At 55.4% G+C, this 281734-nt stretch overlaps 1 protein-coding gene and 1 long non-coding RNA gene across 3 annotated transcripts; both read left to right on the forward strand.

The window, feature by feature from the left end:
• The first annotated feature begins 27633 nt into the window (after positions 1–27633).
• On the forward strand, positions 27634–240428 carry CMIP (c-Maf inducing protein). Of its 2 annotated transcripts, XM_070770369.1 has the most exons (21): positions 27634–28285; positions 160193–160318; positions 168215–168265; positions 191665–191826; positions 196237–196278; positions 200655–200717; positions 202469–202549; positions 206735–206838; positions 208311–208415; positions 213935–214288; positions 221949–222014; positions 226568–226594; positions 226888–226936; positions 229610–229717; positions 232610–232726; positions 233776–233916; positions 234252–234299; positions 235323–235469; positions 236200–236305; positions 236827–236897; positions 238467–240428. In XM_070770369.1, the coding sequence occupies exons 1-21, from the start codon at positions 27989–27991 to the stop codon at positions 238518–238520; spliced, it is 2319 nt and encodes a 772-aa protein (XP_070626470.1). In that variant the 5' UTR covers positions 27634–27988; the 3' UTR covers positions 238521–240428. The 2 variants fall into 2 exon arrangements, with proteins under 2 accessions (XP_070626470.1, XP_019835168.1); XM_019979609.2 differs by lacking the exons at positions 27634–28285; positions 160193–160318; positions 168215–168265 and adding an exon at positions 186247–186397.
• Positions 240429–266006: 25578 nt separating this feature from the next.
• Positions 266007–279941, forward strand: LOC139177036 (uncharacterized). The gene is made up of 6 exons (XR_011561416.1): positions 266007–266564; positions 271863–272074; positions 276604–276777; positions 277796–278407; positions 278598–278676; positions 278770–279941. It is a non-coding gene; the product is annotated as an uncharacterized lncRNA (long non-coding RNA).
• Positions 279942–281734: the final 1793 nt, after the last annotated feature.

The raw sequence follows: 281734 nt of genomic DNA on the forward strand, positions 1-281734 counted from the left end.
GCTGGCCTTGCTTCCTCGGAAAGAGTCCTGGAATCTGAGAGTAGGGTCGCTGAGCGGGGATCCCACCCAGGTGACCACCACAAGGGCTTAAGCTGTCTGTATATCAGTTTCCTTGTCTGTAAAAATGACAGAGATAATCCTAATGGACCTGCCATAGAGGTGTGCTGGGAGGATGGGTGGGCAATCCCTGGCTCAAGCATGGGCTACAAAAGGGCTGCACGTGCCCGCTGCCGCTGTCATCTCCCTCCTGAACAATTCAGGCCACCTTTCTACCCCACACTCTCCAGAGTACCTAATCCACCTCATCTCCTCCCTACATGGACCCCACTGTCGGCTCCTGTCCCCCAAACAATCTCCCCCTGCCAGACTCCCAACCTAGTCTTGAACCCTCCCACCCACCACCTACCCTGTGGCCAAACTGACTTTCCTAAAATGCAAATCTAGTCATGTTGCTCCCTGCTCAGTATCCACCAAAGGCTCCGCATTAAATTTGGGATTAAGTTTCAACTCGTTGACATGATTTATGAGGCCTTTGGTCATCTGGCCAATGCCTGGGCTCCAGCCTCATCCCTGTAAGGAAGGGACAGCCAGGGTCCATCCCTGGGGGTCCAAGGCAGGTTGGAAATTTGACACTTGATAGTTCTTAAATATTTGCACACTTTCCCAAAAGGAAACTGCATTTTTAATGAATATTAAAGGCCTTCCCTCTCTCTCCTGGTGAACCCAGCGGCTTTAGATGCCATCCTCTGAAGTTACCTGCCAGCTGATCTGGAGGTGTCTCATTTGACATTTCCTGCCCTCATTGGTGGATCATTCACCCTCCTTAAAGGCTGACTGTACCTCAGGTGGATTTAGTCTCAAAGTCTTGTTTGCCATAAGGAGCCTCTGCCTTGCCTCTCCAAATTGGGGCAGTGATCAGTCCTTACCTAGGTCATATGAGAACACAGAAGGGTCAAACCAGGCAGAGGTCCTTTCGAAACCTCCACCTGAGGGCACTGTTTGGAGAGGATGGTACGAGATTCTGATCCCCCATCCTGACTCATTCCCACATCACTGACTCATTCCTGAGGTCTGCATGCTCCATGGTGGGTGCCCCAGGCAGGCTGGTCCCTCCACTCAGCCTGGATGACACCATCACAAAACCAGTTCCCCGTCTGTCTCCTCCTGACTCAGGGGCTCGCAAACATTCAGACACGATGCTTCTTTTGTAAAACTTTTTATTTTGTAATGTGCCTCTATTTCCTGAAGTTGAATTCACAGGTATGTAATTCACCTGTACCTGTGATTTCCAAAACAGCAATACAATGCCCCCATTATAATACAAAGGAGGAGAATTAAAAGGAAGGTAACTTGTCATAAAATCACATGAAGAGAATCAGAATCTTGTCCTATACCAGGATCACCAGGAAGGCAACAGCCACAAATGCAGACAGTCACAGGTGTGCCCTGTGGGTGAGACCATTGGTGACGCGGTTTTCCGAAATGGTGACCAGCTCTTGGTTACCGTCCAAATGAAACAAAGAACAGCCTTCCCTCGACTGACACAGTGGTTGCACTCCTGGAAAATTCAGTGACTATTAAAATGGGACAGGAAAAGAAAATTTGCATTTACATGTTAGGTGAAGTTAGATTCTAGATGCAGATAATTTCAAGCCAGGTTTTTGCCTACATGAATGCCTGATGAGCCTTTGGACTGTCATGGGGTGCGTGGGCTCATCTCTGTCGTGGAGGCTACAGGACATTGCAGGACATCTAGCCTCCCCACCCCCTGCTGCCACCAAGTGCCAGTGGCTCCCCACGCATGTCCAACAGGGGCAGGGGCACGTCTGCCCCAGGAGCACGACGGGCTAGTGGGCGAAGCCATCCCTTCCAGCTCTTGGCTTATGTTGTTTTTCCTCCTTCTCATGGAGGGAGCATCTACTCTTCCTCCAGGAAACTCACCTTGATGCCACCAGGCTGCGGCAGTACCCTTTCCTGCCCTAAGGCACCACCCATCAGACTTCAAGAACCTTGATAACTCCCACAGCCAGCCCATTCGCCCAGCCATGGCAATAGCTCCCTGGATATTCTGTATCTTTTTAAATTTAATTTTTATTTTACAAAATATATTTTATAAAATATGTATAACATGCATATATCTGTTCTTTTTCAGATTCTTTTCCCTTATAAGTTATTAGAGAATATTGAGTAGAGTTCCCTGTGTTGTACAGTAAGGCCTTGTTCATTATCTATTTTGTTTGCAATAGAGCGTGTAGGTTAATCTCAAACTCCTGATTTATGCCCCGGCCACATGTCCCCTTTGGTAACTGTAGTTTGTTTTTGAAGTCTGTGAGTCTGTATCTGTTCTTTTGGATGAATGCATTTGTATCATTTTTTCCTTTAGATTCCACATATAAGTGATACCATACGATATTTGTCTTTCTCTGTCTGACCTCACTGCACTTAGTGTGATAATCTCTAAGTCCATCCACGTTGCTGCAGATGGCACTGCTTCATTCTTTATTATGGCTGAGTAGTATTCCATTGTACATGTGTGCCACATCTTTATCCATTCCTCTGTTGATGGATATCAAGGTTGTTTCCATGGCTATTGTGAACAGTGCTGCTCTGAACATAAGGGTAAGGTTTTCTCTGAATATGTACCCAGGAGTAGGATTGCAAGATCATATGGTAGTTCTATTTTTAGCTTTCAAAGGAACCTCCATACTGTTCTCCTCGATGGTTGTACCAATTTACATTCCCACCAACAGTGTAGGAGGGTTTCCTTTTCTCCACACCCTCTCCAGTATTTACTATTTGTGGATATTTTGATGATGTACATTCTGACCTAGGTAAGGTGATGCCTCATTATAGTTTTGATTTGCATTCCTCTAGTAATGAGTGATGTTGAGCATCTTCTCCTGTGCTTTTTGACCGTCTGTGTGTCTCCTTTGGAGAAATGTCTGTTCAGATCTTCTGCCCATAATTTGATTGGGTTGTTTGTTTTTTTGATCTTGAGCTGCCTGAGCGCTTGTGTATTTTGGAGGTTAATCCCTGTTGGTTCTTTTGTCTGCGAATATTTTCTCCCATTCTATAGGATGTCTTTTTGTTTTATTATGGTTACCTTTGCTATGCAAATACTTTTAAGTTTAACTAGTCCCATTTGTTTATTTTTGTTTTTATTTTTATTACTGTAGGAGGTGGATCCAAACAGTACTATGCTGTTTTGATGACTAGCTTTGTAGTATAATCTGAAGTTAGGGAACCTGATTCCTCCAGCTCCATTTTTCTTTCTCAGGATTTGGTTTGGCTATTCTGGGTCTTTTGTGTTTCCACTGATGCAATGGACATGAACTTGGGCAGACTTCTGGAGATGATGAGGGACAGAGAGGTCTGACGTGCTGCAGTCCATAGGATTGCAAAGAGTTGGACACGTCTGAGCGACTGAACAACAAGAACAAATGTAAAAACTGTGTTTGTTCTAATTCTGTGGAAAATGCGCTTGGCAGTTTGATAGGGATTGCACTGAGTCTGTGGATTGCTTTGGGCGTCTGCATCTCTCTTGTTTTTTCCATACTCTGTGCCTTTGCACATGTGGCCCCCTTTGCCTGGGGAAACCCTTGCCTAACCCTTCCTTTCATGCCTGGCACATCCCTGTTCTTCCTTCAAACCTTAACTCTGACCACCCTGAAGTGTCCTGGACCCCACCCACTCCTGCACGGCGGCCCTGTGACTGACCAGTGGGTGCCTGCTCTGTCCAGCTCGGCTGGCTGCTCCCGCAGGGCTCCTGTGCCCACAGAGAGGTTGCTGTCCTTCTCATTGCCGTGGAGGCAGAAAGCAATTCAAGGTCAGCTCCAGTACCAAGGACCCATGGCAGGCATGGATGACATAGGCCCCCAGCTGGCAGGCACACAGGCCGGCTGGCCACCAGCTCCTGGTGAGTGACCTGCTGTATGAAGGTATGCCAAAACCCCATGTGCTTCTGGAAAGTTCCTGGGAGTTTGTTGTACTGACTTTTTGTGCTGTACACAGATCTTTTTTGGTTACTCCTCATCAAAGCACTTTAAAATGAGGTGTATAGCTCTTTATATGGGATCTCTTGTTCCCTCATAATTTTTAATCTTTGCTTTTAATTTTTTTAAGTGAAAGCTTAATTTATATACTATAAAACGAACAACTCTTAAGGGTACAGCTCCATGACTTTTTACACATATTCACTCTGAGAAACTACCCTTGAGATCAACATGTAGAACTCTACCCGAAGCCCCCCAGCCCCCCTCCAAGTCACCACCCTCCAAGGTAACTGCTGTTCTTGCCTTTACCGCTGCAGGTCATTTCTGCCTGTTCTTGAACTTCAGGTAAATGGAATCACACCCGGTGTCTTATGTGTGTCCGGCTGGGCTTTCACTCAACAGTCGTACTGTTTGTGAGACTCACGCATTTTGATGGGTCACTAGTTTGTATTCCTGAGTATGTTTTAGTGTATTAATGCGCTACAGTTGATTTTTTCCTACTCTGCTCTTAACAGAAGTTTAAGTTGTAATTTGGGGCAGTTATGAAGAGTGGTGCTGGGGGTACTTCGGGGGCGGGACCCCGTTTAACCCACTACCCATACCAACTGTGTGTGGGGGGGGGGCGCCCTCCCACCCTCGTCACCATACCAACTGTGTGTGTGGGGGGGCGCCCTCCCACCCTCGTCATCCACGCCCCCACAGCCCTCCCCCGAGTTCCTTCCTGAAACAGTCTCTGTGTGTGTAGGAATATAGATATATCTGTATGTGTGTGTGTCATTGCGACACAAATAGTCACATTCTCTACACACGTCTTCATCTAGCCTTTCTTACACAGTGCATCTTAATGATGGTCTCATAACTACAGCTGCCTCATTCTTTTAAACAGCTATTTGAACCCCACTGTATGGATGTACCAGTTTTTATTTAACTGTTGCCCTCTTGATGGATATTCAGGTTGTCTCCTACCATTTGCTAGTCCCACCAGTGCCATAAAAACCACCTCAGTGATGTTTCTAAGCAGTTACATGCACCTATCTGTGTGGAAAACTGTGTCTTTCTTGCTTTCGAAAAGATGGTACAAGGGGATTAAAAACTAGCTTTAATTTTTAAAAATCTTCCCTTATCCCCACCACACCCACCACTCTGCATATTCCCTTCCAGCCTGATCCTCAGTCAAGCATTTTGCCAAGTTGTAGACACATCCTTATTCCCTCCCATAAAACACAGCGTGCACTGTCCGAGTTTTCCATGTCGCTGTACAGCCCTCCATGTTACAGCGCTGTGGTTCTGCAGCAGTGTCCCCGGGCAAACAGGTCATGATGTACGAAGCCATTACCCTCTATGAACTGTTCAGGTTTATTTTCTCTTCTAGATAATATTGCAGAGAACATTTTCTTTCCAGTAGCTTTTTAATAATAATAAAAAGAGGGATAATTTCCTTAGAATGGATTTCCCAGCATAGTATCATTCAGTCAAAGGCTAGGAACAGTTTCACGGCACAAACTGCAAGTTGCCAAATTGCTTCCCAAGGAGACCGTCCTCTAGACGCCGACTCGGGTGGCAGCCGGGTCTGCCCGCCTCACCAGCCCTGAGCCAGCGTTGAGCCTTAGCCACTCTCGATCAAAAGAGCGTGTTGTGGAGCCTCAGAGTTGCTCTGATCTGGCTGCCCTTGATCTTTCTGTGCTGCTGTGGATTCTTTGAACCCTGTCTTGGCAGTTGGGCCTGGGTCTGACCACTTCACCTCTCTGATCAGATTTCCTCTCCTGGAAAGCGTAGGGTGACCAAACTGTCCCAGTTTTTCCGGGATGTGAGACTTTCAGTGCTGGAGTCAGGCATGTCCCAGGCAAACCCAGACAGGCTGGGTGGTGGTCGGATCTTGCCAGGGCCTTGCAGAGACTTGCTGTAGGTAGGAAACCAGTCGACTGAACGCGCGGGCCCCGCGGGTCCCCAGAGCTGACGGGCGCACACTGAGTGGCACCGTGTGTGACTCACGGACGGCTCAGATCCTGTGTGCCCAGGACCTCTGCTTTTCCTGGTCCCCATACTCCCAGGACTGGGCGTTTTTAAAAAACTGGAAATAGAATAAAGTGGTGCTTTCATTGTTTCTGTGACAGATACTTTGCTGCGGCTGAGACACCCACAAGTCATCTGAGCTTGAGGCAGTCTCTGGGGAGCCCCCAGCCTCCCCTTAATGGCCCAGTGTCCCCCACCTTCTTGGGCCTGCTCCCCATCTCTCACTCTAGACACCTGGCCTCTCTCATGGTCCTTTGCTCCCTGTCATTTGTGAAGCCAGTGGGTAGGAACCCCCAGACCCGCCTCAGCCCCCAGGAGTCCCCTCAACCCCCTCCCCCAAGTGTGCAGGGGTTGGGGGTGGGAGTGGGGATTCCAGCTGCTCCTGAGGTTAACCATTTTCCATACATTTGTTTCCTGTTTGAATTTCCTCCTCGGCCTTTGTGGGTTTATGGCTTTGGGATTTGCATACCTTTTCCTGCTGGAAACTGGGTTTCTCTCGTCTTGCTGGTAGCTTTTTTTCTTGGTATATTTTTGTTCTTTTTTTTCTTCTTATCATCCTGTGAAAGATGGATCTGAATTTTTCTGTTTCTTTATGAAAAAAAAAAATAGAGAAAATTGCTATGTTGTTCTGTTCCTCTTGAAGTCTGTGTTTGCGTGCATGCACGCTCAGATGTGGGTAAGAAGCCGCCTGCTGAAGCTCACCTTGTGCGCTGTTGTGCTGCCTTCTGGGGAGAAGGTGGGGGTGGATGCCAGAAAAGGGTGTGAATCAGGAAGCATTTCCCCAGACTCTTGGGTGTAGTTTTGCATGGGTCCCACCCCTGCCCCTCACCTAGTGGGCACTCAGCATTCACTGAATGCATGAGTCTTACCTGATTTCTCTTGATCCTTGTAAAGAAATACTCCAGATGTGACTGAAGCTCCCGTCTTCAGGGAGCCCTTTTGTATCCAGGTTTCCTCTTCCCTCCCGCAGATGTATCTCCACTGTCTGTGGTTTCTCTTCCTATGCCTGTTTTCATACTGTTGGTGTTTATTTATGCTTGCAAAAACTAGAGCTAGCATTTTGCATATTTCCCGACTGTATGTAAATGGTGTGATGCCCTCTGCTTCACTCTGCAGCTAGTGGGTGCTGACTACTTTTCATTTCATATAGGATTTCATTGGGTGGGTGTCCCACAATTAATGAGCCATTTTTTTGGTTGGTGGCAATATGCCAGCAAATTTGAAAAACTCAGCAGTGGCCACAGGACTGGAAAAGGTCAGTTTTCATTCCAATCCCAAAGAAAGGCAACGCCAAAGAATATTCAAACTACCGCACAATTGCACACATTTCATACACTAGCAAAGTAACGTTCAAAATTCTCCAAGCCAGGCTTCAACAGTATGTGAACTGAGAACTTCCAGATGTTCAAACTGGATTTAGAAAAGGCAGAGGAACCAGATATCAAATCACCAACGTCCGCTGGATCATCGACAAAGCAAGAGAGTTCAGAAAAACATCTGCTTCATTGACTATGTCAAAACCTTTGACTGTGTGGATCACAACAAACTGTGGAAAATTCTTCAAGAGATGGGAATACCAGACCACCTTACCTGCCTCCTGAGAAATCTATATGCAGCTCAAGAAGCAACAGTTAGAACTGGACATGGAACAATGGACTGGTTCCAAATTAGGAAAGGAGTACGTCAAGGCTGTATATTGTTACCCTGCTTATTTAACTTATATGCAGAGTACATCATGAGAAACACCGGTGTTGATGAAGCACAAGCTGGAATCAAGATTGCCGGGAGAAATATCAATAACCTCACATATGCAGATGACACCACCCTTATGGCGGAAAGCAAAGAAGAACTAAAGAGCTTTTGATAAAAGTGAAAGAGGAGAGTGAAAAAGCTGGCTTAAAACTCAGCATTCAGAAAACTAAGATCATGGCATCTGGTCCCATCATTTCATGGCAAATAGATGAGGAAACAATGGAAACAGGGAGATACTTTATTTTGGGGGGCTCCAAAATCACTGCAGATGGTGACTTCACCATGAAATTAAAAGACACTTGCTTCCTAGAAGAAAAGCTATGACCAACTTAGACAACATATTAAAAAGCAGAGACATTATTTTGCTGACAAAGGTCTGTAGAGTCAAAGCTATGGTTTTTCCAGTGGTTATGTACGGATGTGAGAGCTGGACCCTGAAGAAGACTGAGCGCCGAAGAATTGATGTTTTCAAATTGTGGTTTTGGAGGAGACTCTTGAGAGTCTATTGGACTGAAAGGATATCAAACCAGTTTATCCTAAAGGAAATCATTCCTGAATATTCATTGGAAGAACTGATGCTGAAGCTGAAACTCTAATACTTTGGCCACCTGATGCAAAGAACTGACTCATTGGAAGAGACCCTGATGCTGGGAAAGATTGAAGGCAGGAGGAGAAGGGGACGACAGAGGATGAGATGGTTGAATGGCATCACCGACTTGATGGACATGAGTTTGAGCAAGCTCCGGGAGTTGGTGATGGACAGGGAGGCCTGGTGTGCTGCAGTCCATGGAGTCGCAAAGACTTGGACACAACTGAGTGACTGAACTGAACTGAACTGTATTGGTTTTCCAGGGCTACCATAATGAAATATCACAGGTTGGGTGGCTTAAACAACAGAGATGTATTCTGTCACATCGCTGGAGGCCAGAAGTCTCAGGTGAAGGCGTCGGCAAGGTTGGCTCCTCCTGAGGGCTGGTGGTGCGAATCTACTCCAGGCCCTTTCCCCAGCTCCTGGTGGCCTCAGGCGCCCCTGGCCTTGAGCATGGCATTCTCCATGAGTCTTCCTGCCACTTTCTGTGCTTTTCTGTCTCTGTGTCCAAATTTCCCCTTTTATAAGGATACTATTCCTATTGGATGAGGGACCTCATTTTAACTTATTTACCTTTTTAAGGAACGATCTCCAAACACTCTCACATCTCCCCCTATGTCACCGTCATGGAAATGCTGTCTTATATTTTCTACTAAATAATTTCAAGCTTTGTTTCTCACATTCTGGCCTTGGTCAATCCGGGCTTTATTTGCAATGGATGAAAAAAAAAAATCTAATTTTGTTTTCCCCGTTGGATTGCCGATGGCTGGACTCATCCCAGCTGGTTTCCCTGGTGGGCCAAGGCCCCAGCATCCTGACCCCTGATGCCCACATCCATGACACACGGGGATTTTCCTCTGAAGGGCTCAGTGCTCAGAGTGGGGCTGTCTGTGCCTGCTCCCAGGAGGAGCTGAGCTGGAGCCTGCAGCAATGGCTGTGTCCTGCTGGAAGGGGCTGCAGAGATGGATTCTAGTTTCCTGGGGTGGCCATAACAAATGATTGCAAATTCAGTGCCTGGAAATGACAGGTTTTCCTCTCATAGCTCTGGAGGCCAGGATTCTGAAGTCACAGCATCAGAAGTGTTGATTCCTTCTGGAAGCTGCAAGAGAGAATCTGTCCCAGGCCACTCTCTGAGCTTCTTGTGGCCTTTGGTGGTTCTTGGCAGTCACCGGCCTGTGGATGGGTCAGTGACTCATCATTTCTGCTTCATCTCCCATGGTCTCCTCCTCCAGGTCTGTGTCAGTTTCCCCTTCTCTCCTAAGCATTGTCAGTGGATTTAGGGCCCACCCTAATCTGCAAGGATGTCACCCTGAGATCCTGTATTACGTTTGCCAAAACCTTTTTGAAAGTCAGGTCATATCCACAAGTTCTAAATGGACTTGGCTTTTGGGGGCCACTGTTCAGCCCACTCTAGGTCTTATCTGCAGTGGGAAAGTGAGTTTCTACTCACCGGGGCAGCAAAAGTGGCTCTCCTTCAGCAGTCGCTTTCTCTCACCGACGTGCACTGCCTTCTGGCTCCCTTGCTGGGTGATCTGGGAGCCCGGTCTGCAGTTTTTCTTTTGTTCCTCCCCGACTCCCCGGTCCAGTGATGAGTTATCCCACTTCTGGAAATGTGTCTTAAGGAACTGACTCAACAGCATGAGAAAAAAGATCTTCTTGTTGTTGCCTTGTTGATAATACTGAAAAGTTGGACGTAACCCCCAGGAGAGGAGGTAATTACTTAATTACTTCAATAACGCTTGTTCGTCACCCCGACTGAAGCAGCTGGGGAGAGGACCAAGCAGGATAAGAGGGGACGGTTGCTGCCTCCCTGGTGAGGGGGATGTTCCACTTGTGATGGCCTGAAAGGTCACATGATGTCAGTAAGGAAGTGGACACCCAGGGAAGTCTTGGGTGTGATAAGCTGGTCTGAATCCATGAGACTAAGCCATAAGTTTCCTCTGGTGGACCAGGCTGAGCCAGGAAGGAGGCTTCAGGAGGAGGGCACCCTGACAAAGTCTGCAGGAACCTCCTTACTTTGCTGGGACCCGTGACCGGCCACCAAAATCACAAAACCATGGCAACACGGAAGGGTGCCTGATTAGTGAAAAGTACGGTGTGAAAACTGAGTCAGAGAAGTGCCTAGAAAAACAGAATTGCCCTATGATCCAGAAATCCTACTTCTGGGCATCTACCCGTAAAGAAAAACAGGGATTCAGAGAGATGTGTGTCCATCTGTGTTCATAGCAGCATTGTTCCCAATAGTCAAAAGTTGGAAAGAACCCAAACGTCCATTATCCCCAAATAAATGGATGAACCAAGTGTGGTCTATCCACGCAGTGGAATATCATTCAGCCTTAAAGAGGCAGGAAATTCTGACACACGTTACACTGTGGATGAACCTCGATCATTACTTCTAAATGAAGTAAGCCGAACGCAAAGGACAAATAGAATACAGTCCCCTGATACAAGGGACCTGCAGCAGTCAGATTATTCATAGAAACAGAAAGCAGAATGTGGTTGCTGGGGCTGGTGGGAAGGGGAGGGGAGTTAGTGTTTAATTTGGGAAGTTACAAAGTTCTGTACATGGATGGTGGTGATGGTTGTGTCACAAGGAAAAACAGAACACTGCAGAGCTTTGTGCATGTAACAGGTGGTTAAGGTGGAGTACATTATGTGTATTTCACCACAATTTTTTAGGGAAAGGATGCCTAGTATAGTAGCTGACTGGCTGGGGGGAGGGGGTGTTCAAATCCCAGCCCCACCTTTTCGTGCGTTCTTTTGTCCATCTGGCATTATTTCTCCTGCTCAGAGCTGTGTGGCGGTGAGGGTCCTCTGCCCTGTGGGAGGCTCCGGGCAGCAGGGGCGGGCGGCAGGCCTTCACCAAGTCACATCATCAAATACGGGCATGGATTTCCTCTCAGTTATTAGGTCTGTGACCTTGCGCAAGCTGTCTCTCCTTTCTGAGCCTGTTTCCTTGTCGGTAGGAACAGGGACAGTCACATGACTGATGATAAAGCATGAGTGTCCTCTGAATGGCCCAGGCGGGAGTGCTTAGCTGAGCAAGCCCTCCACAGGGGTGAGTTCCTTTTCCAGAGTTCCACGTCAGAAAGAGACGCCTGTGGACAGCGCTGACATGATTCGTGTTGCCCAGGATGGACTCAGGCAGTATATATCCAGGTATTTTAAGTCACGTACGATCCTTTCATATGCCCAGAAGGTCTGGCAGGATGTTCACCAAGGTGTGAAGAACGGGTGATAGGATGGCAGCTAGGAGTTTTTTTCCTTAATCTCAATTCAGGGAGATCTTGAGCAAATATCCTGACACCTCTAAACCTCAGTTTGGTTTTCTCAGATGCAAAATAAGAATGTTTTCTTCTTTTTAATGCTTTATTGTGGGAATGTTCAAGCCTTCACCAAAGAAGAAGAAATAGTTGTGAACTCCCCTACCCAAGAATCAAGAGTTAGCAATAAATTGCCAATTTTGTTTCATCTCTGCCTCCCTACCTCTTCTCTTGCTGGTTATTTTAAAGCAAATCCCAAACAAAGAAACTCTTTAAAAAAAAAATCATCACAATACCATTATCACACCTAAATATATATATATATATATATATATATATATATATATATATATGTTTTTTTTTTTTTTTTTTTGCTTAATTTTTTGGTCACACCACACAGAATGCAAGACCTCAGCTCCCCAACCAAGACTGGAAGCCACGCTCCCTACAGTAGAAGCTCAGAGTCTTAACCACTGGACCGCCAGGGACGTCCCTCAGTTCAGTTCAGTTCAGTCGCTCAGTCGTGTCCGACTCTTTGCGACCCCATGAATCGCAGCACGCCAGGCCTCCCTGTCCATCACCAACTCCCAGAGTCCACCCAAACCCATGTCCATTGAGTTGGTGATGCCATCCAGCCATCTCATCCTCTGTCGTCCCCTTCTCCTCCTGCCCCCAATCCCACCCAGCATCAGAGTCTTTTCCAATGAGTCAACTCTTCGCATGAGGTGGCCAAAGTACTGGAGTTTCAGTCCCTAGGTAATTAAAAAAATTGATTTTTAAAAAAATTTTGGGCGTAGGGACTTTGGCGGTCCAGGTTAGGGCTCCAGGCTTCCACTGCAGAGGGCACAAGTTCCATCCCTAGTCAGGAACCTGAGATCCCACATGCTGTGTGGTGTGGCCAAAAATTTTTTTTAAAAATAAGAAAATTTAAAAAAAATTACCTAATATCTAATCAGTGTATAATCATCCTTGATTGTCCTGTGAATACTTTTTAATTTGATTTGCTTGAATCAGGATCCACAAGATCCACACATTACACTTGCTTGATATATGCATTTCCCCAGAGTTTTAATTGGACTGTTTTCAAATGTCCAGGGGAGGCAAAAGGATTTTACAGTGAGCGTGTGCACAGCCCCCAGATTCAACCACTGGCGTGGTACTGTCCTGTGCTCACCCATCTCCCTGTCTCTCTGTAGTCAGTAGTACTTTTAAGTCTTTTGACCTAAACACTGTCCTTGCTCTCATGCTTTTTCCTTGCCATTTATCTGTTGAAGAAATCATTTGTCCTGTAGAATTTTTCATTTGAAGATTAGATGCACTGTGTGCATAGTGCTTAAAACGTAGTAGGTACCTAATTAATATTCATTACTCATTGTTTTGTTCTGTATCTGTATCTTCTGGTTTTTCACAATGAAAATATATCCTTTTGTTAAAAAAAAAAAAAAAGAGAGAGAGAGAGTTTTAAAAGCGTCCCTGGGCTGCTAGACTTTTCAAAGCTACATTGGTTTGTAGCCACAAGGGGGTCTGTCTTCACTTGGTTTGCTGGGCTCGCCCCACCCCCTAGGCCCTCAGGAAGGACCACCAGCACTGGGCAATGGAAGATGGCAGAATGAGGGAATGTGGAGGTGGGAGACAGAGCCGGAGGGGCTCAAAGGAAAGGCCGTGGGAGGGGGGCGAGTCTGGATCGGCCCCTTCCCCTGGGCTGAGGGCAGTGACACCAGGAGGGAGGCCCAGAGGAAACGCTGCAAAGTGTGAAAAGCTGCAGAAATCTCAGGAGAGCGTGGAAGCAACAGCACACATCATTAGGACGGAGAGGGAGCACACAGCTTGGTTTCGAGGGGCTGGGGCAGATGGAAAAGAGGAAGATGAGCCTCCCCAGGGATCTGACTCCACAAACTCGGACACCAGACAGACAGATGAGAAATACGCAGGAACCGGCATCCTCCATGAGCAGCTGGAGAGGAAAAGCAGGAGACTGGCGGTGGGGAGCTCTAGGAGGAGGGGTCAGGAGCACGAGGCAGGATTTGCCCCCGCGCCCCATCACCTGTGTGGTCCTGGGTAAGGCTCCCTCCCTTCCCTGAACCTCAGTTTTCCCCACCTGCAAGATAGGGGTGAACCAGAAGCCCCCTAGGGCTTTCTTTTCACTCAGGCAAAGCCAGTATTCCATCTCACTGACTGCTCCCTGGGGGTGAAGGATCTGGATGTGTTGGTGACTCCTTTGGCACTTTTTCTTCAAGAAGGTAAACACCAAGTCCACTGTGTGGATCACAATAAACTGTGGAAAACTCTTAAAGAGATGGGAATTCCGGACCGCCTTGACCTGCCTCTTGAGAAAGCTGTATGCAGGTCAGGAAGCAACAGTTAGAACTGGACACGGAACAACAGACTGGTTCCAAATAGGAAAAGGAGTACGTCAAGGCTGTATATTGTCACCCTGCTTATTTAACTTCTCTGCAGAGTACATCATGAGAAACGCTGGGCTGGAAATAGCACAAGCTGGAATCAAGATTGCCGGGAGAAATATCAATAACCTCAGATACGCAGATGACACCACCCTTATGACAGAAAGTGAAGAGGAACTAAAAAGCCTCTCGATGAAAGTGAAAGAGGAGAGTGAAAAAGTTGCCTTAAAGCTCAACATTCAGAAAACGAAGATCATGGCATCTGGTCCCATCACTTCATGGCAAATAGATGGGGAAACAATGGAAACAGTGGCTGACTTTATTTTTCTGGGCTCCAAAATCACTACAGATGTGATTGTAGCCCTGAAATTAAAAGATGCTTACTCCTTGGAAGGAAAGATATGACCAACCTAGATAGCATATTAAAAAGCAGAGACATTACTTTGCCAGCAAAGGTCCTTCTAGTCAAGGCTATGGTTTTTCTAGTGGTCATGTATGGATGTGAGAGTTGGACTATAAAGAAAGCTGAGTGCAGAAGAATTGATGCTTTTGCACTATGGTGTTGGAGAAGACTCTTGAGAGTCCCTTGGACTGCAAGGAGATCCAACCAGTCCATCCTAAAGGAGATCAGTCCTGTGTGTTTATTGGAAGGACTGATGCTAAAGCTGAAACTCCAATACTTTGCGAACTGAAACTCCAATACCTGATGCGAACAGCTGACCCATTGGAAAAGACCCTGATGCTGGGAAAGATTGAGGGCAGGAGGAGAAGGGGACGACAGAGGATGAGATGGTTGGATGGCATCACGGACCTGATGGACATGGGTTTGGGTGGACTCCGGGAGTTGGTGATGGACAGGGAGGCCGGGCATGCTGCGATTCACGGGGTTGCAGAGAGTCGGAGTCGACTGAGTGACTGAACTGAACTGAACCGAAACACCAAGTCCAGGCTCAAAACCGCGAGTCACCAAGTCAAAGTACCAAGAGAGCTCAGGCCGTAGCGTACACCATCCTGGATTCCGTTCCTCACCCTGCCCTTCCCGGCCTGTGATCTGAGGTAGCATTCCACAAAGGACTGGTGATGCCCGTCAAGGCTAAAGAAATGGGCCCAGCCGGCTTTTCCTGAACCCAGATCCCAGACTTCTGAAAAGCAGTTAACGGTTGGAGTAGATTTGGCTAATTCACCTCCAAGGAAAATCTGAATATTTTTAGCCAAACCAAACAGAAAAGTGAATAAATATAGAAATAAACCACTTGCCTGAATCCCTGGCCCACAACCCAGCCACCTGTCAACCAGCACCATTGTGAAACCACAAGGCCCGAGGTCACGCCAGCCAACTCGCATGTGTGGGTCACTGTCATCCACGCTAATGAAACTCACTAGCCAGCTGTGAGCTAGGTCTACTCAGGCCCAGTGATGACACTGGTGCGTGGTGGGGAAGCTCAGGCCACTGAATACAGGCTCCCTAAGTGCCTCGCCCAGAGTTGAGTCATGCCCCACCCAAGGTGCCCCAGTGGGTCCTCCTGAATCACGGCGGCTCCCTGGGAACTGCTCCGTGTGAGCTTGAGGACAAAGGGCAGACTTGTGTCCATGCTCATTCCAGGGAAAACAGGATGAGCAATGCCCTCTGGGGCTGTAGAAGCCGGGAGTGAGGCGTCTTGGCCAGAGCTGGTCAGGGCAGAACGGAGTAGCACTTAACGCGGCCCGCTTTGGGCTTTGTAATGGGTCAAATTGTGCCCCTCCAGAAATGGCCAAGGAGGGATTCCCTGATGGTCCAGGGTTAGGACTCTGTACTTCCACTTCCAGGGGCCCGGGTTCGATCCCTGATTGGGGAACTAAGATGCCACATGCCACACTCATGGCCAGAAAAAAGAAGAAAGAAAGGAAAAAAAACATGTCCAAGTCCTAGCCCCCAGTACCTCCAAATAAAGACTGTCACTGTATTTGGAAATAGGGTTGTTGCAGATGAAGTAAGTTGAAATGCAGTCATGCTGGAGTAGGGTGGGCCCCTTATCCAGTAAGACTGTGTCCTTATAAATAAAAAGGGGAAGTTGGGGCACAGGCACACTTAGGGAGGATGCCTTGGACTTGAAGGCAGAGCTTGGGAAGATGCCCCTGTGTACAAGCCAGAGATGGCCAGCAAACCCTTGGGAGTGAGACAGGTGCAGAAGAGACACTTTCCTCGGCCCTCAGACGACAGCAACCCTGCTGAGCCTCCAGAGCTGTGAGAGAAGATGTCGCTGCTGTGCAACCTGCCCAGTTCACGGTGCTCTGTGACAGCACCCTCGGACAGGGGTTTGGGTGGCGACGGGCCTGCCGCCCGTCTCTGGGAGACCTGGGGCAGGTTACTTTCCTTCTTTGAGTCTGGGGCGTAGAACCCGAGACTCAGGGGGCCTGTCTGGATAAAGCCCAGCCAGGTCCCCTGGATGCGTTACCTGGACATCTGGAGGTGGTGGGAAACTGGAAGCCGTGCCCCCTTCCTCAGCTCTGGGGACTGGACTGAGTTGCCCGTTTTGGGCCCAGTGCCAGACACACAGCAGAGGCAGCCGGAATCCCGTGAGGCACTGAAACAGAATTCCAGAGAGATCAGGATAAAAGACAGAGGAGAGAGAGGCTTTGTGCACACCCTCCCTCCTGTTCTTCCCGGGGCCTGGCTGTTCCGTGCTGGCTGGGTTCTGACGTGTATGTCCTTTCTGAAGATTCTCCTTCCTTGAGGTGTCACAGAACAGCATGCTAGCTGATCTCTTTGCCTGTCTTTGGAAGTGCTTTGAAACTTGTAAAGTGGGGAACACGTTTTCTCGGCAACAGCCGCCTTATTGAACACCTGCTGCACGCAGGTAAAGAAGCTGTAAGTCCTGCCCTAGGTGGGCCAGGCCAGGGCGGTGCCACAGGGCGGCGTGGGGAGGCAGTGGCAGTGCCGTCCTGCCCAGCCTCCGCCCAGTTCAGAATGGGACAGGCCGCCCGTCAGGGCTCCAGTGTTTTTCACTGTCGACTAGAAGAGGTTTTGTGAGACGTCAAAGACAGCATTCATCCCCTTCCTCGTCTTTTTTTCTCATTTTGAGAAACGTGAGCTAACAGCAAAATTATGAAAAGCATAACTGGGGCTAAAACAGGCAGCGCTGGGAACTCCCTGGCCGTCCAGTGGTTAGAAGTCCAGGCTCTCACTGCCAAGGGCCCAGGTCGAGGAACTAAGATCTTGCATGCCATGAAGCATGACCCAGAAAAATAAAATAGGCAGGGACTTCCCTGGAGGTCCAGAGACTAAGACTCCAGGCTCTCAGCGCCAAGGGCCAGGCTTGATCCCTGGTCAGGGAACTAGATCCCATCCCACATGCCGCAACTAAGATCCTGCGTCCTCTAAGATTCTGCACTCTACAGCGGAGATCTGAGTGCCACAGCTAAGACCCGACGCAGACAGATGAGTAAGCAAATAAATATTTAAGACAAATGAAATAGGCAACGTGGCAGGGTGGCTAAGAGAGGGAGTCTAGTACTAAACTGACCAGGCTCAAGTGTGACCCTGGCTAGTTAATGAACCTCCCTACTCGCCAACCTCCTCATCCATGCAATGGAGACAATAACCCCACTGCAATTTCATGAGGATTAATTTAAAGGAGTCAACACAGGCAAAGTGCTTATACCAGTGGCTGGCACAGAGTAAGACATATGTAGGTATTTGCTATTGTTAATAAAATAAATGCACAAGGTTGGGGAACACAGTGAAAGAAGTGGTTATTATTTGGGATAAGACGTTTCTTGGGAGACTGCCCAGCTCACAATGACCCACCTGACCATCCTCACCTCTAAGGAGTCGGTGCCAGCATCCATATTTGGACAGCTTAGCTCAGACACTGGCTGGGGTGGGCATCTGGGCCACCTGACCAGCTAAATTCTTCCCTTAGAACTGCACCAAAGAAAGAACTCCCAGTAACTGTATATAACTTTGTGTATGTAATTTTTCAAGTCTCCTGTAAATGCATTATCATATTTTCATAATTTAAAAGATAGGAAGAAAGAGCTCGTAGATTGTTGACCTCAGCGGATCTCTCGAGGGGTCCCCTTCTGTCAGGCTGAAGTGACACAGCAGAGGAAGTCTGGAGGCAGGGTAAGAAGATGCAGAGAGAAGCCGGCACACAGAGCCGAGAGAAATGCCCTGGTTTCTGGCCGTTTCTGAGACCTGTCTACCTTTATGCTCTTAGGGGTCCTGTGAGACACCCTTGATTCCTTCTAAGCCATTTCCACTCTATTTGAAGCTACCCTGGTTGGTTTCTGTTGCAGCCGGGGTCTTGGCGAGCACCCTGATGCTGCAGCCTGCCCTCCCCTCGTTTCTCTGAATCTGTGAGGGTCTGCTCACCAGAGCTACAAGAAAACGTCCACTCCTCTCCCTTCAGCCCAGGCAGACTGCAGTTTCAGTTTCATGGCTGCCATGAAGTTCAGTTTAGTGGCTGAAGAAAGAAGGAACCAGGAGTTGAGCAACCTGGCTTCCCTACCATGCATTGGGCACTTCTTCCTAAACCTCGTTCTGAGCACTTTACATGCATTGTCTCATTTGCTTGATTGTGACTATCAGATTGGATCTCTATTTCACAGATGAAGAGACTGAGGCTTCTGAGAAGAGGTTCGGGTAGTGTCACCCAGCTAAGTCAGGTGGACAGCTGGGATCCAGATCCAAAGTTTGTGCTTTCAGCCTCCTTCCCATCCCTCCTGCAGCCCCTGGATTCCATCCTCCTGTTCTCCTGCTCTGGGATCCTGGACAGACCCTTGATCATGTCTCGGCTGATGAAAGGGGGTGTGGCTAGGTTTTGGAAGAGCCACACATACTCCACACATGTTAACACGCTGCCCCCCGCCACCCCGCCCCCCGCCATACTTCCTTTCCTTGCTTCTTAGCAACTGACTCAGAGCGGATGGAGGGGAAAGAAGTGAGGTCACATTTAAATTGGTCAATTTGAGCAGCTCACCGCAAAGGCTGGTGTGGGAGAGAGATGCAATTAATCTGAAAAACACAGTGGTTTTTATTTTTAAAAATATGATCCGTGGCCTTCAAACCTCTGTGTGGCTGTGCCAGGCATCCATTTCCACGCGTCAGCAGCAGCCTGGCATTTCATAAAGTCCCTGTGAATTTTTAAAAAAATGAATGGCATTTGTCTTTTTTCAAAAGTAAAACAAATCAATACATGTTTATTGTAGGAAATTTGGGCTTGGGGGGTGGGAAGAGAGCAGAAAGAGGGCAACAGTATTTGCCCATAAGTGTTGCAACTGTGTAATGGATAGATTAGCCAGCCACGAAAGGAACAGACCACAATGCGTGCACCAACACGGGTGGGTCGCCAAAAGTGTTATGGTGCGTCAGAGGTCAGACCCAAAGGAGGATGTATCTTCTGACTCTATTTATATGAACTTCAAGAAGGGGTGAAACTATCTATAGTGACCGAAGGCAGATGGGGGGATGTCTAGGCCAGCAAGTGGGTGGCTGGGATCAACAGCAGAGGAGCAGAAGAAGCTTTGTTTGGGTTGTGAGAATGTTTTATATTGGCGTCTCGATTCCGGTGGTGGTTATCTGGGTGTAGACCTTCATCAAAACTTATCAACCTGTTCTTTTTAAACGAGTGACTTTAATTTCATGTAAATTGTATTTTGATAATGTTGATTTCAAAAGGCAAAAGAATGACTTATAACCCCACCCACTGCAGAGATAACTGCTATTAAGGTTTTGGTGTGTGTATGTAAATCAACTGACTGATTGTGTGTAACAAAGATTCAGTTCAGTTCAGTTCAGTCGCTCAGTCGTGTCCGACTCTTTGCGACCCCATGAATCGCAGCACGCCAGGTCTCCCTGTCCATCACCAACTCCCAGAGTTCACTCAAATTCATGTCCATCGAGTCCGTGATGCCATCCAGCCATCTCATCCTCGGTCATCCCCTTCTCCTCCTGCCCCCAATCCCTCCCAGCATCAAAGTCTTTTCCAATGAGTCAACTCTTCACATGAGGTGACCAAAGTATTGGAGTTTCAGCTTTAGCATCAGTCCTTCCAATGAACACACAGGACTGATCTCCTTTAGAATGGACTGGTTGGATCTCCTTGCAGTCCAAGGGACTCTCAAGAGTCTTCTCCAACACCACAGTTCAAAAGCATCAATTATCTTCTGCACTCAGCTTTCTTCACAGTCCAACTCTCACATTCATACATGACCACTGGAAAAACCATAGCCTTGACTAGACAGACCTTTGTTGGCAAGGTAATGTCTCTGCTTTTGAATATGCTGTCTAGGTTGGTTATAACTTTCCTTCCAAGGAGTAAGCATCTTTTAATTTTATGGCTGCAGTCACCACCTGCAGTGATTTTGGAGCCCAGAAAAATAAAAGTCTGACACTGTTTCCACTGTTTCCCCATCTATTTCCCACGAAGTGATGGGACCAGATGCCATGATCTTCGTTTTCTGAATGTTGAGCTTTAGGCCAACTTTTTCACTCTCCTCTTTCACTTTCATCAAGAGGCTTTTTAGTTCCTCTTCACTGTCTGCCATAAGGGTGATTTCATTTACATATCTGAGGTTACTGATATTTCTCCCAGCAATCTTGATTCCAGCTTGTGCTTCCTCTAGCCCAGTGTTTCTCATGATGTACTCTGCAGATAAGTTCAATAAGCAGGGTGACAATATACAGCCTTGACGTACTCCTTTTCCTATTTGGAACCAGTCTGTTGTTCCATGTCCAGTTCTAACTGTTGCTTCCTGACCTGCATATAGGTTTCTCAAGAGGCAGGTCAGAAGGTCTGGTATTCCCATCTCTTTCAGAATTTTCCACAGTTTATTGTGATCCACACAGTCAAAGGCTTTGGCATAGTCAATAAAGCAGGAATAGATGTTTTTCTGGAACTCTCTTGCTTTTTCCATGATCCAGCGGATGTTGACAATTTGATCTCTGGTTTCTCTGCCTTCTCTAACCCCAGCTTGAACATCTGGAAGTTCACGGTTCGCGTACTGCTGAAGCCTGGCTTGGAGAATCTTGAGCGTTACTTTACTAGCATGTGAGATGAGTACAACTGTGCGGTAGTTTGAGCATTCTTTGGCATTGCCTTTCTTTGGGATTGGAATGAAAACTGACCTTTTCCAGTCCTGTGGCCACTGCTGAGTTTTCCAAATTTGCTGGCATATTGAGTAACAAAGATTAGTTTTAGATAAATGTTCAATCCTCTGTAATACATTTTTTTTTTTTTTAAATTAACCTCAGGGACTTCCCTAGCAGTCCAGTGGTTAAGACTTCACCTTCCAATGAATCCGGTACAGGTTTGATTCCTGGTTGGGAAGCTGGGATCTCATATACCTTGGGGCCAAAAAAAACAAAACATAAAAAAACCAGTAGCAATATTGCACCTCCAAATCTCCCAAACTAGAGAAGTAGGGGGTGTGGCAGGTCATCACTCAGCTACCCGGTACACAGGCTGCTAACTAGGAAACGGAGCTCCACATCCCCTCCCTCCCTCCCTACCCGTGAGCCTAGAAAATGGGCTGACTTCACATCAGCTCAGAAGTGGGAGGGGGATGTTCCCTGACTTCAGGATGAAAACATGACTCCTCTCCTTACACCAGGAGAATAAGCACATTATTTGATTGGTACATTAAATGCCATCAGTACAGAGTGTGTGCTCCATTATGCTGGGATCTCATGCCTGTTAAAAATGAGGCTCAGGAATACTCTCCTGGATGATGTGATTTTGAGATGGAGTTTTCAGTCGGAGCTTTGGGAGTGTTCCCCCAAAGCAGCAGTTCCATGGGGGCAGCTACGAAATTAAGAACAAATAATTCTGCTTCTGGCACCTGGCATATGATTACAGGCGTAGCTTCATGCCATTAAGGGGCTCCAGAAACATGACTCCAAACAGGTTGCATCTCATTTCATCCTGTGAGTTACTGTGTTCCTTGACAACCTGATAAAGCTGGCTGTGAGTTTCCTCCGGCCCCTGGGAAGTGGCATCTGAGGAGGGACGTGCTGTTGCATGAGCGTGGACAATATAATCTCCCCCAGACTGTGAACCACAGGATGCCTGGGGAGCAGCCTGTACCGGCTGAGAAGGTGGGAAAAACATTTTCCTTTAAACCAGGGGTTCTCAATCAGGGTTGATTCTGCCTCCCAGGTGACATGCGGTAACGTCTAGAGACGTTCTGTTTGTCACAAATCGTGGCTGCTCCTGGCATCTATGGGTTAGGGCCAAGGATGCTGCTAAACACCTCTAGTGCCCCGGGCAGCTGTCTGCTGCCAGGAATGACCCAGCCCTTAAATGTTCATAGCAGCCAATGTTGAAACCCCTGCAAAGACGCTGTACTGAGTTTCTGTGCTGCAGTTGTTGGGCAACATGAGCTTGAGAAGGGCTGTAATCAGGGCCTTGGGAACACGGGTTCGAAGATGACAGTGGCAACATGAAAACACAATGCTTATTCTACGTGCTCACCCAGTGCTGGGCTGTGAGCTCATTTAATTCCTATGACTCTGGGAAAAGGTGCTGTTATAATCCCATTTTACAGCAAATCAACCAAAGATACACACATCTGGTAAACGGAAGGGCAAGGAGTTTGTTTTCTTCTCGGCACACTTTTTTGAGGGGGTGAAGTGGGAGGAGGGGTGTCCGATTCCCCTCATTCAACTATGAGCCCCGCGAGGGCAGCATCTTGTGTGAGCTGGACCTATAGGCCCCAGCAAAGTCCTTGGCCCTCAGTAGGTGCTGACAAGGGTTTAATGGAATTGAATGAAGGCAGGCAGGAAGCAGGGCAGTGTTGCCTAATGGTTAGAATGTTGGCATTGCAGTTTGATTTCCAACCATTCAACAAGATAACCATCATGCAGCTTCTATAGTCCAGAACAGGCAGGGACCTGTTGGAGCTGACCTATGCTCGCCCATGAGAGCTGACTGTTTTTCAGGAATTTTGAAAGCTGGTTGTCAGAGCCATTAAACAGGATGGAATTAATATCAACTTACATTTAAATAAATTGTATCTTTAAAAAGGTAATAAAACTCATCAGTTCAGTTGCTCAGTCATGTCCGACTCTTTGCGACCCCATGAACCGCAGCACGCCAGGCCTCCCTGTCCATCACCAACTCCCCACTTCCTAATTATTTTACTAGCATTTCTGTTCTGAAATGTTATTTATGCCTATTTCAGGGGTTGCCAAACTTCTTCTGTAAAAGGGCCAGATAGAAATATTTTAGGCTTTGCAAGCCCTGAGCTGAAACCCCTCCGCCCCTGTTTCATGTCCCCTGGAATGTTGTATCTGTAGGGTGGAAACACTCTGCAATGGGGTACGTCCCTTCCCAACTCTCCATGTTCAGTGAGGCCTGCTGATAACCTGAAGATGGCCGTGGTGGGAATATTTCCACCAGGGAGATTGTCAAATGCTATGAATCAGCACCCCCGCCCCCCACCCACCGCAAGCTGATGCTTAAATCTTCACCAGCACACCGCTGGACACAGTGATGGGCAGAACTGGAACAGATCCTGCCGTCTTGGAGGATACAGCGTGTTGGGTTTGTGGAGCATTTTGTTTGTGGAGCCTACCTATGGCCGTGTGGTAGGTAGAAGCAGAGGTGGCCCTCTCTCAGGGCTAGTCATCGGCTCTCGCGCCCTCCTCCCCACTTCCTCACATCCCACTTGGCTCTCGCGCCCTCCTCCCCACCTCCTCACATCCCTCTGTGGGCTGCCGGGGCAGCAGGTCCGTCTTTCCCCTCTGAGTTGGCTCCAGGGGGTGACCTGAGGGACCTCAGTGTTGAGCTGCGAGCTGTTTCCCGCTCCCTCACTACACGTCCCCAGCGTCTAGCACGGAGTAGCATCTTCACCAACATGGCCTCGAGTGAATCCGTGGTACACTGTTGATCCGAGTGGAAGAGGAACTTGCAGTGAGCCGGTGAGAGCAGAACGCTGGTCTTTGGGACGGGCTCAAACGAGGAGGGGCTGCCAGCAAAGATCGGAGAACATGGAAGCTTTGTCTGGTGATCTTTGTGAGTCAACTGGCCCACGAGCCCCGGGAGAGGGATGGGTTCGTGACCTTGCCTGTCGTTCCTACTGCTCCATGACCCTCAGGTTTGATGCCAGGAGGGTGACCTCTAAGGGACTTGCACTGTTGCTGGCAGAATCTGGACTCCTGTGGCACCGAGGATGACCTGGGTACCTGAGGCATTGGTGGAAACTCAGTGGGCTCTTGTCTCCTACAGAGGCTGGGGGGCTGCAGGGAGGGAGCTTCCGATGGAATCTGACAGCTGGACTTACTCATTTTTAGGTCAAGAACCTGGGCCATTGGGAGGCGAGGGACTCTGCGTATCACTGAGTATAAGCGCATCCCATCTCCTCGCAGCCTCGCTCACTGACCTCAGTCTACGGCCTAAGCAACAGGGGACAGGTGAGCCTGACCACAGGTCAATGTGTATTTGCTTGCAAGCACGAGGGCTACCGTTGACCAGGAACTCCTGCTTTCAATTTCCAGGGAACTTCTTATAGTATCTTGTGGGCTCCATGTCACTGACCTCAAACTCAAACCAAGAAATATTATTGAAAGATATATTGATCAAATTCAGCACTTTTCTTCCTGAGCCTCTGCTCAGGAAAACATTACAAAAGGAGTGGGAAAAACATGGTCAGACAGAATTTTGGGTGAAAATCTTGGCTAAGACCCTCATGTTTGTCTAAATCTCAACTTCCTCATCCTTAAGATGGAGATGGTAATTTCTGTCTTCTGGGTTGGTTGAGAGGAAGAAAAGAGAACAAATATATAACTCCCCCAGCATAGTACCTGGCACTTTATCACGCTGTTCCTATTCAATGCTTATAGATCAAGCACCATATCAAGCAGTGCTGAGGAGGTCTGGATGAAATCTGAAACTGCATCCTGGTAAATCTCATTCTGCTGAAGTTCTGCCCCCTGAACAGGGTGAGGAGGGTCCACAGATGTCCCTCAAGTGGACAGCAGCCGCTTTGTCTGCCATCGAGTCTCCCCACTCATGATTTCCTGTTGCACCCCATCACCTCCTTCCTGGGTACTCTTGACGGCCTCTCCACCAGCCTCCCAGCCTCCAGGCTGCTGCTTTACAAACCTTGTCCAAGTTGTGCTGTGGACAGTGACCTGGATGAAGGTGACATCTACAAGTCACTCCCCTGGATGGCCTGTGTGGTGGCTTCCCACTGCTCTCAGGGGAGAGTCTGGTCCCTGGGCCTGCACTTCAGGGCACTGCTTGCTCTACCCCTGCTCACCTCTAGGGCCTTTGCCCTGCACCCCCTGGGCTCTTTGTATGCCGTGGCAAAATGCCTGCCATTTCCTGCACGGGCTGAGGGTCTTCCCTGATTCCTAATGACCACTTGGAGTCAGGACATGTCCACAGTGCCACAGCACACACCCGAAAACCTCTCCCCACCCCCAACCCCACTCCTGTAGTGCCATTAGTATGGTAATTGTCTTCACATGGCCTTAGATGCTGAGCTTCGCACCTGGGCCAGGTCCTGATTAGCCACATGAGGTTGGCAGCCTCTCTGTATCCTTACCTGCAGGAGGGGATGGTGATGGGTCAACCCTGTGTCATAGTGCTGCTGTGAGAAGGAAAAGTTGTATGTGTGCTTAGGACGCTAGGAATTATTCCTGCAACTGGCAAACAGCAGCTCAATAAAGGTCTGAACAACAGATCTAACCCCCTTAAATGGGCTTCCCAGGTGGTAAAGAACCCGCCTGCCAATGCAGGAGATGTAAGAGACGTGGGTTTGAGCCCTGGGTCAGGAAGATCTGGAGGAGGGCATGGCAACCCACTCCAGTATTCTGGCCTGGAGAATCCCAGGGACAGAGAGGAGCCTGGCAGGCTACAGTCCACGGGGTCGCTAAGAGTCAGACACGACTGAAGCGACTGAGCACGCACAAACCCTCTTAAAGGTATGGCCTGGGGCGGTGTCATCAGTTAGGGGCTCCGGCTTGACTCCTTCTTGTTTGATGGTTTTCTCAAGGCTGTTGAAGTTCAGAACTTGAAGAAGAGAATTTGCCAGCAGGTTGTAGGGAGTCAGTGAATTCCCCATTTCCCCACCTAATTTGCCTCCCCAGGGCTCATGAGAGAACAGCTCTGCACATCTATCTCCCGGGCAGCCTGCACATGTCTTCTCTGCAGAGGGACACACATCGGGCCTTGACTTCCACCCAGGTGCCAGCCCTGGCCTGGCTTGGGTGAGTATCTTTTGGGGAGCCCTAATCTTGCATGTTCTGGAGCAGGGGAAAGGGACAATCCCCACTGAAGGGCTGCCGTGGACAGACTTTGGCATTTGTGATGCAGTTCAATGCATGCTTACACACCCGTGTGTCCACTTACAGACGCACCTTCACTAAACAAAAAGGCACAGATCTGGGGGTTTTAATGCTATCGACTGTAGAAGTGTGTGGATGTGAGGAACCCAAACCCAGAGCTGAGCACTGGCTAGGTAGCTCTGGGTACTTCTCCCGATGGCGCATAGGGACCATTTCTTGTTGCACAGCTGGAGTGCCCCTGTGACATGGCAGTTTGTTCCTTGAGGGTGCTTCCAATATGGTTCTCTCACAGCCCTGCAGGGCCTGGGGATGCAGAGAGAAATGACCCGGCCTGAAGGGGAAAGGAAAAAAGGTCCGGGCTGCTGGGGTGCAGGCAGAGGGGGTGCCCATAACGCTGGAGAGGGATTCTGTGTCTAGGTTCCTGTTAGGAACTGATCAGACTCCAGGAGGAGAAGGAAAGCAAGGAGGGATGGTGGCTGCGGAGGCTGTCTCCGCACCCCCGGCAGAAGCCTGAGGACTCCAAGGGCAGACAGACATCTGTAAATGACCAGAAGGCCCGTGGAGTCCGACCTGCTGAGACAGGGTGTTTGTGTGGCTCATTATTTGGATACCTGATGGGACATTTGCAATTCGAGGGAATATCTGTGTCCAGTGGCCATCCAAGTGGGTGGCCAGAGCTGAGCTGGGGGTGGAGGGTCACCTGGTCATCCAGGTGGGCGGCCAGAGCTGCGAGGAGGGTGGTGTCACCTGGCCATCCAGGTGGGCAGCCAGAGCTGAGCGGGGGTGGAGGGTCACCTGGGCATCCAGGTGGGCGGCCAGAGCTGGGCGGGGGTGGGGCAGTCACCTGGCCATCCAGCTGGGCGGCCAGAGCTGGGAGGGGGTCCCAGGTCGGGCAGCCCTCTCCCAGCACCTTCGGCCCAGCCCGCCCTGGCCCCGTCCCTGGCCCCTCAGGCTCGCACCCGGCCGGCCCTCTGCCACCCGCGCGGACCGCTCTCGGGCCCGGGCCGCCCGGGCACCGGCGGCGGGGGGGCGCGGCCCGGCGTGACGTCAGGCGCCCCGCCCCCGTCCCCGGTTCCGGGCGGGGCGCCGGGGTCCCGCGGGCCAGGCCGCCCCCGCCCCCCGCCCCGGGGCCGCAGCTCCAGCCCGGCCGCGCCCGCCCCTCGCCCCCCCCGCCGGCGGACCCCGCCCGCGCGAGGCCCAAGCCGCGGCGGCGGCCGGCGTTGCCGCCATTGACGTCAGAGGGCGGGCACATGACCCCCGGGGACCAATCGCGCGCGCGCCGCGCGGCTCCGCGAGCTCCCCGCCGCGCCGGCCCCCGCGGCCCCGCCGCACACTCGCCCGCGGACGGCCGCCCGGACACACGCACCGTGCACACGAGCGGGCGGCGGGCCCGAGACACGCCCGCCCGCGCGGCCGCCCGCCCCCGCCGCCGCCGCCCCCCGCCCGCCCGCGCCCCCGCGCCCCCGTCCGCCGCCCGCCGAGCCGGTCCGGCCGCCGCGAGCATGCACCCGACGAGCTAGGAGGAAGCCGGAGCCCCGCAGGAAGCCCCGCGCCGCCCGCCGCCCGGGCCCCGCCCCTGCGGGGCGCCCCCAGCCCCGCGCCCGCCGCCTTCCCGGGGGCTGGGGGGGTGCGGGCCGCCGCCCGGGGGGCCCCGCCGCCCCGGCAGCCCGGGCCAGCCCCTCTCCCCGCTTCCCTCCGGCCCGGCCATGGATCTGACCAGCAGCTCGGGCGGCGGCGACCCTCGGCAGATCGAGGAGACCAAGCCGCTGCTGGGGGGCGACGTGCCGGCCCCCGAGGGCACGAAGATGGGCGCTGTGCCCTGCCGCCGGGCCCTGCTGCTGTGCAACGGGATGAGGTACAAGCTGCTGCAGGAGGGCGACATCCAGGTCTGTGTCATCCGGCACCCGCGGACCTTTCTCAGCAAGATCCTCACCTCGAAATTCCTGAGGCGCTGGGAGCCACACCACCTAACGCTGGCCGACAACAGCCTGGCGTCCGCCACGGTGAGTCGCTCTTCGCGTCGGCGCGCCCGCACCCCCGCGCCTCCCCTCGGGGCCCGGGAGGCGCCCCCTCCCACCGGCCGCAGCACCTGGAGCTCGGGGCCTGCCCGGCGCCGGGGGGGTGGTGGGGGCAACGGGAGAACCAGGCACCCCTTTCCTCGGCTGGGCTCCTGGCTGCATTGTGGATTCCGGCGGGCCCGGGGAGACCCTGGAATTCTGGAGAGGATCTGGCCCTGTCCCCAGACTGAGCATTCGGGCACCTCCGGGCCCGGCGCTTGTGTTCCTTACGGCCGGGACCTTGGGATAGACCCGAGGCTGGGCCCCGATGGTGGTGAGGGTTCCCTTTCTGAAGGCACATCTGGATCTGCGCCGGAGGGGAAAACAAAACAATTTTTTTAAAAAAGAAAAAAAGGCCCCAACAACCTCAAAACCCCAAAACCCAAAAAATTTCCAGAAGCCAGTTCCTTTCTTTGCTCTACCCGTCTTTTTCCTGCCCGGGCTGGTAGGCAAAACTGGGTGCTTCCCTTTCTGGGGAAAAAAAAAAACAACAAAAAAACCCCACATCGTTGGCAACACAGGGAGGGTGGAAGTGAGGGGGAGGGGGCGGGGGTCCTGGGTTATCTCCTCCCCACCGAGGGCGGTCAGGTTCCAGTGCGGAAGCTGGCTTGTGGGGCTCTGGTGTTGCATTGTCTGTGTAGTATTTGGTACGTGTGTTTTGTTGCTGGAGGTTGTATTTATGTTATTGTTTTAAAATGTATGGTTGGGACTGGGTCACCCTGATGAGAGGGAGAGAGAAGTCGCGGATTGGTTTCTGAAATCAAATCTGCAAGGTGGAGAGAGAAGGCTGTGGTGGGGTCGTTGCGGGGGAGGGTAGCAGGCAGGAGGTGAACAGGATGCTTTGTGTTTTGAAACAAGGACAGTTTAAAGCACCAGCTCTGCTTGGGCCTGAGTCTTGCTGGGTGCAGGGTGGTGTGTGGTGGGGGGTGTCCCATCCTCTCTGGAGAGGTGGCAGGTCTTCCCCAGAATGCAGTCTTCGCAGGGGCATCCGTGATCCTGTTTACTAAGCCTGTGGGGCAGTGGGGGTGTGCTGAATCCAATGTCTGCCCACACCTGTGCCAAGAACACCCAGCCAGGAAGCAGGGTGTCACTTACAAGACATGTCACAAACGTGTAGCGTGTGCAGATATCCCCCCGGCGTCCATGTTCCCTTGGCAGTGTGTCACAGGCCATGACACATGCTCCAAGGAATGGGGAGGGGGGAAAAGTTAGCAGAAGAAACCATACTCTTTGAAACAGCTCCCCCTCCCCCCCACCTCCCGAGAGCATTGAAACACACGAGGACTCTTATTCTGAATTTTGGGTCCGACGTGCTCAGAACACCTATTTTTTCTTTCCTGTGGGCACGCTGGTGCAATCTGCAATGACCGCCTTCTCGGGGAGGATCCTGGGTTGCCGTGAAGCCTTCTAGCCCCAGTTTCAGGCTCGCGCACGTTCTCAAACCCTGTCCCAAGCCCCAGGCCGCGGCATTGGGCTTTTCATTTGACAGAGGGGGAGCCTCGGAAAACCCGCCAGCACACAGCGTTTTAGATTCAGCCCTCAGTGGTCCCCTGCCTGGGAGCTGCAGCCTCCGAATCTGGCTTCAGAATTTTCCCCTGGCTGGCGGGGGGTTGTGGGTTGTGGGTTGTGGGGTGGGGGGTGGGGGTGGGGGGAGGTCATAGTGCGGGACCTTTATCTTTCTTTCTGCCACCCCTTAACATGAAGGGGAGCTGGGGAGGAGAACGCGTCTGGGAGGCACAGTGGCCCTCCGTGGGAAGGACGGGCCCAGCTCCTGTGGCCCCCTGGGGGAAGCCGGGCACTGTGCTGTGCTGCCCGTGGTTGAGGGGAGCCAGCTTGGGAGGCGCAGGGTGCCCCTCCCCCTCCCCGCCCTCCCCCAGTTTACCTCTGATTGCTCAAGAGGTGTGTTTTGGAGAGAGAGAGGGAAGGAGGCGAGGGTGAAGCCACTCGCCCTGGGCTTCTCAAGCAGCCCGCCTTCCTCCCCGCCGCCCCCCCCCCCCCCCGCCCCCAGCCCCACACCACCTTCCCCAGCTGGAGTGGGTGGCACCTTCCCCTGCCCAGGCCCCTCCGGAGAAGAGCCGTGATTTTTGGGCTTGGGGGCCAAGGGCCTGATGCGTCTCAGCAGAGCCTTGCCCTGGCGTTGGGAAACACGTAGAGGGGTACTCCGGGCCGGTGTGCCATGGGCTGCCCCCCTTCTTCCCCTGTCAGCAGGCCCCACTGGCAGGGGAGGGGTTGTCCCTAACTTTGGCCACGGTGGGCTCCAGGGGGGTGCACGGGTCTCTTTGTGCCAGGGCCCGTGGGCACGGACTGGGGCTGCTGAGGCAGGCCCAGCTACGGCAGCGGCCTCTAGGGCAGAGGTGGGGTTGACGGGCACCTTATCCCATCACCAGACACCTGGCTGGTGCTGGTGTCCAGGCCCCGGGGAAGGAAAGCAGTCCAAGGGGTTTCCCTGAGGCCCGGGCGTTATGTAATCTGTCTGCGTTTTAGAGCGTGGCCCAAGCCCTCGATTGAGAAACGTTAGCCCAAATGAAACAAAGGTGAACTTGAGAGTAGCTCACGGCAGCAGCGGAAAGCCCCGTGCGGCCCAGCCTCGATGGGCCGGTGGGGCAGTGTTTCGTATCAGTCACAGCCTTCTGTAAAATATGCATCGTCCTTTCATTAAGCTGTCTACACAGCTCCTCTCAGAACCATCTGGTGATTATCTGGTTAACTGTGTGGGCTTCAGGCACAAGACTCAGAGTGATTGATCTGGATTCAAACCAATAAACAAACCAAATACACTCTTTGCCCAAACCCTCTTTGTAGTCTGTCTACACCATCCAATTAGCTGGATGGTGGTCAGAGATACAGACCAGGCGTCCAGGACCACAGCTGTCTCAGGCGGGGCGGGGGTGGCGGGGAGGCATCCAGGCTCTCAGTCCCACCTGGCGGCAGCTCCAGCCGGGTGCCCCCCACCCCCCAGATGGACGGCCCTCTCTCCATTCCCTGCTGGGGAGGTGGGCTCAGCCCGGGGCCCCCTGGGGTGGGCGGAGGATGGGCTGGATGGTGGCAGCCTCCTCCCCTGGCCTGGCTGTAAACTTTGCCTTCGGTGGGGTCAGGTTGGAGCTTGCCCCCGCGCCTATCTCCTGGGCCGGTTACTGATTAAATCCTTGCAGAGTCAACAGTGTGCCTGACATGGCGGTGACAGCGCCAGGCCTGATGCACTGCGTGCAGGAGACTTTGGATCCGGAAGACTCATAAACAAAGAGGGGAACACAAAGGCCACAGCGGCTGCGAGGGGTGGGCGGGGGTGCCTGCCAGGCGCCTGCCCCTCCCTGGGGTACACATGGCCGCACCTTGCGGGGGCAGGGCCCATCTGCCCAGGCTGTGGCCTGCACACGGCGCCTCCTTGCCGCTTCATGTCCGGACTTCCCAGTCCCCCGCCTCCCTGGGCCTCTCGTGGCTGCTGCCCACGGTGTCGGTGGTAGCCAAAGGCTCACAGTCCTGCAGAAGCAGGCAGGATTCGGGTCTGAGGGACCAGAATCCATTTTGCTGTTGTCTTGCCTGGGCTGAATTTGATCACCTGCTGGGCATGTTTGTCCGCGGGAAGAGGGCTTTGTCCTGCGCTTTGTCTCCTCTGCACCAGAGAAGTGCGGGTCAGCTGCTAACCTTTCATTCTACCTTTTTTTTTTTTTTTTTAAATAACATGTAGCATGTGACATCTCAGAATTGGAGGAGGTGGTCTAGAATTGGGGGAGGAGGTCTAGAATTGGGGGAGGTGGTCTAGTCTGACCAAAGAGGGATCAGAGCACAGGTTAACAGTGGCCTTCTTTATTCTTAAGCCTCGATTCATCGATGAGACTTGTTTGTAAATTCTCAGCCATTTTGCTGCTTTGGCTGAAATCTCTCTGGGCTTTTTGCTGCGAAAGGGAAAAGAGGAGTCCCTGCACTTTTTGTTGGTTTCTTTGGCCTGATGTTTTCTTCGGGGCCCGACCTTCTGAGCTTGGACTCACGCTTCCTAAGCACCTACTGGGTGTCGAGTGCCAGGTTCGTTTGGATGGTGGTTTCTCTTGGGAGTTGAACTCTGCGTCCTCCCGAGTAAGTCCCAGGTCCCGTGGGAACTTGCCTGCGTGTGCATGCACGCGTGTGTTTGTTTCTCCACTCCCGTCACTTGCACCTCCTCCTTGGGCCCGTCCCAGCCTTTGATTTCTGTGGTGCTTTTCGTGGTGTGAGTAAACACAGAGAATTCTTTTTTCTTCTTTCGGTGCCATTTGTCATAAGATTTTGGAGTATATCAAATTTGTTTCCCAGGTAACTTGTCTGATTGGAGGGGGTGGAGGGGAGGGGCAGAGACAGAAGAGGAGGAGAAAATCTGAATTCTCTGTAAACAGCACAGGTGGTCTGCCCCCCAGGCTGTAGTAAATAAGTGCATTTTCAGGAGGGATAGTTTTGACGCTGCCACTCACCTGGTGCGATCTGAGGTGCCCTTTCTGGCCACAGGCAGAATCACGCCGGTCCAGGTTGAAGGTGTCAAGCCTGCCACTCACGACTGGGCTCTGCTACTGAGCCAGCGTGGGCTCCGTGCCCACAGGTGGCCATGCCCGGCGTGCCCACTCTTCAGTGCCAACTGGGGTGCCTGCTGACTCACCTGGCAGTAGGAGAGGGCATTTGTGGGGCACCACATTCAGCCAGGCTTAGGGGAACCCTGGCGGCCAAGTCACCCTGAAAAACTGAAGCTCCCCGAGGGTACCTCATTGCTGGCTTCAGCTTGGCCCGCGAGCGTGGTACCCATTTGGTAGTTTGGTGGAATGGACCTCCAGATGTGGTCAAGTTATGCCTTAGATGAAAGGCTTACATGAGATTCAGCAAGGCAGCCTGGCGGTTCAGGCGTCTCCACTGCAGAGCAGCACAGAAGGGTTTGCTTAGGGTCTGGATTGTAAACTTCCTGGCTGTGTGACTTTGGGAACGTTGCTTTCCCTTGCTGGGCTTTGCTTTCCCCCTAGAAGAGGGGATAAGCCTGCCTCATGTCCAGGGCTCCTGTGAGTACTGGAGATTGGTCACGTTGGCACCTGGCATGTTCCAGCACGCAGCAGGGGTGTGACAGGGGGCCTGTGATCCCCTTGGGGTTCTCCTCTTTAGCCTGAGAGAGTGTCGTGAAACCCTGGACGCATGCAGGGGCGACCGCTCTTTAGAAACGGGCCAAGTCCAGAGGAAAGTCTCCGGGGACGAGCGGTGTGTTTGGGAGACTTAGGGCTATTTAGTGGATCTGGGATGTATGAAGGAAGAGAAATTGTTGGAAGCAGTTTGTGAACAATTCCTCAAGGGGAACAGTCTAGTTTTTTTTTTTTTAAATACAGAATTCCCCCCACCACCTTTTTGTTTTTTTCCTGAAAACTGAAATACTAATACGCACGTCGAGTACCTTCAGATGGTACGGCAGGGCATATGGGGAAGGTGATGTGTCCCTACAGTCCCCAGTTCTGCTTGCAGGCTGGCCCTGCGTCCTTGCTGAGTGTTCGGGGTGTCTTCACAGGGTCCTGTGCTGCCGTTCCTGGCCGGGTGGTGTGCTCTCTGTCGGTCGTTCTGTGCAGATCCGTCCCAGCTGAGCTGCTCCTCTCTGCGGCATGGCAGAGGGGCACCGCAGCGGCGTCAGTAGACTGTCCCCTGCCACTGGACACTTAGCTTAGTGCCAGGCTTCTGCTGTTTCCAGACAGACAACTTGCCATTTTTATGGAGCGGAGTTGCTGTTTTTATCATTTGAGTCCTCTTCGCCTGTTTTTCTGGCAAGTGTTAAAGTATTCAGGCCCACAGTGCTTTGGGAGGGTGTGCTGACCCTCCCACGGCAGGGACAGGCCGTGCAGCCTGGGGTCACTGCTGTCTTGAGTCACGCCTGGGTCTGGCTCACTCTCAGTGGCCAGCGAGCCTCCTGAGCGCCTGGCTGCCCGGCCCCGGCCAGAGCTGCTGACCTCCGCCCTGAGGACAAGGGTCTATGTGGCCAGGCGGGCCGTTTCCTGCTCCACCTGCGAGCATCACTGCTGTCCCCCAGCTTCCTGCTTCCCCAGGATGGAGGCCAGGCTGCCCAGCCCCGTGGGGGAGAAAAGCAGGAAGTGACAGTGTCTCTTCCCAGCTCCCGGCGCTGGTGACAAGGCACCCAGTGTGTTCAGTGGGGCGTCGAGGGGGGCCGTGTGAGGCTGAAGCTGGGCTGATACCAGCGGGGCCCTACGAAGGGTGCGCGCGCGTGTGTGCGCATAGCTGGGCTGATACCAGCGGGGCCCTACGAAGGGTGTGTATGCGTATGTGTGTGTGTGTGCATAGCTGCGCTGATAGCAGCGGGACCCTACGAAGGGTGCGCGCGCGCGCGTGTGCGTGTGTGTGTGTGTGTGTGTCATAGCTGCGCTGATACCAGCAGGGCCCTACCAGCAGGGCCCTACGAAGGGTGTGCATGCGTGTGTGCATGCGTATATGTGTGTGTGTGCATAGCTGCGCTGATACCAGCAGGGCCCTACCAGCAGGGCCCTACGAAGGGTGTGCGCGCGTGCGTGCGTGTGTATGTGTGTGCGCATAGCTGGGCTGATACCAGCAGGGCCCTACCAGCAGAGCCCTACGAAGGGTGTGCATGCGTGTGTGCGTGCGTATATGTGTGTGTGTGCATAGCTGCGCTGATACCAGCAGGGCCCTACGAAGGGTGTGCATGCGTGTGTGTGTGTGCATAGCTGCGCTGATACCAGCAGGGCCCTATGAAGGGTGTGCGTGCGTGCGTGTGTGTGTGCGTGCGCATAGCTGGGCTGATACCAGCAGGGCCCTACGAAGGGTGTGCGCACGTGCATGCGTGTGTGTGTGTGTGTGTGTGTGCATAGCTGCGCTGATACCAGCAGGGCCCCGTGCGCGTGCGTGCGTGTGTGTGTGTGCACATAGCTGGGCTGATAGCAGCAGGGCCCTACCAGCAGGGCCCTACGAAGGGTGTGCATGCGTGTGTGCGTGTGTATGTGTGTGTGTGTGCATAGCTGCGCTGATACCAGCAGGGCCCTACGAAGGGTGTGCATGCGTGTGTGCGTGCGTGTATGTGTGTGTGCATAGCTGCGCTGATACCAGCAGGGCCCTATGAAGGGTTTGTGTGCATGCGTGCGTGTGTATGTCAGTGCACGCGCATAATTGGGCTGATACCAGGGGGGGGCCCTACGAAGGGTGTACGCGCGTGCGTGCATGCGTGTGTGTGTGTGTGTGTGCGTGCGTGTGCGCGCGCATAGCTGGGCTGATACCAGCAGGGCCCTACGAAGGGTGTGCGCACGCGCACGTGTGCGTGTGTGCGTGTGTGTGTGTGCGCGCGCATGCGGGTGGTTTTCGCGTCTGTTGAGACTAAGGGGATCACGGAGAACATATTTTTTGGTGCGGAAATGGGTTGTTGTGCTGAAAGTGAATGTCCAGTAGCTTTTATACCTGGCACATCCCACTGTCTGGGATGTCAGTGGGGTGGGTGGAGGGGAGCAGCCAGACTCAGCAGAGGGGTCAGACGGGCAGGCTGGAGTCCAGCCCCTGCCGCGCCCTGGATGGTGGGTGACCTTGGGCAGGCCACCTCCCCTCTCTTGTTATCTGTGAAGTTCACATTATGGGGACTTCCTTTTAGCATGATGTCAGGGTTAGGTGAATTAAGGCTTGGCAGTTCATTTAGCAGATAAATATCACTGTCTGTAGGCACTTTGAGGAAAACCAGTCCCTGCCCTCCTGGAGCGTGTGTCGGTGGGGTGGGGGACAGACAAGAAACCACTGAGCAAGGAAATATCAAGTCTGTCCAGCCCCTGAGAAAGCAGCAGCAGTGGGTGGGCGAGCTGTGTGGGGCTCAGGCCTTGCTGATCTACATGCTGTGTTCAGGGCAGGAGGCGGTGTCTGGTGGGAGAGCATTCCTGACAGAAAGGACCGCAGGTGCAAAGGCCCTGAGGCTGGCCTTAGCTTAGCGATCCACCCCTGCTTTCCAGGAGCTGCCGTCATCTATTAAAAAATATCTGTGAGCATCGGACGTGCTCAGAGGGGGGCACACCGGCAGCTCCCTGCCCCGTGGAGCTCCTTCCTTTCTTTCTAGCACTTCTGGGGTGTGTGTGTTTTATTTAACCCACTCCCTCCCTTAGTGGAGAATGGCAGTGCTGTAAGAGACTCTTAAAAAAAATTATTCAGTACAAAACCCAGCCAAACTCTTCAAAACCAGCTCCCTTTGTCCATACTGCATTACAGAGGTTCTCAGACCTAGAACCTACTAATCATTGAATTCGCCTCAGGCTTTTTTTCCATTGAGTAAGCGCTGAGGGCCAGCGTGATTCCCAAAGACCCTTGCACTTGACCCAGCAGCTGGGCTGGCACTTACCCTGGGGCTCCCACCCCCCAGCACCCCAGGCCGCTGCTGCCTGCCTTTCCCGTTGGTTCTCCTACTCTCAGGCTGCTGTCAGAAATGATGTGACCGGGAGAGCGTGCACAGATGAGGCTGAGCAAACTCCTTTCGGAGGGAAGGAGAAGGGCCAGATTCTCCAGTCACCAGTGGGACTCTGTGGGGCAGGGCAGCAGAGGCTCCTGGGGCTGGGGTCATCAGGGGAGAGGAGATGGTCCTGGCATGTTTCCTGGGGTCCTGGGCTGGTCCTCTCAGAGGTCCGGGAGAGTTGCAGGTAGGAGCGCACAGCCTGGGGAGAGCCCAGACTGCCTCCCGGCCTGTCTGCTGCCTCTCTCGGCTCACTGTCCAGCCCAGGTGAGTCTGGTCTCCTCCGCGTGCCTGCGTGAGGCTCACCGTGGGCTGGGGCCTCACTGTGCACAGGCCGGGATGCTGTAGGGGGTTCGGGAGAGCCAGCCTGTGCTTTCCAAAGCACGGATCCCTTCTGGCTCCTGTCCTGGGCCAGTGGGGGGTTTCTGCCCCGTCCAGGGCCTCATGGAGTAGGGGCTGGGGAGAGGGCGCGAGCGCCATGTGGAGGTTTGGTCTGTGAGTCTGGCCACTCTGTAGGCCACAGCTCAGTCACAGGGTGACCCCGGAGGGCGGGGGAAGCTGGGGAGCAGAGTTTGTCACATGTGGGAGACAGGAGCCCCTGGATCAATGGTGACTCCCGCCCTGGGGCCTCTGAGACGCGACAGCAGTCTGGGGGTCTCCAGGGTACCTGGAGTGGAGCTGCTGCCCTGGAAGGGAAATCCACACGGCCTGGTCTTGTCTGGCTCCTGGGTTTGAGCGTGGGGGAAAGTCTGCAGTCTTGCCGTCTGGTGGGGAATAAAACAGAGAAGGTAAATCTCTCGCACGGGCTGAGCAGTGCGCTCATGATCACCATGAGGCTCACCGTCCGTGCGCCGAGGACCAGGCAGCGTGCTCAGTGGATTTTCCGAACAGATGCTGAGGTGGAGACTCAAACGGGGAGAACTGGGGAGAGGCGGAGTGGCGAGGCAAAGGCGGGTCTGCACCACACCTGGGGGTGCTTGTCCGTGAATGTCCACGCGTCTGTCTGCTGGAGGTCCAGAATGACTTCAGCCTCTTGCAGAAGCTTCTCAGTTGGGAACCAGTGCGCTTATCAGTTTCGTGTTTGGCAGACATCCCTTGGCGAATTTGTCAAGTGAGTTCAGGGAACTGGTGTTGGAATGTGAATGCCAAGTATTTGCACAGAGTAAGCGCCAGGTACTAGGTTTTTGGGTGGAGTACCAGCTACTGTGTGTGCAGAGGGGTTTCCAGGTCCTGCCCTTGGGAGCAGGTCCCCCCTACCCCAGGCGCTGGCTGGACAAGGTGGGTGTTCACTGGTACCGCACGTACAAAGTCAGATACACCCTTTGCCCCCCAAAGACTCACAGTCAGATTGGGGTGCACTTCAAATGAGGGGGCACTATAGGAGCACGCCTCCTCAGAGAGATTTGTGCCTTGTCCTGCTGTTTGGAGGCAGGAAGAGGTGCTGCTGCTGGAGGACAGGGGGTTTCATGAAGGACTTCGTCAGAGAGGCTCATCTCGACGGATAGAAGTGGGATTGGGGACTGGCAGAGAAGGGGGTCGGAGAAGGCGATGGCACCCTACTCCAGTACTCTTGCCTGGAAAATCCCATGGGTGGAGGAGCCTGGTAGGCTGCAGTCCATGGGGTCGCTGAGGGTCGGACACGACTGAGCAACTTCCCTTTCACTTTTCACTTTCATGCATTGGAGAAGGAAATGGCAACCCACTCCAGTGTTCTTGCCTGGAGAATCCCAGGGACAGGGGTGCCTGGTGGGCTGCCGTCTATGGGGTCGCACAGAGTTGGACACGACTGAAGTGACTTAGCAGCAGCAGAAAAGGGGGTAGGGGCCAGGGCCGTGGGAGCACCCTGGGAACACTGTGCTGTCCTCCGCAGGCGGTGGGCAGTGTGAGAGCATGTGGGGATGAGGACAGGCAGAGTTGCTCCTCAGTGTTGGGGGGCTCACCGGGGCGCGGGTGGGGTGGGAGGGCCCGTATCACGACATGGGGGTGGGGGGCCCGGCTGAGAGCCCAAGGTGCCCCTGAGTGGGAGCTTCAGGGGAGCGGGGGTCTGCGTCACCAGGCCAGGCTTCAGCCCCAGCAGCAACCACTGGACCGCAATTCACCGCCCCGGGTTCACTTTCAGGAGCTGGGCTGGGTGGACACTGCCATGACCCCTAGGCACCCCCACACTGCTGTCACCCCTCCTTTTCACAGAGGGGGCCCCGGGGCCAGGCCTCTCAGTAGATGCTCTGTGGCTGAGCGGGTGGATGACTGAGTGAAGGAAGGAGCGAACGTCTGGTCGGGTGGGCCCTCGTGTGGGTGGGCAGGGAAGACCGCCACCATACGAGTCCCCTGCCTGTCTCCATCGCCTCCAGTGAAGGGCAGCGCGTGCCCTGCAGTTGCCCCACAAAGGGCTGGACAGGCCTGCGCTTCCTGGCCCGCAGCCCCCAGGGCCCTCGGGTGCTTTCCAGATCCTGGGCCTGGGCCCTCCGCGGGGCATTGTGGCTCCCAGGGCTCCCCTTCTGGAAGCTTCCTTCCTGGAGGCCTTAGGGGGGAGGCCCAGCCTGGCCCTCGGGCGCTTGAGCAGGGGGTCCCATCGAGCCGAGGCTGGGTGGCCGTGTTGGCCCCCGGGGGCCATCGTGGGCCCTCAGGCCAGCGGGCCAGGCGGTGGCGGGGGCAGGGCCGCTCTCTGGGAAGAGGAACAGCCCCTCTCTGACGTCTGTCTGCTGTTCCCGTGGGTTTGTGTTTCCTGACCCAGCGACCTGCCTTGGGGATGGGAAAAGGGAGAGCTTGACCCCCTGCCATCTGGTGACTCCTGCGCTAGGGGGTCCCAGCAGGGGGGCCTCCGGAGTCAGACGGCGGAGGGGACTGCCGGCCAGCAGTGGCACTGAGCCCTTGGTGTGTCTGCACGTTCAGACCAGCCCCCTGTTTACTCGTGGGGAAACCGAGGCTCCGAGAGCCTCAGCGACACTGGGACCCAGACGGCCTGGCTGCACAGCCACAGGCTCCTTCCTTTATAGCACGGTGCCCGCAGGGCAGCGAGAACTGCAGCTGGCACCCACCCCGTCTCTGTGCTGAGTCCTTCACGTACACGAGCGCTTCTCTCTTTCATTGTTTTGAGCACAGTATAGTCAGTTTACAGCATTGTATTAGTTTCGGGTGTATCAGGTATAGTGATCCGATGTTTTTACCGCTTTTGCTCAGTTAGACGTTATAAGGTAACGGCTGTAATTCCCTGTGCGGTAAGGCGTGTCCTTGTTGCTTATCCATGTTATACGCAGTAGTTTGTGCCCCTGTCTTGCCCCTCAGCCCTGCCCTTTCCCTGCTGGTAACCACTGGTTTGTTCTCCACCTCTGAGTCTGAGTCTGTTTGGCTGTATGTATGCATTTGTGTTGTTTTCCAGACTCCACACATAAGTGACATCATGCAGTATTTATCTTTCTCTGTCTGATTTATTCCACTAAGCATAATATTCTCTAGGTTCCGGCCTGTTGCTGCAGATGCCAGAATTTCATTCTTTTTTATGGCTAAGTAATATTCCATCGTAAGCATACATCCCATTTTCTTAATGTTTGTCTGTTGAGGGACACCTGGGTTGCTTCCGTGTCTTGGCTATTGTAAACAGTGCTGCTGTGAGCATTGAGGTGCATTATCTTTTCAAATTAGAGTTGTCTTTTTTTTTCCCAGGTATATTCCCAGGAGTGACACTGCTGGGTCAGATGTAGATGAACTTGTTTAAACTTCCCGATGCCCCTGTGAGGTGCCGCCTTCATTGTGCCCATTTTGCAGATGGTCAGACTGGGTCCTAGAGAGATGAGGTCACTGTTCACCCAGCTAGTGGTGCTGGAGCTGGGATTTGCCTCCAGGGCATCTGGCTCCAGAGAATAACTGCGAGCGCCGGTGGGCAGGGCTCAGGAGCAGAGGCGGAGAAAGGCCCAGGGTGGTCAAGGCTGTGTGAGGGGGTGGTGCCCGTGGAGTGGGGGAGGGTGGGGACTGAGCGAGCGTCTCACCCTGGGGGGTTCAGCTGTCTCCCTGCAGACCTGTGGAGGTTTGCTTCTCACCTGCCCCTGGTAAGGTGTCGGGATCATGAACTCAACCTCTCAGAGCCTGTTTGCTCACCTGAGATGGCCTGTCCCCTAGAGCTGACTTTGATGGCTCGGTGGTGGCAAGCCTGGGGTCCAAAGCCCACTGTGGAGCGTGGCTGGGCTCCCCCGCCCTTGGGGCTCTGGCTCGGCCCCCAGAGCCTTCTCCGACCGCTGGTGGGATGAGGGGAAACTTGGCCCGGTGCTTACCCAGCTGGGGACCATGGCGTCTGTACCCACCTATCTTCTCTGTCAGCTGTTCGCCTCCAAACTTGTAAAATAAAACAAAAATAATCCCACGGGGACGATGATGATCTTACAAAATGCAGAAGGAAATCATTCTCCCATAACCCCGCCACCCAGAAACCACCCAGGTGGACGCTTTGGGGTAGAGGTGTCTCTGCTCTCCCCTGGATGAGTCCGTGTGACACACGCGGTCGTGTGCACAGTGAGCTGGGCCAGGCCTTCTTAGTCACCGGTGCTGAGCCATTCTCGTGCACCATCTCAGAGTGTGTGTGCGCTCTGGCCCCGTGGGTCTCGGGGCCCAGATCCTGCTTGCTGGTGGGGACTGTCCTGGGCTTTGTGGATGTTGAGCTGCGCACTTGGCCCTGGGCCACTAGATACCAGCGCTCTGCTCCCCACAGTTAGAACAGCCCCCGATGCCCGCAGATGCAGCCGGGAGTCCCCTGGGGGGCACAGGGTGGATTGAGAACGCCGTGGTGACCCGGCAGGGGCCTCGTCTGCCCCCAGAGGTCCCACGTGAGGAGCGGCCCCAGCTGCGGGCTGGCCCCTGGCGGAGCTGGGAGCCTGCACTCCGCCTGCAGTCACCTTGCCCCCCTGGAACCTGGCACACGGTGGGAACCAGGAGCTAGCTGTGTGGGGCCGCAGGAGCCCTGACCCCGGCGTCTGTGGTGCAGGGCCGAGAGCCGAGGGCCCCGGAAGGAAATCCCGAGCTCCCCACACCTTTGATCCCTGCTGCGGGGCACCCCCCACTGTCCCTGCCTTCGCCTGATGACTCAGGACTTCAGAGATCTGGGTTGTTGGAAGGGGAATTGCATCATGCCAATAAAAAAAGAAGAGAAAATTAGCATTAGAAAGTTTTGGTGTGGGGAAAACGACTTTGAGACTCGCTTCTTGAATCCTGTCTAAGTTGTGTTTTAGGGGGATGGGGCGCAGAGGGGGTGGTGGGCACAGAGAGGAGGGGGTGGGTGCAGTGGGCGGCCGGCTTCGTGGCTCTCCTGTAAAGGCCTCCTGTGCTTGAATCAAGCCCCACCCGTGGCTGTGCTCTGGGTTCCCCTGCTCTTTGTAGCCGGGTGACCACACCACCAGCAAGGATACCCAGAGGAAGCTTCTGGAGCCTGTGTGGGTTCTGCTGGCAGGTGCAGTGACGGGGTGAGGGTCTCTGGCCAGAGACTGTTGCGGAGGGCAGTGGTCTGGGGCCCTCTGATGCCCCAGTGGTGAGCAGGGCGCCCTCTGGGCTGGGACAGCCAAGCGTTGGTGGATCTCAGCGCCTGGCCAGGTGGTCCTGTGTCAGGCACGACCCGCTCGGCGTTCACGGCGGGTCCTGATTGAAGGGGTGCCTGCTGCAGAGCAAAACCCTGGGGAAGAGGTAGCTCATGACCCTGCCTCCCGGGTCCAGCCTTCCCTGATGGGGACGTTCATTGTCTACAACTGCTGCCCAGTGATTTTGGATCCAGATACTTCTTAATTAGGCCACAGGAGCAGTGGCGTGATGCAGCCCTTGGTTTTCTTGTCTGTAAGATGGGGCTAAGGGGGGCTGCCCCCGGGTTCTCTAAAGAATGAAGGGCCATGGTGCACGCATGGAAAGTGCCCAGTGGTGTCACGCAGGGAGCAGCGCTCAGCAGACACCCCTGCGTCGTCACTGCCAGCTCGAGCCTGTCCTGCTCTGCCTGCCGCGCTCCTGATTCTGCTCAACTGGGAACTTCTTGAAGGCAGGGGTCTCATCCAGCAACACCCAATGATGTCAGCGCTGGCTTCTGGCAGAATCCAGTTGCCTGACGTGTAGAGGCCCCGGGCGTCACAGGCCGAGAAGGGATGGAATGGGTCTCAGGTTTTGTGGGAAACCCCAGCCCTGCCTGGTGACCCCAGAGCTGTCGGGAGAACCTCCAGGGTGTGCCTGTGACCTCGGACCCTGGGACCTGGAATGGACCTCAGCCCTGGACTCAACCCCAGCCGCCGCGTCACCGACTCGGGCAAGATGGAAACCGGCAGTTGGGAGGATTAAGCTATTATTGGTGGTTTTCACCTCAGCTTTCAGCAGCAGTGCTTGGGAAATAAGATTTTGATCTTGGAAAATATGATTTAAAAACAGAAATGAAAGTCGCTTTTATTTTCTCAACGAGATTGCCCCTGACACATGCACAGGGCCTAAATGTTGGCGTTGAGGCTGAGCCTGCCGGTGGGGAGGCCACGCGTGGTGCTTCTGCGAGGCATGCCTGTACACACGTCTTAACCCCTGCACCCCGGCTTCCCACCTGTGATCCCCCAACTTGGGTCTGCAGTGCAGGGGCATGTGATTTAGACAGGGCCCTGGCAGGCCCTCGTCTCTGGAGGTAGCTCACCGTGTGGTCTCAGCCTCGCTGACAGCGTCGGCGGTAACCCTGCTGCCAGGGGAGGGGGCACCTCCTTTGGACCCCTGCCGAGAATTGAGCCCCTTGCTGAGTGGCTTCACGGGGCTTGCCTCTGGTTCTTCACTCCCAGCGTGCCCGTCTCCGAGCGGGAACTGGGTGCTCTCCCGTCGGTCGAGGCCTGGGAGCTCTGCGTCCCCACTGGGCCTCTGTGGAGCCTTCTAAGAGGGGAGGTGTCCTGGCTGCCCCAGGGCTGACGCTCCCCCTTCGTGCACTCTTCTGTGTGTCAGCTCACCCCCAGGCTTCCATGCCCTCAGCCTGCAGGTGGGTCTGGCCCATCAGTAGGGACCCTGGAGGGAGATGGGCCCTTTAGCTTCTCCCTCGGGCTGCCGTGGGCAGGCAGCGTCCCTCAGCCACAGCCCCTGTCCCGTTGCCCCCTGTCCCGGCTTCTGCAGCTGGGGCTTCTCCATGTCCCTTTGGGCTGCAGGGCAGGAATTAGGCAACCGAAACTGTCCCACGCGTTTCCACTCGCTCCTGTGTCCCGGGAAAGCCCCAGCCCCAAGCCGGTCAAGACAGTGGGTCGCCCCAGGTAGAAACCCCCTCTCGTGCTTTGCCCGTGCTCTGCCCAGACCTTGCTGTGTTGGCCTTTTGTCGCAGTTTCTTCAGAGGACACCAGTTTGTGTCTGCCATCTGTTTCTTTCCGGGGCCCCGACTGAGGCCCCAGAAGCTCCAGGAGGATGGAGCTGTTTGCAGAGCTTCCCTCCCCTTAGAGTTCAGAGTGACCAAAGGGGCTGTACTGCTGAATGTGGGGAAAGAAGTTACTCTTTTGCACTTAGACCTTTTTTTTCTGAAAATATGCCCCTTCAAAGACAAACGGTGATGGTGGTGGTGGTGGTGGTGGTGAAAGCAGTGGCTCTGCCCACTTACTACGAGCTTGTTGTTGTGTTAAGAACCCCGATGCACTGATGTGTTTAATCATCATGACAACCCTCAGCGGCTTTTCCAGGATGAGAGAACTGAGGCTGAGTGAGATGAAGTAATCTGCCGGAGCTCAGGATGGGCCCGAGGTCGGGCCAGGGCCTGAACCCCAGAGGCCCTCCCCGCGAGGTCCCTGTGCCCGCTGATGAGGTGTTCTGCAGCCCGGGCCGACCCAGGCAAGCCCACGGTTGCACTCCTCCTGGCTTGGACGGGCTGTCTCGCCGGGTGTGCAGGCAGCAGATCTGATGTTTTCCACTTCCTCTCATGTGGCGGGGCTTGTGTGTATGGAGCACGCAGGGCTGGCTGGGCGGCCGGTTTTGGCTTTGCTGAATTTAGCTATGGCCAATGTTGGAAAATGTTAGTCTGTTCTTTCCTTTTCCGTCCCTCCCCACTTTTAAAATTTTTGTAATTAAAATCAGAGGCAGCCAGAATTGAAAGCGAGTCTGCAGGTCATCTAGCTCTGGGATGGCAAATGCATGTGACACATGTGTAGCCCCTCCTCTTTGCGTTGCCCCTGGTAGATACTACTAATCAATCCTGGCAGAATCACGCCTTCCCTTTAAACCTGGAGACAGTCAGTACCAATCAGTTGTTGGCAGGCAGCATGTGTCCCACTGCACACATTCGGAACCCAAGGCCCAGAGAAGTTACATGACCCTCATGGGAGCCACTGGGGTTGTGGAGCTCACTCTTCAGGGGACTCGCTGGGAGATGACTTGGGGTTGAAAGCCTGCCAGTGTGGGGGAAGGACCTGGGTTTTGCATAGCAGTGTGTGGATCTGGGTTTAAATCCCACTTCTGCTTCTGGTTGCAACTTGAGGCAGGCCACGTGGCTTCCGTGAGCCGGCGTCGCGGGGCTGTGGGGGGCGAGTGCCGCGGAGGGTTCACTCAGCCTCCTGCAGATGCCGATTGCGGGCCCGGCGGCACGGGGACTGCTCTGGTCCCGGCATGTGGTGTCAGCCCCGTGGACGAGGCCCCGCCCTCCGTGACCTCAGAGACCAGGCCTGACTCAAGTAGCGCTGGGTTTCTCCCCCTCCGCTTCTTGGAAGCCTGTGAGATTGTACTGGTATGGTTATTTTTTTTCTTTAACAGCTCTTCCGTCACATCCACTTAAATTTGGCCTGTTTATGCATCACAGGGAATTTATTTTTTTCTTTCCTCCCTAGTTTCGTTGTTGCCCTTGTATCAAGGCGGGTTGGGTCAGGGAGACCGAATGGATGGGCCAGGATACTGCGTCCTTTAGACTGTTTAGAGGGACACCCTCCTCTTGGAAATCTGATGAGAGCTGTGGACCCTTCCTCAGGCAAAATGGTAAGAAGACAGGATCATAAAGTTTGGCATCTAGAGTATAGGCATTTTTAGGAATTGATTCATGGACCACCCCCCCCCATCAGGTTATAAACCAGTCCAGGGGGCCTGTGAGACTCCACCAGCAGGAAATGGACCTCTGCCCAGAAATAAACGTGTAAGTGACAAAAGAAGGACGTTTCATTATGAAAGGTCAAGGTTTTTATTTGAAAGGTCAAGGTTTTTATTAGGAGTTCCGCTCCATGGCTGGGCCCATGGGTTTGTCCACGTAGCACTTCGTATGCTCGTTAAGCTGTGTTTAGTCTTCTTGGTTATGGTAAAACATTTTTTCTTTTATCCTAGTCTGGAGTTTCAAGGTTGGTACTTCTTGCCCCTAAAGTGTTTATTTTAAGGTTTAGCACAGTGCTTTACTCTGATAAGGCAGACAGCATCCCTGCAGACACGCTGTGGTCAAGCCCAGGCCGATCGCGCCGGCATCGCACGTGGTGGCCCAGCACTCAGCTCGCCCAGCACACAGAGTGCCCTTGGGCCCCTCACCTCTGACCTGCGGAGCTGGGGACAGAATGACCCCCAACCCCTGGAGGTCAAGAACTAAAGAAGAGTAAGCCTGACAGTCTAGGCCTGGAGGACCTCCAAATGGGCCGCAGTGGGTTTTGCATTCACTTCCTTTTGGAATTTGGACTCAGAAGTGTGGATGCTTTGCGCTCTGAAAGGTTGGTGTTTTGTGTGATGTGTGATGCAGGTTGCCTGGCAGATTCAGCTGAAGGGGACTGAGTTCCTCCATCAGCTGCAGGGTGGGTACAGTTCTAGCACCTCCTCCCCTGGACGCGGGGGACTTCGGGCAGGCTGACGTGCAGAGTGAGGAGAAGGCCAGGGTCTTCCTTGGTTGGCAGCTTGCAGAAGAACCCCAGGAATGGGTTTCCTCATTGTCTTTGACTCTTTGATGCTGCCTCCCCCAACCTGGGTACTCTCTGTAGCCACGCCCTGGAGAAGCATGATTTAGGTGACTATAGAGAGAGAAGGTTCCAGGGGAGCATTTCACATGTAGACCTGGGATTTTGCCGGGCTGGTTCCTTTGCCACGATGTTGCACTTGCGTGTTCTTAAGCCAGAGAGAAGAGCTGAACTTTCCCTCTTGTTTGCTTCATCACTCCCACCACATTTGGCAGTTTGGGTGGGATGTGGTTGTGTTTTTTTTTTTATGACTCTCAGATTCGATTTTAGAAGTGTGCTGTGCGCCTGGAGGCCTCTCGCATCCTTGAAGATTTCGTAGGGAGTTCCAAACCGACTGTCCAGCTGGGCATAACAATGGAATCTGCCGTTTCTTGAGCACCTGCTGTGTGCCAGGCGCTTGGGCACCTGATTGCACCCTTGCAGCACCGCCCACCCCCCAGTTACAGCCCATGTTACAGGGCTGTGGACAGCCCCTGGCCGCTGGGCTCACACAGCTGTAGGCTGGGAGTCACACCCTGGTCCGGCTGGCCTGAGTCCGTGGGCTTTTCCCTGAGTCCCACGCTTCTCCTGTGACCTCGAGGGACTTTCTGAGTGTTCTTTCTGTCTCCACCCTGGTAAGATTCCACTGGAGGAAAAATGAGTAGGCATCGGTTGGATAGCAAGGCAAGGTCTGGAGAGTTCTGCTTCTCCAGCTCAGCCGCCTCCCTGCTGAGCTCAGATGTGGCTGGGGTCATCTCTGCCATCCAGCCACTGGCCAGGCCGCCCCTCTCCAAGTAACTAGCTCTGGGGTGAAGTTGGGGCTCCGTCTGCCTCACCTCTGTGACCTTTCCTGGCAGCCGGGGCTGGTGTGTAAAAAGGGCAGAGGAGGTAGCTTTCCCATCAGTTTCCCTGTTTTATGGAGAGGCCTGGGCTCTGGGGGCGTGGCTTGGGCGTGGCCACTCAGACAGACAGATGGGAGTCCAGGCTGAGCCTGAGTTGTTCCTGGTAGGCATGCACCGCCCCTTTACCTGGAACGGATGCCTCTTGGGGGTTGGTGTCAGGACCTGGAGGCAGATACCTGCCAGCATCTTCCTCAAATCAGCTCTGAGTCACTGCAGGAAGGAACGGATCTGTGTGGTCACTCAGTCCACCTCTGGTCTGGTGGGATCATCTGGGCTGGTGCTTCCATTTTGCAGTTGGGCAAACGGAGTCACCGTTCCTTCCCCAGCACAGCTTCTGGTTTTCTCTCTTTAGTTGCAGTGTACTGCTGTGGTCTTATCTAGGCATCTGAGTTCTGTGTGTGAGTGCTGTAACACGCACACCATTTATCATTCTAGCTGTTTGTTGGGGTAATGGTGCCATCACCACCACTGTACCCCGATCTTCATCACGCTCAGCATAAACCCTGCCCCTGTTAAACTATAACTCCCCCTTCCGCCCTCCCCCCAGCTCCTGGCGACCGCTGTCCCGCTTTCTGTCTTTGTGGGTTTGCCTCTTCTAGGTACCTCACGTGAGTGGCATCACACGGTGCTTGTCCTCCTGTGTCTGCCTTCTGTCACTTAGCTTAATGTTTTCACAGTCTCCCCATGTTGTGTGTGCGTGCACTCAGTCATATCTGACTCTTTACCCCATGGACTGTAGTCTGCCAGGCTCCTCTGTCCATTGGATTTTCCCGGCAAGAATACTGGAGTGGGTAGCCATTTCTTTCTCCAGGGGATCTTCCTGACCCAGGGATTGATCCCAAGTCTCTTGCGTCTCCTGCGTTGGCAGGTGGGTTCTTTACCAGCTAAGCCATCATGGAAGCCCCTGCCCATATTGTAACATATATCAAAATTTCATTCCTTTTCATGGCTGAATAGTACTCCGTCGTATGGGCGGACCATATTTCGTTTATCCATTCATCTGTTGATGGACATTGGGTTGTTTCCATGAACTTTTGTTGTGCGATTGATGATGCTGTGAACATGGGGCAAATGTTGGTTAGGGCTGTTGGTTGCAGTTTTTTTTGTTTTTTAAAATGTTATTCACTTCAAAGCCTTTATCAGAGACACGATTCTCTTCTGGGGTGGGTGGGTAGCCTTGAGCTCCAGAGGGACTCTGATGTTTCTTTCCCCTTCCCCACGCAGGACAAACCAGACCTCCTCCTCCTCTCCAGCAAAGGGACGCAGGATGGGGCCCAGGCCAGACCACAGAGGGGTCCTCGGGCCTCTGAGCGTTCACCCCGGATGGAAAGTGCGGTTGATTGCAGTTCTTTTGTCTATATGCCTCGTTGTAGACGTTTATTATTGAAGGACGGTCATCTCCACCTCTCCCATTTCAAAGGGAACTCAGGTGCACTGTAGAATACTTAGTCGATACGGTCAAACAAGAGAAGAAAATAAAATAACCAGAACGAGAACATCCAGGAATGATAATTTGTGTTTTTTTGGTAGGTCGGTCATTGGCGTGGGCTGTTTTTTCCGTCCACCCGGGATCACTCTGTATCTGCAGTCTTTGGTGCTGTGAATAGGTCTTCGTGCAGGGATGGGAAGGCCTCGGCGTGAGGCGCCGGGAGCAGGGAGGAGGCGCCGGCCCGCCTCTGCCACGGGCTGAACGTGCATTCCCTCCAGGAAGCCCCTCTCGGGGACCCGTTCCTGCCTGTGACTGCTGGGCCTCCTTCACCCAGTCCCCTTGTTGTCACTTGCCCCCCGGCCAGTCCGCCTAGCCCCACGCCTGGTGGTGCTTCCTGTTCCGTAGCGAAGGGGCTGAATGAATGGGTGAGTGAGACTGACAAGCCTGCTGACTTGAGACTCACGGAGATAAAGGAAGGGCTTTTCGGGGGGCCCTTCCGCCCGCACCCTGCGCCCGGCGCGCTTCACACCGCGTCGTCCCTCTTCTGTGTCCCCTGCTGTGGATGCTCTCCCCCAAAGCTGCCTTCACATGGCCCCATTTACACCCCCTGTGCGTGTCCCCTCCCTGCACACGTGCTTGCCGCGGGTCTCCTGTGTATCAAGTGCCTGACTAGTGGCTGGGTGTGGGGTGACCAACACAGGGCCCCTTCAAGGACCTCACATTCCAGGGTAGGGGGACATCTGTGTGCAAAAGAACATGGTGACTTCAGATAGTCGTTAAGTGTGAAGAAGAAAAACACATCTTTTTCTCCTCCCGCCCCTTTCTTTTAATCCAATCCGGCACTTTCTTGCTTGCTTGAGGCCAGGGTTGTGTGCACTTTACTGTGTTCGAATCCCAGCTCCTCCTCTTGCTGGCAGTGCCCTTGGCAGTGCCCTTACACTTGGCAAGCCTGCGTCTTCCCACCTGTGTAGGAAAGACAGTGGTGTGTCTGCTCTCTGGGCTGTGGTGCGGCCCGGGGGCGGTGCAGCCCGCAGCACGCCGTGCTCAGTGAGTGCCTGGTGTGCAGCTGCTCTCGCCACGAACCTGCGATCCCAGAATGAAGCTGCCAGCTCTGTGGTTTTAAAACGACGAAACCAGCCCATCCGGAGCAGAGGAGCCAGAGGAGCATTGAGTGTGGGGGACTCGACACAGCTTCGCTTCCCTGGATGTGAGGCTGAATCACGTTTGTCCAGCCTGCCCTTCTCCCTGGGAGCAGGGACAGAGGGGTCCAGCGTGACGGGCCCCGGGCCTCACCAAGCTGGGGAAGCCGGCGCCAGGAGTTCTGCGTCAGGGCCCGCCCCTTTCCCTTTGCCTCAGATGGGGCCAGGGCTCTCTGGTTAGATGGTTGGGATGCTCAGAGCATACAGGAGAATAAGCAGAAGCCCCCAGAATGCCCTTGGAAGCATCCCCATCCTCATAGGGCGTGGACAGGGGCTTCCCTGGGTTCAGAGAGGTTTCTAAATTGAGCCAGTTTCCAGGTCATCAGGCACAGTGCTTGGCAAGATCGCAGGGTGCCCCCCTGGCCCAGGTGGGCCCAGCCAGTGTGGCCATCGGTCTTGAACCCTCATGGCCCCTCACTGCGGGCCCTGGGTGAGCCCTTCAGTGTCTCTGAGAGTCCAGCCTCAGGTTCGCCTGCGCAGGAGGTGCGGCACGGGGTGGGGGACAGAGCAGCCCCAGCAGGGGCGCCCCAGATGCCTGCCGTGTGGATGCGGTCCCCTTGGGAGCACCACCTGAACCCTGGCTCAGGTCTGGAAAGAACAGACACGGGGCCTTGCTTTCTGGGCCTCCTTGTTGTGCTCCTCTTCGAACCCGAGGGGTCCCGGGCCTGGGCCTGCTCCACAGGACCGTGAGGGGCTCAGCCATACTGGGGTTGTGCGGTGGCTCTCGAGTCCGAGACGACGTGAGGGTGGGGAGGTGGGCGAGGGCTGCATGGGGAGCTGCTCCCTCCTTCCCAGGTCGGCTCTGAAAGATGCTCCGCTGGGCTCACCCCCTCCCCTCCCGCCCGCCTCTCCCACCTGGCCGCGGGTCTGTGCCAAGTGGGGAAGGGCGGCTTCCAGCCCCAGCCCTGCACTGCCTTTCCTCATGGGATGGAGCCTTCCGCACGAGGGAAGACCCTCGTGAGAAGACCCTCCTGCCTGTGTGCTGGGGGCTCCCGCTTGGCACTTAGGTGTCCGTGCCCGAAGCACGCACTTAGGGAGTGTCTGCTGGATACCAGGTGTGGTGGCAAGGGTCAGGAACACAAGAGCTCAAGAGAAAGAGAGCTGAGGACAGTTGGAGCTAACGCCCTGTGTGCTGGAGGTTCGGGGGGAGCACCAGGGTCCCCCGAGGAGAGAGCTGCTGATCAGAGAAGGAGTTGACTCTGGCCGGTTGGAAGAGGCGAGGGGCAGCATTCCAGGCCTGGAGGCGTGGCAGGGCCGGCCCAGCTGGAGAGGGAGATTCTCCTTGTGCCAGGACTGTGGTGAGCGGGGTGGGCCCAGGCGAGCTGTCCATGTGCCGGGCTCAGGACTTTGGACTCGGACGTGGAAGCCCGATCTCTGGAATGTCCCTGAACATCTTGCTCCTTCGTGCTCAGCCTTGCAGGGACCTCGTTCTTTGCCCCCACTTGGTCATCCTTAGGCCTGAGAACCTGGGGAAGGCCAGCTGGTGACCAGGGTGGGGCTCGATTCATTGCCAGCGAGGAAGTGGCCTTTCCCCCTGAACCTTTGGTGTTGGTGGGGAGACTCACAGGGCCAGCCCTTAAGATCTCCCTGGGCCACAAGCTTCTAGGCCCAAGACGGTGGAGAGAACTGCCTGGTATTTGAAAGGCTGGGATCAGTTTTCCAGGGTGAAGGGAACCCCGGGGCCAGTGATCAGAGCAGCAGGTTGGGAGTTCTCCTCCAGGCTCCAGCTGTGTGACCTTGGGCAAGTGTCCTAGCCTTTCTCAGCTTTCACTTCTCATTGGCACAGTAGGGTGGCTCTCGGTACCAATCGTCTGGGCACCAGAGAGGATTTGCTGAGAACAGTGCACATCCGGTTAGAGCTGTGCCCGGCACTTAAACGGTGCCCGAGACAACGAGGGAATCTTAGCAGTCCTCCCCCCAAGACGAAGAGCCGGGGCCTGACTCCTGCACCTGGGAGGGAGGGGCCAGAGACGGCTTCCCAGGGCAGGAGACTTGGCGCTTTGGAGACAGGCTGTGCCCTGTGTGTGACCCTGGGCAAATCTCTGAGCTAAAGTTGAGCACGTTATTTACAGCCTCATCCTCACCCCTTAGTTGCCTGGCTTGGAAAATGGGATGACAACCCTTTACTCCCAGGCCACGGTGGGGACGAGAGCCGCCAGGTGGAGGCTCCAGTCTGAACCACGTTTGAGGGGATGGCATTGAGCAGGGCTTTCCGCAGCTCCCCCTGTCTCCCAAAAACCCCCCGCAGACGGTTGGGGGCAGGGAAGCCAAGGCTCAGCCCCGGTGGGAGCGCTGGCCTCGTGACATTTCACCCAGAGCTGTGTGTTATCTTTTGCAGAAGTCATGAGCCGGAGGAAGGACAAACCACTTCCTCTACAGTCTTCAGATTTATCAGGCTCAACTTTTGACAGTTTCAGTTTGAAGAGAATTGAAAAAAAAAAAAAGAAAACGACGCAAGCAACGATGTTGAGAAGCGTTAGATAAATACAGCGGCCTCCAGCCTCTGCTCCCTGCGCCCCGCCTTTGGACAGGGCGCCCATCTGTGGGAGGCTGCGGGGATGCCCTCGGGTTCGAGAAGCCGTACGAGTTGGGAGCCTTCTGTGTGTGGGCTGCTGGCTGAGAGGCCAGGGCTGCAGGGCTCTGCCCCGGGTTCCTTGTCCTGTGCGCTGTGGTATCTGCACAGACGTCAGGTTGTGGAGATGATGTTTTAGAAGTTTGACCTCAAAGCAGCTTTCTTTTCCCCTCGCAGTGTTTGAAGAAGGTGCTGAAGATAAGCTGGGCCACCCTGCAGTGACTGGCCGGCCCCCTGGGACTCTGGCCTGGGTCTTGTCCCCTCAGCCCCTGGCCACCTGCTAAGACTGCACACACAGGGTACTCTCGGGAGCCTGGGGAGACTGCAGGGAACTGCGACTTGGTGGCAGAAATGATTGAATATTGGTTTCACAAAGTTCAAACTACAACTTTGCAAGTCAACTCAATTCCTGACTTTCTGGTGTCATTTCTTGGCTGTGGCCCCGAGACTCCTAAGATCAGTAACAGGAGGAGGCCCTTTCTTGGGGAGGAATGGGGAACGTAATGGTTGGTGTCCTTATGCATGTACGTATACACATGTAGATACACGCGTGCATGTACACAAGCATGTATATACACATACAGACACACACGGGCGTATACACAAGTGGGCACATGCATACATGTGCACACGCTCCTATACACACGTTTTCAAGGACTGGTGTTTCACTCCTGTGTTCACATCTACCGGGTAGGTCTGCGTGACTGGGGGCAAGTCGTCCAACCTCTGCCCTGAGTCCTTGTCTCTGACGAGATCGGCAGTACTATTGATGAGTCCTCATCTCTGTGAGGAGGTTGGCAGGACTACTGATGTCCTGAGATTGTGGTCAGGATGCAGTGAAAGCACTCACGCAGCAAGCTTGTGACGAGGCCCAGGGCCTGGAAGTGGCTCAGTGCAGATGAGCTGTTGTGTTCCTCATCTCTCCTCGTCTCTTTGGCCGTCCTCTCTGCTGTTCGCACGGCCCTCGGCCTGCCCACGGCTGGAGGATTTGGCCCGTCCGGCCTGTGGTTCTCCTGGTTGCACAGTGACTCTGCCACCCACTCAGCACCGCCAGACAGCTGCTCCGTGCCCCGCTCTGTCCCAGGGCCACGCACAGCCTCTGTTCTCAGGAAGCTTAGAGCTCATGGTGCGGCTGTGATGATAGCAGCCGAACTAGTCAGCAGTCACCATGGTCCCTTCAGGGGTGCCGAGTGCTAGGGCAGAAACGGGACGGGGGAGGAGCCACACTGTAGACGGTGCAGTCAAGGAGGATCTCTCTGAGGTGGTGACGCCGATGCTGAGCCAGTCCTGTGAGGTCTGGGGAGGAACGTTTCCGGGTTGGGAACGGGGTGCAAAGGCCCTGAGGTGGCAGGCTCGTGGGGCAAGCATGGTGACCTCAGCAAGGAGCTGGGATTTTTGTTCCCAGTGTCTTGGGGAGCAGGGGCGTGGTGAGGTCAGCCTTTTTCTCAGGCTGGTGGGAGAGGGCTTGAGGGTGGACCGTGTGTCCTGTTCTCCTGCTGCCCCTGTGGGCCTCCTGGATCTGGCCACATGGCAGCTGCCCGGCGGCTGCCCCAGGCAAGTGGAGCCCTCATCCCAAGGGTTTGCGCACAGACGGTCCCTGGGTGTCTGATGGGCCAGGCCTGTGTCCTCGGCGTCCTGACCTGTGCAGTGAGCTGAACGTGGGCGCCTTCAGCCCAGTACCCCTCTGCCTGGGGCCCTGCCCCCGCATCCTCTCCTGAGGTCAGCTCCGTTCCCGTCCGTCCCGGGGGAGGGCGTCGCGGTGCATTCCTGCCGCGTGAATGGCACACAGGGCAGGGGCGTGTCTGCACCACCGCTCTGTAATTTTCATGTCTGGGACGGGCCCGCTCTGAGCTGCTCTGCTCCGACGGGGCGGCTGTCGCCCGAGTCAACAGCAGTGCGTCCCCCGGTCTGCCTTTGTTGGTTTCTTTTTTTCTTTCTTCTTCATGTTTTAAGAGGTCTTCCCCCACCCCCCTGCCATGAAAAAAATCTGGCGACTTGGATGTGGTGGGTAGGAATTAGTAGTTTCTGTCCTTTTGGTGTGGGAGGCGGGGGGCCAGGGGGAGTGCTGATTTAAACGTTTATTTCCCATTAAGAGGTTCACGGGCTGGAAGCTGGTGCTGGAAGTGGGGCGATCCCAAGGCCTGGCTAGTGGTTTGCGATGCCCGCCGACCGGCCTGCCTGGGCGGGAAGCAGGGAGCCCGCCGCACGGAGGTTACAGGCGAGGATCCGTGGGCCAAGTCCAGTCTGCCGATCTGTTTTGTTTGGCTCACACAGTATTTTGGAAAAAAGAAAAAAATCTCCAGTGAGTTGTCCACATTTAAAACTCGGGAGAGTTCCCCTAAAAAAATGGGATTTCCATTTTCTAATAATAATAAAAAAGCAAACATTTCTGTGTCGCTTACTGCGCGTGGTGCCCTGAACGGCTCACGTCTCTCTGCTCCCCAGACTCCCTGGGAAGGTTCTGTGCTGCAGGCGTTCATCTTGCTCTTAGTCGCCTTCTGCAGCTGGGGCAGCCGAGGCGGTGACCCAGGCTGTTCCTGGTGGTGTGTGTGCCCGCCTGGTGGCCGTGGGCCCGGGCTGGAGGTGGCCTGGGCACATGCCCTCCACTCACCCCAGCCTCGCCTGCTCTCTGTACTCGGGCTCCTTCCTTGCCCCGGCCCAGGCCTGGGGGTCACTGGACTTGGACCCTCTTGAGCATAGAGAGGTCAGGACGGGTTGGGGAGGAACGCTGCTCATCTCAGTACTGAGTCACTCATCACCAACCCATCCCTCCCGCCCAGGAGCTGGCAAGTCAGCCGGGCCACCTGGACCGGCCGATCGCGCACCACTGCCACCCCCGGGGGAGGCGCCCCATGAGGATCTCCAGGGTGAACCGGAGTCAAGTCCCAGGGGCAGGGGACCCAGCCTTCCTAGAGAGGGAGCTGGCAGGGTGGCCGAGAATCCGTGGCTCACCTGTGGAAAGAGCTGCACGGGGGCTGTGCTTGGGGGCGCCTCCTTGTGGGGTGCCCCCGCCTCCTCCACCCACCCCTGCCTCGGTGCCAGGGAGCAGGCCCAGGGTGCTGTCTGTCCCCGGCCCCGCCAGCCTGGCCATCCTGTCCTGCTGCGGGGGGGTGGTGAGGGACGGCCACTGTTTGTCGAAACTGCTGGCGGGCGGGACGTGGTTCTGGGTGGCCAGGCTCGAGCTGACTCATTCTGGAAGCTTTGAGATGGCATTGCACCTAAGGAGGCTTCAGCAGCATGGAGGTGAAGTGGCCTTTTTCACAGAGAGCCTGTGGCTTCGTGGATGGAGCTGCTGTGGTCAGCGTGGCTAGCCTTCCCCGGGGCAGAGAGGAGCGTGTGTTGTGATGAGAAGCCGCTGTGTTTGGAGGCCTTAACTCTTCCCTCCCTCCCTCCTTCCTATCCTCCCCACCCCACCCCCTGCCCCGTGCTCTCCTTCTCTGGGTACATTATAAAAAAAAAAAAAAAGCCTCTTTATTGCAGTGTAATTGGCGTACAATAAACTGCACAGTGTCCCTCTCCTTTTAAGATGCTGAACAATTTCAGTGGCTCGAAGCAGTGTGTAAAGTGTTCTGTGACTGTGGCCCCCCCAGCATAAGCAGTAAACCCTCCCAGCTTCGACTCCTGCTGTTTCCGTGTTTGGGAACAGCCCCTCTGTGCCTTCCCTCCTTGGCCTTTCTCCAGGCCCTGAATTCTTGTAAATATCCCCCTTCACAGAGCGAGGCATTTCCCCTGCTGACCCATCCTCCCCTCCTCTCCCCACGCCTCCCTTCCTCACGTCTTCACATCCCAGAGGCAGCCAAGTTTGGCCCGTTGGGCCTCTTGGAAATCCTCAGGGTACAGTGAAGAGTAATGGAAAGAACTCCAGGCCAGAGGGCTGGGTCTTTGGTTTTTGCCCCAAAGTGCTGGATGTCTTTGGACTTCACCTGTAACAGGGCTGTTTCCATCTTGTGGGGCTAAGATAATTCTTGCAGAGTTGAGCAGAGCACCAGGGGCATACAGTAGGTACTTGCTAAATGGTGGCTAGTTGTATTACCCTTCACTGGTAAAACCAGTCCATCCACTGACTTGGCAGAAACATGTCAACCTTGGAAACGCTGGCCCTGAATTCCCGAGGGGAAGATATCAGGGCACGGTGGGGGCTGTATGTCGAAATCACAAGGGCCTAATGACTGGGGCTGCCTCCCTTCCTGCTGAAGATGGCAGGGTGCTTGTCTTGTGTGAAGGCAGCCAGACTCTTTCATCATCTGCAGTAAGACTTGGTTTATCCTGTACTGGGATTCAGGGTTCATAAAATGTTAAAGAACTCCCAGGAGCTTAAATAAACTGAAACTTTGTTTTTTTTCCTTCTCATATAAAAGTGTAGGGTATAGGCTATCATAGTAAGACAGGCTATCATGTTAGAGCTAGTGTGGTTGCTCTTTGCTCTTCATGGACTCTGCTGCTTTTATCTTGCTGTTTCACTGTTCTTAGCACCTTGTCTCATGGTCCAAGTAGCTGCTTAAGTTCCTGCCATCACGTCTGCATTCCAGTTTGTAATAGCAGGGAGTGGGGGCAGGGAGAGTGGAAAAGGACTTCTCTTTTAAGGAGACTTCTGCTGTCATGTTTTGGTCATAAGGAGTCACACAGCAATTCCTAGCTGCGAGGGAGTCTGGGAAATGAGTCAGGAAGGCACGTGGCGAGTAGGGCACAGACACGCCCATATGTTTCAGGCCATCCTTGGGAAGCCTGCTCACACGTGGAGCAGTGGAAGGAAGTCTTACTCCGGGGTCCCAGGGGGAGCAGTAGGTTTTCTTCTTCAAGGGTAGTAGACCAGAGGAGTAAAGTAGCCTGGTAAAGCGAAGTAGACCAGAGAACTGTCTTATTCTTCATGGTATACGAGATTAGAGCTAAGATCCCTGAGAAAGGGTTGAAGGCAGAGATTTTGGCTTCCTGTATGTGGAGCAGTAGGTTACCAGGTGAGGTAGTGAGCTCCCCTGAGAGAGGAAGTACGCAAGTGAAAGTTGAATGGACGTGTGTTAGTCAGGGAGGCCACCGAGTGTGTTCCAGATCTGGAAGGAAGGTTCATGGGACCTCATGGAAGAATCGCTGTCCAGGGGATCTCATCCAGGACTGGACCGTGCATGCTCACCTCCCTCCCCCATCCCGCCTGTGGTAGTCATCACTGGTTCCCCAGTGCACCGCCGAGCCATGGGCCACCTGAGACCTCTCCCGGAGCCCCCCGTTGCTGGCCTTGGCTCAGTCGCCTTTCCTGCAGGAGTCCAGTCTGTCAGCTGAGGACGAGGAGGGCGAGACAGGGCCATGATGTGCCCAGCGGTGCGCAGTGTGGGCCAGCACGCCCAGATTCAGGCCCCCGTCAGCCCCGCTGTGTGCCTCCTCGGTGAAACCCAGGCCTGCAAACAGTGCTTCCAGGGGCTGGCATGGCTGGGTCATGTTTGCCGGGGCCCAGTGTAGCCCCGTCCCCCGTAGCTGGCTGGAAAGCCGCACCTGCCCCCACGCCGAGGCTGGGCTGGACGCCCGGACGCGGGGTGCCGGGCGAGCGGGAAGTGAAAGTGTACGCCGGCCCTTTTAGTTCTGCTACTGACCCGGCAGAGCCTTTCCTGGGGGGAGGGGAGGGAGGCGCTGTTTTCTTTACTTAATCTGGCCTTGCCCCGGAGAGAAAACAAATGGACAGTCTCCATCCTGTTTGTAGAGAGGGCGTACGGGCACTCGAGGTCGCGGGCCTGGAGAAGCTGGGACAGTGTCGCCCGGACAGAAGTGAGTTGTGTGCATCCACGTCTTGGACGGTCAGCTTGTGACTTCTGTCACTGTGGTTAACAACACAGGACATACGGTTTTACCCTTCCAGCCATCTGTACGTGTGTGTGGTGCTAAGTACGTGCACTGGTGGTGCACCCTTCACCACCACCCATCTCCAGAACTCTCTCCCCTCCCCAGCAGAAACACTGTCCCCTCCACTCACCCACCCCCTGTCCCCTCCCCACCCTTCCCCAGCAGCCCCGCTCCCAGCAAGCACCCTTCTGCTTCTGTCTCTGAGTTTGGCCACGTCAGGTACCTCGTGAAGGTGGAATCATATATTGCACCGTGCTGGTCCTTGTGTGTCTGGATTATGATTTTTGTGTCCCAGTGAGGTGAGACTGACACAGTCCAGCCATGTTAAAGCCAACAGTTCCGTGGCATCTAGTGCATTCACGGTCTTGGGCAACCAGCACCTCTGTCTAGTTCCAAACTGTTTCATCACCTCCAGAGGAACCCCCTGCCCGCTCACAGTCGCTGCCCTACGCCCTGCCCCTAGCCTGGGCAACCAGCAGATGGTTTTAAAGCTGAGACGTCTCCTAGGTGTGTGCTTGGCACCCTACGTACAAAATGCGTGTTGAATGAACGAAGGAAAGGCCTTGCCAGTTGATGAAATAGCGAGGAAGCTTGAATCTCCTGAGCACTGTCCATGCAGGCATCGGTGTTTCTCTGCCCTGGTTGTGCTGTGGAACTGCCCAGGCGGTTTTCATAACCTGGAGACGCCGAGTGCGTTGGTCCAGGGCAGGCCTGGGCACTAGCCTTTTGCAGACCACTCCTGGAGTGTTCCGGTGTGAGGATGACCGATAGCGCAGCGTGTCACTGTGCTGCAGCCCTCCTTTGGGGCTACGTACAATCTCTCCATTTTATAGAAAAGGAAACAGGTTCAGAGAGGTTAAGCAACTTACCTAGGCTCACACAGATTCCAGTCTTTAGTCCAGAGCTCTGACCCAAGCCTCTCTGCTGCCTCACCCTCCCCTGATTATACCCTGTTGTAGGCAATTTTGAAAGGGGGACCTGTAGCTACTGAAATGTGTACTGTGGGCTAAAATAGCTGAAAACTCTCTTGCTAGCATCTTTGGAGCACCAACTGTATACCAGACACTACACGCTTCATTCAGCTTCCCTGGTTTCACCCCTGCGGGAGCCCTGTGCTAAAGAGACATCACAGGGACACGTTGCCCAGGAGCTGGAGTCAAAGGGCACGTGATTTGCTGAGACACTCCTGGAGAGCCAGGTGGGACCCTGCCAGCTGTCATGCAGCTGTCTCCGCAGGAGGGCAGTCTGAGCCTGGTCCTGAAGCTGGGCACAGCGTTTTCACAGGAGGGCTTTGGTGGTCGATTTTCCCTCTGCCCAGTCGGAGATATTTGGGGGCCACTGGCATCAACCCAGGAGAAGTCACTGTGACCTCAAGGGCCTGGTTTGGCTTCCTTCAGGAGTGTCAGGTCATGTGGTTTGTGTCTTAGCTCTTTTGATGCTGTGGGCCTCAGTTACTCGTTCATTCATTCACCAAATAGTACTGAGGCCCGACAGCCTGGCGCTGCGGGGGCTCTGGGTGCGTAGTGGGAAGGCTGGGCACAGTTTCCATTCTCCGCAGTCTGGGCTTCTTCCTGGGACACAGATGGTCGTGAAGACCCTCGCCAGGTCTGCAAGCTGGGACCATCTCTGCGTGGGTTCTCATGGCCGTTGTAGGGGACACGCCCTTGGGGTGGCTCCGTGTGGGACATGAGGAGGTGGCAGAGAAGTTGGGAAACCGTTTGCAAAGTTGCGCGGCTTGCGAGAGGTGGAGGCTGAAGTTGATCGGGCTGCCTGGCCTCCTGGTTCAGGCTCCCCACCGCTGATGGATCATTGTGAAAGAGGAAGTCCCTAGAGCGCCTGTGCGGTGTCAGACCACAGGGTGGGGGGGTGTGTTGTTTTCCTATGGCTACTGTAGCAAAGGACCACAAACTTGGTGACTTAAAACAGAACCCGTTTATCTTCATACGCTTACGGAGGTTGAAAGTCCAAAAATGGTTCTCATGCAGGCTGCAGAAGGTGCTTGCTCTCCTTCTAGCAGCTGTAGGGCAGAATTTGTTTCCCGCCCTTTCCAGTCTCTGGAGGCTGCTGGCGTTTCCTGGTTCCCAGTGCCTTTAGTCCAGCCCCTGCTTCTGTTGTCACTTCTCCTTCCATGATCCTCCCGCCTCCCTCTCATGTGGACCCTCGTGATGATGTTGGGGCCACCCAGGTGATCCAGGGCAGGATCCTTGGCTTAGCGGCATCTGTAGAGTCCCCGTTACCACCGACTGTTGCACGTTCCCAGGACAGGGACCTCGCTGCTGTGTCTTCCACAGGCTGGCCCGGGCCCCGGGGGAGAGGGGGCCCTTTACCCAGTGGTCTCCGGCCCAGAGAGTGGAGAGCTAGGGCGTCAGTGCCCCCGGGTGCCCGTGGCCTCTGAGACAGGACGGCGTCTGGCTCCGTGGGGTCAGGCAGGCCCCGCGTGCTGCGTGCGTCATCCGCTGCGACACGCCCGGGCCCTGGAGCCTGGGGCTGGCTGGACGCGGGATCCGCTGCGTTCTAATTCGAGCCCATTCTAGTGTAAAACGGGGGTGCGGCGGTGGCTGTCTCCCAGGGTCACCTGTGAGCAGGTGCCAGACGAGGCTCATCTCGGGACAGTAGGGCTGCAGAGCAGACGGGGGCCTGGGCCCCACGGGGCTGCCCGGCCATGGTAGGAAGGAGGAGAGAACAGAGAACCCTGTGAGCTTCTGGAAAACGCACCTCGGAAAAATGCAGCAGGATAAGGGGCACGGGAGTGCCGGCTTGAGTGGGGCGGGGTCTGCATGTCGTGGCACTTTAGATAAGGTGGACAGGGGAGATGGGGGTGAGGGGACACCCGAGCAGAGCCCTGAAGGGCGTAAGGGAGCAAGCTGTGCAGCCATCTCAGCACGTGTCAAGGCCCTGGGGTGGGAGCTTGGCGTACCCTGGTGGGGCCTGGAGGTTAGTGTGGTGGAGATGGAGCCCCTCAGCTTGAGGAGGGTGGTGGGTGTGAGGGGCCAGACGGCCTAGGGCGCTGCGGGGAGAAGAGAGAGCCGTGCAGGAGCAGACATCCGAGAGCCTGGCAGCTCTCAAGGCCTGAGCGCCTGCCTCCTGCCCTCCCTGCCCCTCTGTGTCCCCTTCTCTACTACCCGCTCTGCTGCACGAGAAGGGCTGGCCCGTCAAGGCCTTGCTCCGCCGAGCTGAGCCTCACTCACTCTCTGGTTTGGGGACCTCACTCAGCTGTCCGCTCCTCCAGCCAGCCTCCTACCCATCTGACACGGCTTTTGCTGTTTAGACAGCACGTGGTTTACAAGCTCTGCTTCTAGAACGTCACAGTCTCTCCTCCAGTACCTTCCCTCTCCAGGTGCATAACGGCGAGCTTTCTCCAAGTCAACGACCACAGAAAGAATTGTCTGCATTTCACGCTTCCCACCCATTATGTTTTCCCCTTATTCTTTGGACTTGCAATGGACTCGTGTAAGGTAGCATGTGGTTAGCTCAAGTCTGTGTGTAATCATTTCAGGGTTACTGGATTGGTTAACGTTGGTTGAGCATCTACCCTCCGCGCAGTTTTCTGGTAGATGTGAGATTTGACTGGACGGAAGGGTCCCTTCTCTTTTTCTGAGTGGCTTTATAGGAAGCGAGAAAACAAGTCAAAATGATTTTTGTCTTGTTTCGATGTCATCACCCCAGGTCAGCTTGGAGGCCCTTCTGGCGGAAGCCATCCTCCCCTCCTGGGCCTTGTTGGCCCCCGTTCCTTCTGGCCGGCGGTTGCACTTGCCAGCCTGGGGCACCTTCTGTGGGTTCAGGAGCAGAAACTGCCAGCAGCTCTCAGCAGGCCTCCTCCTGGGCCAAGGTCTTGAGGGTGCAATTGCCATGGCTCCCTGCCTCCCCGAGGTCCTGGAGAGGGTGCAAGTCCTCCTTGACTTTAGTGAGAAAAAAGATTACTCGCTTCTAGAAACCCTCACGGTAAAAACCATCTCCCTCCCCCTTGGTCTGAGTGGAGCTGGAGGTGAGGCGTGTACACAGAGCAGCTAGTTAAGGGCCATTGATCACTTTTGCAGACCTTTCAGTTCAGTCGCTCAGTCGTGCCTGACTCTTTGCGACCCCATGGACTGCAGCCTGCCAGGCCTCCCTGTCCATCACCAACTCCCAGAGTTTAGTTAAACTCATGTCCATTGAGTCAGTGACGCCATCCAACCATCTCATCCTCTGTCGTCCCCTTCTCCCGCCTTCAATCTTTCCCATCATCAGGGTCTTTTCCAGTGAGTCAGCTCTTCACATCAGGTGGCCAAAGTATTGGAGTTTCAGCTTCAGCATCAGTCCTTCCAATGAATATTCAGGACTGATCTCCTTTAGGATGGACTGGTTGGATCTCTTTGCAGTCCAAGGGACTCTCAAGAGTCTTCTCTAACACCACAGTTCAGAACCTGTAAGTGATGGAGATACTGGGCAGACCCCATCCTCTGAGGCTCTGGATGCCGTTGAAGATACTAGGTGGCTTCTAGAACATGTGGGACTTCACCCCCTTCTCCTGCTCCCTGGCCCGCGGGCCTTCAGTTGACTCCCAGCTTCCTTCTTCCTCTGTCCCCTCTTGGTAGTGGCCTCTGCTCAGGACACCCTCTTCCCTCCCCTCCTGCCTGCAGGTGGCCCCTGATGGCCTCCCTTTTCTGTCCAAGGCGGCAGCTTTCATCCTGGGCTGCCCTTCAGAACGTCTGGGGGTTTAGGAGACTGTGCCGATGCCTGGCCCCACCCCTGGGGGCTGGGATTCCTGCGGTGCTTGGTGGGTCCCAGGCATCGGTCGTTATGGTGACATCATCTCATCTAACAGCTGCGGAGTCGTCTCTCGCACGTATGTACCAGCATTGTTTCCTTTGACAGACATTTCGTTTGTCTGAAATTTCCAAGTATAGTACGTTTTACATCCATCTTTTTCTGAGATCGTGTCTGTCAGGAAACACTGTAAATGACTTTGAAATGGGTGGGGAAAGATTCCTGGGTGTCTTGTCTGGCTCACTCATCTGAGCTATTTTCTGCCTTTCATTGTCTTCGAGCTATTTTACAACTCTATTGTAGAAAGCTAATGATAATGTAAATAATTCTTGTTCATAGAAGTGCCGATTGAGCGTGCCCACGGAATGCAGTTGGTTACTGCTGGACACCATCGTTTGTAAACACGCCCCAGGTGACTTTATTGTGCATCCAGAGTGGGCATCTCCAGCTTAGACGGTTCCAGGTCATCTCCAGCCACAGACTCTTGTCATCCCTCTGGCCCTGATGGGAACCAATGGCTTATTTGTTTTGCTGTAGGTTTTGACAAACAGTGGACATCATTGTAAGAGTTCTCGTTTGCTGTGCATTTACACTACCCCAGAGCATTTGGGGTATTGTCTAGTTGTGTGGGTGCCGTCTTACACAGGTAAGAAGCGATCTGGTGAGACAGGTGGTGCTCCTGTGACCCCTGGTGTAGACGGGGAAGTCGAAGCAGGAGGAGTGGCTGGAGGTGCTATCAGTGTTCGGACCGCCACACGGAGGCAGGGCCCTGGGGTCTGTCTGCACCCACCCCTCCTTCCACCGTGTCACCCCGCTGCTCTGAGCCGCGTCATGGGGCTCAGAGCTCCCAGGCCTGCTGCTGAGAGGCGAGCCTTTGGGTGTGAGTCTGGCTCCGTGCCTGGGGCTTGGGGGCGCTCAGCCAAGGTCACGGTCAAGGTTGTCACCCTGTGTTCTCTGCCCATTGGGTGTTCATTCTCGTTACCTGCCTGGTCAGAGCGAACACGTGTGTCAGACCTCACGTGAGTGGGTGCGGGGGCTGTTGGCTTCCTCGGGGGTGTTCAGGAGCCCAGGACTCAGGCTGTGAAGTCTGGAGTGGACAGACTGAGAAATGCAGGGGCGAGCGTGCTGACATGCTCTGCCAGGGCCTTGCGTCTGTTTCCCCGTCTGCCCTCAGGAAGCCTGGGGGGTAGAAATGATCATGTCCATTGGACAAATGAGGAAAACCGAGGCCTGGGTGTTCATTCCCAGGTTCCTCCACTCATTCCCCTCGCTGGACCCCAGCACACAGGGGCCACTTAGGAAATGGCATTTTGGGTCCTTTCTGGGGTTCATTCTCCATCGGGAGAGGTGAGATGATTTGCCCCGCAGCCCAGAGAGGGCAGGAGAGGTGCCCAGGGGCACACAGCAGGCAGTGCCCGGGCTGGGCCTGCTGCCCTCTCAAGCCGCTGTGCGGGTGAGCGCACACCAAGACTCCAGGCACACCTAGAGGTCCATGCTCCCTATGGAGGCAGTTTCCGGGTGCCTTAGCCCAGCGGGCCCCTCACCCAACCCCCGGAGAGACCCAGGCTCCCCAGGAACTAATTTCTTAAGAGAACTTTATGGCTCTTAACTCCCTAAGCGGATCCAGATGCGCCTTGTGGCCGGCACTGCTGCACATGTCCTGGCCAAAGCCAGCTTGGTTTGGAAGCCCAGCCTCGGCAGCCGCCAAGTCTGGAAATGCAGTAAATGAGCGAGTTGTTCTTGGCCGTTTTCCCCTCATCTCGGCCCAGCTCAGATCAGGCTCAGGCTGTGACCTCAGGCATCGCACATTCCAGCCTCCCCCGGCCTCCTGGAGGCCGGGGCACAAGGCAGGGGTGACCCCGTCGGGGGCGCTGAGAGGGGCGTGCCTGGAGGGAGCGTGGGACCCGGGGTGGGGGCAGTGGGAGAAGGCGAGGGGAAGCCCGTGGGGGGTCCAGGGAGAGCGGCCAGGCCCTCTCTGCTGGAGCAGAGGCGCTGGAGCAGAGGCGAGAGCGCCTGAGCAGCCAGGTGTGGGGGCGCCTTGGGGCTCCCGTCCACACCCCCAGCATCTGCGCGGGAGCCCCAGCCCGACTTCCTGAGCCACGGCGGTGTCCTGCTGCTCCCACTGGGCAGCCGCGTGGGCTGCACCTGGATTCCTGAGGTCCTGGGGAACCCGGTTCAAGCCTGGGTGGTCAGGGGTTAGCACGGCTCTGATTCCTCCAGTCCCTGCCCTCGGCCCAGACCAGACCACAGCCCTCAAGGGTGAATCACTTTAAAGTGACGGGGTTCTGGGTCCCGTGGCAGCTGAGGGGCCGACTGGGCGGGAAGGGGCACACCGGGCTTGTCCCTCTTGGCTTCCGGCACTTCCTCCCCTTCGTACTGAAGGAGACTGGACCCTGGGGGCCAGGGGCCAGGCGAGGGGGTCACAGAGGCTCAGTTCCGAGGTCCCTTCCTACCTGTGTGACCCTGGGAAAGTCCCTTGACCTCTCTGAGCCTCAGTTTGCTTTAATTTGCTGCATCTTCAAAGGAGAAAATCTACAGTGAAGAGACTGGCTCCAGAGTTACAGTATCAAACAGTAGTTAGTGGGGGGAGGCACGAGCCACACCCCAGCTGAGGTGCAATCCAGACGAAAAAGGTGCTAGTTTTGCAGACCGCTCTTAGTCTCGTGATAGCCCTCGTCTCACTGACTTACTGCCTGAAGTCCCTCTTCATATACATTCTGGAGGAGCCTTTGTTGCACTGTTTTAATTATGATTGTTGTTGGCCATGTGACCTTTGCACACTAACGCTGAGAGTATTGTTAGATTATCTTGACCATCGTCTCCACGACCAAAGCACCTTAAAGCTGAGAGACGTCGACCATAGCGGTTACGAGCTCAGGTTCCACAGCCAGCCTGCGTGGGTTTTAAATTCCTCTTCGTCTGCTTCCTAGCCGGGTGGCCTGGGGCCAGTCTCGCCCCCGTCCCCTTTCGGTGGGCTCTTTCCCCCTCGCCCCCACCTGACCTCAGCCCTGGCGTGTCCGCCGAGATGCCCAGAAGCGCCTCCGGTGGGCCCTGGAGCCCCCAGACCCTACTCTGGGAACTCTGCCCTGGGCCCGACTCCATCCTTGTGACCCAGAGTGACCTCCAGGGGACGAGGAGGAGGGGACTGTCCAGCCCAGGTTGGCGCCGCTGTTGTGAGACTCTCGACGCTGGCTCCTGACTCTGGGCGGCCGCTGAGGTGGGAGACGGCTGCCTGTGGTTCCCGCGTTTCATTCACGCTTCAGTCTGTCGTTCATTTGGGAGAGGGCCCCTCTGTGGTTCCCGCGTTTCATTCACGCTTCAGTCTGTCGTTCATTTGGGAGAGGGCCCCTCTGTGGTTCCCGCGTTTCATTCACGCTTCTGTCTGTCATTCATTTGGGAGAGGGCCCCTCTGTGGTTCCCGCGTTTCATTCACGCTTCTGTCTGTCGTTCGCTCGTGGTTTTTTTTTGCCCTGTTCCCACTCTTTTTGCTCATTCACTGTCTTCGTTGTTCTTTTGTCGTCACTCACTCACCACCTTTCTGAGCGTGTGCTGTGTCCTGGCCTCATGCTCAGGTGTGGGAGATGTGGCCAGGGCCCACACAGGGGCTGCGGGGACCCTCAGGCCGACTTGAGGGATCAGGAGAGGCTTCCTGGAGGAGGCAGCATCTCAGTGGACCCCCGGGGTGGGGCTGGAGGTCGCCAGGTGAGGAGGGGAGGTGGCGCTCGTTCCGTGTAGAGTGGACCTTCCTGCAGAGCCTCGGGTTCCTGAGGCCAAGCATGGGCTTCCAGAGCTGCAGGGGGCCATGCTCTCTATGCCCCCCGTCATGAGAGGCACTGCCATTGGGCCCAGGGGCCGAGGTGCTAGACCTGCAGGTGAGACCTGGTTTGTGGGTCCCTCATCCCCAAGGTGCCGCTGTCCCCAGAGATCTGGTGGCCCTCTGGGACAGCTCTGTCACCAGAGCGATCCCCACGGCACCCTTCTCCCAGGACGCAGCCCCCAGGCGGCCTTGGTGGTCCTTCCCTCTGGGTTGGAGCCCTGTGCTCCGTGGCCTGGCTACGTCAGGCCTGCTCCACGCCTGTCCACGCCGCTGTGGAGGGGCAGAGCTGGGACGACTGTGAAGTGCCCGCACAGGGGCGGCTTCTGCAAACACCTGCGCCCACGGCCCTGGTCCTGGCCTGGTGCCCCTTCCCCCAGCAGCAGTCATGTGGGGGGCTCCACCCCTGGGGAACTCCCCCAACCACCCAGCAGCAGGAGCCTGGCTTTGGCCTCTCCAGGAGCTCTGGAATGCAGCGCTTGAAGTCTGTCGTTCCCGCTGCAGCAAGGCAGTTTCTCATGTTTCTGGCCAGTGGGACTAGTGACACCTTCTCAGTGGCAGCCTCTGGTCTGAGGCCCTTTCGGTCCCTAGGGAGGGGGCAGGGAAGCAGGGAAGGCGTAGGCCAGTGGGCACTGTGGTGGCCTGGCCGGAGGCCTGCGGCGTCCAGGGAGTCTGGTGCCCCTTGGGGGCTGTAAAGGCCGTGTCAGCCCTTAGTCACATGTGAATGAAGGTTCCTGTTTCTCTGGCAAAGTTACCACCGTCCATGCTTCTTTCATCTTTAGTTCAGCATTTATTGGGTTCCTGCTACGTGCTTGAAAGATGCATCACAAAGAACAGAAACGATCTTTGTTCTCATGGTGGGTGGAGCCTGACCCCAACCTGTGAACACGCCGCATGTCAGGTGTGGACGAGGGCCACGAAGGGGACTGAGGCAGGTGAGGGGGAGGAACGCGCATCTTGTGCATGCGGTAGGCTTTCCATGCCAGGGGAACCCTGGAGCCACGAAGAGGGCAGTCACGCAGATACCGTTCCAGATGGAGCACGTGCAAAGGCCCTGAGGCGTGGAGGAGCGCGCGCTGTGGCTGGGCACGTGGCGCACTGCCCCCTTTCATCAGCGACCCTTGGGGTCCTGACCACGTTGCTCACGGTCACGCTGAGGCTCAGGGCGGCTCAGCAAGCGGAGGAGCCGGACTCACAGCCTCAGCTCCGCATTTGTACCATCCTGCCCATCGGCTGCAGGGTTGAGGTGAGGGACGCGTGGTGGAGGTTCCTCTGTGTGTACGGTCAGCCGCAGGCCCGGGGGTTACCTCTGTGAGGGGGGTCTGGCTCAGAGTGGGGTCACGGCCAGAGATGTCCAGGGGCTGGAGCTCTGGTGTCTGAGGACGGGCCTGGGGGCCTCGTGTGGGGCTTGGCGCCTCCCTCCTGGTGGCCCTGGTTGGAGCTCTGTCTCTGCCATCACGTGGCCGTGTGATGCTGGGGAAGTCACTCTGTTTCTGAGCCCTCGCTCTCATCTCCGTAAAAACCAGGGTCAGCAACTTCCCTGCCCTGCCTCCCCTTCCAGAGGACCAAGAGAGAGTATAGACGAGGAAGCTCTTTGTCAGCCCTCAAGATGGCACATGAAAATTCTGATGGTTTCCTTTATTTAATAGCAAAAATGGTATCAAAGCAATATTAAAAAGAGTATAAAAGGAAAAGAAAAATCCTTTAGTTACAGTTCTACCGCCTCAGCATAGACACGAATATTCTGTCCTGCCCAAACACCCCCCAGCTGTACAGCTTGGGATGTGTTTTCCCATAAATTCTGTATTTACCAAACTTTGCACTCATTCCTATCCCCCGCTCAGAGCCGCACGGATTTCCTTTATCTGGTATCCTCTCCCATCTGACCTGGAGCCGAATGGATTTGGCCATCGAGAATTTCTTGTATCGATTTTCTAATTATTCCTCTTGGTTTCTGTACATATATGCGTGTGTTTTGATGTCTTCGCTGGTCGAACGCGCCAGCTTCCTTTTCATTTTTTCCTCCACAGTCACTGTTTTTAGTGGCTCCTCAGTCATTGCCGGAGAAGGCAATGGCACCCCACTCCAGTACTCTTGCCTGGCAAATCCCATGGACGGAGGAGCCTGGTGGGCTGCAGTCCATGAGGTCACTAAGAGTCGGACAGGACTGAACGACTTCACTTTCACTTTTCACTTTCCTGCATTGGAGAAGGCAGTGGCAACCCATTCCAGTGTTCTTGCCTGGAGAATCCCAGGGACGGGGGAGCCTGGTGGGCTGCCGTCTATGGGGTCGCACAGAGTTGGACACGACTGAAGCGACTTAGCAGCAGCAGCAGCAACAGTCATTGCACCATGTCTCTATGAAACCCTCTCCCTTTGGTGAGAGAGGTTAAGGCAACTTCCAGCCTTTCTTCTTCACTGGAGTCTGTCACCGTGCATATCTGCATGCTCCTAGTTCTTTCCCCCTTTTCCTTGTGATGATGAATAATTGTTTGGAAAAATTCCCAGGAGGGAGATTAGTTGGTCAAAGGAGTATGAGCGTTCTGATGGCTTTTGATAGCGACGAGGCTCTGTAGCTTTCCAAAGAGCTGAACCCATTTGTAATACCATCGACGGCGACGTGGCCTTGTTTTCCCACAACTGAGTCCTCTCCAGGTGTCGTTTTTTCTTTCTTTTTTTTGGTCTTAAATTGACTTCATGGGTGGGAAGCAGTGTGGAGCCAGCCATCAGCTCTGAGACACCTGCTCATGGGCCTTCAGCTCGTGTTCCTTCTGCCCCTTGATGCTTGGCCGTCAGCACCACCGCTGACCTGGGCCCCCTCCCCTCCACCTGCAGAGCTGGGGGGCTGAGGAGTGGAGGAGTGCGGGAGAGGGTCTGGGCTCGGTGGCTCCTGAGGAGGGCGTACCAGGCAGGGAGGGCCCCGGAGAGACCTGAGGAGGGGAGCACAGGGCATCAGGAGTCGAGCCCCGGGCAGCAGCGAGGACCAAGGAGAGGCGCGGGGCGAGGCAGCATGCAGGACGGACGGTGGTGTGGGATGGACGGGGGTGAGAGAGAGACAGACAGAGATGCGGGGCGAGGCAGCATGCAGGATGGACGATGGTGCGGGATGGACAGGGGTGAGAGAGAGACAGACAGACAGAGGTGCGGGGCGAGGCAGCGTGCAGGACGGACGGTGGTGCGGGATGGACGGGGGTGAGAGAGACACAGAGAGGCGCGGGGCGAGGCAGGGTGCAGGACGGACGGTGATGCAGGATGGACGGGGGTGAGAGAGACAGACAAAGGCGCGGGGCGAGGCAGGGTGCAGGAGGGACCGTGGTGCGGGACAGTCGGGTGGTTCCAGGGGAGGAGCAGGGAGGGAGGGTGAAGAGAGAAACAGGGTGTGAGAAGGGCTGAAATGCAGGGAGAGGTGGCTGCTGGGGAGATAGAAACCCCTGTTTCTTAGGAAGTGGTCGCTTTCTCTGCGGGGGAGGGCGGTGGCCTACAAGCCGGGTGGGATCAGGCGGGGGGACGGAGGCTGGGACCCCCGTGTCGTCCCCGTGGCACTGGATGGGGAGCTCTGCGCCATGACTTGTGTCTGGGACCCGCTTTCTGCCCCAGGCTGCCCCTTCCCAGGCATGTGATGCCATTCCTGTCTCCGGTGATGGCATCGTCCCCGCAGGGTGACAGGGCCCGTGCAGCCGGCACACAGGCATGCCTGCTTCCCAGTGACAGAGCCCCCTGCCTGGTGCTCCCGGATGCCCCGCGGCAGCAGAGGCCAGGCCGACGGGGTGGCGCATGGGCACGGGCCCTGTGGCCGGGGTGCCTGGGCGCTCAGCACGCTGTGGTCATGGGCCCCCATCCCACGGTGCCCATGCTGTTTGTCATCCTGAAAACCGTGGGACTGACCCATGAGCAAACCAAAGCTCCAGGAGAAGCCTGGGCTGCTCCGGCCCCATGGCCACCCAGGGCTGGGACCCACCTGGGCAGGGTGCACCCAGCCTTCCGGGCGCTGGTTTCGTCCCCAGGCCCAGAGCCGGTGAGCTGGAGCTTTTCAGGAAGGCTTAGGAGAGCTGGCTTCCTTACTAGCCATGTTTCATCTCTTAATTTTAAAAAAAAAGGTCTGTGAGTCTGTGGAGCTGTGATCCCACATGGGACCTGAGGGTGGAAGCCAGGGTTCCCGACCCAAAGGCTGCAGCCATGCCACCTGGGTGAGGAACGTTCCAGAAGCTTGTGTTCAGGCGCCGTCCTCATTCGCCTGGGGAAGCAGGGTTGGGTTGGATTGGCACCAGGCTGTTGGGGCCGCCTCTTCCTGGGTCTCCAGCCTGTCTCTGGCCCCGACCTCGGCCAGGCCCCCCTCAAACTGTGGCCCCCCTCTTCCCCGTCCCCGGCCCTCCACTGGGGCACCCGCAGCGGGTCCGGTTGTCCGGGGGTGTTTGCTGCCACCTGCTGAGAACAGGGCAGGTGCGGAGGAGGGCCGGGGCCGAGCTCCGTGCATGCAGAGGGCGGGAGAGGAGTGGGGCTGCAGGCAGGGCTGGCCCCCTCGGGAGCTTTCCAGGGGAAGGCCGAACGGCCCTCCTTTCACCCCAGGGAGGAAACAAACAGGACGCACTTCCTGCAGGAAGCCAGCGTCAAAAGAGTGGGTTAGAGAGGGGCGCTGGCTGGTGTCCGCCCAGGCCGAGAGTTCAGGGCGACCCCTGGTGCCAAGCCCTCTCGGTGTTCCTCTGCGGGGTTCCCGGGGCTGCGGTGTGACCCGAGCGGCCCCCTCACCTTGCTCACGGTGCCCGGGGCCCCGTAGTGAGGAGTGCTGAGACCGGATTCCAGCTCGTCATCTTGGGCTGCTCTGACTCCTCGTTGCTGCCCAGGTGCCTCTCGGTACTGGGTCCTCTTGTCCCCAAGCAACACAGAATTGACTTCTGTCTTGAATGTTCTTATTAATAATGGCAGCTGCCGCTTATCCAGGAGAAGGCAATGGCACCCCACTCCAGTACTCTTGCCTGGAAAATCCCATGGACGGAGGAGCCTGGTGGGCTGCAGTCCATGGGGTCGATAAGAGTCGGACACAACTGAGCAACTTCACTTTCACTTTCACGCACTGGAGAAGGAAATGGCAACCCACTCCACTGTTCTTGCCTGGAGAATCCCAGGGACAGGAGCCTGGTGGGCTGCCGTCTATGGGGTCGCACAGAGTCGGACACGACTGAAGTGACTTAGCAGCAGCAGCCGCTTATCCAGAGCCTGTAGACGCAGGCGCTTTTCTGCAGTCTCTCACTTATCCGCCAAAGCCGGCCCTGACACGGGCCCCTTTATCCACCGTGATGCCTGGATCGCGTCACTAGCCATCCATCACCAAGCTGGTGTGGAGATGGAGGGACGGGTCCTCCCCCTTCTCTGATGACTAAAGTCCTATCCCTGGGCACTCCAAGGCTCTGGGCAAGTCAGGTGAGCTCTCTGAACCTCAGTTTCCTCCTCTATACATGGACCTAACCCTGCCCCCTGTGGCACAGTTCTGAATTCTGTGAACTAATACATGAGCAGCGCTTTGCATGGTGTCAGCTGGCGTCCCTGTCGTCATCGTCACTGTTCCATCACACAGGGTCTCCCGAGGAATCCACGCTGATGGTCAGAGTGGATCTCCCTGGCCTGGACGGGGAGCGGAGGAGCCCCCGGGGGTGTTCCCGGGCAGGCTGGGCGCAGTGGTGGTGAGAGCCAGGCAGACGCAAGGGAGCGAGGCTCCTGAGGGGCCTGGGTGCGGGCGGGCGGCGGAGGGGCCTCCGAGAGAGCAGCAGACTGGCCCAGCCCGCTCGCTGCTCCGTTTCCCGCAAGGAGGGAAGTTATGGGTTTCCTCCCTGGTGTTCAGGGAAGGATGGGACCTGCTGCAGGGGCGCTGTGTGAATGGAGAGGACGGGGGAAGCCGGCCGAGCTCTGCCCCACCCGCGGGCTGAGTCAGGGCCTGCCCCCACGCCACTGCCCACAGGCCAGCGGGAGTCACAGACCTGCTTCCGGAGGGTGGGTCGGCTTCTCCTCTACTCTCACATAGCCTGGACCCCCTTCCTTTTGGGGGGCTTTCTTCATGGTGTCTCAGACAGTAAAGAATCTGCCTGCAGTGCGGGAGACCTGGGTTCGATCCCTGGTTTGGGAAGATCCCCTGGAGGAGGGCATGACAACCCACTCCAGTATTCTTGCCTGGAGAACCTCATGGACAGAGGAGTCTGGAGGGCTACAGTCCATGGGGTCGCAAAGAGTCAGACACAGCTGAGCAGCAACTTTCAGTCCACTTCAGTTCCCTTCCTTCTGTGTGAGTGGGAGGAGCGGCCGAGACCCCAGAGCTGTCGGCCTCTGCTGTTCTCAGGCCATGGCATGCAGCCCTCCCAGCTGGAGGACACTCCGCTCCACCCTGCCCATCTTGAGGTCCATCGCCTCCTGGAAGCCCTCTCTGATGCTCCGTGGTGGGCACTCATTCTTCTTAGAGTGGGGTTAGCCCCACTTAGCAACTTCCTTTCCACTTCGTTCCCTACCTAGAGAGGATGCTCCTAGTCGCACGTCTCCTCACCTCGGGACTGTGCACATTTGCAGGATTGTTGCCCGCACTCACCCCGTCCCTCCTGTGCTGAGACTTACAGGCCCGGGGACAGTGGTGGGAAGGGGAGGATCACGGGAAGCAGGGTCCTGTTCCAAGCATGGGTGGGGGCTGGGCAAGAGAGCCAGCAACGGAAAGCGGGGGCCTTGGAGACACTGTGAGTCACCACTGTGGGTTCGAGCCCTTGGGGGCCTTGTGACCTAACCAGCGTGGAGAGGTCATGGTGCTCACTCGTCCTCCCCATGATGTCCCAGCCCCGGTAGGGTGGCCAGGCCTTGGCAGCTGGAACCTGGCTAATCTGAAATCCCAGGGGAGCCCTGGTGAACGGGATGCCAGTTTGCAGCGTGCAGTTTCCAGGCCCGCGTGGGCTCTGGGCTGGTGGAGGTCGGCCCGGGAGCCTCCACCTGGCACAGGCTGCCTCCTCTGCCCCGTGGGCCCTGGGCCGCCATCAGAACCACTGCCGGGAGCGGCCCTATGGCCTCGCGGCTCCTTGACTGTGGCGTGCCTGCGGTGCCAGCCCTTCCCTCGTGCCAGTCCCCTGGGCTCGGTTTCGGTTTCCTCCCCGTTGTCTTTTGTCTGTTCACTCACTCCTGCCCCATGCACGTTCACTCATTCATTCTCTGCTTAGAGCAGCACAGGGGCTGAGAGGGCAGGCCCAGAGTCACAGAGCTGGCTCAGCGCCCCTGCTCCGCGTGGGGCGTCTGGGGGCAAACCGCTCAACCCGGCGGGCGTGGTGCTCCTCCTGGGGCTGTCCGGAGGGTGGGGGTCTGGTGAGAGCGCGTGCAGCGGCCGATCCGTGCCCCGTCGTGCGTGTCCGTCCCTCCCCTGCTTGTGTGAGACGCAGGGCCCCGTCAGCCTTACTGGAGTGGGTCCCGCCTTTTCCCGCTTACAGTTGGCCGATGGGTGCCTCTGGCCGCTCCTGGCCCAGGCCGCCCAGAGCTGCCATCCTCACCGGCGTCATCAGGCCTTCGCCCACCGAGCGCGTCCACCTCGCGCACACGCCTGCATGCCCCACGTGCATGGGCCCAGGAGCAGCGCATCTTGGGCAGTCACACGCACTCCTCAGGCACCGTGGGGACGCGGGACACACGTGCGTTGCACACACACTCCACCACTGCACCCCGGGCACCCCCAGCCGTGTGCCGCTGCTCCAGGTGTGCACGCAGCCCAGTCAGTTCTGCACTCTGTGCCCCTCTCTGTGTGCACAGGTGTCCGTGCCCAGCTGTGCCGCTACCCGCCTGCCGGCCTGTGTTTGTTTTTTTAACTCCCACATAGGTCGCCTTTATTCAGGCCCTGTCTCAGCGCTTTACAACTGGGAGTTCACTCAGCCCCGCTTCCGGCGCTCTGAGCTGGGGGCCGCCAGGAGCCCCGTCCCTAGATGAGGAAGCAGGCCTGGGAGGTTGGGAAGTCGGGTCACGAGCCGGGCCACGGCAGGCCAAGACGCGATGGCCGCCCGGCTCCGCCCAGGGCTCCGAACCCGCGAGGATGCTGCTCTCTGGAGGTACGCGGCGTGCGCTGCCTCCCCGCGCGAGTGTGTGCAGACGCGACGTGCACCCGCACGGTGCTGGTCCCACGTTCTCAAGGTCATGGGTGCACACCCCTCCCGCACGCATGGCAGGACTCGTGCTGGAGAACACGCTTGTGTCCGCACACACACCACTCACACTCTCTCTCTCACACATACACACGTATCCTGCGCCCGCGTCCTAAGCCTTGCCCTCGTCTCCAGCTCCCTTTCCCACCTTCTGGATTGTTCTCTGCTCCTCTCACGTGCTCTGCTGGAGAGGAGAGTGATCTTGTAGGTCTTGACTCGCCCAGCACAGTCCACCACAGGCCCCACCTCCCGGGCCTGTGGCCTCTGTACGGAAGGCGACCCTGTCCTGGCAGCTCCCCGAGCACCCCGCGGCCCTTCCCTCTGCCAGGACCCCCCGTGGCCCCCCGCGCATCCATTCTCTCGGCTGACACAGGTATCTGGGAACATTCACACTGCACTGGGCGGTGGATGGGACCACATCTCAGAGCAGGAGTGATGGGTCCAGAGGAAGCTCAGGTCTCCCGCTTCCAGGCCTTCACTTCCTGCAGTTCCCCCACCCCGCCCCCACTCATCCCCACCCCCGCCCCGCGGGGCCTTCCAATCTGATCTGACTGCTGTGGCTCCCGGCCCTGCCCAGGGCCTGCCGTTGTTGCCCGTTGTTCTCAGATTCAAGTCTGGGCTTGTTGGCCAAGGCGGGTCTCTCCTGTTTTGTCCTCATCAGAAGCATCCAGACTTCTGGGCCCTGAGCCGCTTGGCTCCCAGGCATGGTCACCTGTCTCTGCACCTGGCTTGGCTGTCCCCACCCCTCCACCCCCCACCCCCATAGCGCGTCTCTTTCCTGCCTCAAAACACCCCCAGCCTAGGAGGAGGGGCCAGGTGCCCCCCTGCGCTCAGCCGTCCTCAGCCCCTGCCTGTCAGGGCTGGTGGTCAGTGCTGGGCGCCGCTGGGCCTGGTGCCGAGGGCTCTCACTGAGCTTGCGACTGTCCTCTTGGTGGATTTTAATTCTTCATCCAGATGCCCATCCTCCCCCTCCCCGTCCCCTGCCCCCTTCCTCTTTCTTTCCACGTGCCTGGAGCTGTGTCCAGCCCCAGGCATTGCCTCCCTGAAGCCCCACAAGTTGAACAAAAAAGAGAAAGCCCCAGGGAGCTGGGAAATCACTCAATTGTGCAGGTGCCCTTTGCCAATTGGTTAAAAAGTTTTTATGAGCAAATCTGGTGGTTATCCTTTGGAAAATAAGCAAAGGCAAACCACTTCCTGCCGCTTCCAGGAGCCCGAGCGCCTGAGCTTTCGAAGACCTACCAAGAATCTGAAACTTCAGGCAAGCTTCCTGCGTTTTCCTGGAGAACTCGGCGATTTGTGTTGGTGAAATTCCACTGGGCCCGATGGGGTTGGAGATTGCATTTCAGTCGTGTCTTGCAAAGGAATTTCTGAACTCGAGTAATTTGGCTAGTAGACGGGAAAGGGGAACTCTGGCTTGTGACTGAGGCACAGTGCCCTTCTACCGAAACGTCCTACGGGACAAAGGCCGCCCGGCTTTGCAAATGGCCACCCGGCCTCAGGGGACCCAGGCCCCCTCCTGCGAGTCAGCCCCCAGGCCCGGGTGAGCTCCGGCAGCACCACGTGCCGGGTGTGGGTTCAGGCCTCCCTGCATGTCTTGCTTGACCTGTGTCCTGAATTCCCAAACCGGGAGAGGAAGTGCTGTGCTCCCCAGTGGCGGAGAGGGGAAGGACTGCAGGTGGTTAAGACATGACCTGAGTCTTAGGTTCGACTCCTAAGACTGACATGAGCTAGCAGGCGGCGTAACCGCTCTGTGCCTTAGCCATCTTCTTGTTTGTCAGCGATGATTCGAGTACGTCCCCTGGGGGTGGTAGGACTCTGATTCAGCAAACAGATAACGCACCTTCCGCGCTGGATTCTGCATCAAGGCCTCCCTGGCGTTGACAGTGGCCCCTGGGCGGCGCTGGTACCCAGCCCCTTTGTGCGGATGAGAGGTTAAGGAAGCCACACAGCTGTAGGCAGCAGGGCTGGGCCTGAGGCCAAGGGGCTGGCTCCAGGGTCAGGCTCAGGTGAGGTGCTGTCCTTCAGCAGGGTGACCCCTGTCCTGTTTCGCTTGGGACAATCCCAGGGTTGCACTTGCAGTCCGGGTATAACTACCACCTGTGCCTCATGGCATCCCTGACTTGGTGGACATGAGTTTGAGTAAATTCCGGGGGTTGGTGATGGACAGGGAAGCCTGGCGTGCTGCAGTCCATGGTGTCGCAAAGTGTCAGACACAATTGAGCGACTGAATGTGCCTCATTTCACGTCATTCTGCAGAGTGTCCCGTTTGGAGGAGGGAGGATGTGGTCGGCTTACGCGTGGAGCAAGCACTCAGGATAGTCCGGAAGGCGGCGGGAAGGTGACCCAGCCACCACCCCCGCTGGGGGCGCCTGGGGCGGTGGCTGAGTCAGCGCAGAACAGGGATGTCGTCCCCCGTTGGCTCATCCAGTGACCGTGCTGGGAATCTGTCACACGCCAGGCACTCGGGTGTCCTGCTGGGGAGGGGGTGATGAGGCTGGAGGCAGACAGAGGGCACAGCTAGCAGCTCTGGAAAAAGAAGTCACACCCAGGACTCGCCCTTGTAAGAAATGCAAAGCATTACCGTTGGGATCTTACTCCCCTTGCTTTGTTTGGCAAATTGTGACAACATGTCACTGACCCAGCACAGTCTGATTGCCTATTGTTTGATTTTTTTTTTTTTTTTTTTTTTTTAAGAAGAAGCTGGCCAGAATTGCTTCTGGTTATGGGATCAGTATTTAGAAGTTTCCATTTCTGAGCAGGCCTCAGGGCAGGGCTGGTCCCCAGGCCGTGTGGAGCCATCCTGGCCCTGAGATGCCTGGTAAATTGGTTTATCCTCAGTGTGTACCCACCGCACCCCGTCTCCCTGTTCTCAGAAGTGTTGGCGGGATGTCGTGGGATGTGACTTTCCCGGTAGATATTTTATTAAAGACGTGCTGCACGTGCTAAATATGGTGGCTCAGGAACACAGGCTCTGGGGCCCGGTGACCCGCTCACACATGTTTGCCCGCAACTAGCCCCCTTTTAAAACTGGAACTCCCCAAGTCCCAGGAACGGCCAGCAGTTGGTCCCCCTCCTCTGGAGTGAAGCCAGCCGTGAGCACCCACGCCTGGCTGTGCTGTGTGTGGGCAGGTGCGTGGCTCAACCACACTAGCCTCAGTTTCCTCTCCTGCAAGAGAGGCTTATTGGTGCCTGTCTCATGGGGTCACTGCGAGGTGTCAAAGTGATATATGGTTCGGTCCTGGTTATCCTAATGGTGCTGAGGCAGTTGCTTTGTATTTCTTTATTTGTTTATCTTTGGGCGTACTGAGTCTTCATTGCTGGGTGGGTTTTTCTCTAGTTACAGGGAGCTGGGGCTACTCTTAACTTCAGTGAGCGGGCTTCTCATTGTGGTGGCTTCTCTTACTGCAAAGCATGGACCCTGGGCAAGTGGGCTTCAGTCGTGGCCCCCGGGCTCTAGAGCACTGACTCGATAGTTGTGGTGCACAGGCTTAGTTGCTCCACGGCAGGTGGGATCTTCCTGGATCAGGGATCGGACCCGTGTCTCCTGCATTGGCAGGTGGATTCTTTACCACTGAACCACCAAGGCAGCCCCACTGAGGCGGCAGTTTTTATCCTCTGGTCTTAGCGGACCCCCCAGGAGGCCTGCCCAGTCCCCCTTAGATGCCAGTCTCACCACCTTATCTCAGGGAGGGCATCTGCAAGTGAATTCTGCATCCCAGCCTGCTGCCTGGTCCTGGGAGGCTGCTTGCAGCCTGTGGCCCTGCCTAAGCCCCTGAGTCTGTCCCTGGGCCTGCGTGTGACGGGAGTGTCACCTAGGGACAGGGCCGGATGTGCGTGAGGAGGTGACGCATACTGAGCCCTTCTTCACACCTGGTGTTGTGGTCTGCGTGCTTCATCCTTAAGTCCTCACATGAAAATTCTTACCTTGCAAACGGAGACTTGAGACTTGGAAAGGTTAAATTGTATCCCCATCATCAGAAAAAGCAGGAGCCGGGGCTTGAGCCTGCTTTCCTTTTGATCCACTTGCAGGGTGGCCCAGGATCTGCTGCTCTGCGAGGAGGAGGCGAGTACAGAGAGTAAGAGCACAGACACTTTTCTAACTTAACATTGGAATGGTGTTTTTGTTGTGTTTCCAAAAGTATCGGTCTGCAGCAGATTTTAAATTAAAGCTGAAAAGTGGTCTCTCTTCCCAGGTATGCTGAGAAGTGCTGCTGTCGAATGTCTTTGACTCCTTGTATCAGCCAGTTAGGCTAGGTTATGCCCCAGTAACAAACAGCCCCACCCACCGGTAGCTTTAGGCAACTGAAGTTTATTTCTCCTTTGCGCTGAACATCAAGGCACCTCAGCAGGTGCCTCTAGAATACTCGAGGCCCCAGGCTGGCGGAGGCCCCATCTAAATGTGCGTCTCCACCATCAGGAGAGGCAGGGCAAGAGATGTGGCAACTTGCACACGGGCGTGAAGTGACGCACACCCCTGTTCCCGTTGCACTGGCCGGAGCAAGTCACACAGCCACACCTACAGTTTCAGGAGGGGTCGGGGGGTGGAGTCTTACTCTGTGCCCAGGTGAGGGAAGGGCCCTGCGTGTCTGGGGACCTCCCTGCTTCCCGCTCCTGTGTGGGGTGCCCAGCCCTCTGGGCCGGCCGGTCTCACGCAGCCTCGGGGCCGCGGGTTCTGCCCCACAGACTGTGCTCCCTCTGGTCTTCAGTCAGCGGGGTTCGTGAGCTCAGGGCATCCGCGGGGCCCTCTTGAGTTCTGGGCATGTTGCAGGGGAGCTTTAGTGCTTTCTTGGTTTGGGAACTGAAAGTCTTGTCGACTTCCGCCAACCCCGTGCGAGGAAAGAGGTGGTGAGCGGCGTCAGGAAGCTGCTCTGACATGCTGGCCGAGATAATTTCCCTCCCCAGACCTCGGGGCTGTCCTTGCTGAGACGCGGGCGGTGTGGATCGGGTATAGTACGAACTACCCTTTGTTGGGGCTTCCTCTGTGCCAGTCAGCAGGCTGAGCAGTTTGCACACATTGTCTCAGTTCATCCTCTGGCGACCCGTAACAGAGGGGACCTGGACGCCTCATTTTGTGGATGAGGTGATCGAGGCGAGGAGAAGTTAAGGCATGTCCTCCGGGTCTCACGGCTGGCTGCACTGGGGTTGGATCCCAGCCGCTGTGATGACCCGCAGTCTGAGTGTTTCAGTGGTGTCCCAGTGACTGAGCGGGGGTCTCAGAAGATAGTGAAGAGACGGGCTCCGCAGAGAACTAACTCTTCAGCCCTTCGGGGAGAAAGCCTAGTACAGTCTTGACGTTTATTCTTGAGACCTGGATCCTAGGTTCAGTTTAGCCACTTTTTCTACACAGAGAATCCTGATCCTTTTATTGACATTTACATTTTTTTTTTTTTACTGTCTTTGTGTAATGGAATTATGGAAATGGAAATGGAAATAAAAGGAAAATAAAAGTTAGTAATGGCTTAAGAACACTAGTTAGGGGCAGGGGAGGTTTTCCAAATGTGAAGATTATTAAGCAAGTGGAGTTGCAGTGGCTCACGCTTGTCTCTAAGTGTGCCCTGAGGCTCAGCCCTGTGGCCTGGCTCTGGGGTTCTCAGGTGCCTGCGCTCTGCAGATTTTAAAGATGGGCTCCCAGCTACTCCTCTCACACAGCACACGTGTAGCCCACCAGGAATCAGGAGTTCCAGAATCCATAGGCTAACTTGGTGGGTCTTCCCCACACACTTGCTTGACTTCTCAATTCAGAGGGAAGAGCTTAAGTCTCTTAGCTGATCTGTACTTGAAGGGGGAAAGGTTACATGATTTCACCGGTGTGTAGTTTCTAACATGGCACCTCTTTCTGGAAGCATCCATTTTAGTAGCAGACTAAATGGGCAGGGGAGAAGTTTAACCAGGGAGTCATTTAAAATATTAGTGCACTGTTAGAGCAGGCGTGGGTATGGTGTGTGCGCTCAGTCGTGTCCGACTCTGTGACCCATGGACTGTAGCCCACCAGGCTCCTCTGTCCATGGGGATTCTCCAGGCAAGAATTCTGGAGTGCGTTGCCATGCCCTCCTCCAGGGGATCTTCCTGACCCATGTCTCCTGCCTTGGCGGGTGGATTCTTTACCACTGAGTCACCTAGGAAGTCACAGATGTGGGGTGCAATGCAAAACTCACAAGTCTTCTTAGAAGCGAAGGCTCGAGTGAGATTTCCAGGCAGAATGGATGTGGGTTACTGAGTGTTTGCCCATTGTATGTGGGGTTCTTGGAGAATCAGGAGGCCTAGGTTCTAGGGAGGGTTTCTAACCACAGTGCCAGCAGTGCTGGGAGTGTGCCTGGGGGTCCTCTTGCTGCCCAGGACACCAGGCCAGCCTTGAGGGTCTCTGAAGGACCGAGTGATCCTTTCTCCAGAGGTGGCCTAGGTACACATAAGCAAACGAACGCATATTTTTATTTTCTTTTTTGTTAAGCAGATGATGGAATCCCGCACTCCCGGTTCCTGTGTTGTCAGCCCCCTCCCCGTACTGAGCAGTCTCAAGGGATTGCTCCCGATCAGTATGGCTTTCTCGTTCTCCCTGTGCTGTTGCAGAGGATTCCCATTCAGGTTCATGGAACCCTTCCCTCACGATGGGTTTGTTTCCAGCCTCTTGCTCTTTCACGTGCTGCTGTGGTGATCAGCCACGTATACACATCTTTGAGACACTCAAGCTCATCTCTGGGATCAGTTCCTAGAGGTGGAGTCGCTGGGTCAAAGATTGTGTGCCTTTGGAATATTGATACAAATTTCTAAATTGCTGCTGCCGGGAGAGGGTGCCTCTGAGGAAGGTCTCAGGACTGCGGTGGAGGCCTGGGGCAGCCCGTGGAAGAGGCAGGTGCCGGGATGGGTGGGCCGGGCCCCGCGCGCCAGGGCCTGACATGTGCTCCGTGAGCCCTGCCACATGGGCCGGGAAATGCTTAGGAGAACACGTGCCCTGGTCCAGAGCCAGCCTCCCTGGTCCTGCAGCCAGTGGCTTGCAAAATTGAGCGCATGATACGTGCATTCCAAAGAAGTGGAATTTGGATATTTGGGAGGTACAGCCCTTTTCTTTTTTGGAGCGAAGCCCCTCCTCACACACCCTAGTGAGCTTTTCCATCAAACCGGGGTTCTTTTCACTTCATTCAGAGAGTGGCAGCTTTCATGATGAGAAAGGAAATCATTGACTTACTGTTTTTCAAAGAAAGATCACCTTCAGGGAGAAGAGCCCCCAGGCCCCAGTGAAGAGCGGGCTCTGCAAGTCTGTGAGGGTCACGCGTGCTCTTGGGGTTCCATCCCTGCCCGCCCCCCCGGGTCCAGCAGCCTGCAGCAGATGGAGCATGGCTTTGGAGATGGTCACTGGGTTTGAAGTAGAGGCTCCCCTGCTTCCTGCCTGCGTCACCTCCGGCTTCTCTGAACTTGAGCCTCGTCAGCACTCAACGGGAATGGCCGTCATGATAGGGGCACCCAGGGAGTCGTGGACTGGCTGTCTTTCCTGCCTTTGCATTTGTCCATCTTCCTCCGGTCATCCTGAGTAGGTTGGGCCAGTGTGGCCCCAACACAGAGCTTGTCCCGTGAGTGGAGCGGGGACACATTTTGGGGTAGCTCCCAAACCTTGCCTGGGCCCCCCAAGGGCACGGCCTGACCAGCCTGCTCTTGGGGTGCTCCTGTCTCTGTGGCCGGGTCTCTCCCGGGCCCCAGGCCGCGGTCCCCCGTCTCCTCTGACCAGACGGGCTGCAGCGCACAAGTGTGTAGGGAGCACAGGGTGCAGGGCCTCCCCGCCTCTCTACAGCGAGGCCGGCTGCCTGGGGCTCCACCTGGAAGTCTTGCCCTGGAGGAACGTCTTCTCGGCCGGGTCTGGCTGGCACACGCAATGTGCTCTGATCAGTCGGCGTCACACTCAGGGAGGATGCTCCTGCTTCTCTGACGGGCCCTTCGGCAGGAGCCCGCCTGGTGGGTCTTAGGTGATGCCGTCAGCGTCCTGCCGCCTTCCTGGTTCTCAGGGGCCGTCTGGGGACCAGCAGATGCTTGCTCCTCATGGCCGCCCGGAGCTGCAGAGACCACGTGTCTGGGGCTCCGTCTTCCAGGGTGAGGCCCTGAGAGCTCAGGTGGGAGTGTGCTCACGTAGCCACCTCGTCTGGGTGCTGGCGACACGGGGAAGCTGGGGGTGTGGCTGCTGCACGTTGCTGTGGGCCTGAGAAAGCCCTCCGTTTGGGCTATTGTGCTCAGTCCTCATGGCAGGCTCCCGAGGAGGCACTGTGGCGATCAGCCCCACTTAACAGGGCGTCAACTGAGGCTTGGCTTAAGGGACATGTGCCGTCCCGTGACCAGCCCGCGCCAGGGCTAGGCTCTCGGTCCTGGAGACGTGATTCCTGGGCTGGCTCTCGGCACGCCGACGCCACCCTTCTCTGCTCCTACCCCAGATCAGCCTGACATGCGTGGATCTTTTTTTTTCTTCCCCTAATTAAAAAAGAAATAGAAGAAAACCAATATTTGGGGGAAACTTAAAAACATACACTGACAACAGAGAAGAGTACAGTGACCCCCTGTGTGCCCATCACTGGCTTCACCAACCCTGAGCCGGTCTTGTCCAGTAACCCCTCCCCGCCGCCACTTCCCTCCTCTCCAACCATGAAATTATCTGGAAGCAATCCCCATTTTATCTTACCGAAACAGGTATCTCCAAAAAAACAAGGTATCTTAAAAAAGATACGTATAAATGTAATACCATTCTCATGCCTAAGAAACTGACAATAATTCCTTGATATCAAATGCTCGGTCACATTTCCCCAATTGTCTCATAAATGATTTTGGTCGTGATTTGTTCGGTAAGAATCCAAACATGGGTTAGTACATCATGTTTGCTTGGTATGTCTCTTAAGGGTTTTTAAAACCTCTTTTGGAATCAGGGCATGTGGCTTGTGGAATTTTCCGTATTCCTAGCCTTGCTGACTGCTTCCTCGCGGTGTCAGGGAACCCGTTCCTCAGTGCCCTGTAGTCCCTGAAAGTTCCACGCTCACCCCACGACTTTCTGGTCCATCCTGCGCCCGCGCTTCTAATGCAGCAGCCACCGCCGGCCTGCTAAGTTTTTAGATGTCATCAGTGACCACGCCTGGGTCCAGTATTAAATCAGGGTTGCAAAGCGAAGCTATCTGAAGTTCACCTTTCCTTCTTCGATTATTAGATGGAATTATTCTGAAGGGGACTTCATCAACTGCTTGTTTGCACTGAAGTTCAGTTTACAAAGGGGAGGCAGGGAAAAAAGCTTTAGTCTTCCTTCACCTTTATTGCTAAGTTTTAGAGCAATGAGCTGATCTTGTAGCACTTTTCTCAAGGCTTATTTAAAAAAAAATTTTTTTTACCGTCAATATGAATTCAGGGATCTAAATTTTTACTTGGTGTGTTTGAATCCAGGGTAGTCGTTTACTCTTCTTTCTGATGCCCAGATCGTCCCCCACCCGTGGCCGGTGAGTTCCTCAGTTAGACCTTTTGTGAACAAATCTCTTAAGTTCTGTCCTTTTTTCATCGGGACAGAGAGTTCCTTGCTTCCAGAAGGAGTCTTCTGTGGAGCGGGGCCTGCCCACGTTCTCCGCTGTGCCCCAGGCTGGGAGGTGGGGGCTCCCTGCCAGCAGGCTATTCAGAGGTGCCACCTTCCTGCTGTTCCCGCTGCCAAGGCCATGGCAGGTGGCAGAGTGGCCGAGCCAGGCCAGCCCCGCTGGCTCGGGCCCCACGCGTAGTAGGTGTTCCGGAAGCGGCTGTCGGGTGGATGAAGGGCCCGAAAGCCGATCCGTCACGCCACCTGGCTTGGCTGGGCTCCTCTCCACCCAGGGATCCTCCCGGGAGGCCAGCGCGAAAATAGAGCTGGCCCCCGCTTCCCCACGGCCTCAGGACACCTCAGAGCCAGGCGCGCGGGAAGCAGGGGCGAAACTTCCAGGGTCACACTGAGGCTGCTGGCGTGGGAGCCACCTGCCCTGCGGTCCCGAGAGGAGGTGAGGGCCGGCCCTGGATGCTTCCGAGACCCGGCCTTCTGGGGGGCCAGGCTGAGCTGGAGCTGGTGCCTGCCCCGCAGCAGGGCTCCTTCCTGGGTGGGTTTCTGCCGCCCACCTCCAGGGAGCCTCTGGTTTGGCCACCCGCTCGCCTCGCAGCCTCAGGCACGCGGGCAGCACTGTCGGCGTCTGCTCTCCCCCTGCCCTGGCCGGGCTTGTCCCCAGCGCCCAGCGCCGCGGGCAGCACTGTCGGCGTCTGCTCTCCCCTGCCCTGGCCGGGCTTGTCCCCAGCGCCCAGCGCCGCGGGCAGCACTGTCAGCATCTGCTGTCTTCCCCCTGCCCTGGCCGGGCTTGTCCCCGGTGCCCAGCGCCGCGGGCAGCACTGTCAGCATCTGCTGTCTTCCCCCTGCCCTGCCCGGGCTTGTCCCCAGCGCCCAGCGCCGTCCTGAGCACCAGGAAGGCCCTGTGACCGGAGCCCCTAGTGGGCCTCGGGGCTTCTGCCCCGGTTGCTGCTGCTCGTTTAAAAAACAAAAGAAAACGAAAAAGGGAAAATGCTGCTGCCAGCTTTGTTGATGTCCAGAGATACGGAAATACTGTTTGTTTATGGAGAATGACTTCATGTATTTACTAGACAAGAGGCTAGAATCCGGTGACACTCCTGGTCTATTTGAGGGTGGATTTGTGTTGGAGGGCAGGTGTACCAGCCCATGCAGCTAAATCCAGGGAGGGCGTGCAACGAGGAGGACCAACGGAGCTTCCCCTCTGGGGAGGGGGGCGCGTGTGACCACCCCCAGCGGATGAGGCTGAGAGAAGTCTCCGGAAATGGTGTGCGGAGAGCGGAAGGGGCAGCCCAGCCCGAACTTGGCGGCAAGGCTGAGCCCTCAGGCCCAGCGAGTAGCTCTGGAATGAGACCGCGTGGGCCCCAAGCTGCATGGCCACTTGTGAGCCTGTAACCCCGGACAGTGGCTTCACCTCCTCGAGCCTCCTCTTCTTTATTCACAAAGTGGGGAGCCCTTCTGGTTGTTCTTGGCACATTGCGGGCCCCCGTAATGGTCAGTGTCAGCACGGTGCTTATTCATAGGGGCTCTGGGATGCCCACAAACGAGTTCTGGCACCTCCTCTTACAAATGGTGAGCTCGTGGGTTCATTTCCAAACGTCTCTTGGAAAATTCGTTTGGCACATTTCCAACAATGCCTTAGTCTTCTCGTCTGTAAAACGGGCATGATTATGTTTCCTGGCTCTCAGGCCTGTGAAGATTGAGTGCCTCAATAGATGCAGAGTCCTAGGGTAACACCTGGCCCGTGTCTGTGCTGGATCAGTGCTGGCTAATAAAGAAGAACTGAATTTTTCTCATCAGAAGTTTACATTTCTGCTCTAACTTGATAAAAATACATCTCCCCCACCGTCTCTTTCTAATAACAATTTCTACCCAAAGGCATTCAATCATTTAAATATCTCCTGTCCTTCTGTCCAAGGTGGCTTCCGTGGTCCCACAACGGGGCCCTTTGCTTCAGTAACAGGAAGTGCAGCGGATGGGTCACCCAAGGGTCACTGAGAACGAGGCACCATCTCAGTGAATTTCCCAACATCCCTGGAGGGAGATCCTGTCCTTCCTGTTTCCTAGAGCTGCAGCGCAAGGCCCGGAGTGGCCCACAGCCACCCAGTTGGTCCCTGGCAGAGCCCTCAGGCCTCTGCCCCTCTGTCTCAGAAGCTTCACCAGGACCCCACGCTAGTCCTCCCTAGAGCAAGCCGGCCCTGCCTCCCCAGGCTGGGTGTCCCGGGGATGGCGGGCACCCCGCGCTCACGCTGGGCCCGGATCTGGCTGTGCACTGCTGAGTCCAGGGGCCCGCGACAGGTACCAGACCATCTAGGTGTCTGTTCCAAAGAAGTGCTCCTTCACGTGCCTAGAGACACGCCCGGGGACGCATGAGGGAGCAGAGTGAAAGCTAGAGGCCGCGCGCAGGACTCAGTAGCCGCCAGCCCGCTGGTTCTGCGGCGTGCGATGCATGGTGAAGAGCAGTGAGGACCGTCTAAAATGCCTGGCCGTGGAAGGGTGCCCAACACGAGCCGTTGTGTGAGACCCGTCGTCACACCAAAGCATAAGACAAAAGATTTTTTTTTACATGTACATAAATGCCTAGAAAAAGACTCCCAAGGAAGCACCTCCCACTGACCAAGGGGATTATCTGTGGGGAAGCCAGTGGGATTGAATCCAGGTAAAGTTGTCTTTGTTGTTTTTCGCTTTTCATATTTCTGGGTTGTTTGAGTTTTTATGATGACATCATATTCACTTGTCAGCTGCGTAACTGTAAAATAAGTAATGGTCTGTCAAGGAAAAGACAGCCCCACGTTTAAGCTAGTGTATCTTGTCCTTGGAGTATCCCCACAAACAATGGAGGGAGCCTGGGAACATTTTCTCCAGAAGAAGCATGGAACAGCCTTGATTCTGTTGTGAATATGTCGGGAACAGTCCTATCCTATGGGAATGCCATTTTGGAGTTAGTTAGACCTTCCCTGGAGACTTGGAAGGTGCAGCCATGGTGCAAAGTTGGCTTAAAACATACATGTTCAACCTTGACCTCCCACCACAACAATGGGAACCTCTTGTAATTGTTGGGTTTTTTGGGAAAATGGGTGCCAGTGGGTCTGTGGAATTTCTTTGCCGGCAAAGTAAATGAAAAGCATTGGCTTCGAATGTCCCCTCCCCTCACTGCGCCGCGGTTAGCTCTGAGTGCGCGCGCGTGTGTGTTGTGTGTCTCTGTGTGTGTGTTTGTCTGTGTGCGTGTGTGTCTCTGTGTGTGTGTGTGTGTGTGCACACGTGTGCACACAATTGCACGCTGTGGCAGTGGAGGCGGAACGGGTGATGCCGCTCTCAGAGGACGCGCCATGCTCTGGAAGGCTGCAGTGGACGGGATGCTGTCTCCTGAGTCACCTTGGAAACTCCCGTGGCTAAAGCCAGTGGATCTTCTCCCTTCCATTTCCTGTCTGGCTCTCTCTTTGGTCAGAAGGTCGCTAAGCACAGAGAAGTCTGGGGTCATTTTTGAAACCATGACCATCCATCTGCGAAGGACTCCATTGCTCTGGCCCACTGTGTGTCCTCTGGACCTTTGACACCATGGACTTGGGGAAGCGGAGAGAGGTGTCAGGGTTGTGAATGAAAACAGGGGCTTTCTCGTGGTGGATGGAGTACAGGAAATGCCTGGGCCTTTCAGGGAAAGAGGAGGGCGCAGGCTTGGGAAAGGCTTCCTCCCAAAGTCCCCCAGGGGAGCAGGCTGGGCCGCACCCGTCCAGCTTGGCGGGCGGTCCAGAGGCCAGCCGTGCACAGCAGAAGTACGGGTTTGGAGCCCCGCCCGCATCCCAGGCGCGGTGCTGGGCTCGCGGCTCCCAGCATGACGTTTAGTTCTCAGCCAGTGTGTGCAGTGGGCGTTAGCACCCTCCCTTACTCACTTGGCCAGCTGGGCTCTTAGCGACTAAGTAACTGTCTGCCTGCTTCCTGTGTTGTGGTTCAGTTGCTCAGTTGTGTGCGACTCTGTGACCCCACGGACTGCAGCATGCCAGGCTTCCTTGTCCTTTACCATCTCCTGGAGCTTGCTCAAACTTGTGTGCATTGAGCCGGTGATGCCATCCAACCATCTCGCCCTCTGTTGCCCCCTTCGCCTCCTGCCTTCACTCTTTCCCAGCATCAGGGTCTTTTCCCGTGTTCTGTGTCTGTTGGTACTGATTTAAAAAGTGAGATGAAATCCCTATAATTGCTGGTCTCAGCTGCGTCCATTTGAGAGTGAGCTGGGTCCCTGGAGAAGGTCCTCGCCCCTGGCCCCTGCGTCAGATCTCACGCAGCGCAGCAGTCGGTTCCTCTGGCCTGTTTCCCCACTCAGCCCCACCCTCGCCTGGCTTCCCAGCCCCTGGGGCCCTTGGGGGAGACAGCAGGGCTTGTTGGAGGGAAAGGACTTTGAGACCAGACAGACCTGGCTCCAGTTCTGGAGCCCCTGCTTCCCGTCTCAGTGACTTCTTAAGACAGGTCAAGTAACCTCACGGAGCCTCAGTTTCCTCATCTGTAAAGTGGGTGTGTGGGAGGCCCAGGTACTGAGACAAACCTTATGCAACTGCCGGCATTCAGCCACTCTTACCTTATCATAAGGCAGTGTCATACAGCTGTACCCAATCTACGCGGCGTGGAAATAACCTTTGTGAGCTGCAGGGACCGACTAGACTCTCATTTCCTCCCTTCATGCCCTCGGCCTTGGGGGCTCTGTCTCCCTGGACTGCAGTGAACGGGAGGTGGCTTCTGAAATTGTTGCCTCGGGATGAAGAGGGAGCGTTGAAGCCGTGACTCCCTGGGGTGGGCCGTTATTAGGGTGCGTGGAGGGGCGCCAGGCACCCAGCCATGGGCCGTGACCCACATGCTCCTGTGAGGCCAGGCAGGGTCTTCTCACCCGTGCCGTGGGGTGACAGGTGCAGGCCGGAGCGTGGGGACCTTGGGAGGGTGGCTGGGTGGCTGGATCCGTGCTTGCGTTTCACCTGCTGGCGTAGTCGGGAAGCGGCTGGCTGAGGGCCCAGGCTCTGGAGTCGAGTTTGAACCCCAGGCCTCCCTCTTGCTTGCTGTCTGCAGCCCTCAGACGCACCCCCACCTCTCTGTGCCTCACATTCCTCTTCTGCAGTGGCTTCTGCCTCATGGACTCATACGCTGCCCCATGCAAAGTACCTCGCACAAGGCCTCACACAAAGTAAGCAATCGCTGTGTGAATGCTTACTGAAGATAACACTTACTAAAATTCATCCATTAGCTGCTGTTCTTAAGTAGGGCCCGATTCATTGAGCACAGCATTGGAGGTGGTAAAGGTGAGCAGACTCTCTCAGGGCCGGAGAGTCAGAGCCCTGCCTAGTGTGCCGTGTGACCATATGCAGGTCCCTGACCCTCTCTGAGCCTCGTTCCTCTGTAAAATGTGGGTAGGAAATGGGACATTCAGTTGATGAGCAGAGTTGTGAGGAGGAAATCACATGCTGCTTTTGAAAGGGCCTCTGCCTGCTCCTGGTCTGCTGTAGAGGCTGCCACAGGGAGCTTGTGGTCTTACTGTGGAAGCCCCGTGGTCTCACGGCTTGCTGTTGTCTCCATTTGAGCCGTGGCCAGATGTGGAGAGAGGCACCTGTGAAGTTCCTATCTCGGGTGTTTTGCTCTGGAAATTTCTGCAGCTCAGGGACAGGAAGGTACTTTAGAAAGGATTTAATTTGGGGGGGTACATTAGTTCCTGAGGAGCAGGAGGAGGGCTTTTAACTCCCAAGCTAGTCATTTCAGAAGGCTTCTGCCGCTTCCTGGTCCCCGTGACTGTGGACCGCAGGACCCTGTCAGCCCCAAGGCCTTTTGCAAGCAAGCTTTCCTGAGTGGCCTCTGCATCATTGCTTGCTGAGTGGATGGTACTGTGCGGTTGCCATGGTAGCAGCAGGATGTGGTTCCTATGGTGATGGTCGGCAGTGGCAGGAAGACAGCAGAGGTTTTAGTTATCCGGTGGCTCTGCGTTCGCCGCCCCCCTGAGCAGCACAGCACAAACTGCCCCCACTGCCGCTCTGCTCTGCAGAATGGTTGCTGTTGAGGTCACCGCCTCCCTGAAACGCCACTGCTGCTTCTTGGAAAGACAGGGTCGTGCTGGGGTGTTTCTGCTTCCAGAAGGGGAGGGTGCTGAGTGTCTGGGACCCTTCCGCTGCGGAGGGGGCTTTATGCTCACCTGGAGCATAGCAGGTGGGGCCTGTGGGGGAACTCATAAGCTCCTCCTGGTGGCTCCCTGCAGTGAATTATTTCCCATCCAAGTTTGCCTTGGTTTTTAGGAGAAACTAGACGGTTTGGAAAACTGACTCGGCACCTTGCATTCAGGTTTCAGCACGGCCACATTGTGGGGGTCGCTTGGGTTGTTGAGCCCCAGGGAAAGGAAGACAGTATCCTGAGTATTTCTCTCCCCCTCTGGCGTCTGAATCTTGCAGCTAGGACTTCTCCATAGAAGGATGAACGGATGACACAGACATAGCTCGCGGGGTGTCACCTCTTTTTTATCTGGAGATGAGGGAGGCAGAGTGAGTAAGCAGGATTCAAGGGACACCGTTAGGATACAAGAGGAAATCTGAAAGTTGGGAGCTCAGCGTGGGCAGGCACGGGGGCCGCCGGTCTCGGTGCTGGGCAGTGCGTCCATAAATTGCACAGGCACCTTGATGAAGGCTCCCCGAGAGGAAGCAAGCGTCTCTGCCTCCAGCTGACAGCGTGTCAGCCCGGCGTGGCACACTCTTTGCTCACGCCGGCCAGCGCTCCGATTGGTGGCCGGTGCCGTCACCGGGTCTGCTGGAGCGTGATTGGCGGAGGGGACCCTGCTAGTAGAGGTGCCATCCGGGTGGGCACCCCTGGACCACAGGCAGTGGGCTGGGGGGCTCGGCGAGGCTGCCTCCGCCGCTGGACACCCCGAGCTCTTCCAGAGGTCAGAGGCGTGCCGTCCGCCCCAGCTCTGGGTTCTTATTGGGAGGACTGCAGTCTAGTGAGCACTTTTAAAGAGCACTCTGTGCTCTGGGAGACCTCTTCTTTTTGAATTTTGAGAATTAAAAAGAAAAATACAATTTAGGACACATGCAATCAAGAAGATTCATTACTTGACCATATACTGATACCTGGATGACTTTCAGATTAGCCAGTAATCAAACAAAGAGCGTCAAGGACTAATAGTAAAAACCGCATTTCTATCACCCAGACTGACCCCTGTTTATATTCTATATCCTCTTTGATATAAGTAAAAGGAATAAAACATCCCTGGAAAAGTGGTAATTAATTACCTTGACCTCTGGCTCAGCACCCGCCTCCAGGTACCCTTTATTGTATGTCTGGTGTAGATCTTTCCATAGGATTTTAAGCACTTTCGCACACTTCCGTCGCCGTAAGGAACAGTAGACAATGTGTAGCGTTGCTTCATGTGTTCTCTTAAAACGTGCCTACAGCTTGCCTTTTCCCCTCTGCACCATCTGCTCCTGGGTTTGGGGTCTGCAGCTGTTGGCTCCTGTTCAGTTCTTCATTTTCCCTGCTGTGCAGGGGCCTTGCGCCTGCCCTCTTGTGCAGATTCACCCCATTTTACTGTTTTCACCCACGGTCACCTGGCTACAAAGTGGGCTGCATGAGCCCCTGAATAGCGCCCATCTTGGTGGGACTCCAAAGGCAGGGTGTCCCTCTCACACCTCACGCCTGCCTGGCGCCCGGCCCAGCGGCGAGGAACCCAGGTCCCCGAGTCACCCAGCCCAGCTGCCCTGGCCTGATTTAGGTCACTGCCACCCACTCCACTCCCCCACAGAGCCCTGTGGCCCAGAACGCCGTCTGCACAGGAAACCCGCTGACGTGCTCTCGGTGGTGGGGGCCCACTGCCCGCCTCCCCGACCACCCTCGTTCCCAGTCGGGTGCCCTCGGCATCGGGGTGGCAGAGGCAGACTGGGGTCCCTGGGCCGCTGGGCGCCCTGAGCTGCCTCTTGTGCTGAGTCACTGTTGGGGACCCCTGAGCTTCTTGCTCAGGCGCAGCCTCCTCATCCAGGGAGCATGGCCATAGGGCTGAGCTTGTGCCCCGTCTCTCTCAGCGCCAGGACCCCTTGAACCGTCAGCATCCCCCACGTGAGCTGGCAGCAGCACATGGGCCTCGGCCTGGGTCACCGGTGTCCTCGCCAGCTGCGCCTGGGCTGTGCCACAGTGTGTGGCCGGGTGCGGCCCCCAGAAGGCACACAGGTGTATTTTTTTTCTTTTCTGTCCCTCTCACTGCGGCTGCCTCCGGCCCCACCTCTGCTGGAGGGTATCATAGCATATTAAAAAGCAGAGACATCACTTTGCCAACAAAGGTCCATCTAGTCAAGGCTATGGTTTTTCCAGTGGTCATGTATGGATGTGAGAGTTGGACTGTGAAGAAAGCTGAGCGCCGAAGAATTGATGCTTTTGAACTGTGGTGTTGGAGAAGACTCTTGAGAGTCCCTTGGACTGCAAGGAGATCAAACCAGTCCATCCTAAAGGAGATCAGTCCTGGGTGTTCATTGGAAACTGAAACTCCAATGCTGAAACTCTAATACTTTGGCCACCTTATGAGAAGAGCTGACTCATTGGAAAAGACCTTGATGCTGGGAAAGATTGAAGGTGGGAGGAGAAGGGGACGACATAGGATGAGATGATTGGATGGCATCACCGACTCAATGGACATGAGTTTGAGCAAACTCCAGGAGGTAGTGAAGGGTGTGTTGTAGTCCAGGGGGTCGCAAAGAGTCAGACACGACTGGGCGACTGAGCAATAATAGCAGCAATCGCAGCTCCGCACGGAGACCGGAGCGCCCCGGCCCTGTGGCCGCCACCATCCCGCTCTTTATAGGGAAGCCAGTTTTGGGACCAGACAGAACTGGATTCTTCCCGTCGCCGGGCAGGTATTTACTGAGCCTCCTGTGTGCGGCCCTGGGGACCGTGTGGCCAACGGAACAGACTCAGGGTCTGTCGCGCTGGAGCCTGTTGCCCAGTGGGAGAGACGATAAACAAGCAGCAGGCAGATAACCACAGGTCGGACCTGGGCTCCTCTGTCAGCCCGGCCTTGCCGGCAACCTTGGGCAAGTCAGCTAAGTCCCCTGTTGGGGTAGGCACGGTGCTCATAACCCCGCGGGGTCACGGAAGTCTCCGCACGACAGCGGGCCCGCCGCCCTGCTGGCATGGCACCCATGCCTGACGCGCCACAGCTGCCCTTGTGCCTGCAGCCCCCCGTGGAGGTGGAAACTGAGACCGGAGAGGTGAAGCAGCCTGCCCACGGTGGCCCAGCAGCTCGCAAGCCCAGGCGTGTGTGGCAGCTGGCCCCCAGCCACGGGGAGGCGGTTCCTGTCCTCAGAAAGCCAGTGCCTTCCGTGTTCTGCAGGGAGTTTACTTACTTATTTATGAAAGTGAAAGTCGCTCAGTCGTGTCCAACTCTTTGTGACCCCATGGACTATACAGTCCATGGGATTCTCCAGGCCAGAATACTGGAGTGGGTAGCCGTTCCCTTCTCCAGGGGATCTTTCCAACCCAGGGATTGAACCCAGGTCTCCTGCATTGCAGGCGGACTCTTTACCAGCTGAGCCACAAATGATCGTGGTCAAATATACATGGCACAAAGCTTACCATTTTAGCCGTTTGTAAGCGTGCAGTTCAGTGGTGGTAAGTACCTTCCCCTTGTTGTGGAACCATTGCTACCATCCGTCTCCGGAGCCTGACTTGCATCTTCTGGTACAGAAGCTCTGTCTCCAGTATACCCTGACTTCGCATGCTCCCTGCCCCAGGTCCCTGTGACCGCGTTTTCCTCTCGGTCTCTATGAATCTGTGTAGCCTAGGCCCCTCCCATGAGTGGAATCAAACAGTATTTGTATTTTTGTGTCTGTCTTACGTCACTTAGCATAAAATTCTCAAGCTTCACCCATGTTGTAACACGTCAGAATTTCCTTTCTAAGGCTGAATAATATTTGTGTGTGTGCGCATACCACAGTGTGTCCATCCATTCATCCATCTTGTGGGTTGTTTGCACCTTTCTGCTGATGGAAGCAGCTCCGCTGTGCATGCTCGTGTGCAGGTATCTGAGACCCTCCCTTGTTCGTATATACACGTAGGTTCAGGGAGCATTTTATCACCAGGAATAGAGTAAAGGGGACAGAAAGAAAACCCCCAGTTTCCAGTTCTTATCCTCAGGCCCATGGATAGAATTCAGGGTATCTGTGACCCTGGACGTGAAAAAACAACGGCAGCTTTGCTGTCACTGGCCTGTAACTGACACACAGCGTTTCCGTCCAGGATGCCCGCTGGCGGTACTGTGAGCCGTGACCGGGACCCGGCCCCGGCCCCTAGTGGACGGCCCGGAAGCGTTCCAGGCCCGTTCCGGCGTTATAGACCATCTTGGAATATTGTTACCTTTGTCGCTACTCCCGAGTCACGGTAGTTATCAGACCCTTGGCTAGAGCTTGTTATGTGACGCGGTAAGACGTTTTCTTTTCCTGTTGCTCTACCACAGGTTGTAAGGAGTATCTTGACAACCATATTTCAGTGTGATCGGGTTCCCTTGTGAGATGTTCGTTTTTGTTGCCAGATTGCGTTTCAGCTTACGACTGTACCATTCTACTAGCGGTGGGCATTGGGTTGTGTCCATCCTCAGGAACGCTTGCACATGCCGCCTGGGGATTTGTGCGTGACGTTCTGTTGGCTTAGAGTTGGGGATGAGCATACAGGGTATGCATAGAGTCAGCCTTTGTAGGTGATGCCAAGCTGTTTTCCACAGTGGTTGTACCAGCTTATCCTCCTAGGAGCAGTGTATGAAGTTTCCAGTTGCTTCACCTCCATGCCCATGTTCATTACTGTGAGTCTTCAAAATTCTCGCCATTCTCACGGGTGTAGAGCAGTATGCAGCTTTTCTTTATGTTTGAAATGTTTCATAGTAAAATCCCGGAAAAACACCATTCATACTCATGCGGCAACTTCACGGAAAAATGGTCTTTTTAAGGCAAGTGGTTGAAACTGGTGCATGCCTGGCCTTGAGGTGAAGATGCAGTTCTCCATTGGGAGTGGACAGGGCCCAGGCTGCCCTAGTCCTGTGATCCACCCCCCCACCCCCATCCCCACCCCCACCCCCACAAGACACTGGCAGGTCCTGGGTAGCATTTAATAAAGCTGGATGTAGACGGGTGGGGCCCGAGTGAGGCGAAGGCACCTTAGAACCGCGCCTGTGCATCGAGCTGCGGTGGCATGGGGCGGTGGGGGTGGACCCCGAGCTGGTTTCTGGCCCAGAGGAGGTCCGGACACCCACACTGGTTCCCAGAGAGGTGTGCTTAGGAGTCAGCACGGAGCTTAGACCAGTTGGTGGACCTTTCGCAGGTTCTAGCTGACCGTGTGTCCGCTCACCAGGGAGCTCTTGAACGCGGCACTGGAGATGCCCCTGTCTTGAGTTTCTTCCTCACGTTGGCTGCTGCGTAGCTGCATTCTCCCAACATGGATGGTGCCCCCACTTCACTTCCTTTTCCTCTCTTTCTCCCTGCCTCCTGGCTTTCTCTCGACAAGTGTTTATTGAGTGTGTACTTTTGTGCCAGGCGTGGCCACAGTCTCCCTCCCTCCATCCTTGTATCTGTCTGCCTGTCCATCCATCCCATCTGCCCATCCATGCCGCCACCCAGCACTGACTGGATATCCTTTGCAAGACAGGCCTCGGGCCCGACCCAGATGAATGGACCGTGGTCTCCCCGGTACCACGGGGGGTACACTCCTGTTGGAAGAGTGTGATGGTGCATGGTGGGTCAGGAAGAGGGAAGAAACAGGGTGTGGCAGCCAGGTAAGCGGCCCCAGGAAGAGCTCCCTGGAGGTCACGGGGTTGAAGCTTCGTCTTCACAGTGTCTTGGGATGGGCCCAGGGAGGCAGGGCGATGGAGAGAGTGGGCATCTGGCTTCCCTGGTGGAGGGACAGAGCCTGGGGCCCGGAGTGGACCTCGGTCACCCCTTTTGAGGTCAGGTGGTAGACAGAGCTCTGACAGGGTCACAAGCAGGTTAGTCGGGACCTGATGGTCCCCAGGGTTGCTGGGGCAGCTTTCCCATGGGGTGGTAGGACAGACCAGTGCCCTCTCCCCCAAGGATGTCGCATCCTAACCCCCAGAACTGTGACTGTGTGACCTGCCACGGCACAAGGGCTGCTGAGATGTGATCGAGTCAAGGATCTTGCGATGGGAAATTGTCCTGGGTTACCCAGATGGGCTCCCTGCAGCCACAGGGGTCCCTTAGGAGAAGGGGTGGCAGGAGAGACAGGTCAGAGGAAGAGACTGTGGGGACAGAGCACAGGTGAGGGGGTGCTGCTGCCAGCTTTGACGATGGTTGGAGGGGCCCCAAGACTGGGGACTGGGCACCTCGAGAGGCCAGGAAGGCCAGGAAGCAGTCTCTCCGCTCGGGCCTCTGGAAGGACCGCAGCCCTGCCACACCATGGTTTTTGGCCCCGTGAGACCTGTTTGGGACTTCTGACCTCCAGACCTGTCAGAGGACACGTTTGTGTTGTTTGAATGCACGGAGGTATACTCATGCATTGCAGCATCCTCAGGAACCTGACACGCTGGTTAAGTGTGGACTCACCCGAAAGCCCTTGTGCAAGGGCCTGGGTGAAGAGGGGCCGGGCAGGACTTTTTGGCCTAGCCTTAATGGATGGTGAGGTCATCACCATTACCTGGAAACATTCTTAGAGAGTCCCTCTTCCATCCTGTGTTCTTGGTAGGTCGATTGTGGTCCCACTCAAGTTCAGGGGGAAGTTCGCCTCCTTTAGGATCAAGGAGCCTCGCTGCTCCTGATACATTCTTGCCCAGGACCTGCGTGTTCTGCCTTTCGAGCCTCTTTCTAGGGGGATTCTGATAACACCTCGTCCCAGGCAAATACAAGGTGAGCAGGGCCCTGCTCTGGGGGGAACATCGCAGCGACAGGGCACCCCCCGGGGGCCTTGCCAGGTGTCCTGTTGCCCATCCTCCCGTCTGCTGAGCGGGCGGTGGGGAGTTCAGTGAGTATCACTGGGACCTGCACTTTTCTGAAGTCAAACAGATCTCTCTGGGTGGGAGCATTCCTCTCTCGTGGGACGGGTGCAGCCCGTCTGACTCAGCAACTCCCCCAGCCGCACCCTCTACCGCTGACACCCAGACAATCCGTCCTCGTGTGTCTCCCGCTCACAAAAGCCTCCCTCCCCGGGAAGCAGAGCAGAGCCTCTCCCACCCCGCCCCCCTCCCACGGCTCGGGGAGAGCCGGGCCTGTGTGGCTGCTACCCCCTAGACACCTGTGTCCCTGGTGGGATGTCAGCGTCACCGGCGATGGAGCCGGGAGCCTCCTCCTATCACCACCGAGGGCGGCAGTTCTAGGTGGGACTGTGTGCTGGCCCGCCTTTCCATCCGTCAGCTTGTTTAGCAGCACACCCCCTGCAGTAAATGTGTTATCCTGACATCTCAGGGTTAATAATGGGGAAAGCCGAACCTGACACCCAGCACCTTTACCCGCCGACAGCTCGCACCCCTTCCACTGCTGAACTTGGGATGTTCACCGCTGGCTGAGGTCAGCTTACGCCAATACCATCGTCACTGCTGTGGGTTGAACTGTGTCCCCGAAGCAGGTCTGTTCAAGTCCTTGCCTCCGGTACCTGGGAGCGTGACCTTATTTGGAGGCAGGGCCTTTGCAGATCCAGTCAGGCTCGGGTTCGCTGTCCGACCTTTGCTTGGAGAACTGAGTTCACTGGGTTCAAGAATTGCTCCCTCTCCTTACAGGCTAGCTGATTTCAAAAGGTCAAACCACGCTGTGGCTTTTCCCAAACCAGCTGATTCAAACCTTGCCATAGCCAGGAAAGAAAAAAAAAGCCAACAGATTATTGACGAAGAAACATTCATTTCTGTAGAAAATTACTGGTTGGGGCTAGTTGTTGATTATCTCACCTCTGTTGCCATTTGTATTTAGAAATGGCTCATAAATTTGCTTACGTGGGTCTGGTTTGTCCTCTACAAGGAAACGGTTGCACTGCAAAGTAGTTCCAGAACCATACTGTGATTTGATAGCTTCCATTTCCTGGCTCTCTGACGCTGTCAGGCGCAGCAGTGGGTGCTTTCCTTACCGTGTCCGTGGTTTTCAGAGTAACCTGGTGAGGTCCACTTCACAGATGAGGAGACTGAAGCCAGGACAGCTAAGGAAGTTAGGATCCGAGGTCATGCACCTCACACATGTGCGAGCTGGCTGCTAAACTGCAGTCTCCAGACTCAAGAGTCTGCCCTGCCCCACCTGTCTTCCTGTTAACTGCGGACAACTTCATAATTAGATGGCAGAGAAGACAAACACAGGGTGTTCACGCTGAGATGTGCGCTTAGGAGAAGAGTGTTGGGATTGCATGCATGCGAGCGGGAGGCAATGCTCTGGGACCCCGTGCCACGAGGTGGGCGAGGGGGACATCGACAGGGCCCTGGGCTTCTGGCCACCGGCCCCTGAAGGAGGGTGGAGGCAGGGTGACCCACACGGGGCTCCAAGCCCCCTTCTCAGAGTGCCACCAGCGTCTGTTTGGTCTCTCAATGATTAGCCGTGCAACCTTGGGCACGCCACACGACCTCCCGGACAGCCAGCAGAGGCAGTGTGGCCTGTGAGCTCACCTCGTCGCTCACCCTGGGACCGACCTGGGCTGCCTCCTGGGACATGCCCGCAATGCCCCTGGAGGCCTCTGCCCCAGCTAGGCCTTCAGTCTGCATCTTTGCCTAAGTAGCCACACCGCCCACGGCCTCACTTCCTTTTGCTCTTTCCTCGGAAGTCGCCTAGTCAAGTTTCCTTGGCTACCCATCTGAAATGTTGACACCCCACCCCACCACCGCAATGTTTTGTTTTATTTTTCGTTCTCCACCTTATTCTTTCTCCTTAGCACCTACCATAATCTAACAGACTATGTGTTTGTTATTTTGTTTATTTTCTCCTCCTGCTAGAAAGGCAAGAATTTTATCTCCTCTCCTTTCCCTCCCTCCCAACTGCTGTATTCCCAGCATTTAGAACAAGGCTCTGTGCCTGTCGGTGCTGGATAAATACCTTTTAAGTGAATGAATGAATCAATCAATTTGACTTCGCAGAGCCTCACTTTACTCACTGGAGTGAAGTCAGCCTACTAAGTACGTGGTTGGCGTTCTGAAACTATAGACACTTGCTGAGTGACAGTATTTATGTTATCTTTCCGTGCTTTACCTTTAAAATCGAGGGGCTGCCGCTGAAGTCTCCGCAGAGGCTGAGCAGGGGCTGCGTGTGTGCAGGACAGCAGAGGAGCACTAGTCTGATGGCAAGGAGACCCCCTTCGTTCTGCCCCTGCCCATCGACCGTGAGCATCTCGGGCGTCCTCTGGCAGCCAGAGGGAGGGGAACATCCTGGAGACTAGCATTTTCCTCTCCCCCTGTCCCCCTGTCTGATTCCAGGCAGAGCAGAAGAGGGGCCCCGTGGAAGCTCTTTTCACAACTCCAAAGCCCCCATTTCGTGGGCCTGCATGTCCGCACCAGGCTGGGGCTGGGGCTCCTGTCTCTGTCAGGGTTCCTGCACCTGGGCACGTCCCGGGCAGCCTGCGGTCAGCTATGTCTCGTGGCCAGGACTTTCAGGAATGCACCCTTTTGACCACACAGGCCAGGCCACACATGCCTGATTATAGTGAACTCTGAACTCTTTGAAGGAGCGTGAACCTCACACGGCGCCTTCCGTGAAGACTGGCCACCTTGAACCTCATTCTCTCCCCTCACTCCGTGAGTTCATCAGTTATCTGCATTTCTTTTGTGCAGTTTAGATTCTTATATATTTTATTTGTAATTGGAGAATATGCCTTTTTTTAAATAAGAAAAGCTGTTTATAAGGGTTTTCATTTTTAATATAGAAGAATCACTAATTTTTTTCAAATCGAATAGGTAACAGTTGTTAGCTTTTTCTACGTTTCCTCTGGCTTCTTAATTTCATATGAGGTATTTATTGATGTATAGACGCTTCACATTTTTTGGTGGTTGGATCTCAGAGCCTGTATTCATGGCTTGTTAATGACTTGTCTTAGTGGTTTATCAAAGTTCTTCCGGATTTCAAGATTGAGCAGACATTCCCCATTTTTTTCCCTAACATATAACTGTAAAATTGACCTAGAATTAACTTTTGGTGTGAGGCATGGCATAGTGCTGTTCCAGATAGATCACTGATGTCTAGTATTATTCGCTGAAAAATGTTCCCTTATCCGCTACTGTAAAACATCACTATACCATATACTGACCATTTCACGTATGTGCTCGAGTCTCTTTTCAGCCTTCTGTTAGTTCCTGCTGACTTACTGTCCTCGCTCCAGCGCTGTGCTGTTTTGTTAATTGTAGGTTCATAGTATTGTGAAATTAAACACCTTCGTTTTTTAAAGATGAAGGAACTAAGGCGTGGAGAGGTCAAGTAACTTCCCCAGAATGTCCCAGCTGATCGGAAGCTCCGAATCTCATGTGTGTATTATTTCCAGGGTATTTAACCTCCTCGTCGGCCTTGTCTCATGATGCCTTCCTGTGCTTCTTAAATTATCGTCACTGTTACTCACAGTATATCACTGAGGTGTTGTTTTTTTCTCCTGCAGCCTTAGTAAGTTCTGTCTCCCCTAAGTGGAACTAGCCATAAGTATCTGCTATGTAAAGTTACTAACAAGAATGAGAGCAGATGTGAATTTCATAGCACCATGCCTGGCACACAAAAGCCCTTAATCTATTAATAATAGTACAGTTATTTTTATTCCCATTGGTGTAATTGACTTTCTGTAACGTACATTCTTACTTCTTTAAGAAGTAAGGTAGTTCTCAGACCTTCCACCTCTGGGCAGATTTCGTGATAAATGCGTGTCCTTGATGCTAAAGGATACTCCCAGTGGCCAGTTTGACCCTGACGTCCACCTCCCCCTCCTCAAGCCAGTACGTTATTGAGGCGGCCCCACATTCTAAAGGGGCTGATGGGCTCTTACAGTGATAAGAAGTCACGCTCTCGAACGTTACTGTGAGCTGTGGGCACTCCAGGTCCATCCGGCTCTTCCCCCAGAGTCGTGCCATCCGAGGGCGCAGAGAGCCTCAGTGACGAGGGGCCGCGTGTCTGCAGCGTCCCGGGCCCTTCTGGGCCCACAGGGTCCCTGTGCAGGACAAACTTGTGGGCCGGGATTCAGAGCACCCCCACCCAACCCCAGGGTCTGCAGAGCAGTGTCGAATGTTTGCACTCAGGTAAATTGTTAGTTCCTTTCACACTGCACCCAGGAGAGGCCCCGTCCTGTGAAATGGCTGGTTCCTGGAGCCCCTTTGCAAGGTGACAACCAAAGGCACTTGGAAGCGCCCCCCATCCTTATTGCCGAAGTCGCCGTCTTGCACGTGGGCAGAGGTGCATCCCCTCGGAGTGCCTGGACTCTGGAATGGGGGCTGATGTCAGTATTAACCATCGGCGGAAGCCCCTTGTGTCAGGCTCTAGAGGAACCTGTGCTGGGCAGTTCCTTGGCTTGAAAAGAGGTACCTGGTCTGGATTTGGAACAGAGTTGAGAGTGAGAGCGGTGGTATCACTGGAGAGGTGGTCCACACAGGTGTGGCTGTGGAGTCTCCCGCCACCTCTGCTGAGAAGCGAGACGTGGGAACGTGGGTACGCGTCAGCGCCCTGTCCTGCACTCACGCCAGGGGGCGAGGGCAGCCTCAGGGAGGGCGAGTGTAACCAGCGGTGTCGGTGTGTGTGCTTGGGTGGCCCTGCCCTGGACACTGTGTTGGGAAGGATCCCGGGCCTGGCGTTCAGCTCAGCAGGAAAAGGGCAGAAGCTGCTTCCACGTGGAGGAGAGCGGCAGTGGTGCCTCTTAGAGACGCAGGAGCCCACAGAGTGAAAACAAAAGCAAAACTGGGCCAAAAAGGGGAGGAGCTAGACCCTGAAGCACAGAGGGCTAGTTACTTACATGTAGTTTTATAATCAAGAAATATGAGCGTAAAATATTCGAAGTGTTGAAAAATAGAAAATCATCAGGATTTCTGCTCCCCAGAACAGTAAATGCTGTTTGTCTGTGACTCTGTTTCCTGCTCTGTCTAAATCCCTGCCTATTTCAACGTACTTTTCCAAAGACATAAAAATGTATACCCTGTTTTTTCTTTGAACAGCTATGGCTGTTAATTCGTTTTCCCATGCCTTAAGGCAAGAGTTTTGAAACATAGAAGCCCTGGGGTACAGCCTGGTACCTTCCCCTCCAGTCTTTACCTCTGGGGCATTAAGAATGGATCTTCAGAATTAGAGTATTTCCTTATAGTTCATCTTAGCCCCTCCCTGATTGTGGCAAAATGCAGTGTGAAATTTGTCTTACGAATCTTAACTGTCCTAAAGTGTGTAGTTTCATGGTGCTAAGTATGTTTACATTGCTCTGCAGCCAGTCTCCAAAACTTAATCCTTCATCTTAAATAAAGCCCTAGAGCTGACCTCAGGATGGGCAGCTAGTTCACGACCTCCAGGTGAGGCAGGGAGAATTTAGGACAGGAAGGTGAAGGAGGAGCTGCACTGGCAGAGGCCTCTCCAGTAGGTCTGGGTACCTCCCTAGTACCGCCCATTTTACAGATGGTGAAACTGAGGCACAGATTGTCATTCATTGCTTTTCTTTTTGGTGGGCAAACATTATTGAAATATACATCTAGAAATGTGCACACATATTGTACAGTTCAGTGAATTTTTGCCAACCAAACGGCTCTGTACCCAGCACTCAAATCAAGAAACAGGCTAGCCGTCGCCGTGGCCTCAACCCCAAGGTAACCGCTCTCCTGACCTTCATTAGCGTTCACTAGTCTTGCCTGTCCCGGAGCTTCACCCCGGCGCATCCAGCACGTACCCTCTCTTCTGGCGACTTTCGCATACGTGATGTTTGTGTGGTTTATGCAAGCAGCTTACTGGAGCCCTCAGGGACAGAGCTGGGCTGCAGACTCAGGCTGCTCCACTGGCCTGCCTTTCAGGGGGCACGCGGGAATGCCAGTTGGCCTAGGGTGTGGGGGGACCCCGAGAAATAAAGTTGGCTAGATACAGCCAGATCAGGAGTTCCATGAATGTTCAGCGGCTTCGGACACAGGTGTTCCAGAAACAGCTCCTGCTGATTAGGAAGCGACCTGTGTTCTCGGTGACAGTGAGACCCCGGGGTGGTGAGAGCTATCCGGAGGGAGCACTGGGCAACGGTCCCCGAGAAGAGGGAGCAAGGATTCCCCGAGGAGCGTGGGACGGGTGTGGGCGTTGCGTGCGTCACGGGCAAGAGCCCAGGTGTTCTGGATCGAACAGTAATAACTTTTTAAAGATGGTTAATTTATTCAGAGTGGTTGCTTTGCAACGATACTGTCTTAATTTCCTGTTGAACTTGCTTCATCTATAATCATACAACATTAGTATTTATCTTATTCACTTAATTTGAAAGTATTCTTAAATTAAGTATTTCAGCATTCTTGCCTGAGAAATCCCATGGACAGAGGAGCCTGGTGGGCTGCTGTCCATGGTTTCACAAAGCGTCAGATGCAACTTAGCGACTGATCAACAAACAGCATTCTTAAAGCTGTTACTGCTATTTTACTGAAGTTACTTCAGCCTAGACACTACCATGAAAATATCACAGAAAACATGAGTGTTACAGCTGTGATCTGGTTTCATAAACACAGTACTACAAACCGTTTTAGTCAGCTAGGAGATAAGCATTAGAACGTGAGGAATGGTAACACTTGGCCTTTGGCAGGGGCTGCCCTGTGCCGGACCCAGCACGGAATAAGCAGGTGACGCGCTTTCCTGCCTCCCTGTATCCTCCCGAGGAGGCGGGAACTGTCACCGTGCCCATTTTCAGACGAGGAAACTGAGGCTCGGTGGGTGAGGTGACTCCCTAGGTCAGGTGTCTGCAAGGAGCAGGCGTGGGATTGGGCAGTCTGGTTCTCAGAATGTCCTCCCTGACCCCACGCTCTGTGACCTGCCCACGGAACTCATGCAGTGAAGACACGCAGGGAGTCAGTGATGGGCTTTCCTGCTTCCAGGAGCCGGAGCGCCGTAAACACTGAGAGAATGTTCTGTCTGCCTACGAGGGGTTGTCGGGACCAAGTGGAAACGGTCAAAACCAGTTTCATCATCATTAGCAATTGTGCAGTGGGTTGGCTGGAGTTTCTTTCAGAGGATTTGCTTGAGGCTGGCATGTGTCTCCATATTTTTACTTCATAAATGGAGTAAGTTGATAACTGCAATTTAAGTAGAGCCTGGTTTTGGAAGGAAGTTGATTTGATTACCGTTTTATAAGATTTTCTTGGTCTGGTCTTGATCCTGTGGATTTCTTTCGGTTTCGGTAATTTTGGGGTGGTGACCTATCCCCTGCCAATTTGAGCCAAGTCCCGCTGAAGCTCAGTGTACCCAGAAGAATGTGCTGGGCTAGCCTCGTTCCGAGAAAACAGAGAAAAGGCAAAATAGCGTGCAACATTTCCAACTAAGACTGTCATGATCTCGGATGATGATACAAGTCGTCTGATTTTTTTTTTTTTGCCCCCACGGCAAGTTGATTCCTTCTGAGGTCATTAGTTTTATCCATATCCACTGGAAATTGCGTCCATTTTCAATTAAAATAAAAGTAACGGCGTCCCTCTGTTTTTGGAAACCTTAATCTATCAAAGTTGATATAATCAGTCTGTTTACCAGATCATCACGGGTCAGAACAACAGCATTTATATTCATGCACACAGGAAATCTGATTAGATAGAGCAGAGGAAGAGCACACACAGATGGGACGCGATTGCCCTGAATTCAGGCGGCCCAGATTTCTCCAGTTCACTCGAACATCCTATTAGCTGGGGAGATCCCCGTCGTGACGCAGAAGCCCTGCAGCAGGACAGTCGGGTGTAGCCGCCTGCGAGGAAGAAACCCTTGCTTTGCAGCAGGGACCTTCTGAGCAGGCGTCTCCGTTGCACAGAGAAAAAGTGTGGGAATGTTTCCATCAGCCTGGCGGTCTGAGGGTTTCTGCAGCCCCGTGAGCGGGTTTTAACCAGGTGTCCTTGGCCATGACGGGCGAGGGCAGCTGCAAAGGGTCCCGCTGTCCTTGGGGGCCCGACGCGCACCATGGCAAGGCCCACGGTGATGGAAGAAAATGAGGGCGGTGCTGGCAGCATAGGCTGCAAAACTGGTGCTTGGCTGGGCATGGACGGCACGTGCGTGGCGAAATACCACCCTCCCACTCAGGAACCCTGCTCAGGGTGCCCCAGTGCGTTTCAGGAAAACCTGCATAGTTCCTGACCTGAGCCTCACAGCTCTGCATGCTGCCATCCCGACCCGTCTCTCCCCGCTGCTCACAGGCCCTGGAGTTCATTTCCCTGCCCCAGCTGAGGGGTCCTCTGCTCAGCCAGGCCAGCCTGCTGACCGCCCGGTGCACTCTGACCGCTCTGCAAAGACTGAGTCTCTCCCCCACCTTCAGTCCCCCACACCCCCCAGTTCTCACCGGGTCCCTGGCCCGGGAATGCCGCTCACCACGCCATTCACCTTCTCACCCCGCCATTCACCTTCTCACCCCCGCTGAAAGGTGGACAGCTCCTCCTCTGAAACCAGTTGAATGTTCCCACCGCGATTCCCCCCAGTTCTCAGCTTCAGGGGCCCCTCCCCAACCCCCAGGATCGGCCAGGCCATTATCCTCATGGGCTCTATGCCGCGATCACCATTCTGGTGGAATAGTTTGTCTGTTGGTGGTTTTGGGTCCCTGTGTGCCGAGACATAAGCTCCAGGTTCATGGCCGGCCCACAGCTCCGAACGCGGTGCCTCACGTGAACGAGGGGCCCACACAGATCACTGGGGGTAAAGGATGGAAACACGTTTGCAGTGATGGAGGCTGAAAGTGGTGGTCCAACTCACAGAATAACCTCTGCCACCTTGAAAGCTCCCTTTGAGCGCTGCTTCTCGGTGGACTTGTCAGACGTACAGCATATCCAGCTAAACAAGAACAAATCAAGGGTCACGCTGGTTGCTGCGGCAGCTGAACGCCACCAGTGACCTTGTGTCTGCTCCGAACCCTTTGGTTTGATGAATTCGCCGACTGTTACTAGCCCTGCCCATTGAGGAGCCGCTGGCCACGCCATTCACTTTCTCATCCTGACTGAGAGGCAGACAGCTGTTTCTTTGAAGCCAGTTGAATGTTTCTTATTTTGGCATTATTTTAATTCTTTTTCTAACCTGCATTCATATGAGGCTCTGGGCTTATTTGTCTAATGCGCTGTAGGCTTCTGTTAAATCTTGTTGATTAAAAAAAATCCAATCATGTCTTTTAGACATAAATCCTTTTGAGAAACAGCACCTTACAGAAAAGAGTAATGTTCCTCTTCCTCTGCCAGCAGCCCCATTCCCACACCCCATCCTTCCAGTGTTTTTTCTGTAGGTTTACACCTAAACAGGCAGTTCCGTGGGAAGTGTATAAACCTCAGGTGTCCGATCGGATGCGTACCTCTTCAGTTCGCCTCCCCACTCCTGAGACTGTGGGCACGTGTCCGTGTTCGTTCGGTAGAGCTGTGTGAACTGTGCTAACTGGACTCCTGAGTGTAAATGTCAGAAGCCTTGCTTGGCAGGTTGGCAGAGGTGACGACCCCTCCTCTGCGGCCCGTGCACCGGGCAGCCCCGAGCTTTTCTCCTGGCGAATCGCGTTGTGTGTTTCCAGGAGCCGGTGTGTTTGTTCCCAGGCCTGATTATGCTGGCTGTAGGTGTTCCCATAATTACACAATTCACTCCATACGAGTGTGAAAAGAGAGTGGTTGTTTTTATGAAAGCCAAATGGGAATGCTTAAGAAAGTCTTGGTGAAACAATAGCTATTGTGATGGCCATCAAAGAGTGAGAAAAAGCCATAATAACCAGATGGCCTTGTGGAGGTCTTTAAAGAAACAGGAACTGCAAACTGCCAATTGTTTGGGGTTTATCTAAAAAAACAAAACAAAACTGGGGGCGCTTTAGGACTGGGGGCCATCTTCAGGGGCACGACCCTGCTGCGGCCGCAAAAGATGGAGAACAAATACCTGTTTCATATATTTTCAGTAGAAATAAAATGTCTGTTTCATTTTATCGTGTTGGCAAAAACTTTGTTCAGATTTTCCCCCAAAGACATTCTGGGAAGACTCCCAAACAAGCTTTTTAGCCAACCCAAAGGGATTCTCTCCTTCAGTTGTTTTGGGTCCGTCACCGACCGCTGGCTCTGCGGGCTGCAGCCCTGCCTCATGCTGCTCCTTTGCGCTGTCCCGTTCCTTAAGCGACCTTTCCGCCCGCCCCACGCCCTTCTGCCCAGTCCTCACACGGCTGAGCGAGGGCGCTCTGGTCTCTTTCTCGTCGTGTGAGGACGCTAATCCCATCGTGTGGGGCCACCCTCTGACTCGTCTACACCTGATGGCCTACTGAAGGTCCTCCTCCTCAACACCAGCACACTGGGGGTTAGGGCTTCAGTGTAGGGGTTTTGGGGACAAACACATTAAGTCCATAACACCATCCCCGGCATGGAAGAACAGAGGAGGAACGTTGTACTACAAAGAGCAGAAAATGTATAAGTTCACTTGTGTCTTGCCTCTTTGCAGGGGCTGTGGATATTCAGTCCAAGGCCTAGTGAAAGGTGCATTTAAAGTGCCTTCCAGGGAGCATCCATCTGACCGCCTCCCCGTGCCACGACTGGGAAACTGTGAGGTGGGGTGGGGAGAAGGGTCACGGGACCTCTGGGTGTATCCTGATCCTGCCTTGCGCTTGCTGTGTGGCTTTGGAGAAGTCGCTTCTCCTCTCTAGGCCTCAGTATACCCATCCGACAGGTGGGCTGGGCTGGGTTTGGGGAGTCTCTAAGCCGTCCAGTTCTGAGAAGATGCAGAGTGGCACCTGGTGCCAGGCTTGGTGACCGTTGTTGCCCTGAGCGTGATGACCCCCCGCCACCCCCAGTCACAGCCAAGGCCACACGATAGCCAGAGAGTCCTCTCCACTGGCCCCAGGAGAACATTTGGAAACAATCACGTCCGCCCCCGTAGATCACTGCCTGTTGCTAAGCCTGCGTTGGCCGGCCAGCCCCACGTCACAGCTCAGGGTCGCTCGGGACGCTGCTGCGTCTTCGTAGGCCCCGCGAAGTGTGTGTGCGGCCCAGCCTTGTCCCAGTGGAGCGAGGGGGCCCGGGGTGCCGGGACAGGAGGGCTGGGCTGTGGGGTGAGAGCCTGACCCCAGAGCCTGGTGGCCAGGGTGCATGCGCTGGCTTCAGCTCAGTGGCCTGGGCACGTCACTTCCCTGCTCAGCTTCCTCGCTGAGGGCCGTGGCGAGGATGCAACCAGCTGCCATCTCAGAACGTGGGCTTCCCAGGTGGCACAGAGATGAAGAACCCCCCTGCCAGGGCAGGAGACTCAGGAGACTCCGGTCCAATCCCTGCATCACGAAGATCCCCTGGAGGAGGAAGTGACAACGCACTCCAGTACCCTTGCCTGGGAATCCCTTGGGAAGAGGAGCCTGGTGGGCTAGAGTCCATGGGGTTGCACAGAGCTGGACACAACTGAGGGAGGGAGCACACACTCACACACACACACATATCTTAGAACAGCACCTGGCTCCTGTGTCAAGCCTAGCGGAGATGGTTTAATTCTCTGAGGTAAATGTAAATCTTTATTTGGCACAGGCAGTCTCTCCTTCCGAAGAAATAATTGAGTTTGAATTCATTTTTTTAAAAATTGACTCCCCCCGGTCTACCCTGTGAGGTCCCTTCCATTTCAACTGCTACTTTCTCTCTGAAGAAGAGGGTTTACTGAGCTCCTTGCTGATTGGGACTGTCTTGCAGGGGCAAAGGTCTGTCCTCCGAGGACAGTGCTGCTGTTTTAAGCAGCATGAGCATGTCTTCATTGCACCAGCCTGCCACAAGGAATCTTCCTTGTGATTGAGCCTCCTCGGGGTAGCCATTCTCCGCGGAAAGCGTTCCATCAGCTCAGGAGTGGGAGGAAAGGAGAGACCAAGTGTGGGGTCCATGTGGTAAAGCCCCCCCTGCCACATCATTCCATCCGTCCTGGGCCCCCCGCCACTCCAGTCCTGTACCCAGCTCTGAGTTCCTGCAGACACACTCACACTCTCCTTTTAAATGTGGGTGATGGAGAAGGGAGGAAGCTTTGGTTTTTGTTTTTTAATGAGGATGAGGCTGGAAAGCTGTGCGAGGGAAAACCTTTTTATTGTAAAGTCTCTGGTGCTGCATGTGGTCGCCCTGGCAAAGGCATCGCGCTGGAGTTACCTGCGTCTTCAGAAGGTGCACGTGCGCGTGTGTGCATGCGCATGCAGGAAACGCTTGCTTACGGATGTTTCCTCCTCCGAACAGCTTGAAGCTGGCCTCCCGGTTCTCTCTGTGGTTCTCACAGCGCGTCCTCTTGGCTGTATCTGGGTCCCTGAAGTGAAAGTGAAAGTTTTAGTCGCTCAGTCACGTCGGGCTCTCTGCGACCCTGTGGACTGTAGCCCACCAGGCTCCTCTATCCATGGGGTCCTCTAGGCAAGAGTCCTGGAGTGGGTTGCCATTTCCTTCTCCAGGGGCTCTTCCTGACCCAGGGATCGAACGCTAGTCTCCCACATTGCAGGCGGTTTCTTTACCATCTGAGCCATCAGGAAAGCTCTTGGTGCTTGGGAGCTCCTGTTTCTGCTCTGGGTCCAGTGCACGGGGCCAGGAGTGTGTGTGTGTGTGTGTGCACGGGGCCAGGAGTGTGTGTGTGTGTGTGTGCGTGCATGTGCACGGGGCCAGGAGTGTGTGTGTGTGTAGGGTGTGTGTGTAGGGTGTATGTGTGTGCACGCGCACGTGCATGCACGGGGTCAGGAGTGTGTGCATGTGTGTAGACTGTGTTCATGTGTGTAGGGCGTGTGTGTGTGTGTGCACGGAGCCAGGAGTATGTGCGTGTGTGTGTAAGGGATGTGTGTGTGTGCACGTGGCCAGGAGTGTGTGTGTGTGTGCACGCACGTGCGCGTGTGCACGGGGCCAGGAGTGTGTGCGTGTGTGTAGGGTGTGTGCGTGTGTGTAGGGTGTGTGTGTGTGCACGGGCCCAGGAGAGTGTGTGTGTGTGTGTGTGTGTATGTGTGCATGCGTGCGCATGGGGCCAGGAGTGTGTGTGCCTGAGTGTAGGTGTGTGTGTGCACGGGCCCAGGACTGTGTGTGTGTGTGTGTGTGCGCATGGGGCCAGGAGTGTGTGTGTGGAGTGTGTGTAGGGGGGGTGTGTGTGCACAGGGCTAGGACTGTGTGTGTGTGTGTGTATGTGTGCACGGGGACAGGACTCTGTGTGTGTGTGTAGGGTGTGTGTGTGCGCATGGGGCTAGGACTGTGTGTGTGCGCACGCGCATTCATGCACGGGACCAGGAGTGTGTGCATGTGTGTAGAGTGTGTTCATGTGTGTAGGGTGTGTGTGTGTGTGTGTGCACGGAGCCAGGAGTATGTGTGTGTGTGTAAGGGGTGTGTGTGTGTGCGCACGGGGCCAGGAGTATGTGTGTGTGTGTAGAGTGTGTGCGTGTGTGTAGGGTGTGTGTGTGTGCACCGGGCCAGGAGAGAGAGTGTGTGTGTGTGTGCGTGTGCATGGGGCCAGGAGTGTGTGTGTGTGTGTGTGTGTGTGTGTGTGTGTGTGTGTGTGTGCATGGGGCCAGGAGTGTGTGCATGTGTGTGGAGTGTGTGTAGGGGGTGTGTGTGCGCACGGGGCCAGGAGAGATTGTGTGTGTGTGTGTAGGGTATGTGTGTGTGCACGGGGCCAGGAGAGAGTGTGTGTGTGTGTAGGGTGTGTGTGTGTGTGTGCGCACGGGGCCAGAAGTGTGTGTGTGCACACGGGGCCAGGAGTGTGTGTGTGTGTGTGTGTGTGTGCGTGCGTGCACGGGGCCAGGACTCTGTGTGTGTGTGTGTGTGTAGGGTGGGTGTGTGTGTGTGTGTGCACGGGGCCAAGACTGTGTGTGTGTGTGTGTGTGTGTGTGTGTGCGCGCGCTCCCAGTCTCCAGGGTTGAGTAACTTTATGAGTGGTGCTTAAAACCCTTCTATTATTCACAGGACAAAGTTCAGCTCGTTTTTTTCCTGGCAGAGGAGACCAAATTTGGCCCAAACTCAATCTTTTCATTTTCATCCCCTGCCAGTTCCTTACCAGGCACCCTCTGCTCTAGTCACAAGCAACCTTTTGCTGTTGTCCAAAGAGCCCATGATCTTGTGCACTCCGAGACCTTTGAGGATGGCAGGCCCACGGCCAAAGATCCCATTTCTTTCCTCTTTCCGGGGCCAGCTCACATGGGTGTGAAACCTCCCAGGCCTGCCCAGATTGAGTCCTTCCTCCGTGGGACTCCTCAGCTTCTCTTATCCTCACAAGACCCGCTCGTCACATGTACCGCTCTGTTTGATTCGTTGCATCTGTCACCCCAGCAAGCGTCCGGCTGCCTGAGAACTGGCAGACCGGAGTCTGATCCATCTCTGTGTCCCCAGCACCTAGTGGGGTGCCCAGCAGCGGTTCACGTTCCGTGCTGCTTGGAACTGGGGAACGGCAGCCCAGGATCTGTCGTGAGACACTCGTGTCCTGTGGCTGAAAGAGGCTGGCGGACTCATCAGTGTCACTGGTAATATAGTGTATTGAGGGCTGCTTCTGTTCTGGGCCGCCCTCTAAACCCTGGGCCTCTGTGATCTATTTAGCCCATACCACTCTGAGGGTGGGTTCTGCCATAACCTCCCCTATTTACAGATGGGAACATACAGCCTAGCGGAGAGAAGTGACTTGCTCCAGGTCACAATGAAGTGGGGCCAGTCCCCATTCAGCCAATCTGCTTTTATTCTGGACATGAAACCTTCCTTGGGATCAGTTTTCTTGTGACAATGGTTTTTGAGGTCCACCCATCCAACTTCCTTGGCTACGGGCACCACCTTCCCATGTGCCCCAGGACCCTTGCACAGGATTTCCCCCTGCGGTTGAAGTCTGGGTGTCAGCGGAACGAGGAAGCCCACGTTCCTACGTGCCCTTAAGAGAATTCATGAACTTGCTTCAAGCACCTCTCCCCACCCCTACCCCCAGCACACCTAGTGAAGGCAGGGAGCGTCCTCTGACCTACGCTGGAGGGAAGTGGGTCAGCGGAGCAGGGGGAGCGCAGCAGTGTCGGAGTGCTCACGGCCAACATTCAGAGATAAAGCATCTGTTGTCGCACAGACGCAAATGAGTGAGTGTCACCCTCACTCTCCAGAGTTGGGCTTTTTTCCTGAACATTCCTGGGGGGCCTGTGCCGGCTGAGCGGGGACCCACAGCCCCAGGGAGGGGAGGGGTCCCAGGCCCTTTCCTCTGAGTCTGGGGCACCAGGCCTACCCTCCTCCTCCCTTGGAGTTGGTGGGGAGGGCGGGGCACACAGGAAGGAGGCTGCCACCGGCAGCCAAGGCTCGCAGGTGCCACCAGGGTGAGGCAGAGATGGGCACAGCAGCGGGCAGGAGGAACCGGGCCGGAGACACATTCAGAAAGCAGCCCAGCGGGACGATTTTCCCTCAGTGTCACGGGGAAGGGGGAGAGGGACTGAGCTACGGTCCATTCCTCCCGTGGATACTTACTGAGGTCACAGGAAGCACGTGTTTATAAAGACACTGGGGATGCAGTGCTGAGCAAGAAGTTTGTCCTGCACTCAGGATGCCCTCGGCAGGAGAAGACAGCCGTGGGACCATTACCATGCAGGTTGGTGAAGTAGGATAGTAAATGCCATTCATCCATTCATTGAACGAGCGGGTACTGAGCACTCACCATGGCCCAGGCATTGTTCTGGGCCCGCACCTCCTCTGTGGTAGCCAGCGAGCCACGTGTGGCTGTTCACATTTAATTAAAATTAAAACTGAAAATGCAGTCCTTAGGTGGCCAGGCCACGTTTCTCATGCTCCTTAGCCGTGTGTGGGCGCCGTCTCCTGTATTGGTTGGGGCACGTGCGGATGGTCTCCATCACTGTGGGACGTTCTGTCGGGAATGCAGACGCCGGGCTGTGAAAGCGGGGCGCTCAGGAAGGCTCTGCCCTTGGAGTTGGTGGGCCGGTCGTGTTGCATGGAGACGAGCAGGCATTCTGTTACAATGCAGGGAAGTGGGCGGTGAGAGGTGGGTGCACCGGAGCGGGGCAGCCCAGCCCAGCCCGGTCCCTGGAGGCCGGGGCTGTTGCAGGGAACCCTCTACCGTGGAGAGGGTGTGAGGAACCTTGTGCCAGGACGAGGGAGGGACAGGCGTCACGGCCTGGGCTTGTTCCGTGCAGCCGGTCATGGCCCCGTGTGTTCTTGTGGCTGTCAGTGGGGAGGGGGGTGTGCGGACGGGTGGGCGGGGAGGTGGGCCGACCCCAGGCCGAACTGGCTGTGTCGTGGGACCCTCTGTCACTTCTGGAGAGAGACCCCTCGGCGGGGTGGGGGGCGGTGAGAGGACGGTCCGGTTTGCACGCCTGGGCACCTTGCTCAGAGGAGCACTCTTGGCAAAAAGCTGGAGCAGCCGCTGAGAGGCCGGGAGAGGGAGGAGGCAGGCACGGAGGAGTCTGCTCTGGGCCCCCTGCCGGGTCAAGGTCCGAAGCCGCCCGTCCCGCCCCCGAGGACGTAGCTGCAGAAACGGGCCGGAGGACAGCGGCGGAGGGCCTGGCCCGCGACGCTGGGCAGGAGGGTGGACTGACAGGCTGTGCCCAGCCCCGGACACAGTGGGGGCAGGGACGCAGGTGGAGCCAGGCGGCCCGGGTGACTCTGCTCCTGCTGTCGCCAGAGCGAGTCTCAGCCACTCGGAGCCCAGCTCCCCTCTCTGCAGCCTGGCGACAGCGGTGTCAGGCCGCAGGGCTTCTGGGGACCAGTTTGAGACGATCGAGCGACATTTACTGGGGGCTTATTGTCCCGTGTATTCTCACAACGGCCTGTTTGACAGACAAGGGACCGGCTGGCGTCAGAGCTCAAGTGTCCATGCTGGGGTTTGAACCCAGGTTGTCCGTCCGCTCAGGCCTGGGTTAATTGGCCGTTCACGCTGTGTTACAGCTCATGGGGCTGGCACGGGTACAGCCAGGGCCAGGCATGTAGTAGGCTGTAGGTGAAAGGGCACTTTGGATGGGCGAGCGCTTGCTTGCTCAGTCGGTAAAGCAGGCCCTTGGACCTGGAGACGCAGGGTGGAAGGGCAGGCTCGGATCCCCGGCTGGTCCCTGACCCCCAGACCTGCAGTCGCACCTAGGGACCAGCTTGAGGGATGAGGGAGCCACCTGTTGTTAGGCAGAGATTAACCAGGAGGTTAATTCTTAGGGGGTTAAGTTCTTAGGCAGGGCTGGTCTCTCATTCAAGAGTCAGAACTTGACCCTGGAAAGTGCCAGCCTTGCAGACGTGGGGCCGTCGTTTCAGATGCTCTTTTTTAATCGACTTGTTACGAGGCCGCAGGCGGGGTGGAGGGCCGCTGGGCATCTCAGGTGGATCCCTCCCTCCTTCCTTGCCAGCTCAGGTCTGTCGCTTGGGCCCCGGAAGCTGTCCACGTGGGGGTCTCTCAGGGCTGGGTTTTATGAAGTATGAGTGTGTGTGTGTGTGTGTGTAATGTATGGTGCGTGTATGTGTGTGTGTTTCCGGGACGTGTTGAACAAATGGCCCTGAGACCTAGGCCTGAGGCCTCCTTGTTGATTTACTGTCTTTGGAAATCACCGTCAGTGATGAAATGCCTGAGGGCCAGAGGCGGCCAGACCAGCAGGGCGCAGGGGACCATGTGTCCTCCTTCCCGTGTGTTGAGCCGCGTGTGTGCGCACACAAGTGCTTGGGCGTGCCTGTGCCCGCTAGCCTGTGTCTGGGGGATTGCGGTACGTGCCTCTCCGTGTGTGCGTTTGTGTGCACTTGCGTGTACACGCATCTGTGTGCTTGTGTGTGTTTAAATCTGTGCACGCACGTGTGTCGTCAGTGTGTGTGCGTGTGTATCGCACACTTGAGTGTGACATGACACCTTCTACCCTCGTCACCGTGTGTGGACACAGAAAGACCTGGATGACAGCCGGCTATGCCAGTTGCTTATCCCTGAGGCCTGCCGTGCATGCTTTCTGGGCCTGGCATTCCAGTCTGTGAAGTGGGAGGATAAAAGCCAGCAACATGAGGAAACCACGTGTGACGACGTGCCTGTGGCTAGGAGCCTGGCTGGGAGCAGCCGGTAGAGCTTGTGTCCCCGCTGTGGGGAGGCAGGGACCCCAGTTCTCTTCACCACCGCACCCCCAGCCTGAAGCTCAGGAACCCCAGCTGCGCGGGCCGGGCTGTGTGTTCTCGGTGTGGCCCAGTCACGTGGCCTCCGGTGCCCGGAGAGGCCAGAACTCAGCAGAGCTGTTTATGCTACTGCAGCTCTTCTGCTCAGGGCAAGAAGTTACTACAGGCCTGAGGTCTGGGGCTCCAGAGGCCCTGACTGCGCCCACGGGTGACCACGACACTGTCACTGCGATGTGAAGCTGCCACCTGTCCCCTGGCGACGGCCTCCAGGGTTCTCCACGTTGGCCCAGACCCGGACAAAGAACATCCCACCCCCATTTTGCACACACCCCCCCCCTCCCCGCCCCCCGCCCCAGCTCCATCAGATAAAGCCAGAGGGTTCTCAGTAACCACGGGCAACCCAGAGGCAAGGAAATGGAGCATTTTCTCTGTCTCTCTGTTTTCTGATTAGTCACTCCTGGCTGATTAGCACGTGATAGACGGGACAGTAAAGCTGGGAAAACATCCACTGCCTGCCTGGAGTCCCAGCCACAGGCATGGCGAGGGCCTGGCGGAGAAGCAGGGAAACGGGAAGGCACGTGCCCAGGGCCACGTTGCGCCGGGCGTCCAGGCACACACCCCAGAGACAGGCGGGCCTGCGCCCCAGAGACATGCAGGACACGCATGGCAGGCTCGGGAGGCTCCGGCTCGCCCTTTACCTCCACGCTGTCTGGAAGGAGTGATTTCACATCGTGGTCATTTGATGACTAAGGTGGATTTCCCCCATCCCCGGGGGAAGTTGTCGAGGGGACCCTGGGGACGTTGTAAGGGCCGGTGGCAAAGCTTCCCGAGGTGGCCGGGAGCCCTTGAGCAGACAGCTGCACCAACGCAGGAGAGGAGCCCAGCTGCTGCTACGTAGGGGTGTCCCGAGGTGCCCGTCGGACGGGGGAGGTCGTGCGTCGTAATGAAGAGTCCCCGACCCCAGGGCCTGCCCAGTCCGGCAGGAGGACCCTGCCCTACGCGGGCAGCGCAGGGCTTCCCCCACCCAGGGACATATCTGCGCTGCGCCAGGCTTCTGGGGTGGGGAGGGCCCTCCGCACGGTCCTTTGGCCCCGGAAGTGACTCACGTCGCTTCACTCCATGCATTCCGCTGGACTCTGTCACTCAGCCGCAGCTTGGCTTCAAGGGGGCAGGAATCTTCCCCTTTCGGGTGCCCAACGGAGGAGGGGGAGACCAGGACCCTGGGGACGTTAGTGCCGTCTGCCTGCCCCAGATTATCACTGGCCGGGGCCCAAGAGCGCCCTCCTTTGCTGTTCTGGTTTCCTTTGGCCACTGTGACAAAATTCCCTTACGTGGCTTAAACCCACTTACATCTATTGTCTTGTAGTTCAGGTCAGGAGTCCAACGTGGGTGCCCCAGGCTAAAGTCAAGGTGTCAGCAGGGTGTCCAGGAGAGAATCCGGTCCCTCCCTCCTCCGTCTCATCGGCCTGCCCGCACTCGGGCTCGCGGTGGCATCACCCTGACCCCTGCCTCTGGTCCCCCTGCCTCTGTCTGATAAGGAGCACGCGGTGACGTGCGGCTGCCTGAATGATCTGGCGTCATCTCCCCAGCTCGGGGGTCATGACCCCACCTGCAGGGACCCGTGTGCCACATCAGAGCACACACTCACAGGTTCTGGGGGTTGGGGTGTGGGAGTCTTTAGGGGACCATTACTCTGCTGACCACAAAGGGCCAGCCCTGGGAGGAGAAACCAGGTGTCCCCACCCCCACCCCACCCCCTGCCTCCTTTGTTTTTCCCTCGCTCTTGGCTTCCCAGCTCCCCAGCTCCGTGCTGGAAGCTGGGGACCACCAGGTCCTTTTCTCCCTGGAGCCAGCAGCACCTCCCAGAGGGGCATCTGGTGTGAACAGGCCTTCCGGTGGGCACCTTCTGGGGCTGGGGTGGGGGCAGGCAGTGCCTGAGCAGCTGCGATCTGAGCAGTGAGCAGGGCTCCGGGCAGTGAGCTGGGAAGCATGTTATGCAGAGCGCTTCCTTGGCCGCTTGGCTTCTGGAGGTGGCTCCTTGCTGTAGTCTGCCCTGATCCCCGTGCCTGCCCCATTTGGGGCCCACCCACCGCTCCGCCCACCACTCTTCTGGGAGGTGGCAGGGGGCGGACTGCCTTCCCCTCATGCTGGTCCAGCTTGGCTGCAGGAATGTGGGAATTAGGACCCGGGACCTGTTGGCGGAAGCCCCGGTGGGAAGCTGGGCGGACAGGCTGGGCTCACTGTTTGTGCTGGGGAAGCGCCCATCCCTCGGATGCCTTCCTCCTCCTCCCCCACCAGGCCAGAAAGGGGGATTGTCTGCCACTCCTCTGATGAAGAACAGATACTCCCAACAAACCCCGCTGCTGGTCCCGATGCCAGCCTCAGACAGGGGTGACTGTGCCGTGTGGCGGCTGCCCCCACGACGGCGGGTGAGGCTGTTCAGGCTGAGGGGAGAGCGCGACCTCTAAGTACAGCCTAGAGATAGAAGCTGGACACGCTCCACCGCCTCACACACACCTTCCCTCTCAGCCCTGTGCTGTGCCCTTGGCCTTCCCCACTCTCCTGTGCCCTCGCCCCCTGCCAAAAGCTCTAGCGGTGTGGCCAAGATTCCTCTCTGGGGTGGAAAAATCAAAGGAGGAGACATGAGCTTCTAATTAGCAGAGAGGGACCCGTGGCCGGTGGAGGGACCACCCTGAGCTTCGTGTGCTGCAGCGTCCAGCGGTCTTTCCGTCTGGTGCCCACACTCCTCAGCCTTCAACACTCTCCCAGGCACCAGAGCCAACGTGCAAGTGTTCCCAGTGGGCTGTGGACAGAAAAGTAATTTTCCACATCAGGATCACATCCCCGCCAGGGAGGCAAGGACTGGCAGGCGTGATGTGGCCCCCTGCACTTTTCCACTGGAGGCATTTAGACCAACTGCATTTAATTAAGTTGATGGTTTGTCTTCCTTGCTTAAACGTAGTAAGGGCAGACACTCTGGAACACAGTGGATGCCTAGTAAGTGTGCACTGCGTGGAGCCTACCTTTCCTGTAAGAACTGAATCTTATCTTTGAAATGCCAAGTGTGCCTTTTAATGTTCGGAGAAAATAGCTCCCTCTCTAAAAGCATTTCTGCCTGTTATTCTGTACTGAGCTCACCAAATGGAAGAGGACGCGAAGGAGCAGGAAGTCCTTCTCCAGCATCAGGAGAGGATGTGTTGTCGACTCGTGATGAGAAATGAGGCCTCTCTTATACAGCGTCCCACAGCTGTGTCCAGAGCAGACATCAATAATCAATCACTGCTCTCCTGTGGAGCCCAGATGCCCGCTGCAGGATCCTTCACAACACACTCCAGGCAGTCACCACCAGGCGCATCAGATGTTTGCAAAATCCCAAACGGACAAACATCTCCATGTAATCTAATTCATCTGTGCCCTACTTCCAAATTTCTACTTCCTGACTCAGGATGGCCAATGCACTTTCTCGTTTTCTTTAATCATCGACTTCAGTAGGTGTCTTTCTTCCCCTGGCCACTTCACTGACCGTGTGACCCTGGTCCAGGTCGCTTTAGCCTTCTCGTGGACCACAGTTCCTTGTTTGTAGAATGGAAATAATTATAGCGTCTGGCAAGACTCCCTGAGACCCAAACAAAGCTTAGTGCACTTGGCACAGTACTTACTTGCCAGCATCTAATGGGCACTCAGGAAATGAGAGCAATTTTAAAAGACATTTGTCTCCCCACCTAAATCCTCAGCAGATTGAAGCCCCGGCAGCAGGTGGCCCTGGGCTGACACACCCGAGGAGGCCCGCCCATCCCGGATCTCTGGCCAGCCCCGCTCTTCACACCCCTGCGGCGGGTGGGGGGCACCCTGTCACCTGGATGCCACACCCCTGCCTTCACACCTCCTGGCCCAGGGAACCACCGCGCCCCTCAAGATCTCATTTCTGGTCTGCCGCACCCAATGCAAAGCCAGGGGGAAAAGAAAGCCAGAGACGTACCCCCCTACCGCCTTGCGGAAATCCACAAGAAACATTTCCGATGTTGTCATAGGTATAATAAGCAGCAGGCATCACTGAGGGATGGGAACACGATGGAGCAGCTCAGAAAAACATCCCTCTTGACCTTTTCTCCGAAGTGGTCTCTTGCCTCTGGGGAGATCGAGGTGCCCTGGGCTGAGATGAGGACGTTTTCTCCTTCCTGACTTACCTTTGGGGAGCAGACCTTTACACCCTGGCAGGGGACACAGGGAGATGGGGACCCCCCCAAAGACTTGCCAACACCACTGCCAGGCCTCCCTGAGAGGCGGCCCCAGGCAGATGGGAGCAGAACCAGCAGGCCCCAGGTCAGGTCGCCGGAACAGACGGGCCTGCCGCCCTGCACGGGGGTGGAAGGGGCCCCAGGCGGCCAGCCAGGGCCGGGGCCCCTCTGTGGCCCACGCCGCTGTTACCGTGCAGCGGCAGGCGTGTCTCCTGGGCAGGCCTGTTTCGTCTTCCTCGCCCCGGCCGGGAGCATGCAGCCTCTGCCATGTGTTCCCCTCCCATTCCGATTCTGCCCGGCCTGCTGCGGAGCCGCGCGTGCCCGACTGTCCAGGTGCTCCCACAGCCTCAGGTCTGCATGCTACACGAGTCCCCTGCTTGCCCCACGTGGCTGAGACTGACCTCAGAGACGTGAAGCCACTTGCCCAAGGCCACTCGGCTCCCGGGGCGCTAGCGCAGGTGCAGGGGGGCTGAGGTGCCTCCTTGGAACACATCCTGGACCATGGCTGGAACTTCCCAAGTTTGAGGAACAAAGCGGGTGCCAGAGAAGAAACTTGAAGATTAACAAGAAGCCAAAAATGTGAGCTCCAGGAGGTAGTTTTGATGTGGGTTAGGGTTGACAGAAGGGCTGTGTTCTTGGCCCTCTTCTCCAGCTCCAGGCATGGCCTCAGGAAAGTTGTCCCCACGCGCAGACAGGGGCTCTGAGGCCCCTTCCTGCCTTAATGCATCCAGCCTCACACTGAAGAGTCAGGGACACTCCCCAGGGCCAGGTCCTCCGTGCGGAGTGGGGCTGGTTACCCTCTGCCCTGATTGAGGTGCCAGATTGCTGCCAAGTGGTTCTGCCCACTGAGCCTCAGTTTCCTTGTCTCTAGAGTGGGTCAGTTAGAGTGTTGCCAGTGGGGGCCACAGAGAGGGTGGCCGGAGGTTAAATCTTAGCAGACAGTAGGTGCTTAATAAGCAGGAACTCCACTGTGGCTGCCATTCGCTTTCCTCACAACTTGAGTACGGTCCCACCCAATAGAATCACCACCTTCTCTCTCATTAGCCTCTGTTTTTCCCTAAAAACCGCAGACCTGGAGATGGGTGGTGATGGGTCCTGATCCTCCAGCTGGGGGCGGGGGTGGGGTGGGCTGAGAACGTCCCCTTGGCATCAGAACTCGGGTTCTGGAGTCACACAGGCCAGGCCAGCACCTGTGTGACCTCGGGTGAGTTGGATCAGTTTCCCTGCGGTGAAACGGGGGTTGGAGCGGGGCTGGTTGTGCTGTTCAGCACCTGTTCAGCCCCGTGAGGGTGACTCTCAGCAGGCAGTTGCTCTCTCGGTGGGTGCTGCTCTGTGACTCCCCAGGGGTGGGTGTGCTGGGGACGGGGCGGGGGAGCCTCTCTCCCACTATCAAGAGCCCCTGGCTGGCAGTGTCAGCCGGGCCGCCGGCCCGGGTCGGTCTCCTCCAGGGGGCCGGCCGCTGCCTGGGGCCCTGGGTGTCCGCTCTGGCGCCTCAGCCCTGCCCTGGGATGCGGCCTCGGCCGGGAAGTCCATGGCCGGGCCGGTTCACCTGGCCGCAGGTGGCGCCAGCGTGCCCTGCGCCCACGTCGCTGGGGCGGGGATGCCCTGGGGCGCTATTCCAGGGGGAGGCCCGTTGTAAAAGGAAGTCAGTGCAGGGTGCGTCCGCTTTCTGGGTACTGTGAATAATGCTGCTATGAACACAGACGTCCAAATACCCACGCAAGTCCCTTCTGTGGATTTTTGAGAGCGTATCCCAATGGAATTGCTGGGTTGTGTGGTGATTCCATGTTTAATTTTTGGAGGAACCACTGATCTGTCTCCCACCTCCCCAGCTGTGTTTTGTAACACAACCCTCTGTCTTCCCAGCACTTGCTACTTTCTCATTTTGATAATGGCCATCCTAATGGGTGTGAAGTGGCGTCTTGGTGGTGATTCTGGTTTGCATTTAGAGAGAGAGGGTGCAATCATGGGCACCCCAAGGCATGATGATGGGGGGCAGAGGGTGGGGCAAGGGGGGTGCCTGGCGCTGAATGAGGAGTGACCGTGTCATGGGGGCAGAGTTCCAGCTGGGAAGACTGAGAAAGTTCTAGAAGGTTCTGGAGACAGGTGGATGGTGGTGGTTGTGCAACAGTGTGCCTGTAGTTAATGCTACTTAAAAATGGCTAAGATTATAAATCTTAGTTATATATATTTCATCTCAGTAAAGAAAAATGGGATGCCCCACGGGAGAAACCCAAATTCGAGGCCGTTCTGTAAAACCCCTGAGCAGTGCTCCTCAAGCCTGTCGAGACCTCAGAGACCAGGCGTGTGCCACACGTCCAGACCTGAGGCGGCTAGGGTGAAAGGATGTGTGTAATCCGGGGTCCTGGCCGGGGTCCCGGGGCAGGAAAGGGACCTTGGGGCAGGGCGGGGGCGGGCAGCCAAGTTCAGGTAAAAGGTCAAGTTAGCTGGTAGTCATGTCCCAGTGCTGGCTTCTTGGTTGTGATGAATGTTCCATGGGTGTTAACATCTAACTAAAATCGTTTTAAAATTTTAAAAAGTTGTTATAAGTGGGGAGGTGTCTGCTCTGTGTGGGTCTGGCTTCCAGGAGGAGAGACGGTTAAAGTACTGCATTGCCTTTTGGGGCGAGTATGGAGGGACGAGTGCGGGGGCAGAAGGAGCAGCAATCACGGGGGGCTCAGAGTGCAGCCCCACAGTTAGAATCCCCAGAGAGCTGAATTCCGCAGCCTCAACTGCTTCTCCACCCAAGAGAGTATTCTCGGTCTCTGGAGCTTGTTTTTTTCCCTTGCAAGTGCCAAAACCCTGTTCGTTATTTCACTGGGTTCTTAACAACTTTTTGATGAGAGACATATTAATATATCTTTTGTTACCCCAAACGTTACTCACTTCCATAACAAATCTCAGGCCTTAAGTGTTTCTGCAAAACCCCCCTGGTCAATAATGTGTTAATTGTAATACCTTGAGTATTAGCTTTTTTCTTTGAGTGAAATGCCTTTATTTATTTCTTTTTTAAATCAACTTTTACAGCAACACACACACAATCAGGCAAACAAAACACTTGCTTATAGGAGATAAAGCAGAACAAAGTAAATAGAAATTACTCGGACTCCCACAACCCAGAGATAGCACGGTTAATATTTGGGGGAATATTCTTCCAGGCTTTTTTTTTTTCATCTTTAACCTTTCCTTGGATCCCTGGGAGATCCCAGTCCTCTTTCTGGGTAATCCTCGTTATGCTAAAAACCCAGGGAACTTTCAGGGGCTCTGGGCCCTGTGGGTTCAGCTCTGCAGGCTGGGACAAGCAGCACCACCCACCAGTTGGAAGTTACCTCTGACCCAGGAGCTGGTGATGGGGTGAGGGTGACCCACCCTCATGGGGGAGCGTGGGGGATGGGGAGCGTGGATGAGCAGGCAGCCTGGGCTGGTGAGGGACGCGGTCCCCAGTGGCGCTGACCCACACCCTGTCTCTCTGACCGTGACTCCATTAGGTGGCTCATCCAGGTGGAATGCGACATCTGTATTTTCATGGCTGGCATACCGCACCTGACGTCCTTGGGGTTCATCACGCGTCTGAATCCCTTGCTCTTCAAGGCTGAGCTGTTCCGCCGTGAGCAGAGACTGCATTTCCTTTACCCGTTCGTCCTCCAGTGGATACTTGGGCAGCCTCTGCCTTCTGGTTACTGTGAGCAGTGCTGCCGTGAGCACACGTGTACACATGTCTCTTAGGGATCCCGCCATCACTTCTCAGGGGCGTGTGCCCAGAAGAGGGATAGCTGGAGCCTCTGAAAATCGATTTCTCCTTTTCTGAGGAGCCTGCATCTCCACTGCCCACCACAGTGGGCAGAGGCTGGGGCGACTGCTCAGCACCAGACCACGCTCGGGACAGGCCCCCACTGCAAAGGGCAATCTGGCCCCAGATGTCTCCAGATGGAGAAACCCTGGGTTGGAGTGAGCAAGGGGAACAGAGACACAGAATCAGAACGAGGGAGGCGGTGGAGGCGGAGGCGCGCCGGCCAGGCAGGCTGCTGTGTCCCAGGGAATAAAGTTGGTAACCACAGCAGCGGTTAGCATTTACTGAGCTCTCCCTGGATGCCAGGCCCGCCCGGCCGGGAAGCACTTTGTCGTGTGTTCTCACTTAAACCCGCGGCACCGCAAGGGTGGGTCCAGAGCGTTGAAACGGGGCTGCACACAGAGGTTCTCAGCAACCTGAACCTGCCTCCCCGCCCCCTACAGACACGTGCCCTCGTGACGCTGGTCCCCTTCGGCGTCGCTCCCCAGGATACTTTGTCCTTTCGAAAGCAAGGCGCAGACTCTGGTGGCCACGTGGGCAGATAAGACAGCCGTGTAAACACGCAGCCTTTCCCGGTGGAACCCGCTTGCCCGGGTTCATGAGGGATGGGGTGTGGTTGCATGGCAGCCGGGCCTGCGAGTGCCCCCTGCTGCCATCCCGCACAGCACTCCCTCCTCTGCGGGACTTCCAGCTTCTTGGCGCCCAGAGGTGGGGCACACTGGCAGAGGAGAGGGTGTCGTCCCCCCGTGGGTTTTTATTAAAGGGAACGCCAGGCCCGGCCGGGTGGGCCAGGTGATGTGACATCAAACCCTGACATGGGGTGGTTGGGTTTGGAGTGAGAATGATTCCGCAGCAGCAGAGCATGTCCTATGCGCCGGATATCTTAACGACACTTCTGCTCAACTTTATCTGCTGTGTGTCTGGCCAGGGCTGCTTCAGGCCCGGGAGACACAACCGTGAGCGTGACAGGCAAAGGTTTTGTGTCTGTGAACCTTACATTCTGGTAAGGAAGGGGAGAATAGATGTGTGAACAGGTGACACCATATCTCAGGTGAGCATAGGGGTTTCGAAGGAGCCAACCTGGGGCGGGGATGGCGAGGCACTGGGGACTCAGGTGTCCTTTCATGGCATCGGTACAGAGCACTGAGTGAAGGGCACCAGCTGGGACGATGTTTAGCGGGTGTGTGTGTACACAGCACATGCCAAGGCCCTGTGGCAGAGTGGGATTGGCCGGGGTGAGCCTTCGGGGTGGAGCAGAGTGAGCGAGGAAGAGGGTGGTGTGTGCTCAGCCTGCAGAGAGTGAGGCCGGCGGGTCACGGAGTGTCTCACAGGCAAGCGCCAGGGCTCTGCGTTTCCTTCCAAGTGAGAAGGGAGCCTCTGGGGGCTTCTGAGCAGAGGAGGGACACAGCCTGACTTTGCCTTTAAAATCCATCCCTTGGCTGCTGGATGGAGGATGGGTTAAGCCTCCAGTCCGACAGAGCGCCACTCGGCACAGGTGGCCATCGAAATGTAAGTGGATTGAAGAGAAATGCAGTTGCAAGTGCAGCTCCTCTGCCACAGGGGCCACGTTTCGCGCATCTGGTAGCCAGCACAGACACAGAACGTCTCTGCCGTCACAGTCAGACCATATGGACGGGGCTGTGGCCGGGAGTGGGGAGAGCGTGTCTGGGGGCTGCTGTCATAACCCCAGGCGAGGCCCTTTAGGGCCTCTGGGGCCGGGCGGTCTCACTGCGTAGGGGCCCGTGGCAGTGGCCACCGAGCAGTCCTCCCGTTTCCCTGACGATGCCCTCTCTCACCACAGGCGGGTTGCCCTGCTGGGCCCCTGAGCACCTGCCTGGCTCGTTCCCCTATCCAGTGTCAACTCTGTGCCAGCGTCGAGGGGCACAGAGTTCATATTTCACAATAGTTCCACGAGGGAGGGAGGTATTTCCCCCCTTTTCCAAATGTGGACACTGAGGCTCAGAGAGGTGCAGCCACTTGCTCAACGTCACACAGCGGCCAAGTAGTAAAGGTGGGATTTGGACTCCAGACCGTTGGAACGCAGGGCCCGTGCTCTTCCTAGAATTCACTGCCTCAGCCTGAAACGCGGGGGCAGGGCCTCCCTCAGCTGGCGGCGCGCTGTTCAGCTTTTCATTTCAGCCTTTGTCACGGCCAAGGGTCGAGTGGGCTGGAATCCCACGTGCCCTGGCAAGGAACTGACCCACCCTGACTAAAGGGCATCTTGTTCTTTGCACAAAGGCGTCCCCAGCTCGCCCGGCCATGACCCATGCTGACTGAGAGGAGGGTTCATTTTCCAGTTCCCACAGCCCAGCTGGCACCCTGGACCTGGGGAACTGGCGAGAAGGAAGCAAAGCCTGGAGGGCGCCCAGGGGGAGGCTCCCCCAGGGTATAGTCACACCCTCGGGCCCTGGGGCCCCCAGCCCGGGTTCAGATCCCGCCTCTGCATCCCCCGCCTTTGTGACTCCAGGCGGACCGTGAATTCTACAAGCTGCAGTTCCCCGTTTGTGGTTAACGCGGGAATGCTGGTGATAACCTCCTCCTCTGTCTGGTGGGAAATCACTTTGCCTCTGATGCGTGGTCCGCGCACAGCAGCCTCTGCCTCGCCTGGAAGTGTGCTGGGAACGCACACGCTCAGACCCTGCTCGATCCTGCTGCACAGTGCTGGGGGTCTTCACTAGGCACGCGGGTGACCCATAAGCATTCAAAGTTAGCAGCTTGGGGTGAACCGGACGAGGTGATTGTGTAGCAGCGAGAGGCAGGCACATTCTGCCTTTGTCCGAGCTGTGTGGTGTCGGGCTGCCTCTCTCATGCTCTTGTTATTCCCGGGCTTCATGGCACAGAGATGAGGTGCCCTGGAAAACAGATCAGTACCTAGAAAAGTCTCTGCCTTTGGCCCCGCTCCCGCTGCTATCTGGCCGTTTACCTTGCCTGGGAGAGCCAGGCTCCCATCGCAGACCACAGGCTGGAGGCCGACCAGCCCTGCTGTGACCCGGCCGTCTCCAGCCGGCAGAGTTGGCGCCCAGCGGATGCCGGAGCCGCAGAGCCCGAGCCTGGGGCCCGGAGGCCAGCTGCTTGGCCTCCCTCCTCGCCCCAAGCCGGCAGCTTTCAGACAGATGGACATACGTAGTCTGAGAGAGCTCGGGGTGGGTGGGAGAGAAGCAGGTGGCTGGTACATCACAGCAGAGTCCGGGTCTCAATTGGGCAGATGGGTCTCCCGAGGGAGAAGAGAATGCGACCCCCACGCAGGAAGGCGAGTCAGCGGCTGATTGGGGCACTTCCCTGGGAGCCCAGTGCTTAAGACCCCCCTGCGTTTCCACTGCAGGGGGCGCGGGTTCCATCCATGGCCGGGGAACTGGGATTCCCACATGCCACGCAGCATGGCCTAAAAAATAAAAAGTAAAAAAAAATAAAGTCCTCACCACTGGGCCATCCGCACTGCCCCCCGCACCCCCACTGAAGCCACCTTTCTTGGGGGGGTGCTTCCCTAAGATGTTTCACGAAGCTCTCTAGACAGTCCATTTAAAAGCGTGTGTATACATAGGCGCGGTTAAAAATAGAGATAGATCTTTGTGGTGGGTGCGTGTTGTATATTTAATGCTCTCAGAGCAGAAATAAACCATAAAGCTATTAGAGAGGAATCTCGTCTCCGCGTCCTGGGGTTCTCAGCCCCTTCCTGGAATCTTTGAGGGTCGCTGGGGAGGGGTAAAGCTCAGGGAGCCTGTTACAGGAGTGTGGTTCGGGGGGCTGCTGGCGGCGTGCCGGCGGCTCTGTATTTCAGACGGGCAGGCCCAGGCGGGCCTGAGGCTGTGGCCCTGCGAGTCACCCGCTCTGAGAAACGCGGGGCTGGGGGAAGAATCCGCACTTGACAGGTGACTGATGAAAGGAGGCAGGAGCAGAGGGAAGAGTAAGACTCACACATGGTGTTGGATGAGTGTGCGGACCGTGAGTTTGCAGCTGATAACGTGCCGAAGCAAAGCGGGGGAGCACGTGTGTGGGTGCACGTGTGCAGGTCGGGGTTCCAGGACGATGAGGGTGGAGCGGCGGCCTCCCGCCTGGCTCGCACGCAGGGACGGTACTCTGGGGGGCCCTGTGAGGTCTGGCCGATCTAGGAGGGAGCACAGGACATCCAGCTGGTGGCGGACTCAGTTCCGGGAGTGAGGCAGCAATGGCACGGTCACCGTGGGTGGAGTCTGCAGAAAGTCCCTACTTAGACCAAGGTCGGGGCAGCAGGTGAACTTGAGGCTGGAGTCCGTGCCCCCGCTGGGTGTGCAGGGGGTGCATTTGGCTACGTGGCGGACCTTCCACACGGACACTTGCACCTTCGGGTGCCAGCGGGCTTGCTCAGAGGAGACGAGCCTTTCTCCAGGTCTTTACAAACGCCTGTGCATCCTCAGGACCCACTGAAATGCGCCGTCCCCAGTTAACCTGCCAAAGGCCAGGCGCGCGTCATGGCAGCCTGGCTCAAGAAGCCACGGGACAGCAGGACCCAAAGGCCCGGCCCCTCTGTCCCTGCTCCCTCTGCTCCCCGCTTCCCTCCTGCCCCCTCGGGCTGGCGCGTGGCCCCCGCGCACCCAGCTTCCTCTTCGCAGCTTCCCCTTTGCTCTCACCCTCTTTCCAGATTCCCAAGAAAGGACCCCACAGAGCCAGGCTCAGGGCCTGTACTGACCCTTGGACCATCCCCGTGGCTGCTGGGCGGGGTCCCAGCCGCCACAGGGAGCTGCCTGTGTAACCGTGGTGGCCGTGTAGCCCCTGGAGAGGAGGGATGTTCAGAGGGGAAGTTTAGAGTTTTTGAAAGAGGAGGGAGGGGCATGGAGCACCACCCCCAGGAGGAGTGCGGGACCCTGCCGGCCTGTCTGATTCCACAGCCCTTCGCCCGTCCGGTCAGTGGGAAAGCAGCTGTGGTTGTGTGCAGCCCCCTCTGCGCACGTGAGCGCCTTCCGGCCCTGCCGGCACCCTCCGTCGGCTCCCAGCCCTGTGAGGGGGCTGGCGGGGCGGGCGCCCCCCACCCCCTGCAGGTTTCAGACTGAGGACCAGACAGAGCGGGTGCTCACCGCCAGTGGGAGGCTGCAGACGAGAAACTTGAGAGACCAGAGACATAGTTGGTCCTTTGAAGCTGAAGGCGGGCACTGGGGGACATGGGGGCCGTTGACTGTCATCTGTTTGCACAAGCGAGGCTTCTGCCACCCTGTCTCGGACACCCCGGGGAGACAAAGGCGCTTCAGATCGGAGGCTGCCCTCTCCCCAAGAAGGAGGGCGCGCCGGGCGGCGGGACGCCTTTGCTTCCAGATGAAATTATGTGCTTGGGGTTTGCTGGACTTAGGCCTCATTCATGCGTCTCTGTTTGCTCAGCCCTCCCAGCCCCATCCTCGGTCTCCCGGCCTCCTGGGGACAGAGTGGGGCCTTGCTGCTCTTTCAGGGAGTTAAAGAACATTGTCCTCCCCTGTCCTCTCTGTCTGAAATCTCTTAGGGCATATCTGCCAGGTACCACCCAGGGCACCCACCCATGCGAGAGGGGAGCTGTGCCTAGCTGAGTGTGAGCCCAGCTCTGCTACACTCTAGCTGTGTGACCCCAGGCAAATTACTTGACTTCTCTGTTTCCTCATCTATATGATGAGGCTCATGTTGCCTGCCTACTGGGTCTTGGCAAGGATCCATTGTGTGATTCTGCCTTCTCCTGGTGCCCAGGGATCCTACTCCCAGTGACATTCACCAAGAGACATGAACAAGAGAGTTCTGAACAGCCAGAGTAACAGCCTGAAACTGGAAACGAACAACCCAACAGTAGAATGGATAAGCACATCACGACATAATCACACCAGGGAGTACTATACAGCCACGAAAAATAACAGATCCTGCAAATCAGTCTCACCGGCATTATGTTGAGCAACGTAAGCTGGACACAGATGAGTACATACTGCATGATTCCATTTAAATGAAGTTCAAGGGCAGGCAGAACTAGCCTGTAGTGATAAAAAAAACAGGAGTGCTTATTTCTGGGGGATGTTGCCAGGGAAGAGGCATGAGAGAGCCTCCTGGGAGCGGGGCAGTGGTCACACGGGTGTGTGCACATATGAATGTCCGTCCAGCCTGCACAAGAATCAGAAGGAACTGGGTCCCCCACCCTCAGGTGAGGGGCTGCTCCACGAAAACCCTGTAACCGCTGGGCCGCTGAGGCGCCGTGCCTCGGGGTGAGTCACTCCTTCTTCGGGCCAGGCAGGAGCTCCAGGGGACAGGGGAGTGACCCCATGGAGCCAAGGCCTGGCCGGGAGGAGGCCCCGGCACGGCCCTCGGCTTGCTGGGGGAGGAGAGAGGGGAGCGGAAACTTTTACAGTTGTTTCTCACTGTGCGAGCCAATTAGCAGGGATCAACCTCAGATCAACAACAGCCCTGAACCTTGGCTGTTTCTGTTCGAGAAACCACAAAAGAAGGGAGAGCTAGATTTGGCTGCATAAGAAGTGACCCTCGAGCATGGAGAAACAGTCAGATCAGCCTTGCTGTAAATCCATTTGAAAGGCAAATGATGAGCCAGGAAGATGCAGTTGCAGCATGTTTGGCAAATAAAGGATAAAAAAAAAAAAAACAACTTAATGTGCAAAACGTGTGTGTGAATCAGTGAGAAGGCATGACTGCCTCAAAGGGAAAAAGTGCAAAGACCAGGAGACATGATGGCCAGTAAGCTCCTGAGAAGAGTCAACCTCCTGACAAGCAGAGATGTGCGTTAGAGAGGAAATGGGATAGAGTTTTTCACCTGAAACTCATGGAGATCTGAACATGATAATGCGTCCTCCAAGAAAGAGAGGCGCCTGCAGCATCGCTGTAGGCCCTGGGCTTGTCCTGTTCCCTCTGCCCTCCTGTTCCATGTCCGCTGAGACGTTTTAGCCACCACTCACGAGCACCTACTCTGGATCAGGCCTTCTGCCCTTATTGTCCTGTTCTGGACAACCTATGTGGGACGGCCTATTGCTCCATTTTACAGATGAGAAAACTGAGGCTCAGGATGGTGCAGTGACTTGGGGAAGGCCCCACAGTGGGTGGTGGAGCCAGAGTTCGAACCAAGAAGTAACCAGCTCCAGAGGCTACGCTCTCCTCCTCTCTGCCTCCCCGCTAACCACTTTTTGGCTCCTGCCTTTCTCAGAGGGAGATGACACTGGCTGGAGCCCAAGTGGTCCTGGCATCTCTGGTCTGCGTTTCGGCCTTGCCGCCGCCGCTGTAGTCTGCAGGGGCTGACTGGACAGGGCAGTCCTGCCCAGGAGGCCGGTTGGCCGTGGGTGGGCATCCATGTCTTTGCCACAGGGCCTTTGCTTGGGGCCTTTGCTCATTGAGACAAGTCATCCCATAAGTATCTGAACTCTCAGTGTGGGAATGTGGGTTTTTAACAAAACCTGGGAGCCCTGAAGGGCAGGGCTTCGCACCCCTCCCCGTAGACACATAGACTCATGCTCAGAGAACAGATACGGCCTGGTGGTGGAGAACACGGGTGAGAATTCTGACTCCCTGTATTTGAATCAGTGATGTGTCTGAGAATCTGCTTTCTGGGAAGTGGTGAATTTTCTGGGGGGAAAGCCTTGATTTGTAGAGTTTGCCAATTTCCAGTGTAAATACCACCGGTGTACACAAAGCAAGACCACAGAGGGCAGAATTGGGCAGCTGCTGCTGCTGCTAAGTCGCGTCAGTCGTGTCCGACTCTGTTCGACCCCATAGACAGCAGCCCACCAGGCTCCCCGGTCCCTGGGATTCTCCAGGCAAGAATACTGGAGTGGGTTGCCATTTCCTTCTCCAATGCATGAAAGTGAAAAGTGAAAGTGAAGTCGCTCAGTCGTGTCTGACTCTTAGCGACCCATGGACTGCCCATGGAGCCCACCAGGCTCCTCCGTCCATGGGACTCTCCAGGCAAGAGTACTGGAGTGGGGTGCCATTGCCTTCTCCAGAATTGGGCAGAGGTGTGCCCATATGGACATCAGACCTCCCAAAAAAGGGACCTTCTCCAGAACACCTGACCAGCGCTCCTTGTAACTCCAGGTCATTAAAAACAGGAAGAATCTAAGGCTGTCACAGTTAGAGGAGCCTGAGGCAACATGATGACTAGATGCGATGTGAGATCCTGGAGCAGGGAAGGAATGTTCGGTTAAATAAAATAGGTAAAAACTAAGGAAATCAGAAACAGGCGTGGACATTTGTTATAATAAAGCATCACTGTTATTTCACTTGTGGTAACAAAGGCATCACACCAGTGTGAGCAGGGGAGACCATGGGGGCTTTCTTATCTTCCCTATTGTCTGTAGATCTGAAACTATTTGAAAAGAAATCCATTAAAGGGAAAAAAAAAGGACTGAGAAAGAAATCAGTTAGCCCCCTCATCTTGAGCTTGCAAGTACTTAAGAGATCACAGCATGGGCTGGCAGGCCTCCCATTCATCACCTTGGCTGGTCCCACCCCTCCCCAACCGAGTGTGGCAGCTGAGTGTGGCAGTCCCAACTGTGCCTCCCAAGCTGGCATCGCTTCCCAGTTCTGAGCCCTTCCTGAGATGGCCAGGAAAAACCCCAGCCTCCTCCTGCACCAACTGGTGAGCTTGTGCTGAAACGACCTCTTCCCTGGTCCTCCCCACCTGGTTCCCCTCACTCAGCCTTCCTCTCGGAGAGGAAAGCACTGGGAAGAGCGTGCCCTGCTGTCAGACCCTCCTGGACGCATCACTGGGAAGTCCTTGGTCCCAGCCCTGGGCACCAGCCCAGGACACTTTGATGTAGTGTTCTGGCTGGTCCTTGGGCCAGCTTCCCTCCTTCTCTGCCCGGGGCTTTTTTGCGTGTTCTTCCCAAGGCTTCAGAAACCTTGAGCTCATCAAGTGGCCATCTCTTTCCTGGATCTCCAGAGTGGTGATTTCAAGCAGTCAGCCAGACTCAAGTTCTGGTCTCTGCCATCAGATCAGCCTCCTGCCTGGGTCCTGCGTGTGCGTCCTGACCCTGCTCAGAGCAGCATGTGACCCGGTCAGCTCTTTCTGTGGACGGTGTGCACAATGTGAACCCCTCCCCCATTCCAGCACAGGAATCTGGGGTCTCCCTTGGAAGGAGTCTCTCCCACGGCAGAAAATGGGATGTGGGGTGTGGGGATGTGAATTAAACATTTTGAGCTCTTCCTTGCAATCATTTGGAGAAGTCAGTTGTTCTTCTTCTGGGCTTTTAACAGTGGCAGCACAGAAGGGCAAGGACCAGTGTGCTATGAGCCCCTGCTATGCTTCTATTCCTTCGTTCTCCCCACAGCTGCCCTGGGAGGGGAGTCCTCACTGTCCTTATCATACAGATGAGGAAACTGAGGCTTCAAGAAACTCCTTGCTCCAGGCGCCAGCTTGCAGGGTTGGGGCTAGGATCAGTCTGGCTTCAAATCCAGACTCCTCTCTTGGTGCCCCTGCTTGCCTGGGGGCTGCTGGCCCCTCAGTCAGAGGTGCCCCCCCCCAGGTCCCTGGTGATGGTTGGGAAACCAGCCCAAAGCTTCTCCTGGAAAGCGACACGGGTCAGGAAGAGTCAGTCCCTCGTGACGGAGGTCAGTGACCTGCTGGTGCCTTCCCTGTCCCAGCGTGGGAAGGCCCACATTCTGGGAAACTGCTCCACCCCAGGCAAACCGTGTGGTTGGTGGGTTGGTTGGTCGTTCACATCCCAGTTTCTTCAGGTGTCAGTGAGTCTCGGGTCCAGAGAGAAGTGTAGGCAGAAGATAATGAAATAACACAGTGAAACGACCTCCTGTCCCTAATGATCAAAGCCATGATAGAGGAATTCCTCTATAGGAAGAGCCAGGATTTTAAATGAAACCATGGCACGGGAACTTTCTTTTTAAAGGAGTGTGCACCCTGCTTATTTCATCCTTGGGAGGCTTCGGGAAGAAGGAGCGAGGAATTGGATCGTTGGCTGCGGGGTGGGGGAAATTGCAGAGTGGGCGCCCCAGAGGTTGGACGCGGGAGGTGGGGAGGTCCAGGTGGGGGTGCCCCCACATCGGGGTGTCAGTGAGCGTTGTGAAATCGAGAGGAGACCTACAAACCCCTGGCCCTGAGAGCCGAGGCTTGCTTCTCCCGGGCTGGAGGGAGGGCTTTGAGGGGAGGCGTGGACTCAAGTGCACTTTTAATCGGAGGAAGCGATGTCGGTGGAGTTGTCCCTTTACGTGTTCTGGCAACGCCTCCCATTTCCTGCGGGCGGTGGGCCATCTGAGAGGAACCGGACACCCCCTGGAGGCTTTCACCACCCTCCTCCCCTCCACGCCTGCTCTGTGTCCCTGTTTTCCAGATGGACAAAACGGGGAGAAAGCGCACTGCTCCACAGCCTGCTGCAGGAGGGCCGGCCTGCTCCGGGAGCTGGGGCGCGGGTACGGCATGGAGGTTGGCTGGGGGTGGGGAATGGGGTACTATAGGATGGGGGCTGAAACTCCAGAACACTCAGACCTGAGTTCAAATCCTTTGTCCCTCCAGCAGCACAAGCCCCAGCCTTTTTATCTGCGAGATGGGTGATGTCACCACGCTCACCTCCCCCAGTGGTCATGCCCGAGAGGGGCTTAACGCAGTGCCTGGGTTCGGAAACGCGAGCTGTCAGTTGTCTGAAGCCCCTGGTGCAGAGAGGAGACCGTGTGTCGAGAGCAGGGACCTGATGTGCTTTGCTTCATCCGGCTGGTTTCCGGGGCTGCAGTTTAACCTCAGGATCCCAGGTTGGACCTCTGGAGGCTCTACCTGGGCAGCCCAGTATGGCAGCCACAGGCGGAGGATTCACATTAATTACAGCAGAGTTAACCTGCGAGTTCAGTTCTGCAGTCACACTAGGTGCCCCGTCGCCACTCCTGGTTGCCGTGTTGGGGCACTGATCCTGGGGGTGGGGTGGGGGTGTTGGCACTGCCAGGGTGCCCACCTTCCCGCTTCCCCGCACTCAGTGTCAGACTGCAGGCTGCGGGAGTGCCTGTCCTGCGGCTCCCTGGCAAGCTCTTGGCCCATCCCGGCCACCTGGGGCCTGGCCCGGCAGCCTTCCCACGCTGGGAGTCCTCCTGCTGGCAGGTCTGGCGCGTGGAGGGTGCCAGGCCTGGCACCTGGCATGTTGGCTTAGTCAGACCGGGCAGGCCCTGTCCTGGGCCCGCGGTGTTTGCGCGCCCTGCCAGGAAGAGAGGACGCTCTGGCGAAAGTGGAGAACCGCTGGAGGATTTTGTCCTGTATGAGTCGGGAAGCTTTGATTCACTGGAACGCGGAGGGAGGGGAAGGTGAGGGGTGTTTCTCTGTAAGAAGGAGGCTTTGACTTTGAGCTGAAATAGCCCTTGACCTTTGCTCTTTTCTTTCACCCATCTGTTCGGTTTGGGGTGTTGGGTGCTGTGCTCCACACCGGGAGGTACGTGGGCGACCCCTGGGGGACAGGGCACCGTCCCCACTTACAGGTCCCAGACCCTGGCAGGGACTGTGTGGTCCCCAGAGCGTCCCCAGGGCCCTGTGCACGGTAGGAGCTCATTAAGTGGTTGCTGGAGGAACTTTTTTTTCCAACTTTTTATTTTCTATTGAAGTAGGACCACTTCTGTATTCTATATAATGTTGTCACCTGCTGAAATCTCTCTCATGTCCTCCTGAGAGGGGATATTGATTGCTCCCAATTCATGGAGAAGGCACTGGCAACCCACTCCAGTCCTCTTGCCTCGAAAATCCCATGGGCGGAGGAGCCTGGTAGGCTGCAGTCCCTGGGGTCGCTAAGAGTCAGACACGATTGAGTGACTTCACTTTCACTTTCCACTTTCATGCATTGGAGAAGGAAATGGCAACCCACTCCAGTGTTCTTGCCTGGAGAATCCCAGGGACGGCGGAGCCTAATGGGCTGCCGTCTATGGGGTCACACACAGTCGGACACGACTGAAGTGACTTAGCAGCATGGGCTTCAAAGAGGTACCCCTGCCACTTCTGGAATGTTCTCAAGGAGAGTTGCCCGATAGCATAATATCTAAGATGGACTTAGGTGTACTGAGCTTACTGTGTGCTTGTGTGTGCACGCTAAGTCACTTGAGTCATGTCCGACTCTTAGCTACCCCATGGACTGCAGCCCGCCAGGCTCTTCCATCCATGGAATTTTCTAGGCAAGAGTGCTGGAGTGGATTGCCATTTCCTTCTGCAGGGGATCTTCCTGACCCAGGGATCGAACCCCCACATATCTTGCATTGGCAGGTGAGTTCTTTACCACTAGCGCCACCGGTACCTGCTGAACGCTTTACCCTGATGACCTCATTTACCTTTCATACAAACAAGGGACCTATTATTATCATTCCCATTGTACAGAGGTGGAAACTGAGGCACAGAAAACTTAAGGCACACAGCAGAGGAGCAGCAACCCCTCCATCTCCTCCTCAGCTTTATGAGGCTTGGAACTTTCCCGAGACGCCAGCTTGGACCGCGTTGACCCTGGCACTGAACTCCTTGCCCTCACCCACCACGCTTGCGGTCAGTTCCAAAGCTGTCACTGGCCCAGGTTTTCTAGGAGACTCAGAGCAGGGCCCACGCAGGGCTGCGGGGAACAGAGTTCTTTACCCCCCGAGTCCAGCCAGTGGGTCTCCAGAGTGAGGATCTGAGCCCCAGGAAAGCAGGTCCCATGTGGAGGCTGACTTCATCCATTAGTGCAAAGTAAGCACCGTGACTGCGGGCCCTCGGGGCTGAGCCACGGCCTGGGACACGCAACCCGGGACACACGGCCCCTCCCTGCCTCCGCCTCCCTGGTGCCCCTGGGGATGCCGAATTTCTGCCAGTGTGACAGCCGGGAAGCTCTGAGCCAGAGCTCTCCGAGCTGGGTGTGGGCAGTTAGGGAGTTCCAAGTTCTAGTCCTGCCTTGGGCCCTTCCTAGCCCTGTGAGTGTGGGGTCCAACCCGAGTGGGCAGGACTCTGTGATGGTCTCACAGGGGAGGGGCAGTTACATCACTTAACTAGCCCTTGAATACGTTTTATAGACGGGCTGTGTTTCAGAATGAGAGCAGATGCTTGGAAACGCTTGCTGAGTGGCTGGTGCAGTAGATATCGAGCGCTCAGTAGATACTGTCTCACCTCGTCCCTGGAACAGCTCTGTGGGGTGGGGACCCCCATCTTTCAGCAAATAAGAGACCACAGCTTGTAAGAATTCTCTGAAGTGCTCTCAGAGAGAAAAGAGTGCACCCCAAACTTCATTATCACATCAGCTTTAGAGGAGGGGAGGTTCAGCTGTGCGTCTTTCATTCTGGATGAAGGCAGAGGGGTGTCTGGACAGTGTTCAGAGATGACAGTCAGGGGAGAATGTTAAGTGCTCAACCCCAGCCTGGGGACTAGTGGGCCATAAAATTCAACTTGGATAATAAGAGTGCTCTGGAGTTAGGCGGGTGCAGGGAGGAAGTAGGAGAAACAGTTCACCCGATGGAGTCCTTCTGGAGCGCTGAGAGGAGACTTGGTGTGATGCCTTCATCCAGCTTGCCAGCACACCCGCATTGGGTCAGCTCAAGAGCAGGAAACCCCAAGAGAGGCCTGAGAAGGGGTCCCGGCCTCTGTTTTCTCATCTGTAAAATGGGTACCACAGCACTGAATTCATTAACAGTCCCTCAGCACGCTCCCTCTTCCTTGCGGGAAAACACGTATGTGATTTTTTTTTCTCTTAGCTCTGAAAAGCTCCCCCTGCCTGGTGAGCTCAGCGGATTGTTGTGTGCGCATGCTAAGTCGCTTTAGTCCTATCTGACTCTTTGCAACCCTGTGGACTGTAGCCCGCCAGGCTCCTCTGTCCATGGGAGTCTCCAGACAAGAATACTGGAGTGGGGTGCCATGCCCTCCTCCAGGGGATCTTCTCAGCCCAGGCATCAAACCCACGTTTCTGATGTCCCCCACGTTGGCAGGCGGGTTCTTTACCACTAGTGCCACCTGGGAAGCCCACGAGATTGTTACCAGGGCTTTTTCTGGAGGCTCAGCGGATTCTGAGCGGGGAACATCGGGATCAGTGGTGAAGGGAGGGGAGGTGATACTGAGGAGACAGCACCCAGTTGTCGAGGGTGTCAAATACCGTCCTGCGGAGTTTGGACTTTTTCTGAGCGTGACAGCATTGCATCAGAGTTTCTTTAGAAGGCCGGTGATCTCCTTGCTGTTGAGAAGGACTTCCTTCCAAATGAAGAAACTCAAACTGCTCCCACCCCTTTCCTGGTGGTGCCAGGCATATCTTAGCCTAAAGTGAGTTCTGTTGCTTAAAGTGAGTTTTGCTCCACGATGTTAATAGGTGTGCCAGCAAAAAGTAAGAGTAACAGCAACTGCAAAACAAACACACCCGAAGGTTCTGCAGTGTGGACATGATACAGACAGCTGTTTCGGTTATGGGCCTTCCCAGGGCCTTTATGGGTCATCATGAATGGCAGCCCTCAGTGAGAATACCAGGGAGGCAGTTTTCCACGTGTGTTTGTCTGTGAGACCCCTCCTTCCCTCCCTGTCTTCCTCCTTCCTTCTTACCTTTCTCCTCTGTCCAAAACCAGCCTCAGCTTGGAACCCACGTTAGAGAGGGCTGTCCCTGTGAATTTCCCATCCCTTCCCCCTGGTCCCTTCAGCCCTGAAGGTGTGACATCCTCTTGGATCAGCTGATGGGCAGATAACTTTCCGGACCAGTTAGATAGGGATGCCCTGGGCTTTTACACATGGAAGACGTCACAGACAGCTGTGTGCAGGCACGCTCCATGGCTGTCTCTGGGGACGGTGGCCTGGAAGCAGTAACACCTGCTCCCCGCCGGTGGTGGCTGCAGGGAGGTGCCGCTGAAGGTGAGTCAGAGCTGCCTCCACACCGGTCCTCGGGGAGTGGTGATGGCGGAGCCGAGCCCAGGCCACCTCGGGCCCCGGAAGCCACACGCTTTCACCCTGGATGGCAAGGCCCAGCATCACCTGTTGACTTTCCAAGCTGGGTCTCTCTTACCTCTCTGGACAGGCCAGGGTGGTAGGGTAGAAGGGGCGCTTGGCTATGAGTCAGGAGACAAGTGTCCCAGGTCTTGCTCAGCTCCGTCAGCTCAGGAAAGTGACATTCCTCTCCTGAGCCCCAGTTTTTCTTTGCGAGTTCAGCTAAGAGGTCCAGTTTACCTTGAGCAAGCACGCTGACGTCTCTGTGCCTCTGTTTCCTCTGCCCAGAAATGGGGAGGGTGCCCCTGCCTGATAGAGCAGATGAATAGTCATCTACCTGGGCTTCCCTGGTGGCTCGGTGGGTAAAGAATCTGCCTGCAATGCAGGAGACCTGAGTTCAATCCCTGGGTTGGGAAGATCCCCTGGAGAAGGGAAAGGCTACCCACTCCAGTATTTCTGGCCTGGAGAATTCCATGGACTAACTAGTCCATGGGGTTACAAGGAGTCGGACACAACTGAGCGACGTTCACTTTCAACAACAAGCGGGAAGATGAGAGTGAGGGCCGCTGAGGTCAGCCGAGACAGGTGCAGTGGCCCCCCTGGGGCTGCTCGCCTCCCCAGGCAGCTCTCACAGCCACCCCTCTGCCTCAGACCCTTCAGCCCTCGCTCTGTTCTCTTGAGACACCCACAGATGCAGCTGCTTCTCCTGGCCCCACGAGCAGCCCTCCAGACTTTAGAAGGCAGTGTCCAGCTCCAGAGCACCTCTGTCCTGTACTGAAAATGGTTCACCTTGAGCCTCCTTCCTGAAGGGATCAGCAGGAACCTGCTGGGTCCTGCGTGTGTCCCTAGGAGGGTGTGAGGAGAGGGACCAGGGCCAGGCGGGGCCAGCTCTGGGGGCTCCGCCCAGGCCTCCCCCGCCGCTTCTCCTCGGAGGTGCCCGCCTTACCTTTTACCCACTGGGACTCTGGGCACAGGTTGCATCTGAAAAAAGGGTCTGCTGCTTTAAAAAGACAAAATGATCCGACGGGTGTGCAGAGCACGCAGCTAAGACTTGCTGAGGAGCTGGCGTTGTTCCTCGTAGAACTGAGCCCGCGTCTCTGGATTTGGAAGGGTTCTCGCTCCTCTTCGGATCCTTGTAAACAAGGAAGGTGTGTCTGCCTTCAGACATGCCTCGTTTACCAGCCCCTGCACTGGGTCTCCATCCCATCCCCGCCTCCTCCTGCCTCTAAGGACCCCCAGCATCACAAGCTGAATGTTTTGGCCACCGTCCAGGCCCCGTGTCAAGCACCTGCTCACGCTGTCTCGTTTCTTCACCTCAGCAGCCCCATGAGGTCACGGCCATGCAAGACCCACTTGGTGGACTGGTGAGGAATCTGAGACTCCAAGAAGGGAGCCGCAGAATCTCCCACTGCTGGAGCCTTTGACACAGTGGGCTGTGTGCTGGGCACTGACTGTGTGCTGGGCGCTGGCTGTGTGCTGGGCGCTGGGCTGTGTGCCGGGCACTGGGCTGTGTGCTGGGCGCTGAGCTGAAGCTCTTTTAAGCTCAGGTGACAATCACACCGCGTGAAATTACCCATTGTAAAGGGACATGTTCAGAGGCGCTTAATACATCCTTGTGGTTCAGCCGCCACCTCTGTCCACCTCCAGGACATCTCACCGTCTCCAGCAGAAGCTCTGTCTTCCTTCACAGTCACTCCTCACTTTTCCCTGCCGCCCCAGCGCTCTGTGCTCTGTCACTCCTGTGGGTTTCCATATTCTGGATGCTCCAGATACACGGAATCGTACAATACGTGGCCTTCCGTGTCTGGCTCTACTTAGCCTGATGTTTTCAAGGTTCATCCATGTTGCGATGTGTAACGGGCTCTTTTTATGGATGAATAGTATTCAGACCACACTTGGTTTGTCCGTTCATCCATCAACGGACTTCTACGTCATCCCCATCTTCTGGCTATTGTGAATACGCTGCTATGCACAGTGATGTACAAGTATTTATTTGGGTCCCTGTTTTCAGTTCTTTTGGCTACCGTACCTTGGAGGGGAATTTGTCAGCCTTGCGTTTTAAGAACCTTGTCTTCTTTACTCCTCACAGTAACACTCTGAGGTAGGTGGAGATGTTTCAGAGGCACAGAGTGATGGAACCGCTTGCCTCACATCCAACAGCTTTGAAGTGATAGAGCTGGGATTTGAACCCAGGGAGTCTAACTCCCAGAGCTTAGGGCCTTTGTCTCCTGCTCTCTGCCTCCTCCCTTCAGGGCCTGGGGACCCAGGGCATGCTCCTCCCACATTGGCACTCCAAGTGCTCGGTCAGCACCCTGGAATTCCTGCCTGGCATGGTTATGTGCTGTCTTGACAGGTCAGCCCCCGTCTGTCTTTCTGAGCCTGACGGGGCCAAGGTGATACTTTTAAAAAATCAGTCACCAGACCGAGCTTGAGAAGGGCAGGCGGGTCTGGACAAGTGGGGACCCAGAAATCAAAGGCCCGCATGCTGAGAAGCAGTGGCCACTACACCGCGAGCCCATGGGTCTCATTTGCTCACACCCTGGGCACTGCCCCAACAAGTGTATTGCTTGGGTTCCCGAGACCACGAACTAGAAACAGCGACTTTGGGAGGTGGGAGGAGCGGGGCAGGGCTTTCACGAACCGACATGCAGTCCTCAGGGAGCACAAACACTTGGAGCACTAGGCTGGGGGAGGGGGGCAATTGATGGAAAGGAGATGAGAGTGCAGAAATGCGCAGCGGTTGGGCAGTTGGGGCCCTGAGTGCGGGGCCAGCTTGCCGCTCACCGCTGCATCCTGAGCTCCTGACGGGGGCAGTGTGTGGTCACGGATGCTCAGAATGGCAATTAATGTCATCCAGAAAAGGGCAGAGGATATTCTGAATGGTCTGTTTACAGCAAGGAAAGAGGAGGCATTTCTATCTAAAATTATTTAAATTTTTCTAAAGGGCCTTGGCACGGAGGGTAAGCCCTGGCTGGTGTTGCCTCTGACCTTGGCGGCCTGCCTGGGCCGTGAAAGAGGGAATTGTTCCTGGGGCTGCAAACAGGACCCTGCCAACATCTGGGCTGCCTGGTCCCCGTGTCTCCCCACTGATGGCGAGTAGCGTCGGGAGAGTCCCAAGCCTCTCGTCTGTGTGAACGTCCCCCCCCCCCCGACCCGTGTCACGAGTCCTGCCCCGAGGTCGGGGCTGGGGGCCTCTCCGGCAGCTGCGGTCCCAGCCGGCAGCAAAGGAGGCTCTGTTCCTTGACCCTGACTGCGATCGGCCACCAGGCTATTCTTGTTATTTGTGGAGCAACTGTCCGGGGCTAAATCTGAATTCTTTCTCAATCATTGCCCGATTTTGCTTCTTAAAAATAAATCATGGGGAATATTTGTCCCTGGGCAGAGCGAGGGACCAGCCCTCCATGAAAGTCGTCAGTAGAGTTTCCCACAGTCGGGTCAGAAGTTCGGAGGAGGGGGCAATGGGGTGAGCCCCCAGAGAAGGCCTGTTGTCTCCGAGTCCTTCTTTTCACCACTGCCCCCAGTTGGGGTTTGAGGAAATAAGTTTCTTTGGACCCAAGCTCCTCTCTGCTCTTAGATGTTGCACAGGTGCTCTGGATTCCGGGAGACACCAGAGCATCTGAGACACCTCACGGTAGCTCCTGGGTGCAGGGCCAGAGGGCTGGGCTCTTCTCTGAAGGCAGAGCAGGGCTATCCAGAGTCATGGGGCAGAGGGGCAAGGAAAGCCAGTGCGTTTCGGGAGCATCCTCTGGTGGCGGCGTCCCCTCAGAGAGAGGTCGGACGAGGAAGCTGGAAACGGGAGCTCCGGCCGGGAAGTCTTTGCCGTGTTCTAGAAGGAAAATGAGAGGCAGCAGAACTGGAGGAGCGAGCCTGGGGAGGTGCGGGTCAGTTGATGGGATGAGCGGCAGCAAGATCTGGCCCTGGTGATGAACTGACTTCAGGGCTTAGGGCTGGGAGTCATACAGTCATTAGACTTTGCAGGAGGCCACCTAGATGAGGTGCTGCCACATAGCAGGCTTGGGAAGACCACAGGGAGACCCCCTGGGTGGGCACAGCTTGGGTGGTGATCTGGGGGAACCTGGAGGACATCAAGGGGGTGGTGCCCTCAGGCCATCGCTAGAGCGTAAGCCGTCCACTGAGGCAAAGGGCCTTGTTCCGTTCGATGATGTGTCCCCAAACACTCAGAACAGTCTGGAAGCACTTTTGTGGCACACAGGAAGCCTTCAATAAATATTTGATGAATGAATAAACTGTGAGTCTGAAGCTCAGGAAACAGACTCTTAATCCAGTTTTGGGATTATTTATGTTGAGCAGAGTACAGGCAGTATGTGTGTGTGTATGTGTGTCCATGTGTGTGTGCCCGTGCGTGTATGCACATGTGTGTGTGTGCACATATAAAACCATCCTTCTCTCTGCCAGAAGAATGACCCTGTTTCTACCTTGTGTGGTCATAGAGTTTTCCATTAAATCGATGAGGCCATTGATCTGGAGTTAAGAGCTTGTTGACATCAACCGATTGCAGTCACACGCAGTGGCTCGCTTCGTCCCACCCGGCCGGCCGGTGCTCTTGGAAATAACCATGGCTTCATCCTGTACAGACCAGCCCGGCGCCATCCATCATCTGAATTATCAACACGTGATTCAGTGCCAAGAGATGATTTTCTGCTCTTGAGATGGCCTCTGAAAGAGTCCCCTGAGACACCCCTGCCCCGATGCCCTGTCCAGAGCAGGAACGCTGCCGGCCGCTGGGCCCAGACACCCTCACGTGAGACCTGAAGCGGGGCAGAGGCTTCAGGCCAGCTGCTCCACCATCGCCCTGCAGTCTAGAAAGTTCTTGGAACTCATTACATGTATTCAGAACTTTTTAGGAGTTGAAGTGAAGCTCACATAACATGCAATTAGCCATTTGGTGGCCTTTTGTACCGTCACGGTGTCTTAGACACCCCGTTTATCTGGCTCCACAGCAGTCTCGTCACCTCCAAAGGCACCCTGCCTCCCCCTGCCACCCCGCCTCCCCCTACCCGGCGCTCGCTAAGTCACTCCCCAGCCCTCGAGAGCCACAGATCTGCTTTCCGTCTGTCTGGATTTACCCATTCTGGATGTCTCGTGTAAATGGAGCCATACGCTCGGAGGCCTCTTGTGTCTGGCTTCTTTCACTTAGCGTGGTGTTTCCAGGCTCATCTGCGTTGTCGCCTGCGTCAGTATGAGTTCAGCCCATTCTGTAGAGAAGTTCACGCCAAACCACAGAGTTTGCAGATGCCCTTCACTGAGCAGCGCTCAGGACTCTTCCCTGGCCCCTGGCGGCTCCTCTGCCCGGGTCGCCAGCCTGCCCGTTGCCCGCCTAGAGGCCTAGGACGCCGCCTGAGTCTGTAGCCGGGCCTTCCCGGCCTGGCCCAGCCCAGCTCTCTGGTCTCACAGCTGCCCCCCATTGTGGAGCCGCCCTGCAGTGACACCCGCTCCCCACCACCCCGGAAGCTGCCCCAGAGGCCTTTCCATCCCCTTGTCCCAGCAGACTCCTGACTCGCTTCCCCAGAGTCAGCTCTGCAGAACCCGTGGTCGTCCTCTCCTTCACGCCCGCCGGAGAGTCTGTGCCCTCGTGCGGCTCTGCAGTGTCACCCCACACCAAGCTCGCCAGGCCCCCGTCCTCTGTGAGCTGCTGGAGGACAGGGCTCAGGGCGCTGCTGGTCTGTTGAGTGGACGAGGGGCTCAGTGAACGAGCAGCTGGCGTTCTGGCCCTCGGCTGTCCCTGCCCCCTCTCACCAGCACCTGCGGCTCGTCACTGTGTCATTTATGTGTGGGTCTGTCTTTCTCCAGAAGGGATGTGGGGTTTGCTTGGGTCTAAACAGCTGCTTGTAGTGAGTGGGGTCACTGCACCTAACCTTCCGACTTCAGGGGTCCTTCAGAGGTCGGATTTTGGAATCTATTGTGTTAAGTAGGGTGCTGAGTAGTGGAAGGTGACTTTCACACCACTGTTTTGGTAAGTCAGGCTTAGAAATGCTCTTGATGGACAGGGCAAGACGTCCCCCCATGGTCCTTTATGCCTGAGAGGGAAGACCTGCTGGGACTGCTGTGCGGCTCTTCCTTGTAGAGGTGACAACATGTGACTATTCTGATAGCAGCGTCGATAACGGAGGGGCATAGTTTGTTCATGGCTCACCTGGTTGCCCAGTTGCAGACGCATAGCAACAGCCATCTTTGGGGGCAACCTAATGAGTCACTCTCTACAAGGCCTGCTCACGCATGTTGGTTCCCTCGCTGTCTTTTGTGTTGGGGAATCGAATCCCACCTTCCTCAGTTGTCCTTTGGAATTACAGCCAGACATCTGAGGAACTCTCTGGATCGTAATAGTTTTTTCTAACTCGTCTCCCTCAGTCTCCCATCTCTGCCAGATAAACTCCTATTCACCCTTCAAAACCCAAGTCAGGTAGCTCATAATCTCTGAAAGCTTCTTGAATGACCCTGTATTTGCATTGGTTAGTTCACCTTCCCCAGGACTCCCATGCCTTCAATTCTGCCGGTGTCATACCCATGGATTTCTGATGATCTATGACTCCCCCACTCAACTGCTGCTACTGCTAAGTCGCTTCAGTCGTGTCCGACTCTGTGTGACCCCATAGATGGCAGCCCACCAGGCTCCCCCGTCCCTGGGATTCTCCAGGCAAGAACACTGGAGTGGGTTGCCGTTTCCTTCTCCGATGCGTGCAAGTCAAGTCGCTTAGTCGTGTCCGACCCTCAGCGACCCCATGTGCAGCCCACCAGGCTCCTCCATCCGTGGTCTTCTCCAGGCAAGAGTACTGGAGTGGGGTGCCATTGCCCCACTCAACTGAGAGGTCCTTAATTCTAGACTTTTTTTTCCCTTGGACCAGTTGCTTGACGGTGAATGAGAAGGTGTCAGTGTGGGTGCTGTAAGTTGGTAAAGGAAGCAAGCAGATAGATGACCCATAGAGGGGCGATGGCTGAATTCCAGGCATTCACATACATCCCTTGGGACCCAGGGAAAAGGGAACAGTCTTCAAGACCAAACTTACAGCGTTGGTTGGTTTGGGGTTTTCAGTACAGTGTGTTCCGTTGCATTTGGCAACACCAGTGGTCCAGAATGCTGCTGGGTGGAGAGAGAGGGGCGAGAAGGGGGTTGTGCACGACCCATTGCCACGGGCGGGAGTCCCGTGGGCTGCACCTGGACGTGGGAGCAGCTGCTTCCAGCTGGTGTCTGTTCCGTTGCGTTCATTCCCAGGCTGTCTCGGCTATTAAATATTTTTACTATCACTTCTGTTTAATACGTCACAGATAGGTCTTGTTTGGTAGGGAGAATGCCTGAGGGTCAGATTGTGAGGTGGTTCCCTGCGTCACGTCTGGACACGAGGGACCGGGACTCGGTGGACCACTTGACCTCTGCACCCCCAGCGCCACTGCATAGACACTCCTTGGCTTCCAAGTGTCCACGTCCACGTCGTAACCATCATGGTCCCAGTGACCGTCCTAGCGGCGACAGAAGGCGAGCTGGCCGCCCAAGGCCTCCCCGCCGGTGGGCTGTAGGGCTGGGATGGGGATCCAGACCCCTGGAGTCCACATCCCAGATAACTTGGCTTCCTGAAGTGACTAGCCTCTTCTGCCAGGGGAGCAGGTTCTGGGGGTTTTTTTTCCAGTCTTCATTTTTTTTTTTAAGAGCAGTTTTAGGTTCACAGCCAAATCAAGGCGAAGGTACAGAGATTTCCTGTGTACCTGTGTCTGTCCCGTGCACCCCCGCCCAGGCGGCTCATTCATCCCAATTGACAGACACGCCACCCCAATCCCCTAAAGCCCGTCGCCTGCCTGAGGCGGGGGCGGGGGGGGGGTCCCTTCTGGTGGTGTACGTTCTGTGGACAAATACGTAATGGCCGTGTGTCCACCACTACAGTATCACACAGAACACTTCTCACTGCCCTAAAAAATCCATCCCTTCCTCACCTCTTCTCCCCGCAGCCCCTGGCAACAACTGATCTTGTCCCTGTCTCCAGATTTCTGCCCTTTCCAGAAGGTCAGATTGTTGGAATTACACAGTATGCAGCCTTTTCAGGTTGGCTTCTTTCCCTCAGTAACAGGCATTTAAGCTTCCTCCTTGTCTTTTCGTGGCTTGATAGCTCGTTTTCTTCTAGTGCCGGATGTACCGCACGATATCCACTCACCTGCTAAAAGACACGTGGATTGCTTCCAGGTTTTGGCAGTCACAGAGAAAGCTGCTGGAAGCACCCCAGTGTAGGTGTTCACGCGGACACATGTTTTTCAGAAGCAGACTTTTAAGCCGTGGTCCTCGAGATCCCACCTCTGGGTGGTGAGCAGGAGCCTGCACGCGTCTTAGAGACCCTTCTGGCCCTGTGGCCCAGCTTCCCTGGAGAAGGGTCAGCAGGTCTGTGCGCAAGCGGCTGGCCTGTCACACAGCCTGGAACCTTCGGGTGGAAGCCTGCAGCCCCCAGGCAGGATCTGAGGCAGAACAATCAAGGAGTCCCCGCTTGTGATTTGCAAGGCGCCGGCGGTGGCTGCCAGCCATGCTTCCCTGAGAGCGATTGTGCTTATTTGCCTAAGCCTGCCTGCCTCCCGGAGGCTGGCGGCTTCTCAGAATCTCAGATGCCCGCTGTGTGAGACGAGGCAGGTAAGGGTCTCACAGAAGGGGCTCCTTAATCCCCAGAGATGCCGATCAGCCCGAGCCTCGTCTGGCTGCCCCGGCTCTCTGTTTAGGCGGAAAAATGGAAACATGGCTTTGCATTGCTTTTGTTTTCTGACCAGGAAGAGCACACAAGTCCATCTCGCGGGATAGACCCTCCGCCTTCACCCTCCTCTCTCTCTCTTCTTCCCTGTTCATGGATTAAACCTCCTTAAGAGGCTCTAGGTAGGACTGTCAATCAACGGGGCCCCTAGAAAGGGCTGCCTCCATGAACTCTGACCCTTAGTAGGAGGAGCTGGTTAGCCTGGCCTTTTTGTCACCATCTGGGGGTCTTGTCTCAGGCTGGGGTGGTTCGCCTCGGGAACCGGCGTGTCCCAGTGGATCTCCGTGTGATGCTGTCCGCATTCTGAGCTTTCTTTCGAAACTGTGTGGCCACGCCAAAGCCCGGCCTCCCTCCCGCCCTGCTTTTGTTTCACTTGAACTTGCAGCCACTTGACACCCTATGTATTTTGCTTATAAAATACCCGAACTCAGTCTTGCTCCTCAACAAATTTATATTCCTAGGAACAGCATCTGCCCACATTGGAAGGACGTGTGCAGCGTGCACATGGACAGAGCTTTTTCTCAGCCTGCGGGCTGTGCCGATGGGCAGGGGTGGGACTCACGCCATGACCGCCCCCCAGTCTGGGGTGTGCCCGGCACACGTGGGCATTCTCTGTCGAATGATACAGCATGCCTGGCGAGGAGGTGTCACAGTCATCCTGCCAGCCCCCACCAGGGTCTTGTCCTGTTATTGGAAACCATCAGTCCAAAGGAATCCTGTCTTTCAAAGGACACATTTTCTGTTGAGTTGTGTAAAATACCTACAGAGAAACCCACAGCTCCTAAGCCTGCGCCTCAGTGGATTTGCACATCGGCCATGTCCCTGTCACTGTGCCCTGGCTTAGGCCAAGAGGGTGGCCACTCCCGAGACCCTCCTGGGTCCCCTTCCAGCCACCCCTCTCCCCCAGAGCGACCCCTGCCCTGCCTGGGCCAGCGTCTGGACCTTCTGTAAACAGACTCTCACAGTACAGACTCTTCTGTTGGTGAAACTCATCACCCTGCTGCATAGATGTGTAGTCCCCTGTTCTCACGGCTGCGTAGCTTTGCACTGGGTGAATACCCCTTCATTTCGCTACTTGCTATCGATGGGTGCCTGTGGAGTGCTGCTGTGACGCAGGGGACATGGTGACGTGTGGGGGGCAGTCTGGTTGGGGGGACCTGGGAGTGGCGGTCCCGGAATGCAGAAGGTAGGGGAGAGTCGGCTTTCGCAAACGCTGCAAGTTACTTTCCAAAGGGCTGGGACCAGCTCCTGCTCTCACTAGCAGTGCTGGTCTCCCTCATCGCACTGTCACTGACTATTATCATTTTCCCCAAGTCTTTTTTGTTGTGGTGGTAAAATATGCATGATGTAAAATTGACCATTTTAGCCATACGGTTCTGTGGCATCCGTCCATTCACGCTGTCATGCCCCCGTCACCACCATCCTTCTCCACCATCCTTCTCCAGAGCTCTTTATCTTGCAGAACTGAAACTCCATACTGATTCAACTCCCACCACCCGCCCCCACCCCCAGCCATGGCAGTCTTTCTACTCTCTGTCTCTACGAATTCGACTACTCTAGATTTCTCAAGTAAGTGGAGTCATATGGTATTTGTCTCTTTTGTGACTGTCTTATTTCACTTGGCATAATGTCCTCAAGGTTCATACATGTTGCAGCGTGTGTTCGAATTTCCATCCTTTTTTTGGTTTGCTTTTTGGAATTTTCTAGATCCGTTTTTTTTTTTTTTTAATTGATTGACGTATGGTTGATTTACAATGCTGTGTTAATTTCTGCTGTACAGTAAAGTGACTCAGTTTTATACACACACACACACACACACACAAACACACATGTTCTTTGTCATACTCTTTTCCGTTATGTTTACCACAGGATATTGAATACAGCCGCCTGTGAATCTGCTGTACAAATATCTGTTCCCTGGTGGAGTAACTACTTTCCAGTTGTCTGGGGTGTATACCAGAAGTGGAACTGCTGAATCGTATGGTGGTTCTGTGTATCATTTTTTGAGAAAACTCCAAGTGTTTTCCGCAGCAGCTGCAACATTTTCTGTTCCTACCAGCCGTGCCCAAGAGTTTCGATTTCTTCATATCCTCACCAATACTTGTTCATATTCTGGGTTTTGGTTTTAGTTTGCTTGTGGCCATACTGATGTGTGTGAGGTGCTGATAGTATCTTCTTTTTAAGAGCCATTCTGGTAGGTGTGTAGCGATCCTTTGGTGGTTTTAATCTGATTTCAGAAGCATGAAGGTGTAGTGGATTTGTCCGGGTATCTGCCTAGAATCTGGATTATTCTACCCTGGGCTGTGGTAGCTGATGTTGGGTCACTGTCAGCGTTCTTCGGCCATGGTGAGGCTGCTGGCACACAGTAGGTGCCCAGTACTCACTCGCAGCGTTCAGTCCTTGTTGAGAGAGCCAGCCACATGCTGGGATTCCAGGGAGTTGAACTGTGGAAACTTCAGAGCCGCACTTGTCCCGACAAGTGCAGAACCCCCGCAACCCCCAGACCATACTAACCCCCACAACCCCCAGCCTGTAGGGTCTCTTGTCTCTCTCTTTCTTTGCAAGAAAAGACCTGCTCACCTTTCGCAAGTTCTTGTTCCAGATCGGGGACATTCTGTCTCACAGAGTGTCAGAGACGGCAGGAGCTGAGAAACGTCTGGGGCCAGAGTAGCTGCCGGCCATGCCCCGGTGCCGCCCCCTCCCGGGGACCCCAAAAGCACACACACTCCTGAGCGGCATGCGAAAGGCCATCCTTGCAGCCCTGACCAGACAGGGCCACGTCCGCCTTGCTGCAGCTAGCACGGGGCAGCACCTTCTGGAAATGACAACCTACAGAGAGAAGGACTCTGCCCCAGCCCCGCCCCCAAGGGTGTCATCGGCCGCCTTTCGGATCTTGCAATGTGTTGGGGGCCAGTACCAGCCACACGTTTTCTCTTTGCTATGTTTGCATGTCTAATTAGAGCTTTTCCTTAGTCCACTTGTTGCTTGACGGGCATGCCTGTGGTGACTTCAGCGGATCACAATAGGCCCCCCGGGGCGGCCTGTGTAGCGTCAGAGCCGGTGTCCAGAGCAGGAGACCCAGTGGCACCTCGTGCTCTGCGTCCCCAAAAGCCTCTTCCTTCCCCTGCCCTCTCTTCCCTCCTCTTCCGTTTGCTGCAAGCCAGTGGCTGCTCCAGGGCCTTCTTTGTTACCAGCATCGCAGGGCAGAGCAGCGATTCCGGGGATTAGACGAGTCGGGGCCCCAGTCTGGGTTCCACGGCTCCCCTGCAGCTGACTTTGCCTCCTGGCACCTTGCAGGCCCATCCGTAAAATGGGAGGAACGGGGCCGCACACCTCAGTGCGTTGATCGCTGATGCTTGCAAAGACCTTTGCATCGTCAGGCTTCGTAAAAAGGAGCCCAGTTCCTTCTCTCTCTTAGGCTGAGAGTGGGGTGAACCCGGGCCTGAAGTTCTCTTTGATGACAAAGCGTAAGTGAAAGACAATTTCCACGTGTAAAGGTTATATGCTGACATCACCCTAGATAGAAAGTGAGGAGAGAGAACGGTCTACTCATTTTCTCCCGTCCATCTGTCCATCACCTGTTTATACTCCTCTTGAGTGGTTTAAGTCAAAAACAGCGCCAAGGCCACACCTGCCCCGTCCCCCGCCCGTCTTTGTTAATCAAGTTTTATTGGAACGCGGGCACGGTCATTTGTCTACCATCTGTGGCTGCAGCACACCTCAGCAGCACTGTTGAGTTGTTAGGACAGAGGCCGCGTGACTCACAAAGCCTAAATAATTTACTGTCTGGCCCTTTGCAGGAAAGTTTCCCCACCTCTGGTTTAGATGGAAGGGCTGGAGTGCAAGTCCGGGCTGCACTAGTAACGGGCTGCACGGCCTGCCTGTGTGCTCGGTCACTTCAGTTGTGTCCGACTCTTTGTGACCTCATGGACTGTAGCCCACCAGGCTCCTCTGTCCAGGCAAGAATGCTGGAGGGGGTTGCCATGCCCTCCTCCAGGGGATCTTCCCAGTTCAGGGATTGAACCTGGGTCTCCTATGTCTCCTACATTGGCAGGCGGGTTCTTTACCGCTAGTGCCTCCTGGAAAGCCTGGCGGCGTGGCTTTTCTGGGCCTCAGTTTTCTTAGCGGTAACGTGGGATCACGGTGACGCCCATCTCGTGGGTCCCTCTAAGGAGTCAGTGGGAAGACGACCTGCACGGGCGCGCAGACGGCCCTCGACCAGGACAGTTGCTGCGGACGCAGGCAGAGGGGCAGGTCCCTGTCCTCAGGAGCCCACTGCACAGGATGGCGCCGGGGTGGGGCCAGCCTAGAGGGCCCTAGAGCCAGGGGGCCCTGTTTCTAGGCCATCCGAGGTCACAGCTTTCCCTGGCCGACTCGCACCATCAACTGGCTCATCTGCGAGGACATGGCCGTGTGCCCCCCTGTCTCTGCCGACATCCTTCCATCCGAAACAGCAAGCGGATTAAGGCCTGCTTGACAGCGGCCTGTGATCTGGGAGCTAAGCGCTCACGTCAATCCCAAAGTGTTAGTTTTAGCTCTGCGCTCGCTCCAGTCTTGAACAGACACGCCCTTTCCTCCTGGAGCAGCGTCTGTGCGAGCTTGGCGAGGAGACCAGGCCTGAAGGGAACAGGGACGTCCGTTTCTGCCACGTGAGCCACAGAGAAAGTTTCTCGGCGGCCCGGCAACGTCCTCGGCGGCTCTGAGTGCAGCTTTGAGGGGGGTGCTGCCTCCTGCGGTCCTCAGAGGCCGGGAGAAAGACTCCTGAGAAAACCGGGCTCCATCCCCACCTGGTCCCACCCCCGAGACTCAGGAATTGTGTTCTCCTTAAGGCGTGGGTATGTGAGAATAGCGGCCCTTAGACGAGCTTGTGTTTACAGCAGACCTCCTGGGAACTCCCCACACGCCGATGTTCTTGGACTTAAAGCAGTTTACTCGGTGGCCCAGGAGCAACCCCACTCCGGGTATTTCCCCAAGTGGGAGCTCTTGTTCCCCTGCCCCCACCCCCCCCTGTGCAGCATCTTCCTACACGGCAGCCCCAAACTGCAAATAGACAAGGGTCCGCAGACAGCGGGGGTGCGTAGGGAGGAAGACGGCGTGCGATGGAAGAAGCTTTGGGCACACGTCTACACAGACAGGATGCCGAGCAGAACACAGGCGCGTGGGCGTGCGCTTCCAGCTGCAGCAGCCCAGGGGCCCAGCTCTCGCGACAGATCGAGAAGAGCAGACACTGCCAGGCAGTCCTCAGGATGGGCTTGAGGGGGCCCGCCTCATGGGGTGTCGCAGATGGCCCGTGGTTTGACCTGGGCAGGCTCGGCCTAGATTTATACAAAAGTAAATGCAGTCAAGTATTTGTGCTTTTTTCCATTTTGCTGTTTATATGGTCTGCCTTCGTTTAAAAAAAAAAAAAAAGTGGGGGGGAATGTCAGAAATTAGAGGGTTGGACAGTCAAGGCTGAGCCCTGCTCGGGGTCCTGTCCCAGGCCTCCCTGGGAGTCCTTGTCTTCCAGCCCTGTCCTGAGACCGGGGTCCGCACACCGCAGGCCCGGAGACCCTCCCTTCCCTCTGCCGGGAGTGCCTGGCACTGCCCTGCCCACTGGGTCGAAGGTCGCCTCTGGGAAGCCTTCCCCAGTGTTCCAGAGTGTTCCTCCCCCTGGGCCTGCCCTTTGTACCTCACGTCGGCACCGGGGCGCTTATCACCCCGTGCCGTAGTTAGCTGTGTGCACCCGTGACACACACCCCTTCCCCCCACCGCCCTAATTGAGAGGCCCCCTCCTGCACCCTCTGGTCACCTTGGGGCTCCTGGGCCATCGTCTCACGGAACGGGCAGGGGATGTGGCACCGTGGACCACACCTGGCCTCTGAGTCAGCGACGTGGCCTTTGTGCTGAGCAGGCCGTGATGCCTCAGGCCCCCTCTACCGGGGACACCAGCCGCTCCCGGTTCCCAGGGGCCTCGTGAAGAGTCAGTGAGGAGGCGCCTGGGGCGTCTGTGATCCTTGGGACGTTTGCCCACCTGCTGGTTGGCCGTGTGCTGCTCTTGCGTTTGGCCCTCAAGAGCCTCCATCAGCCACTCGGATCAAAGACGCCCCAGGGTGGCACAGCACCCCTGGGGCCCTGGTTTCCATCTGGCTTCCCATGCCCACGCTAGTGGCCGGGGCTGGAAGGGTCTGAACGTGGAAGTATCAGCCCTCAGCTCTATTATTAAACTTCTTGAGCTGTTTGGCCATAAAAGGGGGCAGCTGCCATGGCTGGACTCGTGATTAATGAGCCCAAAAGGGCCTCCTGACTGTCTCTGCAGAGCAGCCCTGGCCAGCCCCGGACTCCGGGCCTGCCCTCTCGGCCTGGCCTCTGCTCTGTCGAGGTCTGTGCAGCAGGGACCAGGGGCCGGTGGCTCTTCCTTCTGTCCTGCCGATCCCACGGCCCCCTGGGCGACCCCTCCTGGCCCCCAGGGAGGCCTGGGCTATTGCAGGGGTGGTTGATGGGACAGAGAGAGGTGGGTGGGCCCGGGGCAGGCGGCCCAGAGCTCCTGGGGTACCACCAGACCCCAGACCAAATGTCCATAACTGATGAAAGCCTGCTTGGCGTCGGCATCTGGAGCTGGCCAGTGGCCGCCTGTGTGCCAGGCCCTGCACGCCAGAGTGCTTCTGTCTGATCCACCTGTTTGCAGCGATCCATGGTGATGCAGGGCCTTGGAGAGTGTTTGTGCATGAAGCCGTTTTCCTTCTTGTGTCTTGAATCAGCCCAGAGCCTCATCTTGGGGGCCTGCGGACGTCATGATTCTCACTTGCCTCTACAGAAATCCCCATGGAAACCAGCAGGCAGGCAGCCCTGGGCGGGAGGGAGGGGTTCCCCGGAGAGGCAGGGGAGGCGGAGCCTGGAGACATCCTGCCGGCCTTAGGGGCCGAGGTCAGAGGCTGTTGGGGTGGGAGGGGGCGGGGCGCCTGTGGTCACCCTGCTCCCTGCCTCACGGGAAACCCGAGAAGGTCCAGGGTTTGGAATGTCAACTTTGAGGGCGTTTGGGGGTCCCTGGGGGCCTTGATGACATCTCTCCAGACCCTGCTGCCTCCAACAAGCCCAGGTGCTACGTGATGGGGTAGGGAGGCGGCCGTGGTCTCTTCCCGGTCTGTCTACAACAGGGCCCCCACCTGGCTCCTCATCAGTCTCTGAGAGCAAGAGGACAGAGGCACCCCGACCTGTCCCCCAGCTTCCCCAGGTGCAAGGACCCTGCTTTCAGAAGGACCTCCCCCCGACCCCGCCCCGCCCCGCCCCGCAGAAGGGCCCCCCGCAGCCTCTGAGATACCAGTGCCCTTGCCCTGCAGTTACATCGCAGGCCCGCCGCAGCCCACAGGACCAGCCAAGCTGGTGGCCCGGGGTCAAGGCCCCTGGTCCTAGCCAGGGCTCCCCAGTTCTCCTTAATTTCTCCTTAACGAGAGCAGTTTGGCAGCAACATAAAATATGCTCTTACCCTTTGTCCCAGTAATTCCATTTCTGGGAATCCGGCCTAAGGAAGTAATCCTAAACACGGGGCAGGAGAACGTGCTTCACAGGGACGTCCATTGTGGCGCTGTGTGTGAGCACGGAGCGGGACCACCGCGCCGTCTGGGGGAGAGGCCGGAGTGGCGATGAGACTCGCGGGGTCGAATATTTAACAGCTCCGAAGATGGGGTGGGCATATGCTGCAGCATTGTGTGGGAAAAGGCAAGTTACAGAACTGTATGGACCTTCAAAAAGTGAGGTGTTAAAAAATAACACAGGCGGTCTGCCAGAGTGCTTGTGAGCGGTCTTGATGACGATTCTGTCTGAGAGATTTCGTCCTATTCATCATTTCTCCCAAATTACCTTGAACGTTCATGCGTTGCCTTTCTTAGTCGGGTTTGAGTTGTAATTTACATTTGGTGAAATCCACTTCCTGCGTGTGTGCATCTGTGGACTTCAATGAGTGTGTGTGGTCAGGTAACCCACCACCGTTGGACAGACTGTTTCCATCGCCCCCAGAGGTGCCCCCACTCCCGTGCCCCTCGGTAACCAGTCCCCTCGCCCCCCTGCTGGCCACCACTGGTCGGAGCCGTCGCTGTAGTTCTCGCGTATTCCAGGATGTCATACAAACAGAGCCACACTGTACGATAACTCGTCATCTGCTTAATGTTCTCTTAAGAACTCCTCTTAGAGCGGGTTTTCCTCGCTCTCCTCAAGCAGAGAATTTAATTTTTCCTTTCTACCTAACTCAGCCTTTACCCCATGCAGGAATCTCCTCTGCTGTAGCCCTGATCATCGTGTTCAGATTACCAGGGAATTATCAGTCCTCTGTGAAAGCGTCCCGGCAGTGTGAAAGTACCCAGGATGAAGGAGGTCCTCGGCCTGCACAGGCTGACACCTGCATCCAGAGAGGGCCGGGGGTCTTCCAGTCCCAGGCTGCCCGCACCCCTTGGAGACCTCAGGGGCTCCAGGGCCCGTCCACGATGCTGACAAGAGCGTCAGCAGTAGCGGTAGCAGCAGCGGGGCGCTTTTCTTAGTGAGGCTTTTGCATCAGGACTGTTTGAGAGGCAAAGGAAAGCTGCAAGGACACACAGAGAGCTCCTGCAGACCCCACACCCGCCTTCCGCGGTGGTTTTTCATTTGCGGGGTGGGGTGGGGAGGGTTGGCCTTGCTGTGCAACGTGCAGAGTTTCAGTTCCCTGACCGGGGAGCGAACCTACGCCCCCTGCCTTGGAAGTGCAGAGTCTCAACCACTGGACCGCCGGGAAGATTCTCTGCCCGCCGCCCCCCGCCCCCAATGTTAACATCTTATGAAAGCACAAGATGTTTGTCACAGCTAATGAACTCATACTGATGTGCTGTTACTGAAGTTCACACTTTGGTTTCCTTAGTTTTCCCCTAATGTCGTTTTTCTGTCCCAGCATCTCATATGGGCCTCCAGTCCATTTAGTCATCTTGTCTGCGTAGACTTGACAGGGACAGATGCTCAGACTCACCTTGTATTTGGTGAGGACTGTCGTTCGGTTGGAGTTTGTCCGATGTTTTTCTCACGGTTAGACTAGAATTATGGCTTTAGGGGAGGAGGATCCTGGAGATAAAAAAGTTTAGTGTTTCTCACAATAGTTTATTTTTATTGAGTTTTTCAGTGTGTTCCAGATGCTGTGCTGAGCCATTAACAGATTGGATCCCCTTTAAATTCTATTTTACCTAATAAATTCTCATTTTACCATTGGCGGAAGTGGTATCAAGAGAGGTGCAGTAACTTATACAAAGACCCGCAAGTAAGTGGCTCAAACACAGAACTCATTAATTCTCCAAGTTTTGCTTTTTGCCAGTACTACTTCAAACAGCAATACATCTGCTTTAAAAAAAAAAACAAAACAGTATGTGTTTATTTATATCCAGTGTTTCCCGAAAATGCTTGTGCTGAAACTTCTAATCAAGGCCACCTTGAGACAGCTGCAGCCAGGTCACGAGAAAAGCAGGCATGGTGGTCAGCTGTCCCCCCGTCACACTAAGTCCCACCTGTCGTGGTCATCTGGAGCGTGTTCCCACGGGCTTGGTGTGGGCGTGGGCTCCGGGCAGTGCAGGGCCTCTCCATGCCTCAGTCTCCAGGACACCGTGGTGGGAAATAGAAGCATCCAGGCTTTCTGCTCACGTGCCCAAGGTGTGACTCCGAACTGGCCGTTTCCTCGATAATCAGATCCGCCCCATGTGCTCACACACTGTACCGCTGTGGGATTTTCGAATGGGTTTCCATGTGCTCACACACTGTACCACTGTGGGATTTTCGAATGGGTTTCCGTACCCGTTGCTGGGTGTGGCCAGGTGATTTTCTAGATGCCAAAGCAACTGCGTCCTGGCCCGTGTTCTCTGACTTCTCTGTGCACCAAGGGGACCGTGGGCTGGGGTTTAGGAACCAGCCAGACCATGAAAAGGCAAAGGGGTAGCTGTGGGCCGCCAAGGAGAGAAAGACCTTCAGCGCGTCCAGGCATGCAGGCGCCACTGCTTTCTAAAGGAGAGTTCTTTAATTTATTTATTTTTAATTTAATACGTAAAACTAGTCACCAAAGCTTCTTCCCAAGTATGTTACGCATGGATGGGCATTTTTTACTTAGGAAAGTCTTCCTTCGTCTGTCAAGGAGGTATACCCATCACCTCCTAAACCTCAGGCATGTGAAACAGGGCAGGTGAAAGTTCCCATCGCGTTGTGCTGAAAACCCCAGCACGGAGACAGTCAGCAGGCAGCACAAGCCTGTTCACACGAATCCCCGAGGCCCCTGGTGCTGCTGGTCTGCTCAGGACAGGACGTGCGGTCGGGGCTGAGTCATTTATGCAGAATATTGAGAACGTGACGGCTGTGGCGCAGGGCAGAGGGGCCATGGGGAGCCCACGCGTTTGCCTTTGGGATGCATTGGCAAACCGTCTTGGCTGGACACCGAGGTTGCCTGGGTTGGTGCCAAGGGGTGGGCCATGGGCCGGAGAGAAGGGCCGGGTGAACTTGGCTCCCCATCCCCGCTGCGGTCTGGGCGGCCTCTTGGCTCATCTGGACCCGAGGAGGAGGCTCCAGGCTGTTCCTGCTTCCGCCCTCTCGGTCCACGCAGCAGTCCAGTGATGCTGGAGAGCGCCCCGCAGCCCTGCCCCTCCCGCCCGTGGGCACCCGTTCCCGGAGCCCCGCCGGGCCTGCCCGTGCCTCCGGGTGTGGCCTGGCCCGCCTCGCCACGGCCTTTCTCACCCGTCCTGCCTCACTCCTCCCCGAGCGAGTGCCCCCATCTTGTGGCCGCCCCCGGCCCTTTGCGCCGAGCCGCACTTTGCCGCCCTCGTTCCTCGGTGCCCCACGGCCGGTCCTGGTTTTCCGTGCCGCACTCACCACTCTGCAGTCGCTGGGTGTTTCTGTCTGTCTGTCTGTTGTCTCTCTGCCCCACTGGGCTTCCGTCTTGTTCACTGCTAGATCCCACAGCAGCCAGCACGCGGCCTGGAAGGTAACAGGTGCTCAGTTAAGTGTCTGTTAGGTGACTGACTGGGTGAGTGAGTGAATGAATTGATCGATCAGTCCCTCTGACTGCCTGAGCGTGGGAGCTGGTCGTATCAGGGAAATTTGAGGCAGCTTAGGCCTTCAACCCTTTTCTGCTCCTCAGCCACCACCACCACCGTATCTCAGCTTTGGCAGATAGGAATTGAAAATAAACAACTTGGTGGGCAGAAACCAACACAGTACTCTAAAACAATTGTACTGCAATTAAAAAATAAATTTAATTTAGAAAAAAAAGAAAGCCTCATGGAGGCCCTCAGTCCTTAGGGGGAAATTCGCTTGCTGGGCCCCAGATTTTACATTGCTTGTGTCAGAGCTTACTGATCAGGTCGGAGATCCCTGAGCCAGCAGCCAGGCGGCCCTGGGCCAGTCAGGTGACCTCCTGAGTCTCGTTTTCCTCATCCGTGCAGGGGGACAGCCCGGCACCTGCTCTGGGCATGGTTGTAAGAGTCAAAGGCGGTAGCTCCTGCCGCACGCTCGGGGCGTCTTGGCCTGTGTCAGATTGTGGGGGGTGTTAGCTGTCACCCTTCTCAGGGAGCCTTGGCCTGTGTCACATTGCGGGAGGTGTTAGCTGTCCCCTTTCCCAGCTGGGCCACACTCGCCTGCGACGCTGCTGAAGTCTGGCTTCCCGGGCCCTGAGTGCCAAGGACATGGCCTCTGGGTGCCTGGCACCTCCTCTCCGTCACAGAGGAGCTCACTCAGCCATGAGTGACTGAATTTCCTTCGCCCCACCCTCACCCCGGCACTGACTGGTGATAACCCTCACCAGTCGCCCCCTTTCAACACAAGTTACTGGGTCCTTGCCGTGCACCGGACCTTGGAGACAGAGTGGGGACCGAGACAGCCGTGGCCTGACCTCATGGAGCCGCGGCCTGGGGGAGGCAGACGGCAGACAGACAGCCCACACAGGTCACAGGGATGGAGACGGATGTAGTGAGCATGCGGGACCCAGGGAGGGGGCGGCCCTGTGGGTTTCGGGGTCTGGAGAGTGGAAGAGGAGATGGCAGGGTGGGGTGGGGGTGACCCCACCTTTTGGGGACACAGGGCAGGCCGAGTGCTGTCCGCAGGCCCGTGTCGGGGTGCATGGAGAGGGAGAGGGAGGTGGGGTGGGACTGGAGCGGGTGCGAGGCCAGATGCGGGGAGCCTGTGGGTGGAGTTAGTGGTTGGGTCACCAGGAACCCCTGGCAGACGCAAGCAGAGGCGTGGAGTGGTCGAGTTTGCTGACTCGGGACGCGGCCCTGAGTGCCAAGTGGGGACCATGTGTCTGCAGGGGGAGACAGGAGGGGAGTCTGGAGGGCAGGGGGCTATGACCACTTCCTGGGCAGGGGAGGGTGGTGGCTGGGACACGGTGATGGGTGGAGCGGTTCCGGCTCTGGCCACACTGGGTCCTGCAGATGCCTGGAGGAGCAGTGGCCAGGCGTCACCCCCAAGGTGCCCCCGGTCTAGTCCTGACTCCGCACCTCCCGAAACACGTGGGCGGGTGTCTGCCCCGGCCCCTCCCCTCCAGCTGAGCGCCGCCAGCCAGGAAAGACAACTCCTTTGGCCTCCAGAGTTGCCAGGTGTCTGTACCAGCTCCGCGTGCTCGTTGCTAAACCGAGAATGTTTTCCGAGGCAGTGATTGTGCCTGATCTCATAACCGATGTATGTCTTTTCTTTTTTTCTTTTGCTGCAGCCAACTGGGTACATGGAAAACTCAGTCTCCTACAGCGCAATTGAAGACGTTCAGCTGCTGTCCTGGGAGAACGCCCCGAAGTACTGTTTACAGCTCACAATTCCTGGGGGAACTGTCCTGCTGCAGGTAGGACATGTAAACAGGAACGAGCACTTTCTGCTCCGTCCCCGCTCAACGCCCTCCTCCTCCCCTAGGAGACGGCCAGCTATCAAGAGGAAAGACTGTTTGACTTGGAGTGGTTTTTTTTCCCTCCAAGTACAAGAAAGGTGTAAATGGGGGCTCACTGGGGAAGCGGTGGAGGGAGTGTGCACAGGCTGGGCTCCTGCTGAGCGCCTGTCCCCACCAAGGAGCTTCCCGGGCTGTGTTTTGTTTCTCCTAACAAAACCAAACTGTCAGTTTTCCTGTCTCCCATTTTACAGATAAGGAAACCGAGGCACACAGACACAGGCTTTAAAAGGCTATAAAAAGCAAGTATGCGACAGATGTACTACCTTCTGTTGTACTGTGAGTGAGGAGATTTCTCACTCTTCATTAATCTTGGTCTGTTGAGGCCCTGATGGAAGTAGGAGCCCTCTCCTTGGGAAAGAGTGCAGGTTTTGTGTGTACTGATCAGGGACTGTTGGTTGGAAATGATGCAGATGTTGTTCAAATGATTTGAAGCAGGAAGAGAATTTGATGCTGTGGCTGCGTTACGTAACTGGGCAGTCTGGGAGTGGACTTCAGGCACAGCTGGACCCAGGAGTCAAACGCGATCGTGAATGTCTAATCTCTCCATCTCCTGGCTTTGCTTCTGTGTGCTGGCTTCGCTGTCAGACAGAGGCTCCCCATGTGATGGGAAAGACGGATGTCTGGCAGCCTCAGGCTGCATTCTTGGAGTCTGTAATCCTTAAAAAATGTGAGAGCCCACTTTCCTTTCAGTATCTTCCTATCAAGTCTCCTGGAAGGTCCTGTTTGGCTGGGCTGTGATCTGATTCACCCCGGGGGGCCACGCCCACCTTTAGCACAGGCAGCCCTATACTCTGACAGCCCTGCCAGGACCTCGTGGGTGGGGAGAGGTGGGTCCGCCTAGGAAGGGACTGAGGCAGAGCTCATGGCACAGCCGCCGCAGCCCATACGCGAGGCACACACTGTCTTTTTTGGGATCCCCGCCCCCTATGACTCAGGGGGGTGTTCTCAGCCCCCTCCTGTCGGCTTTCAATGGCCTACCATCATCGCTCTCCCTTGGGCTTCCAGCGGGGACTCAAGTCAGGACTGCTCGTCCAGAGGGAATGGACTCTTACCTCCGAGAGGACGGTCTTCCTTCGCCTCTCTTTCAGGAACATTTTCTTTCTGTCTGTCTCTCCTGGGAGACACTGCTCTGAGCCCAGAGAGATGATCCCTAAAATTTGTTTCCCCAAAAGTGGCCACCGGATTATTCAACGATGCTGGAGCTGAGAGGCACATAGTTTGGCCTCTGAGGAATGTTGAGCACCAGAAGCTGAGTGTAACTGCTCATGGTCCTTCAGGAAGACTCCAGCTTTACCGTCATCCTGCAGAGGACACTGCATGTCTGTTTTCTTCCTAAATCTCTCACACCCGCAGGTTTTCTCCTAGCTGCCGTCCCCTTTTCCCTCCTCACCTCCAGCCAGCAGCGCTTTCCTTTCTGTTCTTCCTGCCCCTCTGTGATGGTTGCACCTTCTGTGAAGGGAATGGTCAGCTCTGGCCCACTTGGGCTGGTGGGGAGCAGTGACGGGTACTCGGGGCGAGGGGGCAGTACTAGGAGTCCATAGAAAGCGGAGAGGAAGGTGCTGAGAAGATGCCCTTGGAATCTCAGAGCCCTGAGCCTGCTGTCCCCTGTGTAGGCGGGGGGTGAGGAGGCGAGTCAGGTCCCTGGGGAGACAGTCACAGACAAACCCCCCAGAGGTAGCAGCTGAAATAGAGGTCTGTCCCCAAGGGCTGGGGGACTCGCTTTCACCCTGGAGTTCCCAGGAAGGCTCCCCACGGGTGGTGATGCTAGAGCTGGGTGTTGAGGGGTGCGTAGGAGTGTGCCGGGATGGGATGCCCACTGTGGGCAGAGGGAAGAGGGGGTGCGAAGCCTGGGAGTGTCGCGGCAGGGGTTCCTTGCCGTGGACAGGAGCGGGCGGCAGTGCAGGCCCTAAACACGCACCCAGAGTTGTGGGGTTGCAGGCAGCCAGGCCCCACAGGTCATGTCAGCCGAGGGAGGGAGCTGCAGCCGCCGAGAGCTCCTGAGTGGGGCGGGGACAGTCGAGGGACTGGTCTGCTGGTCGAGCGGACTGCGCATCCGTGAGCCCCCCAGGCAGGCGGGCCCAAGGGAAGCCCTGTAATTGCCCTACCCCCGGCAGGGGCATTTTCCAGTGCTCTGGGACTGGAGCGGGCAGCGTCCCCCAAGGAGGGACCCGCAGACAGGGGCAGGGAGCTTGGAGGATGCGGGGTGCCGGGCTTCGCCCAAGTGTCCCTCTGATCCTGCGGGGGCCTCCTGTCAGCGCTCCCTGGGCAAGGCTGACCAGGGCAGGTGGGCCAAGGCGGCGGCCAGGTGGGTGCAGCCCCGCTGTCCCTGGGGTCCCTCCCAGCTTGCTTCCCCTGTGTCGTCCCCTCCTCCTCGCCCTCCTGCGGTTCACAGGCAGCAAGAGGCCGCCCGGTTGTCTTAAGTAGGCTCGAGGCGCCGTGGGGCTGGGCTGCAGGTTGCAGGCCTACGTGGTGACGGGGCGGCCCCCGAGGTGGCGGGCAGGGCGCCCCGCACAGGCTCTCCTGCTGGTCAGCGGGATCCCCTGCCTGGGGGCTTGTGCAGAGTCACAGGGCGGGCCCAGAGCAGGGGTGTGACGGCAGTCCCTGTGCCCTGGCAGGGGTGAGGGGTGGGGGCCAAGCGCGGCGGCGAGGGGCGCTGGGGATCAAGACCACGCCACACCCGGGTGCTGTCCCGAGCCGTGCTGCCCCCACAGCGGCCTCCAGATGCACAGGGTCATCTGCACTTCAGTCCAAGTCAATGCATCAAGAGGGCGGCTCTCCTGCCCAGCAGCTGCTCCGGGTGCTCAGGATGTCCGGGTGCTCGTGGCTCAGTTCTGCAGATGGCTCCCATCCGCACACCAGGGCTGAGACCCGGGACGTGTCATCCCGACCCCTGCTGCCCCCGCGGGAACAGCCTCAGCGAGAGGCGGCCTGCGGGCCCCCAGCACCCCTGCCTGTCTGCAGAGGAGTCCGTCCTGCGGCGTGTCTCTGTGGCGGGGCGGTGTCTGGGGGTCCCTGCCCGCCTCCTCTGCAGGCTCTCTGTCTCTCTGGTACTTCTCTTCCCTCCCCTCCCCTGTCTCTGTCTGTCCCCTGATGCACCTCACTCTCTGCTTTCCCCCCGGGGTCTTTCTCCAGGCCTCTCTCTCCCACCCCCCGGCCCCTTCTCTCTGTGCGTCCTGACCTAAGTCTGTCTTCCGCTTTCCGTTTTTTTCTCTCTCCGCTCCCAACCCCTCATCCTTACGTAGCTGTTTGGTGAGAATTTGAGCCGGTGCCTCACTCAGACCCCCTGGGAACTGACCTGAGTTCAGGGAAAGTTCAGGAACGCTCTCAGGGGACTTCTGGTGGTCCATTGGCTAAGACTCCAGGCCCCCTAGGCAGGGGTACCGGCTTCCATCCCTGGTCAGAGAGCTAGATGCTACATGCCACGGACTGAAGACCCCGCACACTGAAACTAAAAAACAACAACAAAAAAAAAAGATCCCGCCTGCTGCAACTAAGGCCTGGCGCTGCCAAATAAATGAATATTAAAAAACAAAGCACAAGTGCTCTCAGGCAAATGGTCCTCCTCCCCTGCTCAGAGACACCGAGCAACACGCCAGCAGGTCGAGTCAGCAGACAAAGGCGCCAGCCCTCCAGCCTGGGTCCGACTGGCGTGTTTATGGATGCTTTGTGTGTTTCAGCGTGAGCTCCCTAATGGCATGTTATTAGAGTCCCCGGGTGCAGAAAGGACCTATTTATCTTCTTTCTTCCCCTAATGCCCTGTCTGCTGGTATTTCATCGTGAGGAGTAACTCCACGAGCCCATGAACGGTGCCGGGCAGCGGGTGGGGGTGGTGCTCCTTGCCGGCCCGTGGAGTCGTGGAGCAGAGATGAAGACCCGGATCATCTCCCAGGGATCTCTGCCTCCCCAGTGGCTGTCCAGTCACTGATGAGACGTGGACAAAGCCCACTGCTCGGACAACAAGGGTTCAGGCGAGACCAGGAGCAAAGGGACCCTCCCCACCCTACCCTGCTTTCTCGAGAGTGCTGCTGCTTTCTGGAACAGTTTCCGAGACCGGCTCATCTCAGTGACATTCCTGAAAGCCCCCGGGGAGGCCAGGCCACTGTTTACCCCAAATGCTGGCAGCCGGGGCAGGACAGGGCGGGTGCCCTCCTTACTGGAAGCTGGAGAGAGAGACCTTTTCCGGCTGCACAGCACGTGCTGTTTTTTCCCCAAGAAGTGGGGCGGGGAGGGCGAACCTGGGAACGGTCACCCACCGTGCACCCTTGGCTGTTTTTCTCACCTCTCCAGACAATACAACAATGAGAGGGAACTTGGCAACTTTCGAAGAGGAAATTAGGCAGAATTTGCCTGGAACGAGGCCCTTGCAGGATTCGAAAGATTTATCGCCAGGAGAGGCTGGCGCCTGCCAGAGCCTACTTCCAGGGCCTCTTTCCCAGGCTGGGCCCCGGCTCCGCCGACCGACCCTCAGGACTTGGAGATGTGCCCTGGGTCCCCCGCGGTGGGGCTGGGGGCCGTCGTCCAAGCTCGGCCCTCCCTGCGGCAGCGTGGGATTCTGTCTACTCCACGCTGCCTACCCCCGGACGGCACCCTGAGTTACCCGCCCTGGGATTCCGGACGTCCCCCCATGGCCTCTGTCCTTCTCCGAAACTTGACCAGCCGGAGGAAAGAGCAGGAGGGCTTGCTCTTGCCGTGGCCTCCCTGTCTCTAGCATCGAGACGGGAGTCGCGACTGCGAGGGTGTCACACAAGTCGCTTCCCCTCTCCCAAGCAAACTTCTGGCCCACCCTTTTGTTTGTGGGGTGGGGGCGTCGCCCTGACCGGAGCCTGTCCCTTCATCAGCGTGGCGCCTTCGGGTTCCCCAGCCTGGTTCCCAGGGGCCCGGCGGTACAGAGAGCAGGTGGTAGGGTCACACCTGCTGCCGAAAGGCAGATTTCCTTGACTGTGGCGGTTAGCAGCACAGGTTTGAGAATTCCCTGCTGATGCGGGAGTGAAGACTTGGCGCTTTCCCTGCTCTGGGCCCATGTTTGATCCCTGCTCAGGGAACCAAGATTCTACAAAAAAAAAAAAAAAAACCAGCACAGATTTGTATCCTGACCATTCTGGAGATGTGAATCCAACATGTGTCCCTCTGAGCTAAACTCCCAAGTGTGGGCAGGGCTGGTTCATCTGAAGCCCTAGGGAGGAATCCATCTGCAGCTTCTCGAGGCTGCCTGCATCCCTGGGCTCATGGCCTCATCATTCCGACCTCTGTTTCCGTCACTGACTCTCACCTGATCCTGTCTTCCTCTTATATAGACACTCGTAACTACACAGACTCACCCAGAGGGGCCAGAGGGACCAGGGTAATCTCCCCACATCAAGGTCCTTAACTTGATCTGCAAAGTCCCTTTGCACCAAGGTAACACATTCCAACCAGTCCATCCTAAAGGAAATCCGTCCTGAACGTTCATTGGAAGGACTGATGTTGAAGCTGAAACTCCAATACTTTGGCCACCTGATGTGAAGAACTGACTCATTTGAAAAGACCCTGATGCTGGGAAAGATTGAAGGCAGGAGAATGGGACGACAGAGGATGAGGTGGTTGGATGGCATGACGGACTTGATGGGCGTGAGTTTGAGTAAACTCCAGGAGTTGGTGATGGACAGGGAAGCCTAGCATACTGCAGTCCATGGGATCACAAAGAGTTGGACACAACTGAGCGACTGAACTGCACTGAACACATTCCTGGGGGTTAGGACATGGACAGTCTTTGGAGGCCCCTCATTCGACCTGCCACACCTCCCCTATCCCTGATCACCTCGGTGTGTTGAAAAGCAGAGAAATGGCTGTGGGCCTGAAGCATGCTGGAACAGCTCATTCCCGCCTGTACGAGCTCCTGAGAGCCACCAGGATCCTGTCTTAGCTCTGGTCCAGGGACGTCCCCTGGGAGCCTGGACTCGGCCAAGGGGCATCAGTGTGGACGTCCGCGCACACAGCAATCAGGGCTGTTCGTCCAGGGGAGGCTGCTGTTACTCGTTTGTCAGCACCGTGCTGGCCGAGGCCACTCCACCCTGATCCCTGCTGCTGGCACGTGTGGGGCATCGTGCTCAGTGGGCATCTTCCGTGGGCATCTTCCGTGGCTTCATTGTTTGGGGTCTTGCCCCACTCTTCCCGAGTGTGGGCTGTGTTCAGTCACCCTAACATCCATGAGCTGTCCTGAGACCACAGCTTGGTCAGCACCGGCAGATGACCCCTATGGGCCCTCCGAGGGGGCTGCTGGGCCCTGTGGCAGACTCTCCCACGGCCTGCCCAGCCCTGGTCAGGTGTCACAGGCTTTGGGTCCTCAGGGGGCTTGAACCCAGGGCTTCTGGAGACTCAGCTACTGCAGAGGTTCCTGCGTCCCATGGAGGGAGTCCCCCAGCCTACTCCCCTACTCAGAGCAGAAGCACAGACTCACATGGCCTCCAGGTGCTTGTGTGGAGCCGCTTGGGGTTTCAAACGCGTCTCCGAGCTTGCCCGTGGAAGCCCGATTCCCAGCTCCACGGGCCACTGAACTGGTTCATTTGCTGCAGCTCAGAGACTTCCCCAAACTGACCTGGACAAGCAGCTGGAGTTTCATCTGTGGTTTGCAGGGGATCAGAGGAGCTCATCTGTAAGAGCTGAATCTCCTTGAATGAAAGTGACCCCAGGATGCACATGCTGGGTGCATTTGTGCATGCGTGTGTGTATGTGTGTGCGTGTGTGCAAGTGTGTGTGGCTCAGGGAAAGAAGGCAGGCATTCCTGCCTGGAGAGAGGCGCTGGCCTTTGTCAGAGTCCCTTGCCCATCAGGGTTGGCCACTCGGAACGGCGGGCTGGGGCTCAGGCAGGGGATGGGCGCTACGTTTCTGCCTTGGGCGTGGCCAGCAGCAGATTTGAGACACTGTCATACAGTGGTTTCACTGTGAGTCAGACCGCTGGGTCCAGGCCCTGGCCCCCCACCCATGCTGCCTGTGAGCCCCTGGGGGATGAGTTCAAGCTCTCGAGCCTCAGTTTCCTCATCTGCAGCATGGCCGGCAGTGCCTGCTCCCCAGGGTTGACTGAAGGACGGGATGAGCTCTTCCAGGAGTAGGGCCTAGCGTCCAGCACCCGGCAGACCTGCCGTGAATACTGCCCTTGTCATCAGCAGACGTGCTGGAATCGGGGGTCAGAGCCGTCCGACCCCAAGTGGCCCGGAGGCTCGCAGCTGGCGTGGTGTCGGTCACGGAAGGCCGAGCTCCCCGAACGGGGATGTGTAACATCTACTAGCTCTGCCTGAGGCCAAGGCTGCCTGGTCTCCACCGTGGCTGTCTGCAGTTGGCAAGGGGTGCAGTGGTTAAACCCACAGGCTTGGAAAACAGGCTGCGGGTTTAAATGCGGCCAGTTGACGTGAGCGTTCAGGGTCTCAGTTTTTCCCTTTGTGAAACAGAGCGTTGCCCACCTCGGGGGACACATTACACGGATGGCAAATGCCTGGCGCCTGGAGCATCCAGGCGGCTCATCCCCATCACTCCCTCACCCCGTGCCTCTTCCCCACTCATCCCGGCCCCTTCTCTGATCCTGCAGAAGCTGACATAACATGTGCTGCTGAAGCTCCTGCAGCCACCAGCGTCTGCCCAACAGAATAAGCGCTAGGCAAGAGCAGTGTCTTATTTCAGATGAGTCCACCAGGTGACCGCTTCCGGTTTGGTTTTACACACAAGGGGTTCAGCCTGGTGCAGGACCTCATGCTGGCCTGTAAAATGCTCTGAGATGCTGCCGGCCAGTGACTGACCCCCACTGTCCTCTTCTCGTTGCAGGCCGCCAACAGCTACCTGCGAGACCAGTGGTTCCATTCTCTGCAGTGGAAGGTGAGTCCTGGCTCGGTGCTCATTCGAGGGGCCACTCTGTCACCCGGAGGCTAGAGAGCAGGGGTGTTTTCACCTCCCGGGCTCTTTGCCCTGTTGTCCGAAAGCCCTTACCTCCCTCTTTGATGGTTGATACTTTGCCCCCTTGCGATGCCAAAGCTGTGTCTCCGCCCAGTTGGCCTCTGACTTTGCTTGGGAACCTCGTGGCGTGCCAGCTTCCAGAAGGTTCGTAGACCCGCTTGCTCTCAGAACAGGAGCTCACCTGAGTGGCTCTGGGGGACAGGACTTGAGGGATTCCAAGTGATGAGTTGAAAGTAACTTTTGAAGTTGGCAGCAGAGGAAAATTTATCAGAGATGCAGAAGTCCAGCTGTATTTCCACAGGCTTCCCTTCCTTTCTGCTCTCTGGTTCTTTGGCTTGATTTTTGGGTTCTAGCTCCACATGAGATGGTCCCCAGCTCTCTAGCACAAACGGTGAATTAGTCCCCGGCTGGTCGTGTTCAAGACCCGGGGCCAGATCTGTGCAAAGTGTCCCCCACCCTGGAGAGTCCACATTCTGCTCTGTGGCTCAGGACCCTCACTCCCTGCCCCTTGTCCCCCACCTCCTGACCTTTTAGCTTAGAACAAGCTCGGCAGGCCTTGCAGAACCAGCAGGGTGTGGCTAGGATGAGCGGTGTGTGTCCCGAGCCGGCACCTTTACAGTAAGCTGGAGCGCGGTGGGGCTGAGCGGCTGGACCTGGGCGGGGTTTGAGGCCGTGTGTCGTGTGGGGAGGACCAGGGGACACTTCGCATTCTTGTCACGCCTTTGGAGGGGTTCTCGTCACAGCTAGGCAGAGGACAGAAACCCAGCCCTGGAAACTGATGTTCCAGGTGCCCTGGACGGCCCCCCCTCACCACCCCCCCAGCCCCCCGACAGCGGCAGGCCTCTCCTGTGCCCGGGTGGCTGTCTCCGAGGCTGAGCCTGGGTCTCCAAGCTGGGGCTGCACTGGGAAGGGACTGGCGGGCACCGAGCGCCTGCCGCCTCGTGCCTCTTTGACCCTTGTCAGGATGCTTGTTATCATTGCTCCTGCCGCCTCGTGCCTCTTTGACCCTTGTCAGGATGCTCGTTATCATTGCTCCCGTTTTCTCCATGGGGAAGGCGAGGCCAGACCCGAGCCCAGCTCCCGCAGCTGGTACAAGCCTGGGGCTGGGTTCAGACCCAGGCCTCGCCCGTTCCTGGGGCTTCCTGAACGCAGGCGGAAGGCCCTGGGAGGCACCCGTGTGTGGAGCTGGCAGGTGCTGCTCAGACCATGATTTCTGCAGGGACATCTTTTCTGAGGCCTGATCTCTGCAGCCGGGTGTCCCGGGACAGGCGGGGCCTACATCAGGACCTGCCGGCGGGCCCTGGGAGGTGAACACCAGACCAGTCATGGGAGAGAGGAATACAGGCGGCGTGATGCGGCCCCTGCGAGGAGAGGCCGCCCCGCTGCTGTGGATATCGGTGGCTGCCTGTCCAGAGCTCCCCTCTTCTGTTCCCTCCTCTCGTGCGTATTTTCCTCGTGAGTCCTCAGTGAGTGAGCACTTTGCTTTCTCTTAGCGCAGGATGGAGACCTACTGCCCGCCCAGCAGGTTGGGGAAATGTCTCTTTGAACAGGTGGCCAAGGTCAGTGTCAAGGAAGAGGTGGTCTTGAGTGGATTCCACTCTGCTTGCCGCCTTGCCCTGGTCCGCATTGTCTCCAGCTGCTTTCCGGAATCTCTGGGAACTCCTGAAAGGCAGCGCTTGTGACATGTGTGAATTCTACGCAGCTACAAGCGATGACTAAGATGGTAGACATGGAAAGTGGAGCTTTGGGAGACTGTGACAGCCCGAGGATGATTTAAAGGTGACAGGCTCGAAATGTACGGATTCAGGCGCATGTGGGGTTCAGACAGTTGATTGAGCAAGTACCGAAATGGGGAGCCCTGGGCTTCTAGCAGTTCTCATCAAGACCTGGATGTCTGCTCCATTTCGGTGGTGGTTGGTTTGTTGATGGTTGTTAAATCAGTTAAATTTTATTTATTATTTTTCCATAGTATCGTTTTATTTGTTTGCTGGGTCCTTCTTCGTTATCCCTCTTAAATATAGCAGTGTGTACACATCCATCCCAAAAAAACAAAAGCAAGCACACTCTGGTCAGGGTGTCAAGGAATCATCAAATGCCCAGTAGTCAGTGGCCCTTTTGCCCGGTGATGGATGGTGACCTGTGTTCTCACTGTTTAAGCACTTTTTGTTGTAGGCTTAGGATTGTGACTTCACTTTCCCTGGTGGCTCAGATGGTAAAGAATCCGCCTGCAATTCAGGAGACCTGGGTTTGATCCCCGGGTTGGGAAGATCCCCTGGAGGAGGGCCTGGCAACCCACTCCAGCATTCTTGCCTGGAGAACCCCATGGACAGGAGCCTAGTGGGCTGCAGTCCACGGGGTTGCAGAGTCGGACACGACTGAGCGCAGCACACATGTGGTGCTGGTAGTCGTTCCCTTTCGACACCCCCGCCCCCCGTAGTTTAGGTATGCTGCCGCCAGGTGGCAGTGGTATCTCAGTGGCAGCAGCCTGATGTCATTCCCGTGACTGCCACTCATTGTTGATGAGATTGACGGAGGCACTCTCTCCTTCCTTGGAAAATGGCAAAGAAACATAAGGTGTTTTTGAGGGACTCCTGGCTGGTGAAATGAGCCAGGAGACCCGGGGTTTGAATCCAGGCTCTGTAGCCGATCCATCTTATGGTTTGCATAGATTGCAGCAAGAGTTCATTCCGTCAGATGCAGTTGCTGAGTATCTGCCACGCACAGGGTATGTCTCGGCGCTTTCCTGTAGCTTGTCATTCAGCACATGTGGGGGCTCAGAGAGGTCCAGCGACGTGTGCGTGGTCTCACAGCAATTTCAATATGGATCCAGGGGCCGCCGCGCCCCCTGCCTGATCCCCCTGTGCCCGATCCCGCGCCAGCCTCTCAGCCCGGCTTGGATTGTGTCCTGGTTCTCCTGCCTGATACCGCCACTCTCTCCTCCGTATGTACCACCGACCGTTTGGGATTTTTCTTTTTCTTTCCTTTGCTTTTCTCTACCTTTAACTTAAAATCAATAGAACATCAAAATTAAGGACATTCGAAATCCCACAACCTCAGGTTGAGTTTTTAAATTCTCTAAGCGTTGTATTTATCGTTTTTCCCTTACACCCCACGCGTGTGCGTGTTGCGGCTGCAGGACAACATAGGGAAATTCTTCTGCTGGTAAAGAATGCTGCCTCTTACCTGCTGTGTCCCGTAGCTTTATGGAGTCTTCACGCAGTGGTACTGGGACCCTCCCCGGGCGCTCTCCACAGGTGTGCCACTGCCTGCAAGGGGGCCAGAATCAGTGTTTGGGGCTTAAATATACCTAGTTATTCCAGTGGTGTGCAGAAAATGTAGTTCAGTCTACTCAACAGAATCTTGTTTTCTAGAATTTAACCTCAATGGGATCAGGACGGATTGGGATGGAAGTGTCTTAAAAGGCTCCTTAGGGGAACCGTAATGAAAAAAAAAAAAAGCTTGAGAACTACGTCTCTAGAATCGACCTCTAGGTGTGCTGTGGAACAGGCAGAGTCTGAGAACAACACCCGTGTGACGTCCTCGCCTCTCTCCATCCTGGGGGTCCTGCTGCTCTTCTGGCCTCAGTGCTGATCTCCAGCGCACCCCGACCGTCCCAGCCCACTGAGAGCGTTTCCTCCGAGGGGCACTGGGCTTTGAGCGTCGTCTCGGCTTACCAAATGGCCCGCTGTCATTGACGTTTGCAAGTGAGGGACTCCAAGCCACTTGTCCAAGATCCCAAAGCCCCCAGAAGGGGACAGGGGGCGACCCTCAACGTCCCCGGCTCCGGGCCCCCTTCCCTGCCCCCTCCAGTCTGCAGGCAGCTCTGCTCTTCCTCCTGGCCTCCCGCCCTGGGGCAGGTGGGTCAGGGAGATTTGGGGGGCCCCGGGGCCTGGAGGAGGAGGACAGGAGCCAACAGGAGCGGGCTGGGGTGGCAGCCAGCCCCCCAGGGTGTGCTGGAGCCAAGCAGTGTCCTTGGGGCTCCCCGGGGAGCCCGGCCCTACCCTGCTGGGTTTGGGGGTTTGGCCCCTGAGGCCAGTCCCCGGGGATGTGGAAGCATAAACAGTCATCCTGCGTTAATGAGGCCTCATTTCTGTTTTGGATGAACTTGGAAGCCCTGTCCTGTGGACACAGGCCTGTCCCTGCGCATCAGGCTGTGAGGGGCCAGGCCGGGTCTGTGTGATAGAGCTAGGGTGTGCTTCAGGTGGCAGGGTCCGGGGTGTGTTTACAAAGCTGGGAGGAGACTGGCCCGTCCCTGGGTTCGAGGCGAGAGGCCCGCTGCTCGAGCTGTGCGGGACAGGCCCGTCTGGTGCACCAGGCCCTGGACCTGAGGACCCGGCTGGGGGGAGACATGCCCTGAGCTGCCCCGAAGGAGGCCCGAGAAGCACGGTATGCCTGCTTCATGTAGCTGGCATTTCTGATGCCTCCGGCTCTGAAAAACACCTTCTCGCTTCCTCAGAGGGGTTCCTGGGCCATTGCCCAGAAGTCTTGAAAACCAAGGTGATTCTCCCCCTGGGGGAAGCTGGGGTAATCCCAGTCCAGGCCCCCATCCTCCCCGGCCGGCTGCCCACCCCCTGCATCCCTGAGCAGAGTTTCCCCAGCCCCTGAGGCGGCCACCACTGCTTGGTCACCCCTGTCCAGGGCCTGTCCCTCTGCTGGACAGAGTAGGTGTGTCGAGAAGAAGGTGGGGTCCGTGCCTGTGTGTGCATGTGTGCTGTCGGGAGACCGTGTTTTGAGTACATTGGGTGTGGGCTGTGTTTACTGGGGCCTCAGTTTTCTCATGGGGAGATCACTAAGTAGTGCCTCGCTCACAGGTCAGTGTGAAGATGGGCTGCCCTGCCAGGGCTGTGGGAGCCTCAGCACACACGCCCTGGTCAGAGCAGCCAGTGGGTACTCACCAGCCCTCACAGGGCCCCCCCATGGAGTGTCTGTAAGATCGGGGTGGGGGGTGCAGTCTGTCCTCAGAGGGTACTGCCTGGCTGGGAGTGCCCCTGTCAGTATGCCTGCTAGAGTGGTTCTGCATGGTCCCAGCTCTCCCGTCTCATGGAAGAAGGGATGCAGGGGACGAAGGCCGTTGCCAAGGACAGCTGCTCTTCATGGTGTCACGATCCAGCTTCCACACCAGGCCCCGGGCTGAGCCCCCGTGAGGGCCCCCAGTGGGTAGGTGAGGAACTGGGGTTGCCGGATGTGGGGCTGAGAGCCTGGGTGCTCCCACCGGGCACCCTCTTGGAAGGCTGGCCTGTCACCCCTGTTCCCATGCAAGGAGAGAGGCCCGGCATGTGGCAGGGTCCCCAGGAACCAGGTCAGAGGGACAGAAGGCCCCGAGCTCATGCCCTCCCCGACGGGGGCCCGGGAGGAAGGGTAAGACCCTCACCCCCGACTCTGACCCTCCTCCTGGGTAGTGGGGAGCCACTTCCAGTCCCAGTGCCCGGCCCTTAGATGCCGTGCTGTGCCCACTGAAGACCCCGGAGCATGCATTCTTGACACGCGTGCCAAGGCTGAGTCCAGCCCCTCCACCCTGCCCAGGGCGCTCCTCCTGTGCCCAGCCAGTGCCAGCACCTTGCCTGGCACCCTGGGGGATCCCCACAGCCCTGAGAAGGGGTCTCAGCCTCCCGTTTCCCCGTCTCCCAGATGCAGAGACCAAGGCCGAGAGGCTAACACGCTGGCTCAAGGGCCTGCAGCTCTTAGTGGCAGAGCTGGGGCTCATTTGACTCCAGCACCTGGGAGTGTAGCCACGGGAGCGGGGCTCCCACTGCACACGTGTGTGCACACAGATGCGCACATGCACCAGCAGCACCCCCACACCTGCGGGCTTCGCTCCGCAGCGTCCCATCGCGTGTCTGCCCTCACGCCTCGTGTGCCAGGGGCCGTGGCGTCCTGTCTCCAGAGGCGTTTCCTGAGAGCTTTACATTTTTCTCTGAGCCTCACAGCCGTCACCGAGAGGATTACGTGAATTAACCTCTGACGGCAATCCTCTGCTTCTCATGGGAGAGCTGATTTTCTGGGACACGGCAGACCCCCTGGGCCTGGGCCCAGAAGGTCACGCTCAGGACTGGCTGCTTACACACCTCCCCAGACACGCGGTGTCACCCAGGTCCCCAGACTCGAGCCTCGCGGCTGTCACCCACCCGCGCCTCACCGCTGGCCCCGGGCCCTGCGCCACGGGCTCCTGGGTGACTCGCACTGGGCTCGACGTGTCTGGAGAGAAGGCGGCGACCCGTGCTCCCCTCCTGCCGTTTCCACGTGGCCTACCCGCCTGCCCCGCTGCCTGCTCCCCTCTTTAGTCGTGGTGGAAGCACCCTTATGGCCACAGCGAGACCAGTGACCGCCCTGCTCCCTGGTCTCACCCCCCAATGCCCTTCCAGGCTCTGTCTCCCTTTGCACAGCCTCTTGGCAGCTGTGGCCAGGTCCTTAGACGTGTCAGCGTGTCTGTCACACCTGTGAGGAGGTCATGCACAGCTGACCACAGGACCTGCTGTTGGGCATTTGGTCAGTGCCCATTCTCCTCAACTGCAGACAGTGAAGTCATGACTGTCCGCTCTAGCCAGGCTTTCACTTCTTTAGAACTCCTCTTTCAGGACAGATTTCCAGAACAGTGGGTGCTAGACAGAGAGTAGGGATGTATTTTCTTTGGTGACTCTTTCCACATATTGCTAATTCGCCCCCAAGAGAAACATTTCTAGCCCCAGACTGCCCAGGTTCCAGCCCTGGCTCCCCGCCCCATGGGCCGTGGAATCCCTGGACTGGCTACTTTCCTCCATGGACCTCTTTTTTCCCTCCTGAATAAAGTGGGGGTCACATTAAAACCAAACTTCTTAGGTCACTGTGAGAGTCACATGAGTTAATAGCAGGAAAGAACTTAGAAATGGCACCTACCGTGTGGATAAGCACGGGATCAGTGTTAATTATTTTTTTAGTGATCAAGGTCTCTTTCCCTTTGTGTTGATAGTTTCCAGAAGACGGGGCTCTGGAAGAAAAGGCACATGCAAACGGCAGGCGTGCCACCCACCCCCAGGGAGCCCCTGGCAGGCCTCGCTACTCAGTCACTGCACTCAGTCCCCCCGGGGCAGACCCCTTCTCCACGCAGCCCCTGTGGGTCACGCAGAGTTAACAGAGGGAGCGAAAGCTCCCCCGACCCCTGCCTCAGTGACCTCCCGGACCTGTGGAGACTGGTGCGACTGGGAATCCACGTCCAGCCCCGTCAGCTCCGGCCCGTGTCTCTTTGAGGCGTGTTCTCGGGAGCCTTTGCCGAGCTGCCTGAGGGGTCTTGAGTGTCAGCCCTCCTGCCCCTGAGCGGTAAGGTGAAGCCGGGGCGGGAAGCAGGTTGGGAACGGCCGGGAGTGGCCTCTTCGGTCCTTTCACAGGCCCAGCCACAGGTCGGCTTCCTCCAGGTCCGAGAGGCAGGAATTCCGTCCAGATTAGTTTCTGGCACTTGGTCAAAGAGGGCTTTGTGACTTCCTAAGAGGGATCAGAGGGATTCCACAGAGAACCGTGAAAGGGGGGCTCCCCCGCCGTGAGGCAGGGGGCCCATCACCGTCCAAGACTCCAGGGGATGCCCATCGGGAGGTGCCCGGGTGGCAGAGCTGACCCTGGGGAGCAGAGGCCCTTCCCGAGGAGAGTCCAGCCAGGCCGCCTCCGCACCTGCGCTCATCACAACCCGCGGGAGGCCACGGTCTCCAGCGACTCGCAGCCACAGCTCCTGGCCCCTGGTGGGCCATCAGGGGCCCTGAAAGTAATAACATGGGAAGCTTCAGGGATTAAAACTAACAAGTGGCAGAGGGCGGCGCGCCCTGGGGAGGAGAGCTCACGCTCCTGTGGGCTCTCCTCACGGTAGCCGGAGAGAACAGTTACTAGGTGCCTACTAGTGTCCGGGGCTGTGCCGGGGGCTCCGGTGGACTCTCTCTGCCAGTCTTCTCAAAGGCAGGTTTGTTTGGAAGGGGGAGCGAAGAGGGCCAAGGAGCTCGTCCACAGCCAGAACCAGGTGGAGCTGAGATTTGAACCCTAGGTGGTTGGTGGGTCTCCAGCCCACTTCATTTGGCCGAAGGGGGCACCACCTTGGGCATGGAGAGGGTGGGTGGCCTAGTCCCCTGTCTGAGCCCACAGAGGCAGGGAAGCCCCAGTGAGCATCAGGCCCTTCCTCAACCAGATGTTTCTTTGTGTTTGAAGCAGACTTTTCACTGAAGGGGTAGCATACATGTAGAAAAGTACACAGATCAAAAAAAAAAAAAGAAAAGTACACAGATCAAACGATACTACTGGCTAAAAATGCCACAGATGCCTATAGAATTGATCTTGTAACTGCCCAGATCGATACAGAGAATGTGACTGCCTCCCTGGAGCCCCCCTCTCCACAGAGTTCCCCCGGCTCCTGTGCACCCCACCGCCCACCAATGGACCCACTCTCCTCCCTTCCCGCAGCATGGATTTGTCTGCCATGGACCTGAACTTCAGGTAAATGGAGTCACACAGCCTAAACTCCTGCATGCCTGGCTTCTTCGGCTCAAAGTTACGTTTTTAAGATTTATCTGTGCAACATATAATATCCTGTGTAGTAGTGATTTGCTTCACTCGATAGTGTTCTGTTAAATGAATAGACTATTAATTTGTTCATTCTGTTACAGACAGAGATTTCCAGGTTGGGGCTATTACGAACAGAACCGTTACAAACACGTCTCTGAGTGAACAGACGTTTACATCCTTTTGAGGTCAGGCCGTTGGGTAGGCAGAGGGTCCCTTTTGGTGGACGCTTCCCCAACAGTTACCCAAAGGGATCGAAACCAGTTTATACACCTGACAACAGAATACAGGAGTACTGAGGTGGGATGTTTAAAATTGCATTTATTAAAGTTTCCTCTGAATAGTAAAAAGGACAGAGAAAACTGGGGTGGCGGGGGGGGGGGGGGGGGGGGGAATGTGCCACCGTCCATAGACCTCTGTAAACACTTTTAAGTTTAAAAAGAAAATGGAGCTGTAACTCAGACATAACAAAATGCACAAATCTGTCGGGTCGCTTGGGTTTTGACTGCTGTCCTCACTTGAGTCTCCAGCGCCTGGGTTCCCGTCAGCCCGGACAGCTGCCTCCTGCCGTCTTCCCTTTCAGTCTGGCGCTGCCCAAATATCTGCTGATGGCAGCCAAGACCAGTGACAGCTACACATGTACTCGGTCCTTGGGGAAATTCTGAAAGGTTTGAAATGCACAGTCTCTCCTCCCTCAAGTTCCTTTTCCCAGAGGCAGTCCTGTTAGTTTTGTGGAGCCCTTCAGAAGGTTGTCATCAAAGTTCCTTTTAAAGCCCCACACGGATTTCATTACCCACGCTGGGCGTTCCTTGCTCCCTCCGCATTCTGTCACGTCCCGTGGTTGATCTCACACACAAGCTTGTACAGCGCGCTAGGGTCTGCCTACTTCATTGCTTTTTACGGTTTTGTAGTAGCTCGTTCAGACAAGGGTCAAGCCCGGTGGGACCTAAATCTTTGAGTGAAACCCCATTATTCAGACGGGAAGTTGAGTGTCTGAGAGAAAGGACAGCGATGCAGGTGCCCATCGTCCGTGGACCAGGGACGGCGAGGGGTACCTAGTATAGCCTCACCCCTGCAGAGCCCTCTGCCCATCGCACCCGAAAGGTCAGGAGTGTAGAGCCCCGGGGGGCCCGGAGGAAGTATGTGCTTGAGCCCCAGGGCAGGAAGCAGGGGTTGGGGTTTGCAGCACATCCCTGGGACCCCAAGCCTGTCGCCCACCCTGTGCTGCACCAGCTCTGGGCTCGGGGACATCAGACACCCCACAACGCCCGCGTGACAGCCTTCCCCCAGCCTCAGAAGGGGCGAGTGACAGCCGGCTCGCCACACAGCCAGGAAAGAAGCGCATTTGTGGGTTGCTTCTCTCCCAGACGAGGAGGGGGCCCGGGGGCTCAGCTTGTCATCCCACGCACGCTTTGACGGGGCTGGTGACTCACCCCACCACACAAGGAAGCCTTCCACGTAAACGCTTTGCGGGTGAATTTGTTTTCTGCCGTTTAAGGCAGAATTTTTTTCTCTCCGTTTCTCTTTCTTCAAATAAGTCCATAAAACGTAAATGGGAGGCTGTCTCTTTACCAGGAAGACCTTCTGTTCTATAGGAGTCTGTCTTGGGGGGTGGGCAGCGAGCCCCCCAAGTTGGGGAGGCTGGCAGCTCTTGGCAGCGTTGGGGGGGGCGCTGCCATTCTGGGTTTGCCTCTGAGGCTCCTGCCTGCTTGTTCGCTCAGAGATGAAGCCAGAGCCTCCAAAAAGAGCAGGCCTGTCCCTGCAGAGGAACTAGGTCCTTACCTCACCCGGGGATCAGAAAATATCCCGGGAGCAGCCTGCTCTCTGGATGGAATGGGGTTTGGGAGGGAGGCTGATTGATCCTGAGACAAAGGCAGAGGCGCCAGGGCCCCGGTGGCCATCGTCTGCACCTGCTCCCCTGGTGCCCTCTTAGACCCAAGGGTGGTTTTGCAGAAAACTCTGAAATGGACAGACAGCCCCTGTCCAGGGTCTTAAAGCCACCCAGATGGAGCCTGCCGACCTTGGTGGCTGGAGGCCACAGTGGCTTGTGTCCAGGTGGGAGCTGGAGAGGCGGCAGGGACCAGGCGGGTGCATGGATAGGAGCCTTTGGCAGAATGGATGCCATTCTGAGGTCATCCTTTGGCTGACCTCTAAGCTGGAACAGATGTCCAGGAGTCCATGGAACCCGAAAAGCACACCCAGGAGGTCCGGGACAAACTCGATTCTGAGGGAAGGTGGTGGGCTGCAGCAGACCCTTGGTGACTGTCGGCTCTCAGAGCCTTTGACAGCGTTTGCAATGAACTTTGCGTCTAGAACAGTTTTTATTTCCTTCCAGGCCTCTCCACCACAGTGGACCCACCATGTCTCACTGGTTCTCAAAGTGGGGCTCCCAGACCAGCAGCCTGTATGTGATCTGGAAACTTACTAGCAATGCACACCCCTGTCTCAGGAATTGGAAGGTGGGGGAGGAGAGTGTAGCAAGGTGTGTTTTCCAGGTGATTCTGGTACACACCGCAGCCTGTGAGCCCCTGCAGTATCTCGAAGAAAGGGAGAAAGCGCAGCAGACAACGTACTGCGTGCCCGCTGTTTTCCAGCCACTTCATCTGCTGCCCTTTTGAGACGGTACAGTGTCCCTGGGAGATAGGATTCAGTTCAGTTCAGTGGCTCAGTCGTGTCCAACTCTTTATGACCCCATGGCTGCAGCACACCAGGCTTCCCTGTCCATCGCCAACTCTTGGAGCTTACTTAAACTCATGTCTGTTGAGTCGGTGATGCCATCCAACCATTTCATCCTCTGTCGTCCCCTTCTCTTCCTGCCTTCAATCTTTCCCAGTATCAGGGTCTTTTCCAATGAGTCGGTTCTTCCCATCAGGGGGCCAAAGTATTGGAGCTTCAGCTTCAACATCAGTCCTTCCAATGAATATTCAGGACTGATTTACTTTAGGATTGACTTTGAATCTCCTTGCAGTCCAAGGGACTCTCAAGAGTCTTCTCCAACACCACAGTTCAAAAGCATCAAGTCTTCGGCATTTAACCTTCTTTATAGTCCAACTCTCACATCCATACATAACTACTGGAAAAACCATAGCTTTGACTAGACAGACCTTTGTCGGCAAAGTAATATCTCTGCTTTTTAATAAGCTGTCTAGGTTGGTCATGGATTTTCTCCCAAGGAACAAGCGTCTTTTAATTTCATGTCCCCATTTTGCAGACCAGAAAACTGACTCTCAGAGTAAAGAACTTTCCCCCGTACCTCAGGCAGAACTCAGCCCCCGGCCTGAGCCTTCTCTTTGTCCCTCTTAGCTCGAGACCATTGAGATCAGGCGTGACGGTTTTGGGTTGCCTCTGCCGGCGTCTCCTCTACCATGTGGGCCACTCAGATTTCACGGCGGTGAATGCACTCCAGGTCCCACCCCTGGATCTTCCTTGACCTTGCCCTGGGCCTGCCTGAGTGACTGGTGACACTTGCTCCCCAAAAGACCCCCTTCTCAGAAACACAGGACACTTTGCCCCTTTGATTCGAGCACACCTTCATTGCCTGCCTGGACACGAACATTGATGATCCACTGCAGGTGAATTAATTGGGGAGCTGGGTCCTTTTCCAGGGCACTCATAAATTAAGGCCCTTAGCAGCAGGAGCCATGGCTCCAGCCCAAGAGGAGGCAGCCTGGCGAGGCCTCGAGGCTCCCCGCACGAGGCCCGAGCGGATCAGATGCCTCTGAAGTCCTGTGAGCCCCAGATAAAGTTCTGAGTCAAATAAACAGTGGAGGCCCCTGTCGAGATGCTACCGCCTGAAGCCGAGCCCGGGAACTCCTTATTTGGGATAGAGAGTTCCCTTTCTCGAGCCCAAGGCAAACAGCCCTGTGCTGTCCTCTGCCTTTCAGGGGAGCGAAACTTGCTCTGGACGTCTCTCCCACCCAGCAGAAGAAGAGCAGCCTCGGTACTGTATTTGCATTTTTTAATTTATTTGTTGAGTCTACTGGGGGTGATTCCTCAAAGACAGCCTTTCCTGTTAGTGACGAACACACCCTGAGTTGAGTTGATAGTTATGAGGAAGCAGGACACGTCTCTGGGTATGCGAGAGCCTGGAGGCGGGGTGGGCTTTGATCCTGGGGACCGTGGAAGACCCTGTTGGACCGAGGGGGCCCTCTTGAGGGCAGACAGTAGACCCTGGAGAAGAGCTCCGTGACACAGAGTGCCTGGAAAGGGTCTGGCTGTCTGGTCAGGGGACGGCCCTGCCAGGGTCCCTGATGCTTGGCAGTCACAGCACCCGATGACCACTGCCCAAAAAGGCCACGCAAAGGAGTTGCCCAGAGCTCTGGCTGAGGTCAGGAGAGAAGACTTCCGTTTGCTTGATTTTCATTTTCTGAATGTACATTCTGCCTTTGCCCGGTGACATTTGAGGTGGCTTACGACAAGACTCAGCATGGGAAAATCTAATCGATGTGGGGCCACTTCCACCCACGGGGTGTGGATGCAGAGACCCATGTACAGCGTGATGCCCTTTGTGTAAAATGAAAGGAGGAACTGAACAACGAAGGCTGGGAGCAAAACCCAGCTCTCTGTACGTTTGCATCTGTTTGCGCGTGGCCAGGGAGGACGGTCGGAACTGATACCCCTGGGGGTTGACAGACTGGCCCATCGCCTGTTTGTTTGTTTTAAATAAGAGATTCAGGGGGACCCAGCCACCCCACCCCCAACCCCGGTCATGCTACAACAACAGAGCGTGGCCAGAAAAGCCTGCAATATTTATCACCTGGCCCCTTCCCAGAAAACGTTCGCCAACCACATGTCATGGTTTTGGCATGGGTGCTGGGGTAGGGTGCAGTGGGGGGCAGAGGTGAAGTTAAAAACAAGCCAGCCTGTATGATGTGGGCTGGATTCACGTACCCTTTTAAGGAGGGTAGGGTGTGCATTCAGGGAATCTGTGGAACGATGGATGCCAGCTCACGACCGTGCCGGCGGTGAGCGCTCCGTGAGCCTTCGTGCTCTGTAGCAGTCCCCTCCCAAACACCGCTCTGTCCGATTCTGGTTTTCCGGTCAGCGTCTTTATCATTTCAAAAACAAGGTGATCGACTGGAACAGTGAAAAATCAAGGAGAACACGATCTCTCAGATACTTTCCAGCTCCTTCTAAGAATGTGGGGTTCTGCCCGATTTTAAGGATTCTGTGAACAGGGACACCACCACCTCCGTGATCCCAGTTTCTGAAATCTTTGGGGGTGTTTCTCTTCACTGCTTTGAGGTTAAATGTACAGCACAGTTCTGGCTTCCTGCAGCAGTTTGAAACGTTTCATGAAGCCAAAGCTCTTCCTTGGCCCTGCACCCACCACCACCACCGTGGTCTTCCCCTGCCCACCCGCGTGTGTGCTCCTACACTTCACGTGACTCACTGGGCTGGAGTCCACGGCAGGGCTGCTGGCCGCGCTTCGTTCCTTTTACCTGCTGCTGGTGTGATCTTGCACGTGGCCATGGTTAGTTCAGGCATTTCCCTGTCAGCGGGCATGTAGGGGTTTCTCGTCACCTTTATTTTCTCTCCAGACTTAATTATCTTGAATCAATGCCCCACTGGCCCAATGGCTAGCATTTATTAAACACCTAGAAGGTTCAGCATGAAATCCCACATTTAATCTCGTCAGAGCTGCCAGAGGCAGGCACACCTCTTAGCCCCATTTTGCAGATGAGGAAACTAAGGTTCAGAGAGGTGGTGTGGTTTGCCTGAGGCTGCACAGCTCACAAGCAGCAGAACAGAAGTCTGAATGCAGAGATGCCCCACTCTGCACACACCTCAGGGCCAACGCAGGGGTGGGGCTGAGCCTGCCCCGTTGACTCCTCTGTGCCGAGGACCCCGAGTCAGCCCTGTGCCGAGGTCCTCCCGGGAGTTCCCTCTGCAGCTTCCCGGAGTGTCCAGCCCGCTCCTTGCGATGGCAGTGATGGTGCAGGCGCCCAGGTGCACAGGCGTCCCCGCCCAGCCTTCCTTGAGGCAGCACAGGACCAGAGCTCTGTGCTCAGGTCATCAGCTGGGGGTGGGCATCAACGAGAGAGCAAGGAAGAGACAGGGAGTCAGGCCTTTCCCAAGAGGAGAAAGTGAAAAGTGAAAGCGATAGTCGCTCAGTTGTGTCCAACTCTTTGTGACTCCAGGGACTGTAGCCCGTCAGACTCCTCTGTCCATGGAATCCTCCAGGCAAGATGCTGGAGTGGGTTGCCATTTCCTCCTCCGGGATATCTTCCTGACTCAGGGATCGAACCTGGGTCTCCTGCCTTGCAGTCAGATTCTTTACCATCTGAGCTACCAGGGAAGCTCAAGAAGAGACAACCCAGCAGATTCCAAGGGGAAGCTGGGAGAGGCTGCTGAGAGCAGGGGCCCTGGCTACCACCTCCGCATGAGAAAAGGATGGGAAGGGCCAGCTGAGACGGCAGAAGCAGGATGGCAGGGAGGCCAGGAGCCAGGCTCCCAGGGGCCTGCCTTGCTCTCACACTCGCCAGCTGTGTGAGTTTCCTGTGACAGAGAACCACAAACTGGGTGGCATCAGCACAAGTGTGCCATCTCTCGGGTGTCAGGGTGCGGGCAGGTGCCTTCCTGGCCTCTTGCAGCTTCTGGGGGCTGCCGTGCTGCTTGGCGTCCCTCTGCTGGTGGGAGCCTTTCTCCTGTCCCTGCTCCCGTCCTCACCTGACCTTCTCCCTGTGTGTGTCTTCCCCTGACCTTTTTACGAGGACCCACCCTGCTCCAGCATGACCTCATCTTCCCTTGATGGCGTCTGAAAAGACCTATTTCCAAAGAAGGTCACAGCCACAGACACCAGGGGCTAGGACTAGGACATACCACGTGGGGGACATAACCCGCAGGGCCAGCTGCGTGACCTCCGGCGAGGCCTTAACCCCTCCGTGCCCCCTTCCGTGTGTCACAGGAACCAGCGAGCGTGCCTGTGCCCTGGGGAGGAGCAGACCAGGCCCCGGGGTCGGTTTCACACAACTCTTATGTGCAAGCTGCTTCAAAGTGCAGACTCCCAGGCCTCATGGGCTCTACTGAGTTAGAACCTGCCTTTTAACAAGCCCCACTGCAGGTGGTTCCTGCGTTTGCAGTGGGCAGGGAGGGTTAAGGGTCTGGTGTGGTAGCTGATGACGGCCAACACATACCACTACGAACCAAGCTCGTGGCAGTGATGGGATTTCAGCTAAGCTATTTCAAATCCTAACAGATAATGCTTTAAAGTGCTGCACGCAGTATGCCAGCAAATTGAGAAAAGCAAGCTGTTTGTAGCTGTCTTTCTGATTCTGAATCTCCTCCCTTTGACAAATACTGAGAGCACCTTCCAGGTGTCCCCAGCAGTTCCACCACCACACAGAACAGTGAGGAGACAGACAGGGCTTGACCCTTTCCCCTGGAGTCAGAGCTGAGAGAGGAGAACAGCCACCGAGAAGTTTCTCAGTGCAGTCAGTCGGATCCATGGGTTGATTGGATTTTGCCAAGGGTGCAGCAGTCCCCAAGAGCTAAGTAGGATGTGGTACCCAGCTGCCAGTCTGGCACCATGACCAGTTCATCGCCTCACCAGCCAGATGCTTGGTTTCCCAGGCAACCAGCTGATGCTCTGGAGACGACAAGCGGGACACTGTGCCCGTGTGTCTGCTGTTTCCTTGGAAGCAGTAATGACTGCAGGGAGACCGCCTCCGGTGGCCACTCGGGGCAGAGTGCCAGGATCTCTCCCGCTCTCTTTCATACAGATTACCCAACTCCCCAGGCTTCCTGGGCAGATGTCAGCTAGGTGCCCAGCTGCAGCCAGTCTGCACCTGCCCCTGGGCTCAGCGCCTCAATTTGAAGGGCTTCTTGTTTGTTTCAGCAGGAGGCAGCAGCATCGATAGAGGCAGAGGAAGCACTCGGGTATGCCCCTCAGAGTGGCCTGGCAGTCGGGGACTCGGGATCCAAAGCTGGACCTGAGTCCAGCTCCAGCTCTGGCTCTTACCAGCTCCTCGACTTAACCTCTCTCAGCCTCAGTCTTCTTAACTGTAAAATGGAGCTAATCATGCCGTTCACATTGACATGATTGTCAGTGAAGTGGGTGTAACGGGAATGCCATTACAGGTGCTTTGCAGAAGAGGGGCTGATCTGCGGGGAGCCCTCCAAAAGCGATGACGGCTAGTGCTCTTGTGTCACTTGTCACAACCCATTATCCTGGCACATGGTGCGCCCTGGACAGGGCTGGCCAGTACTGCTGGGAACAGTGGCTCTGTTAGGGTGAGAAGGCCATGCCTTCCCCTCCAGCCGACGGGAGCCCCAGGTCTAGGCTCGAGTCTCGCTTTCTGTCTTTTCCTCTACTCCCTGCCCCTCGGTACTAGAGCCAAAGGCCCCACCCACTCAGAGTGTGTGTCCCGACTCCCATCCTGACAAACCCAAGTCCTGGAGGGTGTACCTTGATTCATCCGTCTGTCGGTTCTGCAGTAACAGTACGGTAACTGTATTGGCTAAGCTGGAGTCTCTGTGGAGTGTACGGGGGGTGCTGAGAGGGTATGGTGGTCCCAGGGTGGCGATCTAGACTTGGGCCCAGGTGGGCAGTCAGGAAGTGACACACGCGGGCCAGCCACAGGCCTGGGTTGATTCTGAAGGCAAAGGGATGGTGCTTCATGCAGAAAGGGTTTAACAGAGGCCATTCCGGAGGGCGAAAGAGAGGGTCAGAAACGCCCCCCACCCGGATGTCGGGGACCCCCACCCCCAGCCCAGAAGTGCAGGTGGTTGGCCACCTGGCACAGTCAGCGTGCACACTCACGGTGAGCTTGAGAAAAAGGAGGAGGTCAGAGGCCTGTCTAGGAATCAGGGACGCCAAGGAGGTCACCCACGTGGTCATTCTGCCCGGGAGTGCAGAAGACATCGGGGAGAGGCCTCTGTAGGCTTTGGAGGGGAGGCCCGCGGAGCCTGGGCAGGCGGTGGGTCAGGGTGCTGCTCACACACCGGCCCTGAGGGGTGGGAGGGGCAGCGAGCCCATGGCTGGTCCTCCGGGGCGGGGGTGACGAGGGGACACTTAAGACTTGAGGACAGCCTGCCCGGTAGAACTTTCTGCCACGCCGCACACATCCTCTGTTTGCAGTACCCATTGTGGCAGCCCCCAGCCCGGTGTGGCCTTGGAGACACTGAGTGCTCAGCTGTGTTTCCTTTTAATTTGTTTCAGCCTAAGTAGCCACACGCTTTTGAAAGCTGGTGGCTTTCGAGCTGGGCAGCACAGCTTCGGGACGTCCCCTGGCACAAAAGAAGTTGCAGAAGCCAGCCCAGCTCCAGCCTGGCTCCTCCCCCGCCCCCCCTTCCCGCCCCCCGCAGCGCCCCGGGCGGGGGAGCATGCGTGCTCCTGTGAGCCCAGCCTCGGAGGCTGCGGCAAGCGCCGGAGTGGCCACCCTGTCACTGGGAGGCGTGCTCCCAGCCCCTTCTGAGTCACGCCAAGGGGCGCCTCCCTGGTGACAGCTCGTCTCCCGCGAAGGCGCCGGCGGGCTCCGCTCTCCCAGACCGGAGGAGCCGGGCGTCTTGTTTGCCAGAGAGATGGCGGAGGTTGCCCAGGTAACGCCCCCTCCCTGATAAGCAGAGGGCGAGGACTGCGAGGACTGCAGTGGAGCTGCCGGCTCCGTGGTCTGGGTAGCTGGGAGCCTTCCTCGGCCGTGCCTGCTTTGGGTCACTCACCCTCGGGACTCGGGCGATAAGAATTAGAGCTGCTGTTCAGCCAGGAACAGGGCTGAGTGTTTGTATGTATTACCCTCTCATGGGCTGGGCATGGCAAGCCTCTGCTAGTGGTCGCTGTCATGGCACGCTGCAGACGAGGGCAGCAGGGTGTCGGTAAGCTCCGTGAGCACCGGGGTCTGTCTGCCTTGCTCCCCACGGGTAACGTGAGCACTTAACTCAGTCCTTGGCAGACCACACTAGATGGTGCCCAGCAGTATTGCTGGCTGGTTGGAAAGATGGATAACTCTTGGCTGGAGAGGATGGATGGGTGGATGGGTGGATGAATGGAGGAGTGAATAGGTGAACGGGTAGATGAAGCAGAGCTCAGATCTGAAGTCTGCTGATTGCAAAGCCTGCACTCCTAATCGCAAAGCCATACTACCTCTGACTTTGATACCTTCCATCTGCATGGGTGGGGATTTTTTTTTTTCTCATATACCTTAATTGAGGTGTAATGTACATGGCATAAGATTCAAAAATTCACCTGTTGTGAGTGAGGGATTCAGCGATTGTAGTAAATTTATAGTTGTGCAGCCGTCACAGTGCAGGTTTAGAATAGTTCCATCGTCTGCAAGACGTCTTCATATCTGTTTGCGGTTCTAGTCCCTGTTGCCACCTCCCAGCCCCAGGCACTTTCTGTCTCTATAAATGTGCCTTTTTCTAGACCTTTCATGTAAAAGGAGTCCTCCAGCATGTCTGTTGCGTCTGTCTGCTTTCACTTAGCATATTGGGGAGGTTCGGCTGTGTGGTAGCACATGTGAGAGGTTCCATCCTCTTTGCTGCCAACTACTATACCGTCGCGCAGAGACCACTTCTTGCATCTCCATTCATCAGCTAATGGACGTTCGGGTTGTTTCCGGTTTGGAGCTGTTATGAGCAATGCTGCTGTGCACGTTCATGTGTGTGTCTTTATGTAGAGTCTGTCTCTGTTTCTCTGGAGTAGATTTCTAGGAACAGAATTGCTAGGTCATATGATAAATTTACGTTTAACGACTTGAGGCACTGTCAAGCTGTTTTCCAGTGATGCTGTACTGATGCAGTGACAAGGGTCCCACTGAATCCACACCCTCGCAGCACGTGGTGGGACCTCTCGGTTCCGTCCAGCCTGGTGGGTGCGGAGCGGCGTCTCCACGTCGGAACCTGCGTCTCCCCGGCAGCCTCCCAGCTTGAGCTGCATATGCTCTGACCTCTCGGCTGGATGGGCTTTTGACCCTTTCCAGCCTCCTGGTTAGCAAACTTTTTCTTGAAAGGGCCAGATGGCAAATGTCTGGGGCTCTGCGGGCTGCATACGAGTCTGTGGCATATTCTTTTCTGTTTTTTTTTCTCCCCAACCCTTAAAAAAAAATAATGAGACCATTCTTGGCTTCCTTGCACAAAAATAAGCAGGGAGACAGCTCCGAGGCTCCTGTCAAAGGAACCCCTCGGCCCATGCACTCGAGACAGGGCAGGAGGTCGCCCACCCCTCTGGTGAAGAGGGCTTGGTGGAGGGGTCCCGCGCAGCAGGGCCCAGGGCCGGGCTGCCAGGAGCCTGGGAGTTCAGGTTCCAGAGGCGGCCCCAGCCCAGCCCCGCCATGATTCATCACCACATGAGCTCATCAGACTGGCTCCTGGGATGAAACGTGCCGTTTTGTCACCCGAGGCGGAGTGACCGGGCCCCTGGTCCTGCCTCCGCCCTGTGGCCGTGCCCTGCCAGGGCTCAGAGCCCCTTCTGGGAGCCCACTGCCGGTCCATACCCTGTAACCACAGCTGTCACAGCCACCCTGCCCACGGCTGCTCCCACGACCCCCAGAGCCCTGGAAATGTGTCCCAGCCCTCGTCCCAGGCCCCAAAGCATTCCTGATGGCTTCCTGACCGTGTCTCTAGTGAACCATCTGCTCTGGCCCTGACCTGTGTGATAAGACACCTCTCGGGTCCCTCAGAGCCCGTTCGTACTTGTGACTCTGCCACCTTTCTAGTTGTGTGACCTGGTGTGAGTCATGTCACCTCCTGGCTGCAGTAGCCACGTGTGTAAAGGGGCTACCAGAGCCCATGGTGGAAGCGGCAGGCCCCCTGTTTCTCGGCCTCACCCTGCCCTGAAGGCTGCTCCCTGTAAGCCCAGGCAATCCGCCCGCGGACGTGTCTACGGAAGCACCCTAGCCTGGGCACAGGGCAGCCAGGAGCCCAGGAAGCTGGTGGGTAGCAGCCCAGCCTCCTTGGCCCTTGGGTGCATTGGCGTGATCCGCCCTGGCCGTCTCGTCCCCGCAGGGGTGGCGATGCCGGCTGCCGGATCCTAACGCTCCACGATGCCCTGGTGACTTGCTGCCCGCTCCCCCCAGCCCCACTCCCTGCCTGCTCTCCTGCGCCCTCCATCACCTCCCAGGGCTCCTGGCAGGTCCCCGGCTCCTGGGATGACCGGGAGGGTGGCGTGAGCTGACACCCGGAAGTGCCCTGCACGGTGCCCAGCGGGTCACAGTACATGCTCATTAAACGTCAGCCCTCGTCAGCCCCTGGGAACTTCCAGCGGGGACGCCTCTCAGGCAGGGGCCTGTGGGAAAGCTGTTGTCCCCTGGTCCTTTGAGGGGGGCTGTGTCTGTGAGCCCGAGGCTGGGCGTGCCTGGGAGAGGGCTCGTGGGAAGCTGTGCAGGGGCCGAGGGCACCCGGAGGGCCCTCCCCCTGGGCCGTGTGTCCCGGAGCCTCGGCGACATCCAGGTGTGGGTACCCGGGGACGGAGGGAGCACGCTCACGGCCACCAACCCCCACGGGCCAAGTCTGAAGGAGAGCTGGCTGACCAGTGATCACTGAAGATTAACGATGGCTATTTCTAGGTGGTGGGATCTCTGAGGCCCTTTTTTCATTGATCCTTTTGTCTGTGTGTTTCAGCATGGTTTACATTTCTCACAGTGAGCATGCCCCGTTTTCACAAAAAGAATGAAGTCATTATCCTTTCCAAAATAAATAACCTGCAGCTGATTAGAAGAGAGGGCGCTTAAAGCCCAGGCCGTAGGCCCATCTAGAGTATACCATGGGAAGACCTGCCCATGCGTCCTTGTGGTTTTCTTTGGGGCTTAATATACGGCAAGTTTCTGCAGTCATCTCATGGTCATTTAAAAAATAAAGCAATTCTCTGGTCACAGAACCGACCCGCAACATCCAGGACTCAAAGGAGCATTCGTCTTTCAGGGCTGGGTCAAGTTCTTGCCTTGCAAAGTGTCTCTGCTGCCTGAGATTTCAGGCGCTGTGTGTCTGCTTGGACCTGGCTGTGCTCCTGGCTGACAGTCGCTGGGACTGAGGCTGGTCACCGTCCCAGGGAAGCCTCGGGAAGCTGGGTGCACCTCCTCACGAGAGAACGGGGTTTGGTGAACACTGCCAGTCACCGTCATCCCCATCTATGGTGTATGTACTGTTCAATAAACACCGCCCCCCCCACCACACACACACACACACACACACACGCTCACACACACACACATGCTCACACACACACACGCTCACACACACACACTCACACACACACACTCACGCACGCTGCCATGGTTTCTTCCGGCCCTTGTAGGATCTAACATGATTGACAAGTAAATGTCTCCACTCTCTTCTGTACCCGACTTGAGGAGAACTGTGCTGTCTTCACGGCAGCAGCTGGGGGTGTAGAGTAGAGGGAGGTGGGGGAGGTGGAGGGTGTGTGGAGAGAGAGGAAAGTGGGGAGACAGACCGCGTATGTACATGAGTGAGGGCTGGGATGAAGACGGGGAAGTACTCCCAGGTGTGCGTTCACTGAGTGGGGGATGGCGGTGGTGACGGGCGTGATTAGCAAGGAAGAGGCTCCAGAACACCGTGGCGTGTGAGAAAAAAACAAAAACGGGAGAAAGAAAATTAGGATGCTGTGATGTCTGGATCGCAGTGGCTCGTAGGTTTCATCCCTTTCAAGTTTCTCAGGAGACCAGCTGAGTGTCTGAGTTCCCTCTTTGTTCCGTGGTTGTGATCCTTGGACTGTGCTTCTGAGCACAACTCCGTCCAGAAAGGGGACCACGCGGGTCCAGGATTTATAAGGCTTATACAGTGGACGAGGCCACAGGCTGTTTTCACGTGTCATTTACAGAAGTGGAAACTGAGGCTCAGGAGGTGGAATGCGGGTCTGTCTGATTCCACAGTCTGCCTGGGGGTTTCCACCACGACGCCTCACTCAGCACCGTGCGCTACTCAGTCCAGTGTGGACTTTGTCCCCCAGATGTTCTGTTCTAGGCCCTGGGGTCCAAGACCCTTCATCCTTGTTAACTCAGAAACGCAGTGGTCAGGGAGACGCTGGAGGCCTGCGAGCTTGCCTCGGGGGCCAGCGTGAGACTCTCGCCGCCTCCTCCCCTTGTCCAGACTTTGGCTCGGAGGCTGTGACGTGTCACCCAGCTGGCTGCTGGTTCCGTGACTTTAAAATTAGGTTTTCCCCAGGGAGTGGGGCACTTAATGAAGGAGTTTATCCAGTTAGAAAGAGAGGCTCCCAGGCAAGCCGGGCGTCCGCGAGGCAGGCAGCTGCTGGGACTGCGGCCTTCAGAGAGGGCTTCTGTTTCCATGATGTCAGAGGGCGGAACCAGCCTGGCCCCTGCCCCAGCCGCTCCCCAGCTCTGGGTCCTGAGGCGATAAGGCACTGTCTTACTCCCCACTTGCAGTCTGAGGACCATTCTGGGCTCAGTCCCTGCCTGGCTGGAGCTGAATTCCAGGCGCCAAGCCTGTCTGTCTGGTTTCCCAGCTGCTCACACTCTCCAGGTGGCCTCGTAGGACCAGGGTGAGCAGAAACATTGCCTCCAACACAAAGAAAGTACCTTCCTGCTGTGATTGCATTGGAATACCTGGGGAACGAGTTTGGCATAAGATGCGATCTGAAGGATAACTATCTTCATCCTTTTCAAAAGGTCACTGGAAGCATAGTAGAAATGACTCTCCTAGTTGTCAGGAGGCCTGGCTGTCTGCAGCCGCAGCCTTCGACTTGGGGCAAGACTCTGTTCTTCCGGGATGGGATTCTGATGGGGAGGGAGGGAGGCGTCCACCCTGAAGCAGCGGAGTCACCGATTGTGTTGTGTATTTCGCCCACCCCCGGCCTGTCCATCACACGCGTGGGTCTCTTTCTCTCTCCCAACCAGAAAAAGATTTACAAATACAAGAAAGTCCTGAGTAACCCGAGCCGTTGGGAGGTCGTCCTGAAGGAGATCCGGACGCTGGTGGACATGGCTCTGACGTCCCCTCTGCAGGATGACTCCATCAACCAGGCCCCACTGGAAATCGTCTCGAAACTGCTCTCAGAGGTAAGGCCACCCCTTGGCCTGATCCCGCTCTGTGCCACCTGCCCCCACCCCAGCCCCTCCAACACTTGGAAGTTTTATTCCTTTACGGGGTCCACTGAGCACCACCCTGTGTCAAGCGGCAGATTGAATTCGAGTTTGTGTGTCTCCCCATCACGGGAGGAGGTGAGCCATCCCCCAGTGACATGAGGGAGCTGAGAAGGAGGTCAGGTCGAGGGGAGAGTGGTTGTCACCCCACCGTGCCCCAGGACCTGCTTTGGGACAGGACCTGGCAGGGGCTGGCCTTGGACCCGAGCTGGGCTGGCGGCCGCTGTCAGAATCCTCTCGTTCATCCTGGGTGGGAGTGCATCGTGCAGCCCCCAGACCGCCCTTCCTCCACCCCCTGCGCCGGCCGCCTCCCCACACCCAGCGTTGGGGTTCCGGGCAGACGTGGCTTCCTGGTCTTCTCAGCACCCACAGCCCACAGCCACACTGTTTAGCTCACACAGGGTTTGAAAAATCAAGAGGCTTTACCACAAAGTAGGACTTTGCAGGTCGTGTTTAGAAACGATCAGAATGCCTAGCAGCAGTTGGCAGCTGGCTGCGCAGCGCCACCCAGCCGAGCCTCCGGCTTCACCAGGCAGCCTCAGGCTGTGAGCATGTGCCGTGTGCCAGGCGTGGCCCTGGGCTCCTGGATAAAGGTGGTCGCCTCCCTCCCGGGGCAGGAAAGATGGCGGGACATGAGGCCTGATCTTAGCTGGTCTGCCCAATGGAGAGCAAGGGGCACTCGGGAGCGTCTCACTGTCCCCTCTGTCCCCGTGCTATTCTGAGTGCTTCACAGAGGTCAATGCTGCCCTCTTTCATTTGCTCCCTGGCCCCTGAGGGCTGCTGGGGTTGATGACTCCCGGTCTCAGCTATGCATGGCCACCAGAGTGGTCTCTCTGTCCCTCTTCCTTGGGAGTGGCCCTGGTTCCCTGGGTGGCTCCTCTGCAGCCCCCCAGACCCCGCACAAGGTCCCTGCTACCTAGAACCTCCGCTCTCTCCCAGGCACAGGCTGGTCACTGCGCATCGGTTCAGGAAACCGGCCCAAGCCTTCCACGCCTGCTGAAGAGAGAGGGTCCCCCACCCTGGGGGGAGGTGGGGGCGGGCAGTGAAAGGTGCATGGCAGAGATGGCTGTGGGCAGAGGGTGTGACCGTCCTCAGTCAGGTGGGAGGCCAGCCTCATCCCATGGGAGACTCAAGACTGCGACTCTGGAACAGATCACGGTCACAGTCTGGGATTTGAGGCCGGGCGCCGTCAGCCCAGCCTTGAGTCCAGGACTCCAGCGTGGTGGGTGGGGCCAGTTGGCAGGCCCAGGCTGGTTTTTCGCGGGCGAAAGCGGAGCGGCTCATCCTCAGGACGCACCTCTCATGTGCCAAGCAGGTGCCGTGCACACAGCTTTCCATCTAACACTCACATTCCCCCTGAGAGATGGGCCTCGCTGCCTCCATTTCACAGATGGGGAAACTGAGGCCCAGAGAGACCGTGTGACCTGCCGAGTAGGCCGTGGGGCTGGAAAGTCCACCCCGAAGGGCGGCCCGGCTCCCACCGCACAGTCGCTCTGACCACTTTGTCGGCCCCACTGGTCTCAGCCACCATCTCTAAGTCAGGCTTGTGGTCAGCGTGGTGGGGACGGTGGCAGGTGACCCTGTGACTGGCCTCTGCTGGGACTTCCTGCCCATCTCAGATGTGGTTCCCGTGGCCACAGTCTCACAGACTTCACATCACTTCTCAGGCTTTAGATCAAGGGTCTCAGAGTCAGCTGATCCCAAGAGCTAGGGTAGAGAGACGAAGGCATTTAAAGAAACAAAAATGGAAGAAGCTTGTATCTCCTCTGCACCTGCTGGGTGTCAGGCAGGGGGCCCATATTGTCCCCGATGTACTGATGAGAGCAGCCGTTGGCAAGGAACAGAGCTGGGGCTGCAGCCCAGACGGCGTCCCCTCCAGTGAGATTCACGCCTCTGCCAGTGACACCAAGGTTCTCTGAGCACATGCCCTGTGATGATCAGGGTGGCAGGCGTTTACACCAGCCCCTTTACATTTCTCCCAGCGACCCTGCACGGCAAGCACACGGAATCACAAATGGAGGCTCTGCGGGGTTAAGTCGGCTGCCCAGGGTCACTTGGATGAGGGGTGGGCAGGACCCAGGCCCAGGTCTGCCCCACTGTGAGGTGGATGGGATGTTACCTGAACTGGAGGAGGCTTTTTGGTGAGCGAGGGACCAGGCCCCTAGGGCAGCAGTGTGCGGAGTCGGCAAGTCGTGGCTCTACCCTCAGGAGCTCACGGGCCTTACACAAGGAGCTAGGTCTCCCAGTGTGTTGGGCTAAGATTAGCACCCGTTTCCTAGAATTAGGGATTGGATGTCCTCATGTGTACACAGAGCCTGGCTCTGTGCCTGATATACGGGGACCAGTTGATGAACAGTCACATTTCTCTCATGGTGGGAGATGGCTGAACTTGACCTTCAGCACCGTCAGCTGGATACGTAGAGGGGATGGCTGGAAAAGCAAGCTCTCCCCACTCCTTGCCCTTTTTTGTTTCGAGCATGTGGATTAGATTCTTTGTTCTATTTACTTAAGTTGCTGCCCAAACCTCCTCCTCCTAAGAGGCTCCAGGCATCATCACCAAATCGGCCCGAAGACGGGCAGGATCCCGAGAAGGGAGAACGAGGACGGGCTTGTGGAAGCCGGCGTCCCCTGCCTCCCGGGCTTTTGTTGGGTCGAGTGTGTGGAGTGCCCACTCTGTGTGGCATACAGTTGTTCCCTCCAACACAGTGGCTGTTAGTGAGCACTCCCCACCCAGGGTCAGGAGGAGCTTCAGTGGAGAGAAGGCTCCCTGAGAAGGGCAGGGGCTGTCACCGGCGACGGGGACCAAAGAGACACACCCGTGCCTGCGAGAGACTCTTGCTGGAATTATGCGCGGGGCGGTGAGGCCCGGTGGTCCCTTCAGTGTGCCCACAGCAGCCCAAAAGGGGGAACTGGCCCTTGTGTGGCCTAAGCCCTGCAGCTCAGTGGTGGGAGATGGGGGCTCAGGGACAGGGCAGACGGGGTCACAGCCCCACTCCACCCTGTCATCCCCACCACTGGGCGAGCCCCTGGCCGTAGGACCTGTCACGGGCGCAGGAAGCGGGTGGAAGGAGTGTTGCGGAGCCCTGACACAGCACCTGAGGCGTGGTGAGCAGAGCTGCGAAAGCCAGGCTTTTTACCTGACCTTGGCTGAGAAATGGCTGGTGGTTAAAAGTCTGCCATTCGTGGCTGCTCAGACTCCACCCACATCCACAGAAAGGAAAGGTGTTAGAATCCAAACAGCATCCCCCCTGCGTGGTCTGGACCCTGGGCACACAGGTCGGGTGGTTGCCATGGGAACTGGGATGCTCCCAGCGCTCACCCCGCCTCCCTTGGCAGCCAGCTGCCTGGACCAAAGCAGAAGGATAGCTCCTTTGCTTTTCCTTCGCTTTGGCTGGTGTAAACGCGTTCGATACCAGACACTCCTTAAACCTGTTCAGTCCGTGGGGCTCCTTCCAGAATCTGGGGACCGTGTTGGTCTTGCCATTTACTGCCCAGTGAGGAGGTGTGTTACGAACACCTGTTGGAGAGAGTTGACACCGGTGGAAGTCTGTGTCCACAGAGACGCTCAGAGCAGAACACACCAGGATGCTAGTGAAACAGACAAGACTCTTGTTTCGCTAAAGGAGACTGTCTCTTGTTTATTGCATATCTGTCCCTTTCCTCATTCACATCCTCTTTCTTATACACAGGATGGTGGTCACAGGCACCAGTTACGTAAGAAAATTCAGAGAGGGAGGAGAGGGGAAAAAAAACCTAAAAATTTAGCAAGTTTAATCCATTCCACTTAATACTTTTGCAGGTTGGTCACTAGAATTCTAACATAGCTAAACCATCTTGGGCCAACATCGTGGAACTCTAGTGTTCCCTGGGAACCTAGCTGGGGAGCCACTGAAATACTTCCCAAAGACTGGCTGACAGAGGGTTTTACGTGTTTATTATGCACCTGCCTCCAGGCTTCCAGGGGGCGTGTGTCGCCATGAAAAGGGCCAAGCACAGGTTTAAGCCCAAAGTGGACCCCATCCGTGGACGAAGAAACCGTCTCACTGAGAAGTGACTCGCCCGAGGGCGTGTCACTCCACTGGTGAAACAGGGACTTGGAGCTCTCTTCTCCCTGCCCCAAGGCTACACTTCCTCCCACCCCCCACTCCCCGACTGTGACTTTGATCAGCTTCTGATCTATTTGATTAAGAAAAAGTGACAGCCGTCCTCTGTCCGAGAGGCTGAAAGCGGTTTTGAAACCATGTGGCCCTTTGAGATACCGATGTTCCATCTTACTAACCGTGTGTTTGTTCTGTTTTCCTCCTGCCGTCCCTGCTCGCCCTTCAGAACACAAACTTGACCACCCAGGAACACGAGAACATCATCGTGGTAAGTCCTGGGCAGCCCCCTCCCTCACCCCTCTCCCGCACCCGCAGCCCTACCCGGGTCCGAGTGGATCCCCCAGGCACGAGTGCCGTCTACCAGCACAGCGGCCTTGCTCAGTTTCGTCCCTTCTGTCAGGCCAGACATGCCTCCCTCCTGTCTTTGCACATGTCAGAGCCCCAGCTGATGGGAGGGGGTGGTAATTATCAGTCTCTGAGGCTTGTAGCAAATGTGTCTTAATCGCCTCCTCCTTCCTGAGTCTGCTGTGCAGAGTCAGAGGCAGGAGATGGCAGAGACTGTATGATGTATTCTCAGCCGTCACCCCATTAGCTGAAAGGTAAACTTGCTCTTTCTTGCCCCAGGACCTGTCTCCTAATCCACACATAGAACCTGGATATAATTACCTCTGATGTGCAAAGTGAGGGATAGTTGTAAGCGTGTTTGAGGTGAAACATCCTTCCTGGGTGATTCTAACACCAGAGAGAAGAAAGAAAAGAAGTTGCCCCTTCTGGGCACCAGGCCCTGTGCTGTGTGTTTGAATTCATGGATAGTTAAGACACCCCCTGCTCCCAAGGAGTCCTTCATCTGTTAAATGAGATCATTGCAAAGACAGAGGCTTGTAATCTGGAGAGTGGAGTGGTGAACTCACCTGGGAAAGAAGCCAGAGAGCTTCCCAGAGGCAGTGAGGTTCTGAGCTGGGTTTTGAAGGATCAATAGGAGTTTGCCAGATGGGGAAACAGAGGAATGTCTTTCCAGAGAGAGAAAACAAAGTGTAAACAGAGATTTTAAGCAACATGGGATATTCTGGGCACGTCAGCTTTGCTGGAGCATGAAACGTTAAGGCAGTGGGAAGCAGGAAGGCAGAACTTGAAATGGAAGTGAGAGGCAGAGCTCTGTATGCCTGGGAAAGGGTCTAGAAAATTCGCCTGCCCAGGAGGTCCCGTGGGTAGAGCTTTTCATACAAGGGCAACATCCCAGACACCATGCCCCTCTGAATTGCGTTTTAATCACAGAACGCAAAGGCAGAAGCTTCTGTGGAGGTCCCCCCCACGTAGTCACTCACCGCAGCTGCTCGCTGAGTGTCCACTCAGAATGTAGAGGTTTTCCCCACGCTCTGCCCTGACCACCCCTCGCCTTCTCTTGCTAGAACAGGGGCAGCATTGACCTGGGCCTCCCCACCACCTCGTTTCTCTGGCATACTGTCAATTAATAATTTAACTTAACAGACATCTGTTGACCCATGAGTACAAGTATGTGCCAGACACTGGTCTCTTTTCCACTGAGAGAGCTGCCATTGAGGGATGACTGTGTGCTGGGGGAACGTGGCAGATAATCTGGAAATCACGTGGTCTGGGCTGGAGATGCATCCAGGGAGTTAGGGGAGTACAGAGGAACTGGGAGGAAGACGACGGAGGGCTTCAAGGAGGAGGTGAGGGACCTGGAGTCCTAACGACGGATAGGACGCTCCCAGGGCGAGGCAGTCCAGGCGGGGACCCAGCACGGGCGAAGGCAAAGAAGCTCCGTCTGTCGGAGAAGCAGGCGGTGACCGAGCAAGGCGCTGGCGTCTTCCCCTCCCGGCTGGCAGCACCCCGGGTCCCACTCTGCACCTTGTCTCCCGAAGCGGGGTCAGGGCCTTGGACTTGGGAGGAGCCTGGGAAAGGAATTTTGATCTGAGAAATCTGGGCTGCGTTTATCCAGCTAATTTGGCCAGCTGACCCCTTAATTGCACTGGGCTGAGTTTCCCTGCTCAGCGGGGAAGCCTGAGAACGGGAAAGAATTTGATCTCGAGGTCTGACCCTGAGCCCACCGTTTTACAGCCTCTCTCGTGTCCAGTGTTCTCTGTGACCAGTGCTGTTAAAATAACCACCCAGCCTTCTGTCGCCTCCTTTTCATCCCAGCGATTACATTATCCGATTTGACCTGCTGATGATGAGTCTTCTCCCCACGGGGATTGGTATTAGGTATTTTTTTTTTAATGTACTTAGTTTTCAGAAATACTTTCACAAGTAATTTGAGTTGGTTTTATTCAACCCATCAGTCAGTGCTGTAGGTAATTGTTGGCTGGTAACAGCTGGCCTGTCGCTGGACAAGCGGGGACCTGGGGTCCAGACCCTGGCAGGGTTCCCACATACCGGCAAAGAGCATGGGCTTAAAGCCAAGTATGGTTCAAGTTCAGAGGCAAGTGTAGACCCTGGGCCAACCTCATACCAGCTGAGACCTTGGGCAAATAATGAAGAGCTTTTAATTTTACTTAAAGAATATCTTTAAGAATTTCATGAGTATATTTTCACTGTTTTTAAAAACAAAAAGGAAAAGATTCATCCCATCCCAGCCCTGGGGCATTTCAGGGGGTGATAAACTCCTACAGAGAGATACGGTTGTGTGTTTATATTTTGCTTTTAACATTAACGATGTGAAGCTGAATGTGTTGTTCTGTGTTTGGTTTGTTTATTTAACGACATGTCTTGGAGATTCTCTTAAGTCCTTTCTTGCACGTCTAACCTGGCGTTTCTTGCCCTCGGTGCTAGGGACGTTTGTGCATGGATGGTGCTTCATGGTGGGGGCTGTCCCGCCCATTGTAGGATGTCACAGCATCCCTGGCCACAACCCCCTGGATGCCAGTCACATCCTCCTGTCATGACGATCAGACTGTCTCCAGACATGCTAATTCCCCCTGGGAGGGGGACAAAGCAACCCGGAGGGAGAACCCCTGGTCCACCCTGTACTCCATTCAGCTGCCTTGACACTCTGAGCCTCAGTCTTCTCATCTGTGAAATGGGTGTGACCACAGCCTTTCCTGCAGGGCTGCTGGAACAATTAACTGGGAAAGATTCCACAAGAACATACACTCTTCTTTTTAATACTACAATCTAAAATGATCACTACTCTGTGACTGGTGCAGGGCTTGTAACAGCCTCCCCAGCCCTCTGTCTCTTCATCTGTACGAGTGGAAATCACTCCCGTTTGACCTCACAGAGTTGTCATGAGGCTCAAATGAGATAATAGCCGTGGAAGCATGGAGCCCACGCCTGACATCCACAGTGGACATTTAATCTGTTCCCACTCCTTCATTCTTTGACTCATTCCTGTGAAGAGGGGGGCCAGCTTGACGGAAGGGGCTGGAGCCAAGGGGCTCTACCCTGCTTCGTGGTCCCCCCTCCCAGAGATCAGTGCAGGGAGCGGTGCTGAGGGCCAGGTGGTAACTCGAGGGCTGGGGGAACCCCTCGCCCTGTCCCCTCCCCCTGCTGCAACCTGGCCTCTCCCGTGGTCACCCACACGGGGCAGAGGAGCATCCCCATCCGGCAGGCCAGGCGCTGAGCTTCTGAAAATGAAGTGCGGAGCCCGAACCGTGGGCCTGGCTTACTTGGGGTCTCTCATCACCGCCTTTCCCCTCCTCTGCATTTTGTCCCCAGATGGGTTGCCTGTATCCCGTCCTTGTGGAGAGCTCAGGCTGAGAAGTCGGCTGGTGAATAGCTCATGCTCTTGGGTCACACTTGAGGGTTCAAATTTGGCTCCAGAACCTCCTAACCATGTGACTCTGGGCTGCAGACTTCACCTCTCTAAGGAAAGGGCAGGACACACACCCGCCTGCCAGCGCGTAGTGAAGTGTGAATGACGGGACACAGCCCGGAGCCCGGCACAGACAAGCGCCCTGTTACAGCAGCGGCCGCTGGGATGTTGCTCATGGTGTGCTGTTATTATCACCAGTGTGGTGATTGGTCCACGTGGCTGTGGGGGGCGGCGCAAGGGCAGTGGGCTCAGCCTCGCGGTCAGCTTAGAGCCCACCACCCCCTTCCCACACCATGGGGGAGAGCTTCCCGTGGTGATGGGCATGCCCTCTGTCTGCCCTGTACCTGGTGGTGGCCACTGGCTTCATGGCACTGGTGAGCACTTGAAATGTAGTTAGCATAACTCAGGAACTGAACCTTTATTGCCTTGAAAAATTACTTTCTTGGGGCTTCCCCGGCAGTCCAGTGGTGGTTAGAACTCTGTGCTTCTGCTGCAGGTTCGATTCCTGGTTGGGGAACTAAGATCCTGCAAGCCACATGGCATGGCTAAAAAAAAAGTTTTCTCCCATGTCACTTAAAATGTTAAGATTCACACATGGCCAGTGGCTACTATATTGAACAACACAACCCCAGGCAAGTAAGACCCTGGGCCCCTTCTCCGCCTGTGGGTCAGCCTGCCCGTTGCTGCTGTGAACAGAGCCTCAGTTTCCATGGCTTCATCTCCCACTGAGGTGCTCATGTAACTGGCCTTATCTGCCCAGACAGCGACCAGAAGGTCGGGTTTTCCACCGTGAATCAGCCCTCGTGGGTTGACACACCCCCGTACGATTCCTTCCGAGAGATTCCGACTGACGTGTGTTCCTCTTCTTTCAGGCAATCGCTCCTTTGCTGGAAAACAACCATCCGCCACCGGATCTCTGTGAATTCTTCTGCAAGGTACGGCATCGCCGAAGCGGGGCTGTGTTTGCAGGAAGCAGACTGTCTCCATTTGTGCGTTGTGGGTGTTGGTTTTGCGAAATTTCCTGGAAACCCAGACTCCTCCCCGAACAGATCAGGGCCCCAGACAGAGTTAGAGACGAGCCAGGCCTCCTCTCCACCAGCCAGGTGATAAGTGAGGCCCAGGGTCCAGACCAACAGGTCAAGGGGGAGCACTGAGCTTTCCTGGGAGTATCTTCCTGGCCGTCTTGAGAGAAGTTTGCAGCACGTTTTCTGGCTCCTGACATCAGAGCTGGGCTTTTATTAGCCAGGTCTCCCGTGAGCACTGGCTGGCCCACAGTGGGAGCCTGGCCATGGGGCTTTCCCTGAGCTGGGCAAGTATGGGGTGGTGGGGGTGCAGGTGAGCTTGGAGGAGCCTCGGAGCAGGATCTCTGCTCCCAGGGACCCAGCACCAGCCTCGCGGTGGGATTCGCACTGAACACGCCCAGAGCACGTCGGGACCAGTCACCCCTCGCCCGAGAGTGCACCTTGGTGGCCTCAGGGCCGGACCAGCAGGCCGTCCTGCTTGGTCCCTGGCCGGGTGGTTTTTGACGCAGTGATCTGATGTCCTTGGACAGTTGCTGGGCCTGGGTTTGCTGCTCGTCCAGCTCCTCTGGTCTTCCTCCTGCCGAGCCTCTTCCCCAAGCTCGTGGGGGTGTGGGCTGTGTGCACCAGTGAGACAGGTGCAGCGTGGCTAGGCAGGTACTGGGGGCCTCCAGTTCTTGGAAGCCAGGACCCTGAGTTCTGGGGAGGGTTTGTTTATGAAGGATTATCCAGGAAAGCCCTGGTTTCTCACATCCCAAGTCCAGGCCTTCTGGAAACAGCACCTTCAGGCCCCGGCAGGTTTAAATGTGTTGGAGCAGTGGGTCCCATCTGCTCCAATCAAGGGCCTTCAATTTCATTTTGAAAAACAAAATCCCATGCCAGTGAGATAGATACGCTGAGAGCCATGTGTGCCCTGCACACGGCAGTAAGCTTACTCTCAAAGCCCTCGACAGAAGACTCACGGAATTTTTGAGATTCTGGCATCCAAACACTAGCCCCCGATTTTCAAGAGACTTCCATTGGACCTTCGTGCTGCAGGAATCTCACGCTGTTAAACAGGACTGTGTGATAGGACTGTCCTATTAAATAGGATTGTCTGTACCACCGGCAACAACCGCAGACTGTCAGATAAAACCGAGAGCAAGCAGGAGGTCCCATCCCCGCCCACTCTTCGTCCTCTCCCCAGAGGGAACAGAAAGCCGCACAGCAGTGTGGAGCAGGGGGCCTGGGCAGCAGAGCTGGGCCCCGCCTCCCCCGCACATGGTGGTCAGGGCTCCCGGGGGCCCCGGGCAGCAGAGCTGGGCTCCCGCCTCCTGCGCACATGGTGGTCAGGGCTCCCGGGGGCCCCGGGCAGCAGAGCTGGGCTCCCGGGGGCCCGGGGGAGCAGAGCTGGGCCCCCGCCTCCCCCGCACATGGTGGTCAGGGCTCCTGGAGCCCCAGGCAGCAGAGCTGGGCCCTGCCTCTCCCACACACCACGGTCAGGGCTCCCGGGGGCCCGGGGGAGCAGAGCTGGGCCCCCGCCTCCCCTGCACATGGTAGTCAGGGCTCCCGGAGCCCCGGGCAGCAGAGCTGGGCCCCACCTCCCCCGCACACCGCGGTCAGGGCTCACTGGAGCCCCACCGGACCCCACCAGGCCCGTCCCTGACCATGTGCTGCCATCTCCCCAGCACTGCAGAGAGCGGCCCCGGTCCATGGTGGTCATCGAGGTGTTCACCCCTGTGGTCCAGAGGATCCTGAAGCATAACATGGTGAGTTGCCCAGGGCCCCCCACTGCAGAGCCCCCCGAGGGCCACGAGCTTCCAGTCTGTCACTTTTCCCAAAGAACTGGGAGATGGGGCTGGCGGCCAAGGACCAGGGGACTGGACTTGGGATTGCAAGTTGGGGTCTTCGTGCAGCCTGCCCTGCTTGGCTCTATGCCTTGCAGGTAAAAGGCAACAGGAAGAATCTTTGCACAGTAAGAATGACAAAAATAACGTGGTCGGGGGAGAAGAGATAGGTCTCGTGTGTATAGCATCACAGATAATACCTGGGAAACTGGGCCCTCGAGGAGGGCGGGTGAACCCCTCACTCCGTAGGAGGGGGCTGCGGGGGCAATATCCGTGGAAGTGGGGAGCAGGGCCGGGCGGTGCAGGAACCTGACGGTCGTGACCTCAGCCTGCTGGGCAAGGTCGGGGCCAACAGTAAGAAGTCATGGTGTGGCAGGCACCCTTTGTGATGTGAGCAGGAGGGCCCCGGCCCGCGGGGGTCTTCTCTCTCCAACCCTCCGCCTCCGTCTGATGGTGAGAAAAGCCTCAGACCAGTCCCAGCTGAGGAACGTTCCACACGATGGTCCTCTGAACGGCCAGGTGCTCAAACATAAGGAGAGTCTGAGAGGAGGTAACAGCCTCGAGGCCCCAAGGGACCTGACAACTCAGTGTCACAGGTGTTCAGGAGGGGATCCCAGGACAGGAAAAGGGCATGGGGGAACCGTGGGGAAATCCACGTCAAGTCTGCCCTGTAGTTCATTTTAAAAGCACAGAGGCAGCATTTCATTGCACACTCAGTGGTCCAGGCGCCCGTAACCCGCCAGCCCTTCTGCAGTCTCACCTCAGGCCAGTGGGAACAGCCCTGGATGTGGTTGTTTTCTCTGCATTGCATGCGGGGAAGCTGGGGCTGAGCAGACTTGGCCGACAGGCCCCAGGACCACAGCTGGGAACCGGAACAGGAACACCTGCTCTCAGCTACGCACGGAGCGCCTCTCGGAGCCAAGTGACACTCCAGTGTATTGTCTCACATGGCTCTCCTGATGGCCTGTGGCCTCCTGCAGACGAGGAGACCCAGAGAGTCCCGTGGGTCACTCTGGGACCCTGTGGGCAGGTGTGAAAACAGCTCTGAAGAAGGGTGACCTGCTCACAGTTTGATCTGTGAGGGAGCTTTCCTGCCTTGACCCCAGGCCCCCAAAGAGGAAGATGCAGCCCATCCCCTTCCCCAGTAAGGGGTGGAAACGCAGGACACGTGCCCCACGCCCCGCATCCCACTCCCAGGGCAGACATCCTTAGTCAATCACAGCGCTTGTCCCACGGAGCCCAGAGTAGCTGCAGAATCTTCCTCCAGGCAGCCACGAGCGGGGAACCGTGCTGGTGCTGTGCGAATTCTCTCTGATTGATCTATCGCACACCGCTGTTGAACTATCGCTTGTTTCAGAGCTCTCCTCCATGGTTTGAGATGAACATGTGTTTCTTGTTTTCTGAGCACAGGGGGTGGGTCCCCTCCATCCAGTTTTGTCTCCAGGACTAAGAAAGAAAGTTCTCTGAGGGGTGGGGGTTGAGAGGTGTTCTGCCTGATTTGGGCTTTAATCATTTCAAGGGCACTCTCTGGCTTTGGCCAGCTGGGAGAAAAGGGTCCCTGACTGTTAACTTTAAAGTCACTGTGGATGTGGTGTGAGGTGAGGGTCACGTTCTCTCGGAGCCCAGAGCAGAGGTGCTGGAGTTCCTTTGGGAAGAGACCTCATCTCATCGCACTTGTCAGGAACGGAACCACCCACCCAGGGCGTCCCTGGCCAGGGTCCACCCTCCTCAGGTACAGAAGCACTTAATAAGGGTTCTCTTAGGACGTCTGACTTCAAAGGGGAAAACGTCAAAATTCAGGCAGCCTCCCAAGGCTTGACCGTACAGCGTCTCCCTTATGTCTGGTTAGTTTTATGGGCCCAGAGTGTTGACCATGTAATTTTCTGGATAAAAATCAGAACAGCTACAGGGCAGACTCAGAATTTATAGCATCTGTTGTGGTCTGGCAGAGCCCGGGATCCCTCAGGCAAGAACCCTCTCTTCATGTTTATAGAACTTCCCCCCTGTGGTCCCGGCGTCCAGGGATGCTATAAAGCTTCACAGTCCGCTTGCTCTTGAAGTCCACTGATTACACACCAAACTGTGTGAGGAGAGCTGTAGGCAGGACCGGGTCGGGAGTGAGGCCCTCCTGCAGGAGAGGCAAATGTGACTGTGGCTCACGCCCCGTGTGGGAAGCACCACGAGCCTTCGGTGTCACCCACATAACACCCCCTAAAGCTCAGTGATTGGCCGGGACGCTGTTTGGGAGCTGGCATGGAGCGCCTGGTCACTCACTGGCCAGTGAGTGCCTAGCTGGCCGCCAGCCATGGACCTGTGAGTGTTCCTACTCTGCAGTTCCTATACTGCGAGTGCAGCTCTTGTTGGTATATCACGTGTTCCATCTCGTGGGTGAGCAGTCCTAACCTAGGTTAAGAATCTCAGAGTGTTGCTCCCTGGGCCGCAATAAAAATTAGATATGGAAGCAGTCATTAAGTACGTTCCCCTGGAGATTCTAAACAATGTGTTCACTGCGTCCCTAAGAATAAGCATAGTTCCTGTGCCCACATGCCACTCACTGGCATGTTCTTGTAGCCAAGGTGGCAGGAAGATGTCGCCAGGGTCCTAGTGGACCGCTGGCTGATCAGACCTCCTGCTTTCCAAGGGGAGCGTGTTCGACTTTGCCAAAGAGGCGAGATGTCCCTCACCCACATGTTCAAAGGCCACCAGGCCAATCTATAATGTTAAAAATGACCTTGGCTCTGCAGAAATCTAATAGAGATGATAATGGCAGTTATCTTTAGCATGGCTTAATGGAAGCAGTTTTCATGAATCATAAAACCTCATGGGTGGAAGGGTCCTGGAGGTGAGTTCTCGGAGCCCTTGTTGCACAGGGAGCAACAGTGGGCCCAGGGAGGGGCGTTCCTGCCGCCTTCTCCCGGGGACTGCGGGCGTCCACCTCGGTGTGAAAGCACAGTCAGGCTTCAGGCAGGGGCCCCGTCTTCAAGCCCAGTGCGCATGTGTGCACGTAGGTACGTATGTGCACACACACACACGCACGTGTTTAGATTCCTTCTGAGCTTTCTCCATGGCTTTTGCTGCCCTCCTCATGCAGAGGCGTAACTCTAGCAGGCAGGGTGGGAGGAGATGAGCCCCTACCCCTTGGGGAGCCTAATTCAGCCCTTCCCTGCAGGTGCAGAGCACCAGGCAGGTCTGGAAACCCACCCTGTGAGCTGGCCAGAGGAGGCGGCGGGCCACATCCTACTCCGAGCTCTTTGCCCAGGGCCTGTGGGATCCATGAGATCCGCAGGGGAAGTCCCCAGGGGCTCTGTTTAGATTAGAGTCCTGGCCCAGGTTGCTTTTTGTTAAGTGGGTTCCCCCGAGTGGGGGCTGGAGGAGAAGCCGAGGAGGCTGGAGACCTCCAGGCTCCCCCCTGAGGTCGTGCTGGTCAACCTCATTCCGTACCCTGACCAGCCCTCCTGACTGTTGGCACCCCAGCTCGTGGGTTCAGAAGCCCAGCGACTCCGGGTCCCTAACATGACGTGGAAAGGGGCTCAGTCCTTGGCCCGGCCCACACTCTCCATCCCTGCTCTTCACTCTGGACACATGATTCCTCCTTCCTGCCCCACCCCTGCTGGGCTGACCCCGGACTTACCAGCCACCTCCCTACACACACTCCCTGTCCAGGGCACACACCTGCCTTCCAGGCCACAGCTTTCAGGCACGCATGCCCACACACAGGAAGCAGGGGGCCCAGAATCCCTTGGGGGCTGCAGAAAAGGCGTTTGTGGTCATGGCTGGAGGCCGGCTGGGCATCAGCAGGCCCCCACGCGGCCCAGCTGGGCTGTGTTCCCAGCACGTCTGGGTGGCGTGCTGACCCCTGCCCCATCGCAGGGTGGCTGACCAGGGCCAGGGACCCTCCTGTGCCAGGTCATCTTCCAGCTTCACAGGCAGCCATGGAAGGGTGTGAGCTCAGGAGTGAGCAGGCCTGTTCCTTCACGTGGAAGACGTATGTGCTTCTAGGAGGAGGGAGTCGCTGGCGGCACCTCGTTGCTCACACACCCGGGGCAGAGTGGGACCCCACACCCCTTCTGGTCTCCTCCCAACCCCTGTCCTCTGCGCTGCCTGCAGGACTTTGGGAAGTGCCCGCGACTGAGGCTGTTTACTCAGGAGTACATCCTTGCCTTGAACGAGCTCAACGCGGGGATGGAGGTGGTGAAGAAGTTCATTCAGAGGTGGGTCTCTCGTCTGGGGCCCCTCCTCTCCTGGCCAGCGGGCCAGCTTTCCCTAGCACCCAGGAGAGGCACTGCTGGCGTTAAGAGGCCCCAAGCATCTCATCTTCTACAAGGGCCTCTTGGGTCCTCTTGACCATGTACCATCTGAGGCACTCACTTGCTGTGTGACATCAAGTCAGTTGCTGTACTTCTCTGATCCTCTTTCCTCTGTTATCTCCCAGGATTGTTTGTGCAGTTAATCAGATAATATCTGAGGAGGCCCCTAGCACAGTGCCTGATGGTCACTAGAAACTCGGGAAATGGCAGCAGTTGTAAATGATAAGAGTATTCCTGTGGGTGCTGGGGGTGTGAGGAACCTTCTCCTGGTAGCCCCGGAGAGTCCTCGATGGGGAACTGAACAGCCACCTCCCAAACTTGGCCTCGAGGAAGTCAGATCCTCTGAATCACTTCCGGTTTTGGGGTGGTGGGGGAAGGGGGATTGTTTCGCTCTGATTTTTTTAAACTTTTCTCTGTGCCTCAGTGTCCTCATCTGTAAGATAAGGACTATGGTACCCACTTGATCCGGTTACCGTGAGGACTCAATGAACTCACACATGTAAACACCAAGAATGGGGCCTAAGTGTGGCAGGAACATTAGCGATCATCGTCACAACTCTTCTCATTTTGTTTAAGAAAATTACAATAGCCTGTTCAAGCCGGTTCCAAAAGCTCCTCAGTACCTGAAACTCACAAAGCATTTCCAGACCCAGAGGACTGTCCTTCTGCCAGAGCCCTGGGGACTCCAGGGCCCCCTTACAGCACCCAGTCATGGTTTATGAAACTGTTTCAGGTTAAGCCTCTTAGCCCCAGCAGCCATGACGTTTTTCCAGCAACGTTTTGGGTACTGTCCCCAGGCCCCAAACAGCACTGGGAATGGGGGTACGAGACCCATTTTACAGATGAGGAAGCAGACACGAGATAGCTGTGGTAAGTAACAGTGGCTGGCATTTGCAGAGGATCGTGTGCCAGACCCCGTGCCAGGCCAGGATGCCGATAATAACTTTTTCTTTCAAAGCAGCCCACATGGACAGGAAAATGAGGTGCTGTGAGTCCTCATTTACAGAACCACTGGGCATAAACATGTTGGTCCCAGGCCGCCTGGCTCCTGTAGGCGACGTCATCCCCTGAGTTAGAGAATTGGGTCCTGAAATGAGGAGGGGGCCGATGTCCCCATTCCAGAGCTGAGGAAAGAGTGGAGAGTTTACAAAGTGTGCCAAGGTGCTCCGCTGGGCTGGAACCCAGGCTCCCTGAACCCAGGGATCCCCGGCCCGGAACTTGGCCCTCATTCCTGTGCACAGCGGAGCCCAGGACCCAGATCCCAGGGTTGCCACCTCCCTGCAGAGGACTGGGGCCACCCTGTCCCACCCCCCACCTCCCTGCCCTGGGCGGCGCCCCCACAGCCGCTCACTCACCGGCCCTCTGCTCTTTTCCAGCATGCATGGCCCCACGGGGCACTGCCCCCATCCCCGGGTCCTGCCCAACCTGGTGGCCGTGTGCCTGGCTGCCATCTACTCCTGCTATGAAGAGTTCATCAACAGGTCAGTGCCCTCGGCCTCGGGAGGACCTGGGTGGGACACACTCTGTCCAGGGACGGGGGTCTGTATACACCTGGCCAGCCGGGAGGGTGGAGTGGCTTCCACTGGAGCTGCCCCCAGTGCGTCTGCCAAAGCCCCACGCTCCCTGGTGCCAGGGCCCAGACCCAGGCTGTGACGGGAGAAGCCGACACCGAAGCTGTCGTGTTGGCTCGGCTTTAGGGACACGTGTCTATTCTGAAGATTGCTCAGCCTCGGGCCCGTGTGACGGGAAGAGGGCGTGACAGAGCCACTGTCCTGGGTCCCCCAGGGCTTGGGTGCGTCGGCTTGTGAGTGAACTAACCCCCTGGCAGCCGTGGGAGGGAGCCCGGGAGGCCCCTGAGCACGCCCTCAGGGGCCTCCCGGGAGACCGTGTGACGTTCTCAGAGCCCTCCCGCTGAGGGATGATGACGCCAGGTGGGTAATTACCAGCTCCCGTTCTTCCCGGGTCGAGGTTGGCTCCTAGGATGCAGAGTGACATAGGTGCCGTTAGTCACATGAACTTCATATGGTGATCTCTGGGGTCACGAGGGAAGATGTGACCTGCAGGGCGCAGATGGCATCTGCAGCAGCAGCCTTGTCCAGTTGTTCAGGCGGTGCACTGCACAACTCCAGGAGGGCCAAATCGTGTCCAGGCACCACTAGAGCCGGGGCCACCACAGGAATATATTTCAGTCCTTAAAGAAGAGGCATTGGAGCATTGTTGAAAGCCTGAGTGAACTGGGCAACATGAAGATGTCCTGCCGGTCATTCCTGAGTGCCTGTTTCACGCTCTACAGCAGCTTATGTTTTTTTTTTTAAAAAAAAAAAAGAGGAGGAGGAGGTTGAGAGTAGTCCACAGTCTGTACTCCACAGTCTGTACAGCCGTCCTCGGCTTCTCTGTGTACACAGGTGGTCACGTGCCCTGGCCTCGCAGCCTGTGCCTCTGGAGCTGATGCGCATGCGTGTCAAACGCAGCCCACCCCAGGAAGTATGAGGCACATCGGGGTGTCACACACTCTCAGGCTCCTTTTGCTCCTGCAGCCTCTCCCTCCCTGGCTCACTCCGCAGACACCCAAGCTGGGGCTTAGGTCTCGGGGCAGGAGCAGGAAACGGCACCTCCCAGAGCTTTCCCTCTGAGTCTTCATGGCTCTGCCTGGGTGCCCTGGAGCAGGGATTCCCTGACTCGGGATGCAGAATGGAATCTCTCTCCCAGATGACCCCCAGGAGAAAGAACCAGAATTACAAACCAGGCACACTGTTGTACACAGAGGGACCTGAAGACAGCAGTGACCACCTTCATCCTTTCTCTTTTTTTGGGGGGTGGGGGGTGGGGGCAGGTCTTATTGGCTGTGCCACACAGCACGCAGGGTCTTAGTTCTCTGACTGGAGATCGACCCAGGCCCCCTGCATTGGGTGCGTGGAGTCTTAACCACTCTTCCCACAAGGAGATCCCCTGCCCTCCAACACTCGTTTAGTGAGGGTCCATGGGGTGCCAGGTGCTGACGGCACAAGAGTGAAGCAGCCGCCCCCCGAGTGGCTGGTGAAACGGTGGACGGAGGGGGCAGGGAGTGAGAAAGCGAGCGGCGAGGTCAGGGCTGTGATGAAAGGAACCAGAGGCATCACTCACGTGGTCTACAACCCTGGGTGCACTTGAGTCACCCGAGAGGGCGCTACGAACTGAAGCCTGCATGAAGCTAAGCATAAAGTAAACCCTGGGATGCAGCTCCTCATCGCTGGGCTTCATCCATCGGGAGACAGGTATGAGATTTACAGCAGCGTTGTTAGTCACAGCCCCAAACTGATATCTGCCTCGAGCCCAGTGTCCTAGGGCAGACACGCGGATAAGCTGTGGTCTGTTCACACGAAGGAATACCGCAGGGCAGTGAGCAGGAGCGAACCAGTGCACCCGGCAAGCCGGGGGGACTAATCTCCCAAACACAGTGTGGAACAGAAGAAGCTATAGAGTTTAAATCTTGTTCCTTAAAGTGCAAGAACAGGAAAACAAATCCAGGGTGATAGAGGCCAGAATAGAGGCCACCTGCTGCTGGCAGGTGGGGAGTTAGGCGTGAGAGGAGCTTCTGGGCCTCAGGAAAGTTTCACGTCTTGACCATGGTCAGTGGTTCTCAGCTGGGGGGCAGCTTTGACCCCCAAGGCATATCTGGCAGCGTCTGGAGACATCTTGAGTTGCAGAAGGAGGGGTGCTGCTGGAAGAGTGGGTGGAGGTCAGGGATGCTGCTGAACTCACTGCCATGCATGGGGCAGCCCCCTCGTCCTCCCAGGAGTTACCTGAACCGTCTGGGAGCAAATATCAGGCATGTCCGCGTGGAGGAACCCTGGTCTGGTGGCTGTCTGTTACACCAGGGAACTTGTGACAGTCACTGAGCACTGCACCTGAGATCCGTGGACTCACCTGGACTGACGTCACCCCAGGGGTGTGCTGGAGCCCTGGCGTGTTCGGATCCCACAGTCAGGGATGGCACGTTGGCCGTTGAATTGGTCACCGTGGGAGTATTTACTCCAGGAAAATCGGCAGGCACTACCCCTCAGGGCTCCTGTTTTCTGCAGAGTTGGTTGTGAGATATTTACCAACGTCCCACTGGTTATATCTTTAAAAGGAAAAGAAAAAAAGGGTGCCTGGACCCCACCCACTGCAACTCTGATTTAGTTGGAAGGCTCCTGGCATCAGGTTCTGTTTGGTGTTTTGTTTTTTTTTAACATCTTAGGCAAATGGTGTGTGTGGCCAGAGCTGAGAACCCCTGCTCTAGGGGAAAGAGAGGAAGGGGTTCTGCGGAGCGGTGATGCTTAAACTGACATGTCCTGGCTGTCAGCGGGGCTGGAGGCAGGACAGGAGGACCCAGGCAGGGGACCGGCAGGCGCCCAGGCCTGGCGGAGCAGGTGGGCCGGCCAGTGGTCACGTGTCCTCTACTGGTGGTCCTTAAGCGCCTGCTTCACAGTCCCCTGGACAGATTATTTCAAATGCAGACTCCTGGATGCCGCGTCTCTGGGCCCGGCCCGGGAATCTGCATTCTTCGCAAGCTCCACGGGTGAGCTGCTTCAGGCGAAAGGTCCCTGCAGGGAAGGTAGTGAGGGAAACTGGCTGTGACCCGAGCAGAGAGAGGGACAGAGGCGGAAGACAAAGTTGGAAAGGAAGGCCGGGCCACAGAGGGACCTGCACTGCTGAGCGTCTCCCACCTCCCACGCCGAGCTGCTCCTGGGGTCCTCCTGCCAGGCCTGCTTACCTGACAGACCCCCAGGACCGCCGGGGCCGCTGCTTGGGGACCACTCTTTGAGTGGCAGGGCTGTGCCTGCCTTAGAGGTTTTCTTCTAAGGGCATTGTAGTCACCTGTGGGTTTTAAGTAGAGAAAGGACTTAATGTCCGTTTCTGGAATCCCCTCTCGCCACTGCTGCAGAGGCCAAGCGTAACCTTGGGCATACCATTAGGCAGTGGTTGCAACTCGGTGCCCAGGGTGGAGGCCTGGGGAGGGTGAAGCGGGCCCTGGTGCCCTCCCCAGCCCACACGGGCAGCTCCAACTCCCTACTCAAGACAGCCCCGCTTCGAGGCCCAAAGTAGCTTGGGTTCTGAGAGCCACCGTGAGCCCTTCCAGGAAGTCACGCCACGGGCTGCGAGACCTTTCCTGGGCTCAGGTTCCCCCACCCTGCTGGTCAGTCCCACGCCGTCCTCTGGGGCCATCCGCGGCGCTCTCTGTGGGTACACAATGTCCTCATACACAAAAGAACAGACAAGCTGACCCAGGTTAGCGTAGCTCGCTGGAAAATCACCCAGTCTGAGCCAAACAGCCTTGAAAATCCACTCCTAAATCCCAGCAGAGGCGAAAGGGATGGAGCTGAGGCTTTGGGTAGCAAGTCGGCTCCTCCGAGCCCCTGGAGTCAGCTAGCGCGCCTCCCCCACGGACCACACACAGTGTTCCATGAGCCATAGAATTCTTGGACTTCAGCTCAAGGGTTTTGTTTTCTTCCGCAGCAAAGCTTAGAGTGTATTTATCAAACATCCTTGGTGGGCTCTGCTCAGACCTGGCTCATGGCATGTGCTAGACCATTTGGGTCCTCTGAATGCGGTGGGTGTGAGTTGTACGCCCGGCCCACTTGCACAAGGAGCGTGCATGTCTCTTTGGACACATAGCCACGTGCGTGTGGCCCATTTAGGGAGGGTTGGGACAAGCAGCTGTTTGTGGTCACATCCTTGTGCTCTGAGTCCCTGAGAGCAGCAGCCTCAACCTTGACAGCACACACAGGGAGCCCCAAACCTTACTGGTGTCCGGACTCCACCCCAGAGAGTCCAACCTAACGGGACCTGGGGATGTTTAGAAGTGCCCCAGGGGACACTGGTGTCCAGCCAGGGATGGAGAGCTCTGGGGCAGGGGCAGGAAGGGCGAGAATGGCGGGTGGAGGAAATCAGGGAAGACTTCTTGGAGGAGGTGGACCTGCATAGGCTCATCCTGCGTCTTAGAAGTGGAGGCAGCAGCCTGGTTTCACATCCCAGTCCCGCCTCCCCACTAACAAGCTGTGTCATCTAGGTAGTCATTTGACCTCTGGTGGCATCTTTTCTCATCTGTAATGTGGAGAGAGAAATTCCTCCTCTTCAGAGATATCTGAGAATGTCTGTGTGAAAGTGCTCGGCACCGTGCCAGCCCAGGGGCACCAACAAAGGACGCCCACTGCTGGAGTTCCCTTCACTCTGAAGTGCCACCTCGCAGTATTTGGAAGCACCCGGGGAGGGGGCATTTTACCTCTGACAAGTCCTGCCGTAAAGAGGCCCAGCATTTCCCACTCACGTGTGACCTCAGTGATGCCACAGTGCCCTTTGCCCAGCTAACACCTATTAACCCTCTGCACCCACGTCATTCCTCTAGGTGGTGGAGAGGCTATTCTAGGGAGTTAGCCAAGAGTGGTGGGTGCTGCAGATAGGAGTGACCTGTGGACCACAGGGGACCAGAATCTGAGGTTTGGGGTCCCTTGGAAGGGGGTTCTGTGGTGGAGAGCAGATGGTGAGCTTTCTCAGCTGGCAGGGATAGGGTGGCAGAGGCGGGGCTTGGGGCTTGTCCCGAGGACCTTAACCTTATGGCCTCAGCTGGAGGGGACAGTTAGACCACAGGAAGCAACTGGAAGCCAGATCGCTAGGAGGTCTCCAAGGTATGTCTAGAAGGCGTCTTGGTGGAGGTGGACGCTGAGTCAGTACTGAGCTTTATGGGTCAGTAGAGAGGTCAGCATTCACTCATTCACAGTCGTGTGTCAATCACCTGCTGCGTGTGGGGACACCAGCATGTGCCTTAGTGACAGGCGGCCCAGTTCAGATGCCACCTCTGAACCTCCACCTCTCCTTGTCTGCAGGCCTTGAGCAGGCCTGTGTGCTCGCTGGTGGGTGGGAGCCGGCCCCCCACCCGATCCGGGACCGCGGGGGACACTGAGCAGGTGCAGCCCTGCCCGTGACGTCCGGGACCCCCCCCCCAGGGCTGCACTCACGGCCCTCCCCGCCTCTCCTGCAGCCGTGACAACTCCCCCAGCCTGAAGGAGATCCGGAATGGCTGCCAGCAGCCCTGCGACCGGAAGCCCACCTTACCTCTGCGCCTTCTGCACCCAAGCCCGGACCTGGTGTCTCAGGAAGCCACGCTCTCCGAGGCGCGGCTCAAGTCAGTGGTCGTGGCCTCCAGCGAGATCCACGTGGAGGTGGAGCCCGCCAGCACTGCCAAGCCGGCGCTGACGGCCAGCGCGGGTGACGACAACGAGCCCAACCTCATCGACTGCCTCATGGTCAGCCCCGCCTGCAGCACCATGAGCATCGAGCTGGGCCCGCAGGCCGACCGCACGCTTGGCTGCTACGTGGAGATCCTCAAGCTGCTGTGAGTGACCCCGCTGGCCAGGCGCCTTGGGTGGGGGGAGGGGCTCACAGCTGGGGGTGTGAGTTGAGTGTGCACACGCATGAGTGTGGGTGCACAGGATGCAGACGCAGGGCATGAGGGCACAGGTTTTGGGAGTGTTGGGAGTGCAGGCCAGGCTCTGTGTGCATGAGTCAGGCATGGCACAAGCAGGATGTCCACACGTGTGTCCATGAGTCTGAGAATCTGTGAGTGCACACGCCTGCCCAGGCTGTGCTGCAGTACGCGGTACCCGAGTGTGTCTGTGTGTGGACACCTCGGCGTGTTGTGTAAGGTGTGGGCTCATTCTGAGTTGTGATTGTCCTCGTGTGCGTGTGAGTGCCTTTGGATGTATGAGGGCAGCGTGTGAGTGGTTGCCTCCATGTGTGTGACTGTGCGTATACGAGCTGGGTGCGGGATGGATGTAGATGCCTCTAAGAAGCCCGTATGTGTGTTTCAAGTGCATGTACACAAGTGTGGTTGTGTCTGGGTGCTTGTGCTGCTTCTGTGCATGCGTAGCTCTTGAGTGCTCACGTGTGGGTGTGAACACTTGTGCACAAGAGCTGGAGTATGTGTGTGTTTCTCTGTGTATGTGTGCAGAGGTGCCCATGAGCCAGCATGTGAGTGTGTTGCGTGATCTATGCATGCTCTGTGTGCATGGTGTGTATGTGGTGTTGTGTCCTGTAGCCTCATCCGGTGGGCAGGGAGGAGCGTACCATGCAGATGAGGGTCTGCGTGCCTGGCTGGTCGGAGGAGCCCTGGGCGGGAGCCAGGAGACGTGTTCTGTTCTGGGTGGTGCTTCTGAGCTGGGTGCTCCGGGCCCGCGCATGCCCCTTCCTGAGCCTCGGCTGTGGGACTCTGAGGAGCCTGTGGTGTCTGTGAGGGTGAGTACGTGCATGCACGCACAGGCACACACACACACACCTGTGCACACAGATACACGCCTGTGCGCACACATGCATGCACATATGCATGCACATATGCACACGTTAAGCAAAGGCTTCTCATGTTTGGAGGCGACTGAATGCAGCCCCCTCAGACTCTTCCTCAGCCCTTGCTTTGGCCCCGAAGAGGAGGCAGTGGTCTCCCAGGGCTCAGCCCAGCCTGGCTCATAGTTCTGGCAGCCAAGGCCAGCCCAGAGTGCACGTGCATTTAGCAATGCCCCCACCCAAAGCAAATCCCAGATTCCGCCCAGAGAGCATCCCCCAGAACATATCTCAGTTTGAGGCTGAAGAACTGCCCACCTCTTCCCGGGGTGGCAGCCAGCCCTCCGAGGGACAGACCAGCACGGTCCCGTCTCCTCCTCTGGCTGGGCCCTGGTCTCCTCCCCGGACCCCCGAGTCCAACTGTTCTCTGCAGACACCTGGAGCTCCTGGGCCTTGTGGTGGCCTGGGCCCTGACTCATATTTCTCATTAAGCACTAAGGGTTTGAGTTTCGTCACACAGTTGACACTCATTTTTTTTTCCCTTCTTCGTAAACACATGCATCAATGAAGACTCTGTTCTTCCTAATCTGCTTCCAGACCTCCTGCCTGCCCACACCGCCCAGCTGCCAGGTCGTGGGTGGGGGTTGGGGGGCCCACCGGGCAGTGTTCCTGACCGCTGCTTGGAGCAGCCCCTCCCGCCAAGTTCGGGGGTCTCCACGAAGCAGGGTGCACACTTCCTGAGGCCCTTTTCCCCATGGGGGTGCTCAGAGCACAGTTTGGGCCTGATTACTTCTCCTGGCCGCTCTCCTCTGCTAACTCTGCCGCCTGCTTGAGTCCCTGGCCCACCGGAGGGCCTCACATCTGTCAAATCCGCAAAACCTCTGAAGTATGATCCGCTGGAAGAAGCACACATTCAGAGTCAGGCTTTTGGGTTCAGGGGCTGGGGATGTCCATGTCAACTTGGGACCGGGGGCTGGTTACATGCCCTCCCTGAGTCATAGCTGCCTCCAAGCAGAGAAGGCCTGGGTACAGCACAGAATAAGTACCCCCCAGGCACAAGTACTGGGCAGATAGGGGTTACTGTACTTTCAATAAGAACAACTGTATTTCCTCTATTTTAAGGTACTTTTGGGACTGAGACACATCATCTATTTAATAACAGCACTTAGGGAGGGGAAAAAAAATTATGGGATTCAGTGCAGACTCAGTTTGCAAGAAACGTACATCTGAGAATTGAGGAAGTGCTGCCATAGGACTTAGTCTGCTGTGTTCTTGGGGCCTCGGTTTTCTCATCTGTAAAGTGGGTGTTTTCCTCAGAGAGAAGAATTTAGGACTTGGTGAGAGTGGACTGCTGTGATCAATAGGACGGCTCGCTAGATGAGAGTCATGTGTAGACAATGAAAGAACAGAGGCTCTCGTGTGAAATTGAGGGGTCTTTTCAGCACATTGTGGGGTCCAGAGAAGCCCTGCCCAGAGCCAGGGCCCAGCCTGGCAGACCGCATCCACAAGGAGCAGGCACCTCTCTATCCTGAGAGAGTGGGCGAGGGTCCTGGTTAGTGGTCTGCCCACCGGAATGCCTGCAAACCGTTAGAGTCTGACACCTTCAGAAAGGAACATAGGCCACAATCAGCTCCCCGGAGACTCTTGCAAAGGAAGAGCCCAGCACAGGTCAGGGCTGACACTGAAATCATGGTGTGAGGGCCAGGCTGGGTGGTACGATGGGAGGAACATGCACTTGGGAGTCAGACAGACCAGCTTTGGCCTCTAGTCATCTGGAGTCCAGCTCTTAGCCTGCTGGGCACGTGTGTGCAGTCACACATTTGTGTATCCATCTCTCTATGCATTCTTTCATCAAACACTGACTGCACGCCCAGAGGGGCCAGGTTCTGTGCTAAATGCCAGGGCCCCTCTGCTCGAAGCCTCTGCGTCCCAGTAGTGCCAAGTGCTGAAAGCAGCGGCATCGCCCGGTAGGGTGGAGCGTGGGAATCTCTAGGCACAAGTGCCGTGGCAGGCCGAGGGATGCCCTTCTGTCCAGGAAGAGAAAAGCTGCCGTCACGAGGGCTGGATGGGCACGTTGGCCATTTTCTCATCAGCTCGAACCTGTCTGCCTGCTTGTTACTTTTGCAAACACCTGGATTTTGAAAGAGGCCTCAGTGGGCTGGGGGTCAGCTGGAAGATGCCTCACCCTTCTGGGGCCCGTAGGGAAAATGCAGATGGACTTGGGGTTGTTCTAGTGACCAAGAAACATACTGGTGACCAGAATGTAGAAGGCAGGTGCTGGGGACATGGCCCAGGACAGCCCTGCTCGGTGAAGAACTTGCTCAGCCAGACGTGTCGGATGGCACAGCTCTGCAGAGGGGAAACATCAAGGGTTTGGTGCAAGGAAGCGGGGAGACTGGAGACACAAGAATGGCTGAAATAGCCTCCGGCAGGCTGAGAGATGGAGAGAGGGGCTGTTATAGGCGAGGGGCCAGGATGAAGCCACAGAGTCTGATGAGGCTCTGGGGCGCGGTGGACTAGAGCCCAGCCAGCATTCTCTGTCCTCACGGGGGTCCCCAGGCCCCAGACGCGACCACTACCAGCTCACCCTCCACCAGCCGCTGTCCTCCCAGGGGAACTCAGGATCGCGAGCTGGGTTCCCTGGGGGGCAGGGGTGGAAGGACCACCTCCTTGATTGCACATGAGTCCACATCTAACTGATGAGCTGCGTTAGGACTCTGAGTCTGCCTCTCCGGGCCTTGGTTTTCCAGTTGTGAACTGAGGATGGTCCTCCTGGTCAGTGTGTTCCCGCCCCCAGGGCTGCCTTGAGCATTCAGTGAATTCCTGCGTGCCTCGTGTTCACCACAGCACCTGGCATCTGCGGGCTTGTGGCAAGGACAGGAACCTGGGCCCCACAGTCAGCGTCTCTGCACGTGGGCCTCTGGCAAGGGTTGTAGATGTTGCTGGCAGAGCAGCAGAAACTCACATCTGTACGTGTGTGCGCAGTGCACGTGTTCCAGTAGGCGGACCCGTCTGTTTGGAACCTTGCAGGTCCAAACTCCTGGGGCTCGTGGCCGCTCAGTAGAGTCCACACGCTCCCTGGTGCAGCCGAGAACCCTGATCCGCCCGCAGCCCGGGAAGGTCCCCAGTGGGGTGACGGGGCCGAGAATGGGGCTTTGCCCAGGTCGCCGGCCGCAGAGATAACGGCCACTCATTTCTCACTGTAGATTTTAATCCCTGGGCCAGCTGGTTGGCCTGTTCAGAGAGCAGATGGTTGTGCGTGTGATGGCAGGAGCAGGGCAGGGCAAGCCTCCCGACACACCCTCCTGGCACCCTGGTCTGCCTCACCCCAGGTGCCCTGCTCACGGTCCTCTAGGAAGGCCGTGGACCTCCCGCCAGTCCCCTAGGCCTCGCTCTGCCCTAGTTCACCGCCCCCAACCCCGGAGCCCCTTTGAGGACCCCACCCCCACCCCAGGGAGCCACCCTGCAGGGTGTGGCTGCAAGAGACCAGGGTTCGGGTTGCACGCTGCGTGCAGGCCGCCATCAGGACCAGGCCTGCCTGACCCAGACCCTTGTGCTTCTGAGAGGCTCGCGTGGCCCCAGCGTCTCTGGCTGGGGTGTCTCCCCAGGCACCTCGTCCAGGGGCGGCGCAGAGCCCCAGTTTCATGGCACCGGTCGAGCTGGGCCGCAGATCTGCCAAAGTGCACCGTCTCCTGCCGGGTCAGGGCGGTTGTCCACACCTTCAGAGCTACCCCGCCCTCACTTCCTGCGTCCCCCGCCTCCCCAGCCCAGCTTGACCCCGGTGTTACCCACCCGCCATCTCCCCGCGCCCGCGAAAGGAAGTCCTCGGTCACGTCGGCGCTGAACCCCTCGTGGAGCAGCACGGGGCCGGAGGCCTGGGTCTGCTGCTCAGAGAGCCTCATTCAAGTACAGCTTCTCCCTCGTCAGCTCCGTGACCTTCAGCAGGCGTCCTGGCCTCTCTGGGCCTGTCTCGCCTCTGTAAGCAGGGGTTAGGGGAGTCCATGCATGCTGTTTGGCCCCCAGGGCGCACCAGAAGCCTTGAGGATGTTTAAGGGCCCCTGGTCCACCCTCACTCCCTCCCTGAGCCTGGGTAGGCCTGGCTGTCCTGTGCTTCCCAGGCTGGGCTCAGTCCTCCCAGCCTGACTGGCAGCTCTCCCTGCCCCCAACAGGCCGGCCTGGCCTGCCAGCCTGGAGGCCGGCCCTGCTCTCAGGGTGCTCGCGACAGGCGCCCTGCTGACCATGGGAGTCCCACCCCCATCCCATGGTACTGGCCAGCCCCCCGGCTCACGCACCCGGCCGTGGCCCGACACTGCCACTGGAGCCTCCAGACTGGTCACACTGGGCGTTTGGAGCAGGTCCAGGAGCCGGCCACAGACTTGGAGCTGGGCAGGGCCGCGGCCAGGAAGGACAAGGCCCTCCCCCTCGTCCTTCGCCCCTGGTTCTCCTCCTGGTCCCGCCCGCTTCCACCCAGACCCCAGCCCAGCTGCCCACTTGGCACCAGGTGACGCATGCTGTTCACCGAGCAGTGGTGTGACGTCCCCTTCCGTTCAGGAGCGAGCCCCGAGCCAGGCAGATCCCACCCAGGGGCCCCGCAGGCACCCACAGTCCCGGCCCGACCCTGGCCTGGGCCTCTGACATCTACTCTGGTTTGTGGTTGTTGCTCAGCTGCCCCGTCGTGTCCGACTCTGCGACCCCATGGACTGCAGCACGCCCAGCCTCCCTGTCCCTCACTATCTCTTGGAGCTTGCCCAAGTCCGTGTCCACTCTGATTATGGAGGATGTAAACATTGCTTAGAATTTTCTGTATTAGCAGCCTTTCCACACTGAGCGTTTTTTATCATCTTTCTTAAAGCACAAGAAAAACTAGTATGTGCCCCTTTTTGAGAACAGGAATGGGCCTGCCTCTGCAGATGGAAACAGTGGGCCGGACCACGGACTCTGGAGCCAGGCTCCCGAGTCACAGTGACCATGTGACCTTGGGCCTGTGCTCACCGAGACTCAGTCTTCTTGGCTGTAGAATGATGAGCTCACTGGGTACCCTGGAGGAACGCAGGTCTGATCCACACATGTGCCTGGAATAGCCTCTGGTTTGTGATGGGCGCTGTCCACAGCGTTTGCACCGATTATTCTTAAATTTGTCTAGAAACCATGAGTGAGTCAGTGACATGTTGGGGCGGGGGGATGGGTTCAGAGGGAGACGAGGCGCCTACCGAAATCGGCGACGGCAGGTCTGAGGTCAGAGGGGTTTCCACGTCCTGACAGGGGCTCCCTCAGCCCAGCACCCCCCGCCCCGGGCAGTGGGCACCCAGTCTTGCCACTGGAGTCTGAAGGCCTGGCTGGGTATCCTTGCTCCCAGCCTCCCGGCTGCCTGAGCTCGGCCGGGTGGGGAGGCATTCCAGGCCTCACTTCCTCACCTGGAGGGCAGGTGTGATCCTCCCGTCCTCAGGAGCCTGTCCTGAGGACTCAGAGAGCCAGGCTGTGCCCAGCGCACGGCCTGGTAAAGGGCTCAGTAAACCTCAGCTGGGCCCACCCCAAGGACTTATCTCAGGCTCACAAGCCTGTCTGGGAATCCGTTCCCGTGCGTCCCGGGCTTGCGTTTTTCCTCAGCACACTCCAGCGTGTGCGCTGGACCCCGAAGGCTGCCCCGTTACCGCCCTTTGTGTGGAGGAAGGAGGGCTGGGAGCACTTCCGACCCAGGGGTTATCTACACTGTGCTGGGTGAAAAGATCTTCCTCCTTTTTGGGGATAAAGTACAGGCAGACACGCGGCATATAAACAGATACTGTATGCTGGGAGCACAGTTAGGGGAAAGTGTTGAGAAAGCCCCTTGGGGCGGGGAACAGGAAGGCCCAGCTCCGGGAAAGAAGGTTGAGAAACTGGATTCTGGGAATTCCCAGGGGTAGGATCCGTGCTACCCCTGCCAGAGGCCCAGGTTCAAGCCCTGGTTGGGGAAGTAAGATCCCACAAGCTGCGGGGTGCAGCAAAAACCACCCCAAAACAAAAAACCATCGAACTCTATACACAACCGAGTCGTGGGGCCATAGGACCAAGAGTTATGTCTGGGGTCTGGGGCCACCCTCTGCCTAGGCCAGACTCCCACAGAGATCTGGGGGCTAAGAAACAACGAAAGTGCATTTTCTCTCATTTCTGAGGGAGCTGGCACTCTGGCATCAAGGTCTGGCTACTGTTGGTTTTGCCTGAGGCCTCTCTGCTCGGCTGGGAGGCGGTCACCCCTCTTTGTGTATCTGTGTCCCGAGCTCTGCTTATGGGGACACTGGTCGGGTTGAATCGGGGCCCACCCTAGTGACCCCAGTTTACCTTGCTCTCATCTTTGAAGGCCCCACCTGTGTAAAGCTACTGTCTGGGGCCTTGGGGTTAGGCCTTCAACGTGTGAATCTGCAGGGGCACGTTCCAGCCCACAGCGCAATGGTGGTCTGAGAGCTGGGTGCAGCAGCTGGGAGGTGGAGTCCGGGAGCTGGGGGGCTGGCCCCTTCGGTGGCTGTGGCCAAGTCTCTGGACAGGCTCGACAGGTCCCGCCGCCACGTTGCAGATGGCACGTGCTTGTCCCTCAGGGTCCCTGGGAGCCAAGGTGACCGAGAAGAGTCAGAGCCACTGTTGTCCCTGCCTGACTCTCGCCCCATCTCTGACCCTCAGTGATGACGCACCGTTAACCTCCCCAGGTCCAGACCAGACCTGACTGTCACCCCTTCTCTTTCCAGGTCGGACTATGATGACTGGAGACCGTCTCTGGCCAGCCTGCTTCAACCCATTCCATTCCCCAAAGAGTAAGTCCCCCACATGTCCCTGGAAACCTTTGGCCTAAGAGAACAACCTTCACCGTCCACCCTGGCCTCAGTGGGGGACTGGTCAGGTCGTGGGACGCACCTGGGATGACAGAGGGAGGTGGAAGCGTTGGTCCTCGGCCGGGGACCCGGGAATGTTCACACCCCCACCCCGAAGGATGGGGATACACCTCATTGCATGGTTGGATGGCTTCACTGGGCCACGAACACAAAGCTCTCTGCACTGGCCTTCAGGCAGTCAAGTTAGCGATGCTTACGGAGCATCAGATGGAGCTGGGCGCCTGCCCCTCCTGTCTCTGAGGACCAGAGTGAAGATAACACGAGTGAGACCGCTCCGTCTGGGGTACAGCCAGATGCTGAAACGCTCCCTTGTTATCCCCGTGACGGTGATCTCGCTCCACAGTGAGCTGGGCCAGAAATGGACCCTTCGGTCTCTCTGGATGGTCCTCATCCCGATTATGAATTTTATCTCGGGGAAGAGGGAGAGAGCTGTCTGATGGATAATGGCCCGAGGGGAAGGCTCTGTCTCCATCAGATCAGATCAGATCAGATCAGTCGCTCAGTCGTGTCCAACTCTTTGAGACCCCATGAATCGCAGCACGCCAGGCCTCCCTGTCCATCACCAACTCCCAGAGTTCACTCAGACTCACGTCCACCGAGTCAGTGATGCCATCCAGCCATCTCATCCTCTGTCGTCCCCTTCTCCTCCTGCCCCCAATCCCTCCCAGCATCAGAGTCTTTTCCAATGCGTCAACTCTTCGCATGAGGTGGCCAAAGTACTGGAGTTTCAGCTTTAGCATCATTCCTTCCAAAGAAATCCCAGGGCTGATCTCCTTCAGAATGGACTGGTTGGATCTCCTTGCAGTCCAAGGGACTCTCAAGAGTCTTCTCCAACACCACAGTTCAAAAGCATCAATTCTTCGGCGCTCAGCCTTCTTCACAGTCCAACTCTCACATCCATACATGACCACAGGAAAAACCATAGCCTTGACTAGACGAACCTTTGTTGGCAAAGTAATGTCTCTGCTTTTGAATACGCTATCTAGGTTGGTCATAACTTTCCTTCCAAGGAGTAAGCGTCTTTTAATTTCATGGCTTCAGTCACCATCTGCAGTGAGTTTGGAGCCCAGATAAAGTCTGACACTGTTTCCACTGTTTCCCCATCTATTTCCCAAGAAGTGGTGGGACCAGATGCCATGATCTTTGTTTTCTGAATGTTGAGCTTTAAGCCAACTTTTTCACTCTCCTCTTTCACCTTCATCAAGAGGCTTTTGAGTTCCTCTTCACTTTCTGCCATAAGGGTGGTATCATCTGCATATCTGAGGTTATTGATATTTCTCCCGCAATCTTGATTCCAGCTTGTGCTTCTTCCAGTCCAGCGTTTCTCATGATGTACTACTCTGCATGTAAGTTAAATAAACAGGGTGACAATATACAGCCTTGACAAACTCCTTTTCCTATTTGGAACCAGTCTGTTGTTCCATGTCCAGATCTAACTGTTGCTTCCTGACCTGCATATAGGTTTCTCAAGAGTCAGATCAGGTATTCTGGTATTCCCGTCTCTCTCAGAATTTTCCACAGTTTCTTGTGATCCACACAGTCAAAGGCTTTGGCATAGTCAATAAAGCAGAAATAGATGTTTTTCTGGAACTCTCTTGCTTTTTCCATGATCCAGCGGATGTTGGCAATTTGATCTCTGGTTCCTCTGCCTTTTCTAAAACCAGCTTGAACATCAGGAAGTTCACAGTTCACATATTGCTAAAGCCTGGCTTGGAGAATTTTGAGCATTACTTTACTAGCGTGTGAGATGAGTGCAATTGTGTGGTACTTTGAGCATTCTTTGGCATTGCCTTTCTTTGGGATTGGAACGAAAACTGATCTTTTCCAGTCCTGTGGCCACTGCTGAGTTTTCCAAATTTGCTGGCATATTGAATGCAGCACTTTCACAGCATCGTCTTTCAGGATTTGGAATATCTCAACTGGAATTCCGTCACCTCCACTAGCTTTGTTCGTAGTGATGCTTTCTAAGGCCCACTTGACTTCACATTCCAGGATGTCTGGCTCTAGGTCAGTGATCACACCATTGTGATTATCTGGGTCGTAAAGATCTTTTATGTACAGTTCTGTGTATTCTTGCCATCTCTTCTTAATATCTTCTGCTTCTGTTAGGTCCGTACCATTTCTGTCCTTTATCGAGCTCATCTTTGCATGAAATGTTCCTTTGGTATCTCTGATTTTCTTGAAGAGATCCCTAGTCTTTCCCATTCTGTTGTTTTCCTCTATTTCTTTGCATTGATCGCTGAAGAAGGCTTTCTTATCTCTTCTTGCTATTCTTTGGAACTCTGCATTCAGATGCTTATATCTTTCCTTTTCTCCTTTGCTTTTCGCTTGTCTTCTTTTCAAAGCTACTTGTAAGGCCTCCCCAGACAGCCATTTTGCTTTTTTGCATTTCTTTTCCATGGGGATGGTCTTGATCCCTGTCTCCTGTACAATGTCACGAACCTCATTCCATAGTTCATCAGGCACTCTATCTATCAGATCTAGACCCTTAAATCTATTTCTCACTTCCACTGTATAATCATAAGGGATTTGATTTAGGTCATACTTGAATGGTCTAGTGGTTTTCCCTACTTTCTTCAATTTAAGTCTGAATTTGGCAATAAGGAGTTCATGGTCTGAGCCACAGTCAGCGCCTGGTCTTGTTTTTGCCGACTGTATAGAGTTTCTCCATCTTCGGCTGCAAAGAATACAATCAGTCTGATTTCGGTGTTGACCATCTGGTGATGTCCATGTATAGAGTCTTCTCTTGTGTTGTTCGAAGAGGGTGTTATGACCAGTGCATTTTCTTGGCAAAACTCTATTAGTCTTTGCCCTGCTTCATTCCGTATTCCAAGGCCAAATTTGCCTGTTACTCCAGGTGTTTCTTGACTTCCTACTTTTGCATTCCAGTCCCCTATAATGAAAAGGACATCTTTTTTGGGTGTTAGTTCTAAAAGGTCTTGTAGGTCTTCATAGAACCGTTCAACTTCAGCTTCTTCAGCGTTACTGGTTGGGGCATAGACTTGGATTACTGTGATATTGAATGGTTTGCCTTGGAAACGAACAGAGATCATTCTGTCGTTTTTGAGATTGCATCCAAGTACTACATTTCGGACTCTTTTGTTGACCATGATGGCCACTCCCTTTCTTCTGAGGGATTCCTGCCCACAGTAGTAGATATAATGGTCATCTGAGTTAAATTCACCCATTCCAGTCCATTTTAGTTCGCTGATTCCTAGAATGTCGACATTCACTCTTGCCATCTCTTGTTTGACCACTTCCAATTTGCCTTGATTCATGGACCTGACATTCCAGGTTCCTATGCAATATTGCTCTTTACAGCATCGGACCTTGCTTCTATCACCAGTCACATCCACAGCTGGGTATTGTTTTTGCTTTGGCTCCATCCCTTCATTCTTTCTGGAGTTATTTCTCCACTGATCTCCAGTAGCATATTGGGCACCTACTGACCTGGGGAGTTCCTCTTTCAGTATCCTATCATTTTGCCTTTTCATACTGTTTATGGGGTTCTCAAGGCAAGAATAAAAGAAGTGGTTTGCCATTCCCTTCTCCAGTGGACCACATTCTGTCAAATCTCTCCACCATGACCCGCCCGTCTTGGGTTGCCCCATGGGCATGGCTTAGTTTCATTGAGTTAGACAAGGCTGTGGTCCTAGTGTGATTAGATTGACTAATTTTCTGTGAGTATGGTTTCAGTGTGTTTGTCCTCTGATGCCCTCTTGCAACACCTACCGTCTTACTTGGGTTTCTCTTACCTTGGGCGTGGGGTATCTCTTCACGGCTGCTCCAGCAAAGCGCAGCCACTGCTCCTTACCTTGGACGAGGTAACCAGGGCCTAAAATGCCTGCAGGCCTCTGTTTTGATAGATGCGAAGCAGCGGGCCCCGGGAGGCCACCCCGAGCCCTCTGCGGAGCCTATTAACGAGGCCATGTTTATGAAATGCGGCCCTCCAAGGGGACATTACCCTCGGTAATTGCCCCATTTGCTGGCCTGGCTGGTCCCTACAGCCCCCAGGACGTGAGACCGGAGAAATCTGACTCCTGAGGGCAGTGGCGTCACTGGCGGCAGCCCTGGCCCCACGGCCCGTGGGATGCACCTGACAACGATCCATGATGCAACTCTGCCCCAGGGGCGGTCCCCGACCGCCGCTCTGATGCAGCCGGCAATTAGCGCAGCTGTGCCTCAGCGGTGGAGCGATCAACACACGCACCTGGGTCCCTGGTGCCCACGTGCGGACACGCTCATGTGCACGCCGCTGAACGCCGCTTCTGTTCAGCGGGGCGGGGCCCGGGGCTCAGCCTGTTCCCGTTCTGACCATGTCCTGTTGAGTCGGGACACGATGTCCGTGTTGCCTGCTCAGCTTCCTGTTCGTTCCTGGAACCAGGCCTGCCATCCCCAGAGGCAGGCCTGTGGGCCACCGTGCTGTCGTCGCGAGCACCTCGCTCACTGCGCTCTTCCCCTTGTTTCTATTCCAGAGCTCTCGCGCACGAGAAGTTCACCAAGTGAGTATTCGGGCAACACCCGTTACCCTCTTCCAGTACGCACATGCCCTGTCCTGCAGGCATCCCCCAGCGACCAGCCGTCCTTCTGGCCAGTCCTCTGCACGTGCATCCAGGGAGGCGAGGATGGCGCCCCCCGGAAGTTCTCCCGAGACACGTGTCCCTCCAGGCCCACCCGGGCATCTTCTGATCCTGCCAGCTGAGCTGGCACCCCACCCCATCCTCAGCCTCCCCATCCTGGTCCACCCCCAGCCAGGACCCTGGGCGCGACTGTGTCCCCACCCCGTCTCTTTCAGGGAACTGAAGTACGTGATTCAGAGGTTCGCTGAAGACCCTCGACAAGAGGTGAGGCTGCCCCGTCCCTGGCGGGCATGCTGTCCCAGCTGCAGCAGGGCGCCCATGGCTCTGCTGGCACCTCCCTGACCTCCTCGGGCATCACAACAGTTCACACGGGCCCCCTCCCCTGCCTTTGCTCAGACACAGCCCCTGCCCCGCGTGTCTGAGCCTGGCCGGTGATGCCAGCGTTCTACTGTAAACGCGGGCTCACCAGAGGTATTTCCTAAGGCGGTTTCTCCTTGGAGCATAGGCCTCGCTTTAGAGCCAGGCCGGCACCAGGGCTTCTAACCGCATCTGAGATCATGGCACATCCTCTCTGCCGTTCTGATGATCAGCGGGCCAGGGACGACACCGCGCTGGGATGCTTCCCGGGCACGGTGGCTGAGGGCTGCCCCAAGGGGCCGCTCCCTGCCTGCAGCAGGTGGCCTTCAAGGGGAGCGAAGCCTTGCAGCCCAGGGCCCCTGTGTGTGAATGGGGACTCAGAGCGGGCCGCCCACCCCAGCCGTACTCCCATCACAGAAGCGTAAGGGCAACAACCAGCCTTCATGAGGGGCTCACCCTGCATCGCACACACACGTTCTCGTTTAATCCTCATGGCAGCCCTATGAGTAGGTGCTTTTATCACTCCTATTTTGCACCAGAATCACCTTCCTTTTGGAGTTGAGGAAACTGGAGGTACCTGCCCAGGGTCACAAGACGGGTGCCCTGGCCAGGACGGGAACCATACCCTGGGAGTCAGGCTCCGGAGCCTGCGTAGGGCCCAGCCCTGCAGCACGCACACTGGGTGAGGGGGAGAGGGGCTGCAGGGGACCGCCCTGGGGAGCTCAGGCCCCTTCTCGCACACTGGGCGAGGGGGAGAGGGGCTGCAGGGGACCGCTCTGGGGAGCTCAGGCCCCTTCTCGCACACTGGGCGAGGGGGAGAGGGGCTGCAGGGGACCGCTCTGGGGAGCTCAGGCCTTTTCTCCGCACATGGAGTCTGGGACATGAGGGGGCTGGCTCGCAGGCAGGGACAGAGGGGGACCCAGGCACCCCCAGCAGAGCCAGAGGACAAGGAAGGCAGAGGAGGAGGGGGTTATTCTCTGTGGGGCCAAGGCCACGCTGTAAAGCCTTGTTCTGGAAGGATCTGAAAGGATCTAATTTTAAAGCACCATGATCCCACCCGGACTCCAAAAGCGGTCCTCAGGCAGAAGCAGTAGACTGAGCTTCTGAGAGTCCGGGTCCCAGGGATGGCCTCCGCCGCCCTTAAACCTGAGCCATTCCCTGCTGGAGGCAGAGTCTGAGTCCTCCCGGAAAGGGAGGCTTTATTTCAAACAGACTTTGATGTTGATGAATGAAAGTGGTGCCAACTGCTTCCCAGGGCGGAGCCGCGGCCCAAGTGCCGGGAGCGGCATCTCCCAGGCGGGGTTGCCCCACGAGGACATGGCCCGCAGCAGGCCCCCGCCCCGCCTCGCCTCCCCTCTCCCTTCCTCACCCGCCTCTCTCCCCCACGCCCCTCCACCTTTCTTGCACTCGCCCTCTCTCCCCTCTCCTCCCACCTTCTCCATCTCAGATGGAGCCAGTGGCTGTTTGCTTATAAATCATTTGCTGGATCTGCTGCACAGAGTTCCGTACTCTGGATCTCTCGTTTCTTTGAAGTAGCTCAGTTGACGTTCGGAGGGGAATCAAAGCTTGGCCGCCCCTGTGTGCTGTTTACTTGTGCGGGGGTTGTGATCAGTGGACTGTCTGTGAGCAAGTGGCTCTTGGCAGCAGGTTGGCCTTCACTCCTGAAGGAAGTGATGGGGCTCTTGCCTCGCTCTCTGCTGAGGACGGGGAGGAGGAGCAGCACAGGCCTTTGTTTCTCTCTCTTTCTGCAGTTACAGTGGGGCCAGGGTGGATGTGGGGTTCCTCCCACGTACGCACATGTGTTTGCACACATGCACGCACCCACAGGCGGACACACGGCACTCTGGGAGGGGAGCTGACAGCTGTGGAGAGAGCTGGGGGCATTGAGATTGCCCGTGCTCTGCACAGACTGGTTTTCCTAAAAGAGGGTGTCAGGGTCCCAGAGAGGGGTGGGGGGTCAATGGGGCAGAGCCGACTCCAGAGGATGGCGCCCATGAAGGTAGAGCAGCGGAGAGGCTGACCCCCAGGGTTGGAGGGACAGATGCCCCAAAAGTGAGGGTGAGGGATGCGGAGAGCAGACACCACAGTAGTGAGGGGGTGGGGCGGAGGTTCCAGAAAGGAGAGCAGAGTGCAAGAGGGGGGACTTGGAGACACGAGCAGGGAAAGGCCCAGACAGGAGGGAAAAGCAGCTTCCCCGTCAGAGGCACAGGAGAACGCTGTGGGGGTCCCTTCACCCCTCTGCCCCAGCTTCACTGGGGCTTCAGACTGGGCGAGTCTGGCTTCATTCAGTGAAGACTGGTTTCATTCTGGTTGACTAGACAAGCCAGGGCCTGGCCGTCCATCTCCAGGAGCTGGTGGCAGATGGCTGGAGTTCCCCCTGTGTGTGGTCATCAGTTCTTCCTTAAAGGCCTTTCCTGGAATTTAGGAGAAGGCGGGGCGTGTCTGGGCTAAACCGGGTTGAACAGTTCCCTTAAGCATGAGCACGGGGCTCGTCTGGGCCTTGGGTGTTGCGTGCGTGGACCATGGGCCCCCGTCATCATGGGTGCACAGGACTGACCTAGCGCGTCTCCTCTGCCGCAGGTCCACTCGTGCCTGCTGAGCGTGCGAGCCGGCAAGGACGGCTGGTTTCAGCTCTACAGCCCCGGAGGGGTGGCCTGCGATGACGACGGGGAGCTGTTCGCCAGCATGGTACGTGGGGTGCGGGGAGCACCAGAGCTCTGTGAGGGCGCTGGGTTCACCCCTTCTGAGCAGTGAGAGAGCTACCCCGTGCCCACTGGGGCCTGCCCCGAAATTTCCAGGCTGAAAGGATGCTGGTGATGAAGACAGTGATGGTGACGCCAGCCCTGAGTGTCACCTTCCCATGTCTCACCCGAGTGGGCACTGAGCCAGAGGGCCCCCCAGAAACGTGAGGAGGGACACGTCCTGTCGCCCCATTTTACAGTCGAGGAGTTAACTGCTCAAGCTAGTGGGTTCACTCTGCACTCCAGCGCCGTGTAGGTTGAGGGGACTGAGCACTTGCTGGTACAGGGGCCCCAGAAGTCGTTGCAGGTCCACCCGCTCGTCTTATCCTTGCACTGAGAAGTCAAGGTCAGGATGAGCGGCCCACCTTGGAGATGACGGCTCTAGAGGTCACCAAACCAGTAAGCACACCCTTTGGTGGCTTCCCCATTCCCTGCACGCTGCGGCCATCACCTCAGCTGACCACGCACCGTCTTTCTTCGTCTTCAGGGCAACCCATTCCCTTAACTACTTCTATGTTGACAAGCGCAGAGAGGTGCAGGGGCGTGCCCGAGGTCACACAGGCCTCTGGCCTCCACGACCCTCCCTGCGCTGGCCCATACTATCTGGAGCCACCCTCCTTCCAGTGGCAGAGGGAGCACAGACGCCCCTTCCCCAGGGCAGCCGCCCCTCCAGGCAGCCGGTGCTCTCACCGAGCCTGCTTCCTGACACAGCTAGCTCTGTTCCACAATCACACGTGTCCCAGAGCGTGGGAAGGCACAAGCCTAGGCCGGCCGTGGCTAAGGTCGCCGCCCTGCCCCACGCTAGCCTGATGACCTTGGACCAGTATCTTCCCTCTCCAGCCTTCAGTGTCCTCGTCTGTGAAATGGGGGTCGTAGTCCCGGCGTCTTGGGGTTACTATGGTTATGGCGATACTAGGTGCCAGGCGCCTGGCGCTCCGTCAGCGCCCACAAGTGACGGCTGTGGTTTCTCTTGTCTCTGCTGGGCAGCCGGTTCAGTGGAGTGAGCAGCTTGTCATGCCCTCTGCTGTGAACTTAGGGTGGTGGTTGTGCTGTGACAGCAGACCCCAGCGCTGCCTCTGGATCCTTGCTTGGAAAGGGGCTTATTTTTAGGTTCCTTTTCTTACGCGCTCACTCACCACTCCTCATCACCTGCTGCCTGAAGGCCCCCTTCAGAGTGCCCTGTGCATCCTGGAAATGCTGGCCTTGCCTGCCTGCACCACCTCTCTCTCACTTCTCCTGGGCTCCTCTGATGTCACAGTGTCACCATGGCAACATTTCGTGGTGTGCCCCGCCCACCCCAGTGCAGTGACTGTGAACAAGAGAAGCTGGCAGCTGGCAGCTCCCCAGCCTGAGAGATCGCATTTGTGAGCCAGAATTGTTAATGATGGAGCGGAAAAGGGTCTATGTGGAGAAGGAAGCAGGCGGCCCCTGGATGGCGGTGCAGCGTTGCCATGGAGACACGTGGCACGGACGCTGTCCCCTGGATGCGGCTGCCGCTTCCAGCCGTGGAAGGGCATCTGCTCCACTGTGAAGTCGGGAAGGGCAAACCAGGTGGCTGGGGACCCTCGACCCTGAGGCCCACCCGCAGGTACGCTAGAAAGAAACACATCTCTGTACTGGAGTGCAGCTGGTTTACAGTGTCAGGTTACTTGCAGGTGTACAGTGAAGTGAGTCAGTTACACGTACACACAAATCCACTCTTTTTTAGATTCTTTTCCCAACTAGGTCATTACAGAGTACTGAGCATAGCGTTCCCTGTGCTATACAGCAGGTCCTCACTCGTTAGCTGTCTTATATACAGCAGTGTCAATCCCAATATCCCAGTTTATCCCCCGCCCCGATCCTTCGCTGCCAGTAACTGTTTGTTTTCTACATCGGTGATTCCTGTTTTGTATGTAAGTTCATTTGTACCTTCTTCTTATTAGATTCCGCATATACGCGATATGACAATCTCTAAGTCCATCCAAGAAACACAGTTTTCTTAAAAGCTGTCCCGCACATAACCCAGATGGAGCAGAATTTACCCGTTCCTGGATTTCTGGGGCAGGTGCCTTCGGGGCCTCAGAGAGCACTGGGGACGGGGAGACAGGGCTCCACAACGTCCCCTGCCCTGCGTGTGCGGCCGGGCCCTGTGCACCCTGAGCACGCACCTCCAGGAGTTCCTGCCAGGCTTGACCGTACCTAGAACCCAGGGGGCCAGATGTCAGCACAGCCACAAGGACGGCGGGAGAAGGGCTCCTGTGCGTGTATGTGTGTGTGTGTACGTGTACAGGGCATGGGTAAAATGTACACACCGTGAATCCTACTACCTCCACCGCGTTTTTAGGTTTTCCTGAAGTACAGCTGGTTCACAGGGCTGTGTTCATTTCCGCCCGCCTGAGCCCTTTCTGTGTGTCTGGTCTGTAGCATCAAGTGCACTGATGCCAGTCTGCAGTCATCACAGACCTCATATTCCCGAACGGAAACTGGCCCCACTCTGTAATCGCTCACTCCCCACTGGCCCCCAGCCCTGGCCCCCACCCCGCCCCCTTCTGTGTCTGTGGTCTGACTCTGCATCCCTCCCAGGAGTGGGCCCTGCAGGGTGTGTCCTTCTGGGACTGGCTGACCTCAGGCAGTGCGGTGACCGCAAGGTTCATCCCCGTGGGAGCCAGTGTCAGAGAGGGGTCCTCTGAACCCCCGGGGAGGGTCTGGTGATGGTTTCAGATCTGGTATCCAGACAGGGTGTGGGGTGCATCTGGTCAGTATCTTCCGGCCTCACAGTCTTTGGGCCACAGGCAGGCACTGCGGGGCACAGCCCGTGGCGGTCACGGCCCCTCACCTGGCCCGTGTCTCCTCACAGGTGCACATCCTCATGGGCTCCTGTTACAAGACCAAAAAATTCCTGCTCTCCCTGGCGGAGAACAAGCTGGGACCGTGCATGCTCCTGGCACTGAGAGGGAACCAGACCATGGTGGAGGTGAGGAGCCGGCCCCAAGCCCTGGCCAGGCGGCCGACTCTCCTGGGCCCTCATCCTTGCCGATGGAGCACCTTCCAGGAGCTTCCAGGCGCACAGAGCTACTGCAGGAGCTGGGCCACGGCAGCAGACGAGGCAGCCCTCCCGAGTTTGGCGGAGCAGGAGACCTTGATCACACTGTCTGCTCATTCCACCTTCATTTAACTCGTGATCGTCTGTTGGTCTCAGGGATTGAGCAGGTTTCTGTTCTGTCCTGCCTTTTGCTGCAGAACAGACTACCTCCAAGCGGGGGCTCCAAACAGTGATGCTCATCTGTTTTTCTCCTGGGTCTTCAGATGGTTGGGCTCCGCCAACTGCTTCTCACTGTGGTCTCTTAATGGGGTGGTGGTGGATGGGGGCGGGTGGGCTGGGTCTTCCCAAGGCTGCCCCCTCTGCATGTCCAGCGCTGACCTGAGGGGACTCAGGCCACGGAGACGGAGCAGCTGGGGCTCCCAGGCCACTGTCAGCAGCGCAGCCCTGGCCTTAACCTGCCCACTCGCCAGCCTCAGGCATTCAGTCACCTCTCTGTCCCCCAGAGCCCCCAGCAGCCTGGGGCTCCCAGAGCCATTGTCCAGACAGACGTCACGTCTCTCCTCTGGCCTCCGCCTCAGAGTCAGGCAGCATCACTTTCTAGCCACCAGAAGGGAGTCAGCAAGGCCGGACCCAGGGGCAAGGACAGGAGTTAGACTTCACCTGTCGGCGGGGAGGGCACCAAGCAATCAGACCAAGGGGAGAGAGCGCGGTCTGTCTCTCGGGCTCCCCAGCCCCCGAGCCCAGCCGCATCGTGCGTGGAGTGTTGGCCAGGGGGTGCCGCGGCAGGCAATTCCCCAGCATCGCGCAGAGGGTGGGAGGAGAAGGACCTCTGATCGCAGGGCACCCCAACCCCAGCCCCTCCGCAGGCGCACAGGGCTCTCGGGGCACTCGGGACAGGCGAGGGTTGGGCTCCCCAGCCTTTGCAGAGCAGCCCTGCCCGGAGTCCTGGCTGGTGGTGACGTGCCTCCTGGTCTCGGCAGATCCTGTGCTTGATGCTGGAGTACAACATCATCGACAACAACGACACACAGCTGCAGATCATCTCGACCCTGGAGAGCACGGGCGTGGGGAAGCGCATGTACGAGCAGCTGTGCGACCGGCAGCGGGAGCTGAAGGAGCTGGTAAGCGCGCGGCTCCGCACAGGGAATCCCGCCCCGGGACCCCCTTCCCACCCCATGGGCCTCTGCCTCCCTGACTCCTCTAATGTCCCAGAATCTGGCTGGGCTGGCCACTGCCTCTTCCTTTAGGGACCTTCATGGTCTCAGTTCCCTGTGTTTCTTGGAATCACCTCTCTGATAAACCACCTGCACTCAGGCCTGGCCTCGGGGTCTGCCCTGAGACCAAGACCATCATGCTGTCTGCCACTGCCGTCCTGAGAGGTGTTAGCTGGAGAGGGGCGGTCCAGGGTGAACGCTCAGGGAAAAGTGGGTCGTAACCAGCTGGCTTCTGTTTGCAGCAAAGGAAAGGCGGGCCCACCAGGCTAACACTGCCCTCCAAGTCCACAGTGAGTTGGTCTCCTCCTGGGGGCTGGGTGGAGGGAGGAAGGTGGGCTAGTCCTCCCTGGGGTTGGGGGCAACAGCAGGCAGCCTCTCTTGCAGGTGATGCGGAGAGGTGAACAGGGACTCAGTGGTGCTTCACAAGCCAGCTTTTCTAGGCTAGAACTGTGTTGCAGGAAACCAAACGTGATAAAGATTACTGTTAATATGTTACAAGTTATTCACAATAGCAACACTAATAGCTCACATACTTGTGCGCTCATGTGTCAGATTCTGTGCTAATAGTTCATTTTATCTTGACACTAAGCCTTATCAGGTCAATGCCTCTTTCCTTCCCCATTTTACAAGGTCTTCAGGGATCTTAGTTCTTTCTGTCCTCCCACTCCCCCGTCCTTGGCACATAGCTTCCACTTCACAGTCCAAAAGAGCTGCTCAAGCTCCAGCCATCTAATCTCCATTCAAGCCATGAGGAAGAGGCAAAAAAGAACTCAGCCCTTCCCTTCATGGACCTTCCTGGACGTTCCAACGGACACATCTGCTTATATACCATTGTCCGGGTTTAGCACATGGCCCCACCTAGCTAGGACATAAGCCTTAATTCAGGGCAACCAATTGGCAGCTAGCACTCAAGGATTCTACCACAAAGATGGAAGGGACCCTCAGCGACCTCAGCATCTAGTGCTCATACTCGCTGATCCCCACAGGCCTTAGTGTTGAGGGGACCTCAGTGTTTTCAGGCGGGGAATGGGCACAAGCCTGGGAAAGAGAGAGGGTCAGACACACACACTCACACTGCGTGAGGGACATGGCCTCGGAACCCCCAGTGCTGACTTCAGGGTGTGACCCAGCGCTCCCAAGGCTTTCTCCAGCCAGGCAGCTGCCACCCGCAGAGACGTGGAGGCAGCCCCGCCCTCACGGACACACCACTTCGTCCCAACCCACTGGCCCATACTGTCCCCCCAGTTAGAGCTCTTCGTGGGGAGGCCCCAGGCCTCCCCCAAGACCCCGCCTACCCGTTCACCCACCTGCAGGATGCCGACTTGGCTCGTTTGCTGAGCTCTGGCTCCTTCGGAAACCTGGAGAACCTCAGTTTGGCCTTCACCAACGTAACCAGTGCCTGCGCTGAGCACCTCATCAAACTGCCTTCTCTCAAGCAGCTAAACCTGTGGTCCACTCAGGTATGCATGGCCTGTCCACTGCGCCCTCCTCCGTGCCTGCCCTGCACCATCCTCCACGGCCGGCTTCTGCCCAGGACCCGTGGGTCCAGCCGCTCGATCCCCATGCCCCTCTGCAGCCCAGCACCCACACCCCGGCAGGGTCCCAGGCCAGAGGAGGGCTAGGCCCTGTGAAGCCCAGCGGCCCGTCTCACAGTTGGAGCTGCCGAGGCCCAGAGCAGGGACGTGCCGGGCGGAGCCTGGGGGAGCTGACGCGGGTCTCAGGCCCCCGCCCGGGGGCACTGCAGGCAGCCTGGGGGTCTCCTCCAGGTGGTGATGAGCGTGCGGCATAGCGCGCTCTGTCCTGCCCGCACCAGTCCGGCTCTTAGGCACTTACTCCCCGGCACGTGTGCTCTGCACGCCCCCGTGAGGTGCAGACACTGACACCTCATCTCTCAGCCGGGGCCCCCAGCTGCCCCCCGTCCCAGTGGTAGCCACAAGTCGCTGGGTTCACAGCCCCCCTTGACAGATGGCAACACTGACTCTGGTGGGCGAGCGGGGCCCCTGTTGGGGCCACGGCACCAGCAGACCCGGCCTGGTGTGAACCCAGGTCAGGGAGGTGGAGTCTCCGAAACGAATGAGAGCAGCCTCAGGCCTGGGCCGGGTCCCAGCCGCTTCCTCGGCCACTGCCCCAGCCCCAGGTTTCCGGGGGAGGCCTGAGGCGGGCCCCAGACTGAGGGCGTCTCTCCCGCAGTTCGGAGATGCCGGCCTGCGGCTCCTGTCGGAACACCTCACGATGCTCCAGGTGCTGAACCTGTGCGAGACGCCCGTCACCGACGCCGGGCTGCTGGCCCTCAGCTGTGAGTCCACACGCCCATCCCCTCAGGCCTTTCTCTGTCCCCATGGCACACGGGGCACCACGTACTCGCTGAGCACCTCCTCGGGCCAGGAGCACAGCAGGGGACTCTCCCTGCCCTCGTGGAGCTGGTGTCATTGAGAACAGGAAACCTGAGCGAGGCCTAGCCTGTCCCCTCACGTGGTCCCAGCCCTGAGGGCCGTGGTCACCGCGGGGTCCCTTTGGGCTGGTCGGCAGTGGGCAGCGAGTTCTGGGGACACTGGGGTACAGGCAGTGACAGCAGCCAGGGAGGCCCCAAGGGCAGGGAGGGAATGTGGGCCCGATTCAGATCAGCTCCTGCCTGAAACGACCTCTGTACCTCGCATACCCCAGCTGCTCCCCTGAATCCCCACTCCCCAGCCCTGTCTCCTGAACAGAGGCCTCGGTAACTCAACCCAGCCCCCAGCTTTTCTATCCCATATCTGCAGCTACCCTCGGCAGGGTCTCACTGACCTGATGACTGTCTGTCTGTCCGTTCCCATACAGCCATGAAGAGTCTCTGCAGCTTAAACATGAACAGCACCAAGCTCTCGGCGGACACCTACGAAGACCTGAAGGTAATCCCTTCTTCCCCTTCCTTCCTGCCTTTGCACGTGCAAAGGTCCTGAGGTGGAGAAGGTTGGCATGAACTGGCTCTGCAGCAGACGTGACTAGAGAGCGAGAGAACAGCTTGGGGTGAGACTGCATCAGCCCTTAGAGGTTGCGGCAGGCCCCTAGATTTCATCTGAGTTCAGTAGAAAGCTTGCAGAGGCTCTGAGAAGGGCAGTACGTTATGCTAAAAGCTTGTTTCTGGCTGTTAGGTGGAAAACGGGGATTCTGAGGGAGAGGACAAGCAAGGGTAGCCCCATAGAGAAGGTCTGCAGGACTGGGGTCGTCACATGGGCGAGAGTTGGGACCAGCCCGCCAGGCTAGGCTGGCAACTTAGAACTGGGGAAAGACAGAATCTGAGTGGTAGAAGGCAGACACGTTTGTTTAAAAAAGCATGTCTCATTAGGACTGGAGGCTCCCAGGCCTAGTGCCCTGGGAGGAAGGGCTGGGCCAGGAGACGCAGTGCCACGAGTGCACCGGCCTCTGGGCATCCTGGAAGCCCACTTCAGGTGTGGCCCCCTGCCCCCCAGCTCAGTCAGACCCGCAGCCCAGGGCTCACTCGCTGGTGAAGCCTCCAGATGGCCTTTGGAGCACCCACTGTGGGCCAGGCCCCTGCTGAGGATGGGGGCAAGGAGGTGCGGCCGGTTTACCTCTACCCAGGAAAGAGCTCAGACCCAGTGGACAGATACGCACAGCAAACTAAGGGAGGTCAGGGCTCAGGGGCCAGCAGGGAGGGGACCACCTGCTCTGTTCATCGGGCTGAAGGAGCGTACTCAGAAAGGAGGGCTTAGAAGTGAGCCTGCCTGGCAGGCCAGTGTGCAGGAAGCTGGGGAGACAGGATGTAAAGGCAGGAGACCAGCAGCCTCTCTGTACAGCAAAGGCTTGCCAAAAAAAAAAAAGTCAGCTGTTTATAAAAGAAGGCAGAGCAGGACCGCGTCTGGGTGGCAGGGGTGGGGAGCAGGAAGCCGCTCTGAGGAGCTTCAGGTGGGACTGTAGAGTCCAGTGACACGTCCTGTAGGGGAGCCTGAGTGCGAAGTAACTTGGGGGTCCTCCTCCATTCTCCCCGCCCAAGTCCTGACAGCCTTGAGGACGCGTAGTTCCACAGACGAGTGAGAACAGTCTGTGTGCTGAGCACGCAGCGTGGCCTCACACAGGGCGCTCTGCGTTTGGTCCCTCTCCCCATCTGGACACAACTGGACCTGGAGTCCCTCCACAGAAGAGGAATTCCGCTCTGGAGGCCCAGACTCTGCCCACGGGCACGTAGCCTGCAAGTGCCAGCGGAGGGCACACACCCCAGGCTTCCCACCCCCAGAGCTAGTGATTTGAAGCCCTTCTGGGGTGTGCACGTGGACTCCCCAGCAGCCGTCACCTGCTTTCTCTGGGGCTGGCCACATCCCACCTGCTGGGTTCTCCCCAAGGTCTCCCAGCTCTGGGCTTCGGAGCCCCCGACAGGCAAAGTGGGAACAGTAGTCACTGGTACGGGGGGAGCTCCGTGCCACCAGGTTCTGGAAGGGACCGGATCCTTCTTGCTCCCCCAGGCCAAGCTGCCCAACCTGAAGGAGGTGGACGTCCGCTACACGGAAGCCTGGTGAAGCTCCCGTCTGCAGGAAGCAGTTTGCAACCGCAACTCACAACTCCTGACTAATAGCCGTAGAGCAGCGGGTCTCGGGGTCCCACCCCCGTCCTGGCTGTGAGATAGATGGGGGAGTCTTTCTGGGGGCAGAGGGCGGAGGGGGGAGGGTGGGGAGGGGGGGTCCGTAAGCACGCCCAGCCCCCGCCTGATTCTTTTAGCTTCATAATCGGAAACCTTGACCTGATCTAAAACGGACTTCGTAGCAACCAGAGGAGTGGCAGTGGGTCGGGGAGAGGGTGGGGGTGGGGGGCTTGGGGAAGGGGGACCCTTTGTGGATTTTCTTTGCCTTTGTGTTCAATGCCGCGTGGGAACAGTCAAGTCCGACCCCACTTTCACGTGACCCCGCTGGGCCCAGAGGCCGAGGAAGGACCTGTCCTCCTCCAAGGCCTGCCGAGAACTCGCCCCACCATCGCCATCGGACAAGACCCAGTCCCATCATCCCACCGTCCTGTGTCCTCGCCATTGCTATGCAAAGTGATTCTTGTTGTACATAAGATTTAAATAACGCGCCTATTTAAGAAACGTTGACAAATTGCAGGTCTGGGACCTGCCTGTTATTTATGAAGTCTTTGACCTACCCACCCGCCCGCCCACCTGCCCGCCAGCCACCCCTGGCGTGTAGTACTGTACAAACCAGTCAGCTGGTAGTGGTAGTATTCTTGTTATTTTTTTAAAGGAAACAGACGGAAAAGAAAAAAAAAAAGAACCTCCTTGGAAAATTAATTGCTTTTTTTGTAATGGATTCTGTCCGCTAATGCTCTCTTGTCTGTCCGTCCCTCTGCCCGCCACGCCACCGTGCATTTCGATTCCAGATGTCTCCAGTTTCCTCACGGGGTGGGGGTCAGACTGGGGGAGGAGAAGTGGGGTCCCCACATTGTCGTCTCGCTCCTCTAAGGCCCCAGCTTCCTCTCGGCCCCCTTTTACACATCTGGAGGGGTGGGGTGCTAACCTGTCCTCGCGTCGTCCCATAAAAGAGCTGCCCCCACCCTTCCCGCGGAGTACGCCATCTCTGGTGGCCTCTGCTGTCCCCCTCCTGACTGAGACTCTGCCACCCGTGGCTTCCCCGCCGTCCTGTGCCTCCCGTGGTCCCTCATGCATGCCCGCCTCTCTGCATGGTCTCTTGGGAGAAGAGAGACGTCTCCTCCACCGGCCTGACTGCCCGCCCCACCCCACGAATGTGACCACTGCAACGCAGACTCCCTGCTGCCCTTCTCCGTCCCCCGACCTGCCCCAAAGACACACCCATCTCCATTTCTTTTATAAACAAGCCCTCACTGTACAGAACAGCCCTCATGGTTTACTTGGGGTCCCCTCTCCCCCAAGCCCCATCTTCTGTTGGTTTAGCACAAATACCCCCCTCTTTCAGCACCTCCAGACCTAACCCCCAGTCAATGTAATTGTTTTATATATATTTAATCTTATTCAATGGAAACCATGCTTTTGTCGTTTTATACTTTGCTAGGTAGACTTTATTACCCCCCCCCCCCAACTATGCCCTCATTTTTTTAAAAAAGGAAAAAAAAAAGAAATTGGGTTTCAGTCTTAATTCATTTTCTGTGCCAGGTTTGATTTCGTGCGTGCGTGTGAATGTGTTCTGTTTCGTGTTTTGTTTTTGTTGTTCTTTTCTGTTGTTTGGTTTTATTTGCTCCCCTCTGGTCCCATACTTTACAGCACTCTGGTGCAGGAAGAAGCAGAAGCAAAAAAAATAAAAAAATCTAAAAAGAAAAAAAAAAGAAGAAGAGCCGAGACATGCCACCTTTACCCTTCGCACTGTTGCTTTTCCTGATGGTTAATACTACTGTCACGTAGCTGTGTTCAGAGATGTGAAAAACTTTCAGGCAAAAATAAACTGTAAGTGACTCATTGACATCTGGCCTTTCTGTGTGGCTTTGAGGGGGCCTGGTGTGGGGACAGGAAGGGCCAAGACCTAGGCCACGAGTTGGGGGGCTCACAGCAGAGCCTCTACACCCTGTGTCCAGGGCTCCTCACCCCGGCACACTTGCAAGCCAGATCTTTGTTGTGGGGCCATCCTGGGCATCAAAGCCCCAACCCCCACCCACTGGATTCCAGGAGCACCCACCCCTACCCCAGCAGATAGAACAACCAAAAATGTCTCCACAGGGTGCCTAGCGCCCCTAGGGGACAGTCACCCCAGGAGACAGCCTGGCTGTCCACCTGTGCCGCAGGACCCCCGCGGAAGCTCTAGTCCAGCGAGGTGCCTGGGAAAATGCAGGGTCCGGGGTGGGGCCCCAGACTCTGCATTTCTGAGGAGCTCTGGGCGACGGATGCTTCCACCCACCCTCCTCTGTCCCCTAACCCCCTACACCATCTTCCAAGCCCCGAGGACACTCTACCTCGCCGCACACCTGCTCTCACTTCCCGAGGCCACTGCAGCTGACCCCACTCGGCTGACCCGCAGGACGCCCTCCGGCCGATCAGGGAAAGCGGGTGCCCTGTGGGAGGCTCAGGACGGCCCAGACCGGCAGGGCCGGCGGACGGGCTTCGGGAGCTCCGGTGCTCAGGCCAGATGAGCCGGGCGTCACGAAGGCCAGCTGCAGGGCGGGACGCAGGGCCGCGAGGCACCGCAACCCGCCACCTTCCCACCAGCAGAGGCCCTGGCTCAGGAGGCGCTCATCACCTGCCAGACGAAAGGGAGGACCCTGCCAGCGACCGACCTCAGCCCTCTGCCCTCTGCTGTCACCTCGGCTCCTCTGGCTGAGCGGGGAGAATGCAGACTACCTGGCGGAGGCAGGGTCGGGGGAGAGGGCGTTTCCTCCCCCGTGCTGTTCCGTCAGGAGCCGCCTCTTCCCTGAGCTTTGATTCCAGCTACCAGCACAACCCTCACCTTCTACCTTGGCCTGGCAGGATCTGCGGTAGTCCCAAGAGCCTCACTTGCTTCAACTCCGCCCACCCACGTGAGCCACAGCTCTCGACCCTGCCCACCCACGTGACTCAGCTCTTAACCCCACCCACCCGCGTGACTCACAGTTCTCGACCCTGCCCTCCCACGTGACTCATAGCTCTTAACCCCACCCACCCCACATGCCTCACACCCCCTGAACTGGAAGGCTCTCCGCTTGCGGAAACTGAGTTAGACGGTGTTTTCCTTTGCCCCGCTGACCTGCACGTTGGAAGCAGCCCCTGCTGCAAGTTCCCAGGCCTCAGCATCCCTTGTCAGGTAGCCCTGCCCCGCACCCCCACCCCCCACCCCCAGGAGTTAGCCCTTCCTTACATACTGCACAGCCCACCAGAGTGGGCCTTATGTTTCATGCAGAGACCCTGCTTTCCTCCACCAACACGCAGGCAACCCCCGCAGCTGATGTGAGCACCCACTAAGAGCCCAGTGGAGCAATGGGCCCTTGAGATGGGGAGGGACGTTCATCAGGAAATTTCAGGGCAAATCCTGAATTAGGGACAGGGAGAAACACTCCCAAGAGAGTGGCTGTTGGATTAGTGGGAGCTGAACTCTGTAGTCCACAGGTCAGCTTGATGCCCCGCTCACGGTGACTGCTCCAGACGGCACTGTCTTCCAGTCACTTAGGCTACAGTGTAAATGGTACACCCTGGAGTCGTGCCAAGGGGGAACCTCATTGTTATTTGTGCCTCCCAGACTGCTCTAAAGTTAAGCTGTGCTAGAAGTTTCTCTGAAGGCCCACAGGGAAGGGGATCAGAGAGCCTTGGAAAAGGGCCTGGCTTCATTCATTCATTGATTCATGCATTCAACTATTCTTTGTTGAACACCTGCTTCTAGGAGGTGCTTGCAGGTTCTAGACAACATGCTAGAAGAAGCAAGAAACATGGCCTTTGCCCTTTGGGGCCCCAGTGACCTGAAGCATGCTGGCGAGGAGTCAGCGTTGATATTGTGTGGCAATAGCAATGACAGGAAGCTATGGCAGGCGCAGGAGGTGACAGCTAACCCAAGCTTTGGAAATCAGGAGGGCTTCCTGGAGGAGGTGGTATTGTTGACAGTGAAGAATGAGGATATATGTCAAGTCATCAGAGAGGAAAGGGGAGTGTGCAAAGACGTGGCAACAGATGAGCGGGATCTGTACTGGGAACTGCAGATGGAGAGCATGGTGGGGTGAGGGGGGACATGGGAGGGATTGTTATTGTTGGGGCTGAATTGTGTCCCTTAAAAAAGAGATGTTGAGGGGGAAGAGGACAAAAAAAAAGAGAGAGATGTTGAAGTCCTAACCAACCCCCTCCCCCAGTACCTAAGAGTAGGACTGTAATTGGAAACAAGGTATTTACAGAGTATTCAAATTAAACTGACGTCATTAAGGTGGGCCCTAATCCAATATGACTGGTGTCCCTGTAGAAAGGGGAAATTTGGATCCAGAAGCAGACATGCACAGCGGGAAATCTACCAGATGAGACTGGCACAGGGAGAGGGCCACGTGAGGATGAGGGCAGAGACGGGAGTCAAGCTGGGAAGAGAGGCCTGCAGCAGATCCGGCCTCACAGACCCTACCGACACCTTGAATTCGGTGTTCTGTGAGAACCGTGAGAGAATACTCCTCTCTTATTTTAAGTGCCCCCCCACCCCTAGTCCATGCTGCTTTCTCACAGCAGCCCTGAGACAGAGTACATCCGTTTTCCTGGGCCACCACACAGAGTATCCCAAACCCAGAGATGTATTCTCTTGTTTCTGGAGACCAGAAGTCCAAATTCCAGATGTCGGAAGGGGGCCTTGCTTTCCTTCTCCTCCAGTCCCTGGCTAGCTGCTGCGTCGCATCAGTCTCTGCCTCTGTCCCATGTGGCCCTGCCTCTTCTCTACCGCACCCTTCCCTCTGCCTTTCTCCTTCAAGGACATTTGATGTTGGTTCAGCGCCCACCTGGATAATCCAGGGCTTCCCTCACAGCTCAGACGGGAAAGGATCAGCCTGCAATGCAGGAAACCAGAGTTCAATTCCTGGATTGGGAAAATCCCCTGGAGTAGGAAATGGCAACCCACTCCAGTATTCTTGTCTGAGAAATCCTATGGACAGAGGAGCCTGGCTGGCTGCAGTCTATGGGGTCACATCCTGGATAATCCAGGGTGATCTCACAGCCAGAGCCTTAACACATCACCTGATCTGCAAAGAAGTTTTTCTTTTACCATATAAGGTCCCAGTCACTGGTTCCAGGTGAAGGCACCTTCTGGGGCCATTATTCCACACGCTGCATAATGGGGGCGAGACTAGCCATCGTCTCCTTAGTCATATTTAGAAGCCTGGGATTTACCCCGAGGGCTCTGAGAGACTGTTAGGACATTGCAATTATCTTACTCATTTTCTGACAAAGCATGTATATAGCTCCTCCTATGTGCCAGGCACAGCAACAGTTTTGTAACTCTGAATCCATTCATTCCTCCTGCCAAACCTTTGAGGCAGGTGCTAACATGATCCCTCTTGACCACTGGGGAAGTGGAGGTCAGGAGATGCTGCATCCTTCAGTCAAGGTCATGCAGGGAGCAGGGGACCAAGGCAAGCTTATGACCCAGGCATTATGGGAAGATCTATCCACCGCTGGCTGGTGAATGGATGGGGCTGAGGCTGGAGCTTAGACCACATGGAGAAACAAATTCAAGAGAAGCTTAGGAGTAAAACTGCAGAACGTGGGGATTGGTATGGAAGGAGGGCCAGCAAGGAGTGAAGGAAGAAGTTCAATTTCTTGCCTTGTTTCCTGAAGCTCTGTGAGCTCCAGAATTGTACCTCTGCCGGGCAGCAGCCCTCGTGGCAGGCAGGGCTGGTGTGTGAACACTACCTCTGGGTCCTGGTGGGGGCAGAGAGCTCCAAGGCTCCTGTCCTTCCCTGGAGTCCTTCCCTGGGGTTCATCTCCAGCTGCCCCCAGGGTTCTCTTGCTTGTTAAGACTTCTACCCTTCTCCTCTCACTTTCCCATGGTTCCATTTCTGGTTCTGGGGTCACTTCGCACGTAAGCTTACCTGAGCCGGAGGAAATCATTGTTTTAGAGCCAACTTCTGGGGAAGCCCCAAATTAAGAGTGCCTGACCGTGCCGGGGGACAGAGGGCCGGGATGGAGGGGAGCGCCTCCATGACAGACTGAGAAATCCCTCCCAAGGGGACCAGGTCACCCAGTATTCCTGCCCCGTCCTTGGTGACACAGGCACTGCTGAGCTTTGCCAGAAGGGCTCTGCAGCTAGGGTCCCCAGAACCACCTTGCACCCATTTTGAGAGGTGGGGGTGGCAGCTGACGGGAGCTCCCGGACATTGCTGGTGGAACTAGAAATCGGTTTGACTGCTTTGGGAAGTGTATCTAATCAATACTAAAGCTAAACATCTGTCAACATCATGACCCCAGAGCTCTGCTCCTGGGGAGACGGCCAAGAGGGCTGAGCTCACATGTCCACCAGAGACACAAACAAGAATGTTTATAGCAGAGTATTCATAATAGCCCAGAGTGGAAACACCCTAATGTCCACTCACAGGAGAATGAATAAACTAGCTGTGGAACAGATACACAGTGGACGACGCAAATGCCTCCATCGACGGGGAGGAAGAGTAAATACACCATGACACATCCGTATGATGGGGTTCTGCAGCAAAAATGATCTGACAGATACACACAATCGGGTAAATGCACTGGACAGGCGTTATGTTGTGCGAAAGGAGGCAGACACAAATGAGGGTTTGCCATGTGATTCCATTTATATAAAGTTCACAAACAGCCACAGATCATCAGTAATTATAGAGGTCACAGAAGTGGTATCTCTGCAAGGGTGGGGAGCATTGTTGATCAGGAAGACAGGAGGGAATCTTCTGGGGGTGATGAAAATATGCTGCATCTCGATACACAAATATTTATACACATGGAGTTCTACACTTAAGACTTGTGTAGTTTACTGCGTATGTACACATCAGCTTTTTTTTTTTTTGGCTATGCCCTGTAACTAGTGGGATTTGAGTTGCTCAACCAGGGATCCAACTTGTGCCCCCTGCAGTGAAAGCATGGTATCTTAACCACTGGCCCACTAGCAAATCCCAACATCAACTTTTTCTTTTTTTCAAGATTTTTTTTTTTTTGATGTGGACCATTTTTGAAGTCTTTATTGAATTTGTTTTATAACATTATTTCTGTTTTATGTTTGGTGTTTTGGCCTCGAGGCATGTGGGATCCTGGCTCCCCTATCAGGGGTCAGGTAGAACCTGCATCAGGTGCATTGGAAAGTGAAGTCTTAACCACCAGACTACGAGGGAAGTTCCTCAACATCAGCTTTTAAAAAGTAGCAGCAGGTAGAAGAAGAAGAAGGCAATGGCACCCTACTCCAGTACTCTCGCCTGGAAAATCCCATGGACAGAGGAGCCTGGTGGGCTACAGTCCATGGGGTCACTAAGAGTCGGACACGACTGAGAGACTTCACTTTCACTTTTCACTTTCCTGCATTGGAGAAGGAAATGGCAACCCACTCCAGTGTTCTTGCCTGGAGAATCCCAGGGACGGGGGGGCCTAGTGGGCTGCCGTCTATGGTGTCGCACAGAGTCAGACACGACTGAAGCGACTTAGCAGCAGCAGCAGCAGCAGGTAGAAACAATCCAAATACCCATTCATAGATGAACAGATAAATAACCGGGATGCATATTCACAGTGGACTCAGCCACGCGTAAGAAGGAATAAAGCACCCCTGCGTGCTCCAACATGGATGAACCTTGAGACCAGTGTGTTAAATAAGCCAGACACAAAAGACCACCCACTGTATGGTTCCGTTTATCTGAAATATCCAGAACAGGAACGTCTATACAGACAGAAAGCAGATTAGGATTTACCAGCACCTGGGGCGTGACCACTGAATGGGTGTGGGGTTTTATGTGGGGGCTGTCCTATGGTCAGGCCAGCCACGATGGCGGTTCCCTCGCTCTCTCCACCTGCCCTGCCCGACCTGGGCCTGCTTCACCGTTAGCTCGCACACACAACTTGCCTTCCTACACACTTGCCCCAGGCCCCAGCTGGTGATTATGCTTCTCAAAGGGGCCGTGAGGAGTTCTACTACTGCTTTCCCTGGTAGCTAAGGCGCCCACCTGACCCCAATTCCCCCCGGAACTGGTGACCTTGCCCTGACCCCGGAAGCAAAGCCTGCCGCCATGCTTTGCCCGCCTCCAACCTCTGCACACGGTGGGTGTTGCTCCAGGACCGTTACTTCAGACAGGTACTTTTCACGTCTCTGTTGCTGACTCCCGGCTCTTTCGTCTTGTTTTAAAGCTGGGCAAGTGCAGGGTTTTTTTGTTTAAGTTCAGTTCTTACAGGTCTTATGGGCCTGCGGGGTGTAGGGCCTTGTAGAACCTTTTAGGCCTGAGGGGTGCAGCCCACCGTTGAGGAAAAATTTGGGGAACTAGATAAGAGGTGGTGATGGCAGAACATGGTGAATGTTCGAAATGCCATGTTAAAGTGATATCTTGAATTTGAATTTTGTGCCAGTTTTTTAAAAGCAGCATCAAAACAGAACTTTTTAAATGAAGAGGTGGTTGCTGCTCATTTCTGCTCTGTCTGGTCTGGGGAGGGTGAGGGATGCCGTTGCCAAAAACTTGGCTCCCTGTCCACCGACGCCAAATAAAAATACAGAGACAGAGTTTGGAGGAAATAGAAAGATGGCTTTAGTCCTCTTCTGGGCGAGGGGAGGACACAGCAGACCAGCGACTCTAGGACTGTACCCCCTCGCTAGGAGAACCGAGAGGCTTTATGTAGCCTGGATCTCAGGCTTAGAGTAAATAAATGATAAGGCGCCAAGTAATGAGCATCTTGCATTTTTCTTCTTCCCACGTTACTTAAAAGCAGTAACAGCTGGCATTAGGCAGCTTTGTCCGTTTGTCTCTGCGTTATTGGCCTGCGACCTTCTTTCTGAAATGCAAACAATTCTAAGGGCTGATTTTCTACAAGAGAATGTAGGGTGTAATGTACATAGTATCAGGGGTGATAAGTTTCCTTTGTGAAGGACAATTCTAGTTACAGACACTGTAGATTAGCAACAGTTAAGCTAGGAGCGATTAACTCTGATTAAGTCCTGTCCCTTCTCTAGCCTGTTCACTCTTCCTTTTACTTTCCTTGCTCTCAAGAGAGGGAAAACTTCTTTTCTATTTTTGCTGCAGTGTGCCAATGCCACCATGACATTGCCTGTTAGAGCCATACTTGTCCATCCTTATGAAGCCTCTTGGTGAATGGTTGTGTCCCCGCCTCAAAAGACTTTCTACTGCCATCTGCTGGAAATTATCATAGTAAACACACAAGTTTGTATAATAGACATACGTACTTCTCGATGTGTTGCTCTTCTGCGCTGTACATGGCGGGACAGGTGACTTGGCTCTGTTTCTCAGTGCACTCTCTCCAGATTTGAATGGGCCCTTGAGCACCTCAAGGCTGACCTCCCCTCTGGTCCACACTAGCCTCTTCCATGTTTGTCAGGGAGATGAAATCCACATGGTCCCTAGTTTACTCATCAGTACATTGAAACCTGCCTTTCAGAGCCACCTCCAGAAACAAAACATTCCCCAGGGCACTTCTGGTCATCACAGAAGCGGGGGTTGAGAATGGGCTAGAAGGTCTTGTGGACTTAAAAGTATTCACAGTCTCAAAGCTGGGAGTTCCGTTTTATTCGGTGGGAATTTTTAGGACTTCAAGCCAAGGAGACAGCATCTCCAGTAACCCTGAGAGAACTGATCCAAGGAGGTGAGGGGAGGAGGCAGGTTATATAGATTTTTGTAACAAAGGGAGTCAGAACATCAAAGAAAAAACCATATTCCAAGGTAAGTGCTTTTCTGTGTACGGGAAAACTCAGGGCTCACTGAAGTCATTCCTTTGATATGTGCATGCTAAGTGGCTTCAGTCTCCTATTTCTGCTTTTCTAGTCGCTCAGTCATGTCTGACTCTTTGTAACCCCATGGACTGTAGCCCGCCAAGCTCCTTTGTCCATGGATTCTCCAGGCAAGAATACTGGAGTGGGTTGCCACGCCTTTCTCCAGGGGATCTTCCCGACCCAGGGACCAAACCTGTGTCTCCTGTAGCTCCTGCACTGCAGGCAGATTCTTTACTGCCTTTGCTAGGCCCCTCGGCTCTCTGGGGCCAGCATCCTGCCTTTAGTGTCCTCCGGGCTCACTGGAGGGAGTGGCTGCAGTCTGCTGGATCTCAGGTATTCTTTTCCTTCCCAGGTTCCCTCAGGCTTACCTGCCTCTGTTGGGGCTGCAGTCACTGACAGGAAACATTCCATTTCTCAGGCTCCGCCAAGCTCCTAGCCACAGGCATCTTGGCTGTTTTTTCTCTGTTGTAGGGACAACGAGCCTAAAACATGCCTAAACACTGGGCTGTGTCTCATCTCTGACTTGCCAGGATTTGCCAGGGAGGGGAAGGGGCTGTGGGATCCAGTGGGAAGGAGATTCAGCCAAGAGGGCTCTGTGCTGGGCACACCTTACCCCTCACATTGATACCAGAAATTCAGCCTCTATGAAGCTGGTGCCAAATCCGATTTCAGAGACAGAGTTTTGGGTGAAGTAGAAAAGAATAGCTTTATTGCTTTGCCAGGCAAAGGGGGCCACAGCAGGTCTGTGCCCTAAAAAACTGTGTCCAACTTGGGAGGATTTGGTGCAGAGTTGTTTTTGCAGTGGTTCAAGGGCTGGGTTGCTGATAAGGATCAGGGTCTCAGGTGACCAATCTCCTGATGGGCTTTTCTGGTTCCCTTGATCTGGCCTCAGGTGACTTCTTGATGAGCTTCTCCAGAATAAAGAATGCTTACATCTTCCGTTTGTTGGGGGTTTCAGTTCTGTAAAGATTTAGCTCAGCAATGTTACTTATATCCCTCAACCTGGGGCTTCCTAAGTGGATCAGTGGTAAAGAACCCACCTGCCAATGCAAGAGATGCAGGTCTGACCACTGGGTGGGAAAGATCCCCTAGAGAAGGGCGTGGCAACCCACTCCGGTATTGTTGCCTGGAGAATCCCATGGACAGAAGAGCCTGGTGGGCTACAGTTCATGGGGTCACAAAGAGTTGGACACGACTGAGTGATTGAGCACACACACACACACATACACACGCACACACACACACACCCACCCCACAGAAAGACTTCTTTGCCCAGGAGTCCCACAAGATCCATCCGTCCCGCTGGGTCCTAACAGCTCTTGTCTGGGGCTCTCCCATGACACCCCCACTGGCTGCAGGGGATTTGCTGGGGTGGAAGGTGAGTTTTTTGTGGACAGCAGCAATGCATCTTAAGCCCTTCACTGCCCCAAAGTTCTCTTGGTGTCCACCACAACTATGAGATGAGGGGCTGTCTTCCCTGGTGGGTGTCTCTTCAAGACTACGGCTGTCCTAGAGAAATAGACTGCAAACCACACATGTGGAGTGGTCTCATAGCCACATTTTAAAAAGTTAAAGGAAAACAGGCCACATTCATTTTAATAGCATATATTTTTTTACCCTAATATACTCAATGAAATCAATCAGTGCTCAGTCACTCAATCATGTCCAACTCTTTGCGACCCCCATGGACAGTACCACCAGGCTCCTCTGTCCATGGAATTTTCCAGGCAAGAATACTGCAGTGAGTTGCCATTTCCTTCTCCGGGGGATCTCCAACATTATCATTTCAACATGCAATCAATATAAAAATTATTAATGAGATATTTTACATTCTTTTTTTTTTTTCCCCAATATGCAAAGTCTTCAAAACCTGGTGTGTAATTCGCCCTTCTAGGGCATCTCAGTCAGGACCAGTCATGTTCAAGTGCTCTGCAGCAGCCATAAGCAGCCAGTGGCTCCTGTGTGGGCAGCATGTTTCCAGAGTTTCCATAAACCAGGAGTGGGGCAGTGGCACCTTGGTGGGAAGTGGGGAGAGCAGCGGGAAGACAGGACTTGAGCCAGCACTTACACACCCATACGTGGCTTTTACTGAGGTGGTGTGAATTGAGAAGCTGTTACGGAACACAGGTCTGTGTGCCCAATGCACAGTGAGGAGAGACTAGCAGAGAAATGTTTGTTGCGGGCCCAGCAAGGAGAATGGGCGGCTTGCACTCAGAAACCCCATATTCCCCAATGGTTTTGGGCTCGGGTTGGGGGAGAAATGTTTATAGGCAAAATGTGACAGGAGAGCTGTAGGGTATGTGACTTTCATTTGATTGGCTTGCTCCAGGAATCTTGCCCCCAGCTGAAGTTACCTTCCTCCACCTGGGTGGGGGCCTTAGTTTCGCAGAAGAACTGAGAGGGATTGTTATATACCTTTCTTGAGGAAGAACCAGGACCCTGCCCCAAGGCTGGACTATTGTTTCTTGATGGCTCCTCCCTTGTTTCTGTATCCCCTCCCTTCCCCGACACTGTTTGGATCTGCCCTCGAACTCAGGGAAGGTCAAGGAGGCTGAATGAAGCCTATTTCCTACACCCAAGGAAGGAGGGGGGAGGACCCCACAGGGTCCCACTCAGTTCCAAGGCCCCTCAGGAAAGGTGCTGGGTTGGACCCCCTGTGGGAATCCTCCTACAGAACTGATGTCCAGAGCTGCTAGGTTCGTGGGTCTGATCTTAAGTCCCCCTGGAAAACAAGCATCTATTTCAATTGATTTTTTAAGAAAGAAACATATTCATTTACAAGAAAAAAACTTATATATGATAACCTACAGGAAGGGGGACCCCATTCCAGGGCCCGAGAGTGGGCTCTTGTCTAACTCACAGAAATGGATTGTGACAAAGCAAGAGCCTTTGCTGGGAAGAGGTGCCCATGGAGAGAGTAGCAGGGTAAGAGGGCCCAGGAGAACTGCCCGGCCTTGTGGCTCGTATTCTCGGGGTTTATGGTAATGGGGTCAGTTCCGGGTTGCCTCTGGCCGGTCATTCTGACTCAGGGTCCTTCCTGGTGGTGTGCGCAGACAAGATGGATCCCAACGAGGATTCTGGGAGGTCGGTGAGACCCTTTTGACCTTTCCTGAATTCCTCCAGATGCTAGTAGCTTGTTAGTTCCGCATTCCTTACCAGGACCTCCTGTTGTAAGATAACTCATACAGGTGGTGACTATCCTGTCTGGCCAGGGTGGGCAGTTTTGGTCAGCAGTTCCCTTAACATAGCTATGCATTTTTGTGGCATGAATGAATGAATGAGTGAAAAACTTCAATATGAAGACCAGAAAGCGCCTGTGCCGATGAGGGGCAGTGGGCATCAGACCTACATCTTACGTCAGGAGCTGGGCAGCGAGACTGGAATCTCCACGCTGAGACGAGGAAGTGTGTGTGTGGGCAACCAGGCTGCAGACGCATTCAGAGTCTGTCCCTTCTTAGCTGTGGATCCCTTGACAGTCCCAGGTTCTTCCTCCCACTGCCCATCAGTCCACCCAGAGGAGCGCCTCACCTTTGCTATCCATGGCCTTTCATTCACTCAGTCACCCGTTCATTCACTCATTCCTTGAGCAAAAATTTATATACACTGAACCCTGGAAGACTGCCCAGTGAAATAAGCCAAAGTCCAGCCGTCTGAGCGTCCAGTGCAGGGGAATCTAGGGAGGCAGAAAGTTGACTGATGGCTGCTTAGGGCTGAGGGATGGGGGTAGGGAGGACGGGATGGGGGACAGGAAGGTGAGAGCTGAAGGGAAGAGGTTTCTTTAAAAAAAAATTATTTATTTGGCTGTACCAGGTCTGTGCGTGTGGGATTGTATTCTCTGACCAGGGATTGTGTGGACTCGGGCCCCCTGCATTGGAAGCGTGGAGTCTGAGCCACTGGGCCACCAGGGAAGTCCTGAGAGGGTTTTTTTTTTTGGTGAGGAACATGTTCTAAAATTGACTCTGGTAAAGTCTGCACAGCTGTGTAAATATGCTAAAAACCATGAAATTATACAAATTACTTGGATTGTATTGTATGTGAATTCTATCTCAATAGCCTACTTAAATATGTGTGTGTGTATATATATACATATTTATTGAGTACCTACTGTGTGCCAGGTAAACTAGGGGCTCAGGAGTGGATAAAAGTGAACACAGTCCTCCACTACATACAGTCTGACGGAGAAGCCAGCCACTACACAAATCATCCCACACATCTTTTTCACAAGGGCAGTGTATAGAGCTAAACGGACATGCAGGCGGGAGGGAGCACCTTCCCGGACCGGGCAGCACAGAGCTGAGCCGGAGAAGCTGGAAATGACCAGCCCTATGGGGAGACAGGGAGGTGGGAACAGCCTTCCAGACAGAGGGAAGGGCGAGGGCGGAGGCCCCGGAGGCCTGGCACTTGGAAGGAATGGCCGAGGAGGAGGAAGTATGGGGCCAGGAGAGACAGGCCAGGTCCCTTAGGTCTTTGTCCTCCTGCGTGGGAAGCGCTGGGCAGTGGGGGGAAGGGGGGTACGTGATCCTTTTGGAGGACAGAATCCCTGGGTTTTATTGTGCAATGGACCGAGGGCCCCAGATGCAGTGGAGGCGGGAGGGGCCAGCACCTCACCTCCCACATTGTATTAAGATGTGCTTTCTCCCAGGGAGGGGGGCTTCCTGTTCGTGAAACAGGAAGTAAGGTCTGTTTAGCTAGCAGCCGGCTGGGAGCAGACTGAGGATAGAGGGGCCTGAGGAAGCGAGGATCGGGCAGGCAGCCGCAGGTGAGGCCTGGCCGGCCCAGTTCACACCCGCGTGCCTCTAGTGGCCAGGACGAGCGAGGGCAGGGTGGCCGCTCCGACGCCCCTGGGCCCCGGGCTGCTGCAGAACCAGAACCAGGCGCTGGGGGCGGGAGGCAGCGTTCCAGGACTCCAGGCCCGTGACGTCAGTGTTGCCATGGAGACCCCTGCTTCCATCAGCACGTGTTGCAGCTGCAGGAGACCCCCGGGCAGGGAAGGCTCCGCGGGGTGGAGGGAAGCAGAAAAGAGCAGGACCACGCCGGCCTGCGGCCCTGCCCCTGAGCAGGGTCCCCGAGAGGGCAGGGGTGCCAGTCTTGGAGGGGACCCTCCAGCTCTCCATCCGGCCTGCGGCCAGGTCCCCCGACATGCTCCTTTGCTGCAGTCTGAGACATGCCTTGGTATGAAACGGCTCAGGCTGTGCCCTTTCCCCCTAGCAGCCAAAGAAGAGGGGGAGTGGAGTGTGCTCCCTCTACTGACCCCTCCCAACGCCACACTCCCAGCTCCCTTGTTGTGTTTCAGATGCCTTCTCATTCAACCATTTCCTGAGCCCTCCACGTGTCAGATGCTCTGTGAGCTCCTCTGATCCCAGCGAGGGACACTGGCCTGCTCACGGGCAAGCGCACCTATGAAATGGTGTTTCGTCTTTAAACCTTGTTCTCTGAAATCTTTCTTTGCAGTTTCTAAAAGACACCTTCAGTGGCAAAATGCCCAGGCTAGCTGAGAACTTCAGCCTCTCATTCAGCTCCGTGTTCACTTCACACCTCTTCTGGTTTCTGAGTCCCTGCCTCCTCCCCAGGGTGGGGTGAAGGTGGCGAGGGACCATTGTCCTTGTCTGGTCATTGCTGTTTCTCTGGGTGGCCACAGGGCTGTCGAGTGAAAAAAAACAACAAAACACCACCTAAAAGCTGAGAATTAGTTTGATTTGAGGACATTAATGAGAACTAGAGCCCACACAGGCAGCCTTTCAGATTGCTCTGAGGGACTGTTCCAGAGAAAAGAGGGAGGAGCCAGGACTTACAGGCATTTTAGCTGGGAAAAGTAGAAAGACTACAGAGGGTTATTGCTAACCACAAAAGCAGACATCTCAAGTTAATGATTTTAGCGTCTGTCTATGTATGGGGAAGTGCGAGTGTCTAGGCTCATTGGAATAATTCCTTTGATAGGCATCTTAGCTGTCTTGGGGCCTCCCAGATGGCATTAGTAGTAAAGAGCCCACCTGCCAATGCAGGAGATGTGAGAGACATGGGTTCGATCCCTGGCTCGGGAAGATCCGCTGAAGGAGGGTGTGGCAACCCACTCTAGTGTTCTTGCCTAGAGACTCCCCATGGACAGAGGAGCCTGGCGGGCTACAGTCCATAGTGTCGCAGCGTCAAACACCTTGACTTCGCACGCGCTTAGCTAGCTAGGGCCAGTGTCCTGTGTTTTCCCATCTTGAATCCCCTCAGGGTGTACCATTGGTCAGCTGCAATGGCTCATGGCTTGATGACTGGCAACATTCCCTGTCTCAGAATGGCAGGCACATTCTCTGTTTACTGAAATGGCAGGTCCCTGTTTTTGTCACCGGGGCAGCCCAAATGTGTGCTTTTGGGGGATGCCTGTGGGTGTGGGCAGAGGTGAGGGAGCCCACAGGGCCCCCTACGGCCCCCTCTCCCTGCGGTCTGTCTCCCTCCTGGGGCTGGGGACAGAGGTCTCCTTGTGGAATGATGCTGGGAAGGTGTCTCGGGCCCTGTTGGCTTCCCGGTGCCCGAGGGACTCCCAGAAGCTCACACGTCCCTGACCTGTTGTGGTGACCTCCTACATCCTGGCACCTCTCGCCAGCTCTCTTCTCCTGTGGGGAGGGAGGGGGTGGCTCTCAGAGGAGGAAATGACGCTGGCGGGCTCAGCTGGGCAGGACCCTCCTCACGAGGGGGGCAGCCATCTGTGGTTGCCAGCGTATGTTCCCGGGTGGTGCAGGCTTGTCTAGCAGGACCAGGTACTAGTCATGTATGATATGAGAGTCATGTTTCTCGGTAAGTCCTCTGGCCCATCTCAGGCCTTAACACACAGGACGCATTTAGAAATCGTTTATTCATTCACTTGACATGAGTCTTCTAGGTGCTAGGCCCTGTGTTCTAGGATGGTGGATGGATGGGTAGGTGTGTGTGTGAATAAATGAATGAATAGCTAGGTAGATCAACGGATAGACAGATGGAAAAATGAATGGACAGGTGGGGGAGTGGACGGGTCGGTAAATGGAAGCTGTCCATAAGGGGTTGGTTTAGTGACTCCTGAATGCATGTGTTTACTATCTGTTGTGCAACAAATTATCCCAAAGTTTATTGGCTTCAAACAGACACTGTCTTACCACTTTTGTGGGATTGGAATTCGGAAATAACTTAACTGGGTAGTTCTGACTCAGGATCGCTCCTGTGGTTGCAACCAGAGTGTCAGATGGGATTTGACTGGGACTGCAGCCTCCGCTTATTTATTTTCTTTTGTCTTTCTAGGCCATGCTGGGTCTTCGTTGCGGAGCGTGGGTCTCTCTCGTTGTGGTGAACAGCTCTGGAGCACCCAGGCTCAGGACTTGTGGCACGTAGACTCTCTGGCTGCAGCACAGGGCTGAGTTCCCCCACAGCATGTGAGATCTTAGTTCCCTGACCGGGGATCAGACCCGCTTGCCCTGCGTTGGTAGGTGGATTCTTAACCATTGGACCGCCAGGGAAGTCCCAGTTTCCGCTTCCATGATGACTCCCTCTTGGGGCTGTTGGTGGACAGCCTATTTCTCCATCACCATCACTCCTCCTCTTATTTATTTTTCCTCTTTGTTAGAAGCAAGTCACTCAGGGGGAGGGGAATTAGGCTCCATCTTTTGAAGGAAGGGCATCAGAGAATTTGGGGACAGATTGTAAAACCATCACAACACATAGAGGGATTGGCATGCCCACTCGTCCTCCTGGAAGCTGGAGTCTTCGAATAATCTTAGACCAGGGACCCCCCTGCCCCCCCCCCCCCCCCCCCCCCCCCCGCATCATGACGGTATGTTAAATTCATCTGGGACTCATGACGGTATGTTAAATTCATCTGGGACACTTAGAACATATCAGTGTTCAGGGCTCAACCCCCAGACCATCTTATCAGTCTGATGAAACCTGTGGACGTTTGTGTTTTGTTTTGTGACCTGATGCTGGGAAAGATTGAGTGCAGGAGGAAAATGGGGTGACAGAGCATGAGATGGTTGGATGGCATCGCGGACTCAATAGACATGAGTTTGAGCAGACTCACAGAGGTAGTGAGAGACAGGAAAGCATGGTGCGCTGCAGTCCACGGGGTCGCAAGGAGTTGGACACGACTGAGCGACTGAGCAAAAACAACAAACTTTAATCATGAAACCCAGCATTTATGTTCCCACTACATGGGTTTTTTTGTGTGTATGTGGTCGGGTTTTTTTATTGTGGTAAAATATACACAACGCAAAAGTTGCCATTTAAACCATTTTAAATTTAATTTTTATTTTATATTGTAGTTGATTTACAATGCTGTGTTAGTTTCCAGTGTACAGCAAAGTGATTCACTTACACAATCACATATACTAGCTCTCTTTCAGGTTCTTTCCATACATGTTATTACCGAGGACTGAGTAGGGTTCCTTGTGCTGTGCAGTAGGTCCTTGTTGATTATCTATTTTGTATGTAGTAGTGTGTGTATGTTAAACCCCGACTCCTAATTTTTCCCTCCCCTGACCTTTCCCCTTTGGTAGCCAGAAATTTGTTTTCAAAGTCTGTGAGTCTGTTTCTGTCTTGTAAATGAGTTCGTTTGTATCACTTTTTTTAGGTTTCACACCTAAGTGATATCATATAGTATTTTGTCTTTCTCAGTCTGACTTCAAGGCTTCCCCTGTGGCTCAGAGGTATAAAGAATCAGCCTGCAATGCAGGAGACACAGGTTCGATCCCTGGGTCAGGAAGACCCCCTGGAGAAGGGTATGGCAACGCATTCCAGTATTCTTGCCTGGAGAATCCTATGGACAGAGGAGCTTGGTGGCTACAGTCCATGGGGTCGTGGAATGTAAAGTCAAGTGGGCCTTAGGAAGCATCACTACGAACAAAGCTAGTGGAGGTGATGGAATTCCAGTTGAGCTATTTCAAATTTTAAAAGATGATGCTGTGAAAGTGCTGCACTCAATACGCCAGCAAATTTGGAAAACTCAGCAGTGGCCACAGGACTGGAAAAGGTCAATTTTCATTCTAATCCCAAAGAAAGGCAATGCCAAAGAATGCTTAAAAAACTGCACAATTGCACTCATCTCACGTGCTAGCAAAGTAAGGCTCAAAATTCTCCAAGCCAGGCTTCAACAGTACGTGAACTGTGAACTTCCAGATGTTCAAGCTGGTTTTAGAAAAGGCAGAGGAACCAGAGATCAAATTGCCAATATCCACTGGATCATCGAAAAAGCAAGAGAGTTCCAGAAAAACATCTACTTCTGCTTTATTGACTATGCCAAAGCCTTTGACTGTGTGGATCAGAATAAACTATGGAAAATTCCTCAAGAGATGGGAACACCAGACCACCTGACCTGCCTCCTGAGGAATCTGTATGCAGGTCAGGAAGCAACAGTTAGAACAACATGGAACAGCAGACTGGTTCCAAATTGGGAAAGGAGTACATCAAGGCTGTATATTGTCACCCTGCTTATTTAACTTATATGCAGAGTACATCGTGAGAAACGCTGGGCTGGAGGAAGCACAAGCTGGAATCAAGATTGCTGAGAGAAATATCAATAACCTCAGATATGCAGATGGTACCACCTTTATGGCAGAAAGTGAAGAACCACCAAGAGCCTCCTGATGAAAGTGAAAGAAGAGAGTGAAAATCTTGGCTTAAAACTCAACATTCAGAAAACTCAGATCATGGCATCCGGTCCCATCACTTCATGGCAAATAGATGGGGAAACAATGGAAACAGTGAGATACTTTATTTTGGGGGGCTCCAAAATCACTGTAGATGGTGACTTCACCATGAAATTAAAAGACATTTGCTCCTTGGAAGAAAAGCTACGCCCAACCTAGACAGCATACTAAAAAGCAGAGACATTACTTTGCCAGCAGAAGCCCATCTAGTCAAAACTATGGGTTTTTCCAGTAGTCATGTATGGATGTGAAAGTTGGACTATAAAGAAAGATGAGTGCTGGAGAATTGATGCTTTTGAACTACAATATTGGAGAAGATTCTTCAGAGTCCCTTGGACAGCAAGGAGATCCAACCAGTCAATCCTAAAGGAAATCAGTCCTGACTATTCATTGGAAGGACTGATGTTGAAGCTGAAACTCCAATATTTTGACTACTGATGCTAAGAGCTGACTCATTTGAAAAGACCCTGATGTTGGGAAAGATTGAAGGTGGGAGGAGAAGGGGACAACAGAGGATGAGATGGTTGGATGGCATCACCAACTCAATGGGCCTAAGTCTGAGTAAACTCTGAGAGCTGGTGATGAACAGGGAGGCCTGGCGTGCTGCAGTCATGGGGTTGCAAAGAGTTGGACACAATTGAACTGAACTTAACTGACTTCACTTAGTGTGATAATCTTCAGGTTGATCCACATAGCTGCAAATGCATTACTTCTTTTTTGTAGCTGAGTAATATTCCATTATATATACTACGTATTATGTATCTTACATATTACATATGTTATGTTGTTGTTACTGTTCAGTTGCTCAGTCGTGTCCAACTTCTGCGAGCCCATGGACTGGAGCACGCCAGGCTTTCCTGTCCTTCACTGTCTCCCAGAGTTTGCTCGGTTTCATGTCCACTGAGTCAGTGATGCTACCTACTCATCCCATCCTTTGTCACCCCCTTCTTTTGCCTTCAGTCTTTTCCAGTATCAGTCTTTTCCAGTGACTCGGCTCATACACACACACACACACACACACACACACACACAGGTGGAGGGTAGCCACCACCACTCGCTCTGACACACACCCCACATCTTCTCTATCCATTCCTTCGCTGATGGACATTTAGGTTGCTTCCATGTCTTGCCTGTTGTAAGCAGTGCCGCAGTGAACATTGCGGGGTGCATTTTAACCAGTCCCTGAAAATCTCTGTTCTACTTTCTGTCTCTGTGAATTTGGCTGCTCTGGGAAACTTATATAAATGGAGCCATACAGTATCTGTCCTTTTGTGTCCGGCTATTAATACAGGAAGCACAGTGTGTTCCAGCTCCATGCAGGTAGCAGGTGTCAGCTTTCACTCCTCTCATGAAAGAGTAATATCCACTGTATATGCCACATTTCGTTTATCCCTTCCTCTGTCGATGTACATCTGGGTCGTTTCCATATCGGTATTGATATTTTTTAAAAGCTCCAAATTGATTCCGATGTGAAAGTAGGCACGAAAACGAAGGCCTTCGTTCTCAATCCCAGCTGCCCATTAGAATTACCTGGGAGCTGTAAAACACAGACAGAAAAACTCCCACAAACCCGATGCTGGTGCCCGTTCAGACAGACCTGCCTCAGCGGCAGCGCCTCTGAAAGTGAACCCCAGGAGTCCAGAAGAACACCCGCTTCCTTCCAGTGATAGAAGGCGCAGGCGCGTCGACTCATTTCCAAGTCTCTGCTGCCCCCTGGTGGCACAACTGACAGCATTCCTGGGCGCCTCGCTCTCCAGGACAGGCTTGCCCACCCACTGGGAGCCCACAGTGCCAGCCCTGCCCGGGGGCCTGGGGACCCTGCAGAACTCGACTTGTCCCCCCGCCCCTACTGTGCTTCCTCGCTGGCCTTGCGTGGCTCCATGTCTAGAGGGACAGAGGAGGTTGTTAGAGAGGAGAGGACACACACAGGCAGAAGACTCCACTTTGGGTGAACTTGAACAAGCCATTTAAACTGTGCCTCAGTTTCCCAGGCTTTCACGTGAGGAAAACCACCACCACTCCTCTGACAAGTCCCTGAGATCACTGGTGGGCATGTCTATCAGCCTCTGGAAGGACCCAGGGCCGGTGCGTCCACCTCGGGCGTTTGGGGCTGGGTTGTTCCCTGTACTGGAGCCGTCCTGGGTGTGGTGGGTAGTTGAGCAGCTGCTGGGCTTCCGCCCACTAGCTGCCAATAGAAGCTCTCCATTGTGATCCTCAAAAATGTCTCCAAATGTGGACAGATGTCCCCCGAGTACAAGGTTGCCAGATAAAATACAAGTTTCCCAGTTACATTTGCATCGCAGATAAAAAGCTTATAAATTTTTAGTGGAATCATTTTGCAAAGATTGCGTTTTTATTTGTTAAGTCAGGAAACCCTACCTGGGGACAGAATCACCCATTCGAGAGCCCCCATCCTGGTGAGCTGTTGATAACTGTTTCGGAGGCTCAGATGCCAGATGGGGAGGTTGCATCTCGGTGGAACTGGGTTGAGACCACCATGGGTGCGTCTGGGGCTGCGCCCAGCAACGGTCAGCCCAGGACTAGGGGCCCCCGTCGAGGCGGAAGCTGGGTTCATGGTTGGGCCTTCTCAGTGACACACTAAGGGCCGGGCTGGGCGGGGCCACCCTGCTTCCCACACTGGGGGCTGTTGGGGGCAGGGCAGCTTGTGGCCGACCACAGATCAGAGCAGTGCACCCCCCAGCTCTTCCCCAGGGGGAGCCAGGCCCTCAGAGACGGAGGTTCAGGCCCAGCTTACTCACTTGCAAGAGGAAGGAACCGGGCCAAAGAGAGGCTGTGTGACTGGCCCCAAGTCACACAGCCAGCTCGTGGTGGTGCAAAGCTAGGGTCTAGGCCTTCTGCCCCTGGGTGGAGCCTGGGAGTGTCCTCGGTTTCTGGTAAGTTCTCTAGGAGCTCCAGGCATTTTCAGACACATCGAGAGGCACTCAACACAGGCTTCATGCCGAGGCTGGGCCCCCTGCGGTCTTCAGCTGCCCCCTCATTCTACTCCAGGGGAGCCCTGGGCCTCCTTCTGGGGCTGTCCCTGTGATGACCAGCTCTTGTTTCTGTCTGATGGGGAGAAGTGACTTGGGGAAGTGTAGACGCACATGGGTCCGGAGCCAGATGGTCTGGGGCTGGAGACTGACTCTGTCTCTCCCTGACTGTGACCTGAGGCACCCAGGGCCTCAGTTTCTTCCTCTGTAATATGGGAGTGATGAGAATGGTGCCCGCTTTGTAGGGCTGTTTTAAGGATTCAATGGCTTAACGATTATGAGTGCTTAAGACAGTATGTGGCAGGTAGGAAGGTTTACTATTTATCTAACTTTCACCCCTTCTTGTGATGTCAAGCCTCCATCCCTCAGGGAGCTGATTCAGTGGGGCTGTCAGTCACAACCCTCCTCTAAGGGGTATGTTGACTCAGGCAAGGCCAATCACTGTACCCTATTGCCCCAGGAAGTCGCTGGGTTAGTGAGTAAGACCAGCCTGATGAAGGTCTAGTTCAGTCCCTGGGTCCAGCCTAACATGAAGCCCGTGTACTCCCTGGGATTCCCAACATGTAAGACTAATGCTCTTGTTTTGTTTAAACAAGTTTGAATAGAGTTCTGATCCATATCCCTTCTTTGCTCCATAGGACATGAAGGGTTTCTGCAGGACAGTCCCCTTCTCCCATGGGCTAGGGTCCCCAGTCTTGGTTTTGATCCAGCCCCACACTGGGTCACTCTTGCTCACTCAAAGAGGCAGGTCTTCTGTGCCTGAGCTGCAATCAGGGCTCACAACAGAAGGAAACAGACTTGTGTAGAGTACCTACCGTGCCCCAGGTATTGTGCTGGGGCTTTTGTTGTATTTACAGCTGAGGCGGCTGTGACTCAGAGAGGTGCAGTAACTTGCCCATGGCCATACAGTAAGGAAGTAGAATCCCTTCCATTTGAACCCAGGCAGTCTGGCTCCAAAGCAGGGGTACTTCTCACAGCACCCAGCGGCTTACTATTGGTGGGGGCATTTTTTTTCCCATTAAAAAATGTATAATATAAAATTCACCATCTAAGAGAGGGGATTTTGAAAGGCAGATATACCAAAAGATGAGGTAGAGAATTCACTACTCCTGGTGGGCTGGTGCCCCTGGAGAACGGAGGCCTGGGCTCATTCATTCATGCAACACACATTACGGGGCCCCTACTAGGTGTCTGGCGGGGTCCAAGGCAGGGCTCAGCGTTCAAGATGAGGCTGTGAGAGGACTCAGGTGAAGAGTTTAAGGTGACGCTCCTTCTCAGGGTTGACCCTGCATCTGCACAGCCCCCCCGCCCCGAGGTGACCCCACCCCAAATCCTGCGCCAGCAGCCTAGCTTGGACACTCTAGTCCTAGCCCAGGTTCGATATCAGACTTTGCACTTCTGCTGCAGGGGCCATGGGTATTCGATACCTGGTCAGGGAACTAAAGTCCCACAAGCACCCCACCCCACCCCCAAAAAAGATCAAGGAGAGTTTAGATAACCTGGCAGACACCCAGTCCAGCCAGGAAAGGAGCTTCCGACACACCGTCCCTGAGGAATGATTGTTGGCAAGGTTTCCAGGGTGGGGGCCACTTGGCACAGCACGGCCGAATCACTGGGGGTCTGGAGGGGAGACAGGGCAGGTGCACCCCTGCTCGCGGGCACTCCAGGTTACCACCTGTGACAGCATCCTCAAGGGCAGGGATGCCGCCACCGTCAGGGCCCCTCTCCAGGGTGCTGATGTTCCAACTGCGGCTCCCAAGCTGGCCGGCCCCTCAGAGCCCTGGGCCCAGCTCCGAGACCCCCTCTAAGCTTCCATGTTGTCATCATCACCTGCTTCCCGTGTTCCTCCTGCCCCGGGGGTGGTGGCCGCCCTGGGTCATGTTAGCCCACAGTACCTCATCGTCCCTGTGTTGTGTTTTGGGTTCGCAATCCCTGGCTGGCAGTCCCATCACAGTGTCTCTGAGCAAAGAAGCAGGGTGCTTTTGGTGTCCTGGAGGGAGTCTCGGTGACGCCAGAGGAAAGCGCGTCAGCTGGTAAGGAGCTGAAGATGGTGTAGGCAGAGGCACCTGCGGGGCCAGGAGCCATGAGGCTGGAGGGAGCAAGGCACGTCCCAAAGCCAAGGGCACTGGAGGAGTGACAGGGTGACAGAGCAAGGTGAGGCTGCACGGGTTGGCCCTTGTGGGCTGTGGAACAGAGCCTCAATGAGATCCCGAGGGCACTGCAGAGCCATGGAAGTGTCAAGTGACTGACTGACATGATCGGATTTATTTTCCAAAAGATTGCCTTGGAACAGTGAGCCTCCCTTATTACAGGAGCCTACCTCACTGGAGGGGGCAGGAGTGGGAGTAGGTCCATTCCAGGGTGGGGTCTCTCCGATGGTGAGGAGCAGTCTGCCTGTGGGAACCCCAGGCTTGTTTCCTGTAACCCCCACCTTGGGCCCTCGCTCCTAACTGCAACTATCCCTGGGGATTTGTTGGTGGCCCGGATGTCCCCAGGGCTTATCTGCTTTGGGCAGAACCTTGTGAGTCCATCAGTGGTTCTTTCCATGAGATGTCGTAACAAGGAAGAGAACAGTTACTCCCCAGGCTTCTTCTAGGCCCACACCTAGAATAATAATGTCCTTCAAATAATTAAAAACATTTTTTTTAACTTACTTGTGTATTTATTTTTGGCTGCACTGGGTCTTCATTGCTGTTGGTTGTGGCAAGTGGGGGCTACTCTCCAGTTGCATGGGCTTCTCTTCATTGTAGTGACTTCTCTGTTAGCACAGGCTTTAGGCATGAGGGCTCAGTAGTTACGGCGCATGGGCTTAGTTGCCCTGCAGCATGTTGGATCTTCCTGGACCAGGGATTGAACCCATGTCCCCTGCGTTGGCAGGCAGAGTCTTAATGACTGTACCATCAGGGAAGCTCTTCAAATAGTATTTTTAAGTGTATAAAATAGAGTTCAAGGAGTCTTGAGGACGCTGGTTATATTGAATACAGTTAAGATAAAAAGCATCCAAATTTGTGATATAATAATTCTATGCTTGTTAGTAACATATTTAATAACCAGCTCTAGCAAGCAGTCTAATAATGTTAGACTTTCCAAGAAGCGATGAGCATCGATGATATCTTCAGATGTCGGCAACAACTATGTGTGGGGTGAAGACATCTGCAGTCTCTGAGAGTGAGGAAGTCACAGGCCTTGCTGATGCTCCTGTGTCCTTTGCCTACAGTCGTCATGGAAGGAAATGTGAAATTCAGTTAAAGGTCAGCGTAATGAAGGTGTCATTTTTCCCCACATCTGTATTAGTCAGCCCTGGCTACCATAATAAAATACCATAGACTGAGTGGCTTCAGTCAATATCAATAACCTCAGATTCGCAGATGACACCACCCTGTGTCAGCAAGCAAAGAGGAACTAAAGAGCCCCTTGATGAAAGCGAAAGAGGAGAGTGAAAAACTGGCTTAAAACTCAGCATTCAAAAAACAAAGATCATGGCATCCGGTCCCATCACTTCAAGGCAAATACATGGGGAAACAATGGAAACAGTGACAGACTTTATTTTCTTGGGCTCCAAAATCACTGCAAATAGTGACTGCAGCTATGAAATTAAAAGACACTTGCTCCTTGGAAGAAAAGCTATGATCAACAAGCTAGACAGCGTATTAAAAAGCAGAGACATTACTTTGCCAACAAAGATCCGTCTAGTCAAGGCTATGGTTTTTCTGGTAGTCATGTATGGATGTGAGAGTTGGACCATAAAGAAAGCTGAGCGCCGAAGAATTGATGCTTTTGAACTGCGGTTTTGGAGAAGATTCTTAAGAGTCCTTTGGACTGCAAGGAGATCAAACCAGTCAATCCTAAAGGAAATCAATCCTGAATATTCATTGGAAGGACTGATGCTGAAGCTGAAGCTCCAGTACTTTGGCCACCTGATGCTAAGAACTGACTCATCAGAAAAGACTCTGATGCTGAGAAAGATTGAAGGCAGGAGGAGAAGGGGACCACAGAGGACGAGATGGTTGGATGGCATGACTGACTTGATGGATATGAGTTTGAGCAAGCTCTGGGAGTTAGTGATGGACAGAGAAGCCTGGCGTGCTGCACTTCATGGGGTGGCAAAGAGTCAGACAGGATGAGTGACTGATCTAATTGAACTGAATGGCTTCAATGCCAGATATTTATTTCTCATAGTGCTGGAGGCTGGAAGCCTGAGATCAAGATGCTGGTCAATGTAGTTCCTGGTAAGAACCCACTTCCTGGCTGTCAAACGGTTGCTTTATCACTGTGTCCCAACATGGCACTAATCCCATGATAGAGGGTCCTACCCTCTTGACCTTTAACTATAATCATCTCCCAAAGCACCTCCCCCCCGCCCCCCCCGCCCCCCCCTCCCCACCCCCCCGCTTAAGTATTATCATGTGGAGGATATCAGGGGCACACAGACTTTCATCAGAAATAGCATCCAAATTCATGGACCCCTTTAACCACAATCTTCAAAATAAACTGTTCTAGTGGAAAGGGCCTGTATGTTTATTAGAAATACTTTCTTGAGCTGCTTAGGGTGGAAGGTGGACCCCTGAAGTTATGTTCAAGTGGCAGCGACCACTAAACTGCCTGTTGGGGGATGGTGTCCTGTTGACTGGAAGACCCTTCCCTTCGTTGAGCACCCAAATGCACCTGGCTCTGGAGCTAGGGCTGCCTGGGTGTAAACCTCATTGTCTCCCTACTAGCCTCAGTTTACTCATCAATTCAATGGGGTAATAATCCCTCTGGTGAGTATTTTTGTTTGGTTGGTTGGTTGTGCCAGCTGTGTGTTGAGGTACATGGAATCTTCAATCATCATTGCAGCATATGGTGTCTTTTAGATGTGGTATGTGGAATCTAATCCCCTGATTGGGGATTGAACCCCGGCCCCCTGCATTGGGAGCACAAACTTTTAGCCACTGGACCACCGTGGAGGTCGTGTTCTTGGGTGATTAACTGGCTCATCTGTGTGAAGTGTCACCCAGTGTGCATGCTAGCAGACAGGCACGGTCTAACCCAACATCCACCTTCCTGTCTGCGGTCCGTCTCCCACCTGCCTTGAGGGAACAAGTTCGCACACACTGCAGGTCTGTGGGTTGATGGTGCGGACTGTCCCTGACCTGATGATCACAGGTGTGATCATCTGATCCCACCTAAGCTAGTCCCTTTGTTCCATCTCCATTCAGAAGCGGGCTCAGGCAGGGGCACTTCGTCCACGTTGGGAGCTGATGAGAACTTGGGCTTAGGGCTTTCGCTTGATCTGGTGGGTCAGGAGCTCTCCTTGTGGATGAAAAGCTGGGAGAAGGGAACTTGGAGCTCCCGAGGCTACTGTGGGAGACAACCTGCCTGAGGGCAAAGTCCCCATCAAGGGAAATGACAGGGTGAGATGGAGAGAGGCTGCGTATTATGACGTCATCTGACCTCCTGGGTCCAGCTGTGACCACAGGCCTGGGCTCTTAGTTACATGAGCTGATCACCTCCCTTCTTGTTCAAGCCAGTTTAGTTGAATTTTCTCTCACTTGCAAGCAGAAGATTCCAGTTGCACAGCAGTAGTCTCCGTAAGTGCTGCAGTTGACCCTCGAACAACATGGGTTTGACTTTGGTCAATATGTACTTACCGCGCAACTCACAGTTGGTTGGAAGCCTGGATGCAGAACCTGGGATTGTGGGGTGGGGTGCAACTGACTGTGAGGTTATAGGCGGATTTTTGACTTAAAGGGGGTTGGCACCAGAAGCCTCTCATTGTTAAAGGGTCACTTGTAGTAATGGTGGGGGTGATGAGGCAGGTGTGGAAAAGGAGCTGCGAAAGACTTTAATTGCTCTGAATGGTGACGGGAAAAGGAATTTTAAATTTTGAGAGAAATGTGGAGAGCTGGAAAGGGAAGGAAGGGGAGATACAAAAAAGTGCTGTTTTTTCTAGAACAAAAAGGTCTAATCTTAACCCCAACACTGTTGTGGATTTTAAAAAGAATTGTGCAGTGGAACTTTCCATCCTTCCATAAACATTCGGTGAAGAATATAGGAATCGTTAAATGCTTGTTGTAAATGAATCCCAGAGAAGGGGCTGTATTCAGTTACACTTGGTGTCAGAGGTTCCCTTGCTTCTGTTGCGACCTCATGCCAGGGTGTCCAGCTGCAGAGATTGAATCTTGGCTGGTCTAAGCCAAAATGACATTCCTCATCCTCTTCCCACTGATTGGACATGTGCTCTTAATTACATGAGCTGATCACCTCCTTGGTCCTGACCTACAAGAAGTAGGTAGGGTTTCCAGAAGCCTTCCATGATGACCTGTGGCCGCATAGATCTTTGTTTTCTCTGAGTTCCAGTATTCTCTGAGTGTTGCCATCAAATATTTCTGCCTCTGACTATTCTCTGACTCTCCAGCTTGAATTTTCTTGAATTCCACCTACACCCCCTGAAGTGTGCTTGTGCACACACACACACACACACACACACACCCTTTCAAAACAATGAATATAATTTTAGGAACTGTATGCAAAATATTCAACGTCCAGGAAGACTTGAGCACTGAAGTATGAATGGCCACTGGCCACAGACAACTGCTGCTGCTGCTAAGTCACGTCAGTTGTGTCTGACTCTGTGCGACCGCATAGACGGCAGCCCACCAGGCTCCCCCGTCCCTGGGATTCTCCAGGCAAGAACACTGGAGTGGGTTGCCATTTCCTTCTCCAATGCATGAAAGTGAAAAGTGAAAGTGAAGTCGCTCAGTCGCATCCAACTCTTCTCGAACCCATGGACTGCAGCCCACCAGGCTCCTCCGTCCATGGGAGTTTCCAGGCAAGAGTACCGGAGTGGGTCGCCAGTGCCTTCTCCACAGACAACTGGCCATCTGGTAAATGCCAACTATATATCTACCCCAAGGACAGCATGGGCTGGGTCCTGGGGATGCAGTGATAAATCACGTACATTTATTGCTCTCGAATCAGGCAGTCTGGTAGCTTCTTTAAGAAAATGCAGGTAAATCTAGAATATAAGCATCTAGTATTTCCCCTGTAAACCTGAGGCTTTGACCTTGGCTGCAGCTCATGTGAGGAGCTTTCTCCAAACGGATTCAGCTTAGTCCAGACTGATTCAGCGGATCTCCGTTGGCATGGGCATGTGGGTTTTAACAAAGAGGAGGTTGAGAACTCTGCTTTCAGCTATTGATTCAGAAGCAGACTTCGGTCGCCAGACTTTATTCTTGAACTTCCTGCCTGTAATACAACTATTGGACTATCTGAAGGAACCAGATAACTTTTAAAAGGTGCTTTTCTTCTTTTTTTCTTCACTGCTTAGAAGGTGCGGGTGTCTCAGGGAGGAAGAAACAGGGTGTGCTTCTGAGGAAATATGCCATAGGAACCAAAGGACCGAACCTCAGGGCCTTTAGAAGACTCAGCAGTGAAATGAATACCATGATCCTCCTAAACGAACCTCTGCTGACCCTGAAGTCCGTCAGAGGTAGTCGCAACCGATAGATTCCCAGGGTGGTGTGGTCACAGAGCCAGTCTGCTGAATAAAGGGAAATGGAAAGTGATTTTAGGCCTGCTTGGTGCCTCCGGTTTATAAAGACAGTATCTATTCCCACCCCAAGTCTTTGTGCCACGTGGGCTTACCACCAGGACTCTTTCCAACCTCTTCAACCCCAGTACCGTTTGAGACCACAACTCCCAGAAAACACCTAGGCCGGAAGCGGAAGCGTGCCGGCGGATGTGGCAGCTCTGTATTCTGGGAAGTGTAGTCTACAGAGGTCGAAAGAGCCCTGAGAGTGATGCGTTCTGGGGAAGGTAGTTTTCAGGTAGCTTGATAACGGGAAGGTGAAAACCAAGACGACATCATCTGAGCAGAAAGCTTCAGCCAGAGATCGGCAAATTTGCGATTTGGAGTTACATTGTTGGGTTTTGTTTTTTTTGTATCTGTCCACCTCTCCAGCATCCAAGGAGGCTATTCTCACTTCTGGGATGTCAGACTGGTCTGGGTTGGTTATTCCTCGCTCAAACTGTAGTCTAAATAGATGCAGGCTATCTCCCTGGGTCAGGAAGATCCCCTGTCGGAGGGGGTGGCAGCCCACTCCAGTATTCTTGCCTGGAGAATCCCATGGACAGAGGGGCCTGGCAGGCCACAGTTCATAGTGTCACAAAGAGTCAGACACGGCTAAGCAACTGAGCACACAAACTGTAGTGACCAGGCTGCATGACCTCCTGAGGCTGTTTGCATCTCTGTAAAATGAGTGTGTTAAGAATGCACACTTCACAGACATACATCAGGCGTTGCTTAATAAACCCCTCTTTTTGAATCTTAGCAGCTTACTTAACAAACAGATGTGTTTTCTAACAAAGATCAAGAATTCTGCTCCAGGAGAAGTCTTTGGGCTTTGTCTTTGGAAGATGGGATTTTCTTTGGATTGTTGCCCAAACTCACAGGGGAAAATGTAAGGAAATCTTGTCAGACAGTGGCTTAGCAAGGCTGCGTGGCCTACTAGCCAGGACACAGGGAGAAAGTTTGAAAGTACGACAAGCTTCAGGGACAAGCATCCTCACAGTGTAAGTGGAAGTATTAATAAATATATGCTCTGTAAAGGGCTATTCAGCAATAATGTTCAGGATTACAAATGCATATATATGTAAGTACAGTGATTTATCTTCTAGGTATATATCCTATAGACCTACTCTATACTCAGAAACTTCCAAAATGACAGTTTTAAAAATGTTCATTGCGTCATTTTGTATAAAACAAATTATTGGAAATCATCTAGACATCTTTGGATAGAGGACTAGCTATACAATTTGTATACACTGGGTACTCGGTTGTCATAAAAAATAATGAGGTGTAATGTCAGCTATGTACTATTTCTGCAAAAAAAAAAAAAAAAATGTCCTGAAGGATTTGGGGAAATCCAAATTGAGGGATAGTTTGCAAAACTGGCCTGGATACTTAAAAATGTCAATGTTCTAAAAGACTGGAGAAGCTGGGACTGTTCTAGATTTAGTGACATGACTATAAATGCAATGGGAAATCCTTCATTGAAACCTGAGTATTTTTAAAGGTTTTTTAAATTAGATACCTGGGGCAGTGTGATTTTAGGCAGTATAGTACATGACAGCATTGTATTGATACTGTGTATCCTGAATGTGATCATCATAATGTGGTTATGGAGGAGAATATCTTTCTTCTCAGGAGATACCTGATAACATATTTAGGATTGAAATACTAACTCTTGGATAGCTTAGGAAAAAAAAAGAAAGATAGAACAAACATGGCCTGTATTAATAATTGTTGCTGTTGTTCAGTCACTAAGTTGCATCCAGTCCTCTGCGATTCCAGGAACTGCAGCACACCAGGCTTCTGTCTTTCACTATCTCCTGGAGTTTGCTCAAACTCATGTCCGTTGAGTCAGTGATACCATCCAACCATCTCGTCCTCTGTTACTCCCTTTTCCTCCTGCCTTCAATCTTTCTGAGCATCGGGATTTTTTCCAGTGAGTCGGATCTTCGCATCAGGTGGTCAAAGTATTGGAGCATCAGCATCAGTCCTTCCAGTTAATATTCAGGGTTGGTTTCCTTTAGGATTGACTGGTTTGATCTTGCTGTCCAAGGGACTCTCTCATGAAGTTAAAAATATGATTGTTTATTTTCCTATTCTTGCAACTTTTTTTTTATAGCATTAAAATATTTCAAAGTAGAAAGTAGGGAGGAAAAAGAAAGAGGAAGCACCATATGTACTGATAGGGGAAAAGCTTCAACAAATGTTGGTGAACTTTTTAAAAAGCAAGATGCAGAGTAATAGGTGTAGAATGCTGCATTTTTGTGAAAGAGCACAAAGACTGACCCCAGAGGAAAACAGAAGAAAGAGGTGACAAAGGCTGCCTCTGGGAAGGGGAAGTGGGGGTGAGGGGGCAGGAGGGGGGAAGGGATGTTTCTCACATTTAGCCTTCTATATCTTTTGAATTTTGTATTGCATGTATAATCTATTCAGATTAAAAAAAAAAAAAAAAAAACCTAACAACTTCAGAGAAGATTGTTTCTGGGAAAGCACTTGTGGTCAGAAAACCCCAGACTGGGCTCCCCGATTCCCCAGCTGTAGACCCAACAGCAAACCCGAAACAGAAGGAAGGAAAACCAGTTACTTTCACATCCTTTCCCACATCTGACCCTCGTCACAAGTGAGCCAGGCAGGTTTTCTTGGGCCCTTTTTACAAACTGGAAAACGGAGGCTCGGAGAGTCTTAGCAACTGGTGCAAAGTCATCTGGTAGGCCACTGCCAGAGCTGGGATTGAAACAGAGTCTTCTCTAGTGACCCAGCCTGGCTCCTTCCTCCCCCAGGGTACCTGTCTGAGCCCTGAGGGCTAGGGGTGGCAGGAGAGGGCCCAGGGTGGAGCCTGCATGCCAGCCCAGCTGCCTTCCATTGCTGCTTTTACGCGGGGCTCTCCAGGCAGGAAACAGAAGTTGATGCTGGGCGTCCAAAGCATTTACATGTTCATGCATTACTGGTTTGGGGGTTTATTTGGGGGACCTCTGCTAACTCAGCCAAAGAACCTAAAATCTGATCCCATCTGGGCTGGTTTTTACCATTTCTGTAATCTTAAATCTTAAAGTGGTCTTTTTATTAAAAAAAAAATTAAAGTATTAGATGGATGTTGTTACCAATTCAGCAGTAATGTATTTAGAGGACAATTTGGTTCTGTCAAAATTTCAAATGCTCACACACACACACACACACATATATATATTATAGATTATATGTTATGTATTATATGTGTCATATATGTGTGTTATATATTATATATATAAAATATATGTTTTGCTATATGAGCCAGAACTTATGGATGTTGGTTTTTTCTATGATTATCCTCACTCAGGTGTTCAAACATACACGTGCAAAGATGCATTGCTTATAAAAGAAAGACCCAAAACTGTAAACAGCCCATCAGAAGGCAACCCGCTAAACACAGTGGGTCTCCATCCACACAAGGGAATGACAAGTGGCATGGTGATTCAACACAAAACTAAACAAAGCAAAGCATCATGAAGTTGGCTGTGTTTCCTGGCCCAGAAAGAGGTCCTCAATATAGTGAGTTAAAAAATGACCTCATTTTGGGGGGGTGGGAAAGCCAGCTAAAAGCATATATACACAGAGCTATATGTGACTGAATAAACATAAAAAACAATTTATAAGATTAGAAAGCAAATTATTTGACAGGAATGTAAAAATGGCATTTTATTTTCATTGATTAGTGAGGTTGACCTCACTAATCTTTTTTTTTTTTTTGAGTTGGCCAATTTTTTTCCTCTTGTGTGAACTGCTGAAATGTTACTGTCCCTTGCTGTTCAGTCACATACAAATAGTGTGAAATTCTGTACCATGTCTCATAAGAGTTTCTATTTAGATGACCAGTGCTTCCTTCACGAGGGTATTTTGGAAAAGAGGTTTCTGAACGTGAAGTAGAGGGCACTCTCCATCTTAATGTGATGAATTAGCCTGTGAAATGAAGGGCTCTGGAAGATAAGGAAGCTTTCTGCCCAAAGCATTGATCCTATTTCTTCCTTTTAATTTTAGGGCGTTCTTGGCGCAGCGTTTGACCGTGGGGGTGGTTGGATTGTTTGAAAGAGGGAGGCGTGAGGGGAACTAGAGATTGATGACCAAGGTCAAGACGAGGGTGGGTGAGTAAAGCGGCCTCAGGTCCACCCTGAGAGTGAACATTTCAGGAGTTGGAGAATTTCAGGACACAAAGGGTAAGGAGGGGCTCACTCCTGGGGGCCCGTCCTGGGCACTTCACGAACCATCTGTCGTCAGCTACCTCACTCAGGGCTGCGGTGGTGCTGAGCATTTCTGCTCAACTGGATTCACTGTGGTGGGGGGGCAGACACAGCTAATTCTGCCTGCAGGTCAAGGCTACAGAGTTTGGGCTCAGCTCCCAAGATGGGGCCCCAGACCCCTTGTGCTATGCCGTTCGGCGTGCTGAGTGATACCAGCATGTTGTCTGGAGGTGTGCAGGGTTAGATTGTGTTTCGGAGGGGATTCAGAATAGGTCTCTGGAGAGATGGAAACCATCTGTTTTTGTCCCTCAGATTTTTCTGATTCTCTCTCCATTCATGGTAGCAGCATGGCTACCTCTCTCTGAACCCACCCCACGTACAGTCTCTGCCTGCTGCCAGCCCTCAGCCCTGCCTCCCAGAGAGGAGAGGCAACCTGCCGGCCTCAGAGATCCCCTGACATGGCAGTGGTTAACACAGGACTTCTCTGGCGGCTCAGCAGCTAAGACTCCTCCATGCCCGGATTCGATCCCCGGTCAGAGAACTAGATTCCACGTGCCACAACTAAAGATCCCATGTGCTGCAACGAAGATCTGGTGCAGCCAAAAAAACCCCAAACAAGAGCTGACACTGGTCAGACTTTCACCGCCTACCACGCGTGGCATTTAGCACTTGGTATCTCAAGCTTCACTGAATTCTCACCACAAGCTGGGGGCTCTTGTTGTTTCTAGGTTGCTGATGAGGAAACAGCCTGTCTGACCACAGAGCCGACAAAGGGGAGCAGGATTTGAACCCAGAACCCCATGATGCCCATCCTCCCTTCTCATGGCCGTGAGCCTCCTGGGTGCTGGGCACTGGCCCTGGGACTCCCATGGTCCTCCGTCCCTGGACCTCGGGCGCCCCTGGGCCGGAGGGTTCTAGAGTGTCTTCAGGACATCGGAGCGGGGTTAAAGCAGGTTTCCTCTTGGCCGGCCAGAGGTTCCAAGAAGCACTGGGCCAGCCTGGCCCCTTTTCCTCCGAGGGGATGGGGCGGGGCGGGTTGGGACACGTCCTCTTTTAGGGCTCTCTCTCTCTCTTTCCTCTCTCGCTGCTTCTGACCACTTCCTCTTTGCCCTGGGGCGGAGGCAGCTGTGACCACACTCATGGCAGCTATCCAGAGAGTGGCCTCGGAGGCTCTCCTGGAAGGGCCCTCCTGCTGGCTAGGGGTCTTCTCTGCCTTCACTTCTGGGGTCCTGCCTTGAGCTCCAGAGCAGTGGAGGGTGGGTGGGCTCCCCAAGTGCTCCCTCACGGACCAAAAACCCCGACCCAGGGCTGCCCACCCTCCCTTCAGGCTCTGCCTGGGCTGAAACCGCTCCAGGCAGCTTCTGTGGAGGATGTGGCCCAAGTCCAGGACCCCTGCCCGGCGGCCAGACATCCCCGCCACCCGAGGGATACCCACAGAAGTGAAGGTGCAGCACCAGGCTCTCCGGCAGTGAAGGCTGCCCCCCGAGGCAGGGAGATGCCGCCTGGGAAGACAGTGGGCACCCAGAGACATAGGCCTGGCTTGGCCACTTGTTAGCTGGGGGCCTAGGGCAGGCTGCTTTTCTTCTTGGAGCCTCAGGTTCCACATCTGTGCAATGGACAGAAATAACACCTTCAAGGGTTGTAGTAGGAAGTAAATGAGGCACTACATGTACAGTGTGCTAAGTACAGAGCCCGGTACACAGCAGGCTCTTAATAGTGGTATCATCTATTAACAGTCAGAGAAAGGTCGACCTCCTCAACTGTAGCCCACCAGCCTCCTATGTGCATGGAAAGTTCCAGGCAAGAATACCGGAGTGGGTTGCCATTTCCTACTCCAGGGGGTCTTCCTGACCCAGGAGTCGAACCCAGGTCTCCTGCACTGCAGGCAGATTCTTTAGCATCTGAGCCACCAGGGAAGCCCCATTATTAGGCAGAGCCTGCAGCTGGCCTGATCCTCTCAGGATGCCCCCCGCCCCACTAGTCACAGCCATCGGCCCGGTTCGTGGCCTCCCTGTCTCCACTCCCACCCGTGAAGTTGCCCTGGCTTGCTTCCCAGAGCCGGTACAGCCTCAAGCTCAGGTCCACAAGAAGGACACCTTTCTCTGGTTGGCAGCATCTCAGCCCCACCTAGCCAGTCTGGAAAAAGATCAATGTCAGTTATTGTTGGGATGTCCAGCCCAGTATTGTGCCAAAGTCTGGGGTCTATCTTAATTCTTTTTTTGTTTTAAGTTTGTTTATTTACGGCTTCGCTGAGTCTTTGTTGTTGCGTGCGGATTTTCTCGAGTTGTGGAGAGTAGGAGCTGCTCTCCATTGCAGCGCGTGGGCTTCTCTTGTTGCAGAGCATGGGCTCTAGGGATCGAGCTCGGTAGCTCTGACGCACGGGCTTAGTTGCTCGTGGCATGTGGGCTGTTCCCGGATCAGGAACCAACCTGTATCCTCTGCATTAGCAGGCAGATTCTCAGCCCCTGGACCACCAGGGAAGACCTGTGTTAATTCTTGTGGTCAGATTTACAAAACATAAAATCAACATCTTAACCATTGTTAAGTACAGCTCTGTGGCATCGCGTGCATTCACATGGCTCTACGGGCATTACTAGTGCCCGTCTCTGGAACTTTTTATTTTTTTTAAATCTTCCCTGATTTAGACTCCATCCCCAGGAAGCACCAACCCCCCAGCCCCCTCTCCCAGCTCCTGGCACCCACCCTTCCGTGTTCTGTCTCTACGAATCTAATTGCTCTATGTGCCGCGTATAGGTGGAATCACACAGTATTTTGTCTTTTGCAACTGGCTTATTTCAACTGCCATAATGTCCTCAAGGTTCATCCCTGGTGTGGCAGGTGTCAGAATTTCTCTCCTTTTTGTGGTTGGATAACATTTCTAAAATACATTTTTTAAAAGATTTATTGCTTTGTTTTTGGCTGTGCTTGGGTCTTGGTCGTTACGTGTGGGCTTTCTCCAGCTGTGGCGAGCGGGGTTCCTCTTCGTTGGGTGTGTGAATGTCTCAGCGCAGTGCGTCTCTTATTGTGAAGCACGTGGGCTTCAGCAGCTGCAGTGCGTGGGCTCAGTGGTTGTGGTGCAAGGGCTTAGTTACTCTGCAGCACGTGGGGTCCTCCCAGGCCAGGGATCGAACCCGTGTCCCTTGCATTGCAAGGTGGATTCCTAACCACTGGACCCCCAGGGGAGCCCTGGATGATGTTCATGTTATGTCTAGACCATGTTTTGCTTATCTCCTCATTCATCAGCGGCCACTTGGGTTGCTTCTACATCTTGGCTAACTGTGAATAATACTGCTAATGCTGCTGTGCAAGTATCTGTTCTTAATCCCGTTTTGACTTTTTGGGGTGTATAGTTAGAAGTGGAATGGCCAGGACATATGGTATTGATTTTTTCTTTTTTGAGGAGTTGCCCAAAGTCTTGAGGTGTTCATTCAGACCCAGTCACTGGGTAGGCCCCTCTAGCTGTACTGAGGACAGAGGGTGGACTCAGGAGGAGTCTGACGAGGTGGATGCCAGCCCTGCCTCTGCCGCTCACCAGGGCTGTGGCCTTGGGCAGGTCCCTTGCACTCCGTGTGCTTCCGTTTCCTCCGCTGTAGCTGGGATGTGCGGCGCTGCCTCGTGGGCTGTGATGATGGCTAGAGGATTCACTTGGAACGGTGCCTGGCACCCAGAAAGTGCTAGTAACTGTCCGCTCTGGTTACTGGTGCATGTGTGTGCTTGCTGAGATCCAGTCCTGCAGGCTCACTGCTTCCGCAGCACTGCACCAGCCTGGTTCCTCCATGGAGCATCCCTGGGGGGATACTCTGTCTTTCCCTAGGACTCAGGTTTCTTATTCCCCATTTCCAGGTTCCTGGGATCTCTCTTCATCTGGAGGGAGTCCCTGTCTCCCTGGCCGTGGCTTAACCCTTTTAAGACAAAAGCCAGAAAACAGTGCCTTGGACCACGTGTGGGAGAGCCTGAGCCAGGACTGGAGGGGACCCGGAGGGGACACTGCGCTGACCAACGCGGGCCCTGGCGCAGGTGAGGAGGAGCCCTCTTCTCTTCCCTTTAACCTGGACCGTATCCTTCCCCATGCCCGGGTCCAGTCGGAGCCCTGAGTCTGGGAGGGGACAAGGGACCTGGGAGGATGAATGAAGACAGGCCACAGCCAGGGTGGCAGGGATGGGAAGAGGCGCTCGGGACATGAAAGGAGCGCTGGTTTGGAGCCTCATCCTGAGGAGCGTTAGCTGGGGGGCTCGGGTGGTGGGCAGCGGCTGGGCAGGGAGAGGAGGTGGTCGAGGCCGGGACAGTCCCACCTGTGCTGGAGGCTAAGCTGGCATGAGGGTGCTGCTTGGCCAGCAGGCCTGCACTGGGTCCCCCTCACGGCCCTGCTGACCTGCGTGATTACAGGAGGAAGGAATGGCCAGACCTGGCAGGCCGAGGACTTTGGTCCTTGGAGACCTTGCCTGGGAGTTGACTCAGGGAAGCCAGGTCCCCCTGTAGGTTTGCCGCATTCACCTGTAATAGGGGGGACCAGAGAAGCCTCTGGAACCCCCTGCCCACCCCTTCCCCCCACTGCCTTCCTTGGTATCCTCTCTCCTCTCCGTTTGTCTTTGCCTGTCACCTCCTCCCGGGTGGGAGGTACTTTGGAAATTCCCAGAGCAGTGCATCCACAGTTTATCTGCATCTAGGCCCTTGTAAGAAGTCAGCACTCAGGACCTGCTTCAGTGAGTGACTCTTTGCACAGCCCTCTGGCAGATCTTTCTAATGGGGACCCCTCCCCCTCACACTTTTCGCTAGCTTTGTCAAAACCAGGCCTGTCTTAAATACTTGCAGAAATCCCCAAAGGGGATTACTAATACAAAGCAGGTATTACTAATACCTGCTCTGGGGTAGTAAATAGAATAGGCAATGAAGATTAAGCAGAATAACATGTAGAAGCTGCCTAGTTACTGCATTGTAGTTTTTTTTTTTTAAAATCAGTTATTTTTAAAAATAATTATGTGAAAAAGGGGGGTGTTTTTAAAAAAATGTTTACTGAACACCTACTCTATCCCAGGTATACTGCAGCATGTGCACTCTGCCCTGAGAGTCGAGCTGACTTTCCAGCCTGGCTCAGCAGTGGTGACGCCTCTTCAAGGTCATCCATCTCTTTTTTGTGCTTTTGCAACAGCACAAAGAGAGGACGTGGAGGAGGAGGAAAGAGTCAGCTGTGCGTCCTCAGGCACAGTGCCTGGCCTCTCTGAGCCCCCGTTTCCTGATCTGTAAACGCGAGGCCGGAAAAGCCCTCTCCTGCTTCTCGTGGGTTGTGGGTCAGTCTTGGCAAAAGTTGGAAGGTACTGTCCCGCCAAGCAGGGAGATGGGCATCCAGGGGAGACCAGCCCAGCCTGAGCCTGTAACTGGAGCACCTGCCCTCAAGCTCCTGAAGCCACGTCTGCAAGCTCAGAGCACACCTCTCAAGGACACTAAGATGGGGCTCTCCTCCGGAGCTCCAGCCTGTCTGGAAAAGAATGTTCCTCCGAGTCCATGGAAAGACAGTCATTCCCCTGGTCTCCTGGGTGAGGGCGTGGTGATGCCCCTAGTCATCCCAGTGCTACCCTGACTCCAGAGTGGTCCATGGAGTTTGTCTCCATGGAGACCAGGGAAGGAGACAGCAATTCTGGGAGGAAAGGTGAGCTTTTTGTTTAAGGTTTCAGAGGTTGAGAAGGGTGGTGCTCAGCTGAGTGGTGGAGCCCCCGTTGTTCCATCAGGGTGAAGTGTCGGGTGGCCAAGTCCAGGACAGACAGGGAGGCCGGGTGGATGGCAGCTTTGTCCCTGGAGGGCCCAGCAGATAACTCATTACCGCCTGTCCTGCCTTTCAGACAGAGCTCGGTGGGGTGGGCGTGATGTGCCATGTTCTTGTCATCTGTGTTATTACGGCCAGCGTTCAGCATGCTATGTGTAAGTCATCCACCTTAGTGATTATAAGATTATCGCTTTTAATGCTCACAGCAAAATTGTGAGGCAATTGCTATTGCCATCCCCATTTTACAGATGATGAAACTGAGGCCCAGAGGGGTTTGGTATTGCACCCAAGTTTATACAGGGGAGGAGCAGAGCCTGGAGTCCAGCCCAGGTCATCTGAAGCCAGAGCTGGTGACCATGCCATAACTGTCACGGGCCAGAGGAGGGACAAGCAGAGAGCTAAGGCAGGGAAAGAAGAAAGGTAAGTCCTAGCACCCAGGTCTCACCCAAATCTCTGTTAATATTGGTGTTGAAGAGTCACCGACTTCATGAAGGGGTGTCATGGCTCTCATAGATGAGGCACTGGGAGTGCAGGGAGGCTCAGTGAGTCGCCCAAGCAAGGGAGCTGCAATCTGAACCAGATGTGTGGCTTGTTCAATGACCCCCCGGCCCCCTATCCCGCCACTTAGTCTTGCTTCTTTGGCCATCTGTACCAAATCTGATCCTTCTTAGAAAGCCTGGACCTGGAGCAGACACACCAGGAATCTACACGTGTTTTCTGAGATCATGTACAAGATCCCAGGCGTTTCCACTCGCTGCCTCTTTGGGCGAGGAAGAGGAAGCGTGGTAGGAAGTGTAGTGACCTCGTATCTTTGGTGCCTGGATGTTTCCCTGAGCCTGAACTATGCTGAAATGGAGAGTTTTGAAATGAGAATCATGTTGGAGTATTGCATCTTTACTTGTGTGGGAGTCAAAGAAAAAGGAAATCTCTAGGAGGGACCTGAATTGAAAATTCTGTCCACCCACCCATCCGTCCTTCCTTCCGGTCTCCAACCATCCATCACCCATCCACCCACTCACCCATCCTTCCATCTATCCTCCCAGCCACCCACCTGTCCTTTCTTCCATCTAGCCATCCATTCACCCACCCATCCACTGACTCATTTACCCACTCACCCATCCTGCTATCTATCCATCCATCCATCCACCCACCCTCCATCCTTCCTTCCTCCCATCCATACATTCATCCAACCAGTCACCCATCCTTCCATCCATGCATCCATGCACCCACCCATGCACCCAGCCTTCTGTCTGTCCCCCTCCCATCCATCCACCACTCACCCATCCATCCTTTCTCCCATCCACACATCCACCCACCGCTCCACCAACTCATCCCTCCTCCTTCCCACCCATACATTCATCCAACCAGTCACCTATCCTGCCATCCATGCATCCATGTACCCACCCATCCACCCACTCATCCATCCTTCCATCTGTCCCCCACCCATCATCCATCTATCCATCCCTTTACAAATCTTTATTAGTAGGAGAAGGACATGGCAACCCACTCCAGTGTTCTTGCCTGGAGAATCCCAGGGATTGGGGAGCCTGGTGGGCTTCTGTCTGTGGGGTCACACTGAGTCGAACACGACTGAACTGACTTAGCAGCAGCAATCCATTGCTTCTTGACTCCAAAACTTTGTGGTGTAAACAACAACAGTAATTTATTGTCTCGTGGTTTCCAAGAGTCAGGAATTCAGGAGCGGCTGTCAGTGCTTGCTGTTGGTGAGAAGCCTCAGTCCCTCTCCACAGGAACCTCTCCAGGGGCTCCTTGAGTGTCTTTACAACATAGTGGCTGGGCCTGAGAGAGTGGCCCAAGGGAGCACCACAAAAGCCACCATGCCTTCATAACCTAGCCTCACACGTCACACACTGTCCCTCCCACGGGATTCTGCTAAGGCAGAGGCAGCCCTTGTTCAGTGTTGGGGGAGGCATCATAAGGTCGGTCATAAATCCAGGAGACGGAGATCAGAGGAGCCATCTAGGAGGTTGGCCACCACATCCATCCATCCATCCATCAAGTTTTATTGAGGTATAATTCACATACCATACCCATACCATTCACCCATTTGAAGTGTATATTCAGTGGCTTTTAGTGTATTCACGGGGTTGTAAACCATCACCACGATCGATTTTAGAACGTTTTTAGTCACCCCAAACAGAAACCCCACACCCATTGCAGCCACTCCTCATTTCCTCTTTCCCCAACCACCTTCAATCACAAATTCACCGTCTGTGTCTGTAGATTTGCTTATTCTAGCCGTTTCATGTAAAAGGAATCACACACTGGGTGCTCTTTTATGACTGACTTTCACTTTGCATGACGTTTTCAAGGTTCATTCATGTTGTAGTATGTATCAGTGCTTAATTTATTTTTATTGCTGAAAATACTCCATCATGTGGATATTCCACAATTTGTTGATCCATTCATTCGCTGATGGATATCTGAGTCATTTCCACCTTTCGTCTATTATGAATAATGCTTATATTAACGTCATGTACAAGTTTTTGTGTGAATATACATTTTCAGTTCTCTTGGGTATCCACCTGGGCGTGGAATTGCTGAGTCATATAGTAACTCTATTTTTAACCTTTTGAGGAACTGCCAGACTGTTTTCCAAAGCAGCTACACTATTTTACATTCACACCAGCTGTGTATGAGGGTTCTAATTGCTCCCTCTTCCTTGCCAACACTTGTTATTGTCTTTTTTACATCTGCAGTCCTAGTGGGTGTGAAGTGGTATCTCATGTGATTTCACTTTGTATTTCCCGAATGGCTAATGATGAAGAGCATCTTTTCATGCTCTTATCAGCCATTTGTATATCTTCTTGGGAAAAATGTGTATTTGAATTTTTTTTGCTCATTTTTAAATTGGGTTCAGTTCAGTCGCTCAGTTGCATCCGACTCTTCTTGACGCTATGGACCGCAGCACACCAGGCCTCCATGTCCATCACCAACTCCTGGAGTTTACTTAAACTCATCACCATCGAGTTGGTGTTGCCATCCGACCATCGCATCCTCTGTCATCCCCTTTTCCTCCCACCTTCAATCTTTTCCAGCATCAGGGTCTTTTCCAATGAGTCAGCTCTTCGCATCAGGTGGCCAAAGTATTGGAGTTTCAGCTTCAGCATCAGTCCTTTCAATGAACACTCAGGACTGATCTCCTTTAGGATGGACTGGTTGGATCTCCTTGCAGTCCAAGGGACTCTCAAG

The sequence above is a fragment of the Bos indicus genome, chromosome 18 (genome assembly GCF_029378745.1).
Source record: "Bos indicus isolate NIAB-ARS_2022 breed Sahiwal x Tharparkar chromosome 18, NIAB-ARS_B.indTharparkar_mat_pri_1.0, whole genome shotgun sequence".
Lineage (NCBI taxonomy): Eukaryota > Metazoa > Chordata > Mammalia > Artiodactyla > Bovidae > Bos > Bos indicus.

What these genes read in the sequence shown, in the direction of transcription:
- CMIP (XM_070770369.1), top strand. Translation starts at nt 27,989, where the DNA reads ATGGATCTGACCAGCAGCTCGGGCGGCGGCGACCCTCGGCAGATCGAG. An exon ending in AACACGAGAACATCATCGTG is followed by an intron (nt 196,279 to 200,654) that starts GTAAGTCCTGGG and finishes CTCTTCTTTCAG; the next exon opens with GCAATCGCTCCTTTGCTGGA. An exon ending in CTGAAGACCCTCGACAAGAG is followed by an intron (nt 226,937 to 229,609) that starts GTGAGGCTGCCC and finishes CCTCTGCCGCAG; the next exon opens with GTCCACTCGTGCCTGCTGAG.